This window comes from Stenella coeruleoalba, assembly GCF_951394435.1.
Source record: "Stenella coeruleoalba genome assembly, chromosome: 7".
Classification (NCBI taxonomy): Eukaryota; Metazoa; Chordata; class Mammalia; order Artiodactyla; family Delphinidae; genus Stenella; species Stenella coeruleoalba.
In genome coordinates this window covers 37,829,264-38,117,621 of record NC_137153.1, presented here as the reverse complement: position 1 = coordinate 38,117,621, position 288,358 = coordinate 37,829,264, and the positions used below count along the sequence as shown (strand labels likewise).

The 288,358-nt window shown below is 44.2% G+C and overlaps 1 protein-coding gene across 3 annotated transcripts; it reads left to right on the top strand.

Moving 5' to 3' along the window:
• Positions 1–71,255: 71,255 nt before the first annotated feature.
• On the top strand, positions 71,256–281,429 carry DAPK1 (death associated protein kinase 1). 3 transcript variants are annotated; one of them, XM_079927569.1, is made up of 27 exons: positions 71,256–71,688; positions 72,544–72,713; positions 176,296–176,517; positions 214,940–215,078; positions 216,799–216,928; positions 217,098–217,146; positions 217,233–217,259; positions 217,959–218,111; positions 218,469–218,514; positions 219,664–219,753; positions 221,338–221,430; positions 223,721–223,840; positions 224,298–224,396; positions 225,235–225,333; positions 227,149–227,247; positions 228,147–228,344; positions 229,674–229,871; positions 233,622–233,720; positions 241,193–241,270; positions 254,736–254,958; positions 260,630–260,818; positions 262,882–263,079; positions 264,591–264,729; positions 265,859–265,979; positions 268,266–268,454; positions 278,289–279,517; positions 279,972–281,429. In XM_079927569.1, the coding sequence occupies exons 2-27, from the start codon at positions 72,652–72,654 to the stop codon at positions 280,003–280,005; spliced, it is 4,323 nt and encodes a 1,440-aa protein (XP_079783695.1). In that variant the 5' UTR covers positions 71,256–71,688; positions 72,544–72,651; the 3' UTR covers positions 280,006–281,429. The 3 variants fall into 3 exon arrangements, with proteins under 3 accessions (XP_079783695.1, XP_079783697.1, XP_079783696.1); XM_079927571.1 differs by lacking the exon at positions 217,233–217,259; XM_079927570.1 differs by lacking the exon at positions 71,256–71,688 and having other exon boundaries at positions 72,165–72,713.
• Positions 281,430–288,358: the final 6,929 nt, after the last annotated feature.

The following is a 288,358-nucleotide window of genomic DNA, read 5'->3' as shown; positions in this document are numbered from 1 at the left end:
GGAATCCATTAGTACTGTATCTTATAGAATACTGACATGTTTTATTGTTTTCTCTTTGCCCAATCTTTCCCTGCTTTAACCCATTATCCGGGATGAAACCAGAACAACCTAAAAGCCACAAATCTGATCTCAACCCTTCCCTTTTTCAACCTTTCAATGGCTCCCATTTGAGTGAAGCACAAATTCTCCAACATGGCTCCCAAGTTCCCAAATTAGCTGGACTCCTGTCTTCCTCTCCAGTGCTAACAGCTGCCCGGAACCCTTTGTGTCCTCTGCTTCTGCCTACCTAGGGCTTCTCAAAAACGCAGCACTACCTCCTGCCTATGATCTGTGTACGTGCTGTTCTCTTGTAGAAACGGTTAGTGCTTACTATGTGTCCTTGTCTTTCTCTCTAACTCCCAGACCCTAAGCATCTAGGAGGATCCTGTGATTGATTTTTGCCAATGATGTGTGAGCAAAAGTGATGAGCCATCTTCAGTCCAAGGAGTTAAGAACAGGTGTGAGATTTCCATGTTCTGCTGGCCATGGGTGACGGACACCCACTATTGGAGCTGATCTCGCTCTGTCTCTTCTCTATGTGAGTAGAGTGTTGTTCCATCCGTTCCATCTAGCGATTCCGATACTGAGATGCAATGGCCAGAAGTGCTCAGCGTCTCTCCCTGGGATTGGAAGATGCGTGGTACACTACTCCCTCAGCATTGATAAACAGTGCGTGGTGCTCTGCTGGACGTGAAGATCCCATTTTTTCCACTCTAAAGCTTCCCCACTTCTCTGCCAACATGTAAGGCCTAGAACTTACCTTCACCTGCCAGGGAGCATCAGGGACTCAAACCTGGCTTCTCACGCTTTGTTGGAGGTGGATTTTCTGAGGAAGCTTAGCTTCAGGGCCCCTGGCCAACACGTAATTGCTGGTGGCTGACTCCTTGCTAGAACACACTCTGAATAAAGAAGGGCAAATCTGATCAACTTCTAATGGTTCCTGTGGAACTTGGACTATAGCATCAGCATCACCTGGGAACTGGTTAGAAACGCAAATTCTCAAGCCCCATCCCAGACCTACTGTATCAGAAACTCCGGGGGTGGGTTCTACAATCTGTTTGAACAAGGCCTCCAGGTGCTGTTGGTCCTTCAGTTTGAGAACCACAACAATATAATAGGATCTGAATTACTCTATGTCCCAAAGGCATTTATCCTTTGGGGCCTATACGCATAACTGGCACCATAAGGTTCCTTCCCCGGGAGAAGATCCTTCCAGGCTGATACTCCCCCAGTCATTGCTACCAAGCGCCAGACAAGCCCCATCTGAACAGCAAGGACAGCACATGCCTCCTCTGGGATCCACGCTTTTTGCATAACATGGCAATCCCCTTTGCAACATGCCACATGCATTTCCTCTCCTTCTTTTTCTGTGCCACCTGGTATTGTGATCTGTTAGAAGACAAACACGCTGAATTTGGCTGTGCCCAGTTACTAAGTGTTCTTAAGAAACAGCCAAATTATTCTCGAGATATGGCTTCCTTCCTACTGACTGTTGCCTTATATTTTTATGAGTGTTCTTCTACCACGTGGAAATGGATGTCCTCTAAGCTGAAATCTCATTTTATACGAGCCAGAAATAGCTGAGAGGGGATTCAGAATAGCAGTTTCCAATATCGATGGACTTCTCTCCAGGCTCATAATATTGGTTACAAGTACCTTGGAACACAGTAGATGAGACAGATGAAGAGGAGGAATTTTGCCTTCAAGGTTTTAACTTACAAGTTGAAACTTCCTGATCTAGAAGTTTTACTTCTAAATAAAAAAAAAAATTATTTTTTCAGAAGCATCACAGTGGGTTTCAAACAGCTGAAACCAGGGGTAGATGCAGGTGTTGAAGCCTCCAAAGCTTAAACAGTCTCAGGATTCCTCTTTTTTGAAAAGGATACAAAACTGGGTACGATGTGAAGGAAATCAGAAATTACAACAAAATAAAAATTTTGGAAAACTGGTGAATATCACAAGCATCATAAAACCCAGGAGGAAATAATATAAAAATTAACGTAATATAAAAATAGAGTCCTGACACATCTCAAAAATACTTCCTTCCTACATTTTTGGCCACATGCTCTCTGATCACCTCTTCGTATGACAAAGATTCTGTAGCAGCAAATATGAGACCAGAGATCTTTTCTCTAGCATCGTTGATCAAATTTTTTTAATTGAGAGCTTAGAATTCTCTAAAGCATCACAACTGTTATTGATAATGTTTTAGGAATTGTTGTCAAATTTGGGAAGATTTCTATCAAGTTTCCTTCACATATGAGCTTTCCAGTTTGAAAGAGTTTTCAGACTGGCTGCATGCTCCGCAACGTGTCGACTGCACTTCTCCCTGCCTCCCACATATTTGGGTACCAGGCCTTCTGGTGTCTCTCCACCAGGACAGCAGCAGAGTGGGTCATTCCTCTTTGAGGACAGGAGCAATAATTGAACTGTAGACAGACAGGAGTGCAAACCAAATAAGTATATTCCACTAAACCCAAATTAGATGGGTCCCCAACTGAACTTTCCCTTAGATGGTTCCCAAAAATGCCTCGGCCACTTGACCTCCAGCCATATGAGGGGAGATGTACCTGAGGAGAAGCTGGAATAGAGAGAGGCCAAAGTATCTGACATTTGTACCTTTTACAATATGTGACGTTGCGAACACGTTGCTAGGGCCAGTACGATCCAGGGACCCCGAAGCTAAGCTTCCTCAGAGAATCCACCTCCAACCAAGCGTGAGAAGTCAGGTTTGAGTCCCTGATGTGCCCTGGCAGGTGAAGGTAAGTTCTGGGCCTTTAACTGACAACCAAGGAAAAGGGGAGTCCAGAAGGGACAGAAGGAAATGGTGGAGAGAAGGTGACAAGAAAACACTGGTGGCCTGAGGCTACTGTATGAAGGGGATGGGGGGAGGTACCCTGAAGAATATGAGCGCTTGTAAAGAGGCAAATGCACTCGCCTGTGCTTCTCCAGCTAGCCTGCAACCCAGAGCTCATGTGTCAACCAAGCAAATTTGTCATAAATGATTAACTTCTGGAAGAACAAATCATTTGACCTCTCCAGCTGAACAAACACAGAACTCCAGCGACTCAAAGAGCCAAAGGCAATGCTTCAGCAACACTGAACACATTTTCATAAAAGTCCTGCCATTTCATGTCACAAGAGCCTGAGGGAAGCTTAGGTAATGGCATCTCTTTAGCTAAAGGAAAAGAATTCCCTGGGCTTGGGGACGTGGCTACAGTTCATGAAAGATACAGAGAATGGCGAAATCAAAGAGTAATTTTGCTGCAGCTTTGGAAACACCCACGGGTTCTTAAACGGAGAGTTTGATTTATGAAAAGATTCCAGTTTCTGGGATGTCAGCAAAGAAATTGAATGAAGATAGCAAAATAGTGCAAGGAGCCATCGAATTACGCCACGTGCAAGTTTCCAGCGACTCTGTGCTTCTATCCTAAGGGCTCAGCCATCATAATTTACACAAAATAGCTTTTGGCGAGAAGAGTTCTTTGGGAGACAGAATGCAAATGTGCAATCACATTAATTCCAAGTTTCCCTGTTCTGTGCTGCTTTCTTTCACAAGTAGATTTTTTTTTTTTTTTTTTTTTTTTTTTTTTTTTTTTTTGCGGTACGCGGGCCTCTCACTGTTGTGGCCTCTCCCGTTGCGGAGCGCAGGCTCCAGACGCGCAGGCTCAGCGGTCATGGCTCACGGGCCTAGCTGCTCCGCGGCATGTGGGATCTTCCCGGACTGGGGCACGAACCCGTGTGCCCTGCATCGGCAGGCGGACTCTCAACCACTGTGCCACCAGGGAAGCCCCACAAGTAGATTTTTAAATAAGGAGAAAGTACTCCCTGTCCCCGGGGAATTCTTGTTTCATTCAGATGTAGCTTAGCAAGGACTTTCACAAATAAAATGCAAGTGAGAATAGAAAAAATTAATTAGAAACAAAGATCAGAATTCCTTTTCATTAACTCCATAAAAACCACCATTCCTTCAAAAGAAAACTTGAAGAAATGTTAATACACTAAAATTAACATGCAAGTCACCACTTGTTTTCTTTGCCATGACCTTGCTAAACTAAAATTAATGATCTGATCAGCCCAGAGACCACATCTTAAAGGGCATTTTCCCCTATAAAGCGGAAGGTCAGAATTCTGTTCTGAAGCCTGTACCTGACCTGTGGTTATTGAAAAACCAGTGTTCCCCCTTTAGGCTCTGGAAGCCAGCACCCGCTGAACAGTGAGACGGTGACCCTGAGGGACGGCTGATTTCTTTAAATGAAATATCAAATACATGGCGATTCTGGTCATACATAAAAAAAATGATTACAGTTTTACTTTAAATTTTACCCACATGCATACACACACAGTAACCTACAGTTTCATCTTAAGTTTAAAAAGTGGAAAAGATAGAAATAACTTATGAAAATTATTTAAAACAAAACACATTCACAGCAACTACATTATATCATTTATATGCAATGCATTCTTTTAAAAAATAAATATATTTAAGGTGCAAAAATGTGCTCATCACAGGAAACTTGGAAAGAAAAACAGGAGAAAAAAAAAATCATCAATGCATCTAACATCCAGATACAACCATGCCAACCTACGGGTTGATTTTCTTCTGGTATTGTTGTTGTTCATATTTTTTTACATATCAATGTCAATATATGGAGTATTCAAAATTTTATATGCAGATTTTCAGTTTTTCCTGATTATACAAATAATACCTGCTTTTTGTAGATCATCTACATTATATAGAAAATTGTACATCCAAAATGCTACCATCTAGAGAGAACATTTTAAATATGTTGGTGTAACTCTTTACATTATGTTTTCTTTTTTTTAAAACCTAAGCAAGTAAATATGTTCATATTCTTGTTTAATTATTTTTTCCTTTTCAGAAAGCTTAGGATGTCATAGAATAATAGGGAAATCTAACAAGACAATATGTAATAGAATAAAGTGTTGTCATTGAGAAAATAGAGAGAGGTAGGTCCAAAAATTAAAATGAGCACAAGTTCTGGAAAGAAGGAAAACTTTTACACACTATAAGAAAGAATATCCTAATCAATCTTTGGAGATTGATCAGAACAACTTATTTGAGAGTTGTTCATGCTGAGAACATTCCTTCAGTCTCTTCCCACCCCTGGTTCCCACCCCATCCTTCTGAACTCAACCTGAAGTTGAGAATGACTAATCTTAGGTGCAACATCAAATGCTAAGTAGTTTTCTACCATTGGTCATCTTTCCCATTGAAAATAGGAAAAAGGAGATTACTTAAATAATATATTTGCATAGCATTTCTTTTTTTATTGAAATATAATTGATATATAACATTATATTAGTTTTTGCTGTACAATATGATTTGACATTTGTGTATATTGCAAAATGATCACCATAATAAGTCTAGTTAACATCCATCACCGTACGTAATTACAAAAAATATTTTCTTGTAATGAGGACTTTCAAGATCTAATCTCTTAGGGCTTCCCTGGTGGCGCAGTGGTTGAGAGTCCGCCTGCCGATGCAGGGGACGTGGGTTCGTGCCCCAGTCCGGGAAGATCCCACATGCCGCGGAGCGGCTAGGCCCGTGAGCCATGGCCACTGAGCCTGCGCGTCCAGAGCCAGTGCTTCGCAATGGGAGAGGCCACAACAGTGAGAGGCCCGCGCACCGCAAAAAAAAAAAAAAAAAAATCTACTCTCTTAGCCACTTTTAAATATGCAGTACAGTATGATTTACTATAGTCACCATGCTGCACCTTACATCCCCATGACTTATTCATTTTATAGCCAGAAGTTTGTACCTTTTGACCTCCTTCACTCCTTTTGCCCACCCCTAACCCCCACCTCTGGCAACCACCAATGGGTTCTCTGTATCTATGAGCTCTAGGGCTTTTTGTCTTTTTTTTTTTAAGAGTACACATATAAATGAGATCATATGGCATTTGTCTTTCTCTGTATGATTTATTTCAGTTAGCATAATGCCCTCGAAGTCCATCCATGTCATTACAAATGGCAAAATTTCATTCTTTTTTATGACTGAGTAATATTCCATTGTGTGTGTGTGTGTGTGTGTGTGTGTGTGTGTGTGTGTGTACCACATCTTCTTTATCCATTCACCCATCTATGGACACTTAGGTTGCTTCCATATCTCAGCTACTGTAAGTAATGCTGTAATGATGTAGGAGTGCTTATATCTTTTCCAGTGAGTGTTTTTATTTTCTTCAGATAAATACCCAAAAGTAAAATTGTTGGAGCATATGGTACTTTCATGTTTTTAATTTTTAAACTTCACGCTATTTTCCACAGTGGCTGCACCAATTTACATTCCCACCAACAGTGCACAAGAGTTCCCTTTCCCCTACATCTTCACCAGTACTTGTTATTTTTTGTCTTTTTGATGATAACCTTTCTAACAGATGTGAGATGATATCTCATTGTGGTTTTGATTTGCATTTCCTTAATTATTAGTGATATTGATCATTTTTTCACGTACCCGTTGGCCATCTGTGTGTACCTGTATATCTTCTTTGGAAAAATGTCTATTCTTCTGCTCATTTTTAAATCAGATTATTTGTTTTTTGATCTCTAGTGAACTCAGTAGGTAGTGCAACTATCACCACTATCAAATTTCAGAACATTTTCATTATCCCCAAAAGAAACCCATACCCATTAGCAATTACCACCCCCCCCCCCACACACACACACACAAGCCCTTTCCTCAAGGCCTGGCAATATTTCCTATTTTTTGAGAGTTGACTCTTAAACATTTACTACACACCACTGCTAGGAACCCATCTGTTCTATAATAACAGTTACTTTTCTCTTTCTTCTCCCTTAATGCTTTGAGTCTCCAAATACCTTGAGGCCTCCTAAACCTGAAGATCTAGATCACAAAGATTTGTATATCTTTAAAAAGAAGTTATTTAGCTCTTGCTTAATTCAGTTTATCCATCACAGAATGAGATGAAAAATAGTCGTGCATAGAGAGAAGATCAGGAACTAATAAATCTTTTAAAAGGCTAGATCACTTTCTGCGGGATTAGTATGTGGGATTTACTTCTGCATGAGACAATGAGCTCTTGTCTATTTTTAGATGAGATAATGCATTTCCTAGGACCCATAGGAAGCTTTGGCTTCTCTTATTACTGAGCACACATGCAGAGACCACAGATTTTGTGAAACCGGGGGAAAAAAATGACAAGGGAAAAGGATTGGTGGTTTGCTCTTTTGATCTTTAATGCAACACCATCAGGAAAGATGAAGCAAAATGCCCAAGAATTTATTAAAAGAAGTTCACCACAAATACACAAAATGCACATGTCAAAAGATGTACATGCATGTACACACTCCTGGGAGTGCACATGCACCATGAGATTATCTGTTAACGTCCTAATGACTCCCTAAACCCAGAACAGTCTCCCCAGATATGGGCTCCCAGACACCACATGCATATTACTCATCTAATTAATGCTTGCTGAATGAACTTGTTTCTAAATCTTTTCTATTTGCAAGCAGGGAATGCTGGGCTGTCCTCTCAAAGTGTGGTCCACTGACCAGCAGCACCAGCATTATCTGGGAGCTTATTAGAAATGCAAAGCCTCAGGTCCCACCCAGGCTTACTGAACTGCATTTGTATTTTATCAACACCTCTATTTGATTCACGTGTGCATTAATGATGTTTGCGAGGCATCGGACTGAAACCGGTGGAGGACCCTTTAATTGACATCTGTTGTCATCTCACTTTTCTGAGTTTGTATAGAGAAAGAATTTGTGGACACTTAGATAGAATTCATCTAAACGATCCTTAACCAGAGTTTAGATGTCTTGGGAATCCCCATCCCATCCCAAGCTTTAGTTTTGGAGCTAAAACAAGAGGCTAATTCTCTGCCCAGGTTGGAACCTTACTGACTGCAGAAGGGCCATTGGCCCGTCTTCATGGATCATGGAAAGCTTTACTTAAAATTTTTTTTTTTATCATAAAAGAAAATAATATGCTTACAAAGAAAATCTGGAGAGCTATGGAGGAGAAAATTAAAATCACCTGACTTTTAACCTCTGAGTGTTAAACCCTTAACATTTTGGCACTTTTTTTTTGTACATGAGGATGTCCCATGCTGTTTCCAGTGGAATTCTTTATTTTACACAATTGAGAAAATGAAGTATAAGAGTTTATATCCTGGACATCCCTGGTGGCGCAGTGGTTGAGAGTCCGCCTGCCGATGCAGGGGACACGGTTTCGTGCCCTGGCCCGGGAAGATCCCACATGCCGCGGAGCGACTGGGCCCGTGAACCATGGCCGCTGAGCCTGCGCGTCCGGAGCCTGTGCTCCGCAACGGGAGAGGCCACAACAGTGAGAGGCCTGTTTTTTTCACAAGTCGTGATTATTCTCATACCCCTAAAAATTCTTCAAGAATGATTTTAATGACCTAATATTCTGTGTGACTGAACCATATTTTATTGAAATATTCTCATATTCTTGAATGTTTTTAGACTTTTTTAACCCTTATGTATGACATTGTGATTAACATCCTTCTGTACAAATCTTTCTGTGATTTTCTGATTTCTTCTTTATAGAATTTCATAAGTACACTTGTGGGGTCAAGTGGTGTGAACTTTACACCTGATTGACACACAATGTAGAACTTTATTGTGTATCACAATGTGGGGCAAGCCCCCCAGAACCTCAGCAGGCAGATCACACTCTCACCAGCTATTTCAACTCCCCAGCTTCTTGGATGACGATTACCATTGCATTGTTTTAATTTGCGTTGCTTTGATAGCCAGTGTGGTTTCTTCTGTGAATCTCCTATACTCCTTGGTCTTGATCTGCTTTTTGGTTGGGGTGCTACTATAATCAGAGATGCTAGTATCATCCATCATTAACTCTTTATCTTATCATTTTCTTTTTCCAATTGCCATTTAACTGTTTATAAAGTCATATAAATGTTTTACATTTTAAATTGAATATACTGTAGTCAAAATTATGAATCTTTTCTTTGTGATTTCTTTGTGATTCCATAATACTTATGCTTAGAAAGATCCTCCCCACTAAAAAACACATAATTAATCTCTATATTATTTCCAGAACAAGGTGGAATAGCAGAGCTGATAGTTACTATCCTAACTTCATTCCTGATCAAGCACAATGTTGGCTTTTACCAACATCACGTCCTTTGCCATTTTTTGGTGATGTTTCCTTAATTATATATATCTCCTAAGACATATTCAGGAGTCTGACAGCCAATCTATCTCATTGATCTGTCAATTCTTCTTCCAGTATCATAGGATTTTAACTATATTTTAGCCTTAAAACACCTGGCCAACTCAGTTTTGACAAACAAGGTGTGCTCTTACTGTTCTACTTTCTACCTTTGGCGTCTTATGGCATAAATCAAATTTCAAACCCCAAAGCTGATATGTCTGCCCACATTTTTGGCAAAGAAGCAGTTATCTTTTGTTGCTGTAACGTAGAGCATTAGATATGAATAGAGGTAGGCTCCTCATAGTGCCCTGATAGCTTTGCCTTTCCACAAAAAAGAAACTGGAATGTACAGAACTTTTTTTTTTTTTTTTTTTTTTTTTGCGGTACGTGGGCCTCTCACTGTTGTGGCCTCTCCCGTTGCGCAGCACAGGCTCCGGACGCACAGGCTCAGCGGCCGTGGCTCACGGGCCCAGTCGCTCCGCGGCATGTGGGATCTTCCCGGACCGGGGCATGAACCCGTGTCGCCTGCATCGGCAGGCGGACTCTCAACCACTGCGCCACCAGAGAAGCCCTGTACAGAACTTTTTGACGTGAGGTCCAAAGCTTCATTATATTTTGCCATGCAAAACAATATCCACAAAAAAAAACACAAAAAAACAATATTCACTCTCTTTCTTGGCATAACTGGCTGTTTGGGGATATTAAAAATCCTCTTTAAACAGCTAGGCAAAAGTCTATTTATCTTTATAGCTATTTTTGTGGTTGAAATTGTGAATATCAAGTGTCCTATATTTTCCTGAAGAAATCCTTTTCTTTTTGGCTTATCTCACATAGACTCACTTTTTAAATTCCTCACAGCAGGTGTCCTTAAGTAAACCGCTCAAGGGGTGTAGCGAATGAGGAAGAGTTTACCCTCAGTGTTCAACAGAACCGGTTCATCTGCTGAGTTCCTTAACTACTATTAGCTTCTGCTTTGTCATTTATAAAATTAAGAAAAGAACAGCGCCTGTCTTGTTGAGTTGATAGAATAGTTAAATGAGATTATGCATGGAAGAGGCTAACAGAATGCCTGGCACAGAATCAACCCTCAATAAATGTTAGCTTAAAAAATAGACCCACTCACTCCAGCCCCCCTCAGTCTTTGCAGATGATCTTGCTTGACCTCTACTTTGCTGAGAAAGTGAAATTCTCAGTCTACCCCTCCTTTATGCTCATCCTTGACCCTAACAATCTTATTCCCTCCTTCTTCGTATCTCGAGAAAAGAAGGTCATGCTCCTTGCCAAAGCTATCACTGTATATGTGATCATCCTCCAATGCAGAAGCTATAATACCTTTATAAACTGGCTTTGGAAGCCACACACTACTCTTTCCACTATATTCTATTGGTCCCACACACCAGCCCTGATTCAACGTGGAAGGGAACAGCAGAAGTACATGAACACTAAAAGACAATGACCACAGGGGCCATCGTAGAGGCTACCAGAGTCCGGTAGACACTCTCCTCTTCCCCCATCCACACTGGCCACAATTTCTCATCCTCTACTCTCTCAGGTAGAATTCCTATCTGCAAACAATCCAAGTTGACTCCAAGTATTCAGAAGAGAAATTTATTAAAAAGATTTTTGGGGGATGGCTGGTGACCCAAGGTGGCTGAAGTTACATTTCCAAGAACAATGCCCAAACCAGGTCACAGAACTGGCAGGATGAGAAAACAATTGCCATCGCTGTGGCTGTTGTTACTGCTGCCTCACTGGGCATCACAGGGAACCATGGTGGTCATGGTCACACCCCAACAGTGACACTTTATTTTTTTGAGTTGGGACTGCAACCTCACAACCTCTGCTCCTCAAAAAGCTAACACCTCTGTTGCCACCCACCCAACAAAAATAATAGAAGATTCTACAAGTAAGTCTTTACCCAAGTTGTTCCTTTCTGAACAGATGTTTCATATGGGCGTGTCTGATCAGTGCTGCGTGAGTCACATTCTTGCCTCCCAAGTGCAAGAGAGGCTGGGAGTCTCAATTTTCTGAATTCTGCTTTGTTCTTGGTGAGACAAGATGCAAAAGGCCAGAAATACCCCAAATGTTGCAAGGGTTTCAAAAAGTGTAGGACACCCAAAAAGAAGGACAAATTGTCCACGATACCCACTCCTTTTAATCCTTATAATTTGGCTTGTGTCTTGCTGTTCCACTAAAGCTGTTTCTCAGTGGTCCTTAGGGCCATTCAACAAGACTTCTCACCCTGGATCAGTCCTTTACAAGCTGGAGAAATGAAAGTAGCCCTTGGCCATCATTTTAGGCAGTTTCCCCAGAAGTGGACCTGGAGACAAGAATTCCTTTCCAAGTGATTTATTAAGGAGCCTGGCTGAGAAGTGGGGGAGCAGAAGGAAGAGGAAGAAGCCAAGTGCGGGCACAATTTCAGGCCAAGTCCCACGGAGTAGATTCAGCCTCGTTCTGCAGGGAACTCTGGAGGGTAAACTATACCTCGGAGTTGTCCTGCCCTGAGGCCAGGGAGCTTTCACAATCCACCTTTGCAAGGAGCCAGAGAGGGACTTGACCATCTAGCTCTTTGATCTTGAAGGTCAGATGGCTACAGTAGCCTGAGGGTAGTCCTCTGAAAAAGAGAAACAGATCTGAACCTTTGGAGATCAAAGCACAGATCCCTTCGGGGGAAAAAGTGCAAGCGCCTGTTAAAAGGGACCCGAGGATTTCTGGGCAGAGGACAAACAGAGCCCAGGAGAATCAAGGAGTTAGTATTCAATTTCAAATACCCAGACTCAGGTAGTGGCCCAACCTGAGTCTACAGCCTTGCCAGTTGTGCTGTCCTCAACCTGCCACCATGAAGCCATATGTCTCACGAATCCCCTGAATCTACCTCAATCTTCATCCAGCTGTACTGTTGGCTTACACACATATCCCTAACCTTTCTTGACTTTCATAGCATCATTTCCTACAGCAAGAAATGCTCCCGCCTGGGTTGCATCTATCATAGAGCTCCCGGAGAACCTGCTCAAACACTGCCTGGTCTCCCCAGCCCTCAAGCATAGCTCTCTCTTGAAATAGAGGAGACTCTAGCTTTTCAGAGCCTTATCACATATTGTAGGTATTTACGTTCTTGTCTTATCTTCACTGATGGATTTTAGACTCCGGAGAACAAAGGCAGCTTCTTATAAAACTATGTTTACTGCATAGCATCTTCTTCATAGTATTCACTTACATGTGTCTGTTGAAAGAATCCTGCTTCTGAGTTCATGAACCATCTAGAATCTTGCAATTTACTTTGAAAATAGAGTATTACCTAAAGCAGAACCTCCAGTGTAATACCTTAAATATATCCCTCTGTTGAAAGCAGAAGAATAATATAATATACTTTCACGTAATTACTCCTGATCTAAACAGTAAGTACGGAAATAAAAGATGTGGCTCTGGGGCTTCCCTGGTGGTGCAGTGGTTGAGAGTCCGCCTGCCGATGCAGGGGACACGGGTTCGTGCCCTGGTCCGGGAGGATCCCACATTCCGCGGAGCGGCTGGGCCCGTGAACCATGGCCGCTGAGGCTGTGCGTCCGGAGCCTGTGCTCCGCAACGGGAGAGACCACGACAGTGAGAGGCCCGCGTATCACAAAAAAAAAAAAGGCAGGGCTGCTGTCATCTTAGCTGCTGGGGACCACATGCACTCTTGTGCCCTCATCTACTTAAAATCCTTCAGTAGTTTCCCACTGGTCTTAGAATTCATCATTCACAAGACCCTGTCTAACCTCCAGCCTCACCTCAGCACATTTTTCCTTTGCTCACAAAACTCCATCTGCAACAATCTGTCCTCACTGCTTCTATACACCACAGTTTTCTTTGCTTTAGAGCTATTGTCCTCGATGTTCCCTCTGCCTACGTACCTTTCCCTCCCCCACAGGGGACATGGAGGGTTGGCTGTCTTCATCCTTTTGGTCTCAGATCTCTTATCATTCGATCTCAACTGGCCCTTTCACCCCTCCCCCAGGAGGTGTCAACCCTATCACTTCATTTATGTCCTTCAAAGCCTTGATGACAATTCTAAATTATCATTCAAATGATATTTTCTCCCTTTCCCAAGTAAAATTACAAGTTGCCCAAAGGAGATTGCCTTGTATATATGCTGAGGGCCAACAAAAATTCTTGAGTCAGTGTAGGCATTCCATTAATAATTAATGAATGAATGGGAAAATATGCTTTGGAGAAGAAAGGTCTTATTTCAGAACAACAAAACAAAATTATAAAGCAATAGGTAAATTTGACTTCATACCATTTTGAAAGTTTCTATATGATAAAATGTGAGTAACCATGTAAAAAATAGAAAAAAAAAAACTTGGAACACACATAACAGACATTATTAATTATCTCCATCAATTTAGGTGACTTATCTTACATGAATGAGAAGGATTTCACTTTATAAAAAGTAAAAAGGAGTCCAGGGCCCTAATAAGAGTAAGATTATCATTAATAACAATGAGAAAATTAATGCACCCCCAAATAAGCAAAGACGATTTATGGCATCACCACTAAATCTCCACTGAACACAGGAATTATTTGACCCCCACTCCCTGACCCCAGTGTATCCCTGAACTACTTGTGTCCACTTAGAACTTTGCACCTCCCCCAAGAAAGGCACAAATCACATGGTCTTTCAGCTAGTGGTCTAGGCATCTGTTTGGGAAAGCCTCAGGGAAGGAATGGTGTCTTGTTCGTTGTTCTCCAGAGCCAGCTCAAAGCTTGTTACAAAGCAGGTTCCAAGGTGAGGAGAAGAAGACTGGGAGGACGGGGAGGGTCAATAACTGCAAGAATAAAGCCTTTGAGCAGGTAAGGGGAGATGAAACCCAAGAGTAAAGTGGAGGTGCTGGCCTTCCTTCATAGTCATTAATGGGAAGGCACAGGCAGATGAGGGAATGTGTGCTTAAGGGGTTTCATTTCCTCAACTGAATATGAGGCAGACACGGAGGAATGTAAAAGATTTGAGGGGAGTGAAGAAGGTGTAAAGCAGTCATATTACATACTGAGAAAACAAAGCCATTAGAAAAGCTTAACAAGGTTGACATTGAGTGTACAATTGAGATCTGTCATCATGAAACAAAAGCAAGAATGAGTTAAGGCGGTTATGCACTATTTTCCAGCCATAACTAGCTGCTCGAGTGAAGGCTCAGAGGAGGTGGAGAGCTGCGTTCAATCAAGATTTCAGGTTTGCTGAGAAGCCACTGGGGAGAGGGTCTACGAAGTTCATGGCACGTGCAAGAGGAGAATGGACCATGGACTCTAACCTGAGTAGGAAGGAAATGAAAATGTGGTAAATCCCTGAGAGTGAAAATGTAATAGGACCAAAGGATTAGAGTCCTTGCTGAGGCTGCAGAATTGTTGGAGTGGAGGCTCTAGAATAAGGGAGATAGAAGGTGGTGGTCAGAGGATGGGATGCTGAAGTTGATTTTCAGGATGATGAAAAGCTCATGTCTTCACCACGGTAGTCGATAGTTTAGTTGGGACAAAAGAAAATAATGAACGTGAAGAGGAAGAGGAACTGAACTTCTAATGTGAAAGACGGACCATCCATGTGATTGTGGAAATCTCTGAGAATGGAGTGAAAGGTGAGTTTTAAATGACTGTGCCATTAATTGCCTTTGAGATACGGAGGGCATTTAATCCTCTCAACAATTCCACATGGCATGACATTTTCATCCCCACTTTACAGGGCAAGGTACCTTGAATCCTTACCTAACATCACTCAGAGAGTAAGGGATTGAGCTGGAATTGGAACCTAAGTCTCTCTGGCTCCAAAACGTATTACATTCTTTCTATGCCAGTGTGTGTCTTCCATTTTTCATTGGTGAGACTAAGCAGAAAGGAGTTAAGGCATGATCCATGGCATTCTTGGGCAGTGAATTCTAAGCCCAGAAGGAAGGAAGCACTGAAATGCCTTGGGGAAGAAAATGCAGACTCTAGAAACTCTTAATCTCCGTATCATGAACTTCCTTCCGGATACTACAATCCCAGTTGGAAATATGACTTAATTGTTCAGAGGAATCAGTGAGATTCCAGAGGTAAAGATACATAATTGAGCCGTAGAACTAGAGGGTATCTTAGAAAGTATTTTGTCCAACTCATTTTCTGCTTAGAAAACAGAAAAAGGTAAGTGCTTTGCCTAATATCACAAAGCTAGGTGGTAACATCAGGTCTAACCAGGTCACTGCCAACCCCGTGCATCACACAGACTGTAGTTTTCCCTCCTACTCCAAGAGGATTTTAAGTCAGAATCTTTGAGACTGTTATGTCTCTTCTTAGATCATACTTGCCCACGAGTTAAATCCATTTTGCTTGGGAGTCTTCTCTGTGGTGCATTTGACCTTTTTATGGCATCCACGAGGCCCTTTTTGCTCAAATTTGCTGACTCGGACCTTCTCTCGGATCCAGGAACAGCCTCCTTCACAGAAACCATGACTGTAACCTGCTCTAAACTTGTGGTCAAATCTTGCCAGAGGCAAGGGTCCTCTTCCTGTCGGTCTCTTTCCCAGACTGGTCTCTTGAGAAACTGGGAGTTCTGGTACCTGTTGTCAAGAAAGAAGTTGGAATCATTGAACGCGAAATTTGACATGTTAGAGGACCAGCTACATACCAGCTGATAATTGGAGGGTTGAAAATGCACTGAACTGTTTTGGCTTCTTCAGTGAAGTCAGATTCAGCAGAGATGAATTAGAAAGTACTTCCTTTACCACAGGCATGTACTTCAGAACAGTTGATCAAGGCATATCAACGTTAATAAATATTGTGTTAAGCATCCTTTGGCTGGAAGACATCAGCTCTCTAAAATGAAGGCTGTTAAGGCAAGTGGCTGTGTAGGACCTCATAAATTATGAATTTACTAGTTATGGATGAATACAGATAAGCCTGCAATCGGAGATAGCTGGTGATTATGAGCAACTCTTCTTTTCATTCAATTAACCACCTGAAGAATCTGGGTTTTGATTTGGATTTGTGTTTGAACTCTATAGCCTCCTTTAAAACAAGGGGGAAAAAATGTAATGCCAGAGCCTAGTACATCTCTTCCAGATTTACGGTGGAAGAGCTCTCTCTAACATGGTTAGCAATCAATGAGTTCAAAGAAAATTACCTGCAATGTGTTATTGTCGTTAATAATTACCATTGATCAACTCAGGAGGGAGGATGGGCAAAATATGTTCCATTTCTGAAATCTGATCTTCCCCACAATTGGAGACAGGCTCCTGCTCTAACCGGTTTGACAAACAGGAAACCTGTTTGGGCGGCTGCCCAGTGATTACCTAGCAAGGAGGCAGGCCCAAGGTGGAAACACAGAGCTCCTCATTTTCCAGTTTACCGAGTATTGCCTACAGCACAGACCTCCCGCAGATGTTTAAAAGCAGGGGAAGGAAATTCACGAACGCTTCTGTATACAGTCCTGTGGTCCTCCCTGTGCTTCCTATGCTACTAACATGTCAGACAAACAGAAAGCGTTCCTCCACCTCCACCCACACCAAGACAGGTGCTTTAATAAAATCTAAGAAATCTAGTCAGCATCCCAGAAGAAAGATGTGCTTAGCAGCAGTGACCTTTTAAAGAAAGTTCAAATATATTTTTCCTAAAGGTTTTTCAGGATACTTGGAGCCAAGTTTTCTGATGACTTTTCTAAATATAGTATTGAGAATTTACCACCTGCATTATTAGAGCGAGCCTTTCAATATTCAGGCTCCAAAGATAAATATTAATAATGGACATCATTTACTTGGTTTATTGTTTCACAAAGTATGGCCCAAGTACATGTTCAGATACCAAAGGTGGTATGCAAAGTGATTTTAGGTCCTATCTGATGAATTTTTTAAAATTGAAGTATAGTTGATTTACAGTATTGTGCTAGTTTCAAGAGTACAGCACAGTGATTCAGTTATACACACACACACACACACACACACACACACACACACACACACACACATATTATTTTTCAGATTCTTTTCCCTTATAGGTTATTACAAAATACTGAGTACAGTTCCCTGTGCTATACAGTAGGTCCTTGTTGGTTTCCTATTTTATATATAGTAGTGTGTATATGTTACGCCCAACCTCTTAATTTATCCCTCTCCCCCAACGATGATGGTTAACTTAAGGTTATATATTTGTTTAAATGTATATTTGAAAACATAATCAGCTCACCAACTCCATGCTTTAATGAATATAGTTGCTTGGGATGAAGCTAAGGTTTTTAAAGAGTTAAATAAAATTAATTAAAATATTTAAGTAAATAAGAGTACAGTCAATAATCAAATATGGTTGAAGTATTACAAGTAATAACTTGGTGCTTACTATAATTTCCAGACACTTTGCTAAAGGATTGTGGTTTCTGCTCCAACCCTTGTTTCTTCAAAAGCTCAAGTTAATCATATCTGTGAGTTGATGGAACCGAACCCTTTTGGCTTTGGTTTTGTTTTCTGAACACTTTACCTTTTGAACTAAATCCTCTTGGATTTTGGATTTTGCAGGATTATTGGCAGATGTATGAAATTCTCCTGCATTAAACAGTGAGCTTTGGAACTCATTTGGTGGTGAGATAGCAGCTCATACCCGCTCACGTGAGCTGCTTATGTGCTTCTCTTCCTAACTCTGCATCCAGGGAGAGCACTTTGGCAGATTGAAATTGGCCACAGTGATAGTATTTACACCACAGATATTGGCAAATGCTATAAATTAGGGTTAGGTTTTGGTTTTTTTCTAGAGAATCGGTTGTGAAACATTTACGAAAATAAAACTTTATTTATCTCTACTTTAAAGACTCCCTGCAATGAATCATGGGGTCCCTGCACAAGCAGAAACATCCACTCAAACACCTGCTATGAATATGATAGCAGCAGAGTAGGGTTATTTCATTAATGTATTTGGCAATTAATGGGAGGTGCTTACAGGATGTTTTAATGGGGCATAAGGGGGAGGTGGAGAGACAATGGATATAACAGTTTGTAGCAGCAACATACACCTTACTGTGCAATGCACAGGGTTATTGCACCCACATTATTTGTTTTAAAATGTAGTCTGGCCACTCTGGAGTAGATAGAATATGATAGCAGCAGAGTGCATCATAGAAAAGGACCTCCAATAAGGGGCAAGCTTTTTAGGTATTTCCTTTTAAAAAACCCTTCTTCCAAGCTCTACTTTTGTTACTTGACCAAAAGTGGACCATTAACTTTTTTTTTAATTAATTTATTTTATTTATTTATTATTTTTAGCTGTGTTGGGTCTTCGTTGCTGCACGCAAGCTTTCTCTAGTTGCGGCGAGCGGGGGCTACTCTTTGTTGCAGTGCACAGGCTTCTCATTGCGGTGGCTTCTCTTGTTGCAGAGCACGGGCTCTAGGTGCACGGGCTTCAGTAGTTGTGGAGCACGGGCTTAGTTGCTCCACGGCATGTGGGCTCTTCCTGGACCAAGGCTTGAACCCGTGTCCCCTGCACTGGCAGGTGGATTCTTAACCACTGTGCCACCAGGGAAGCCCAGACCATTAACTTTTTAAAGAGCTATCTGGATTGTATATTTTCCAAATGACACTGGGGAATCGATCTGTTCTCTACCCTTTTATGCTACACACCACTCCTAAAATATTGTATCTAAGTGAACCATGATCCATGACGAACATCAGGCTAATGCCAAAAGAGGAGAGAAGTGAAGATGTCCACAAGAAGACAATAAGCAAGGTGGTGAGGAAGGTGAGGTGAATGATGTATAGACAACCATCCCAATAGTTAATTCCCCTGTATATTTACAGGAGCCTCAAGTTTTTCTCAGCACCAGCTGGCCCCTCCTGTTTCCACTCAGTCTCCTTTGATGTTCCAGTAGCCTGTCAGAACTTATCTCCAGGGGTCTTGAAAGCTCAGAATTCAAGAGTCCAGTGGCTAGCCTGATTGGCTATCTCCTGTAGAGATTAGAACTTCAGAACATGAGTAAGCATTCTCCTTCCCTCTTAGATATATATTTGCTGCTTCCCACCTGAAGAATAGTACAATCTCACCAGCCTAAAGCTCATTACAGCTGGGCTGGCTAATTCCCAGGTGGGCATTTCATCAGTGATTTCAAGCACATCCCATTGACTAATGGATTACATCTTGACTGGGGGGAGGGCAATCAGATAGCATTGACTCCAAGCCAAGCAAGTCACAAAGCTTACTGGGCTCCGCCATGGAGGGAACTGCTCAGCTACAGGCCCTTCACACTGCACAGCCCCAGGGAATACATTTTACACTGTCTTCTATGTGCTGGTGACTCCTAGAATTGTACACTGCACATAGATTATCAAACCCTCACAGATGAAGAAAATAGGCCCTTAGAGAAGATGGCTTCTCCAAGTCATTTAGCTACTAAGAGAGGAACTGGGATTACACCCCAAGTCTCTGGGTCATAGTCTTTCTACTACACTAAACTGCCTCCCATATTTACTAATAATAGCAACAGAAAATAATGATGCTCTCTTACCATATTGAACATTTATTATGTGTCAGGGTCTGCATATTTGATGATCTACATACATTTTCGTAAACATCATGGATGGAATAAGATATGGACCCTGAGGGGCCTAGGTCTCTAACCTGTTGACCAAGTCATAAGAAAGGATTTGGCAGAGTTTTAGAACTAGAGTTTTAGTCTAAGTGTGAATGCAGGAGGACTCATGTTTCTCTTTGCTTCAGAGCACAATACAGGCTTCTCCTATCCACTCTGCCCCCGAGGAGGTAAGGTGACTTTACTGACTGGTAATCCTGGGCATGTGTAGTTCTGCCCACTGTTTCTCCTCTGCTTTTCCATGATTTAAATCTTCCCAGGTCAGGATTCTCATGTCGATAGAGTCCAGAATAGACAGGAGCATGGAGATATGGCTGATTTGGGGCTGCTGACTGCCAAGAGGCCTTGCTACCGTTTAATTATTTGTTGTACTGATTGCATAAGAATAAGCCCATACCTCACCAGGCAATTGAATTAGTGTCCTTTCCTCTCTGCCCTAATATCACCTTCTCATCTTGTCCAGGGTCCAACAATGAGACACTGAGAAAGAAAACTAATTCAACTTTTGGAGACTAGATTCCAATCCTTCAAGCCTCTATCCATGCGTCCATCTTCACCCAGAGAGCTTTTTCAGTAAGGATTACATTGAGCTGCAAGTACCAGAAACTCAACAGTTGTGCCTTAAACAAGTTCTCATTAAACAAGAAGTCCAGAGGGGGAAGTCCAGAGCTGATGTAGGTAGATTGCGGAGATCATCAAAGACCTAGGCTCCCCCTAACTTTTTCTCCGCCATCCTTTGCTTGAAGTATTGATCCTATGGTTGCAAGGTGGCAACACAACTGGGTTCAGGCAGGAGAAAGGGAGCCAGTCAATGGACAAGCAGTGCATGCCTGTGGAGTCTTTCTTTTTAACAGGAAAATAATAGCTTTCCAAGAAGCCTTACTAATGGACTTTCAGACTTACGTCACATGGTTATTGCTAGGGAACCTGAGAAATCAAGTGATTTGGGGCAGGCGTGCATGCCATCCTGAAGAAAAGAAGAACAAAAGAAAGAAGAAGAAAAAGGGTATTTGATGGTATCAACCCCCAGACTGGAGTCCCTCCCTGAAGCCCTGAAGCCCTGGACCACCAGTCCTGCCCATGTCTGGATCCTTCTGCAGATGTCAGAGTTCCCTCTCCAGCTGGAGTCCTAGTTGTATTTAACAACTAGCTGTATTTAACTCTTAGCAGATTCAGGACTCCCTCTGACAAATTAAGCCCTCCATGTCTTACCTCTCTATTAGCCTTGGTCAAAACCCAGAATATAAGTTCCCTGTTAAGCCTAGAGTCTCCTACACTGTACTGTGCTCCGCCAGTGCAAACTCTCATTCTTCTCCTCCCTCCCCAGACTTTGAGCAGCTCCTTCCATCCACAAGGCCTTCATGATTATTGCCTCCACTTCCATGCCCTTCCCTGAAGTTGAATGTCTCCTATGGCCCTCTCAAGTGAGGTTCTCTTCATCCTATACCCACGGAAGCTCAGAGAACTTCCAGACAAGTTCTGCCACCATCCAAATGAGACACAAAGATTCTCACACTTGGGACCCACTCTGAGAAGACTGGTGCCTTCTCCAGACCTCCTTGTCCAAATCTCCCAATCTTGTTCTTTCCAAACTCCTGATCATCTGGCCAGAACCAACATCCAGAAATCAGAGTAAATCCTTATTACTTCAGATAACCTCCCCTTCTAGGAAAGTGAACAAAGAGATATACTGTTCAAAATCCTGCCCACTGGGAGGGTTTCCCTTCCTCACTACCCTCATATTGAAATGCTTTTGTTACCTACTTCTGGCAGAGGCTGGCATCTAGAAGGAATATCTATGAACAGGATCAAGTTGGGTCTTTTTTAAAAACTTCAGTCACAGGGAGCTCTCCACGTGGGCACAAGTGTGGGCTGAAGGAAGGACAGATGTGTGGACGGAGTGGGCAGGCTGGGAGCCTGAACCACATGGTCGTGAAACCTATTTGTGTCTTCAGAGCCAGCCCAGGCCTACTCCTATAGTTGCTTCTTACACTCCATGACTGCAGCCTGACTTTGTGTGCGCAGGAGGGAGTTGTCAGATAGTATCCAGTTCATGATCATGCATTTAGATCAGAGCCCAGTAACAAGTCAAGAGCTGTTTCTCAAAAGAGAATCATTACTTGCTTACGGGAGCATGACATTGCTCAGTATTCCTTGGGGGTTTTGTAGTGATTCTCCCATAAGGACTTGCCATGAGCTTCGTCTACATTCTGATACGCCACAGATCCTCTAGAAATCATTGAATGTTCTGAGCCAAAAGAGGAAAATAAAAGCAAGTCCACTGGAGAGTCATACCTTATTCTAGGCTTCATACAAGGTTGACAGCTGGGGGGGGTCCACTTGGTAAATTGGTCCAAATAGAACACACAGTATCCAAAGAGGCTCATTTTGAACCAGGCCTCTTTCTTGGTGGTAGGAGACATAATATTAAGCGGCATCTGTTTCCTAGTGAAAAAGATAATAACCTAATATTCCCCGGAGCGCTAGAACTCCAGAAACTTCATATGTTATTTTACAATATCTTTGATTTATGTGCCTTAGGAGAGTAACTAAAGAACCTGCTACTTTCTATTCTCCACAGTCTGTCAGCCTAATGTCATCAGTGCAAGCATTAGGGGTTTACACTTTAGAATGATAATTTGGTTGCAATCTTCATGGATTAGGGTGGAGCACAGAGTCAGAGTTGATACCTGCGGCAAGATGGTAAATGTATATTGCTGACCTGTCGGGTGAAAGCAAGATACTTCTGGTGTTCTCCATTTATTAAAACAGATAAAAAATATACCAGCTAGATAACTGCCCATCAAGTACAAGAGCTTTATAAATTTGCTCCAGTAATAAAATTCAGTGTGATGTGCATCCACAATGGAAATTACCACCTAATTAGATTTATAATTTACCACTATTATACAGGATCATTCCACGTTTTGCATTTGCCAAGCTGGAAAACATATCAGAATGCAATCAAGGACCATTAGACATTCATGTTCAAATATCTGATTGTGACATAATCTCTGAAATTCCCCCAGAAATAGAATTTTGCTTTCTAGGTACTATTCAGTGGGTTTGGCCAATTACTCTGATCAATAAACTAAACTGACATTCTGTATTACTGAGAATTAATTTAATCTTAGCATATAATAGTTTTCCCAATAAAATAGCCACAATTATTTGGGGAGAATGTCAGAAGGAACTTGTTAGACGCATGCAGTGATATAGCACATCCTTTCATCAGTGGTACTCAGCTACACCTTCATTCAAGAGGCTCTAGAGTTTTTGACTGACTCGTATTATGTAGTTGGGTAAGAAGTCTCATTTTCTAAAGTAATAGCTTGAGTCAAATTTTCCTTTCATCCATGGACTGCCTGCTGATTTCATTTCTAAGGAGCCTGTAATTTAAACACCACAGCCAGAAAAGTATACATGTCTGATAATCTCTTAAATTCTTCACACCGTGCTTACCCTGCTGCATAATGAAATGACCGTATCCACTTGGCTTCAGCTGTCATTTGAACTCAGGCATTCTGAGCTTCTTTCAACAACAGTGAGATCAAGGAAACTGATTCAATCGCAGCATTTGTCATCAGCATTTTTGATCTCTCAAGAACAGGTTGTAAAGCTCTTTTTAAATATTGTGATGCCTCTCTCATCAACACAGTCTTCATGGCAAGGGTAGAGGGAGAGTCTTCTCAGTCCTATCTGGAGATAGAATAAGGGGGCAGGCCAGGCACACGTGATAGATCCAGTTCAGCGTCTGTTAGACAAACTCTTGAAATTACTGTTCCTGCCTATAAGACCCTTATCGGTCTTCCTGTGTCATTTAGTAAGGGCCAGCATTTAATCCAAGATTATATAAATTAACCCAGAAAACAAGTAGAACCACAGCTGGTTAGCTAACCCTAGCCCACTTTATGCTGAATTTCTAGTAAGTACACCCATGTAAATAGACTCGCATCCCTGGTGAAACATCCTCAGAATCCGTTTCAGAAAAATCCATCTAGACATTTAATGATATAAATTTACAAATCCTTTTAGATTCTCCTAAACACAGTGTCTAAATTTTGCACTTCATCCTCCTAAACCATCCTGTGTTTAAGATCTTTGGAGCATAAGTAAGAGATAGGGCATGTGGAAAATTATTGTCTTTCTTCTACATAGAAGATGTGGCTTCATCTGTTAAGGGAAATGCTGACTTTAGAAAGTTTGGAGGATCTGAAAACACTTTGAATCTCACCATATTTCCCATTCCAGTTACCGAGGTCCCTGGTCAAAGCCCTAATGTTTAGTAAAAGACCTGCTCAGATTGTAAATTAAACTGGTACTTAAATTAGCAACCTGCAGAGTCAGTCTGTGAATTTCATTTTTAGCTATTTTAGCCCCACGTCCACAAGCCAAAAGCAAGCTATAAGTATTCAGTGTTTTTCAAGCACTTCTGGCCATAACCTACATTATTCATGTAAAATAAATTTTCTATCACAAATAAGTTCACACATACATACAGTTGAATGAAAAATTACGTGAAATATTTCTTACTCCAGCTATATGTAATGTACTATCGTATTTTCTCTTCTGTTATACGTTATTTTTAAACTCTTGGTAATGACTGCACAATAATGGGTTTCAATCACAATCTCATAAGGATTCTGAGTTTTGTCCCATGTCTTGAGGAAGTTCAAAGTCTGATACAGCTAAAATATCCAATGATGTTAGAAACCATCCTATTCCTACGCTCCCAGAATTTCTCATTCTCTTAAAATTGATTTAATAACGAATTCTAATAATCCCCATTCCTTGAGGACCTATATTCTGCAACCCACCCCTTCATTCTCTTTCCTGTCAATTTTTGTATGATTCAGGGATCTTTGGATGCAAATAACAACAATCAATTCCGACTAACCCAAGTAAGAAAAAAAAGGGGCTAATTGGGAATAAACTCAGTAACATAAAATCAAAAGAACTTCTTAACAACCAAACTTTGGAAAAAGTAGGAATGGTAAGTTTCAGGAACCTCAGCTTCAGGAATGTATAGGCTGTCTCCTGAAGGTTCTCTTCCAACCACATTTGTTAATGATTAGAATTTGTGAAAAAGAGAGTCTGATTGACCCCGCTTGATGTGGTGTGCCAACCCTGCGGTTGGCATGGTAACAGGGTCTTCTGATGTGTAGCCGCATCAGAACCACATGGACCAGGATGAGAAATAGGTCCCAAAGGAAGAGATGTTCCCAGACACAAATAACAGATGTTCACTATGGTAAACTGTATAATCAAGCTAGCCACCCATTTTAGAACTGGGTTCAAGGAAAGTCTAGTTCAGCAAACTGCAGAATCCATTTTAAGCATCTCAGACAGATGTTCCTCATTCTCAGCGTAGGGACCACTCAGTGACAGGGCTCTGTGATTCTGGCACTGATGGAGAACTCCAGATGTTCCATGTTCCAACAGGCACTGCTGTCCTGGCAAGGCTAATGGGATTTGGGGTGGGTGTCATTCTCAACGCTAAGTCTCCCTCATTATTTTTGAGATGAGGCTGACGCAGTAAAAAAATTCCCACATTAACCAGAAATGCCTAAAAACAGTAGTTCTCACAAAGAATGCCCACCAGTATAAACTGGGGTGCTCTTTCAAAATAAACATGACCATAATACAACCTCAGATATTGTGATGGAGCCCAGATACATGTGTTATGGACAGAGAGGTATTTCTCAAGCATAGCCAGGGTTAAAACTCACTGACTTGGATATCAGAGCAGCCCAAAGCCTGGAGGTGAGAAGCACTGTTTGATCCAGCTCTGAAACTCACAGAAAAGGGGGAAGGCAGGCAAGCAAGTCCCTGAGATTAGGGGAAGGAGGTGACATTACAATGAGGTTTTCTATGTGTAAAGTACATTCACCTAATAATTTCTCTTTTCCCCTCATCTTATCTTCAGATCTCCATAATTACCTGAAATTCTGCCATTAACAGTTCCTCGTTGAGGCAACCTTGCATATTAAGCCCTCCTAGCCACTAACACGTTAGAAAAAAAATTCTAGGAAAAGAGCTGGGAATCAGAGACAAGTCGGGAGACTTTTGATATAGAGTAAGGAGTGGCATGAATGAAAGAGTGTAATGGGGTGGGGGTGGGGTGTGGCAGAGACCAGGGGTTGCCTTTATAGTATCCATTTTCCCTTCTTCCTCACTAATAGAACTATAGTGTAGCCTAGTTCAAAGACTACATTTCCCAGGCTTCCTTGTTGCTAGGAGCGAACAATGAGATGTAAACAGAGGTGAAGTGGTGCTCCCTTGATCCTTCATAAAGGGGACTGACTCAGCTGAGAGGTGTACCCCTCCACGCTTCCCCTTCTCCTTGATTCCACAACAAACTCAGATTTAGTGACTAAAGTTCCAGATGCCATCTGGAACCACGAGGCCCTCTGAGTATGGGAGATGCTTGCTGAAATGGTGGAACAGAAGGACTGATGGAGCCTGGCTCCCTGTGATATGAGCTTCAACTGCCTGATCTCAGCCTTAGACTGCCTACCTCCAGAACTTCCTTACAAGAGGGAGAAACAAACCTCTGGTTTGTTAGGTTGCATACTGGGGTCTTCTGTTATATGCAGCTACGCTCAATCCTGGGGGAGAATCTGGAGTACAGCCCTATGCCCAAAGAGGTCATTTTCAGGAGAGGCTCTCAAAAGGAGGGCTCTGAAATGTCTTAATGTATTAAAAAAAAAAAAAAAAACTTTAGCTTCCATCAGGTGGAAAGTAAAAGAAACCTATGGCTTCCTTTTTTGTAACATATCCACACACACATCGTGTCTGTTTGCAATCGGTCCTGCAAGCTTCACCCCAGCAAGCCTCCCACCCCTCACCAGTGTTTCTCTCCCATCTCAGTAGTCATTGCCTGTCCATCCTCAACCTGTCCCTCAAGGCTGACTCTCCTGATAGCTGTCCCAGGTGCGGCTGTGGTCTTCTGTGGTCTTCCAACCCAGCTCCACCAGTAATGCTGCTTTGTGTGAGCACCTGTAGGGCCCACAGTCCTCACTAAGAGAGGTGCCTCCCACCTGTCCGCACAAAACCCAGACAATACTCAGCAAGGAGAAGTTAGCGTGGTAATGGATGAAGAGCCGCAGATTAGAGCTGATTTATTCTCTTAAAGAGCTTAGAGCTAGAATTAAATTCTGTAAATGAAGATCTTGGAGTAAAACCTTAGTATTTTGGAGATTGTGTTGAGTTGTTTTACATGTGTTTAGATATCCTTCCCAAGGTCACATCCTATAAGAGGCAGTTAGGAAAATGTCCAAGATAGGCAGACATTGGGTATTATAAAGTTATTTATGATTGGCAAATTCAGTTGCTAATAGCAGTAAGTTCCAGGCTCTTTGCAGTGATTAGTAGTGAGCACCCAGCCGCTGACCTAGCAGCCAGCAGGGTCCAGAGATAGATCCCTCTGGGCTACAGAGGGAGCAGAGGCCTCTGTAAATGGGCTGTGTGGCAGTTGGACTATAGCAGGCATGGCTGTGCGGTCCCTTGGGTAGCAGGGGTTCTGTATTCCCCGCCCTCCCTGCTGACCCCTCCTCTGGCAACCTGAGAGGCCCTCCTTCTGGTGTGCTTGACATCCTGTTTCCATGGCTGGGCCTTACATGCATCTTTCATTGTCCATCAGCTATATTCATAGACAGGACTCTCCGCATACTCAAATCCTGTACTGTTCCATAGTTTCCGTGCTACACCAAATTGGCTTTCCAGAAACCCATGCTCCCACCACCACACAAACGCATGTGCACACCTCCCTGCTTGGCTCTCAAAGCTGTCTGAATCTCCCATTATATTTCTGCGGTCCCTCCTCTACCTCTGCTCGCACACACACACACACACACCCTCCCACTCTTGAAGGCTCACACATCTTGAGAACATTGACCACTACTGACTTTGGCGTTGTCTAATTTGGGGACCTTGGATGAATCACTTAGCCCTTCCCACTTCAGTTTCTTCATTAGAAATTAATGAAGTTGAAGAGTGAACTTAAAGATCCGTTCCAATTCTGAAAGGCTGCCATATTTTGCACGTAGATTCTGTCTCCCGTGCAGATATCTTTCCTGATTAATAATATAGATAATAATGGTGATAGCTAACACAGAGGACCTACTATGTGCCAGGCATAGTGCAAGGTGCCTGACATGCATTATGTCAGTCGACACCTCGTAACAATTGTATTAAAGGTGGATACTATTACCCTCCCTTTTTTTCATTGAAGAAGACCAGAGCATTAGAACTATATGTCCAAGGTAATAAAGAGTACAGCCAGGACAGGATGTTGAGGCTGACCCCAGAGCTCATGGTCATAGCCACTGCACTATCCTGAGGTAATGTCAGGAGCCTGCTGGTTGCACGTCGGTGTCAAGAGTCCTAAGCTCAAATTCTGATGCCACCGTTTACAAGCTAAATATTGAAAACAGTGTTGGCATCTAGTAAATGACCAATTATTATCAGCTATTATTCTTGTTGCTTTCAAAGTTCTTCCATTTCTGTTCTCTCCTAGGAGCCACAGATTCCTTTTGGCTGTGATATACTGATATTACCTCTTAAAGACAAAAAAATAAATTAAAAGGGTAAATAACAAATAAAAAGAAAAGGAAACTCCAAAAGAAAAGTGACACTATATAAGTCCTTGGGAGAAGAATTCTTTTTTTCAAACCTTGACAGAATTCAACCTCCACAAACTATGTTTTTTTCAGAAGAACTTCTGCTTTCTTTCTTTCTTTCTTTCTTTCTTTCTTTTTGCCACATACAGAATTCAAAGAACTGACTTAACAAGAATTTGAGTTCCACTTAAAAACTCCACACTGATATATAGCATGCTCTGCAGATATTATGCTACTGGGTAAGGAAGCACCGCTGTTTCTAGGCAACAGACCAGAAGCAACGAAGAACTAAGCAAACAACTCAAGCTCAAGGGCTGGGAATTCTATCTCCCACTTTGCTTCTCTGACCTTGAGCAAGGTCTACTCCATACGCCCCCCTTTCTGCTAAGTGACGATAACAGGTTCAGCCTTGTTTTGAGAAAGCCACTTCTGAAAGCAACCTGCCGATAAAATGTATAATTAAAATGTGTGGTAGAACATTATTTAACCATTAACGTAATTGTCTAGCCATTACATACATGTGTAGTCTTGGTTTTCACGCAGTAGTTATTAAGAATTCTTCAATCAGACTCTTCCTGAATATAAACAAGGGCTAAATTTGTGTTCTACAATTAAGATTGAAAAATACATACACCTCAAGGGGTCCCAGGTCTGAGAGCTACAATACATACAAGGATGCAAATACCTTTGATATAATTGCTCCACTGCCCATAGTTACTTCAGACTAAATTAGCCTTTCTTTAGATAGATCCTGAAAGCTCTTTAACATCTCAGTAGGGAGGATGGCCCACGATGCCTCAAGGTTCATGTGTCACTTCTGCATAACTAATTATTATCATCGTCCTTATTATTAACCATAAATGATGAAGCCCTAACTAATTATTTAATAGAGTCGTCAAGTGTCAGTAAACATTGAGAGGCCTTCTTATTTCTCTTGAGTTATTATTTAATTCAGCTGTGAATGTGAAGTTCAACCTCACTATACATCTGCTTTCATTTAGATGGAGATGAAAGAAAAAATATTCAGCCAAAATCAGAGATAAGACCTGCAGACTTACTGCCCTTTTCTTCTGAGGAATAGCCAATTGTAAAGCCTGCACAGGGTTTGACCTGGTTATTTCTGTATTTGAGAAATTGGAGAGAAGAGAGACACTGAAAATGACCGAAAAGAAAAAACCGATTACTAAAGATTAATGACTAGTTTATCTATTTCCCTTTGTCGTGATAGTAACTCAGAATTTCTCTCCCATTTTGTATTTTCTTTGATTTCTCCTTCTGAGCACATTTGGGAAAAACCCTCAGTCGGAATGTTCACCTTAAAGAAGACGACTGAGTGGAATCGCCTGCGAATAGCAATTAAGAACAGTGTGGCAGGACTTCCTTATTTTCTGTATTGGTTTTTGTTTGTTTATTATGGTTTTTCTTTTTTTTTTTAGCATTTTTTAATTGAAGTATAGTTGATTTAAAATATCGTGTTAGCTTTAGATGTACAGCACAATAATTCAGTTACATGTATATATATATTCTTTTTCAGATTCTTTTCCCTTATAGGTTATTACAAAATACTGGTATAGTTTCCTGTGCTATACCTTTTCTCTCTCTCTCTCTTTTTTTTTTAATAAAATCATGTTGATTTGGAAACCTTCCAATAAATAGCATTTTATTTAGAGAGTTCCATTTCCTCATTTTAAAACCAGCTCTGGTGAGCAGAACCCTGTTTTTGTTTGTTGTTTTGTTTTGTTTTTTAAGTTTAGAATGTCCTTTTAATGATTCAATTAAACTTTACAATAATGCAACATAGTGAGACTTAGGCTAAATAGAAAACCTCAAAGACAGTTATTAACTAGAATTTAATATCCACTGAAGCATAATTTTTTCTCTCTAAAATTACCTTCATTTCTTCCACATATGGCCAACTTAAGACTAATTTGCTTGCAAAATAATTCTGGCTTTTAATAAACTTGGCCTTATTATTTACCTAAGTAAAATTGATCATATAGGCTCTTTGATTTGTTTGTTTGTTTTGTTTTATTTTGCTTTAGTGGAGTCTTAACTACTGGGCCACCAGGGAAGTCCCGATATAAGCTCTTTTAAATTGGCTTTGCTAGAACTTTCCATAAGGATCTCAGATTGAACTTTTAAAAGATCTCTCAAGACCAGGAGAGCCATGCCAAGGACTTGTCATCAGATTTCTCCTACAATATCTACAGATTTGTTTTGGTTCCTCTCTTCTCGAGGTTCTCAAAATATTTTGAGGTTCCTGTACCTGCCAGAAAGTGACCTTTCTTATTTACCTGGTGAGGTTTCTGGGAATCCTGTAAGCAAGGTATCAGGTTGTTTTTCCAAGGAGCTTTAAGGCTCCGTAAAGTCCACCTTAGTTCTTTAAAGCCATCTGGTCTTACCTGATTCTATGCACATTCTCAAATATGACATTCCAGTCAAAGCCATGATAATACGACCAGTGTTTCCAATTATGTCCTATTATAAGAAAAACAGATTCTCATTATACTTATGCAAATAATTATATTATCATGAAAATAATAATCTCATTAAGAGTTTCTAGATTGTGCAGGGATCAGTCAGAGAGAAAAAATGTTTCAATTCTGCTCACAGAGGTATAATTTACCAAATTGCTGTAAGCCATAATTAGCTTAAGGGGAAAGTTCCCTTGTATCTGGAAAACAAAGATTAAAGCCATTATATTTCAGAAAAAAAGTCATAAAAATTATCATTCAGCTCTATCTAATTCTTGTTGATCTTGATCTTCTGTTAACAATTTTATGAAGCCATTAGGTTTTACATTAGAATTCTTTATTACCCAATTCAGTGGTATGATCTGAAAGTTATCAGAAACCTTGCTTGTCAAAAAGTTCTTTCTATGGTTCTTCTTAAAGATGAAGGATTTTTGCAAAAGCAACATAGTAAAACAATAACTGTCTGTAACGACAAAAGACTCAAAAAGTCACAGTTAAAGGCCTGATTACAATGTAATAGTCAAAGAAATTTTGTTATTTTTGGACATACAATATTAAAATGTTAACTAGAATTATGACCAATAACATTATACCAGGACACATTCAATTATTAGAAATTCCATATAATTTCTAGAACATTTATAGTAATGACATTTACTCATACAATATAACCTCAGAAGGTTTATAACCACTCATTTGACAATGTTTCCCATGCAATTTAACACACTAAATAAGCCTAATTAGTTTAATATCTCTCTGAGATGTTCCAGGGGCTCTCTGAAGCATGTCAAAGTTAGCTAGAGGTCAAAATAACTTCATTTAGAATTTGATTTAAGGAAGTTTATCAAAGATATCAAAAGGTTTTAAAACACTTGGTCAAATATGATCATAGGTCACTGTGAAACAATGCTTAATAAATTAGCCTAGTGGCAATAAAAGATTTCAAAGGCAAATACAGAGAGTTGCAACAGGTTACTTAAAAGGTAAAGAGATGTTAAAATGTTATCAAAAGCAGATCACTAATAAAACATTGTAAATCAACTATACTTCAATAAAAAAGGAAAAAACATCAGAGCAATAGTCTAAGAAAACTTAGTCATCTTAACAGAGAGAAACCAAATTCTAACTTTGTACCACATTACCTTTACTATTAAAATTCTTTCCAATCTTAGCCAGTTCTGATCACATATAAAACTCCTTTCCCAGGGTTTCTTTTCCACAAAACTTCAAAGATTCTCTCTTCACCTTCAGATTCCGTTCTTTTCTCTTTTTTTCTTTTTGTAAACTCTTTATTAGGACAAAATGACCTTCTTTGCCCTTATCAAAATGCACTTCCATGCCTTATATCTTCTTTCTTTTGCATACAGTGATGTTTTCCCAATTAATTTTTAGTAGTCTTAATTAGAATATTTTAATTAGAATCTTTAACCTTTAAAAACCTTAATTTCTAGTAAAAACTAAGAAGTAATCAATTATAAACTGTCCTTTACATTAGCATTCTGTAGAATGACAATCTTATAAATGCTATTTATAATTTCTAAAAACATGTGCTTTCTTATAGAAAATGTCTCAGTGTGGCACCAAACACATTTATTAATAGTCCTAAAAATTTTCAGTTTTTCTGTAAGGAAGCCTATGTTCAGTAATGTTTCAGAATCTTATTTTATTTGGGAATGGTCCAGATAGTCAATAAACTTCCATCATTTCTATCTATGTCGTCACAAACAGCAGGATTTCCTTCCTTCTCATGGCTGAATAATACTATCCATTATTTATCCATGGATCTATTCATTTATTATTGATGAATACTTAGGTTGTTTCCATGTCTTGGCTATTGTGAATGACATGGTAATGAACACGGGGGTATAGATATCTCTTCAAGATTCAATTTTTCATTTCCTTTGGATATATATATCCAGAAGTGGGATTGCTGGATCATATGGTGGTTCTATTTTTAAATAACTTCCATACTGTTTTTCATAGTGGCTGTACCAATTTACATTCCCGTCAGCAGTTCACCAGACTTCCCTTATTTCCACATCCTTGCCAACACTTACCTCCTGTCCTTTTGATCACAGCCATTCTAACAGGTGTGAGGTCATAGCTCATGGGGGTTTTGTTCGCATTTCCCTGATGATTATTAATGTTGAACACCTTTTCATGCACATGTTGGCCATTTGGAGGTCTTCTTTGGAAAAATGTCTATTCAGATCCTTTGCCCATTTTTTAATTGGATTGTTCGTTTTTTGCTATTGAGTTGAAAAAAACTCTTATGAGAAATTTTGACCTGGAAAAAAGACTTAACTGTAAATAGACCTCAAGAGGTTAAGGACTGCATCATTTTCCCTCCTGTTGTACTCCTCTAGTCTCAAGTACAGCTTCTGATAAGGTAGTAAGTAAAATTTCTTTTCTGAATGAATTGAATAAATAAGTAATAATTTAAAACACACAAGAACAATATGAAGTGATATAAGATATATCTGAAGGGTTATTGAGTAAAATAGGAAACCATTTTCCTTTGTGGCACCAGAAGGTAGAAGTAGCAATAAGTAAAAGAACACAGATTTTTAGGCAAATATTTTAAAGAACTTGTCAATAGTCAGTACTGTCCAAATATGTAATGCACTGCTTGAGGTATTTGGGAGGGGATGGGTGGCCACAAGACAGAAATAATTTTACAGAGGGATGGGGCATTGGACTAAGGTCTTAAGGTTCTTTGCAACAGAATATTTCCCCTGTGAGCTGAGGGAAACATGCAGAGAAAGGGATGTACCTAGAAATGTAAAAAAAAAAATTTTTTGCATTTAAAAAAATATTTATTTTATATTGGAGTATAGTTGATTTACAACATTGTGTTACTTTCAGGTGTACAGCACAGTAATTCAGTTATATGTCTATATATATTCTTTTTCAGATTCTTTTCCCTTATAGGTTATTACAAAATACTGGTATAGTTTCCTGTGCTATACCTTTTCTTTTTTTTTTTAACAAAATAAAACCATGTTGATTTGGAAATCTTCAAACAAACAGCATTTTATTTGGAGAGTTCCCTTTCCTCATTTTAAAACCAGCTCTGGTGAGCAGAACCCTGTTTAAATCAACAAAGTAAGGGGGGAAATTTTAACTGTTATTCGTGGAACTCTCCCTGCAGTTCCCCAAATACCATTCATAACAACCACTCGAAGCAGATGTCTCCTCATTAGGAGGTTAGTGGTATATAGGCTGGAAGCATCAAGTTGAACAGTGAAGTCAATATTTGTCTTACTTTACATATCAAACTAAGATATCAAGCAAACAACTCTTGTTATAACAAATGAATTGGTCTTGATAATTTTGTTACGCTATTTTGATAACAAGCTTGCCAGGGCCTCAGAAGGTATTTATCGAGGAGGTCACACACAGAGGTAACACGCTTTTCATAAGACCACAAATATTATGAAAATGTGATACATAATTGTTTGCAATTCAAACATCCCATTCTTTAGGTGTTGACAGAAAAAGGCCACCACAGTGTATCTGAGGACCGAGGCAGCTGCCTCTGTTTACCTCCAAGTACAATGGGAGGTTACCTGCACAGGGGTGGAAGCAGGTATTTCTTGGTAGTGGCATCTGTCTCCAAGAGGAAGAGCTGAGTTACCTCACCAGAAACCTCCACCTCGCTTTCACCCTCCCAAGCACAGACCTGCTTCACAAGGTTAAGGACTGTTCCGTTAACAACTTTTTTTTTTTTTAACATTGGAATATAATTGCTTTACAATGTTGTGTTAGTTCCTGCTGTATAACAAAGTGAATCAGCTACACTTCACACTAAAGACTCTTGAAAAGGTTTACTTTGCAAACAACCAATTCCTTTTTTTCTAACATAATGACTTTTAACCCCACAGTTTAAATAGCAAAATAGATCGCTCAACATTACAGTTCAGGCAAAGCCATACTCCATACTCGTGAGTTTACCCAGAGACGCCCATGAGGGATGATTTAGGATCGTGTTCCACGTTCGGGTGACTCTGAGATGTTTGGCTTTGCCTAGATACACCAGAGGGATGTAGGAGTGCCACCTCCAACAACTCCTCCCCCCGTGCTGTGCAGCCTGTTTCCAGGTGTTTCATCACAGCTCTTTCATTTTGCCCCAGAAATGTCTTTCTGAGTTAAAATTTCATTTTGCTGTGCAGTTTTAATGCAAGAAAATCATGAGCCCTCCAAAGGTAGAAAAATTGGTGAAGAAAATGGAGCAGAAGAGAGAAAAAGACTTCATGGTGTCTCTCCTCCATCAACCACCAGGAGCCATCGTCTTCCTTCTTGGGGACCAAAACCTTTAGCGCATCATGGACAAACTGTATTTATTGACCTTCAGACTGTTCTTTAGGACCTATATAAAAGTATCATTGCTCAAGTGATATACTTTTCTACCTATGCACATGGTTTGGGCATCTTAGTGCTGGTCTGGAACACATTCTAATTTTTCCTATTAAAATTAATGGAGGGGCTTCCCTGGTGGCGCAGTGGTTGAGAATCCGCCTGCCGATGCAGGGGACACGGGTTCGTGCCCTGGACCAGGAAGATCCCACGTGCCGCGGAACAGCTGGGCCCGTGAGCCATGCCCGCTGGGCCTGAGCGTCCGGAGCCTGTGCTCCTTAAAGGAAGAGGCCACAGCAGTGAGAGGCCCGTGTACCACAAAAAAAAAAAAAAAAATTAATGGAAATTTTTCTTCCCTTAATGGCTTTTCACTTTATAGCAAGATTTGCATGAATGAATGACACTTACTAAGCAAGGGATAGCTATAGCCTGGTCTTAACCTGATCTATACAAATGCATTCTTCCACCTCCTCAGTGGAATCCTCTCTAATCGCTAATCTGGTATAGCGATCAGATTAGCTAATCGGTATACTTCTGGTATATTTACTGGGCCCTGAAAATGGCTCTGTTTTCCCTGCCTCTTTCCTTTTGGCAAGTTATTCCTGTTCCCTGCAGTTCTCTCTCGTGGCAGATCACCCTATGCAGATCGTGCACGTGCTTCAATACCCTACTTGAATGCCTCCGCGGGCACTGCTTTCTCTGACATCCTGATTGTCTGGTTGGTTGCACCGTTCCTTTTCCCATGTAGCCACATCTTGCTGAACATTATGGTAAACTGGTGGATAGGCCCAGGTCCTTCTCCCCAGTAGACTGTAAATTCTACTGTTTTCTCTCCCAGCCACCATCACCCAGCCTCACAGCACTTAGCAGGGAGCTGGACAAGATGTAGATGCTCAATAAATATTTATTGAATTGGAATTCTATGGAATGAATTATCGTTTTCTAGTCCAGCATACAGTGCAGGCCAAATCTCTGCATGCCCAAATTATTATTTTTTTATATATAAATGTATTTATTTTATTTATTTATTTTTGCCTGTGTTGGGTCTTTGTTGCTGTGCATGGGCTTTCTCTAGTTGCGGCGAGTCGGGGCTACTCTTCGTTGCAGTGCACAGGCTTCTCATTGCAGTGGCTTCTCTTGTTGCGGAGCATGGGCTCTAGGCACACAGGCTTCAGTAGTTGCGGCACATGGGCTCAGTAGTTGTAGCTCGCGGGCTCTAGAGTACTGGCTCAGTAGTTGTGGTGCAAGGGCTTAGTTGCTCCATGGCATGTAGGATCTTCCCGGACCAGGGCTCGAACCGGTGTCCCCTGCATTGGCAGGCAGATTCTCAACCACCTCGCCACCAGGGAAGCCCCAAATTATTTTTAAAGAAGTACGCTGTTGTATTTCTTCCTTCAGGATGACCTGAAACAGGCAAAGACACTTTTGCCCTGACACTGATGGGGATAATAATACAGTGCTTGACTAATTGGCTTTGTACTCAGACCCCTGACTGTGACACCCTGCTCTCCTACTTACTGGCTGTGGGACACTGAGCTAGTTTCTTAATCTGTCTAAGCCTCAGACCCTTAATTAGCAAAGAACAAAATGACACCTCCTTTTCTAGTTATTGTAGGTTCAAATGAATGTTTTTCCTTCCTCTGTGTCTTTTGATTTTAGACATACTTTATTTATTTATTGAAGTATAGTTTTTTCAACATTTATTTATTTGTTTGTTTATTTATTTATTTATTTGGCTGCACTGGGTCTTAGTTGCGGCACGTGGGATTTTTTAGTTGCGGCACGCGAGATCTTAGTTCCAGCATGCAGGATCTAGTTCCCTGACCAGGGATCGAACCCAGGCCCCCTGCATTGGGAGCACGGAGTCTTAACCACTCACCACCAGGAAGTCCCTGAAGTATAGTTGACTAACAGCATTGTGTTCGTTTCTGGTGTACAGCAAAGTGATTCAGTTACATCTATGTGTCTATGTATGAGTGTATATATGTATGTGTGTACATACATATGTATCATTTTCAGATTCTTTTCCATTACAGTTTGTTACAAGATATTGAGTATAGTTCCCTGTACTATAAGGTAGGACTTTGTTGTTTATGTTATATATAGTAGTGAGTATCTGCTAATCTCAGACTCCTTACTTATCCCTCCCCAACCCCTTCCCCTTTGGTAACCATAAGTTTGTTTTCTATGTCTGTGAGTCTGTTTCTGTTTTGTAAATAAGTCCATTTGTGTCATTTTTTTAGATTCCACATATAAGTGATACATATGATATTTGTCTTTCTCTGGCTTACTCCACTTAGTATGATAATTCCTAGGTCCATCCATGTTGCTGCAAATGGCGTTATTTCACTCTTTTTATGGCTGAGTAATATTCCATTGTATATGTGTACCACATCTTCTTTATCCATTCCTCTGTCGATGGACATTTAGGTTGCTTCCATGTCCTGGCTATTGTTAATAGTGCTGCAATGAACATTGGGGTGCATGTATCTTTTCAAATTAGAGTTTTCTCCAGATATATGCCCAGGAGTGGGATTGCAGGATCATATGGTAACTCTGTTTTAAGATTTTTAAGGAAGCTCCAGACTGTTTTCCATAGTGACTGCACCAATTTACACTCCCACCAACAGTGTAGGAGGGCTCCCTTTTCTCCACACCCTCTCCAGCATTTGTTATTTGTACACTTTTTGATGATGGCCATTCCGACTGGTGTGAGGTGATACCTCATTGTAGTTTTGATTTGCATTTCCCTAATAATTAGTGATGTTGAGCACCTTTTCATGTGCCTATTGGCCATCTGCAGACATATTTACTTTAAAGTCATTTTCAGATTGCTCCATTATTTTCATTTCCTTGGGAGTAAATCTTTTTTTCAGCATCAGCTTTCTTCACATGCTTTGGACTTGGAGGCTGAGAGCTCCTCATGAGTAGGAGTTCAAGGGTATATATGTTCCCTTCTCTCTAGTTTAGTCTTCCCTTAATGACAACTTTACTGTTTCCTCCACAATCTACCCCTGTGCTTCCAGGGAGATCCAGATCTTTTTTTTTTTTTTTTTTTTTGCGGTACACGGGCCTCTCACTGTTGTGGCCTCTCCCGTTGCGGAGCACAGGCTCGGGACATGCAGGCTCAGCGGCCATGGCTCATGGGCCCAGCCGCTCCGCGGCATGTGGGATCCTCCCAGACCGAGGCACGAACCCATGTCCCTTGCATCGGCAGGCAGACTCTCAACCACTGCGCCACCAGGGAAGCCCGGAAATCCAGATCTTAATGGAGAATCTCAGGACTCCCACGTGAAGGTAATATTAAGGTATCACAGAGGTATTGACTGCGGCTACCTAGTCAATTGGACCCCTTCCTAGAGTGAGGCTGCATCTGTTTCCTTCTGCCACTCAGGCGTATAAGTTTATGACACTGCCCCTTCAGGTAGTACCAGCACTTCCCTCAGCCTCTGTTTGTGCCAGGATTTGGTGGAACTCCCCAGTTTTAGGCAGTGTGCCTGATACACCTCTCATGAGGTATTTGGTCCCAATTACCCCACAGACATTGAACTGTTCCCTCAGACCCAGAGAACAGCCAGTCGTAGTTGCAACCCTGCTCACTTCTCCGTCCTGTGTTCGGGTCTAGAGAGATCTTTATCTTGCTTGGAGGATCTTTCTCTTGCATGCCTTTGTTATTTATTTATGTATTTAATATTTTGATAGTTCTGTATATTACTGATGTGTGTCTGGAGCTACAGATAGAAAGGGATGGTGATGGGGTTGCTGTGCGTGGTTGAAATCACAATGCTGTCCTAACCTGCCAGGAGCACTGTGGAAGGCGTCCTGAAGGAGGTCCATTTGAACTGAGTTCAAGAGATGAAGCAGGACAGGGAACCAACTCTGAGAAGGGGCCTGAGCTCTAGTCTAAGGAAGAAACATGTAAGCGGTATGTCAGAGAAGACAAAGAGATTGATTTTAGTTGGTAACCATAGCTCCCAAACAGAAAACTGTATTAGATTGAACCATCTGAAATTGCTTTTTACTTGCAAAAACAGTGATTTCATATGGTTCAACCTAATGTGTGTGTGTGTGTGTGTGTGTGTGTGTGTGTGTGTGTGTGAGGGGATGTCATGGGAGTTTAGGCTGAAAAAGGAGGCAAGAGCAAAATTCAATGCCCACAGAAATTAAATGACATACCAAGATGGCTGAGCTCTGTCCTCCTCGAGGCACCTAATTTTGAACAAAACCACAGCAAAGCCATAGTAGGGGATGGACAGCCACACAGGGAGGAAGGAGGAGGAAGAAAAGAGGAAGAAGCAGTAGAAGAGGAGGAGGAGGATATGGAGCAGAACAAGAAGGAGGAGTAGATATAAAGAGGAGCAGGGGGCTTCCCTGAGGGTGCAGTGGCTAAGAATCCGCCTGCCAATGCAGGGGACACAGGTTCGAGCCCTGGTCCGGGAAATTCCCACATGCCACAGAGCAACTAAGCCCGTGTTCCACAACTACTGAGCCTGAGTGCCACAACTACTGAAGCCTGTGCTCTGCAACAAGAGAAGCCACCACAATCAGAAGCCCACGCACCGCAACGAAGAGTAGCCCCCGCTCACCGCAACTAGAGAAAAGCCCGTGCGCAGCAACAAAGACCCAACGCAACAAAAAATAAAATAGATAAAATAAAATTAATTAATTAATAAATTTTAAAAATAAAATAAAATATAAAGAGAAGGAGGGAGAGGGGAAGAGAGGAGCTAGGAGGAGCAAGAGTACTGTTTTCTCAGGAAGTTTACGCTTTGGTTCTGAATGTCCAACACTCATAAATAGCATACATACAGGTTTGATTCTCAAGATCTTTTACAAAATAGAGTATGGTAATGAGTAAAATGGGATAAACCACAAGTGAGGGCATGAAAATGAAAAGAAGGACCCCTGGACGTGACTGGAGATCATCTAGTCCAACTTCCTCATTTTATAGGTGGGGAAACTCAGACGCAGAGAGACTCAGTGACTTGCCTGAAGTCATATAAATTCAGACCCAAGACTAGCACACTAGTCTTGTGCAGTTTTCCTCTCATTTCCTCATCAGGGAGAAGTTAGTTAATTGAGAAATAATCACTGGAACAGATATATTTTGAGCCAAACGAAAGGAAGCAGCATTTATAATTTTGGTTCTTGCAAATGCAAATTTTGTAGACTACTATGTTGGTGGGTCTAATGATTTGCAAAATGTAATGGAAATGTCTTTTGAGCAAATAAAATGCATTCCATATAAATACTCTATATTTTGGAAAATGACATAATTGACAGAAGAAAGGAGAAATCCTTAAAAAAACGGGGTGGCAAGAAGCCATCACTGGTCACAGGGAGTTATGGTCATGAGTGATGACAGACCAATAAGGCAGTCACCTCTTGACTGACTCCTTAGACCACTGGACTCTGACATTCCTAATGTGCCTGTTGACTTCTGGGAATAAGCTCCTGAAGGAGGAGATTAACGTCTAAACTGGACCATGTTTTTCCCTCAAACACAAACTTAATGTGTAGATACGGCATCTCTTTTCTTTCTGATCAAAAGCTGACCTTCTCTACACAGCCTCTATACAATGAGTAGTACTGAATTTTGACATTTTATTAAACTTTGGTTTGGTTTCTAAAGCAAAATTCAGCACTCCATACCTACTTTAGGAGACACCAATAAAATAAAAGAATTTATTGCCCTATCCTAGCCATGCTGTAGTTCTAGAAATTGTGTTATAGGTAGGATAATCTTTTTACTGGAAAGACTGTGATTTTTATCATTTTTAAAGTTCTATTTTCTTAAAGAGAGAAGTTTAGATATTTTAAGCTAGTAATTCCCTTTCTAGGAAGCAATCCTAAGGAAACAATCAGAAACTCAGATTAACATACAGATATGCTCATCATTTAATCATTTATTATCATAAAAAATTAAAATCAGTCTGAATGTCAAGAAATAATAAGATAATTAAATTATCACATATACATACACTGGAACATTAGATACTGTTGAATTCATGTTTCAAAGAATATGTGACAATATCTCCTATAGAATGTAAGCTTCCTGAGAATAGAGACCAGGTCTGATTTTCCTCAACACTGTATTCTCAATTCTTAACACAGTGACTCAATTAATATTTGTTGGACGAATGAATGGGTGGATGAAAGTATTAAGGTAGAAAATAAAAAGAATTCAAAGCTATGTATATATTGTAAATCACACTATTTCTTCTCGAGTAAAACACTCCAAAGAGATACTGTCACTATTATTACAAACAAAAGCAATATTACCAAAAGCATTACCTTCTTGTGGCTTCATACCATGTAAATATAATGAAAATGTGTTTGCATTAAAAAGCAGAAATATGTTCTTGGGTGCTCATGTAGAGTTTTGCTGCATATGATAAACAGGTTGAGAGTAAACAGAAGATAAACTGTCCTTTTATTTTAATCAATTTTCTCCCCAAATTCTATTATATTGAACCTTATTTTTCAAAGTTCGTTCTTTGTTGCCATAGTGATCAGCTCCCAGTGTGAAATTATATCACACTGGCTTTCTTTCAAGTTTCAATAACATGCCGTCACCACCCACTTCTCTTTCAAAATGTTCAAATCCTCTAATCACTCAGTATCTTAATAGCCTCACTTTTGGGGAGTTGAAATGGGAGTCTGGAGCTAGGAAAGGGTTGTATACAAAGAGTGGGAGTGAAATAAAAGGAAAATAAAAAAGTAAAGTTTGGAAATAAATTATTATATAAAATAAGGTTTGACCTTCTCCATCTAGCAATCTACTCTTCTCAACATACCTCAAATTTTCCTTTTATACATTATATACTAACGAATGAATTAAGCCTTAACTTAGAAGGAAAGCAATTTGAGAATGAAGGTACATTGTCTGTATTAGCACTTATAGATTATCCTTAATATAGAAAGAGTCTTTACAAAGCAATAAGAAAATATTTTCCTATAAAAGAATGAAGGAAAGTCATAGATAGACAATTTACAAAAGAAAATAATAAAATTGTCAATAAACACATAAGAGGATGTTCAACTTTGCTAGTAGTCAAAGAAATAAAAACAAGATACTGCCTTTTGTCTGGTGTTTGGTAAAAATTAAAAAGGACAATAATGCTAATATAGCTAGAGTCTAGAGAAACGGGTACTCTTAAACATTGTGGTAAGAATGTAAATTGGTACAGCCTCACTGGGTATCTTTTGAATTAGGATTTCCACTCCCAGGAATTTATCTAAAGGGGAAAAAAATAGAGAAATGGGGATATATTCCCATTCACAAAGATGGATATACAATGATGTTCATCTTCTCTTTGTTTTCATACAGTAAGTGGAATCAACCCCAATGTCCATCAACAAGGAATATTATATAGATTATGATCTAACCATATAATGGAGTGTTCTGAAGACATTGAAAATGATGATGTAAAAAAAAAAAAAAAGAAAATGATGATGTAGATCTGTATTTCTTGACATGAAAAGTTTTCACATTTACATGGAAAGATATCCACATAACATGAGGTGGGGGAAAGACATACGGAGATTTGGAAGACTTCTGAAAATACCCTAGGAAAAATAAATGTGTATGAGACTCCACGGAAACAGGTCTAGACGTGGCTACACCAAACTACAGACTGTGGTTATGGCTGAGAGGTGCGTTTACAAGTGACTTTTATTCTATAAATTTCTGTATTGTATGAATAGTTATAACTGGCAAATTAAAATCAGGAAAATCAACTGAGATGGTTCCATTTTTGTTACACACCAAGTAAGTTTCTCACAGAATTTGAAACTTAAGTTCCCAGACACATAAAACTCTTAGGACTGAAGTGGACCTTGGAAATCAGAAATGAAGTGGTGATGATTGGGTTGAGGAAGTCTTATGGAAACACCTGACAAAAACCTGTTAGCCAACAAGTAGTTATTGAATAAAAGCCTGGATTTAGGCCCTCATTTTACAAAACAGGAAGCCCAGGCTCAGAGGATGCTTACTCTGGGTCACACAATGAGTAAGGGAGTAACCCAGGCTTCCAGACTCTGAGTCTCCTGGTTTTCTCACCTGAACAGGCCAACCCCATTGAACAAAGTAACCTTTCCCTCCAGCAATTTCGGGTGACTGCCTATTTTGTATAGCCAACGGTGTTGTTTTCTTAATGGATGACACATCTTGAGCAAAGAAAGAAACATAGCATGACTCAAACAGTGAGCTGAGTTTACATAGAAATTATAGGCTGTGCCACTGTTTGGTAAGAGTTTGGAACTAATTACAAGGTATTCCCAAAACAACACCTCTTTGGGCATCACATGCATTTCTGAAGATTTCCTGTGGAGGACTGCTGGCCAAGGGCATTTCCTCTGTGAAAATCCAAACATTGCTTGTTTATTGTTATGCAAGATTTCTAGGAATCTTTCTAGTAACCATAACCAAAGACTGGATGTGTAGCCGCTCACCAGGGACCTTCCCACATAGGGACCTATTCAGATAAGGAAGCATTTCTGTTGTTAATGTAAACCATCACTCCCGAATAAAAGTGATTCCATTCTGTCTGCCTTTAATACAGGAGATGGGTATAAATGGAGTCATATTAATGGGAAAAGCCCATATTTCTCTGATCCTTGACTGAAAAGCGTCACAGGTTTTGTCTGAGTGTCCCCGACTTATGTCTCATCTGGGCTCCAAATTTGACCCCTAGCTATATCCCCTACATCCCCAAAGAGGGACTCCCACATTCTTTCTCTCTCCTGGTCTCTTCTTTGAGGCTCTCTGCTCTTAGCTACACTGGCCTCTGCCACCAGTGCCCATCACATGGAGGTCCAAGTCCATGGTCTGGCTCTCTCTGAATGCTCCCGATTGGACCAAAACTCAATGATAGTCTAGTGACATATTGTCCGAAGACTGGGGAGAAAGCATCACTGGCTCTGGGCCATATTTTGTCACCAGGACCTTGAGGGAGCTGAGTCTCTCACCAATGGCTCCCCAAGGCCAGCAAGGTAGAGACAGGACAGGGGCAAGAACACCCTCCCCACGCCCCTATCTCTCCCCAGACACACCAAAATCCTCCTCACCCTTCCTGCAACTCAAAACAGGCTGGATGCAGACCAACTCAGGCAAATCACCGCCTAATGACAGCTCTTCAGACAGGTCTGAACCTTGTCACAGGCTCAAGTAAAGATCTCGGCTACATGCATTTCCCTCGTCATTTTATATTCCAAAACAAAAGCCTATTTTTTTTTTAAAGATTTTTTTGGTGTGGACCACCTTGAAAGTCTCCATTAAATTTGTTACAGAGTTGCCTCTGCTTTATGTTTTGGTTTCTTGGATACAAGGCATGTGGGATCCTAGCTCCCGGACCAGGGATCGAACCCACACGCCCTGCATTGGAAGGCGAAGTCCCAACCACTGGACCACAAAGGAAGCCCCACAAAAGCCTATTTTGAAGGAATGAAACTAGTTTGCACTGTGCTAAAACAAATTTAACATCTGACTACTGTAAAGCAGTCTGTCGATTCAGGCTGAGTTCACTGGGAAGGAAATGCAAAGCAAAACACGTAAACATGGATATGAAAACCAAGGAAGACAACAATGAAATCCAACAGTGAAAATGATGCCCTTTCTTTTTGGCTTCAATTTGTCATTTCTTTCAGAACAGATCAAACCACTGTATAGACAACTTTTTAAAAGTGAGCAAGTTAAAGTTAAGTTTAAGCTTCATTTTATTTCAATTTTCAAAGTGAACTTTAAAAAGTGCTTTAATGTGACTTGCATGAATAAACTGAAACGCTAAACACATAGAAGACAGACTCCGTTTCCATAAGATGTGGCTGGGCCCGAATGAATGCACTCAAATCAATGTCAAACATCAGGGATTAGCTACACAAACACACAGAATTTAGCACCGCTGAAGTTGACCGCTCAGACTTAAATGCAACTGTTCTCAGAGAAGATCAATGTTTATAGCCTTAAATTCATTCGATATTTCATTTAAATGCAAGTTGGTTTATGCCCGAAGCCAAGGCCTGACATTTCACGGGGGTTTCATCCCCAACAGCCCCAACCCAGCATAAAGCCTCACGCAGACTCCCAGGTGCCAAGGAGGTTTCAGGACCACAACCTCAAGGCCCACCGACCAGAGGTCCAGAAACAGTGCAGGAAGGCACACCCACATATGCAACCACGTCCTGAAAAGCCTAACGCCAGCTACCTAACTGGTTTCTCTGCCTACCTCTTACCCCCTCCAGCGGTCTCTATGGGGCCGCCAGAGCCATCCTTCCAGAGGCAAGGATGGGTAACATTTACCCCACCATTCAATTCAAGGCCAAGTTAAACACTTAGGAAGCCATTGCCAAAGAGCAGAGCAGACATAATAGTTGAAAATTAGAAGCAGAACCCAAAGAAAAGCTCCAAATAAAACTAGGTCCAACTCATATAGTTTCTTTCACTGGGTGTCTTTTCATTAGCTTGCATTTCAAAAGTTGTGCACACCCAGCACAGAAAACTCAGAAAGAACACCTCAACAGCCACACTTGCATCTCCCGGAATGGCATTTTTGTACATATCTTTCAAGATCCTTCCTGTGGGCACACATACATAGAGACACTTTTTTTACAAAACTGGACCCCTGAAGTAAGTGCTGTCTGTTACACCCCGTATTTTAGGTCAGGGGTTCATAAACTTGGCTGCTTATTATAATCACCTGGGGAGACTTTGAATCCCTTATGGACAGGCCTCAATCCTGACTTCTAAATTAGAATTTCTGGAATGAGACCCAGGCATCAGTATTTTTAAAAACTTCCTAGGTGTATCCAAGGTACAAAAGAGTTTGAGAACAGTTGTCTCGTGCACAGTAGCAGACTAGGCCACCCCAAAATACGCCTATGCATCTTTGGCATAAAGATTATTTTGAGAAACTGCAGACACGGGAGAAGGTCCGAAAACAGAGTAGAAGTTATCCTTTACTAAGGGACATTTACATTTCTAAGGGAAATCTCCATCTGTAGGGATGTCTCCCTCTATACCAGGAGTAGCAGGATGGCTGTAAGTCACAAGAAACTTGTCAGTGGAGAAGGCACCCCTCAAGTCTGCGGAACAACCTCACTCTCCTTTCCTGGGCATTTCCTGGTACCCTCCCACAGCTGGCTCGCCTCCTGCACACCACACACCTCCAACACCTTTCTTTTGTCTTTCACTGAAGATATATTTACGGTGGTAGCTTGGGCCGTTTCAGGGAGCTCTACTCAGTTTTCCTGGGCATCTCCTATGTATATGTAAGGTATACATGCTAGTAAACTTTCATTTGTTTTTCTCTTGTTAACCTGTCTTTTTTCACAAGGGGCACTCGGCCAGGAACCTGGAAGGGTGAAGGGAAAATTACTTTTACTCCCCTATACTTTCATAAAGAACCGAGAGTAAGGAGATCGGGTTTGGGGTGAGGTAGGGCGGTAGCAGACAAACTTTGCTGTGTATCCAATCCCCTGGGGAACTCGGTGAAGATACCTGGTCCCAGGCTGTCTCCTACTGCCATGAGTCTTGGACTCTGCGTCCTGTATTAGCTCTCTAGGCAATTCAGATACACACCAAGCTGGGAGGCCACCAGCTCAGATGACCAACCTGCTGTTGTGTGATTGTCTCTTAGGCGACCCTCTCCTTCCTCATGCTCACTAACCATAACCTCAGGAACTGGGCTGTTCTCCATGGCAGAAGCCTCTATCCACGTGTGGCTCAAATTGAGAGGCGCTGCAGATATAAAACAAACACTGAATTTCAAAGACTTGAGGACACATTGAAATGATAGTATTTTGACTATATTGGGTTTCTCTCTTTTTTCCTCTTTTTTCTTTTTCAGTGTGGCTACTTAGGAAATTTAAATTACGTGTGTGGCATATAACTTATTTCTATGGGACAGGCTGCTCTAGGCGACAAGACTTAACGCCTGTTCACTACCGTCTTTCCAGCACCTAGCTCAGCGATTTTGCATCAAATAGGCAATCCATCAATATTTTCTGGAAAGAGGGAATGAGTCAATGAATTAATGAATGAACATCTGGCAGCCCAGGCATTCACGGTATTATTCCACAGACAAAGGAGAAGCTTTCGAAAAATAGTAGCTATGTTGGTTTGGGTTCCCCCAGAAGCAGTCACTGAGACAAGGATTCAAGTGCAAGTGATCTATTTGGGATCTACCTATTTGCTCTCCCATCCCATCCTAGAGGCGCCAAAAACAAAAGGCAGGGAGTGGAGAAGTGAAACTGGGAAGGAAGGAGGCTAATAAAGGGTGTGATCTCAAGCCAGTTACTACTGTGGGCGACTAGAACTTGATCCTGCTGGGAAACCTTAGGGAACAGCACAGAATTAGTGCTTTGAAGTTATCTCCTTCCGCCAGGGTATTTCTACACCATTCCTATCTATCATTAGTTAAAGCTGCTGGGAGGGCTGCATGTGTTCATCCCAGGCACTCTGTCCTACTGTGGGACGCAGACAGAGAAATCCCGCAGGCAAAGAGACATCAGTGTTAGCAGGTGGCATGTGCTAACGTGGTATGGCTGAGGGACAGGGGCATAGCCAATGACACCTAACTATAATTCCTTTCAAAGCAAGCTTGTTAATTCCATCAGCTAATAATTAAAATTGGTACCACCATCATACGCTCTCCACATCCACAAGGCAGTCAGTAAAGCCCCTTTGGGACACTATGGCAGCTCTTTCCTTGTTAACTCCACTTCTTGCCCTCCCATCCCACCCTAGAGGCGCCAAATGCATATGGGGAAGAGGTCACCAGTAATGAGCCCAGTGTGGCTTAATGAAGTGTTGCCCAAGTTGGTTAAAGATGACCCCAGCTTTGCTGTCACTGAGTCACAGCTCTGCCCTTCATCTCCTGCTAGTTCACCCTAGGCAGGTGTTGGTGGGCAATTTTCTTTCTTCTGGTTTCTGCATCACGATGCATGCTCACCCAGAAATGTGACTGGCCCTTGTCTTTGAATTGCCCTCAATACATGTACACGTGAAATGATACACGTGTGTGATACATGAAGTGGTAGCAGCTCAATATTTTAACAAAGAGTCACAAATTTCTAGTTCAGAAAATATGACTTCACTCAGTATTAAGTCATTTCCCAGAAACCAGACCATAGCGGTTCTGTTTTTGGAGGTTAATTTCTTCTGGTTCTAATTTGAAATGAATCAGGAGAGGCTCCAGAATAATTTCATTAAGCACAGGGAAGCAAGGCAAATAAAACAAGTAGTAAACAAATGGAAAATAAGAAATGGCTGATCTAGGGGGAATTGAACTCAAAGGAGTCTGGAGTCTTTATAGTAATTTTAAATCTACTTGATACCATAAAAATGGATGTGTTTTCCATGACCAGCGCATTGCACTAAGGGCCTTGGTTTCATTCAGAGGACTCGGGGCAAACCACTGTCACAACTTGTCACTGCTGGAACTTTGCATTCGAGGCCCTTTCCCTGGTCTAACATTCTAGCATTTATTTTCCCTTCCTGGAATTTAGGTAGTGTAAATATTTAGGTTATTTAATTCAACTTTTAGGTTATAAATAATCAGGTTATTTAATTTAGATAGATAGATAGATAGATAATCTTAAAGGTCCTGCAAATAGTTGGGCCACCATAACTTTAAAAATAAACTGGATATTCCAATAAAGATATACAAATTTAAATTAATTCCCCAATCACTGATCCTTCTGTACTTAACAAACACCTGTGAAGCATCGAGAGTTGGCAAACACATAGTTTCTACTATACAGCAAAGTGAATCAGCTATACGTATACATACATCCCCTCTGTTTTGGATTTCCTTCCCGTTTAGGTCACCACACAGCACCGAGTAGAGTTCCCTGGGCTATACAGTAGGTTCTCATGATCTATTTTATACATAGTATCAATAGTGTATATATGTCAATCCCAATCTCCCAGTAAGAGGACTCTCTGTGAGGGTCAGGGGTGAAGGTGGGACGCTGGGGCCATCCGCAGGAGGTCTGACAGAGTGTTTCTCAACCACAGACAGAACTGTGTAGAGAGAACGGCCCTGTACGGGGTCCTCATAAGCAGCACGTGATGCCTGTGACACAGAACATTCAGAGTCAAGAGATCACTGCTGGGCTTCCCTGGTGGCGCAGTGGTTGAGAGTCCGCCTGCTGATGCAGGGGACACGGGTTTGTGCCCCCGTCCGGGAGGATCCCACGTGCCGCGGAGCGGCTGGGCCCGTGAGCCATGGCCGCTGAGCCTGCGCGTCCGGAGCCTGTGCTCCGCAACGGGAGAGGCCACAACAGTGAGAGGTCCGCGTACCACCACCCCCCCCCCAAAAAAAGAGATCACTGCTAAGAGGACCACCAAGAAAAACCCTTGATTTCCTCCTGGTCCCCTCAACCCTGCTCTGACCCAGAAAGATCCAGAAGTAGGGAGGAGGAGTGATGGGTAAGAAAAAGGGGAAGAAGATTCCCACATCCCTCCCCACTTCTGACCCAAGCGGACTCAGCCTCAGCGACAGGAAGAGGGATGTTTCAATATGGAGGGACGGAGAAGTTTGGACTTTGACGTGATGCTTTAATACCTGAAAAGCTCTTAACTGACTTGTTCTTACGAATGGAAGCAGCCCAGGAGGCTATAGAGTGAACCCAGGAAGTTGTATGGGGGCGAGGAAGGGGGAATCTCCCGTTGCAAGAGCTTGTGGTGGGGGAAGGACAAACTCGCTTCCTTTTGCACCCCAGCAAGTTCATTAACCTGGTTATGCTGTCAAAGATCCTGTGCTTACAATAACCTAACACCAAACTAGTGACCCTTTTCCTTGGCCTTCGATCTGACTTGAACTTCCTTTTGCAAGGAAAATTGATGTTGACTTGATAGCAGGAAAAAAAAAAAGAGCTGGCAAACACAGATGTCCATAGTGCATTAGAGAACAGCTCTGCCTGGGCAAAGAACCCCCATAAAGATCCCAAATTGTGTGCTTCCCTGCTGGCGCACTGGTTGAGAGTCCGCGTGAGACACGGGTTCGTGCCCCGGTCCGGGAAAAGATCCTGAATTGTTGCCATGGAACAATGTGGGCTCCATCTTTCTTAATCTACTGATTGTATAAGAGAAACTGAATCCACAAATTTTTATGAGAAATACCCCCTTTTTTGTTTAACATTGGCAAGTAATTTTTAAAATTTTAAAAATACTGTGCAGATCCACATGAAAAGAGCCAAGCGGGGGCAGGCAAGGTTGTGACTTTGAATCTACCATGGGGTAAGTACAGTCACAGGTGCTAACTGGGTCAGATACAAAGATCTGTAGCATGTGCCATGTCATCCAGCAGCTTCCTATCCAGGAGGACAGATGATGCATACAACTAAACTGCATACGAAGGGGAAAAAAAGGCGGGGAGCAGCGTGTATTAGTCAAGGTTCTCCGGAGAAACAGAGCCAATAGGCTCTCCTCCTATTGGTTCTGTATATATATTATATATACCAATGCATATTGTCTATTATCTATATCTATCTATCTATCTATCGAGAGACAGAGAGTTTGAGATTTATGATTTCTTTGAAGGAACAGGCATGGGGACTGCAAGCCTATAATTTATAGGACAGGCTGGCAGCTTGGAAATTCAGGCAGGAGTTGATGCTGTAGTCTTGGGGCAGAATTTCTTCTTTTCCAAAGCACCTCAGTTTTTGCTCTTAAGGTCTTCAATTGACTGATCCAGGGTCACATGATCCAGGGTAATATTCTTTACCTAAAGTCAACTAAAGTAGCTAGCCACATCTACAAAATACCTTCACAGCAACATCTAGACCCGTGTTTGAATAACTGGGTACTGCAGCCCAGCCAAGTTGACACGTAAAATTAACTATCTCGTAGATAAGTGCTGTAAGAGAGGTACGAAAATTACTACAGGAGTTCAGAAAAATCTGAAATTAAGGAAGGGTAAAGGGTTGAGAAACAATCCCCATGATAAAAGACTAAAGAAATACAGATTTCTCAATAGAGAAGACCAAGAAGAAACACTGCTAATCAACAGTAGCCAAGCACGTGTTGGTCGTTATTACGTGGTATTTCATTTAATCATCTCAACACCCCCTAATGCGGTAGCAACTATGATTATCCCCATTTTCTAAATGAAACCACCAACCCCAGTGTTTTCAATGTCATATGACTATTAAGTGACGGAGATGGGGACTCAGATTCAGGCAGTTTGAAATCTCTTGAGCCTTAACCACTACTTATACCACCTCGCAATGAAATCATACCCCACATGTTACCTCATTAATTCTCACAAAAGCCCCATGAGGCGGGTATTACTATATCCCCACTTGACAAATGAGGAAGCTGAGGCTTGAAGTACAAGGTAGCTACACAGTTCCATCCTGGTCTCTCTGATTCTGAACTTGTGCTCTGACTACCCCCAGCACCCTGCATGCCTCCCACCTCAGCTCCAAGTATGCAAAGAATAACATGTCAAGTGCTCTCGTTTATGTCCACATGCGACCCACAAGAGGAATGGGGCTTAAATTCAAGCAGAACAAAACATTGACAGAAAATTGGAAGTAACTTCTTGGTTGTACATCAGGGAAATACACGCCCCAACCAGAGAAAGAAGGGTTTATCCTTGGAGACCCTGCTGCTTTCAACATTCACCTCCCGAAAGACAAGACAGGTTATAGTCATTTAATGGGAATGTGTATTGAGACTCTGAATTTTGGTTATTGATTGGCAAGAATAAAAACACAGCCACCCACACAGAAAACAACAGCAAAGTTGGCTTCTCCTAAATGAAAATATTTCTTTGGCTTTCTCTTAGCTACATATTTTTAGCAAAAATTCAACATACACTGCAAATCATGCCTTCATTTCTTGGGTAGGGAATAGACTCATTTCAATCTAACTTCAAAGGAGCAACCAGGAGACTCTTCTTTCTCAGCCCAATTTGAAACACTCCCACACTTTTTTATCCTTTTCCCTCTGTGAGTTATTTTTTCCCTCCTCAGAACGTAGAGTATGTGAGAAAATGTACTGTTCTATTTTTGCTGAGGAATGAATTTTAAGCTCATAAACTCTTAACTATTCAATTGTTATCCTTTCTCTAGACCTTTATATTAGAGTCAATGCTAGGTCTTCCTTCCTCCCATGATCATAAAGATAACATGCGATATAGGCTAATAATTTAGCTATTGTCTAAGACTAAATGATGCTTTTTAATTGTAAGCATTATTTTTATTCTAATTATATCTCTATAACAGTAATCATCCAACCCCTCATAATTTTATGTGTGGTCGTGATATTATAGGTCGAATAATAAAAACAAAATTTATATTCATTGAGCCCTACTGTGTGCCAGGCATCAGGCTATACACATATTTAAAACTCACATCAACCTTCTGAGGTAGGGACTAATTGTTGTCCCCATCTTTCTAAGGAGAAAGCCGAGGTATAGGGGACTTCAGTAACTTCCCCGTGTTTACACGGAATGGGGCTGAGATTTAAAATGAAACACCTAACTGCAGAGACCATAACAACGTGCACAGCTCCCACTAAAAATTGGTGAGGTTTTATTTTCTTGTTTTACTCTTCCTTCGTGGGAGTTTGAAACAACATTCAATGAGGGCAGAACCAATAAATAAACACAAACACTCCAAAGGGAAACACGGCGAATACGTAGGTGGCCTTATCCTCATTCAGTGGAGATGCCAGTCAGAAGGTGGGCTGTGAATCTACACGAGACAATAAGCTGTAACATGGAGGTGGAGGTTTGGGAGGTCGTTTACAGCAACCACTTGACCTTAAGGACCATAATAGGATTTCTGGGATGCAGCAAAGCTTATGAGAAATCACAGACATAGAGCCTGACACCCGTCTTAGTCTGTCCAGGCTTCTATAATAAAATATGATAGACTGGGTGCTTGTAAACAACAGAAATTTATTCCTCACAGTTCTGGATGCTGGAAGACCAAGATCAGGGTGCCAGTGTGGTTGGGAATCTGGTGAGGGCTCTCTTATGGGCTGCAGACTGCCAACTTCTTGCTATATCCTTACATGGTAGAAGAGAAGGGAGCGCTCTCGGATCGCTTTTATAAGGGCGCTAATCCTGTTCATCACCTAATCCCAAAGGATTAGGGATTTGGAGGTGCTAATACCATCACGTTGAGCACTGGAGTTCAACATATGAATCTGCTGGCAGGGGAAGCACAAATGTTCAGTCCATGGCAACACCCAACCCATCTCCCTCTTTTTATCAAAGTGACAACAGAGGTCTAAAGCGGGAAAATGGCTTACCCAGATTCATAGAGTTTTTGGTAAAACTAGAGCCATTTATTCAGTTAACCAATTTCTCTGCACCTCATGACCTCTCAAATAGGTGAGTTTAGTTAGGCAAATGGGTGTGGCTTTCAAAATCAATTCAACAGCTCAAGTTAAACACAGAGACAAAAATATTACAGTACCAGATGTTCACTTTCTTTTTTTTAATTGAGGTATAACTGACGTAGAACATTATATTAGTTTCAGGTGTACAAATGATGATTTGATATTTGTATACATGGTGAAATGATCACCACAGTAAGTCTAGGTGACATCTGTCATCACACATAGTCACAAAATTTGTTTTTCTGGCGCTGAGAACTTTTAAGATCTACTCTTTTAACAACTTCCAAATACGCAATTTGGTGTTATTAACTGTAGTCACTATGCTTTACATTATATCTCCATAATTTGTTTCTTTTGCAACTGGAAGTTTGAGCCTTTGGGCTTCCTTCACCCATTTTCCACATCCCCCAGTCCCGCCTCTGGCAACCACCAATCTGTACTCTGTATCTGTGAGCTGGTTTTTTGCTTTTGTTTATGTTTTTTAGATTCCACATGTAAATGAGATCATACAGCACTTATTTCACTTATAATGCCCTCAAGGTCTATCTGTCATGTGGCAAATGGCAAGATTTCATTCTCTTTCACAGCTGAATAATAACCCACCGTTTAGCACAATTTCTTTATCCATTCATCCATCAATGGACACCTAGGTTATTTCCACATCTTTGCTATTGTAAATAATGCTGCTGTGAACATAGGGGTGCATATGCCTGTTTGAGTTATTGTTTTCATTTTCTTTGGATAAATATCTGAAAGTAGAATTGCTGGATCATATGATAGACCTATTTTTAATTTTGTGAGGAACCTCCATACTGTTTTCCATAGTGGTTGCACCAGTTTACATTCCCACCAACAGTGCACAAGGGTTTCCTTTCTATTTGTCATCTTTTTTCTCTCTTTTTTTTTTTTTTTTTTTTTTTTTGCAGTACGTTGGCCTCTCACTGCTGTGGCTTCTCCCGTCGCGGAGCACAGGCTCCGGACGCACAGGCTCAGCGGCCATGGCCCACGGGCCCAGCCGCTCCACGGCATGTGGGATCCTCCCGGACCAGGACACGAACCTGCATCCCCTGCATCGGCAGGCAGACTCCCAACCACTGTGCCATCAGGGAAGCCCTATTTGTCATCTTTTTGATAACACCCTTTCTAATAGGTGTGAGGTGATGTCTCGTTGTAGTTTCAATGTGCATTTCCCTAATGATTAGCGATGTTGAGCATCTTTTCACGTGACTGTTTGCCATCTGTATGTCTTCTTTGGAAAAATGTCTGTTCAGATCCTTGGCTCATTTTTTAATTGAATTGTTTGGTTTTTTTGCTATTCAGTTCTATGAGTTCTTTATACATTTGGGATATTAACTCCTTATCAGATATATGATTTGCAAATATAATCTCCCACTCCATAGGTTGCCTTTTAATCTTGTTGATGGTTTCCTTTGCTGAGCAGAAGATTTTTAGTTTGATATAATCCCACTTGTTTATTTTTGCTTTTGTTGCCTTTGCTTTTGGTGTTAAGTCCAAAAAATCATCACCAACACTGACATCAAGGAACTTAAAGCCTATGTTAGCTTATAGGATTTTTATGGTGTCAAGTTTTGTGTTCAAGTCTTTAATCCATTCTGGGTTAGTTTTTGTGCATGGTATAAGAGAGGGGTCCAGTCTCATTCTTTTGCATATAGCTGTCCAGTTTTCCCAGCACCATTTATTGAAGATAGCTGTCCTTCCCCTATGGTATATTCTTGACTCCTTTGATATAAATTAATTGACCATATAGGCGTGGGCTTATTTCTGAGCTCTCTATTCTGTTCCATTGATGTATATGTTTGTTTTTTATGCTAATACCATGCTGTTTTGATTACTACAGCTTTGCAATATAGTTTGAAATCAGGGTGTGTGATGCCTCTAGCTTAATTCTTTCTTCTCAGGATTGCTTTGGCTATTTGGGGTCTAGATGTTCACTTTCTATGTGGCATTACAGCAGATTTTAGCAATATCTCAGTCCCTCCAAATCTCTATTAACTGGAATTTCCATAAAAGATGCTCATAATTCTTCAAGATTTCACTGTGCTTTCTGGATCATTAAAGAAAAGATAAAATTGTGGTCAGTGCAGGTTTGCTGTTATGCAATCGACTTTATTCTGTCTCTCCATATGGCATTTTATCTTGCATCTTCTAAACTCAGAGTCTGCTTATTAACCAGAGCAGCCAGGCTGAGCAGGAATGGTTAAAAGTTGGTGGAGGTGGGTCTTGTTTCTCTCCAGAAAACTCAGTAGGTTCTAAGTATAACTGGAAGAAAACTGGGGCAAAATATCAGAGAGAAAATAGCTATAATACAGCATCACCAGCGTGAAGGAGAACAGGAAGCAGGAGAAATACAGTGGGGGTAGAAAAATAAGTAATTAATCGTACTTTACATATGCAGGATGTTTTATGTTTTTCAAAATTCTGTGTGTGTGTGTGTGTGTGTGTGGTCCCAGTATGCTAATTCTGCCCCTAGAATATTTATATTAAAAAATATCATCTGGGGCTCCCCTGGTGGCACAGTGGTTGAGAATCCGCCTGCCAATGCAGGGGTTCCAGGTTCAATCCCTAGTCCGGGAAGATCCCACATGCCGCGGAGCAGCTAAGCCCGTGCACCACAACTACTGAGCCTGCGTTCTAGAGTCCGCGAACCACAACTACTGAACCCACGTGCCACAACTACTGAAACCCGCGCACCTAGAACCTGTGCTCCGCAACAAGAGAAGCCAACACAATGAGAAGCCCACCCACCGCAACAAAGAGTAACCCCCACTCGCTGCAACTATAGAAAACCCGTACACAGTAATAAAGACCCAACGCAGCCATAAATAAATAAATAAATAAATTTATTAAAAAAAAAATCTGTGGATGAATGTGATAAATGCTTGTAAAACAGCTAATCAGAATGTCTCTCTCTGTCTCTGTCTCTCTCTGTGTCTCTGTGTCTCTGTCTGTCTCTGTCTCTCTGTCCCTGTCTCTCTGTCTCTCTGTCTCTTGTCTCTGTCTCTGTCTCTCTCAGGCCTCTGGAGTTGTGAGCAACACCTAGCATATGAGTGAGTGTCAGGAGCGTGTGGTTTTTGTAGGGGCTGAGCCGTAGCAGATTTCATTGGCTTCATGACCATTCTTGTCCAGGAAGCCACCTCTAGTGGTCCTTTCTTCTCTTCACAACGTTAAATGACATCACCATTTTTTGGAGATTCACCCAAGCTGTGAAGATGACGAGGTAATGTCACCACTATGACAATAACATCACTTTAATGTTTAACCAGACCACCCACAGTGCTGTCGGTGACTCAGGACAACCATTGAACATCTTCCTCCAACTGGCCTGGGGGATTGAAGCGTTTTGTGCGAGAAAACATAAAATAGGGAAAGATAAGACCTCAGCAGTCCTAACTGTCAATCAAACATGACTGCAAGAGGTGATGTTAGAAAAGAAACTGGATGTCTCCCCAGGTGATCATATCCTCTTGTTGTAAGACCGAAGCATAAATGAAAAAACGAAAGTAAAAGGTAGCTCCTAGGACTGCCTATTAAGTTCAGGGGTGGACCACGTCCCGTAAGCTGGTTTGAATGCTTTGCAGAGAAAGCATCATATATACACTTGAGGGACTGATTGGAAACTTCCACTGCTAGCTGCTCACAAGTGATTCTTTGATGTCACTTCCTTATTATCATAATAGGTGGAACCTAAAACTTCAAGGCCAATTAACACATCCTTTATTCAGGTATTTGCATGCTGAGAACTACTGAGGAATGTCCTTGCATGGCAACATCATCCTGTCTATTCTCAAGTGAAGAATTAATTAATGGCCTTGCTCCAGTATAAACACATTGTGTTTTCAATAAAATGATGAAAAGCTTATTTTTTAAAAAAAGTATCTTGCAGGTCACTACACTTGAAATTGTCCTTCAATACAAAATGCTGAACAATTATTTTAAACAAATCTATTGTAATAACAATTGATGAGGATGTCAGTTCTGTAAGTTCTCTGACAACTAATTCAGCCAGAGACTTTAAGAATACATTTAGGATTTCCCTGGTGGTCCAGTGGTTAAGACCCGCAGGGGGCTCAGGTTCACCTCCCGGTCTGGGAACTAAGATCCCACATGCCGCGTGGCAAGGGCAAAAAATTTTTTAAAAATTTTTAATTTTTAAAAAGAATATAGTTATATTGTATATCACATGTAAGATGGTATGTTCTATCACATCAGAGCAGTACTCTCCTTGAAGAATTTCAAGAGTTTTCTCAATGCCACTCTGACTAAAATTCTGCAATTCTTTTTTTGAAAAGAAGTTTTATTGAAATTCACTTGTTTTAAGTGTTCAATTCAATGATGTTTAGTACATTTGCTATTCATTTTCAGAGTGATTTTCCCTGGTAAAACCATGCATTGAGTTTTCCTCAATCATATGAATCATTTCCAATTTGGGTGTTTTGGTTGCTCCTGTATCTAGGTTACTCATTTGTACAGAACTCCCAATTCTTGCTAGCTAGAAGACTGAAAGGCCTGGGTTTCCCCGATGACAGCATTTAACAAATATTTGGTTGCCTCTGCATTGTAATCAAAATACTGATAAATCCACCTGGTTAATCCTAGTTATCGTCACAAAAGACTCCAAGGGCAGGCCATGATATGTTTAACATCTGCAAAGCTGCATATAATTCTGTCTTTTGCAATCATATTTTACAATGGTTTATTCCACTGTCAAAATACAATGCATTTGATCATCATTAAATAAAATATTCTCGGGCTTCTCTGATGGCGCGGTGGTTGAGAGTCCGCCTGCCGATGCAGGGGACACGGGGTTCGTGCCCTGGTCCGGGAAGATCCCACATGCCGCGGAGCGGCTGGTCCGCTGAGCCTGCGCGTCCGGAGCCTGTGCTCCGCAACGGGAGAGGCCACAACAGTGAGAGGACCGCGTACCACAAAAAATAAATAAAATTTTCTCTGCCTTTTGGCAGGTGGACAACCTATCAGTCATTGGGAAAGATTGCCACAATGCAGAATTTAAAGGTGCTGTAAATTTTGCACCTTAAGAACACCTGTGCCTTGGTGTGCTTAAACAGCTTTCAGTGCATATTAAAAGCCAGCTGATCTAATTTAGCAGTACAGTGATCCACTTGGAAAATAGGTAGAACCGTTATGCTTTCAATTAACATATATGTAATCAAAAGGTAAAGAAGGAAAGCCTAGGAAAGAAACAATTATTCGGCAGTTTTAAATGAAATCCATGTGTGTACCAGGTGTAGGACACTCAGCAGTTATACAAGGCACGTTCCTGAAGAAGCAAACTCTGTACTGAGAGATGAGAGCAGCAAACATGGAACAATGAAGGCTATATAAGGGAATACATATATGGGAATAAATTGTGTAGAAAGACCTAAAGGGTCAAAGCAGTTTAGAGAAGAGAGATCAATGTAGACCATAAGTATTAGGGAAATTTTTATGGAGAAAACAGGACATGTTCTGGACCTAAGGGATAGTTAATATTCTCAACAGAAACTTTCCAAATTTGGGAATACTTCAGTACATACAGTAATAATTTTGATGGAGTAGCATAATCTATATTTATATCCAACTAAATTGACTTAGGAATAGCACATAAGGAAAAGTGTATCCATATCCTTATATGCAGAACAATAAAACTGGAAGATATAAAAAGTAATTTGCACATCTAGAATTCCTGGGCAAAAGAGAAGATCCAATAATTTAGGGAGACCAGGCTTACCAAATTCCTGACTTGGAGCCCTACAAATGATGATATTAAAGGTCTCAGAAGTTGAGCTGAAGAGAAACCGTTTAACTCTACTGTAGAATGTGTGTGGTTTTTGTAGGGGCTGAGCCGTAGCAGATTTCATTGGCTTCATGACCATTCTTGTCCAGGAAGCCACCTCTAGTGGCCCTTTCTTCTCTTCACCCTTCACTTTCCTCATTCACAATGTTAAATGACATCACCATTTTTTGGAGATTCATCCAAGCTGTGAAGATGGCGAGGTAATATCACCACTATGACAATAACATCACTTTAATGTTTAACCAAACATACTGGAGAATTCTGTAGAATTCTCCATGATTATCTGACCATGGAACACTCTCACAAAATACATGTTACACAGAATACACATGTCAAAGAACTGAATTCCATGGGACACAGATTGGAAATAGAAATCTATAACAATAAAAAACAAGCAACCCAGTTTTAAAAATGGGCCAAAGACCTTAAAGACACCTCACCAAAGAAGATATGCATTAACGTGTATGCACTACTATACATAAACTAGATAATCAACAGGAACCTACTGTATAGTACAGGGAACTCTACTCAATATTCTATAATAACCTATCTGGGAAAAGAATCTGAAAAAGAATGGATATATATGTATGTATAGCTGAATCACTTTGCTGTCCATCTGAAACTAACACAACATTGTAAATCAACTATACTCCAATATAAAATAAAAAATTAAATAAAAAAAAGAAGATATGTAGGTGGCAAATAAGCATATGAAAAGACATCTGCATGATTTGTCATCTGGGAAATGTAAATTAAAACAACGAGATACCACTACACACCTATTAGAATGGCCAAAATTCAAAACACTGACGACACCAGATGCTGGTGAGGATGTGGGACAGCAGGAACTCTCATTCACTGCTGCTTCAAACGCAAGATGGTACAGCCACTTTGGAAGACAGTTTAGAAGTTTCTTACAAACCTAACCAGGATCCAGTAACCACGTTCCTTAGTATTTACCTCCCCAAATTGTAAATTTCATGTCTACACAAGAAACTGCCTATGGACATTTATAGCAACTTTATTCATAATTGCCAAAACTTGGAAGAAACCAAGATGTCCTCAGTAGGTGATGAATAAACAAACTGTGTCACATGCAGACAATGAACTTACTCAGTGCTAAAAAGAAGTGAGCTATCCGGCCATGATGAGACGTGGAGGAAAGTTAAAAACACATTCTTAAGTGAAAGAAGCCAATCTGAAAAGGGTACATACTGTATGATTCCACATATGTGACACTCTGGAAAAGACAAAAACTATGAAGACAGTAAAATGATCGGTGGTTGCCAGGGATTAGGGGTGGGGGAGGGAAGGATGAATACTCAAAGCACAAAGGATTTTTAGGGCAGTGAAACTAGTCTGTATGACACTATAATGGTAGATACATGTCATTATCAATTTGTCCAAACCCACAGAATGTACAACACCAAGAGTGAACCCTAATGTAAGCTATGGGCTTTGGGTGATGATGATGTATCAATACAGGTTCATCAATGTGACAAATGTACCACTGGTGCAGGATGTTGATGATGTTGATAATAGGGGAAATTGTGCATGTGAGGGGCAGGAACTCTATGGGAAATCTCTGTACCTTCCCCTAAACTTTCCCCTCAATTAATCTGCTCTAAAAAATAAAGTCTATTAAAAAAAGTAACCCAGTCAGGCGTGCATTACACATCAGTGGAATCTGGTCCACACACATATTTTGTTTGCTACATTACCTACTTACATTTCCTGTCTGGTACAAAGCTTCATTTAAAAAAGAGAGAGAGAAATTGGCATTGAGAGCTATTATGTGACTTGCACAAGGCCCCATGGTGGTGTTCATGGCACAGTGAGTGGCGGAACCCAGGTCTCCTCAACGCCAGTCTTGCGCTTCTTCTGCAAAGTTCTACCTTACAGAAGCTTCCTTGTCTGTATCCTGAAACCCTCAGAAAGACAGGTGAACAGTTTAGAACAATGTCACAACTAATATTGAGAGGAAAAAATTAGGAGCCTAAAATGTAACCTACTTAAATATGGCCAAATATAAATAATCTTTAAAGGGATGAAAGAAAAATGCCTTATGGTTTTAAAAGTGTCAAAATTGTTCAAATACATAAAGATGATCACAAGAAGAATTTGCAATCACTAACCAATTCCATAAGGATTTCTGGTCTTTTTTTTTTTTTTTTTTTTTTGCTGCACTGCGTGGCTTGTGGAATCTTAGTTCCCAGACCAGGGACTGAACCCTCGAGCTAGGCAGTGAAAGCGTGGAGTCCTAACTACTGGACGGCCAGGGAATTCCCTCTGGTCTACTTTTTAACCACACAAATCTATTATTTCTCCTTAAGAACCGGTGTACTTCCACCCAATCCTTACCTTGAAAAAGCAGACATTTCAAAAAATCATGGCTGAATGCAGTATTTGGAAAATGATCTGATTTAGTCAAACATGTATAAGACCCTCAGCTCCCACTTTTCCTCTTTTCACATGGAAGTTCTTGCATTCCATACTGCCTGACAGTAACCTAACGACCCGTTTCCATTTGTGTCCTTTTATCATTTTTAAGTTTGATTCCTTCTTCAATGGCTTTAATCATTTTAAACATTCTTATTTTACAACCTCTATCCAATTGTCCCATTAACTAAAATTCTGGGGAGAGAAGTTATTCCCGGCATCGATTAAGTCTAGTGGTTCCTAGTTCTGTTGTACTGGTTCCTTGAGGGTTCTACAGTTTTCAATTATGAGCTTATCTTCAGTGGGGTTTGGGTACCCTTCCTGGGGTGAGATGAGGGCAGGTCTCTCCAGAGGAGTTTACCAGCTCAGGACTACTTTCCTGACGTAGGTGATTCTGGACCAACATAAAGTGTCAATTTTAAACTCAATTCCATGTGAGGAGGAGACCTGATGTTACAAATTCTCAAACACCTTGTGGCAGATCAGTATTTGTCATCGACCCATATTAATGGGTGAGTTTTTATCCAGTCCAACTCTTACTGAAGGTTCAATCTCTTAAAGAGTGTTTTATCTAAAACTGCCCAAAGTCTCAACTCCTGTCCCACTTGAGTATTAAAAATCCCAACCCCTTATATTCCTGAGCCTGACACCCATCCCCAGTGCTGTCAGGATCCACTTGTACCTTTATTTATTCTTTTGGTTGTATCTTTCTTACTTTCTTTCAGGTACAGATGTGCATTTAAATGATGTTATTAGTGTTTTGAATACCTCACAGCTAGAAGGTTTTAGGGTTTCTTGTTCACCATACAGCCAAGTTCAAAATGCCCTTTAGCTTTTACTGCACGGCTTCTGTTAGAGAACAAGGGAACAGCTCAGGCTGGTCAGATTATGTTATACACCTTTCTTGATAACTCTATTACAATACATAAAACTACTATTATAAGTTCAAAGTTTTCCAATGAACTGGAAAATGCTGTTGTGTATTCTTTTCTGGGAGTTTTCCTTATATTTCACGATAAACAGAATTTGTAAATAAATTGAGGAAGCAGCAAACAGTGAATGGGAGAGATTTTTGGTCCCATTTGAGATTCTTAAAAAAATACTTCTCTGTGTAGCAGCCATTGATGTCAGCAAGTAACACATGTTCATAACCTCATACCATCCTTTGAAGCAGCACTGATGAATTTCAAAGCTTCTTGTTGCTTTAAGGAACTTTTCCAAGAGAGAAAGAGGAATCAGCTCAAACCTTCTTGGACAGATATTGGAAATTTGGCCCATGCCAATTATCCCCCAATGTCCTTCCAAACTCTAAGAAGATAAGCACAATTATTGTTGATGAACTGTTTAATTAATGTATATATTATTCGGCATACTACTTTAACTAGAATTTATGATACTACAAAGTTGCATTTTATGTGATATACATATGTATACGCACGTGTATCTATAACAGTGCAGTGCTGTGGTGATACCTACAGTGCATTTATGCCCATTTTATTAGGCTTGGAGCATAATTTTACTCTTTTGAATTTTCACGGAGTTAATTGTCGCTGAGCCTTGGCTTTTATGACATATTTTTGTTTACTGCCATAGTTTTTCCTTAGTCAGTAGTACAACCTCCAATTATTGCATTCTTTCCATGAAAAAGCACTATATGTTTACACCATGGGCTTCATGATGCTCTAGTTTCCTAGAATGCATTTTGGTTAAAAGCAAAAATTGTTTGTATATCAGAACATGATTGTAGCTAATTAATTACACCAAAAGGCAATTAGTCCAGGAAAAAATTTCACTGTGTGCCTAGTACCATGCTTTTTTAACACTGGCTTTTTGAGATATTCTAAAAGATATAAAACATGGACCTCTAACTCTCAAGGGGCCTACAAGTATTTTAAAAGCTTATATAAATCAAATACCTAATCAAATATTTGCAAAACATTTGATTTTGCAAATCAAATGGACAAAACCCATTTTTAAAAAGATGTATTTAAGACATACTTAAGTCAATTAAAGTGTAATTTTTTTTTTGGTCATGCTCTGCGGCATGCAGGATCTTAGTTCCCCAACCAGGGATTGAACCCATGTCCCCTGCAGTGGAAGTGCCGAGTTCTAACAAATGGACTGCCACGGAATTCCCCCAAAATGTAAATTTTTCTTTAATGTATGAAAGAATCTAGTTAATATTTGAAAAATTAATCACCCTTGCAAAAAGTTAGGATAGGATGGGAGGTTGGGAATCTATGTTTTTTAAACATGAAGATAGTGAGGTAGACTGGAGAGATGGGGGTGGCGTGGAGGTCTGCAGAAGAGGTGGGAAATGCATTTTCAACTATTGTGTCTTTTTTAATTGCATAACCTTGATTAGGAACTACTCTCATTGATTGTGGCTGGAGAGCTCCACTGGGGGGATTTCTTCTAGGAAACTTAAGCAGGAAATTTCAGAAAAACCAAGTAGATCCTTTCTTTAAGAGGATTCTACAGAAATATAAAACGTGGCTACTTCTTAGTCATTATTCCCTGGGTTTGTCTTATTCACCATTATCCTTACCATTCAATAAATAATTAAATCAATGAGTGAACATTAAATTACTAGAAGTACTTCTGAATTCCCAGGAGGTTATAAACCCAGTGTAGTGTTCTTAAGTGGTATTTCCTCAGAAATTTTCATCATCCGACATTTCTTAAAATTAAAAGAAAATGGTAGAAATACTTAAACAACAAATTAAATTAAGCCCATTCTTCTTTTTTTTTTTTTTTTTTTTTTTGCAGTACGTGGGCCTCTCACTCTTGTGGTCTCTCCCGTTGTGGAGCACAGGCTCCGGACGCGCAGGCTCAGCGGCCATGGCTCAGGGGTCCAGCCGCTCCGCAGCATGTGGGATCCTCCTGGACCGGGGCACGAACCCGTGTCCCCTGCATCGGCAGGCGGACTCTCAACCACTGCACCACCAGGGAAGCCCAAGCCCATTATTCTTATACAGTTTTTTGAAAAGAATATATTTGGACTTATTAAGTCTAAACGAAAAACATCAATTTTCTATAGGTGTGCAAATTTATGAGAATACAGCACTGAAAGGGTCAAAGATTATTGCTTTATTTGCAAATCTTCAGACTGACAAAACCCTCTGGAAAAATTTATGATGTTTGTCTTTTTTAAAAAGAAATGTTTCTATAAACCCTCACAAACTGCTATGAATAAGGCTGTAAATCACTTCACTGGCTTGAGTAATGGGACTTGTATTTCATGAAATCATGCCAAGAAACCTGGAGGCTTTCATTAATATTGAATTTCCTGTAATATTTAATATCTCTGTGTCCCCCAAAAAGACAAATTTTGATACTGACCCAAAACACGTTTACCATAATTTTTTTCTGAAAGGAAAATAAATAGAAATCAATGATATTGTCTGATGGTTTTAAAGAGGTTCATTAGTTACCAAAAGAGAAAAAAAAGTTAGAAGCAGTAGAAAATAAATAGAACTACCTTCACTAAATCAATGTGGCTGTAGGTTTAGATTTTATCTGTAATTATGATTTGTACATCCAGTTCTAATGGATGAATAATGTTGACTTCCTTCTGGATGACTTTTCTTTCAGTCTTGCTTTAAGTTTGTTTTGACAAAACGGAAACTCTGTTGAATGTTCCACTCTTCCCCTTCCCCATTATATCCAAATGGATATAATCCCAATTATATCGATTTTATGCAAATAGGGAAATGTTGTAGAATCTGGTAGCTAACTGCACTAAAAATCCAATAGCAGGAGCTCTGTGGAGAGAGAAGCGTACGTGTTATATGAATGCTACATTTGCATTTAATAGTAAAATAAGCGACATGTACAGTGCTTAGAGACAGCTCTGTGTACCTCTAGTTAGGAACCTGGCTGACATTCTGGGCCATGAGTTTTATGAGTGCTGCTCAGTGTTACCAATCTTTTGCTTCAGGTAGTGTCTGAACCTAAAAGAAATTGGGCCAGGAATAAAAGAAATCAGGCTAAGGACCAAAGCATCTGTATCCCCAGATGTTTATAATCTCCTGTGGCCTTTCAGACACTGGTCAGTGATTTGTATGTGTTTATTCACATACCTCTTGGGTTTTTTTTACAAAGGATTTAATGAGGGTTAGTGATGCATTCGATACCACAGGATACAATAAATAAAAATTGGAAAGAAACTGAGTCGGAGGGAAAGTAGGTGTAGACAAGTAGGCAAAATCCATGCCATGGGGTCTTAAACTCTGGGTCCCATACTCCAGTGCAGAGGGCCAGGCAGGTAATGTCAAGCCCTAATCTTTAAACCCATGAGCTACAAAAAGGCTGTGAGTCTGGTACAATGGCAGGAGAAGGGGTCGGAGAGGTGCTTCAAACAGCTCACAGCTCAGAAGGAGTTGTGTAATATGCATTTGATATTTTGTTTGTGAATATTCAATTCTGTTACAGAAAACAAGAAAATAAATGAGATGGATGAAACTCACGAGATTTGTTAAGCACGGAGAGGAAGTTAGTAACCTATTAGACCAAGAAGACAGCAGATATTTATGATGCACTATACATACAGGATACACATAAGGCACTCAATATTCATGAGGTCTTAATTCACCACTCATTGGTGGTACCCATTCTGACTCCAAGAAACACAAGTAAAACCCATAGCTACTCAGCAGACTAATTGGCAATCTATAGCTACTGGCGAGGCATACCTGCCCCTCTGTATTTGCTTGAGTTAATATGCTTCTGTTCTCAAGAGTTCTGCCCCTAGCACTCTCCTTTTTAGTCCTTCATCCTGTTCCTAAATGGCCTCATCTACTCTCATGCTTGAAGCTCCTCTGGTGTACACCAAAATTACCCTCGACCATCCCATAGGTACCCAACTCCACCTGCACATTATCTAGATGCCCCATGGGCACCTCAGACTTCATATCTCCCGGACTGACCTCATCTTCTCTTTCCCCAAACAGCTTGTCCGTCTGTATTTCAGCCCACATAGCAGCAATATCTACCTAATCACTCAATCAAAAATTTGGATACTGCCCTGACTCTGTCCTTTTCCTCTAGTACCAAGTCCTGTGATTTCTACCTCATTAAAGTTTCTCATTGTTTTTCTCTACCCACCATCTCCAAGGATGTGCCAGATTAGCACTAATCACACTGGGTATCAAAGAGTCTTCAGAAAGAAGACCTAAGTGCCGAGCACAATGGACAGGACTGCAAAGATCTCCCTTGGTTTACCTCTCCGCTCTCCTCCAAGTCCTGGACACAGTGCAAAAGACGCTTCCCCTCTCTACTCTTACCCCTTGACATTTCACTGACTGAATTCGGATTACTTATAGATTCCTGAACGAGCCATTATCTCTCACATCCACGACTCCATCCTCACTGTTTTCCTCTCTCTAGATGTCCTTCTCTCCCACCTCTACAACCCCACAGTCCACCACCCCATCATCCACCATTTTATTCTGTTAACTCTTAGTCTTCTTTTACATGTTTTAGTGGGACTGTCAACTCCTCCAGAAAACTCCCCTGGAACCCCAGGCTCACCCCTATCATCATCCTCCATCCCTGGCCTTTATCTGAATTAAGTGCCCTCCCTTCGTGTTTCCACAGCAGTCTGTCAGGGCTGCAGAGGAAGGAGATGGCACGCTCAAATTAGGATGATTCAAGGAGGTGTGGGAGAGGTGCAGGGGAGCCATAAGGGACGGGGCAGGAACCCCAGGTTAGTAACATGGAGCTGCCACCAACCCTAGGTCTGAAGAGACTAGGGGAGAGAGTGGTTACCAACACCTGGACAGAGAAAGTCACGTAGAAGAGTTTATCTGGTGAGGAGCCTTTGTTTGATAGTGACCAAGGCAAACCTGCAGTGAGAAAAGCATGACAATAATTACCCTGGCCTCATTCTTCTCCCTTCTCCTTGACGCCATGCCACGTTCCCCGCTGGCCAAACCAACCTGCAGCCAGAACATAAGGAAATGAGTTAAAATAATCTTACAGCTCAGCCTGCAGACCTGTAGGGGTGGAGAAGGATAGAAAATACATCTAGAGAAATAAATGGATCATATCTAGCACAACCACACTTTAATAGAATTGTCTCTTTGTTCTTTAGTCTCCATCACTAGACTGAGTTACTCGAGGACCGAGAATGTTTTATTTATCTTTGCATCCTTAGTATCTAATATGTATTAGACAATAAAAGCTTATTCAGCGAATATGGCAAATTGGCCATAACTTGGAGGATTACATTTTCTGATCTTGCCACTTGCTTTCTCACTCTGGAAAATGGAGAACAGAGTGAGCTCTACAATTTTCATTGTCTGACAAAAAAGAAACATCATTTGGTCAGGAGTAATGAGTTCTCTTAGCACTCGGTGCTGAGAGGAATTAGAGTCAATCATGTGACTGTCTACCTAAGAGGCACTCAACTGCATAATGGGCAATATCTTCAACATGGAAAGCACAAGTGCAGAAACATTCTTCATGGGGTCATTTAAAAATATTAGCCCTTGATAAAAGCCAAAGGCATGTTATTAAAAAGTAATCCAAAGGTGAACTGAGCTAGTGTGTTCCACTCTGATTAATCTTAGAACATCTTGCCCAAGAAATGGTTAAGCCTTAGACTTCAAACCTGACCCACTAAAAAACTCCAGTCCTCTCTGGATTCTCTCATCTCTCGTCAGCCAATAGATGAAAAGGATCAACTGAGAAACTCAATGCACTGAGGAGTCATGGATCCATTAGAGGGCAGAAGCCTGGGTCCCTGAATGACTAGGTGGAGTGGAGCCCTTTCTCTAATCTCTGCAAACCTCTGTGCTGAGAGCAAGAAATAAGCCTTAAATGTGTCAAACCTCTGAGATCTGTGGAGTTTTATAGCAGCAGTTATTTTACCCTGACTAGTGCAGTTATAAAATAATGTCCTAAATTCTATACTGGAGTCTGTTTTAAATGTTATCACCATTATTATCATAAGCCATAGTCTATATCATATTCAATTTCTTTTCATGGAAGTCCTTTCCAGCTTGAATCTCATAATATCAGGATTATAGTATTGTCTTCCATAGGAGAAAAGTCTCTCAGTGCTCTTCTTGCTTGGACTATGATAGAAAATATAACACCAACATTCTGATGTATTTTATAATGTAAAAAGCCCTGTTTCATGCATTATCGTTTAGAATCTCCCAGCAACTCTGAGGAATACACTCTATTATTATCCTCATTTTGCAGGTGGTGAAACTGAGACTAAGAAAGATAAAGTGGAGAAAACAATTTACAGAGTTGTTTGAAGATAAAGCAAGAGAATAATTTAGTCTGCCTGGCATTTGGTACATGTTAAGAATTAAGTTTTCTTACATGTTATCTATTGCCTCGTAATAAACCACCCCAAAATAATGACTTAGAACAGCAGCAATCATTTACTCTGCCAGCAGAATTGGGGCTGTGGAGACACAAATAGCTGCGGGTGGGGGTAGGGTGGAACAGCTGGCTTCCTTGGGCTTCTCTCTTTCTGTGGTCTCTCCACATGGTCTCTCCACATGGCAGCCCCAGGGTAACCATGGCAGCTGAAGGCTTCCCGAGTGAGTGGAGAGAACAAGAGCAAGAGAGCAAGCAAGAGAAAAAAAAAGCGAGAGACAGAAAGAGAACGTTAGGCAGAAGCTCTAACACGTTATGACCCAGCCTCAGAAGGATATCACACTGTGTCACTTCTACTACATTTTCTTAGAATCAAGCCACTACAGACAACTCATATTCACGGGGAGGAGAATTAGACTCTGCTTCTTCATTGAATTTGGGGGCACATTTCCCTCTCTAAAATGTTTTCCTGAATGAGTACAGACATGAAGCTAACAGGTAAGGGACACAGCCAGGGTCATTCACAGCTAGGGTTAAATGGTTCCACCACTATTAGATCCAAATGTGTGACTGCCAAGCCCCTGCTCTTTTTCACTACTCCAGAAAGTCTCCTGTGATCAGCAGGTCGAATAGGGAAGACATGCTAGTCCCCAAACAGAGGCAGTTCTTCTCATTGCCTTGGAAAGCACACTTCAACATGTATTTTGCAGCAAAATATTACCCTTAAAGCAGTCATCCATAAGCACTTTCCAAGTATCTGTGTTTTTAATCTTCCGCCAACAGATGTATTCACTTGCATTTCCCCTAGATGAACCACGTTTTTTTGTTAGTTTTGACTGTATATCTCACCTCTCAAGATCCTTTTGTATTAATTCTCAAACCCATCACTAAGGTTGATGCCGCCACCCAATTTGGAATCTTCCCTTGATTCCATGATCATGAATGTGTGCCCTTCCTGTGGGCCATTGAACGAAATGTTCTTTAAGAGGAGGGTCTGACGTAAGATCTGAGGGGCATTCTTTTTTTTTTTTATCTCCCAAGAATTTCTATTGAACTAAAGAGAGTTTAAACCATCTCATTTTAGAAAATCTGGAAATTTGAACGATGACATGGATCTGAAATCTCAGAGCGTTCACATACCGGTTTTTGTAACTCTCAGCAGTAAGGCAAATTTCCCTACAGGAGCTTTTCTCTGTTTAGGGATCCCCAGCAGTCCCTATGGGGAAACATCCTTTTTGTTCCCCCTGAACCCCAGGGCTTGGTGGGGGCCTGGGGTAAGAAGTAAAGAGAATGGATAAGGGTCTCCAGTGTAGACCAGCACAGTCCACAGGAATGTAACTGTAAGCCACATAGGTACCACATTTTCTAGTATCTGCATTTTAAAAAGTAAAAAGCGAAATTAATTTTAATAATATATTTCATTTAACCCAATATGTACAAAATACTATCATTTGAACATGCATTTCATATTAATATAAAAAATATTCAAGGGATTTTTTTCATCCTTATTTCCATACCAAGTCTTGGAATCCCATGTGTATTTGACACTTCTTGCACACCTCATTCCGGACTAACCACATTTTAACTCATCAATGGACAATACTGCACACATCAACCCTTCGTTTCTGTTGCTGCATTGGGCCTCTGAGACCTCAAACCTTTCTTCTCTGGTCTCATACCTTCTTACAGTTCAGATCTCAGCTCAAAACACCTATCCTGAACAGAAATCCCTTCTAATGCTGTCCATTCCCGCCCGCCCTGTCATTCTCTATCCCGTTACCCTGCAGTATTGTCTCCATGGAACCAATCCCTTCTAAAATGATCTCATTTATTCGTTTACATATTGATTGTCTAGCTTCTCCACCAGAATGTAAGTTTCAAGAGGGCAGGGATATTTTTTTAAACCTATTATGGTCTCTGTGATTCTCCGGTGCCGAGCACCGTGCCTGGACCACGCGGGGCGCTCAGGACACCTCTGCAGGATGAAGGAATCTCATTTCTCTGGAGCCCCGCCGAAGGGGGCAGCGTAGCAGCGTGTCACAGGTGGGGCGCCCATGTTGCGCGCGGCCGCGCTGGCTGAGCTCCTGGCGCGGGTGTGGGGTGAGTGGGTGTGTGCGGGGGTGTGCGCGGTAGAGCGCGCCAGCGAGCCCAGAGCGCCGAGCGGGGAGGAGCAGCCAGCGCCGCGCAGCACCCGCAGCGCCGGCCCGGCCGGGCAGCTCGGAGGTGGGTGGGCCGTGTCGCCAGCCCGCCCGCGGGGTCCCCATTGGCCGCCTGCCGGCCGCCCTCCGCCCGGAAGGCGGCGAGGAGCCGAGGGGCTGCTCCGGAGCAGGAGCGGGAGAGCCCGGCCGAGCCGACGCCGGACGGACGCGCGGGGTCCGCGCCCCCACTCGCTGCCTCCCTGCGCTCCCGCGGCCGCCCCGCTTGTCCCCGGCGCTGGCGCCTACCGTCGACCTCCGACAGCGCCCCGGAGAGACCCGGGCAGCTCCCGGGCGCCCGGGTGAGTGGCCGCTCGCGGCTCCCCGTCTCCTCCCGGGCCCCGCCGCCTGCTTTTGCTTTCACGGCCGCGGCGCGGCGGGGTTGGCCCGGGCAGCGCCCAGGGCAACCGGGAAGGCCGAGGCGGGGTACACTTGACTGAGGGGAAAAGGGGAATGGCAGCCAGGAGATGACCCCAGCCCCGCGGGTCGGGTGGGAACAGGTGGCGCGGGCCGGGCGCTTTGTGTCGGGACGCGGAGACCGGGAGCGGGCGGCCGCGCCTCCCTCGGCCGCTCCCTTCCCTCCCTTGCTCCCCCGGGCGGCCGCACGCCGGGTCGGCCGGGTAACGGAGCTGGAGTCGCCAGGAATGTGCCTCTGGGGACTGTTTGGCTCGTGGGAGGAGAGAAGGTGGCTGAGGCGGCCGGGGAGGTGCGGGAGCCGAGAGGTGGCGCGGGGGCTGCACCGCCGCTCCAGGCAGGAGAGGGATGCTTCCAGCTAGGCGCGTTCGGCCCCGGCGAGGGCTTCATTCTTCCGCTGCGCCCCTGGAGGTGGGGAGCTGGGTGGGCGTGTGTGCAGAGAAAGGGGAGGCGGGGAGGCCAGCCACTTCCGGAGCGGGTTCTGATCCGTGCCGAGCGCCCTGCTTTCGGGGACGCGGACCTTGGGGTGCGGTTGTTCCCGGCCCCACGCGTGCGCCGGCGATGCGGGGCTGGGGGCGTCCCTGGCCCGGGTTTAACAAAGAGTGCTGCTCTCTAGCCGGCGGGGTGCGGCAACTCCGGAGAGGTGGTCTTCAGCGAGCGAGTCTTAGCCCTCGGGAGGGGTACTTCGTTTTTGGGTTGTCATTTTATTGTTGTTATTGCCTTTTTTTTTTTTTTTTTTAAAGGACTGTTGACTGATGCATGAGGGGCCCACGGAGGCGCAGGAGCGGTGGTGATGGTTTGGGAAGCGGAGCTGAAGTGCGCTGGGCTTCCGTGAGGCGTGACAGTTTATCATGACCGTGTTCAGGCAGGAAAACGTGGATGATTACTACGACACCGGCGAGGAACTTGGCAGGTACTGGGGGTGCCGGAAGCGCACGTTTCTGGGTTGTGGGAATGCACAGTACTGCGGGCAGTGGGCGGTAAACAAATGCAGTTTGAATTCAGGCGTCTCCCTCGTCCTTCCAGGAGATGTGCAAATTATAGAGAAAAGAGTTAACTAACCCAGCAAGGACTAGGGACCGGAAATAAACTACCTAAAACAAGGAGCTGGCGGTGGAGAAGCTATTTCAGTGCTAGATTATGATGCAGAGTGTATTGATCAAGACCCCTGGACAAGAACAGATTTAGTTGTCTGCAGTAACGCTTGTCAGCTTTTGCCCTTCTGAGACAGTGAGGCAAAAGCTGAGATATAGTTGAAACTGGAGTTAGCTCCAGTTAACTGTGAGTTAGCCCTTATGTGTACAGAGAGTACAAACTAATTCATAGGCTTTTAAAGGCTTAATACTTTCCCTCTTTCGGAATTTTCAGAATAACATGCACAAGTATCGGTAGGTCACACATGGAGACTTGCCAGATGTTGATGTTGGGTTTGGATTTTGAAACTTCCTTGAACCAGGAGTTTAATTACCCAGTTGGTGTCAGTGGTTGCTTTGGTTTCATTCACGATGTTAAATTTTTAACACGTCCCTAGTTGAGAGTCTAATATGGCTATCTGGATTCAGAGCATACTTCCATTGCTGCAGGAGCTGTGATTCTGAATGTGAAGCCTTTCAGTGCCAGGTGAACAAAGAATGATTTCTTTGGGGGCCTCTAAGGGCTGGATGGGTTTCCCCTTGACTGGGGATTTGACAGGGTGTGTTATGCTCTGGTCTAACTTGAGCAGAAAACCCAGTTTTCACACCTACATTTAAATTCATCATAAGAAATTTGACTACAGTGTATTTGTATCGTGAGTCAAGTAGACAAAAGGATCCTTAAACCAACAAAAAAGTATGTATTTGCTTACATGTGTATCAAAATATGTATTTTTCCGTATACACCTGATGTCCTGATTCAGTGCTTCCTGTTTCCCCATGAAAAGGAAATTCAAAACTACCCACACCCTAGATGACCTTGTGAGAATTGTGAAAGTTGAGTTTAACTAAAATTTTTTCAAGTTCAAGTAATAGTTCAGAACAAAAGCAATTTTTAAAAAGATACTGTATCAAAATATTTCTGTATACATTTAGTATGGCTTCAGAACATCACTGGGAACTTGTGCTTGGGGGAGCTCACTATATATTGGAGATTTACTGAGTGAATAAGTAAGAAGGAAAGCTCTCAAAAATATTTCATGGATATGTTTAATGTTAAGGTTTAAGGGTATGTGGTTGAAATACTTGGTTTAACTAGAATTAAGTCACTTTATTCCTGTGGTTTTTAGCAAGATGAGTGGTACGTGGTGTTTTCCTTTGGGAGCAGGGGAAAAAGGCAAAAAAGTATGTTTAAATTCTGTTTGTGTAGGGTGGCCTGATTATATGAATTCTCTTATAAAGAAAGATGATTAAAAGTAGGTGAGATGATTGCTTTATAGATTAAGTATGTTGACCTTATTTTCCTTAAGATCTTTTGGTAGAATTATGTGTTATGAGAAGGAAAAATAATGAGGCCTCCCTGTGGCTGGCGGGGGAGTTTGTGATCTTTATTTCGTGGGTGGGATGACAGGCTCTCTGCCTCTGCGCTGGAGAGCAGTTTGCTCATTTGTCACTAGATTTTGCTTTGATTTTGGCTCATTCTACATTTCTGTGTATAATTTTCTCCCCACTGTGCAAGACTAATTGACAAATTGTTTATTGAATAATTTAATTTGTGTGACCTGTGAATTTGAAAGAAGTGCTTTGACAAACTGGGAGTTGGGAATTTTTAAAAATAAAGTATCCAGGCCGATCTGTCTGATAGGTCTTTTTCTTTTGTTTAAAAATGCAGTAAATGGTTGATTTTTTTATTTCAATGTGTTTTTCGAGTCCTGTGAATTTTATGTCTGCCAGGAAATAGCCACTTCCTGAAAACAGATCCTGGCATAAGATGGACATATAGGAAAGATGCTGCTTCTTGTGTCACTGAGAGAAGATTGGGAGTAGAGGCAGGAGCTTAGTAGTGGCAAATGAAAATGGGCAGATGTTTAACACAAAAGCAAGCTTGTTCTAAGCAGTGAGTTATAAACAAACCAACATCTATGATTTAAAACTTCATCCACATATCTTTAGCAGTAATCTACACAATAGCTACTCACTTACTTTATAAATGGTCTAAGACAAAGTCCATAGCTAGAGGAGGAAGGATGGGTTTTTAAACAAGTAGGATATAGTATTTTGATTATTACTATTGTTACTTTACTTTTAGGAAAACAGAAAGTGTGTGTGTACAAGGGTGAGAGTGTGTGTGGGTGTGTGTGTGTCTATGTATATTAGTGTGTGTACTGCCCAGGTGTACTGTAAAAGCTGTCAACTTTAAAGAACTTTATAAAGTAGTATGATTATTTGTAGTAGTGATAGAGCAGACAGACCACTGGACAGATATTCTGGTCCAGAATTGGCCCTAGAACTTGCTAGCTGTATAACCTTGAATAGGTCCCTTACCATCTCTGACCCTCAGGATCTTCATCTATAAAATGAGAGACCTAGTGCTTATTTCATGGCTGTTGTGAATACCAAGTAAAAGAATTTTATCAGCCGTCAAGAGTTAAACAAATATAGATATCATCAGCAGGACTGGTTGAGACATGTGAGTATTCCAGGCATGCTAATAACTTGGTTTGCAACTTGATATTCTTTTTTCTGTTTACCAATTTGGGGAAGGGAGGTCCTGTGGGAAAAGGGTCATGGGGGAGACCCATTGCTGACAGCCCTTGGCCTCTCCACTCTGATTCTGAATAATGCAGCTCTGGCCTTGAACTTGCACACCCTTCAAGTAGAAACAAGTCCCTGCAGTGAAAAGGACTGTCATGGTTAGAATATTGTTTGGTGACCTGTGTTGACTTCAGGAGGCCCTTTGGGTTTCACCCTCTATCCCAGGAGGTAGAACGAAGAACTGCTTCTGTCACATGTAGTGGTTTCTGGGAGGGGTTCTTTTAAATGCGGATTTCTCCATGTGCTGTTACACTGGGTCATTTTAATGCCCCAGGTGCCTTAGCATCTCTTATCAGTTGGCACTCGGGGCAGCTGAAGGCCAGCTTGTCCCACCATCGCACTCCAGTTACATCCCTGGCTGTGGTTCAGCCTAACCTGCGAGCCTTCTTGGCACCTCTGTGAACACCGCCTTCCTGAGAACTGGCCTTCTTTCTCTTACACCGTCTGACCTTATGTGATCTGAAGACCTGGGTCCCACCTCCTGAATAAATCTCTCCACAATGATCTCTCCCTTTCAGAAGCCAAATGACTTGCTCTCTGAAGCACTCCACTGGTCATGACCACAGACTGCCCCGTCCATGCTCCATCCTTGCTTTGTGTTGTTAATATTCTTGTATGACTCCATGTAGCCGGCTTAAAAGTTCCTTCAGGGTGCGCTGTGGGCTCTTTTCTCCCCTGTGGGTGTGCAAGTGCTGTATCATTCTGGGCAAAAGTTTCATCGATGCCTGAATCGGCAAATGCAGGCCGGCAGGTACCATACTGACACCAGAATGGGGATTTGAGATGCAGATGCTGATGCGGGTGCTGAGGCCGATGGAGAGGTGGTGTGTGGTGTGGGACAGCCCGGCCCCCTCCTTTGGGAAGTGGGGAGACACCTACCTTTGCAGGATGCTATACGAATTAGAGGCAGTGGCTGTAAACATCTCACACATAGTCGCTGCCTCAGATATTATTCTTAATAACCTCTTTTCCCCGTTACAGCATTTACCACAACGCATACTCATTACTTGTTGGATTATCTACTTTCGCCACAGCTTGTCACAGGGTTGTGACCTTGGACTTGCTTGTCATTTTTTATCTCTTATGCCTAATGAGGTGCATGACGTAGGTGCTCAATAAATGCTGACGGATTGAATAAATGGATTAATATTTGTAAAGCACCATGTACACACACACATGCACCTATATATGGTTACATGTATATGGCCCTCAATGAGTGATGACTCTGGTGGGGGTGAACGTAGGATATTGAAGGCTGCAGCTCAGCAAAATAAAAGCTGTTTTTCCTTTTGCGTTCTGTGGCTAAGGTGCACAGCAGCCAGCATATCCAAGCACAAGATCAGTTTTAAACAAAACAAAGTGGAGCATTAAGTATTCTACATTTGTTTGGATGGTTGCTGGAAGCTAATAATTTAAAGTTAAAACACTCTCATTTTGGCATAAAATCCAGAGGCATTTTAATTGACGTGAGGAATTGTAATAAACCCTGACAGTCTGAGTACATCTTTCTGTTGGTTTACTGTGAACTGCAGGAATCAGTCCTAAGACTGGCAATCCCGTGGGGATGGGAGAGGGAGAGACTTCCCAGCGTGTTTTCTCCTTGGAAGCGGGACTCGCGGGCTCACAAGGTTGACTAGTGAGATCATCCTGTAGGACCTCCCTGAATGTGAGTTTTCTCTTCTCATTTCTGCTTCTGTGTGCCCTCAGCTGTTTCCTCGGATGGGAAAGGCTGCAAAGGTTTAAGAGAGATAAAGTTCAAATATATGTATTAGAGGTAACAATCAGGGATTTTAAAATTTTGTGCATTCTAGCATACGAAGGGAGGGCACGGTGACAGTAGTGAGGGGCAGTTGGGTTGAATGCTTGCTTGCCAGCACTGGGAATGCGCCTCCGGACCACCTGGGGATGTAGAAATTAGGTTCACTGGGACCTGGCGGGACATACCATCAGGAACGTAGGCTATGGAGGCGCTAATTGATGGGGAAGCCAGGGAACGTTGAAGCGGCCTTTTTGGTCCTCCTGTGCCCTTTTACCCTAGGCTTGTGTCTCACCCAGCTGCTTAGGAACCTAAAGGCCCCATAGCGTTGGCAGGCCCCTGCAAAGCTGTGAAAAACACAGTAAGCTTACAGAGATGCGTGGTCAGGTGAATCTCAGTAACTGCAATACAGGGTTATATCAGAAGAGGTGACATTATCAGACGTATCCTGTGGTCTCCCAGCAAAGTTGTAACCCCAGAAAGGTAGAGACCATTTCCTTCAGGCATTGGGGTGGGGGTGTGTGGATACCTTCAGAGGTGGTGTGGTGGGGGAATGATGGGGGAGCGACAAGGTCAAGATTAGGTGGTCTGACCTCTGGGACACCCTGTAGGGGAATGAATTATGAACTTTCACCCCTAATTCTACCCAGCCGCAATGTGTACCTAACCTAACCTAATCAGGCATTTTATATGCATGAAATAAAGCATGATTTTAATGGAAACATATTTCTGATCAGGAGACAAAGAATGCCACCTGCTGGTAGAGGGGAGGGGCTTTTGTTGGTGAAGGGTAGCCCGGGACCCTTGGGCACTTAGACCTAGAAGAAGCTGAGCAGTCAGTGAGTCCTTCCTTCTTGTTTCATCCCATCAGTCCTTAGGTCAAGTGGCTTTCTCAAGGTAGCTGGCTACCAGGTAGCAAGAGATGGACCTAGACTCCCGAGCAGGACTGTTTTCATTATATTCTTCACACTACTTAGGATTTGGCAATTCTCATTTTTTTAGAAGCCAGATAATGTTGATATCGAACAGAAGTGATTTGGGCAGGCATTTCGTGCCTATCCATCTTAATACGTGCTTGGAGGGGATGGTCAGGAGTAACTAGTAACCGCTTCATGGTGGGTTTCCATTTTCACCCCATGAAGAGGCTGACGCTTGAGTTCAGAACTCTCGTGGGCACTTGACAACACACGTGACCTTCTTGCCTTTTCCAAATGGCTCGTGCCCCACAGTTATGAATGGTGCTAGTACGTGCCGTAGTCTTACCCAAGTGCCAAAGTGCATAATTTAGCTTTTTAGAAAGTTCACAGAACACTTTCATCATTATTTAACCTTTGAGTCATGGAATGTATAAGAGTCGTGGCTCTGCCCAGTAGGCCACCCCACTAAAAGACAGTTTCTCATTTCATTAAGTGGCCCTAGTCTGTCTGGTTTAAGGCTGGGGTGTGATTGTTTGAGGCTTTATGTGGAAGGTGCTACTTAATTGTTTTGCTTTGGTTTGCTGTGGTAAGTGATCACAACAGAATGCATCAACCCTCGGCCTTGAGAGAGATTATGTGGCAGTATAATTATTTATAATATATCCAGTCTATCACTTTGTTTACATTCTAAATTAATTCTTGTAAATGTACAGTTAGGAGAGAGTAGAGGAAAAAATGACTGACCTTTGGTTTTTCTACATCATCTAACAAAAATGGGTTTAAAAATAACTCTGTCGGGCTTCCCTGGTGGCGCAGTGGTTGAGAGTCCGCCTGCCGATGCAGGGGATGCGGGTTCGTGCCCCGGTCCGGGAGGATCCCACATGCCGCGGGGCGGCTGGGCCCGTGAGCCATGGCCGCTGAGCCTGCGCGTTCGGAGCCTGTGCTCCGCGGCGGGAGGGGCCACAGCGGTGAGAGGCCCGCGTACCGCAAAAAAAAAAAAAAACAAACACAAAACTTTGTCTAACTAGTACATCTTCCTTAGGTAAAACAGAAAGTGTCATATGCCCATTCTAGGTTTAATGTACTAAAAGGATTTTTACAGGGAAGGAGTCTGAAACCTGAAATAGTTGGTCTTATTTTCAATCCCAGTCCAGAACAAAACAAAACCAGTCATGTGCTGGTAACTAATCTCTGGTGATAACTGACAGGTGTGATCCTTAGTGACTCTTGTTTATCGCTTCTGTCTTTTGGAGGTGACGTTGAGAGCTCGTGTGGCTTACAGACCACACTGCCGTCATTTAAGTATAATGTTGCTAACCTCTGAGGCGTGACCACGGGGCTTTCCCCTATGTCCTACCTGTCGGCATTCCAATTGTCAACTGGAGAAATTTTATTCAGTACTATAATGTATTGATACATTCAGAGATGTCAGGAGGGGAAGGAGGTGGGGAGAAAGTTGTTGATTTTTCCCTTTATCAAGCATTCAACTTTGGATGAGGAATGTAATGTTTGAGCAAATGAATGCTGTGAACTGCCGATCTCTGGTGTTTGAAAGGTTTATATTGATGGTGCTTATATTCATAAGCCGGATGGCTTTCAGCTGGGAAATTTAGCTCTGTGTGTGGACTCTTGTGGGACACATTCTATTTTCGGTCAAAACTGTCTGATTACTCTTTCTTAGATATAATGTGATGAATGGGGCTGGTTTTCAGATATCTCCAGTACAGTTGATATAGTAAGTTTTCACGTATAAGGAATGAGTGAATTTCCATTTTTTTTTCCATTGTTAGTTTTTTCTGTAGTTCATTGTTTTCTACTTTTGAAACCATGCAACCCTTCCCTTTTTAACTTGTAAGAATTGTCAGGATTTTCGAGACCTTACTTTGGTCCTCCATGCCCTTGTCCCTGGCCCCCCAGTGTGGAATTTTCCAGTTGCAAAAGAAGTGTAGGAGAGGTAATCAGTACCTTTTTTTTGGTCCCATCATGAAGAGGGTCAGATTTCCCTCTGAACTGCCTGTCTCTATGTCCGCCTAGCAACTCATACCACCGTCTACGACCAGGCTGTATATGCAGGAGGGTAGGTACGACTCAGGTGATAGGACAAGATAGTGACAGAGGGATACGTTGGCACATAGATGGAGTGGCTTGGGGGAGAAGAGGTCAGTAGTTAGTGCTGATTCTGTTTTAATGTTTCCTCCCTCCTTTGAGAAGTTCTTCTAAATCGTTTTGCCTTCTCTGGGTAGAGCGCAATTTATTTACTTTTTTTCCATCTGTGGTTTATGGGTAAGTGGCAGAAATATGTGTCTCTGGGAGAGTGATGAAAGACTGCAACCTTTTGAGTGTGATATTTAATAGACTGAGAATTGCAAGCTGCTTCCCTTTACAAAAACAAAGCTATGGGCACTGTAGGTATACGAATACTGTAGAGAATAGACTTTTCACAGCTAACTGCTGAGCTGGAAATGCTGAATTGCACCTGACACCCGGAAGAGCTGTCCTGAGAAATTTGGTAAGCCAAAAAAAGCTAAGAAGTTATTTGTTATCTTAAAAATACTATTTCACTGGTACATAAATCAGTGTAATTGAAACCAGATCCTGCCAAGGGGTTTCTGATGTACACTTGGAATGTGAATATAGAAAGTTGTCTTTCTAAATGTTGTCCTTGCCCCTCAGAGTGTCTAGAATCAGCGTGTGAACTGCTGTTTGTAATGCCAGAAACTTCCACCAAAATATCCTCAGGAGCTCCCCTGTCTTTGGATAATCACAGGTTTATTTCCTTCCCCTTTCGTGGCCGGCTTACACTTCTCTGCAGACCATAATTGCAGTGGCACCCGTGTGCTCGGGACAAGGCCTGGCTGATGTAAGGCACCTCTGCTCTCGTTTTCTCCCTAGTGTCTCTATTTCCACATTGAACAATCGGAGTGAAGGAGAATCCTCACCTGTCATCCCATTTGGTGGAGAACTTATAAAATGACTGCTTAAGACCTTGTTCTAGGAATTTCTTTGCCATGTAATTCAAACTAGCTTTGGAATGGAGGGAAGATATTTACAGTTCCCCATTTAGAATGGATAAGGTTTGAGCACCTGGCCGATATCCCCCCTCAGGAGCTTCAGGAAGCTGATTCAATTGTTTCGGAGAGGAAGTGAATTAGAACAAGTGGAATATTTTCCAGGATGAAGCTTTATCGGTCTTGCTTTCCTCCCCACCCCTCCCATGGCACACAGAGATAGGAAAGCTTGGCAAATACGGCAGTGGACAGGCAAGGTAAGTCGAGGTGGTGTAGAAGCATGAAGTCCCTCGGTTTTGCTAAACATGCTTCGGACACTGAATGAGTGTGTATCCGGTTTTATTAATGTTACCAATTAATATGGACCGTCCTTTGTAGGCCTCCTCTTCAGAGGCAACATTCTCTTTCATGCAGATAATTAAAAACATTAAAAAAAAAACTTTTGCACCCACAGGGCAAGGTCAGGCAGAGCAACCGCGGAGCAGGACCCCGCGTCCCGGCGGGTCTGGGCTCCCAACATTCCCGAGTCTCTGGCGCCCCTTCCCCGCACCCTCGCCTGACCCCGCGCCCCAATGTGCCCTTTGACCCCATCCAAAAAAGTGTTCTGAACCAAGCCGCCGACGGAGGAGGGGCCCACAGCGACCTGAGGGACCGCTCTGCTGAGGCTGCAGGGCCTCGTCCCCTGGCGCAGCCTGCCCTCCGCCCTTCGCCCTTCGCCCTCCGCCCGCGGGGCCGGGGTCCTGACCGACCCACGCGCCCAGGCCTGCTGGAGGAGCAACGCGGCGGCGCCGAGGCCGGTGTCCTCGCCGACCCCGAGCCTCCTCCCCTCCGGCCCAGGCTGGGTGGGTGGCAAAAAAAAATTTTTTTAATTAAAAAAATTATCTGTATTAGAGACAAGTTTTAACCTGGAGAACTAAAAAGCGAATGCAAAGTGAGCTGGCCTGTTTCGGCCTGCAGGCTTCTGTGGAGCACGTCCACAGCTAGTCGTGCAGATTCTCTCTTTTATTTCCTATATCCCTTAACAATGTGCGGTAAATAACTGGGCACTTGGTATTATTTTACACTTGGCTTGTACATGTGATTCTTGGCTCTCTCTGAATTGTGAGTTTTCTGAGAGTAGAAAACATGGCTTTTTGTGTCTCTTACATGGGGTGGGATTCAGCTAAGCCCACAGGAGGCTTTGTTTATTTGCCTTATGAAGGTACGTGTCCAGAAATTAGAATGTGGTTCAGAGCTTTTGACCCAAATCCCTGACTCCACAGTGCACTAGCTGTTGCCTTGGGAAAGTCACTTGACTTCTGTGAGACTCAGTTTTCTCATCTGTGAAATGGGGATAATAAGCATACCTCCCTCGTAAGGTTGTTGTGAAGACACACGTAATGCGTGTAAGGCACTTGGCCCAGTAGCAGGCACACTCTAAGTGCTGGAGAAGGGGCCGCTGTTTAATAAGACAGCGCAGGAGAGACTGAACATATGCTTCTGGATCCTTGTCACTGGGGTCCTGCCTTTTTCTGTTAGTTCCTCATTTCCCCACCCAGGTTCTGACCTGGTCTCCCAGGGGCAGGGTGGGGGTGCCGGCCCTCTTCTCCTCAATTCCATCCTTCCTCCTTCTCTTCTTTTCTCCTCTGTCTCTCTCCCCATCTTTGGCTCAGCCTGCGGGGTGGGCTCATTCTACCAAGTTTGACGTCGTTTATGTGATCTGCCCTTCTAGCTGCCTGTTCTGGCTGGCTCGGGCCCAGGACTCGGTTTATGTGCTGGGCTCCCTGGTGGGTCCGCCCAGTAGCGTGGTCAATGATTTGCAGAGCTCCTGAGAAACAAGTTAGCCAGGAATTTAGCCATGCATTTGAAAGCGGGCTGCTGGAGATGGGGCTTACAGGGATGCCATTGCCAAAGTGCACCCAGACGCCCCTGGACGAGGGAGGGAGGAGCTCATGTCAAGGAGGGTCTATTAAGATGGGAAAACATGCTTTCAGGGAAGCCAGGACAACTAAAAGCTGAACAAGAGCCGGGAGAGAGCTGCTCGGAAATGCTCAGAGGGACGGTCATCCTGGCGTCATTAAGAACCTGAGGTATGTCAGCACACAAATTTATGTTTCAACAGGGTGTACTGTAACTTCCCGAAAAGTCAATTTCATTTTTCTAGCTGCTTTTTAAATGAAAAACCTGTCTTAAGCAGCCCAATAAGAGACTAGGAAGTTGATCAGATGAACAAATCATTGATTTTTCTTACAGATCTTTATGGAAGAAGGGATCTGAATGAGTGTGTGAGTTCCATTCTGAGATAAACTTGCTGCAGAAGGCAAGACGTACGGCAGGTCTGAGCCTCCGTTCAGTTCTGACACGTACTGATTTCAGATGTGAAAATAAGTGTTTGGCCAAGCCAGAATTGCCTGTGCCAAGAAAAGCCTATTAGGTTGGTGGCTGAAAGGCTGAATTGTTAGGATTTACTTAATGGCGAGGTTCTGCCAGCTGCTGGGAGTGAATGCCCACTTAGGCATTTGAGTGCATCCTTGTTCCTGGACTGGGGGCCCATGTGTTCAAGGAGCATGGTGGTCGCACCAGAGGCCCCTTTAAAGGATGCTTCCTTATTCTTTGGGCCATTGAGCAGAGATATCTGTAGTTTATAAAAGTGACATTAGATGCTCACAAATTTGCAAAGGAAAATGCCCAGAAATTGGGTTTATAAGGTAAATTCAAGAGAAATATCAGGGAGTTGACAATGCTAACTATAAACAGGCAACATAAATAGACCGTTAAACAGAAGTGTCGTGTGAACTGTGATATCCGTCCATCACATATTCATTCGTCCAGGGTTGATTGGACTTCTGAATGATAGGGCACTGGCTGGGGTGTCAGACAGGACCGTTTATCTCAGCAAGTTCCTAACCAAGTAGGGCAGACAGACTTTATACAACCAATGATAATAGAAAACCTAAATAAGGAGTGAGAGGAATTCAGTATGAAAAACTGTTTCTGGAGTTCAGGCGAGAAGAGGCCATTCTGAATTGGAGGGTTCATTCATTTATTCACTCATTCATTCAGATTCTTGTGGGGACAGAAAAACATAAGCAGGTGGGTGCCTGAGCGGATATGTGTGCGCGCACGTGTCTGCCCATTTATTCCCTGGAAGGAATTGGAACTCAGACGTGAAGGAGGAGACAAGGGCACTAAGATTTACTGGGAACCCATTTTAGACCAGGGGCTGGAGGGAGGTATTTAATCCACATTTTACAGATGAGAAAACCGAGGTTCGGAAAGACATTGGCCTTGGATAATGTGTTTAAGATGGTGGAGGCAACCATTAGACACCCAAAATTGCTAAGTCACGACTGGAGATTGGGTGATGGGTGGTAGGTCTTACTCTGTGACCTGTTTCTCTGCCCTGTCATGGAAGCGAGAAGTTTAAAGAACTTTAAAACATCCAGCACAGTGCCTGGCTTATACAATGTGTTCAATATATGTTTCCTTCCTTTTTTTAAAAAAAATAAATTTAATTAATTAATTAATTTATTTTTTACTGGGTTGGGTCTTTGTTGCTATGTGCAGGCTTTCTCTGGTTGCATCGAGCGGGGGCTACTCTTTGTTGCAGTGCGTGGGGTTCTCATTGCAGTGGCTTCTCTTGTTGCAGAGCACAGACTCTAGGTGCGCAGGCTTCAGTAGTTGTGTCACACGGGCTCAGTAGCTGTGGCTCATGGGCTCTAGAACACAGGCTCAGTAGTTGTGGCTCATGGGCTTAGTTGCTCCGCAGCATATGGGATCTTTCCAGGCCAGGGCTCAAGCCTGTGTCCCCTGCATTGGCAGGAGGATTCTTAACCACTGCACCACCAGCGAAGCCCAATGTTTCCTTCCTTTAAACTGAAAGTTCTCAACCTTGGTACTAGTGACATTTTGGTAGAGATGATTCTTTGTGGTTGTGGGATGTTTAACAGCATCCCTGGCTTCTGCCCTCTGCATGCTAGTAACATCTGCCCCCACCCCTGCCCCAGCCCATTGAGAACCACTGGGCTACAGTATCAGGACAGGGAAGTGTTAACACATGGACCTAGGGGTTGGAGCGGGTAGTAGGCAAGGAGGATCCTGCACCCAGTGAGCAAAGAAAGTGCCCCTGAAGGAAGGTATTGACCTTGGGTGTCCAGAGCTTAGGAAGGAAGAGAGCAGGATGCAGATGGTGTGAGCCAGAGGTCTGAGGCAGGTGTTGTCTTAGTCTGGCTTTTATGTACTGTCCCTGGAGTGGGTGTGTCTGCTGTTTCCCAGAGGCGTGGGGTGGCACTGACAATGAGTAAGACCTGGAGAGACTTCCGGATGTCGCTTGTCCAGTGTGGTAGCCACCCATGACCAACATCGGAGTTTCTGCCTTGCCCCATCCTGCTGAGCAGGCTTCTCTGAGTCATGGCTCGGCTGGGTCCCCATCACTGCCAGACTTCAGTCCACCCTCCTGTCTCCTAAGGGGGGCCTTCTGCTGCCATCTCCACGACTCTGTTTTTAACCTGCTGAATAGCTTTGTGTGTGTGTTTTTTTAATGCTGATTTCTAATTTTTAGTCAAAGCTAGATAACTCCTTGCTTTTTATTCGCTTTTCATTCTCTTAGGCCCCAGATCTTGCCTCTCCAGCAGGCTGGATGGCATAGCATGCTGTGTGACTGTGGGGAACCCATATAGCTTAGTTATTGCCTCCAATATCCCCTCTTCCAGCAGGGGGCTTTTAAAGGTGAAAAGTCAGGTCTCAGGATGTGGCAGGAGGTGTGAAGAGTGCCCTCTCCCAGCTCCCTGGGGGAGGGGCACTTATACGGAAGTCACCTGGGGAAGCTTGTCAGTGGTGGAGGGTGTGAAAGGACAGGGGCTGATTTGGAGGGCACGGTGGGGAAGGGAAATGGGTCAATCGGGGTGCTGGCAACAAATGTGTCCACTCCTCTTCCCTGGTGGCACAGTGGCACCTGCCAATGCAGGAAACACGGGTTCGAGCCCTGGTCTGGGAAGATCCGACGTGCCACAGAGCAACTAAGCCCATGTGCCACAACTACTGAGCCTGCGTGCCACAACTACTGAAGCCCGCATGCCTAGAGCCTTTGCTCCGCACCAAGAGAAGCCACCGCAGTGAGAACACGCGCACTGCAACGAAGAGTAGCCCCCACTCGCTGCAACCAGAGAAAGCCCGCACGCGCAGCAACGAAGACCCAACACAGCCAAAAATAAATAAATAAAATTAAAAAAAAAAGAAATGAGTCCACTCCTGATGGTCAAGGTGAAGGACGGCCAAGTACACACAGTCTGGGAAGCTGATACTGTGCCTAGGGCTGAGCTGGGGCCACTGAGGAGGGCCTTCAGCACATATGCCACTTCGGGGAAGACGCACCCTGACCTCTCCCTCCTCCTTTCTGCCAGTGCCTCCTCTTACCCCCCCCCCCGCCCCCACCGCCCCCCAGGGAGCAGGATATGGGGCAGCCTCCAGCTGGGCAGAGAACGGTGAAGAACAGATTGGGGGTGGGGTGGGGAGGGTGGGTGGACAGATGGAGGAGATGGAGAGTAACCAGGAGAGGGGCGTCCACTAGTGACAGCTGTGAAATAGCACTGGGTTTGCCATGGAACTGCTCCCCTCTGTTGGTGCAGGTGATCAGAATCTGTACTCTCAGTGTGCAGGGTCCTCCTCCCTACTCTGAATACTGGATTTATATTCCATTTTTCCCAGGAAGTCACTCCTGACCATCCCCTTTCAAAATGTTCCCTCCTCTCGCAAACTCCTGGATATTTCCTCTTTGGCACAGTCATCCAGCATTTAGACTCTCTGTGTTGCATTGCTGGCCGTCCCTGCCTGTGTGTGTGTGTGTGTGTGTGTGTGTCTGTGTTTATCTTCCCTAGATTGTAAGCCCCTTAAGGTGTCATAGTTCTTTTGTTCCCAGCATCTTGCACAGAGAAAGTATTCCAGAAATACTGTTGTTTTAATTGGTCATATTACAATATACTGAAATGAAGGACTGTACCATAGTTCCTATGAGTTTTAAAGGTGGATAAGTAATCACTAAAAAGTTCCTTAAGATGCATAGTATGTTTTCATCCTTGGAATAGCCCTGGGTAGCGACAGCCCTGTAAAGGTCCAGAGTGGGTCCCAGTTTCAACTGCTAGCTGGAGAGTAGGATATGGACAAAACGGCTATATCCTTTCCATTGTATAATTTCCATTGCAGAAATCCTGATGATTTCCCCCAAATCTATTGGTACTTTTTTTTTTTTTTTTTACCATGTTACCTATTCTCATTGTCTGATTTTAAAGTCTGGGGGAGTCTAGTGGGAATACACTGTGGTGGACCCCCTCTCAGTTACTGAAGGGAAAGGTACTAGAGGCAATAGGCACCAGCTGTTGATGTGCCCGTGTCACAGCTAGCGTGGTTCTTAGAGAAAGCAGCACCTGTTTGTGCTGAGTCTGTGAACACAGCCTCTACAGCACAACTGTTTGCCCTGGAATATTTGCAGTTTAAAAGTGAAAACCACGGGACTTGATGTTAAACCTTTCTGCAGTCGGCAGTCTCTTCAGTACCATCAAATTTGCTCTCTTTTTTTTTACGATGCTGGAAAACTGGGGCTTCAGAAAGCAAAAAGGAAGTCTGAGTATAGAATTGACTTCTTCCCCAGTAAATTTTAATTGATTCTAGTGCGAGTAGAAAGGTGTATCATGTGTTCTTAAAAGATAGGATTTAATTATGATGTAAAATTAATTCTCTAGAAAGTGCTGGAGTTGCACCCAGAGAGAAAAAACAGAGGGCTCTGGTAGAATCCTGTAAACGGATTGATGGGAAAGTGGGCTCCTGCTGCTGAGGGTTTGGGAGCGTTGCCAGCCTTACGACAAGGTGTCAGTTAGCCTTCCCACTCAGGGAGCAAGTGGAGGGACTGCCAGCTTGGGGGAGCCCTGCTCTGAGGGGGCAGGGACATCTGGAGCCAGAGCAGTTTCCAAGGCGGTGCAGCTCTTGTTTCTCGGGTAGCATTCCTTCTTGTGGTAATAAAGAGGTTACAGGCGAGAAGACAGCTGCTCGAAAGCCAAGGACAGTTGTTGCGAACAGGTATTTAAAAATCAGCCACCGTGGGATGGGAAGAATCAGGATATTGGAGACAACTAGGATTCAACTTTATGGCTTAAAGTTTCTTTTTTGATCCTTGAATGCAGGTGGGAAGTGGGTTTTTTATGCTTCTTTTTCAGATTGGGAAACCAGAGTTTAGAGAAGTTAATCTCAAGGTAGCAGAGTTCAATTCAGTGTGAATTGAAATGCGTGTATGTGTGTATATACTTACATACATATATATATATATACACACATACATATAATGTACACATGTATATGTGTACCATACATACATTTATTGTAAATTTTACTAATGTAAAGGATGTGTAACAATTTACAAATAATCACAAAATATCCATATTCATGATTATAAATTCCATGTATATAGCCAGAATGCGTTTGTTAATTTTTGCTGTGGTCAACCTGTGCTTGATGATGTTTTGACAAATGGAGAGGCGTCCCCATCTGCTAATTCTTTTCCCAATAAATTGATTGCCGCTCGATCTGGCATGTGATCTACTGTCCAACGATTTCTCACCCTTGTACAAATTATATTCAGTAAATTGAACCCTCTTTCAACTTCAGCACTGCTGATTGCAGTAGTGCTATCTTTTTTGCTTTTGGTGTTGTTGCCGGGATTGGGACATTGTTGGATTCTGTATTCTTTAACAGTGGCTATGTGTAACACGCAGCTCACAAAGTTTCTGCAAAATGAGCAGTAGGCTCTCATGAGCAGCACGGACTGGCTGGAGCGCTTCCCCAGCTCCGTGTTTAAGCAGTTGTCTGAAAAGGCAACTGCTTACCTGTCTTACTCACTGCTGAGCCCAGTTCCAAGGCTGGTGCCAGATGTGTGCTTGGAGACTCAGAAAGTGTTGATCACATGGATGAGTGAGACTTCAAAGCTGGGACCAGCAGCCAGTTCATGGGACTCCAGTTTGTACCCCATGAGGACAAGGTCCTTGCTGGACAGTGAGGGAGCTCAGGAAGGAAGAGGCACCAGAGACCATCTCCACCATCAGAACTGCCTGACAGAGCCCTGCCTTCTGGTGGGATGTTAGCGCTCGGGCAGTGACACAAAGAAGAGGAGAGAGGACAGCATCTCCTTCTGTGTCCCTTTCTTCCAGCTTTATTAAGTCTGGCATTTTTCTTCCCCATCTTCTAGGGAAGGCAGGGCCTTCTTGTCTACCAGTGTAGGGACTTGCCCTAGTCATCAGTACCCGATGCGGGTAACCAGTTATGGGGAACAAGAGACATATAGATCCCTTTACGTCTTCTAAAATGAAATGCGTCACACCTTTCACACAACACAGACATCAGAGAGAACATGCAGGGAAAGTCGTCCCCCTCCTTCTGTCTTCCAGCTACCAGCTCCTCAGCTTCTTGGGGATCCTTCCAGGTAGAGCCTGTGCATATTTCAGTCAGTAAGCGTATGCATATTTTCATGTTTTTACTGAGATCGTATCATGTTATATGCATTGTTCTACACTTGGTTTTTTTCACCTCACGACATATTTTGAAAATCATCCCATTACTGCAGAAGGAGAAAGGCTTCTTTCTGTTCTTTGAGTTTACCGTAATTTATTTAACTCTCTCCCTATCTATGAACTTTTAGGGTTCGTTTCTAATTTTTTATTACAAATAATTCTTCAGTGAATACTTTTGTATAAAAGGTTGAAATTATCTGTAGGATAAATTCCTAGAAGTGAAATAGCTGGGTCAGAGGGTATGAGCATTTGTCCTTCTGGTAGATATCGCCAAGTTGCTCTTCACAGAAGATAAGCCAGTTTACAACCCAACGACCCAAAATTGAGAGAGCTGATTTCTCTACCTTCTTTTAAAACTTCTGGGTGCATTCTATTTTGATAGGTGTGGTTTCATTAATTTTTTTTTTTTTTTTTTGGCCCCGCTGCATGGCTTGCAGGATCTTAGTTCCGCAACCAGCGACTGAACCCAGGCCACGGCAATGAAAGCGCCAAGTCCTAACCACTGAACCGCCAGGGAATTCCCTCATTAATTTTTAAATATGAATGAGTATAAGCTTCTCTTCATGTGTTTAAGAACTATTTGTCTTTGCTGTGAACTTTCAGTTCATACTATTTGCTCATTTTTCAATAACTTTTTAGACCTCTATTAATTTGTAGGAACTCATTATATATTAAAAATTGCTTTATGCCCGTGGCATGATTTAGACATCTTTTCTCTAGGTTGTTCTTTGTCTTTTGACTTTGTTTCTGGTCTTTCCCCCCCATGGATATGTTTTTCTGTATTATGGTAAAATATCCATAAAATAAAATATACCATTTTAACCATTTTTAAGTGTACAGTTTAGTGGTATTAAGTACATTCACATTGGTTATGCACCACAGTCCAGCTCCAGAACATTTTCATCATCCCAAGCGGATATTTTTTTATTTTATTTATTTATTTTTGGCTGCTTTGTGTCTCGTGGCGCACGGGCTTAGTTGCTCCGCGGCATGTGGGATCTTCCCGGACCAGGGCTTGAACCCGTGTCCCCTGCACTGGCAGGCGGATTCTTAACCACTGCGCCACCAGGGAAGCCTGGATATTTTTTTAAAGTAGTCAAATTTATCAAAATTTTTTCATCTTTTTTAGGTTTTGTATCACATTTAGAAAGTCTCTGCTCATTTTGAGTTCATTAAAAAATACTTTCTGTAGTTTCTTCTAGTACTTTTATGGTTTAGTACTTATGTTTAAATTCTGTCATCCATCTGGAATTCCTTTGGGTATAAAGTGTGAGGTATGACTCCAAGTGTACTTTTTCCAGATAGGGAGCTCCTTGGTTGCCATTTGGCCATCAAACAGGTTTGAGGACTCGCTAGATTCGGTTCTTGGTAGCTATAGGGAAGCAGCAGAGGAAGCCACTTTGAGCCGTCCATGTGAGCGTGGGAGACTTCAGAAGTTAAGCCTGACCTAGACTGAGGAAATTGAATTGTAGGAAACTATGAACTCCTAGGTATTTATGTTTGCTATCCTCAAAAAAAAAAATCACAGACATGCTAGTCAGTACTTTGGATTTGCTGAAAGACGGTCTGTTCCCCCTGACAGAGGTGGATAGGATATGTGCAGCACACAGGACAGAACTTCTGGCTCTTAGGCAAGGCCATCCTGCAGGACGAGCAGTTTGTACCCTGCCAAAGGCTCTGCAGCAGGCTGAGAAGGGGTGGGGTCAGGACTGTAGTCCAGCTGATGCTCTGGGACCTCTTCCTGGAAGAGGGGGCACGTGTTTCGCAAAGACTCCAAGTAGGCCAGAGGTGCCCTAACACTAGAACTCAGTTTCCCAGGTCTCTAGACCCACTGGCAAGCACCCTTCTGGATCCTCCCAGGCTCCTCGAGTGGAGGATCAAGGAGCATCCCTCACGTTCCAGGTGGACTGGGCTGTGGTTCGGCGCCCTCACTCTCAGAGTAACTAGGCAGGGCCTGGGGTCATTGGAGCCCCCTGGCTGGTTATCTCAGGCTGCAAGAAGCATAGATATCCTTTCTATATGGTCCATGAGGTGGGATAGAAAGGTTGGGAAGCACAGACTTGACCTCTTGAACTTGCATCTTTCTCAGAAGCCTGCAGGTGGAGCTGGGGTGAGTTTCCTGCCAGAACCACCTCCTCACAGAATTCCAGGGGACACCAGTCACAGACATTCACATCCAAGCTGTATGAATGGTGTGCCCTGCAGTCTCCCCAGGGTCCCATTTTATCCCGTGGAAGCCTGTGGTGGCCCAGTGGAAGCAATTGGGGTGGATGAATGTCTTTCTATATGTGGGGGTGAGTTCCAGGACTTTCTGCATCTCTGTTTTTCACTGTGCTTAACTCAAAAATGAGTTGAATTAATGAACAATGTGATGTCAACTTCCAGAAAAACCTGTGGTATTTCTTTTTGTGTGTGTGTGTGTGTGTGTGTGTGGTATTTCTTTTGCAAAGCAGCCAAAGCAGCAGGTTGGGAACTCTGGTCTACCTCCCCCTTCCCCTGTGAGCTCTCCAAGGCCTGGCACTGGGGCATCTCCGTTTTGCCCAGCTCCTCTCTCTAGACCTGACTCCTATTGGATGCTTGAAAGTTTGAGGAGCTTAATTACCTGTCCCTGTTGCTCCCACCACGGGGTGAGAAGTCAGCTGCTCCGAAGGACACAGCCAGTCAGTTGAGCCACCAATGTACAGAGAGATGCAAGTTTGGTTTTATGTTTTATTTTATTTTTATTTATTTTTAACTTTTAATTTTATCTTGGAGTATAGGCAATTAACAATGTTGTGATAGTTTCAGGTGCACAGCAGAGGGACTCAGCCATATGTACACATGTATCCATTCTCCCCCAGTAAGTTTGTTTTTAAATATTAAAGTGGAACTCACCTAGAAACAGCAAATATTTAAATTCTTTGTTGGGTTTTGCTCTTTTTCCTGGTTACTACTAGATTTTTTTGTGGGGGGGCCTTTTTTTTCAGATATAGTTTGCATGCAGTAACATTAGACTTCATATTGTACAGTGTTACGAGTTTTAACAAATACATATTGTCATGTAACCGCCACTGCAATCGAGGTACAGTAGTTTTGTAATCCCCTCAAATTTCCTTGTGCCTCTTGTAGTTAACACCCCCACTGTCCCCAGCATCTGACCACTATTGATCAGTTTTCTGTTCCTCTAGTCTCTCCTTTTCGAGAATGCTATAGAAATGGAATCATAGCATGTGTACCTTTTAAGTCTGGGTAGCATAATGCATTTGACATCCATCCAAGTTGTTGCTGTATCAGTCATCCCTTTGTATTGCTGAGTAGTACCCTGTCCTATGAACATGCCACAGTGTATCCATTCACCAACTGAAGGACATCTGGGGTTTTCCAGTGTTAGCATTTTGACTCCATTTGCTAGTGGGTGGGAAGCTTTCTAGAGGATCATTGTGGTCCTAACCAAGTATGTTTGGTATCTTTTTCGAAGACATTCCCCAAGACACTGCTGTGTAATTGTGCACTGAATGGTCCTTTAAGGTGATGGTAATGGTGGTGTCACTGCCCAAATCTGGTTGACATCTCACCATTCAGCCATCCTTAATTGTTCTCTGCTGTTCTCTGACATGCCTTCTTTGATGTTGAGGCCAATTAGAAATGTTATAAAGGCATTTCTCTGAAAAACTCAGAACCCAAACTAAACTACCTCCATATGCTGTTTTTTGCTTCAAAGGCAGTGAGCGGCTAGTTCGACACAATTCCTTCCCATAAGAACAGAGAAGACTCTTGGCAGTGGGGCCAAGGAGGAGGGGATGGAAAGAACCACCTGAACAGAACACACTGGTCTCAGGCAGGCTGTGAAAGTGGATGCCTGAAGGGTGGAGGGCCAAAGGCCATGTTAGTTGTCTGTGCTTACTTAGCTGATGGAACAAGCATTCCACAAACATTCTGTGAGACCAAAGCCTAGTAGTAGGCGGCTGCACACTCAAGTGAGGAGAGCTGGGGTCTACATACTTCACTGATACGCTGTTTCATTTGGGGCAACCCTCTGCCTCTCTAGGTCTTGATCTCCCAGTGACTGAAAAAAAATCCGAGAAGGGAATTGAGGAAACTCATCTTTTGACCTTGACTTGTGTGCTCCTGAGCATTGTGTGTCCTTGGGTGGCTCACCTACCCTCCAGTTCCTCTTTGCTAGAATGAGGGGCTTGGAGGGGATGGGCCTCCTGGGTCTCTGACACTGATCTCACCCTCTCAGAGCCCAGCACATACTGGCTCTTTGCATCTGCTGGGTCTGCAAGTCCAGAAGCAACAGCTCGGTACCACGGGGAAGCCCCCGCTGCCATCACTGCTCACCAGTCATGGCGGCGGGGGGAATGCTCTGTTGTAGGACAAGCCTGGGCTGGCCAAGCCCCCCTAGCAGAGTGCAGAGAGAGCTTGCTCCCCCTGGGAACTTCCCTGGAAGCTTCTCTGCTGCATTCTGAATCCAGGCCTATAAGGAAGGTGATCTGGCAAAAGATCCCCAGAGCCTTTGAAAATCCCTTTTATAGATGTGCCTGCAATACTGTCTTCCAAAACACAAACTTCATGTTTTCTTTGGGTCATTTCCAAACACTGAGCTTTTTTTTGAGCTGTCACTGGCTGAATTATTGGGACTTACCTCAGGTGGTTATTTCACATCCTCCTCTTCTCGCAAGTGACATTTAAAATACTTCTCCTTTGATAGCACGCGATGTTAAGCCAGGAAAAAATCCAAGGACTGGAAGGGATCTTCTGGCTGAGGTCTTATCTGCAAGTGATCGTTTGTCGACTGGAATGCAGAAACCTCGAGTCCTCCTTTGCTGCTGCATTCTAGTGACTTTGAAGTGGAAAGTTAGATTTCAGAAGCACTCCCAGTGCGCTGTGCAGGCCACATTATTTCATACTCCTGTATGCATAGGTAGTTTGAATTCATCATATACGTTCATCAACATAGTAAGCCACATTTGTGCAGAGAATGCCGGTGACACTAACACGAACGTGCCGTGTAAGCCTAATATCCAGATGGTTGAACACTGTTCTACATTAATCATTCTTCCGAGTACTTCAGCAGTATATGGACGCTTTATCCATTTAAGCTTATTGTTGGAATGCGATGTCTATTCCCTCTTCCTGGGATGCTCTTCCCCCCAAGAGTCACATGTTAACCCTCACCTGCTTCAGCGTTTGCTCAAGTGTAACTTTCTCAACGAAGCCAAACTTTACCACCCTATTAAAATCACCTCTCACCCCACACTGTACCCCATTTTCTGCCCTACTTCTCCCCCAGCACTTAGCACTTTCTAACATACTACTAACATAACCTTACCTTTTTAAAGTTAAGGATGTTCTTTATTCTGTGACTCTTTGGGCAGAGATCTTTGTCTCTTTTGTCCTAGGCATCTAGAACAGTACCTGCCTGACACATAGTAGGTGCTCAATAAAAAGTGATGGAGTGAATGCATGCATGAATGGGGGGATGAATGGCATAGTTATTTGGTTATTTGTTTGTTTTAATTTCTTGACCGCAGAGCTGGAGGGAAGGCCCAGGTTGCATTGGAGGAGACCGAGCTTTAACACTACATGGGCTGCAGCCCATATCCCTTTTCCTGCTGGATAACTGACTACATTGAGGCTGCCTGGAGCAAGGAAGCTGCCAGCCCCAGAGGCTTAGGCTGGCCCGGGAGAGCCCAGGAGGAGGGGTCCTGGTCGCCTGCCCCTTAGTGCAGGGCAGATCCCCTCTGTTGCACTGGGATCTGGTCTCCTGCTGTAAGTTTCTTCCTTGTTGCCTCTGGCCCTTTAAATTTGGGGTTTTATGAGAATATCTGGGGTGGTGGAGTATCTGATGTCTCCTTCACTTCTCAGAACTCCTGCTTCCTCATCTGCAAAATAGGATCCTAAGAACTGCCTTAGAGATCTGTGTACATTAAATGAAAGAATGTCCATAGCTTCTTACTGCAGTGCTGTCATTAATTTTTAAGCTCACTGCTCCCTCCCTGCTACCATCCGTATTTCGAATTAAAAAGCACAGCCTAATCTTGCCCTCCTGTTTTCCCCAACAAGAACCTATATGGTTTCTCTAAAATGCAAATCAAAATTACAGTGAGGTATCACCTCATACTGGTCAGAATGGCCATCATCAAAAAATCTACAAACAATAAATGCTGGAGAGTGTGTGGAGAAAAGGAAACACTCTTGCACTGGTGGTGGGAATATAAATTGATACAGCCACTATGGAGAACAGTATGGAGGGTCCTTAAAAAACTAAAAATAGAAATACCATACGACCCAGCAATCCCACTACTGGGCATATACCCTGAGAAAACCATAATTCAGAGAGAGTCATGTACCACAATATTCATTGCAGCTCTATTTACAATAGCCAAGACGTGGAAGCAACCTAAGTGTCCATCGACAGATGAATGGATAAAGAAGATGTGGCACATATATACAATGGAATATTACTCAACCATAAAAAGAAATGAAATTGAGTTATTTGTAGTGAGGTGGATGGACCTAGAGTCTGTCATACAGAGTGAAGTAAGTCAGAAACAGAAAAACAAATACTGTATGCTAACACATATATATGGAATCTAAAAAAGAAAATGGTTCTGATGAACCTAGGGGCAGGGCAGGAATAAAGATGCAGACGTAGAGAATGGACTTGAGGACACGGGGAGGGGGAAGGGTAAGCTGGGATGAAGTGAGAGAGTGGCATGGACATATACACACTAACAAATGTGAAATAGATAGCCAGTGGGAAGCAGCTACATAGCACAGGGAGATCAGCTCGGTGCTTTGTGACCACCTAGAGGGGTGAGATAGGGAGGGTGGGAGGCAGACACGAGAGGGAGGGGAAATGGGGATATATGTATACGTATAGCTGATTCACTTTGTCATAAAGCAGAAACTAACACACCATTGTAAAGCAATTATACTCCAATAAAGGTGTTTTTTTTAAAAATATGTATATATATAAGCGCCTTTTCAAAAAAAAAAAAGGAACTTACATGGTTTCTCTTGTGTTCTGTTATTCTTCCATTCAGCATAACTTATGCCATAGCAACATGGCATTTTCCAGAATGTGAGAAATAGCTGAACGTTGAGACTGTCACTTTTGTGCAGTTGTCAGAGATCTAGGAGAAGCAGTTGAGAGCTCTTTTGACTTTGAGCATCAACCTCAGAGACCCTGTGTTACCAACATAGGTTGTGTTATCAGTTCCTGCCTTTAGTCTTTTAAAGGTAGCTTGATTTTCAGTTTGCAAGTTGATTTCAAGTTTGTTTTGTATGTACAATGTACATTCAGCACATTAACAGCCTCGATCTCTCTGAGGGTCAGATAATAGGTCTGCTTTTCTGCACCCATTTTGAAGTTAGCAGAGACAGTTAATAGGCAGCTGCGTGCCCTCCCTTTTAGTTTTAATAACGGACGAAAAGTTCTTTCATCCACTGTATTTCTTCGAAAATTCCAGAGCAGTTTTCCTCTATTTGAGGAATATTAATGTGGCTCTTTAAAAAGGTAAACATGTTATTTCATTTCTAAACTCGACTTTCCAATGGAATTCTGGCATTCGGGGACAGCCTGGATGAACTGGGTTGGGTTTTGCTACATGAAAAAGATGTGCAGTGGGGAGCCTTCGTGGCCAGTGGGAAAGGACATCCAAGGATATCTCTAAGGGGCCCTTTTGAAGGTCAGGCTCCCTGGAACAAAGATACTCATTGGGCCCAGATCCGTGACCTCTTCATATTCATGCAGATCTCCCCTTCAAATAAGTAATTTCCTTCCCCAGGGGGACAGAGCAGCCGTGAACCAAGGATTAGCATCAGGCCTTTTAAAGATAGAGACCGATGAATTTAAGAAATGCTTACCCTTTAGAAAGTCAAGTAGAGACATAGATATATTTTAAAGTATCTGTCTATCTAACCCTCGGAGAGGGAGGGAAGAGAGCCAGAGCGTGCGAATGAAAGCTAGAGAGAGGTGCATTTGTGGAGGAGATGGGGGAAGGGAGGAGAGGGAGAGAAGAGACAGAACCATTTTTTAGGGAAAATATCGTCTGATAGTTCTGGGTTGCACGCAGTGGGTTTGGTTCCGTGTGCTTCTCGTTTGCACCCCATGATGGATCGTGGCTTGTTCACAAGTCCTCTTGTGCACGGTCCCCTCCGAGTGGAGGGCTGTGCCCCATGCCCTCTGCTGGAGTGCATTACTGGGCCACCAGCCTCCAGCCTGTTGTTCAAAGAAGAAACAATATTTGAAAGCTGGCCTGATTTTTTTTTTTCCCGTTGGGCTTTCCTGCATTTTCTTTACTGAGCATGTAATACGTTGTATTATAATTGGGGAAAACAGAATAAATAGCAAAAAGAAGGGTCATGAGGTGAGACCATCTGAAGGCTTTGTAAGTTGTTAAGAGGGAGAGGTGGGGCGAGGACACAGTCACTGGGCAGCAAAGACTGGTGGGTTTCAGGCCAGTGCAAACCTCTGCAAGACTAGTGACCCAGGACGAGTAGAAAAAAGTCATCACTTCTGTTTAATGCTAAGAAAAAGCCACCCCCTCTCTGGCAGAGGGCATGGAATCCTTCAGGATTTCATACAGGACTAGATATTATGTATAGTTTTAAAAGCTAGTTACCTTAAAATTAAACTGTTATTGTTTTCTCTGGCTTACAGGAGAGTTACAGAATATTGGAGTGAGGAAGTGGGGGGGAGGGGCCTGAAAGATGGGTATCAGTTCAGAGCAATCCCCTGGACTCTCTTATTTCTGCAGTTCTCCCCCTGTGCGTCCCGTGGGCATTTGCCCCATGATCTGTTACAGGTAGTGCTGAGAGTGTTCCTGGCTCTTGATTTTCCTTTTTCGAGGCACCATCTCATATTCCTGAACGGGCTTTAGTGCTGTACTGGGCCTGCTCTCTGTCTGGCCACATGGGCATTAATGACACCCTTTGAGCTCCTCCTATTTGTAAGCCCTTATATGCCGTGGATAACTGGGGCCAGAAGTGGCCAGGGTACTGTGGTTTATATCAGGGGTCACAAAAGATGACTTGAAGGACAAGTCTGGCCCAACGCCTTTTTGTCCAGCCCACAGGCTAAGAATGGTTTTCAAATTTTTAAATGATTGGAAAAAGTCAAAAGAAGATAATATTTTGTGACATGTAAGAATTAGATGAGATTCAAATTTCAATATCCACACATAAAGATTTATTGGAACACAGCCTCACCCATTCTTTTACATTTGGTCTACGGCTGCTCTCATGCTATAGAGTTGCGTCGTTGTGGCAGAGATCTGGAGCCCTTGAAGCTGAAAATACTTACTATCTAGCCGTTTACAGAAAAAGGTTTTCAATCCCTAGTTTACATCATTGGGCTGTGCATGTTGTACTGTTGTCCTGTTGTTTAAATTTTGAGATCTGAAATGTATTAAATTAATCCCACTTACATTATAATGTAACATTTTTGTTTTGACAGCACTTTTCATGCCCCCTATAAAAATCTGAAAATGCCAGACAATGACTCAATGTTGAAACTGTTGAATACACAGAGCCAGGTGTCCATAACCGAACGCTCTGATGCTTTAAGAGAAGAAAAGCCTCATCCCTCCTTTTCCATCCCCTTCTTTTTTCCCAACATGTTATTATGAAAAATTTCAAATATGCAGAGAAATTTACTATGCAGTGAACACTGATATGCCCACCACTGAGATTCTGCATTTGCTAACATTTTGCTTTATTTCCTCTGTCCTATATCTATCCATCAGTGTACCTTATTTTCAATGCATTTTAAAATAAGTTGCATATGTTACTACATTTCAACTATGGGTTACTTTTATTTCCACTGTTGATGAGGCATAACCAGGAGGGTGTGGAATGTTTTCATTCTCAGAATGGAATAAAAGGGAGGTGGTAAAAGCAGATAGGAGCAAACAGGAAGAGATAATGTAATTAAAGCCTGGGTTTAAAAAAAAATACATGTGTTTGTGTGTGTTTGTATGCACACACACACATTGTAAAATTGTGTGTGCATATACATGTGTGTGTATATATGTATGTATGTCTACATATAAAATAAAGGACAAGAATTGTCCTTAAAGTAATGGAATCTTAGGGAAGCTTATTCAGAGGCAGCTGCTGGGAAAGAACTATGTGTAGCTGTGCCCGGACACCAGGACAGTGTTGTGAAATTAAAGATGCCAGAGACAAGGCCATGCTGAGTGTCTAAACTGGGGGCAGATGTGTTTTAAGGAAGGAAACACGTGGGTAGCCCTGTTTCTAGCCAGGCCACGTGGCACCGCCAGGGCAGCCTCGACTTCCCTGCCCTTCGCTGGCATGTCCTCTAGAAGCCTGAGCTCTCCTGAAGTTGTAGTTGTGTTGCAGTGCTGCCCGAACCTATTTGGCTGTGCTTCAGGAGAGCATCCGAGGAGTGGGACGAGGCAGGAAAAGTGGTGTCTGTGTGTTCCAGGCGGCTTCAGATGGGTTGAGCGCTACCTTCAGGATCAGAAGCCAGCCAGTCCAGAATGTGCTTGTGTCTACGTGTGCAAGCAGCGCTCTGGGGAGCAGAGCCGGGTGCCTGGGGGAAAGTCTGAAGTGCATTAGGCAACCTGCTACCTGAAGGACCAGTGAGGAAACATTATCAGAGAAGCCCTTTTGGACAGGAACAATTAATCTTTAACTAACTCATTATGTCCATTCATTTTCTCACAGGCTTCTCAGCTCCCTGTCCTGACGGCCTATTTAAATGCGTTTGCATAGCGCTTTACAAATTTTAAAGCACTTTTCATGGGTGGTATTAGCCGTCACTATGATCACGTGGGGGTTATTATCCCAATTTCTTAGGAGAATTTTTTTTTTTTTGCAAATTGATTTGAGTTCTTAGGGAAAATTGTGTAATAAACACCACAGCCTATTTACCAGTAAATGTACATGGAGCTATACACCACATGTGGCAAAATACAGATGGCTTATTTTGGTAATTGTTTTTTGTTTTAATGCTATAATGCTGTTCCAACTGGTTTGGCTTAGAAGTTTTTTAATTGACAGTTTTTGCCCCTCCCAATCTTTGCTCCCTGAGGGCTCCCGTACGCTGTTGGACTTTTAATCGAACCTTCTAAGGCCCTTAACATAATGTTGATCCTCGTGCAGATACTTTGTAATGTTTACTTTAAACTGACTTTGAGTTATTGATAGGATGACTTAGTTTTGATTCCATCTCTGACTCAAGGATCAGCAAAAATAACTTTAGGCACACTCGGTGTTCTTGTCAGTAGATACTGTTGTGAACAAGCGAAATACCTTTCTGTTGGTGACCATTATTTCAAAATTATGTTCTTCCTTGTGTTGTATTCTTCCTTGATTTGTTTTCTATAGTCGATTTGATTTGTGCAAATGTATTTGTTAATATGAAGAATATTTTTTTGGAAGACATGTTATTCAGAAGATTAAGGAATAAATAAACAGTTCCTAGTTTCAAACAATATTGCAAAGCTATAGTAATCAAAACAGTATGGTACTGACATAAAACAGATACATAAATCAATGGAATGGAATAGAAAGCCCAGAAATAAACCCACATGTTTATAGTGAATTTTCAACAAAGGAGACAAGACTTTACAAAAGGACAGTCTCTTCAATAAATGGTGTTGGCAAAATAGGATATCCACATGCACAAGGATGAAACTGGACCCCTATCTTACACCATACACAAAATCAACTCAAAATGGATTAAAGACTTGAATATAACTGCTAGAAGAAAACATAGGGGGTAAGCACCTTGACATCAGTCTTGGCAATTATTTTTTGGATTTGACACCAAAGCAAAAATAAACAAGTGGGACTACATCAAACTAAAAAGCTTCTGTACATCAAACGAAATCACTAACAAAATGAAAAGGCAACTTATGGAATGGGAGAAAATACTTGCATATCTAATAAAAGGTTATTATCCAAAATATATAAAGAACTCATATAACTCAATAGCAAAAATACCCAAACAATCTGATTAGAAAATGGGCAGAAGAACTGAATAGACATTTTTCCAAAGAAGACATACAAATGGCTAACAGGTACATGAAAAGATACTCAACATCACTAATCATCAGGGAAATGCAAATCAAAACCACAATGAGATATCACCTCACACATGTTAGAATGGCTGTCATAAAAAAGATAAATGTTGGTGAGGATGTGGAGAAAAGGGAACCCATGTGCACTCTTGGTAGGAATGTAAATTGGTGCAGCCACTATGGAAAACAGTATGGAGGTTTCTCAAAAATTAAAAAATAGGACCACCATATGATCCAGCAATTCCACTTCTGGGTGTATCCAAAGCAGATGAAAACAGGATATCAAAGATATATATGCACCCCCATGTTCATTGCAGCATTATTCATAATAACCCAGATATGGAAACAACCTAAATGTCTCAATGAATAAAGAAGAAGTGGTATAGAATATTATTCAGCCATGAGAAAGAAGGACACCTTGCCATTTGTGACAACATGGACAAACCTTGAGGGCATTATGCTAAATGAAATAAACCAGACACAGAAAGACAAACACTGCATGGTATCACTTATATTATGTGGAATCAAAAAAACTGCCCCCAAAACCCAGTCAAACTCACAGAAAAAGAGATAGAAAAGTGGTTACCAGGGGCTGGGGGCAGGGGAAGATAGGGAGTGGTTGTCAAAAGGGTGCAAACTTTCAGCTACAAGATGAATAAGGTCTGAGGATCTAATGTATAACATGGTGACTATAGTTGATAACACTATATTGCTATTGTATGATTGAAATCCACTAAGGGAGTAGACACACACACACACACACACACACACACACACACACACACACACACACACAAAAGAATAAATAAAAAATCTTCATCAGCTCTTAGCTGCTGGAAATTACGTGATGTAAATGATTGGATGACACAAAGACCATATCTCTTTTTCGTGTTCTCTGTGTGTTTCTAGCCCCTGGCTAATCCTCTTTTAATGGCCCCTGTTGTGTTTTCACCGTGGTTTATGAACTGCTTTTCCATTAACTCCCCTTTTCTGGGTTTACCTGACTCTGGATTATTGTTTCCTCAACAGCATCAAGCAGAAATCAGCAGAGAGATGCTTGTGAACATGCTGTATCCCCAGTGTTCTTAGATTTATTTTAGTGTTCAATCCTAGGAGTGACATGAAGTTAATTTTTTTGATATTGATTTACATAAAAATTATAAGTCCTAACTTTTGAGCGTGGTTTAAACAAATCCTGTAAATTTGAAACTGGTTCTTCTGTGGGATCAGCATTTTATATTGTAAATTATAGACACTAAGAATAACTTACAAGGAGGTTCAGTTGATCCTAACGTGGAGTTCTCACGTGTGAAGGTCTCCTTTGATGTCAAATATAATGTAATATATTTTTAATGTAATACTGTCTATAAATATGGTTTTTTTCTCTAAGCAAGGTTATAGTCTTACCTTAGTTAATTTAGATACATAGTCCTTTAGAATTTTATTTCCCTTTATATCATAATTCACATAATTCAGGATATCTTAGAGTATTTCCAGATCCATAAATTTGCTTCACCAATTCTTTACAAAATTATTAAACTGTTTATTATTTTTAATAAAATAGATGATGATATAGTAAAGGTCTTTTGCCTAAGACATACTGTTAAGGCAACTTAATATGTTTGTACGTATAGGGAAGAAAAGGGTTAGACATATAAACCAAAGGCCAGTGGTGGTTATCTTTCCGTAGAAAACTGCATTTTGGTGATTTTTGTTTCCCTTTTACTCATCGGTTTTCTAAAATTTCTACAGTAGATGTTTTACCTAATAAAATGGAACAAAATGATACTTTACTTTTTTTTTATTATTAATAAAGTCAGTTTTTTATGAATAAAGTCACTTTTTTATTATTAATAAAGTCAGTTATTAATAAAATAAATGCCCCTCAGCTTTTCTCCCCTCCCAAGTGAGGCAGGACTCACATGAATTTTTTTTTAAGCTTTATTGAGGTATAATTGACAAAACTTGAAGATATTTAAAGTGGACATCATGGTGATTTGATAATACATTGTGAAAGGATTCCTCCCATTTAGTTAGTTCCATCCATCACTTCATGTGTATATGTGTGTGTGTATATAATTTTTATATATATATAAATTTTTTTTAAGTGAGAACATTTAAATGCTACTCTCTTAGCACATGTCCATTATACAATGCACTGTTATCAATGGCAGTCACCTCAGGGTTCTACCTGGTGTCCTGGACTGCCTTCTAGGTTAGGTTACTGCTCAGGTCAGCCCCAGGTGCTGTAGGAGCTCAGGAGTAAGGGTAGTCTGCTGTCACCATGCTGTGGCCTCACTGGCTGAGACATGGGTGTGGAGACAATTTAATTTAATTAAATAGTATTTAGAAAAAATTGATACTGATGAGAGATGAGGTTTTGATGTGTTTTGGAAGTCCTGTTGAGGACATCAGCGTCTCCTGTGATACAGCACTGTCTTACCTCCCCCACTGGACAGGCTGGGGGTCCGGGGAGATGTTCCTGGGTGTGGTAGGGTCTGCGTATATGTGTGTGGTATATGGGATACATGTGTGTGGGTGTGTGCGTGTGTGTAGTATGTGATGTGTAAGGTGTGTGTCTGTGTGTTCTCGTCAGGAGTAGTGGACGCCATAAAGGATGCGTTCTCACGCTCTGCTAAATGGAGGGAGAAGGGTTTCAGGAAACAGCAGGTGGAATAAAAAGTGCAGCTGTAAAGTTAGAAGAAAATGTTGTTGAGGACCAGATTGGTTCTCAGGCCCAAGAAGGAGAAGGAGCATCCTCATAACATCCACCGCTTAAAACTATAAACATCAGCTAGAGCCTCAGGCCACCCAGGGGCTGAAATGTGCTCTCATTCACAAAAGCAGTGGCTGCCAGCTTGATCCACAATCCTATAGGAATTACAACTGTTTTACTGGTCCCAAACGCTTTGTAATTCAGCAGATGGCTTGAAGAATTCAGTATCTTCCCATTTTTACTGTAAAGTTAAAGGGATTCTAATGAAAGCTAAAGCTACAATCTCAATGTCATTGTTTAAATGAATTCACTAAGACTATAGCTGTGGAATCTTTTTAAAGACATTTTAAGATGTTAATTTCCTATAGAAGTGTAGTGTACTAATAACTGAACCAAATAATTACACTAAAGAATGATTTAGGGATCTGCCCTTTTGGAGTACATTTTTTTTAAAAAAAGAATTTTTTCTTTCCTAATTATAAAAGTAATAAATGGTCATTAAAAAAAAAACCCTGAAAGAAAAGAAAAATCACTTATAATCCCCCCCACCCAAAGAGAATCATTGTAAATATTCACTCATTTCCCAATCATAAATGCAGACGTCTGAGGCTGTGTAGGGGTATGTGTATTGGTTTGTTTCGCACGTCTGCAGTTAAAGGCCAATATCTTTCCATTCAACTTAAGATTCTATTATTGTCTCCCTTTAAAAGGCCTTTATCTGAAATCCCCAGTATGTCACAGTTCACATGTCCTGGAGACCTGCTGTTAGAACAAATATTTGAACAGAATTCTTTTAAAATCCTGAAATGTACAAGATACAATATTTAAGCAAGACTGACTTTCTGCCCAGATGTTTTGTTGCTGGCTCATTCTACAGGAATTGCCCATATGACTAAAAATTCATTGTGAGAGATTAAAATAAATAAATAAATAAATAAAAAACCAACAAAACCAACCTTACGTCTGATTAATTAAAAATGTTAAATTTACCTGTGTTAAAAAAATTAAATTACAAAACAACAATGAATTAGTATAGCTTTATAAACTGTTTGTTGGCTTTGTTGTTTTTTGTTTGTTTTTGTTTTGTTTTTTATTGGCTTTGTTGTTTTAATTTTAACAATTTTTAAAATTAGGTGGTTTTGAGTCTTTAGCTGTGATGTCTTTGTACTTGTTAGACAGTAAAGGCCTTTGTACTCTAAACAGTGGGCTAAACACCCTAACTGGATTATATATTGATATATATTTGGAGGCCTTTTATGAAAACTCTTGGTGTTAGCTTAAGTGTCCTAAAAGTGATAAGACTTACATTAAGACAGTTACTGAAGTTCAGGATGTGTAGATTTTATATAGACTTAAGATGTATACATGTATAATTTAAGATGTATAGGTTATACGTGCTGGTAAAAGCTAGATGTAACCTTTTCCTGGTTGCTATTAAGTTAGTTTAATAGGAAAAATAATTGTAGTTGATAATAGGAGTATCAGTGTGACCACAGGAACTAATTCTATTATTATACACATTATATGACAATGTAGTGGCTCACTTATCTGTCTCTTTCCTAAACTGTGAGACTCTTAGTGAAACCTGTGTCTTAATCATTTTTTAATTCCTAGGGCTGACATGTACTTGAGGTAGAAATAATTGTTGAAATAATGAAAGACCCTCTCTCTGAACTTTCTCTTTACCCAAGTTCATTGGGACTGTGACATACATCCCACAGAAATCTGTTTCAGTTTTCCATGTCGATCTCAACCTCACACAGAAATGAAAGTAATTTGAAAGACTTTCCAGGAGCATTCTCATACTTTCCCACATTTTAATTAAAGTACTCCAGATTTTCAAAAAGAAATAGTAATATTATTATGTATAAATTATCAGAAGTAGTTAAGTAAAGACAACATCAAGACATTCAAATAGAACATCCTTTTACTAAACATTGAATATTGGTTACTGCTTTTATTCCTCCATCAGCCATTTCTGGTAAATGCTTCTATATTCCTGTGTAGTTTATGACCAGCTCAAGTATAAGTGATTCTTCTTCTAACGCTTAAAGAATGATGACAAGAGACAACGAAAGGCAGTAGAGCAAACTGCATGCCACTGGAGGAAACTTGTGACTTTCTGAAAACTTCCTCAAAACACTGTGGTTAACCAATGAAGAAATGCAAAAGGGGAAATGGGAGGTTTATTTTTAAACTGAAGATAGTAGTAAGAAGAGCTAGAACCTCTCAAGAATATATTTTCATTAACTACAATCACACATCACATTCCCACAGGTGCTATCGTGATCTGTAGGGCCATTCCTGTTACTAATGTGATTGATTCATTTTTCTGTTATATATCTATCACATATCTGTGTAGTCCGTATGTATTTATGCTTTTCCTGTTTGTTACAATTGGATTTTGTTGTTTTCAGCAGTTGCTTGTTTCTCAGGTCAGAGAATGTCTTTGCTCATTTTTAAAGTGGTATCGATAACTACACAGAATTAAACGAATTTTTGAAGAAATTGAAATCAGCAGGTTGTTTTAAGGACTACAGCAGTATTTATAAGCGCTTTGCTCTGGTAAGAAAGAATCAGGGACTTAGTTAAACTAAAAAAAAATAACTTATAGGGTTTGTCAGCAAACTTTTGTGCTAATCTGTCCCTTCATAATGATTTAGCTCACTTTAATCCGAGACTAACAATAAAAAATTAATAAGGTGCAAAAATTACTTATTAATAATAATGGGTAGCATTTCCTGAAAACATGAGACAAGTCGAGACAGTGTTAGTGTTTAGCAGTGCTTTCTGCAGATTATCCCACAGACATCACAACAATCATAAGAGGTTGCTGCTGTTACACCTATTTTACAGATGAGAAAACCGAGGCTTGACAGGTAAAGGGATTTGTCCATGTCACACAGAGAGTAAGGGATAAAGCCAGACTCTGAGCCCAGGTGTGTCTGGCCTCCTGGTCCCAGACCTTGTGCTCCACCCATCATTGCTAACTTTGTCAGCAGTCCAGCATATGAACCTGCAAGCAATGCACATGTCATTGCCTCACCAGACCTACCCTGTGCTGCAGGGGTTGCAGCTAGGTTTTCCTATGCATGTTAATGAGTACTTATCAAGTACCTACCCTGCTGGTTGACTTACATTCAGTGACTTTTTGAAGCCTCGCCAAACCCTATGCAGTTAGAAGGATCATTCCCATTTTAAGGATGAAGAAACTGGCTTTGTGGCTAAGTCACCAAAAGACAGATGGCCAGTGAGAAGTGAACCCAAGTCTGTCTGAAGTCAAGTGTAACACCCTTGCCGTTGCCCAGGGCTGGCTTCAGAGTCAACGCAGAGCCACTCCCCAAGGCCTTGAAATGATTGGATGCCCTGCACAGGTTTGCTAGCCCTTATCACCACAGAGTTCATTGACAAATACGGGAAATGTTATCAGGATCCTAAATAGATGTTCAAATAACCTGGCGTATTGTTAGCATGTCATTTTATAACTAATTATCCTAATGTGACTGGACAGGTGACAAATCAGAAAATAAATTTTTGTTGCTTCTACCGTGAAGCATGTAGACATTTTGTAGGAATTATTTTAATAAATATTTAAAATATGGCATATATTATATAGAACAAGTTAGAGAATGTTAACATAAAAGAGGTTCTTTTTTAAAATTAATTAACTAATTTATTTATTTTTTGGCTGCACTGGGTCTTTGTTGCTGTGTGCGGGCTTTTCTCTAGTTGCAGCAAGCGGAGGCTACTTTTCCTTGCAGTGTGCGGGCTTCTCATTGGGTGGCTTCTCTTGCGGAGCACGGGCTTCAGTAGTTGTGGCCCTCAGGCTCGGTAGTTGTGGCGCACGGGCTTAGTCTGCGGCATGTGGGATCTTCCTGGACCAGGGTTCGAACCCGCGTGCCCTGCATTGGCAGGTGGATTCTTAACCACTGCGCCACCAGGGAAGCCCAAAGGAGGTTCTAAAAGTATTATTTAAGGTTGCACATTTATGTGCAAAATATGTAACTCTTGTCTTGATAGTTCTGCTTGTCTAAAACAAATGATCTGATAAGGAACATGCCTTAGCCCCCGAAGGTGAGGGGGAGGGGCAGGAAACCTTTATAAAAAACAAAATTATGGTGGCCTCCTTAACAGGCATAAGGTTGAATCTTTCTCAATGCTCATCTCTTAAAAATCGCTTTTCATGCAGAAAATATCCTTTGCTCACCAATTAAATATAACTATTAATCATTTTGAACCCAATTTCTTTAAAATACACTGTTGTTAATAAATGTTTTCTGGTGGTAGATAAGCGGATTCTGACATAGTTAATAAAAACAACACAATCAGCCTAAATGATTCTAAGGATTATCTTTTCATTTCGTGGCGCTTTCTGCGTATTTATCATTTATCCCTATCTGGGTTTTTTTTTTCTGCAGTTGCTTTATTAAGCATTGCATTATTTGGTAATACAGATTGTGAGTTGAATGAAGTGGTATAAACTTGGGAAAAATGTAAAAGGCTCACTTAAATATCCAGATTAAATTCAGTATAGTCTTATGTGTTTAGAATTTGTTTATTGTAACACTGTACCGTAGGTTTAAGGATTGAGGACTTAGAAGACGATTGCAGCCTGAATTAGTGATCTGTCATATTTTAAACAAACTTGTGATGATATAATAAAGATAGCAGTTGTAAATATATAATCCTCCAGAAGGCAGGGGTTCTATCCAAAAAATTATTTCAGATAATGTTTCAGAAGAGGAATATACATGATTAAATATATAAATCTATTGTCTTAGGAAAAATTATACAAGGAACCTGATTCATTATCCAAATTTTGAAAAAACAGAAGAAAATTCACCCACAGCTCCCCTGTTTCAATAAAGCTCTGTCATGATTTTGAGTTAATAAATGCTTGTTGACAATAAAGATAAAACAGTGAGCTCACCAGATTTTCATTTTTAAATATTGCATGCATGAGCAGAGAAAAATTTTATAAATACCTTACTCAAGAATATATGGTACTTGAGAATCTGAGTGTGTACAGAGGTATGTGTATCCATGTATACATATACGTACACACGTTTCAGGAAATTGTCTAATATTTCTTACAAAACACAATCTACATCTTTATGAAGGTAAGTATTTTTGCGTTGTATTTAGTGACCATATCATTTATTTTTCATAGCAAGATTTGGGTGGTCCCTACAGATGGTGCTCTCCTCCAAGCTCTCCCTGGCAAGGTGGATTCTATATGTCCCACTTCAAACAGGGAAGGCAGGACGACTTGAAAATGTTGAATTTTAAATGAGAGTTTAAGATTGACATAAAGTTAACTTCCCCTCAGGTATCCAAAATGCAGGAAGAAAAAGAGCATTTTTCTCTAGGATGAAATAGAAAAGTGAAGATTTTCATTCAGTCCCTGCCCGACCCCGCTCCCAGCTCCCCCAGGTGGAACTGGCAAAACAGCTCTGCTTTGTGGCAGGTAAACGATTTTCTGCACGTTTGTGGCCCACTCTTGCACCTCGCACACTGTGTGTGTGGGTCTCACACTCCCTAGGTTGCTTTCAGCATCTCACTGCTTGCTTTCAAATCTGCTTCCCATCTGGAAGATATTGTCAGCTACCACTGTACTTCGCAGGCGTGGACAGAACTCCTGAAGAGCAGAGGCTGTGGGACCAGCTGTTGAAGGGCTTACCACCTTTTATTCAGAAAGTCAGAGGCCCCCAGCAGCATGGTCTCCCTGCTTCTCCCAGAGCAGGCTCCCTGTTGAGATGTTAGGAAGGACTTAGCTTGAGAATGGTTCCTGAACCCACAGCTAAACTATTTATTAATCATCTCAACTCCAGCAGTTACTTGAGATGAATAGATCTTAATGGCTGCTTAATGAAAATATACATAATATAGAGGATTAGACAACCGCAAGCAAGAGTCTACGTCATTTATTAGTTTCTTTCCATTGTAGGTGAGTGTGGACCAGACTGAGAAAAATATGCTAGACAGACATCAGTCAGAACATTTAGGATCCAATCCTAGCTTTGCCCCTGCTGGTGACCTTGGGCGAGACGTTCCAGCTGTAAAATAAAGGTGTTTGTGTGATCATCTGACAATTAGGTTTGAGCGATTGCACATGGTCCTGTAAGATGGACCATTTTGCTGCGTCCCAAAAAAACTATAAAAGAAGAGTTTTGTTTTGGCTTTTTGGTTTGATTTGATATTTTGTTTTTTTTTGCTTTGTTTCTTTTTTTGTTTGTCTTGCAGAACTTACATATCCTCAGTCCTTCCCGCAGCACAGCTGAATAACACACTCCAGCTCTTTGGCTAGGAAATTGATTTTCAGTTAAACAAACTTGAGTTTTCCAGTGGTGAGACTGGGTGTGGTGGGGTGCAGCTGTTTCCAGATGTAGATTTTGTTATTATTCAGGTATGGTGAGGTCAACAGGTCAGGAGACTACTGCCACTGGAAAGGTGGTTTATTACTGACGGTTCCCAAGAGGAGGGGGCACACCACGTTTGGTGGGGGGGCCACCAGGGGAAGCACCGGGTGGTCAGGAGGCAGAAGGACTGAGGGGAAAATGTGGGTAAGAGCCTATATTGTGGTTTCCGCAGAAAGGAATGGGCCAGACTGCCTAGTTTGAGTAGGTTCAGAAGGCCCTGCGGTACAGGAGTGGTCTGAGCTCTCTGATACCTGACCCTGGAGTGAGACTGAGGGATACTGGCCCAGAGTGTGAGGGCCTAATAGCGATGGTCGGGGCGCAGTGGTCTGGGCTCTGGATTGGCTGGTTTGAATATGAAAGGTACACTGGCAGGTGTGTTATTATCTAAGAACTGCCTAGTCCCGGGAGAGCGTTCCTTCCTGGGTTGCAAGGTCCTGGAATAGAGCAAAGCATCAGAATATAGAAAATAAAAAGGCATGATTGATGCAGACAGTGTGTTGGTTTGGGATGACAAGAGGCACATCCTTTTTCCCCCTCTTCCACACCCTGCTTCTATGCACCTCGCTTCCTTTCTTCTGCCCTGTTCTCTCTGCCTTCTACCTCATCTGTTTTTGTTTTCCTCGCCCTTCCTTTTACCAGAAGATTCAAACCAAGTCCAAAAACAGCTGCACTGACTAGAGCAATCTGCGTTCTTTTTTACCTTTATAAGTAAAAAATTCACGGGGAGGGGTTTAAATACCTGATGTAATGATAATAGCAGTAACAACAATGATAATAAAGCCAAGACCCTCCCTGCCATCTTAGCAGATTTTTACTTAGGAGCCACTGGCTTCCTAGGGAAAAGGCTCCTTTCCTTTCCTAGAGGAGTCCCGTCCAAGAGAGCTCTCTGAATGGAAATCTCTGTATCTGCACTGTGCAGTACGGGAGCCACTGGCCACACATGGCTATTGAGCATTTGAAAAGTAGCTAGTGAGATTGAGGAGCTGAATTTTTAATTTTAGCTCACCTAAAGTTAAATTTAAATAGCCACCCCAGCTGGTGGCCACAGTGCTGGACAGCACACATGTAAGGACACTCTGCCTGTCATGTGCCAGACACTTCACCTGGGGCTCCACCAGATAAGTGCTATCGTACGTTCTGTAGGAAACATTGCGGAAGCACCTAGTCAGTCACTTGCCCAATGTCACACAGCTGGTAAATCGGGATTCACACCCAGGCAGCTTGGCTACAGAGGTCGTGCTTTACCACCACCTCTACTGAGCCTCCCCTAGCTTTGAGGGGCAGAGTTGCTTTCTAAACATCAGACTTTTTTCTCGTGGGGGCTGAAGTCAGAAGGCTTAGGTTAGAACCCTAGTTCTGCCCCTTAAATAGCTGTGTGATGTGTATGTCACTGAGTATCTGTGAACCTCTGTGTCATCGTATGTAATATAGGAAGGATAATTCTTTCCCCTTGCATTTTTTTTGAGGGGAAGGAGGGTCCTAACATTTTGTTTGCATTTCTCTCTCTCATCATTTTGTGGACTACATTTTTCTTATTGCTGTGTCTGTTCTGCAAAATATAAGCTTGAAAATGTCATCGGTAAAAGGCATTTGGTTATTAAAGAGTTATACTGATTTACATTATTTTTTCCTTTAATACTAAAATGCTGGAATTGCTTCTTTGATTATACAGGAAAAACTAAACTTACGTATTCAGAATTACCTCGCTTACTCACAGAGGAAAGCATGGCATTGTTCTTATTTGTGTAAGGTTTTCTTTTTAAGTAACTGTCTCTGAGCCAGTTCCCCATATTTGGCTGCCGTCTTGGGGAGCATGGTACTGATTTTCCTACTGGTGTGCACACTCTGAGGTTCTCCGTTGGAATCTCCCCATCAGGTTTCAGTAGCTGGTTCTGCTTTTCGGAACTTCTGTCAATGCCGCGCCTCCACACGAGGCTATACAGGACACAACTTGTGAGAACTCAGCAGTGAATGTGAATTTAATTTTTATGTGGTTTGTTGGTTTGGGTTATCCTCAGGATTATTAAGAATAGACATCCCTCATAAAAAAAGAATGAAAATTTTGCCATTTGCAACAACACAGATAGACCTGGAGGGTATTATGCTAAATGAAATAAGTCAGACAGAGAAAGACGAACACTATGATATCACTTATATGTGGAATCTAACAAATACAACAAACTAGTGAAGATAACAAAAAAGAAGCAGACTCACAGATATAGAGAACAAACTAGTGGTTACCAGTGGGGAGAGGGGCAACATAGGGGCAGGAGACTAAGAGGTACAGACTATTATGTATAAAGTAAGCTACAAGGATATATTGTACAACATGGGAATACAGCCAGTATTTTATAATAACTATAAGTGGTGTATAACCTTTAAAAATTGTGAATCGGGGGGCTTCCCTGGTGGCACAGTGGTTGAGAGTCCGCCTGCCGATGCAGGGGACACGGGTTCGTGCCCCTGTCCTGGAAGATCCCACATGCCACAGAGCAACTGAGCCCGTGCTCCACAATGACTGAGCCTGCGCTCTACAGCCCGTAAGCCACAACTACTGAGCCTGCGAGCCACAACTACTGAGCCCACATGCCACAACTACTGAAGCCCACGCACCTAGAGCCTGTGCTCCACAACAAGAGAAGCCACCACAATGAGAAGCCTGTGCACTGCAATGAAGAGTAGAGCCCACTCACCACAACTAGCGAAAGCCCATGTGCAGCAACAAAGACCCAACACAGCCAAAAATGAAAATAAATTAATTAAAAAATTCTGCCCAGACCCCCAACAAATGACTGAAAGAGCCTCCTAGGTTGTTGCATGTGTCAGTACTTTGTTCTGGTTGATGAGTAGTTTTCCATCACAAAAGTAAACTAAAGTTTGCTTAGTCACTGTCCTGTTGGTGGGCACTAGTTCTGGCTGTTGTGACTAAAGCTGCCAGGAACCTTCTTGAGCCAGTCTTTCTGTGGACTTGCGCCTTTGTTTCTCTTGGATGTAGACCTAGTGTGGAATAGATGGCCTATCTCCTTCCAGCTGTAACCTACTGAGATTCAGAAGTAAACCTCTGGGCTTCTGTTTCCATATCTGTGGAATGAAGATTATTAGAGTAAATAAATAATCTTGAAGAAAATAGCTTCCTTCTACATTTCTCTACAATAATAACCAAGAGATGGAGGATTCCCCAGAATGTCAAGTCCTGTCAGCTGTAGGACAGTAACCATAGTAACCTTTGAATATTGGCTCTGCAGACTTGGGGAAAGTGGAAAAACAAGTGAATTTCGTACTTGCCATAAAATGGCTCCTGTAGAATGATTGACATTTGGCCATAAATGTTCCTTAACAGCATAGAAAGTATACAGTGAAATAATAATGAGAAAGTCAGTTTCTACTTGACTAACAATGAGAGTTTCAACAATTATATATAGAATGGATAAACAACAAGGTCCTACTGTATAGCACAGGGAACCGTATTTAATATCCTGTGATAAACCATAATGGAAAAGAATATGAAAAAGAATGTATATATACGTATAACTGAGTCACCTTGCTGTACAGCAGTAATTAACAGAACATGGTAATGCAACTATACTTCAATCAAAAATAAATTTTAAAAAAAGAAAGGCACAGACTGGAAGAAAGTATTACATCATATATAAGTTACAAAGGACTTGTATTCTGAATTTATAAGAACCTTCTACAAATTCAAACAACAATAAAAAGACAATCAGGAAAGAGACTTGAAGAGGTACTACATAGACGAAGTTATCCACATATATGAAAATGTGCTCAAACTCATTCATCCAGACAGTCAGAGGAGAGTCCGAACCCCTGTGTCATCTCAGGGACTTGGGACCAGGAACAAGGATGAGATGCCTCAGCGTCCAGAAGCAGCAATATTCAGGAAGGCAAAGACAAAAAAATATGTGTGTTATATTTTTATATATAATGAAAATAAATAAAAGCCTTTTCAGGGTTGTGCAGAAGAGCCTGGTGCCCGAGGTAGAACTCTTAGAGAGCCTGGGAGGGAGAAGTTGCTCCACCCACAGAGAAGCCAGAGGGGCCGACTCAGGATGGAAGGGTGGATGTTGAAGGGCATTCCTCTCCAGGCCAGAGGACCCCAGCTGGTGGATTCCCCCACCCCCACCCCCATCTGCTGTGGGCAGCAGCCTGAAAGTGTTGCTGGGATACAGTCCAGTTGGGAGGCAGCAATTACAAACCACAGATCCTCCTTCTTAAAAGTGAGTGACATCTTCATGTCCCTTCATTTAGATCCTAGGCCAGGATCTATTGGTCTCCCTCTAAAGTTAGTAATGAAGTCCCTAAAGACACAGTGGCTGAGGGTGTTACTGGGACAGCAGAGCAAAGGGAGGTGGGGAGATAGTCCCCAGGCCTCTGCTGGCAGCTGATGAAGGACAGAGAAGAAGGTGAAGTCCTCCAGAGCTGCAGGGAAACGGGGACAGAGTTCCCTGGGCATCCTTGGGGGCCAGCCCAGCAGGATGTCCCTTGCATCCTGCCATGGGGAAGCAAGCGATCAGCACCCCGCACGCTTCCAAGGCAGCTCAGGTGCCTGATACATCAGCACAGAGAAGCCTTAACGAAACCAGAGGGTGTAGAACCCTGACGGCGGATCTTAAAGATAAGCGTCTGCCTGTACAGTCATCTCCCTGCAGCGATAGACATGCGAGCCTGAAGCTGATGCGGGAGTTTCAGATCCCTCTGTGGGATGGCAATCCACGGGCAATCTAGATGAACTGCACTCCAGATAATCTCAGCTGCCAGTAAGCCTGGGGGCTTTGTGATAACCAAGATCAAGTTCTGAGATGACCAGGAGGCCCATGTAACTCTCCCCACAAGCAGCTCACTTTTCAGGCTGCTAGTGACGGAAACGTGATGCTGTCCGGGGTCCACTCTCTGGGCCCCGGCAGGGAGCCCAGGAGCAGGCAGGAGAGCTTGCAGCTGGTGGCCATTCCGAGTGTGGGGACTCGGTCAGATGAGGCTGCCAGACACCGCAGCTCTGGTCAGGGATGCTCAGGGCTTCCTTTCCAACCCCGAGAACGTCCCAGAGGAGAGAAAGGAGGGGAGTGTCGGCCTGAGCGTGGACAGGGACGCTGCCTAAGAAAGAACCTGGCACGCATCAGGGCTTGTGAGACTCTGGGCCCAGCAGACTCATCTTCTTTAGCACCCCCGCAGAAATGGGTGCCAGTAGCATCTCTTTTTGCCAATCACATACAGAAAAATCAACACTACTTTTTTTTTTTCTTTTTAAATTGTGGGAAAATGTACATTCCATAAAATTTACCATTTTAACCATTTTTAAGTGATCGGTTCATTGCCATCAAGTTCATTCACATTGTTGGGCAACCCTCACCACCATTCATTCGTCTTCAGAACTTTTTCATCTTCCCAGTGAAAACTCTGTACTCATGAAACACCAACTCCCCATTCCCAACCTTCCTCCTAGCCATTCTACTTTCTGTCTCTGAATCTAAGACTGCTCTTGAGCTCATCCTTGACATTTTTATTGATACTGCCAACGAAAAAAACTAATCAATAGTTGATCTAAGAAAGAAATGGAAAATTTTATTCAAACCACCCTGAGGATGATAACCCGGGAGACAGTCTTTCAGAAATCTCTGAGGACTGCGACCAACCGTTAGAGGTCAAAGCACAGTTATAATAAGTATTTGAGATAAAGGGTTATCCATCAAATGACAGTATTGTTGACAGTCTACACAATCCAGGCCTACATGTACAAAGCGAGTAGTGGGTCATGGGTCATCTTGGCCTCTTACAGGATTAAGAACGAAGGTTATCTCCTGGGTAGTTGTGACCCTTGATGAGATTAAGAAGGAATGTTATCTCCTAAGGAGGTCTGGATAATGCAGGTGCACAACACACACTAACAGGGAGGGAGGAGGCCCAAAGAGGCAGAGAAAAATTTTATGTTTAAATTTTTCTCATCTTGCCGTAAAATATGAATTTTATTTCATCAGTACTTAAGTTTCCAGCCAGCCAACTAGGCAAGAAACCAAACAAAACCTCATTCATCAGGTTCTTTGAATATGTTCTTCCTTGATTTTCGTCTGTGACCTAGGGTGGGGTTGGGGATTGGAAATTGACAGCTACAGAGCAATCTCTGAACCTCCCCCAGCTTTCTGTTCGTATGCATCTCAATAATCATTGCATAGATGAGATCATCTATTTGTGTGTCCTTCTTTTCCATCTGACTCTGAGCTCCCTGAGAACGTGGGCCCTGTCTGATTTGTCCTTGTATCTCCAACACTGAACACTATGTCCAGCACATGGTGCTCAGTATTTATTTATTTATAAATATTCTCCAGATGAGGGTGACAAGGAGAGGAGGAAGAAAAGGAAGAAGAGAGAGGATGAGGTGTGTAACTTGTGGGCAGAAAGGGGAGGCAGGAAAACATCCCCGTATGTATCTTCCGCCAAGTTCTGACATGTTCAAGGGAATAAAAGGAACTGGATTGGGTAGATTTGCTATCGATTAAGTAGACTCTAAACATTTTGGGGAACTCCTCTGAGAATAGTTGAGAGCTCTATATACCCCTTTCTCAGAAAAATGCCCGCAAATACTCAAACACATAGCCTGCTCACAGACCTGCAGGTCAGAAATCCTGTCCTGAGGCATAAAAAATAGAATTTTTATTTTCATGTAAGTAGTTTAGTTCATAAGGAGCTACAGACGCATTAAAATTTTACCCTAGGTTTTGCCCTCAATGAGTGCAAGGGAGTCAAAGGAGGATAGTCTCAAATGCGGTCACACCGATGCTTTTAAGCGTTCTTGTTGCTGACTGCCATTTTGAAAATGATTATTATTCCCGTCTTGTGCAATGCCTCAAGGCATTTTTTAAAAATATTTATTTATTTATTTTGCGGCACGCGGGATCTTCATTGCTGGGCAGAGCGGGAGGGCTCAGTAGTTGCAGTGCTCCAGCTTAGTTGCCCTGAGGCATGTGGGATCTTAGTTCCCCAGCCAGGGATCAAACCTGTGTCCCCTCCCCTGCATTGGAAGGCAGATTCTTAACCACTGAACCACCAGGGAAGTCCCCCGCAAGGTCTTTTTTAAGCTCAATAGCAATCATTAATTTAAGTAATGATTAAATAATTGTGGAATACTGGAAGCAATAAAAGTAAAATGTAATACCAAAAAAAAAAAAGTCATCTTCATTTCATCTAGAAAATTCAGTTTAAAGAAAAAAATCCTGTCCCTCCAGACATAACAGTGACTAAGCCAGAACACTCCCTCTGACTCAGCGGGACATTGGGGGGCCCAACCTACCAACTCTGCACACAATCCCCCTCCAACCCCGCACACTGCCTTGACTTAGGGGTGCTCACTTAGCTTCCTCCAGTGGTCCTGTAGTTGGGGCATCCAGGGAGACTCCTGATCTCCATGGCAACCTGGATCCAAGTAAGCAAAGCCCATCAACTGCTCTGGGCTTGCTGACTACTCGGAGGGACAGAGGCAGCTGGTCCCTCCCTGGCTTCCTGCACCACCTCCCCTGGACACCTGGAGCAGGGGGTTTCTGCTCTCAGCTTCAGCTGGTTCTCCAGGAGGTCTTTAAAGAGAAGCCCAGCTTGTGACAAATTCTCTACCAGAACCTGGAGTGCTGTTGTAATGATGGCTCTTTAGATGGGTCAGGGAGCCAAGTGACTTGCTGGAACAGAGGAGGAACTGTGGACCGGCCTCCCAGAGCCGCAGCAAAGCAGATACAGGAGAGCTGTGTGCTCAGGGCAGCCTCACTAGTATAACTTTTAAGGACTTGGGGGTTTACATAACATCCCTTTTTCTCAGCTAAGTAAGTTCCTTCTTTCTGAACCTCATTGCTCTGAGAAGACCCAGTTTCTGATCTAGCTGTCCCATTCGAGCATTTCCCTAATATAGCATGTGCTTAAGCAGATGTTAAATCAGGAAGCAATTAGATCAGAGCTAAGCCTGGTCTTAACCTTCTAAAGCAATGTATCTGTCCTTCCCTTTAGCCTGTCTCCTGTCTCATGAACACAGGGAGAAGCTGGGACTGATACCCTGGGGTCATCTGGTACTTTCCTTGGGAAATATTAGTAAACAAACAACAAAAACAAAACAAAAAATTTAAGCCCCAAGTTTAAAAAACTAAGCCCTAGAAACACCTTAAAACTTACTGTTAAGCACAAGTATGCAGCGTGCACTATTGTAAAATTACTGGCTAACTAAAAAGTAGGTGAGTTCCGTGTCAATATGATGAAGCAGTGCACAGAAAAATTATTATTTGAAGGAATGGAGGTAGTCACGTGCTGCCACTGCGGGAGATACTGTTTTATTCTTAAAAAGACAACGGAGAAAATTAAGTATTGTGAATGAAGGAGCAAGTGCGAATGTGACCATCATAATTACTGCCGAGGAGCAGAGGAAGAGCCATTTATCTTCTTTCTAGTCTTGGTCACTGGGACTCATTGGTGCGGCTGGACCAAAAACAGGAGCAGGCAATTTGGGGTGGACGTTTCATTAACAGCAACTTGTGTGGCCCAGCAGCTGTGAGGGTCGGGCACCGCACCAAGTTCTTTTTCACGTATTATCTCGTTTTAATCCTTGCAGTCCTTGCATATTCATGTTGCGGGTGAGGAGGCTAAGGCAGGGAGCTGGAGGGCTTGCCAGAGCTTCCCTGTCAAAGGTGGCAGGGCCGGGTTAAGTGCCCACGTGTGCCCCCACACCCTCTCAGCTACTCACGACGCCCAGCTTGCTCTCTGGCTCACTGATTTACCACCGTATATTGATGGGAAAGCTGCCACACACTGGTCAGCGTTTGGCCCCTGGGGTACCTCGGTGGACAGGACAGCATGACCCCGTGGTCTGGTAGGGAGGAGGGTTTGGCGGCGGTGCGGCGGGTAGGGCCACCGTGTTCTCGCGCCGAAACCCGGTGAAGCAACTCCACCGCCCTTCCACGGAGGGCATCCTTGGTCTCTGAGAGGTGAAGTCGTTTGCTCAAGGCCAAGGTATTCGGAACATGATGTGAGGATTCTGGCCCAGGCCTGTGTGGCGCCCAGCCCCTCAGGAGGACGACTTCCAGGCTGAAATGGGGTGCGGTCACCGAGGTAGGGCCCAGAGGCTGGGGGCTTGGGCCGTCTGAGCTGCTTTTCCCGAGGGGCCAGCCCAGAGGCGGAAGCCGGGCGGGCAGAGCTCCTCGGACCTGGTGGTGGAGGTGGATGGACGACCTTCAGCTTTTCCCGTCTGGCCGGCAGCTGCTCACGCCCTTTATGGGTCAAGGAAAGAGGAAGGTGGAGGCCTGGCCTCTAACCCCATCCTCCCTGAGGCCGCTCTGCAGGAAGCCTCCCGGAGGGCCAGCACCTCCCTTCTCGCCGGGTGGCTTCTCGGAGCTCAGTGTCTGGCTTTGTGAGGCCAGTGGTTTTCAAATCCTCTTTGGTCTCGAGCCCTTTGTTCAAAGCGTGTTACCGGGCAGCCCCACACGCGCCAGGCAGCCCTCTGAGGCACGCGTGGGACTCCTGAGAAGAGTCCAGAAGCCTGGGATCTGCCTTTTCCTCCGTGGCGGGACCTCGGGAGAATCACCTCTCGTCTTTGTCCTGCCCTCTGTTCACTACATCTGGCCCCTTCCTCGTGCCTCTGATGCGCTGTATTCGAGAAGAATATTCGTTTTCCTTCTGTGACTCAAAGAAGCCTCTTTTGTGAGCTCTAAAGCCATGCAGATTAAGAAATTACAAATTTAAAATAACATCGAGGGACTTCCCTGGTTGCACAGTGGTTAAGACTCTGCCCTCCCAATGCAGGGAGCCTGGGTTCCATCCCTGGTCAGGGAACTAGATCCCACGTGCCTGCCGCAACTCAGAGTTCACATGCCACAACTAAGACCCGGTGCAACCAAATAAAAATAAATAAATGAATAAATAAATATAAAAAAATAGCGAGTATTCATTGTTTTTTTTTTTTTTGGCCATGCTGCACAGCTTGTGGGATCTTAGTTCCCCCACCAGGGGTCAAACCCCGGCCCTTGACAGTGAAAACACAGAGGCCTAACAACTGGACCGCCAAGGAATTCCCCATGTTCATTGCTCTTATTGACAAACAACTTTAGTCATTAGAGTTTTTTTTCTGTCTCCTACAGAATCCTCCTCTTATTACTTAAACCATTACTTATTGAGAAGTTATCTATTAAGAGAAAAATGTGTTGGGTTTTTAAAAATACCTAATCCTTTAGCCAAGTGTGTCTCTTGGAAGAGCCAGTTATTAATCCTTAGAGCATTTTCCTTCTTTCACTTACCCAACCATGATCAGTCTTTAATTTTAACTTCAGTGATCAGGATCCTGAGTGAGAGCCCAACGTGGTAACTGGTACTTAGCTCGTCACACGTCCTATCATCTTGCCAGCCCCTTGGAAGCCAAGTGCAGGATACAGGTGATCTGTCTGGCTTCACATCATGGTCACAGAATCTCCCAGGCTGATGTCTTATCTGCACACTGGGTGTCTTGGCCTGTCCATACCGTCCTTGAGGGCTCCTAGGAAGATACTAAACAATATGGGTCGTATCCTTTTGTCATGAGTAAACCGACGGGCAGCATTACAAAATCTGAGAATAAACCCACAGACTAGTGGGAGAAAATAAAACAAGCAAGCCTATAAAATCAAGGGATATATTATAACCGTGAAAAAGTCTTAAATAAGTAAAGGAGCTTGGAATCACTTGAATATATGCTCCACATACATAAATGCACACATATATATGTCCACACACATAAACACGTACACAGTAGCAGATAGGCAAGGTGCAAGACGGTCATTGCATGTCAGTGCCCCTCTTGAGGGACATGAACAATTCCTGGTACCAGCTGGTCCCTGGGTGTCTGCTATCTATCCTGCAGAGTCATTGGAAGGAAGGGCTGTGATTAAAGGGGTTCCTGTTGACACGGGCACAGTTTTCCTCTGTGGATCCCTCACTTGCCTTGTTGAACAGCCTGCTGGGGCCAAGTGGGGGCTCAGTCAGAGCCTGTTCTGGGCTGCGCCTACCCACGTGGCCTCCCACCTGTGGTCCCCGTCCCCTCATTCCCTCTGGTTGGACTCCTGCTAGGCAGGTGGGAGAAGGGAGACCAGACCTCCCTGCACCTGGTCACCGTGCCTGGTACCTGGTGGGCCATCTTGGAGGTGCTGTCCATTTCAGTTGTTTAATCAGAATCTGTTACGCTTTCTGTGGATGGGGAAGGTGTACAGATGACTCATTCATGCTCTCTCGCTGCAGGGAGTCCCACACGTATGTGTGTTTGTGTGTATTTGTATTCTAGTTGCACCCTTCCCCAAAATAATACCTAGCATTCATTGAGCTCTTACCATGTGCCTTACAGGTGTGATCTCATTTACTCCGCTTAACAGACCTATAAGTTACATGCTAATACTATAACTTATGTATAACATATATATATATGTTAGGTGTAATACCTTTTACACGTGAGGAAACTGAGGCAGAGAGAGGTTGTGTGTCATCACTGGTACCCCCCAAGTTCCCAGTGTCCCAGGAAGGCTTCTTCCCATTACTGTATAGTATAGTATACAGTAGTGTCTATACCGATGCTGTGCGCTAGAACTTTCTGCAATTATGGATATGTTCTGTGCTGTCCACTGTGGTGGCCTAGAGGTTCCTTTTGAACCGAATGGTATTCCACTGAATGTATCTCACATTTTCTTTATCCATTCATCCACTGATGGATATTTAGGTGCCCTTCCATCTTATCTTTTCTTCCTTTCCCTCCCATTTCCCTCCAAATATAATAGGTAATTAAAATATCTAGACAATTATTGTATTAGATGAGGAGCAGTTTGTGCTTATTTCATATTTTAAGAGCAGCAAGTGCCGAACCTTTATTCTCCCCCCAGCATCACCCCAAGATGTACCAAATGTGTCTGCCAAAAGTGGATTTTTAGTCTAATGAAGCCTCCTGTTGACTTTTAATTTCTCTGGGTCATTGACTTTCCATAGAAAAAAGAAATTCCCCAGGTCTGCTTAGGGTATGACCCTGTTCAGATAGTAGGTTGGAGAGGCTCTGCATTGGGGTAATGTTTGGGTATGTTGGGTGACAGTAGTCTTGACCTGTTAAAGAGTTAATTGTTTTTTCCTACAGGAGTAGGGAGGTAAGTGGCCGAGTGTGACATGGTGGCCCCTCGGTGCCATTGGAGACACAGACCCCTGGGTTTCTCCCCTGCCATCCTTAGGGGTCACTGTCATCTGTGAGGTTCCATGGTGGCCACCAAAGCTCCATCCACCATGCCCATGGTTCAGGCAAGAGGATGGGAAGCGTAAAGGGTCCCAGAGGTGCCACCCGAGGCTCTGTCCGCTTATCAGCCAGACTGTGTCACACGGTACCCTGGCCCCACCGCCGGAGCATGGGAGGCAAGGCACGTGGCTGCCGTGAATAAAGTTTGATTCTGCTGGGAAGACAGAAGCGGGTGGACATAGGGCAGGCAGCCAGCAGCTCATCTGGTGGCTTCAGCATCCACCCTCTTGGGGTTCAGGCTATGGTACCAAGAATTGGGGGCACAGACCCCTTTCAAATGGCCTGCCCTTGATACTAGAGGCATTTGTCTGCTTCTTTTGCTGCTAGAGCAGGCCAGCTTCCCTTTGTGAGTGCGGGCTCTAAATTCTTCCAAAAATAGAGGAAAAGGGTGTGTTGTATCCCTGTCTGGTTTCTTTGTGCGTCTGGTCACAGAGAAGTGTGGGATAAAGTAGCTGCCTGTGAGGTCTCCTCTGCATGGGTCTGTTTTAAAATTCTTCTATTTAAATGGGTTTTAAAATGTGAAAGGGGAAAAAAGGGTTGTCCCCTTAAAGAAGTCTCTTTCAGACGATGGTTCATCAGACTGCAGCTTAATAAAGACACTCATTCATAGTGATTAGGTCTTTGTTAGAAAGGATGGGGGAGAGTTTTTGAGGCTGGTTTGCAGAGACTGCGATTGCCCAGATACCCTCGTGGTTTGAGCAGACAGGTAATTTACTCTTCCTCCGCACTTCACAGGGGGCCTGTGAAGGAAGGGGGCACAGGGAGTGTGGAGATTGTCATAAGTCCTGGCTCCTCGAAGGAGTGAAGTAGGAACAGGGCAGTCAGGGTTCCAGGCCCTACTCTGGAGGGCTCAGCGGGAGTGCTGGGGAGTTTGGGCAGGGTTTCCTTGCTGAGTCGCTGTGAACAGAAGTGGTAGGCTTTGGGCATCCAGGGGCTGGCCTTTGAGGCGATATAGCTGTGGGACCAGAGAAAAGAAACCTCTTGGGGAAGCAGGGGAATCTCAAGCCTCGGAACCCTCAGACCAGCTGTATAGAGGCAGAAAAGGCAAGTCAGATTCCAGGGGAAAGAGAAGACAGGCAGGAACTGGCTTCCATACAGTGTATGTACTAGTGTCGGGGGGACAGTCTATGAGTCAGCAATGAGCCCAGGAAAACAGCCGGGTTTCAGACCTGGGTTTGCTACTTACTCTAGGCAAGTGGCTCACTCTTTGCTACTCAGGGTCAGGATTGTGAATGAAATGGCCCCGATGGGCAACACGAATATCCTCTGACCCTATGATCTAGACTTGGGGATGCTGTCAAAGGGGTCAAAGCCAAGATCCCGTGCCAGAGAGGAACTTGATAGGCCGCAAGCTCTCTCCCTTAACCCAGTCACTTCTGTGCATTTCCTGCAAAGAAAGGAAGTAAAGCAGTTTCCTAAATTCCAGGCAGGCGAGGAGAGAGAAGTAGGAGCCATTAGGCAGAGGGAAGTGAGGAGCACGTAAACTGCTCTAAAACCAGGAGTCATCTTGCTTAAACGGGCTATCACTTTCTTCCTCCCAGCAATTAAGGATACTTACGTGTTCAGCGTAGTTATAGTAAGTTAGGACAGGCAAAGTCATGCCGCTGTAACGAACAATGCCAATGCCCAGTATGAGCGAGCTGGGGGCTCTGTCTCACACGTCCTGACCACGGGACCAAAGCTCTACCATCTGAAAAATGATAGTCACATTGGTGAGGGAAGAGGATGTGGCATATTGAGAACTGGCTCTTGAAGCTTTCATCCAAGGCAAGTACTTTGGTGGCCAAAGGAAGTCACATGGCCAAGCCTAACTTGAAGAGCATCGGGGGCGCCCTCCTACCGTATCCTGACTGGAAAGGTCCCTGAAATATGTGATGAATAGCACTGCCACAGTAGTTATTTTAATAAAGAGTTACATTTTTACAGAAAAGGGGTCAGGAACTGGGTCATTTGCTAATCCAAGTCCCTACATTATTTATACCTGAAGAAAGCTGAGATTCCCATATAACCTTACCATACCATTTAGCTTAATCTCAAGCACAATGTCCAGAAGGAAATAAATCTTGCCAGGTCTAACCCATAGAATGATAGCTTGTCAGCTGTCCAGATTAGGAGGACGGGTTGAAACAGCGGTCTGCTGTTACTGCCGAGGAAAGACAATTTGCCGTGTATTAAGTTTAAAGGGTGATTTAAAGAGGATTCCGCCCAGACGTGATGACTGCTCTGCTTTTTCAGTGGAACCTAAAGCAGGTGCTGACCTCTTAAACTTTTTTACTTCCCTCGTGACACATGATGGGATTTGGAGCGAAGGTTGGTAAATGGAGGGAGAGCAACGGTCTCCCTGGAGATTTGCTACTGGTGAATTTCGGGGCACATTCACGTTCTTTGTGAAACGGTCATGTTCTTATTCTGTCGTCTCAACGTTTTTTGTAAGCAAAAGAGACTTTTTATTCTTTATTCACTGGGCCTTTGGGAATTCTCTGCTGATAAATTCCAATTCCTGAGTTTATAATTATGTGTATTTGTGACAATTTAATTAGTCCACATGAATTTATTAAACACCCACTGTGTGGAGAGAACTACGGGCGTTGCAGTTGGGGCTACAAAGGTAAATAGGATTTTAGGCTCCTTGAGTGCTTTTGAATTTAAGGGCCCTGCAGAGAAGGTATAAACTCGTGCCCTAATAATCTCTCTTTCTGTTCTGGGTTGCACCGTAATATTCATGGTCGCTAAGGAACCTCTCGGTGACCCACCCCCTGGCAGTTCGGCATTGCTGTTCTTCCCTTCCCTTTGAATCAGGACTGGCCCTGTGACTTGTCCTGGCCAACAGAATCCTGCAGAAGGGATGTTGTGACTTCCAAGGCCGGGCCTCGCTCTCTTGGTACATGTCATCCTCACATAAGGGCTCTCTGGGTAACGTCCTGGAGGATGAGAGGCACGTGGAGGGAGGGGCCCAGCTGACGGCCAGCAGGCGCCACCGGACACATAAACGAGGCCATCAGCCCCCGCCAATCCCACTGGATTGCAAACAGGTGAATGAGCCCGGATAGCACCATGAGGAGTGGACAACCTGCCCAGTGGAGCCCAGCCCATACTGCAACCATCAGAACTGTGAGCAAGCCAGTTATTGTTATTTGAACTACTAAGCTTGGGGTGGTTTTTGTGCCCAGTGGTTGACCGTTGCCCAGTCCCTGCACTGACCCAGCCAGACGGACCTTCTGGTCATTCTCCAACATGATGTGATTTTTGGCTCCTCCTTGGGCGTGTTGTCCCTTCAGTCTAGAATGCCCGCCCCTCACTTCCTTTCTCGGAACTTTCTGTCCTATCTGCAAGATCCAGGTACCTCTCTGAGTTCCCCTGGAGCCCTCGATACACGTCTTTTATTGATACTTTCTCTGTTGTCCTGTGGTTCTTTGTTTACAGGTTGGTATCACCCATTAGATAGATGCTGACCTCCTAGGGGAAGAGGCTGTCCTCTCCTTCACTGACTCCTGGGCCTCTACTCAGATCCTGACACACAGTGGATGTGGCAGTCCATTGGGAGACAAAGTGTGGAGAATAACTCCTTTGTGAGGGTGGGCACTGCACTGGTAGTGGGAACATGGCTGCCAAGTCCTGACTATAACTGGATATCATACAGCAGTGCCTCTCACACTTTAACCATGTGCACGTGATCGCCTGGGATCTTGTTAAAACGCAGGCTCTGATTCAGTAGGTCTGGAGAGGGGCCAAGAGTCTGCATTTTTTTTTTTTAACATCTTTATTGGAGTGTAATTGCTTTACAATGGCGTGTTAGTTTCTGCTTTATAACAAAGTGAATCAGCTATACATATACATATATCCCCATATCTCCTCTCTCTTGCGTCTCCCTCCCACCCTCCCTATCCCACCCCTCTAGGTGGTCACAAAGCTCCGAGCTGGTCTCCCTGTGCTATGTGGATGCTTCCCACTAGCTGTCTATTTTACATTTGCTCGTGTATATATGTCCATGCCACTCTCTCACTTCGTCCCAGCTTACCCTTCCCCCTCCCCATGTCCTCAAGTCCATTCTCTGTGTCTTTATTCCTGTCCTGCCCCTAGGTTCTTCAGAACCCTTTTTTTTAGATTCCATATATGTGTGTTAGCATACGGTATAAGAGTCTGCATTTCTAACAAGCCCCCGCAGTCCACACTTTGAGTAGCAAGGCCATAAGATAACCCAGGTGCCCAAGAACAACAGTCAGTAGTTACAGAGGTCCTCAGTGGTTCAAAAAAAACAGGGATGAGTCTTTTTTTATTGAAGTACAGTTGATGTACAATATTATATAAGTTACAGGTGTACAGTATAGTGACTCACAAATTTTAAAGGTTTTACTCCATTTATAGCTATTATAGAATGTTGGCTGTATTTCTTGTGTTGTACGATATATCCTTGTAGCTTATTTTATACCTAATAGTCTGTACCTCTTAATCCTCTACCCCTCTGTTGCCCCTCCCCACTTCCCTCTCCCCACTGGTAACCTCTAGTTTGTTCTTTATATCTGTATCTGTTTCTTTTTTGGTTATATCCACTAGTTTGTTATTGATATATTTTTTAGATTCCACATATAAGTGATATCATACAGTACTTGTCTTTCTCTGTCTGACTTATTTCGCTTAGCATAAACCTCAAAGTCCATCCACGTTGTTGCAAATGGCAAAATTTCCTTCTTTTTTATGGCTGAGTAGTATTTCATTGTACATTGTACACCACATCTTTATTCATGAATTCGTTGATGGACACTTAATAGGGATGAGTCTTAATAGCAGTGCTGATGGCCGTAGAACACAGAATACGGCAAATAAAGTGAGCTTGATCATTTTGAGGGTGCTCCAATTGAAGAGCAACGGTAGAAGGAGATAAATATTTATTGGGAAAGGAGTGTTCTAAATAAGCTGAGATTTTTAAAGGATCTACCAGAAATAAGGTGGGGAGAATGAACTATATCAGTACTGTTGACTACAGAACTAGCCTAGATTCTGACAGATACTAAATACAGAAACAAAACAAAAAAATTGTGTAGACTGGTGTCCTGAAGAAGAACAAGGATGGGGTGGACACATTAATCGACTTCTTAGAAGGATGAAAGGAAAGCAGTGAACACTGGGGAGCTGGTTGTATCAGGCTAACCTTATTTTCTTATTTGAAAAGATGACTGGGCTGCGGGAACAGAGAAGTGTGGTCCTGGCACACAGTGGATTTCAGCAGGGCATTTGACTCCTACCTGGGACACATCCTGTGGTCAATATGGAAAAAGCATGTATGTTTCGAAGTGTACAGTGTGTATGTTTGGAAGTGTACGGTGTGTATGTTTGAAAAGATATTTGTACATTTTGATGACTAGTTGGAAATCAAGACAGCAAGAACGCGGATTGATCAGGTTTACCAATGCAAAGAGAGGTGCCCTAGAATTTGTGCTAGTGGTTCATCTGAAGATATAGTTGGTACTTACGAAATATAGAGTTCCTTCCAAAACAAATTATTAGGAGATTAAAATATACTCTTTCTATTGACACAGCAAGTAAAGGCAAAGTCGAGGGGACTTGAGAAATGCTTGGCGTCCCCCCCGCCCCCCACCGTGGCTGGTGCCAAGTCAATCTGTAGCTGTTTATTGTCTTGAATATGTACTCAGATTAGCTGTGTAGCAGGCCATCTGCCGTCTCCTCCAGACTCAGTTGATAGGCCCTGGGAAAGGGAAATCCTGCCAAAATGCAAATAACCTACTAAACTGATAATAAAGGGAAAGATAAGGTCTGTGGGGGGATGGGGTAGGAATAAGTGACTGTCTTCTCAGCTCCTCTTTGTCTTTCTTCTGCCTGTATTTCTTCCTGTTAGAGAAAGACCAGGTGTGCATCAGGAGACCCCGGTCTCAATTGGAGATGCTGGGTCAGACCCGAAGTAATGGGGCAACTAGGAGGCTCAGTTGTAAGACTACGTTCTGCAACCTCCCAAACTAGTCTCTTCGTTTGAACTCAGCAGCTGGCTTGGTTTCCACTGGTCGCCTTGCCGAGGTGGAAGCCCTGGTCAGATTTGCGCTCTTCCAGGTGAGGGCTATGGTCTCTGCCCCCAGGGGGCTAGCACCTGGATTCCCCAGGTTGCCTGCCGTCACATTAATTCATGAGCCCAGTCTCTTCTCCCCCCCCCCCGCCCCTGCCCCCAACTGCCCTCCATAGCGTTCCCACCCAAGCATGATTCAACTGTTCCCAGCAGCAGTCTTGTGCTGATTGGACAGCTGTCATTTACATGCGCCTACTACTTTAGTTTCCAAACACTTTCATATTCACCTTCAGCTCCTTTCAATACTCATAGCCACCCCAGGAAGCTGTCACTAGTCAATTGGAATAGTAATGTTAAAGAAACTAAGACTCCATCCCAGGAGGAGGTTGTGGCCATCTAAGACCTCGTAGCTAAGGAGTAGGAGACCAAAAATGTGAATGCAGATCCTATCCCCAGTTCTGTCACTTTAGGGTGAGTCGTTGAGTAAAGAAGAGTTTGCCAACTCAGATGTCAGCAGGGCCTCTGCTCCTAGCAGCAAATGTGTGAAGCTGACCGGGTACCAGGCAATAGGGAGCAGTGAGGCCTGTGTCCAGCTGGAGAGCACAGGGCCATCCCAAGGGGGCTGCCGTTATTCACCATGTGATGGTTGTATGTGCGGACTGGGCCAGCACTGCCAGCTCTTCCAAGTCTAGGCAATGCTGAGAATTCGTTTTAAAATATTGACAATGGATTCATTTCTTTTCACACTCTGTGGCTCAAACAACAGTCATCCCCAACAACCCTCCAGTTTGATCAGTGGATTAAAGTAACGTTCCCCGGTGAATGAGGCTTCGCTTCTTTTGAGGGTACTTGCCTTTTAAAAGAGTTTGTTGAAGCAATTTAGTTTCTAATTAATGCAGTCCATGGGGGAGATGTTTTTTCATCCGCGTCACTACCTTCCTGAGCCTGCTTTAAGTCCCTCAGCTTCAACAAATCTTGGCTAAAGAGAGTTTGAAAATGAGATGCAGTATGCATGGCATCACCCCGCAGCTTAACCGTATTGCCCCCATCCAGGGGTCTAAACTCCACAAGGTGGCTGCCCACCAGGGTACAGAAGGGGAGGCTATCTAAACTTACCTTGGGGGATGCACAGAAGTCATTAAAAAAACATTTTCCAAAAATCCTTGGAAAGGGGGAAGAGGACTGTCTGAGCTGTAGTTTATAGTTTGGAACTGTTGCAGAGCAGATCCATTTTTAAATTGCAGTTGTTAATCACCCACGCCCTGTGTTGGAAGGAGGATCTTGCCACAGGAAGGGACTTGGTGTAATCCTGGGCTGAGGTAATGAGCAGACTTAATACTGGGAAAGGAGTTTAGAGGAACATAGAGTCAGCTCCAGAAAGGAAGTGTCAACCTAGCAGGAGTGATTGAAAAAATATGGGGGTTGGGGGTTTCTCTTGATGTAGGGAACGCCTTAGGCCATCTTCATTTTGCATAAGCGGCACCAGTCTGCGTTAGTCTCCGTGGTTCTGGGGGATCTCCTGGAGCTTTAGAAAACCACTGCTACCCAGGCCCAGCCTCCAAGATTAGATTTAACTGGTCCAGGTCTGGTCTAGGCACCTGCATTCTCTACAGCTCCCTGTAACTCTGGTTGAGAACGATTACTCCAGGTTTGGGGGTTTCAGACTTCACAGCATCAGAGAGCCCGGGGGGCTTGTTAACATGGGCATTGCAACGCCTCTCCTGTCCAATGAATAAGAACCTCAGGGAGGCCCTGGACTCTTTATTTTTTAAAGACCCCAGATGATCCTTGACTTAGGTTTTGAGCAGCCCTTTGTAAACCACCCCCTACCTTGTGGGCACCCAAGTACACACACAGAGATGCCATTTGCAACCGATAAATAGAAATACTTTAGTGTCCCACTTTGGCAAGCACTTGAGGTGAAAATAGATCTCCTGAAACAGATGTCAGTTAAGGCACAAAGGCTGTGACTGCCTAACTCTTAACTGCTGGGGAGTGGGGTCAGAGGGGGCAGTGAGGACTGGACCAGGCCGAGCTTCTGGTTAAACTCAGGCTTTCCCTGTGAGAGGTCTTCCAACCCATTGATCTTGTGTCATTTGTAGAAATGGTGGCAAACAGCTGTAAATGCAGGGCTGAGAGCTATTTGTCCCCTTGCTTTGTTCTCTTTCAGATTACAGAACACACTTTTGACCAATAATGTAAATAAAGTTTTACTTATTCTCTTTTGATTCAAAAAATCACCATAAAACACAACTTCAGAAACTCTGAATGTCATGATTTTATAGCTGGCGATATAATATTTGTGTTTCTGGGTCTTGAGTTGTTAGAAGAGCTTATGAAACAAAAGCAGTTTGTTTTTCCCGCATCTGATTCTTACACCCCTCATTTTGAAGTTTGTACTGTGTGTGCAGTGTTGGTCTTTGCATAACTGAGTCACTTGCTAATATAATTTTTGTTGTTCTTTTGTGATAAGAGCAGAATTTCTGTGAGTTGCAGTCCAGGAGACAGAAGGCACAAACACGGCAGATCAAATATCACCTGGGCCTGTATGGACTCCTGACCTCGTTTCCCTCTTGTATCTACAGGATACGCACTTCATTCTGACCGTTTAAGCCTCTCTGTCTACTAGAAACTTCCCTTCTGATTCCAACCTTGTCTAATTATTAACACTCTGAGATACTACTATTGAGTTGATCAGAAAAGGGGAGAAAACTTGGGTTTAGGACTAATTTTATTACATCTCAAAATGGCTTTGATGGAAATCTGCCGTATGTATCTTTTTATATATTGTCAAGTGCTTTGCTTTAACTCCAAGGATATTACCCTCCAGTTGGGCCATGCTCTTTTCCATTCTTCTTCTTATTTTGTTACGCAAATGAACAGCCAGTTGCACACAGCGTAAATAATACAGGTTTTGTGTGCAGAGCTAGAATTCGTGGGACACCTACAACCAAAGACCTTGCGTGCACGGAGTGAAAACCTCGCTGAGCATATCCTCTTCTCAGGAATTTCTTGAAGGAAGGGAATCATCATTTACGGCAGCCACCCTAGGAGATTTTATTCCAAAGACTGAATTTTCTGTTCAAATGTCTGAAATACCTGATTCCCTAGATTTGGGGGACAGAAGAGGGAGAGAAATTACTCAGGAACACATAGGGTGTTGGTTATGCGTCTCAGCGATTTTTTTTTCATCCTAAGTGTCATTTGCTCAATTTGTTTTCCTTGCTTACATGTGGAACTGACCCCTAAACGTGCTGATAAGAGAAGAATAAGTAAGTAAACACTCCCAAGGTTCGAGGCTGATATAAAAGTCACTTGGTTTCAGTGAACCGGACTGGAACACGAGCCTTTTGTTTGCTGTTGAAAGTTTAGCACTTGAATTTCGGGTTGGGCTGTTCATTTCATTAAGGAAAATGTGGACACCTCATGCCAACTCCTGTTTTCCTTAGTCCCTGAGAATGGAAGGCATTGTGTATTTGGTCCACACACCAAAAAGTGAACAGTGACTTAATTGTGCCCTGGGAACAAAAGCTATTACCTGGGGACAAGATGGGAGACCCCAGGCTTCTGCTCACCCTGCTTCACTCTTTACAAAAGTCAGCGTTGCTGGGAACCCCAGAGCAAATGTTTGCATTGTGACCACTGTTTGCGTTTGAAATTGTAACCCGTAGAGTGGTTTCTCCTGGTGCTTACAATTGAGAGGAATGTGGCAAAGTGGGGACCAGGCTTATTCGGAAGAGATCAGGCATTGGGCCCCAAGTCCCCCGACAAAGACCAGATGTCAAGCAGAAGGGGGAGACCGAAAAGGAAAAAGAGAGAGTTTGGTTCCTCCACTCAATCTGCCTTTTCCTCGCAAAAGCCCCAGTGACACACATTGAAGCTTGTATCAGTCATGTGGCTGCCCATCTGCTTGCCAGCAGTTCAACTTTGGTTAAATCTGTTTAAAAAGCACTTACGCACTGTTCAGTTATAGGCAGGCAACGAGTATGTGCCAGTGTGAGAATTGGGGGGGCATCAGCTTTTCAGGCAGATGGTGGCAGTCCCTTGATTCTTCTGTCACATGAATATGATGACACTGTACCTCCTTGAATGGTGATGTCGGGGTAGGAAGTCTCTTTCCTCCTGAGAGTGCCTAAGGAGTTGGCTTTGCTGTTGGTTAAAGCCAGCACTTTGGTTGATGACCCCGAGTCCCAGGACATTTTGTTTTCTTTTGCCTTTGGAGTATCGGCCAAGACTGAGATTTTGAATGTTTTTTGGTTCATTGGGGAGAATGTTGACTTGCCAGGGGTTGGGAATAAAGTGTCTCAAGTAAAAAGAGTTGCTTCAGAATTTGAAATTCCTCTTCCCCCAGTGGTTCTCTTGAGTTCTGGTAAATCAAGACCAGTGAATATCACAGCTAATAATAGTGGTAGCAAAAACAAAACTAGAATTTTTTTGACCTTTTATACTATACCATAACATGTATAAGCATTATCACTTATAATCCTTACAATAAGTGGTTCTTATTTTTAAAAATGAAACAAAATGAAAAGCAAGTATTGAGATTGGATCTCAGGACAATGGCTAAATGTGTTATGTTCTCCATGAAATCATGACATCATGGACCTGAGCCAGCATTTCCCAAACTTTGGTGTGTACGTGGATCACCTGGGATCTTATTAAAATGCAGATTCCGATTCAGTAGGTGTGGGTGGGGACCGAGAGCTTGCATTTCTAATGAGTGTGATGCTGCAGGTCCGCGGAACACTCTGAGTGGCAAGTTTCTAAGTCAGAGATTGCCAAACCTGGCTGATCGTTGGAATCGCCCGGAGATTCTGGAACACATAGCTTCCCTTCCACCTTTGAGATGCTGATTCTTAAGACCCCAGCCTTACTTTTATAAAATGAGCAAACAGTGGCCCTGAGAGCGGCTGTGATCTATACAAGATCACACGCGAGAATCTAGCCTCCTGGGATCTGGAACACACTTGTTCCTCACACTACCTGTGACTTAACGTTGACTGGTATCACGTGCTGAAATGTGCACCCAAGTTCCCATCTTCTTTCCTTCTTGCCGGATCTGCACAGCTGGCAAACCACCCTGGTTGCCGGGAGGAATGGGCCTCACTTCCCGCCGCATGATCTGAGCTGGTCTTCCTCCCTGGACTGCTTATCGTGTGCTGCACATTTCTCCCAGATGGCACCAAAACTAAGGCTCTGTCTCTGCAAGATGGAAACACTGCTCCCTGAAGAGCTGGTGACACTCGAGTTCTGTCCTTGCACACAGCCGTTTATTAATACGACATCAGGAGGTGATGTGAGGAGGACGGGGGGCTGGTGCCGGGGCAGTGGGGCTAAGTGGCTCCGAAGGAGGTGCGGTGTGTTTGCAGAGGTGAACAGCGCAGCTGGGGGCTTCTCCGGCATGGCTGCATCATTGCTGCCCATCCCTGACCAGGAAGGCTCAGACTTCTGGAAGTGCTCCCAGCTCTAGCCAGCACCTTATGCAAGCGTCCTGTGGCCTCAGGACCTTCTCTAGTCACTTCTGCACAGCTTCCATCTCCCCAAGTGTCCAGGAACTCAGCAAGCTTATGAAATGGTCCTACAGGATTCACTTCATGCCCCTGATCTCTATGACTCTAACCCAAGCTGACCCTTGATCATTTGGAGTTTTGAAGATATTTTCATTACTGAATATTTGTTAGGATTAGTTTTGGCTGCTTGGGTTTGACAGAAAACCCAAAATAATAATGGCTTAAAGAAAATAGGACTTTATTTCTATCTTGTGTAGTAGTCCAGAGCTGCTGTGGCAGCTCTGTAGTATCAAGCACTTTGCCTTCTTTTATGATGTCACTCTGCCAATATGGCTGCACATGCGTCAGCCATCACATCTTCGTTCCATCCAGCAAGAAGAAAGAAGGGCATGCCCTTTCTCATGAAGGACATTCCTTGACGATTGCACCCAATACTTCTGCTCACATCCTGTTCACCAGAATGTAGTTACATGGCCACAGCTAGGTAGTTACATGGCCACAAGGAAGGCTAGGAAATGTAGTCTTTATATCAAGGTGGCCTGATTATCAGCTGAAAATTGATAATTCTAGGACTCAAGACAAAGGAAAGATCAAATATTAGGATAGACAACTGGCCATGCCTCACCAAGGTCTTAAGGTCATTTTCAAACCCAAGTAGTGTTTGAATTAGAACCAGATTTTCAGATCGTTGCTTCCAAGCCACTTTATATACCACAGGAGGTTTGAGGTTATGCTGGATCTCTTAGGCATTCCTCCAAGAGGAGCCAGAGCTGGCCATTATACTTTTATTCAATTCATTATGATTTAATAATTTAATTAATTAGGGCTGATGTGGAATGCGGATTTAAGGAGAGAGTTGCTGGCAGTAATCAAAGCTTTAAGGCAGAAGGCAAGACTCGTAGATTGGTAGCATTTCCCCTGATGCCGTCTTCAGCTTGCTAGAACTGCTTGTTCATATGTTTGGAGCTGGGCAAAAAGATTAACTATAACCACGGAAAGAAGAGAAAAATGGACCAAGTCTTAGCACCAGAAGGGATGGTTGTTTTGAGTCAGCATTGGGTGCTTTCTGGAGCATGATAGAACCTGTGAATCTTAAGGAGTGTCTGGGTCCTGAGATCCTTATTTTGTAAAATGAAAGCCCAGATCTAGAAGTACCTGGGATGTCAGTCTTCATGGGGGTTTCAAAGAAGCAGTTTGAGGGGTGGCATCCATATTATTTGAACATTGATAGTTAAATAGATTTCCTCAGATAGTATATGACTGAGTGGGTCATTCTGTGTTTTTTCTAGAATGTTCTGCCTTGTTCTTAGAAAATACCTAGGATAACTTCTGTATAGCCCATAAATGGATATTAACACCTCACTTCCCCCCCACCCCTCTTTTTGCCTAACAGCAAACACAAAGTTTTCTCTTTAGAAGAGAATGGCCAAGAGAGGTGGGAAAATAAGAATACATTTCTTAAACCTAATCATTCCAGACAGTTGGAACAAAGCAATCGTCACACAGGTAATAAGGAGCTCCCCTGACAAGTGGAATCTAGAGCAGAACAGAAGGTGTGGGTAGACCTGGCCATGCCTTGCAGGGGGAGGCTGTGAATATAGTTACCTCCTGAAACCAAAGTAGACAAATGACACGTCTCTTACAGATGCTTCCCATGACTTGACGGCTTGCTTTTACCGACTACTCAGGATGTCTGCTTTAGTGTAATGCTCTTTAACATCAGTGTCCGGTGTATTCCAAACTTCATTGGATTTTGATGGGCTCATTCTTCACAGACATACACATGGAAAATGCGTTTGAATTTGTGCTAAAGGCAGGCTGAGCAGATGTTTTCTTATACTGAATGCATTGCTGCTTTCCTGTACTAATAACTGTAAGAATTTAAAAACAGCATAATGAACTCATACATTTGCTCCTGCATTTTCCCTATGTTATATAGGTCATGACTTTTCAGGCAGCATGATACTTGCTTAGAGGAAAGGTTTTATCTAGTAACATGTGTGTATGTTCTCCGAGGGAGAAAAGCCAGGACTTGGGCATCTGACAAGCCTCGGTTGCATCTCGGCCTCACCCTTCACTAGCTGCCCATCCGTGGCAAATGACCCTGTTTCCCTGGATCTCAGTTTTCATTTTCCTATGATAGAGATGGCCGTGCCTCCTCACAGGAGGATGGCATGAGCTCTAGAGGATGTGAAGGGTCCAGTCCAGTGCCCAGTTCCCTGCAGCTGCTCAGTGAATGGGCGTTTTCTTTCTTTGTTTTGATTTTCTGGACCTATGCCTTCTTTGGAAAAAAAAAAACCTGCCGGTCAGTGTTTAGAGGAAGAAATAATAATCTGGTTTGTCACTAAAATTTATCTGAGAATCTGCTATGGGACTCAAGGTCCCTGGGACAAATCCAAGAAGCTCTTGCTCTACAGCAGTAGCTCTTGAAGTGTGGTCCTCAGCCCCACAGTATCATCGCCTGGGAAATCATCAGAAATGCAGATTCTCAGGCACCACCGCAGACTTGTCAGTTGGGAACTGGGAGTAGAGCCCAGCAATCTGCGTTTTAACCAGACTTCTGGGTGATTTGAATGTATACTAACCTTTGAGAACCACTCCTCTCTACATCTGGGTTCTCGGACCTTGCTGGACCTGAGAATTCTGAGGTGCATTTTTATTTATTTATTTATTAGATTAATTAATTAATTTATTTTTGGCTGCGTTGGGTCTTTGTTGCTGCGCACAGGCTTTCTCTAGTTCTGGCAGGTGGGGGCTACTCTTCGTTGCAGTGCACAGGCTTCTCATTGCAGTGGCTTCTCTTGTTGCAGAGCATGGACTCTAGGCACGTGGGCTTCAGTAGTTGTGGCGTGCGGGCTTCAGTAGTTGTGGCTCGCGGGCTCTAGAGCTCAGACTCAGTAGTTGTGGCGCACAGGTTTAGTTGCTCCATGGCATGTGGGATCTTCCCGGACCAGGGCTCGAACCCGTGTCCCCTGCGGTGGCAGGTAGATTCTTAACCACTGCACCACCCCCCACATCCGGCCCCAAGGTGCATTTTTAAATACCTGCGCCTGGGCCCTGATCCCAGAGGTTGTGATGCTGGGAGTCTGGGGTGGAACCCAGACATGGGGACTTTTTAAAGTCTCCCAGGTGATTCCATTGTGTGCCAGGATTAAAAAATTTCTGCTCTAAAGAGTTTCCATCTCATCTTCTCTCTTTCTCCTTCCCTCTTCCCCTCCCCGCCTCCTCTTCTCTCCTCCTTCATCTACTCTTTGGGGTGGGATGCTGGAATTAGGGCAAGAATTGTAACATGAGCTCAGAGGGGCTCACAGGGAGTGGGTGAGATGCTACCCACAGACCACAGAAAATTTCCATTGCCTTTGCCTCATTCCTACAGCCCTCTGCTATGTTTTGATGGAAGTCTTCTGATTTTAAATGTACCACATGCTCGTGTAGAAAGTTTGAAAAAACCTGGGAAACTTTGAAGGAGAAAATGGAAATACCCCATAATCCTATTCCTCCAAGGATCCCATTAAATGTTAACATTTTGCAAGCCTCCAGTCTTGCACTTATATGTCATGTTTAATATGAAATTAGGATCGTATGTATAGCTGCCTATCTTGCTTTTTTACCTAACATTATATTATGATAATTTTGTATGATATTCTTTGAATTTCAAAGCCAGCATCAAATTGCACTTTGTGGATGTGTTGTAATTGGCTCAGCCATTTCACTCTGGTTAATTCCATTCCTTTTTTTCCAGGATAAGTTCAAATATCCTTGTAAATAAGTCCTTGTTTTTCTGATTATTTCCTTAGGGTAGATTCCTAGAAGTAGACTCACTGAGCCAAAAGTTAAACTTTAAAAGTTCTTGTTACCTAGTTCTAAATTCGTTTCCCAAAAGGGCTGTGCCGTTTTCACTGCTACTCTCTGAAAGTGTTCTGTTTGCTTGTACTTTTGCTAACATTGGTTATTATCTAAACAAACAAAACAAACAAACAAAACTTGTCATTTTGCTGAGGCAGGTGGTCGTGTTCTTGCTGTCTAGCAGCTCTCTGTGGACATGGTCACAGATTTCTAAACACGTGTCTTATCTTCCTCTCGTTCATCTTTTGGATCGTGTTTATCTTTTAACGTCTGACAGCACTGGTTTGGGAATTTTCATCTTATCTTGGGATTTGAGACCATCTGGAATTTCCAACTCTGCTCTCTTATAGCTCCATCCTCACTGTATCTGGGCTTCATCTTCACTGCCTTTGTACCTTTGAACCCATTCATGCCATGCACACCAGCTTACCAGGAAGACACTTAGGACAGTACCCTCAAGAGACCCTTAATAAGTGCTCTGAGATATGACAGCAAAGGGCATACATCAGATTACAGTCAAAGTTAAATTATTGTAGATCATCAACCAAGGTGTAAGTCATCTAATGCAGAAGGACACTGCATCTGCACCCAACACACACACACACACACACACACACACACACACACGCACACACACCTTCAAGTGCATTTCTATAGTGCATCATGTAGGGAAGTCTTTTAAGGACCCTCAACTGAAGGAATCAGAGAATTCATTTTCTTGGCCTTCCTTGACAAATGATATTTGCTTGAAGCAGCAAATAACTTATACTTGTAGACTTTCCTTTTAAACTGAATGTGCCTTGCTTCAGTGAAGGAAGAGGTCGAGAACATTTCCACTATCCACACTTAACATCGTGCAGCCATCCCAACTTGTAACAATGGCTAAGGCCATGTAGATAAAACCAAGATAACTTGTCTTTAGGTTTGGGACCTCCTAGGAAAGTCTCTGTGCTGGAAGGGTGCTGGTGAAGTCATAAATCATCATTGCTGTAATTCATGAAGCTTCCGGCACCTTCACACCCTAGGTGCTCTACTTTCGGAAATGTAGACAACTACGTGCCAGCTTGAATTCAAGCTTAGAGCATCTGCGGTCTGGGAAGAATAACAGTTAGAGACCCAGCTGATGGTGAATTTCAAGAACTTCGCATTATTTGAGAGGTGGGGAAGTTCAGGAGAGACAAGGGCAGGAAGGATTGAACTCTTCTATTCCAGGGTCAAGGCCACAGGTTTACACATTCTCTTCTATTTGTTTGCAAAGGGATTCCTCTTTTTCAGTTTAGGGAAATCAGATAACTGATGCTGCAGAAACAGACTGACGGCCTTATTTTTATCCCAAAGGCTCCTGGATGTCTTCTGTCCTATCCATCCACCCATCCATACATCTACCTACCCACCCATTCAGCCAGCCAGCCAGCCAGCCAGCCACCCATCTACCCACCCATCCATCCGTCTACCCACCTACCCATCCATCCATCCACCTACGTACCCATTCAGCCAGCCAGCTACCCACCCAGCCAGCCAGCCACTCAGCCACCCATCTATCCAGCCACCCACCACCCATCCACCCGCTCACCCATCCACCCACTCATCCACCCATACATCCATCCACCCATCTATCTTTCCAATACAAATTTATCGAACACCTACTACTAGAAAGCAGCCACTGTGGTCCATGGTCTTCTGAAGCACTGCAATACTGTACAACACGAGTGTGTGCTGTGTATCCAGAGGCCTAGGAGTGGCCTGGTGTGGACTCACTGGCATATGCAGATTTTTTTTCACTTAAACTGGACATTATGACAAACAAATAGAAAATTAGCCAATAATAAGGCCTAATCTATTCAAAGACAGTAGTTACTGCATGTAAATAGTGATTGAAGGGGCAGGCGGGGAGCAGCTTTAACTGTGGGTAAGAGAACCTCCAGGTTATAGATAGAACTGCCCAGTCTGCTCCTTCTTCCCGACAATTCCTTTTAGTTCCTAATTTAAAAAATAAATAAGTAAGAAGGTCTATGGTTATGTTTAGCTCATTTTACAGGTGTGGTAGGCTTGGATAATGGCCAGCAATGATATCCTCCTCCTAATCCCTGGAACCTGGTAAAGGAGACTTTGCAGAAATGGCAGTAGGAAACTAACGTGGGGAGTGGGGTGTTCCAGTGCAGAAGCAATCTCAAATATTTTGTCCTCATAAGTATACTTTACTTTTTTATACTACATATCCTGGTTTGGGGTTTGAAAGGTACAGTCTCCATAGCAGATTACACAGGAATGAATTCTATCCTCCATCCCTTTATCTTGGGAGGAATTTTTCGCTCCGAAGTTTAGTTTATTGGATGTTATTGGCACTTACTGTATACAAGGCTAACATAAGAGTAACTACACAGGTTGATACCTGCTCTTGCTTTGCATGACTTTACCACCTGCTCTAAGACTCCCTTCATCTCAGCCCTCCGTGGTGTCCCAGTAGTGATCTGATTGCCCCATAAACGTAGCACGTGTATGGCTCTCCCAGGTAGGACTGCAAAGTTTAACTTCTGAAGAGGATTTTGGAAGTTTTAGGGAGAAGCAGTACTCAGTATGGTTCCAACAGTGCGTGAGGACAGGTAATATGAACACATCATCATTATTTCAGTGTGTGGCCTTTATACAACTTGGTGTTGACTCTACTGTAAAATGGAGATGACACAGACCTCTGTGGGATGCTATCCTCACTCCCCCTACTACAAAGTCAGCGGAGAGGTAGAACTACCATATGACCCAGCAATCCCACTACTGGGCATGTACCCTGAGAAAACCATAATTCAAAAAGATACATGCACCCCAATGTTCATTGCAGCTCTATTTACAATAGCCAGGACATGGAAACAACCTAAATGTCCATCAACAGAGGAATTGATAAAGAAGATGTGGTACATATATACAATGGAATATTACTCAGCCATAAAAAGGAATGGAAATTGGGTCATTTGTAGTAATATATGGAATCTGAAAAAATTGGTATAGACAAAGAAGAAACAGAAACATAGATGTAGAGAACAAATGTATGGATACCAAGAGGGAAAGGGAGGGGTGGGATGAATTGGGAGATTGGGATTGACATATAAACACTATTGATACTATGTATAAAATAGATAACTAATGAGAACCTGCTGTACAGCACAGGGAACTCTACTCAGTGCTCTGTGGTGACCTAAATGGGAAGGAAATCCAAAACAGAGGGGATATATGTATACGTATAGCTGACTCACTTTGCTGTACAGTAGAAACTAACACAACATTGTAAAGCAACTATACTCCAATAAATTTTTTTTTTTTAAAAAGAAAAGTCAGCAGAGAGGGACTGTGTGCCCCAGTCAGAGGTGACCTCTCTGAGTGGTCTCTCTACCCGCTCAGTCTCCTTGACCACTTTTAGACTCATCATCTAAAACCACGATGCAGGCAGTTTCACTCAGCTGTTCAGACCAGCCTCCAAAAACATAGCTTCCTTGCACACCAGCTGTAATCCTTAAATTGCATAGTTTTTGTGCCTTTGTTTCCATTTTTCCTTCTGAGGGGAGGAGTGGGGAATGGCAGTGAGTGGTGGGAGTTACCTTAATCTGTCATTAAAGCTCTTCTGTCTGTAGGCAGATAGACTCAGCTTTGCCAGAGCACAAATCGTGATGATGGAAACAAGCTGTGACTTTTTAAAAAACTTAGCTAATTTTTTTTTGAGGGGGGGCACGCGGGCCTCTCACTGTTGTGGCCTCTCCCGTTGCGGAGCCCAGGCTCCGGACGCACAGGGTCAGCGGCCATGGCTCACGGGCGCAGCCGCTCTGTGGCATGTGGGATCTTCCTGGACCGGGGCACGAACCCGTGTCCCCTGCATCGGCAAGCGGACTCTCAACCACTGTGCCACCAGGGAAGCCCTTAGCTAATTTTACTTAAACAATATTCTGCAATCAAAATGGATTTTAAATTGCGTAGTTATCCTTATCAATAATAAATAAGCTGATTCCAGGTCCTGTGCTTTCAGAGGTGTTTAAGCCCATTTCCGTTTTGAGATCCACATGTTTATGGCTAGGTCAGGGTGGAAATTAGAAGTTGATTCTTCTCCCAATTCCCTCTTGGCCATGTGGACAGTAAGCTGTTGTGGGTCGAAAGCAATGTGCTCACATGACCAGCCTACAAAACAGAGCCAGCCTTAAAACCTGCCTGACTGAACCAGTTTGGAAACTTGGAGAAACTTCCCACAGGGGTAGAGGGTCGTGGCCAGGAAACAAACCAGCAATTCATCTTATGCCCTTCACCTGGAGTAGATCATGTGCCCAGAGGTCATATGTATTTTTCAACATTTCTTCCGTCTCATTTTCTTTCATTTGAAACTCTGGGCTTAATGTAATAAGAAAAGGTAACTGAAATTTTGAACAGGGCCTCACATATAGAGTTCAGTATTCTACCAAAAAATGACTAAACTTTTCAAAAGAAAACTAATTTAGAAGGCCTTCAGAGCTATACACTTAAAACAATCAACTTTATGTTTTCAACGAAGATAGATTTTGTGTTCTGCTGGAATGTGGCCCCTTACCAGGTAGGTCCTTCTCCTCTGATTCCCTTCTTAATGAGTAGAGTATCTAGCGATATCTGAATGAAGTGTACACAAAGTAAAACTGAAAGAATTGCTACAATCTTGGCAGCTTTTCTGATTGTACCAAATAATTTAAAGCAAAGTGAAGTTGGAGGTATATATGAGTCAGCTCAGGCAGCCATAACAAAATCCCATAGACTGGATGGCTTAAACAACAGAGATGTATTTTCTCATAGTTCTGGAGACTAGAGGTCCAAGAATAGGGTACAGCATGGTTGGATTCTGGTGAGAACTTTCTTCCTGGCTTGAAGATGGCTGCCTTCTCGCTGTGTCTCTTCTTAAAAGGGCACTAATCCCATCATGAGGGCCCCACCCTCATGACCTCATCTAAACCTACTTCTCTCCCAAAGGTTCCAAATTCCACCTCCAAATATCAACATACTGGAAGTTAGGGCTTCAACATATGAATTGGGGGGGGACACAAACATTCAACCCTTAATGCGGTGAAATGAGCTAAAAGGCTGGACGTGTCATGAAGAAAACAGTAGAGAAACAACAGTCATTAGAGTCTCTGGGACTGTAGCCTTCTGGGGCCCAGTAATGGTTGACATTCAGTGACAGTCTTCACTGCTCTTCAGTGTAACGGAAGTATGAGTCCTTAAAATGTAGTCAGGAGTGGCTGGCAAGTTTGTTGAGACTGACGTTCTACTTCAGTTGCTTCTCCCTAAATGGGGAGAAAGAGTCCTAGAGATGTAATTCTCAGCCAGTCAAGGGAAGAATAACATTTCATTGTTACAGATTCCCCCCTTTTGTGATATTTTAGGAGAAAAAACTCCCACCAAACTGTGCCTGACACACAGACGGTGCTCAAGAAGTGTTCACTGAGTGAGTGAATGAGTGAATGGATGCATGCAAATAACAATCACCTGGAATTCAGGCAGAGACCCCAGTTTTTCTCAGCATATTTAAACTTGCCATCTGGCAGGAACGCTAAGCACACTGTACATAAATGCCTACGGCAGATTTAGTGAGTCCTGCGTGCTAGGCTTGTTAATTCTTATGACTTTCCCAAGCAAGGGGAAATAATGGATGTCAATACTGTGATCTCTCACAAGTGAGGGAGAAATGAATCAGACCTGTGTTTGAGAAATATGGTGCATAGAGAGGGCAGATGTCAGTGAACATGAAAATCCGGGCCTGCAGGCTTCCCTTTCACCCCTCCCCTGCCATCCTGTCAGCTGCATTAACCTCCCTGTGGATGATGATATAACCATTACCCTGCCTCCTACTTCCTTTGACCCCCTCGTTTCCAGTATCCTCTTCCTCTGCTTCATGGTGTCACCAGAGACTCTACCCATATCTCCATTTCCAAGCAGGCCTTCTCACAGCACCTCCCCCGCTGGCCAGCCCACCCCTTACCCCATAGATACTCTTTGGCCTCCTTGGAAACTTGCAGTCATCCACCACTGTTCCATATCCATCACCATTCTTCTCTACTTTAGTCCTTGGGTAGGAGAAGGGGGTAACTGAAATAAATAAGATCATATCCAAAATCAATTTACCGAATAGGGTCACACTTTTAAAGTTAGCTGAATCATAATCTCTGTGTTTCTCACTGGGGTAGATGTATTTTTGCAGCCTCATGTAGTATGCTGCTTAGAAATCTTGACGTTTGCCTTTTTGGAGCCATAAGACTGTCTACACCAAACAGTGGTTCATGATAGCAGGAATTTGCTAGAGAAGGCTGTACGGAGTCTTAGTAAATGCCTTCAAATGCATAAAAGTTGGTTAAAGCACGCAGGTTGTCCAGTTGACTCCTGTACTCTAAACAGCAGTGTACGCTTACAAAGAAGACTATCTTTGAAGAATTGAAAACGTATTCACGTAATTTTAAGAAGAATATCCAGAATACCTGGTCTGGGTTGTCAAGAGAATGTTGGTCTCTATTCTTCTTCTAATAAGGTCAGCGGTAATATCTTTATCTTCCAATGGTTAATGTGTTAAATTAGCAATGGTTCACCTCCTAGGGCTTTCACAAGTATCCTTTCCACCTCCCTTCTGTAAATAAAATAATCACGCTATGTCCCAGTTTTATATTATGGCTATAAAATTAGCCTGAAGCGGTGCTGTGTGACACAGTAGCCACCAGCCACTTGTAGCCATAGAGCCCTTGGAGCGTGGCTGTCCCAACTGAGGTGCGCTGTGGGTGTCAAGCACACGTTGGAGCTCAAGCACCCAAGAAAGGGTAAAATAAGTCATAATAATTTTTAATTCTTGATCACATGTTGAAATTATAACGTTTTGATATGTTGAGATGAATAAAATATATTATTAAAGTTAATTATACCTGTTTCTTTTTACTTTTCTTAATGTAGCTACTCAAAAATTTTAAATTGCACATGGGGTTTGCATTTGTGGCTTTTATTATATTTCTGTTGGACAGCTCTGTCTTAAATAAGTCATGTTTTAATTTATAAATGTTTATTGCTTAAAACTTAATTTTATATTTATGTCCTAATTAGGAAGATGACATATTTATTTATAACTATGTAAATATATAAATCTTATATAAATATATAAGATTACATATTTGTAATTCAATTACTGTAGGAAAAAACTATTAGATACATTTCTGGACATATTAATTGACACTGGGACTTAAATAGATTAATGTAAATTGAATTGACCTTAATATAGTTAAATTGCAAGCTTTTAAAGCTTTTTTTATGTGAAATTTTATTCTAAGTATGTTTGCTTAAGAGAGGTTAGAATTCTGGAACTAGTGCAAAGTTCAGTTCCGTTTGCTTTGCCCTGAACCACAAATATTAACTCTTCTGAACCAGTTATATAGTGACATGACACCCAGAATTTTTAAAGTTCATTCAACGTCCTAAAAGTCATTTTCTTCAGTTTGTTTACATATGTCTTTATCATATCCCGTGGACCTAACAATGAAAAACATCTAACATTTTCTTTAATTGGGTTAGTGCATCAAAAATTAACAAGAGAAGCTTGGAATGCCAAGGCCCAAGGCTAAACAAATTAATTCATCCACCCATTCAGCAAACATTTGCTGAGAGGAAGAGGGAGGTGAGGTGTCCTAGCAGGGTTGGAACTCCTCTTCTCCCTCACCATGTAAGGTTCAGGGATTTGTAGACAGACCCAAAGACATAGATTCAAAAGCACACGGTATGTTCCAGTAGCTACAGGTTGCCGAGTTCATCGCTGTCGGGTTTATAGGGACAGAGTTGCAGCTAGCTCCCAGGCATGGAGCTTTCCTCAGTGTTCCCTGTCTTCATGGCAGGTAGATGATAATATTTCACATTTACGTTATTAATAATGGAAGAAGAAACAAGGCCAGATCTCTCTCTACTCCCTTTCTATATTAATTTTTTAATGCTTTGTTTACCTACACAGAGCGTGTCTGTGCGTTAGAAAATGTTAATCTTATTTTTCTTGTGCATGATAAGTGTTGGTCTTGAATGATCAAAGTCACAATTGTTAGCTTGAGAAATTTGAGGCTTCTTTGAACATAGGTAAACTCGAGTTAGAAACAGCCTCAAACAGCCTCAGTTAGAGTCTTTCCTCCATGGCTGTCCAAGAGATGGACCTATAATTGTCCCAGGGTGAGGTTGCCCCACAGAATTTGAGCATCCAGTCACTCCTGAGGCCATGAGGCCAGAAAGATGTCAGAATGATTTTAGTCAAGGACCCAAGGTGTGAAAATTGGCCACTTTTGTTCTCATGCTTTCTGTCTCTTCACCCTGAATATTTCAGTATTTCATAAGTCCAAGTGATTAGCACCTTCCCCACATGCCAAGGTGTTCTGAAGCCATCAGCCTTCATGGGAGATCCACTCAGCAGCCCACGCTCAAGACAGCGTCTCCAGAACAGGGTGAGAAAGAAATTGCATAAATTTTTCCTTCTCTTATTTCTCTAGTAAGACAGTGTAAGAGCCTTGACATGTGTCTAAGAGATGCAGATGGTTTTAAGCAACAATATTCAATAATAGCACAGGTTTTTCCCACTACCCAAAAGTAGAGCATTCCTATGAAGCCTCTCCCAAGCTGAAATAGCATAAAGTGAAGAGTATCCCCCGCTTTCCAAAAGTTCATTTTATACCACTTTGCTTTTATGAAAAACCTACGTTAGTACCTGTTTTTGCTAACTGCAAGAAATCCAAAGAGTAACAGAAATGTGGTTTTTTTTTTCATAAAAGTAAAAATTCTCTTTTCTCCTTAATGCTCTCGTCAGGCAGCTTGTAAGTGGCAAGGCCAGGATTCGAAACCAGGCCCTCTCTTTCCAAAGTTCGAGATACATGATGTCATGCGGATCTGTCTGTCTAGATATTTATTTTAAGTTTTCATTTTGGAAGACTCGAATGGGCTGTTTCTAAATCCTGCTTAAAAGAATTCTTTCCTTCCCTTGTCATCCCCTATTAGAGACTGACCTGAACTTATTAGGGATCTTTGGACATGGACACAGAGGTTTTATTCCCAGCTGTGATATCACTTAAATATTTCCAATTATTAACACTGTATTTGTGTGATAGTATGGAGTGTATAAAACACAATCACATCTTTTTACTTCTTTTTAGTCTTACAACAGTCCTATAAGCTAAGCATCTTTAATCTCAGTTGTGTGTGTGTGTTTTTTAATTTCCCAAATGACCATGCTAAGGCTCAGGAAGGGTACTAAAGTATCAGCGTTCCCACTGTTGCTAGATGGGAGAGTGGGGTCAGCTGCCTCCTGGCTGAGCTCTCTTCCCTCCCCGCAATGCATTTCCACTCAGGTTGTTAATACTGTCTGTCACTTTGGAGAGTTAATCTCAAGGTGCAGATGCATAAAATGTATTTCCAAAGAGAGTCTAGAGAAGTTGATGGAAATATGGATTTGATTTTGAGTTTCAGTCTGGGAAGATCATTAATATAACAGAGATTCAGAAAATGCGTGAAGAAAAAATAGTGTCATAGGATTTCAGGTATACTCAATAATATGTTTTCTTTTAGTTAAGTGAGGAGTATAGCAAGCCAGAGTCTTGATTTCTGCAACCCCTAGAAACAGAGCATCTTAAGGTTGGAAGGAATTTAAGAGACCATCGTCCAACCTCCCACTCATTCTTGGCTGATGGCCTGATTCCTCTTGACAGCTTTTCAGATAGTGACAGTTCTTATGACCAGAAGCAAAACCTCCATATTGTCCTTGTCCTCCCCCGACTGCCACCTACACTGCCAGCATCTTTCCTACCAAGTGCAAGTGCCCAGCATGAGGCCCAGGCTTGCGCTGAGAGCAGGAGCAATGCACCCCTTCAGCACACTGGGACCAAGTGCATGGTATGGACAGTGAGGTTACACTGTGCTTGTGTCATGTGTGGTCAGATAGAACCATCGTCTGTTTTCTATAAGAACTGCTGTCCCGTGAGGTTCATTTCCTTGAACTTAACTTTAGGGATATCTATTTCTCTTACGAATTTTATTATTCAGCCTGTTGGGATAATTTAGACTCTAGGTTCTGTCAGTAAATACAGCCATTACTTTTAGACTAGTTATTTTAAAATGTGGTAAGTATGCTTTCATCTGATACTCTGAAAAATGTCTAGAACAGCGCTAAACTCGAGAGTCTTATGGCCTGCCAAAATCCGCCACATGGTGATTCACCATTTCAGCTACAAAAATGTCATGAAAAATTATGTCACAGGCCCTGCTGAAATCAAAACATTTTCTTGTCTGTAGCATTTCCCATTTCTGCTTGTCTTAGAACCCAGTTGGGACAGTGGGAAAGTTCTTGCTGGTTATGCTATTGATCACTTGCTGTTTTTAATTCATCTGAACGATAACTGATCCTCAGTTTTTGCTGGGTACTAATAACAAGCTAATTGATCTTAGGTAGGGAGTGGGTCCTCTTTTGAACATCAGTTCAGCATCACTCCTTAACATTTGTCCGAGATTACCAGCAATAGAGATTGCTTCTGCCACACTGAGGTTTAACTTTCCCAGACCTGTGGATTGGAATTTCTTTTATTTGTCAAGCCAGACAATCTTTTACCATGTCTTTTCTAAACTCAAGCTTCGGTTCCACTTTACCAGTGTTTTCCCTAAGGGAAGACCATTGACCGTTGACCTCATACATGAAAAAAATGAAAGCTTAAGAGAATTAATTTTGTTTCCTACATGTCTATTACACCGTCGACTCTGACCAGCCGTTTGTAGCCCTTTTCTATCCATCGTCTGTTAAGTTTTTGAGGGTTTTTTTCCCCCAAATCTTAGCTCATTTAGGGTTCCTGTTGGGTACATATGAGAGCATGAACCTAACCTCCTCATTTTCCCTTCTTCAGAAATCTGACCTCATGGAGTTTGCAAATTGCATTGGCCTTTCAGGGGCCAGTTACAAATTGCTTAATGACTATGAGCAATTCTTATTTAAAAAATCTTTAGATTGTGCTTCAGTTAGGGGATTTACCCAGTTACCTAAAGTTATAGCCTAAGGCAACTGCTTGGGAGAAGCACTTGGCCCTAAGGAGATCTTAGCCCCAAGGAGACTGGGGGAATTCAGAGAATTGTCAATAGCCCTATGAGAACTGTAATACACCTTTGCTTTTTAAATGAATGTACAAGATCAAATGCACTGATTGCCCCTTTGACAGCTTCTAAGGCAGGTGGACAGCTCCTGGGGGGCCAGTTGGGACCTAGCACAAGGCTGGAGCCCAGTAAATTTTGGAGAAAAGTAAATGCACATGGACTGCCTAGGGCCAGGAAGTTCCTAAAGCTAATGATGAGACATCTTGTGTGATATTTTAAAATACTGGAACAACTGTTCCATGTCCAGAAGGTCAGTGGAAACAATTTAAACAGTTAAGTAGTCAGCATATAAATTTAGGGTGACCTGTAAGGTGATTGAGTCAACATGTATTAATTCCAAAATTGTACTGAATGCAACATGTTGGTCTCTTGGTAATCAGTAGTGGTGTCAGTTTTCAGGAAGGATCTTATATACAAATGTGATATAAACAATATTTTAGAAGTTAATATATTGGTAGATCACTGTGAAGGGGATTAAAATTCAGACTCTATAATAGACGATTCTTCTAGTGTTACTTCTTCGTGGTTCTAAATGTCATAAATAGTGGTGTATCTCTCATGGTTGCCTAACAGGTCACAGAGTAGCTAGAAAAATGGGTTCTACTTTTGTGCCATTCACTTGCCTGTTAAGTGGAAAGTTAATTCCAAATTGTGTATATTGGACTTCTACAGCCACTGTCACCATGAAGCCACCTAGCCACACTTGAGTCCAGCTGCTCTCCCTTCTCAAGTTGCTCTAGAACCCCCAGAAGTCAGCCCCTAGACCGTAAGGCCTAAACAAGTGGCCTGGAGTGTTGCACGTAACCTCTGGTGAGCCCGCCTAGGGCATCACGAGTGTATTTATTCCCGTTAGATTGTCCACTGCTCCAGGCCTATAGCCGTGTTTCCTTTGGCCTCATTACCTGCCCGGAAGTTGTGGATCTTTTTTTTTTTTAATATTCTTTTTTTTCTTTTAAACCCCACATTTGTTTATTTATTTATTTTTGGCTGTGTTGGGTCTTTGTTTCTGTGCGAGGGCTTTCTCTAGTTGTGGCAAGCGGGGGCCACTCTTCATCACAGTGTGCGGGCCTCTCACTATCGCGGCCTCTCTTGTTGTGGAGCACAGGCTCCAGACGCGCAGGCTCAGTAGTTGTGGCTCACAGGCCTAGTTGCTCCGTGGCGTGTGGGATCTTCCCAGACCAGGGCTCGAACCCGTGTCCCCTGCATTAGCAGGCAGATTCTCAACCACTGCGCCACCAGGGAAGCCCGAAGTTGTGGATCTTGAAAGCAAGTAGCCTGGCCCAGGTGTTTCTACGAAACTGCAGATAAGCACAGGCTCTTGATCGGGTGACAAGACAGTGTAGACCTTCCGGGGAGGTGTTCCGGCAGCCTCACTCAGCTCTGTGGAGTCCAAGGCCATCAGTGGGGCGGGGGTGGGGTCGCAGAGCCCCTCAGTGCCCCACACTGCAGATGAGGAAGTGGGAGAAGGGTTTCTCACCTGCACCTCTTCAGGGGCCGTTCCAGAAGTTTCCAGCAGACACAGCTTCTGAAGCCCCTGCGCACGATCACTCTGAGTCTCCCTGAATGCAGGTTCCACATTTGCTTAGGAAGCGACATGTCACGAAAACGCCTTGGGGTTTGAAGCCTCTGCTTCGGGAAGAATCACTTTCATACCTCATACACGTGAATTATTTTTCATTTTCTTTTATGTTTGACCTAAGACCTGCTAAGGGGCACCTGCTCCTCAGAAGTCTCCCTTCCCGGGAGAAGAAACGTCATCCGTGTGTTCGGGCTCTGGGCTGGGCTGTTTACAGCCCTCCCGGCCTCCAGCGATAAGCTTCATGTTTGCTCTGGTCGGGGCGCAGGGGTGAGGTCAGCCCACGTGGCGGGCTTCCAGGGAGTTCTGCTTCCATTGAGGGAATACTCAGCCTTCCCGGGAGCTCTGGTTTCTCTTTAACTTATCATCTTTCAGTTTTATCTGCGTGGCTCTCTCTTCAGGTAACTCCAGCAGTGAATTTCCCTGCCAGCCTCTCCTTGCCTGGCCTGAAGTGACCCCCTCGGTCCTCTACCTGTTTTCTCCTCTCCCCAGACTTCCTCCGGGAGGTGAGTCCCCTCCTGATTCAGAGCCAAGGTGACAGGTCCACAGACATCATGGGAAAGGGCTTGGCCAAGAGCGCTGTGAAAGGACTCCTCCCAGCTAGGCTGATGGCCAGACAGCAATTGGCTGCCTCATTGAGACCTGGGCCTGCGACTTCTGCTGCCCCAGAGAAGGCAAACCCTCAGGAAGCCACTGCCCCAGCTGTATTCAGTGTCCAGAGCCAGACAGGCTCGTGAGCAGTGTCTCCAAAGAGCATCGGTCTATGGCCGCACTAAAAGCCGTGTAATGCCAAGCGTATTTGAATTTCTGTCAAGTCACTCAAGTCCAAACTCTTCACTAATATAGACTCGACTTCCTGGAATAAGATAGAGCTGATTCTTCCCATGACAAAGTGTGACAGAGGGTCCCAAACCTGCTCGTGAAAACACGCAGGCAAGTAGTATTTCTACCTAAACTGAGAGGGAAGACATGAAAATAGTCAAACATCTTTGTTCAGCACCTCGAATGCTCCAGAACTGGGCAGAGTACATATGGGAGGGCGGGGGTCATCCCACAGTTCCTATAAGTTACATTTAGTCTATGCAACTCAATACAGTATTTGCGCACTTACAACCCATACCCATCAGATTGCGGAACTGGTCCTTTCTCGTTCCCTGGAGCGTGTTCCCTCATCTTGAACCCTAGCACCTTGCACGAATCTTTCTCTCTGGCTGAGACATAAGGAACTTCAGCTCAGCTCCTCGTTTGTCTTCTCTCTCCCTGTGAAGTTATATGAACCTCCTGCTCCCTTTTTGTTTTTTTCCCCTGAGAACGGCTTGCTGAGTTAAGAACAGATCGTACCTTATGGCCCAGTTACCTTTAGTCCAATAGCTAGAAGGGGATTACATGACAAAGTCAGGATGATCAAATAATGGGATTGGCCCAGGGGGTAGGTTGCTGAGGTTGGAGTGATCAAACAAGGGACGGACCCCTCTGAGTCTCGATGGGACAACCGGAGGGCCCCCTGCAGCTCCAGCTGTCTGGGGCAGGAAGCCCCAGTCGCCAGTCCCCCGATGTGGTCACCATTCATTAAATGGGCGAGCTGACCCTGGAGTGATGCCCTGTCTGTAAAGGCATTTGACTCTCCATAAAACTGGATCCACGAGCAATCCTGGTTCCGATGTGGGACTTACTATTTGGAGAAAACATTTGGAGTATTGCTGTTTGTTTTGTCTGGTCCATTGGAGCATTGTTTAGATTGTATTAAATGACACTTTTCCAGTACTTGTTTTCTTCTTTCCTTTCCCTTTTGGTTTTAAAAACAAAACCAAACAGCTCTCAAACACCATGTCTGTGCTCTGAGTTCGGTACCAGGAGTGGTGCTCAGCAGTGGATAAAGCTCCCCTCAGCCCTCAGCTAGAGCAGGGCACGCACCTGCTCTGCACACCTCCATCACGTAGCACGCGCAGCTCTGTCATAGAGAAATGTATAAAGTCTTGTTAATCCCTGTGGGTTGTAAGTTCCTTAAGTCACAGACCGGATCTGAATCAGGCAAGATGATTAGGCATGAGTAATGCAAACTGAAGGAACTGCACCCAGAACAAGAGGTTTTTTCTAAGGCTCCTGAAAATCAAGTGCTGGGGGAGGCCATTCAGGACTCACTTTAAGGGCTCCACAGGATCCAGGCTCCTTTCCACCACCACACTCCTCTCAGGGCTGGTGCTCACGGTCCAAGGCGGCGGCAAGGGCTCCACACGTCACCTGTAAACCATCCAGCAAGTATCACTGCGCTCTGCCTTGGAGCTCCCACTCTCCACACCTACTCAGCCTGTTCTCAGTTGCCACGGTAAATACCCAACCCAACTGACAGTCTGAAAGAAAAGGAAAACACAAAATTCCCTGCTGGTCTCCAGTGGCACTGGGCTTCTGTTAGGACCGAGGCCATCATGCGTTTGCCTGTCTCCTGTGAGCAACCCAGACCAGCAGCCAGAAGGAGGCCGGGGAGCCCCAGGTCCGAGGCAGCAGGTGGCCTCCTCTCCCAGGCGTGACTCGGATGGTCCCCACCCTTCTAATAGGCCAGAGCCCCAAAAGGGTCTGGACCCCCATGGACACCTCCATCGAGCTCTGCACTCAGCTCCACCCAGGCCTGTGACTGATATCGTGCCTTAGGAAACACCTCAAAATGCAGCTCTTGATTGAAAAGGAAAAGGAAACGGTGCATTCAGAGTCAGTCCCAGCTCTTTTTTTTAACCTTTTTATTTTATATTGGAGTGTAGCCGATTAACCGTGTTGTGATAGTTTCGGGTGCACAGCAAAGGGACTCAGCCATACATACACATGTATCTGTTCTCCCCCAAGCTCCTCTCCCATCCAGGCTGCCACATAACATTGAGCAGAGTTCCCCGTACTATATAGCAGGTCCTTGTTGGTCATCCATTTTAAATATAGCAGTGCGTACATCAGTCCCAAACTCCCTAAATATCCCTTCCCCCATCCTTCCCCCCGGTAACCATAAGTTCCTTCTCTAAGTCTAGTCCCAGCTCTTAAGAAGCTGACCATTAACCAGGAGAGAGGAACAAAGCAAACTTCTATTAGAAAACTGGACTTCACGACAAAAAAGTGGTGAACGGCACCCTCCAACCTGCTGCAGCGCTGAATCCTGTGCCCCGCCTGCTGGGTCCTTCACAACAGAGGCCTGTTGTGACTCTGTTGACCCAGTTTTCCCTAAAAGTGCTTAGCCATGAAACTCTTTCTCCAAGTAGCCTTTTTTTTTAAATTTTATTGAAGTATAGTTGATTTACAATATTGTGTTAATTTCCGCTGCACAGCAAAGTGACTCAGTTATACATATATATTCTTTTTCATGTTCTTTTCTATAATGGTTTATCACAGGATACTGAATATAGTGTGCTGTGCCATGCAGTAGGACCTTATTGTTTATCCACCCTATATGTAATAGTTTGCATCTGCTAATCCCAGATACGAGCTCCAGAGAACCCACTCTGGGAAATGCTCTTCCAGATGGATCTCAGACCTTCCCCCTCCAAAGAGGTATCCTGGGGACCAGTGGAGTGAACAAAGATATCCACTGCCCTCTTTCTGATCTTCCTTATTTCTGAGTCTTCACCTGCTCTGGTTTGCTAATTTCTTAATTATAATGAGGCTGCTCTAGCCACCCGATACTCGGCGTATTTGGTTTCTCTGACCCACTGGCAGCACCACACTTGGGTGGGAAGTGAGACCCTTGCCTGCCCTTGCCATGGGTCCTGGGTCTTGCCCTGTTCTCCTGGACTTCTCTGTGTCCTGTCTTCTGGGAGGATGCTCTCCCCAACGGGGTGGCCTCTGGTCCGAGCTCCTCTGCCCAGTATGTGGCTCCCAGCATACCCTCCGGCAGCACTTACGTTCTGCATCTCACTCCTGACTTGCGTGTGTTGTCCCGGTTCCTGGGGTGACGTGCTGCTGTTTATCCCCTTGGCAAACTCTGCTTCTCCCTGTTGGTACCCTGGCAACCTGCTCTGTTTTCTCACTGGTGGGGGAACTGTTGTTCTCCAGATCATGTGCCATTTTAACTGACCCGTGGCAGCAGTTCAAAATAATTTTTGGAGGGTTGTTTTTTTTTTAATAATAGTGATAAATCACCAGTTTTGTTTTTTTGTAAAAAGTGGTTTCGCGGGCTTCCCTGGTGGCGCAGTGATTGAGAGTCCGCCTGCCGATGCAGGGGACACGAGTTCATGCCCCGGTCCGGGAAGAACCCACATGCCGCGGAGCAGCTGGGCCCGTGAGCCATGGCCGCTGAGCCTGCGCGTCCGGAGCCCGTGCCCTGCACGGGAGAGGCCACGATGGTGAGAGGCCCATGTACAGCAAAAAAAAAAAAAAAAAAAGTGGTTTCGCTTGCTGTCACATGTAGCTAGCTTCTCAAAAGGCAGAAAGAGAGCAGTTTCCAAGTGTGGGCTGCACCGTGGAAACATTCCAAGGGAATTTAACTTGGTGCTGAAGTACCAGGTTCCCATACTGAGCTAGCCATCATCATATTCTGAAATCTGCACAGCCGGTGGGTTAGGATGGAAGGGGAGGTTTCCACTGAACGAGGACAAAGTGCTTCCTCTTCACCAGAGACCCCTCCAGGTGATGTCACTAGGGGTAGGCCCTGGACGTTCAGAGCAGTCAGGATGGAGATTAGCAGTCATATGTTTACTGGGTCCTGCTGGAGAGTTTGGTTCTTGTGTGTTTCCCAGAGTGGAGACCTGCTTCACCAGAGAGACTGGGAAAGGTAGGTTGGAGATGAGCACAGCTCAGGCAGACATCTGCGAAAGCATTTCAGGGAGATCTTTGGGTTTTGTTGTCATCGGTTTGGGGTTCTGGCACAGAGGTCCCTCGTAAGTGATGCAGCATTTTTCTTGAAAGAGGGGGAATTGCTGCCAAGATGAGAAGCAAAGAACCTGAAAAGTGAGGCCACACGTGCTGATGTAACGAGGGGGCTGTTTGTGGGAGGCCCTACCCCACCCCAGGGGGACCTGCGTTCAGAATGGTCTGGACACTCTCACTCCTTTCCCAGGCTCTCCCTTTAGGCTCGTCAGCAGCACTGGTCACCTTCTGGCGCCTCACCTTCTGTACTGAATCCTTTCTTCATGTAGCTTCTGGGGTCATCTGTTTAAAAAACAAAAATAGTGGCTGTTCCACTTATCCATTGCTGTGGAACAAACACCCCAAAACTTGATAGCTTGAAACAACAATTTTTTATGAGCTCATGCTTCTGTGCGTTGCTTGAGTGTTCTTGCTTGGGGTCTCTCACATGGTAGCACTAAGACGTTGGCTGGGGCTTGAGCCATCTGAAGACTCACCTGGCTGGCCTTTTTTTTTTTTTTTTTTGAATTTTTAAATTTAATTTAACTTATTTATTTATACAGCAGGTTCTTCTTAGTTATCGATTTTATACATATTAGTGTATACATGTCAATCCCAATCTCCCAATTCATCACACCCCCCCCAACTTTCCCCCCTTGGTGTCCATACGTTTGTTCTCTACATCTGTGTCTCTATTTCTGCCCTGCAAACCAGTTCATCTGTACCATTTTTCTAGCTTCCACATATATGCGTTAATATACGATATTTGTTTTTCTCTTTCTGACTTACTTCACTCTGTATGACACTCTCCAGATCCATCCACGTTGCTACAAATGCCCAATTTCGTTCCTTTTTATGGCTGAGTAATATTGCATCGTACATATGTACCACATCTTCTTTATCCATTCGTCTGTCGATGGGCATTTAGGTTGCTTCCATGACCTGGCTATTGTAAATAGTGCTGCAATGAACATTGGGGTGCATGTGTCTTTTTGAATTATGGTTTTCTCTGGGTATATGCCCAGTAGTGGGGTTGCTGGGTCATATGGTAATTCTATTTTTACTTTTTAAGGAACCTCCATACTGTTCTCCATAGTGGCTGTATCAATTTACATTCCCACCAACAGTGCAAGAGGGTTCCCTTTTCTCCACACCCTCTCCAGCGTTTGTTGTTTGCAGATTTTCTGATGATGCCCATTCTGACTGGTGTGAGGCAATACCTCACTGTAGTTTTGATTTGCATTTCTCTAATGATTAGTGATGTTGAGCATTCTTTCATGTGTTTGTTGGCAATCTGTATGTCTTCTTTGGAGAAATGTCTATTTAGGTCTTCTGCCCATTTCTGGATTGGGTTGTTTGTTTTCTTAATATTGAGCTGCATGAGCTGTTTGTATAATTTGTAGATTAAACCTTTGTCCATTGATTCACTTGCAAATATTTTCTCCCATTCTGAGGGTTGTCTTTTCATCTTATTTGTAGTTTACTTTGCTGTGCAAAAGCTTTTAAGTTTCATTAGGTCCCATTTGTTTATTTTTGTTTTTATTTCCATTACTCTAGGAGGTGGATCAAAAGAGATCCTGTTGTAATTTATGTCAAAGAGTGTTCTTCCTATGTTTTCCTCTAAGACCTTTATCGTGTCCAGTCTTACATTTAGGTCTCTAATCCATTTTGAGTTTATTTTCATGTATGGTGTTAGGGAGTGTTCTAATTTCATTCTTTTACATGTAGCTGTCCAGTTTTTGAAGCACCACTTATTGAAAAGACTGTCTTTTATCCATTGTATATTCTTACCTCCTTTATCAAAGATAAGGTAACCATATGTGCATGGGTAATCTCTGGGCTTTCTATCCTGACCCACTGATGTGTATTTTTCTGTCAGTACCATACTGTCTTGATTACTGTAGCTTTGTAGTATAGTCTGAAGTCAGGGAGCCTGATTCCTCCCACTCCGTTTTTCTTTCTCAAGATTACTTTGACTTTTTTGGGTCTTTGGTGTTTCCATACAAATCATGAAATTTTTTGTCCCAGTTCTCTGAAAAATGCTATTGGTAGTTCGATAGGGATTGCAATGAATCTGTAGATTGCTTTCGGTAGTATAGTCATTTTAACAATGTTGATTCTTCCAATCCAAGAACATGGTATATCTCTCCATCTGTGGTATCATCTTTAATTTCTTTCATCAGTGTCTTATAGTTATCTGCATACAGGTCTTTTGTCTCCCTAGGTAGGTTTATTCCTAGGTATTTTACTCTTTTTGTTGCAATGATAAATGGGAGTGTTTCCTCAATTTCTCTTTCAGATTCTTCATCATTAGTGTATAACAATGCAAGAGATTTCTGTGCATTAATTTTGTATCCTGCTACTTTACCAAATTCATTGATTAGCTCTGGTAGTTTTCTGGTAGCATCTTTAGGATTCTCTATGTATAGTGTCATGTCATCTGCAAACAGTGACAGTTTTATTTCTTCTTTTCTGATTTGGATTCCTTTTATTTCTTTTTCTTCTCTGATTGCTATGTCTAAAACTCCCAAAACTATGTTGAATAATAGTGGTAAGAGTGGACCACCTTGACTTATTCCTGATCTTAGGGTAAATGGTTTCAGTTTTTCACCATTGAGAATGGTGTTGGCTGTGGGTTTGTCATATATGGCCTTTATTATGTTGAGGTAAGTTTCCTCTATGCCTACTTTCTGGAGGGTTTTTATCATAAATCGGTGTTGAATTTTGTCAAAAGCTTTTTCTGCAACTATTGTCGTGATCATATGGTTTTCATCCTTCAATTTGTTAATATGATGTATCACATTGATTGATTTACATATATTGAAGAATCCTTGCATTCCTGGGATAAACCCCACTTGATCATGGTGTATGATCCTTTTAATGTGCTGTTGGATTCTCTTTGCTAGTATTTTGTTGAGGATTTTTGCATCTATGTTCATCAGAGATATTGGCCTGTAGTTTTCTTTCTTTATGACATCTTTGTCTGCTTTTGGTATCAGGGTGATGGTGGCCTCGTAGAATGAGTTTGGGAGTGTTCCTCCCTCTGCTATATTTTGGAAGAGTTTGAGAAGGATGAGTGTTAACTCTTCTCTAAATGCTTGTTAGAATTCACCTGTGAAGCCATCTGATCCTGGACTTTTGTTTGTTGGAAGATTTTTAATCACAGTTTCAATTTCATTACTTGTGACTGCTCTGCTCATATTTTCTATTTCTTCCTGGTCTGTCTTGGAAGTTTATACCTTTCTAAGGATTTGTGCATTTCCTCCAGGTTGTCCATTTTATTGGCATAGAGTTGCTTGTAGTAGTCTCTTAGGGTATTTTGTATCTCAGTGGTGTCTGTTGTAACTTCTCCTTTTTCATTTCTAATTTTATTGATTTGAGTCCTCTCCCTCCTTTTCTTGATTTGTCTAGCTAATGATTTATCAATTTTGTTTATCTTCTTGAAGAACCAGCTTTTAGTTTTATTGATCTTTGCTATTGTTTTCTTTGTTTCTATTTCATTTATTTCTGCTCTGATCTTTATGATTTCTTTCCTTTCTCTAACTTTGGGTTTTGTTTGTTCTTCTTTCTCTAGTTCCTTTAGGTGTAAGGTTAGATTGTTTATTAGAGATTTTTCTTGTTTCTTGAGATAGGCTTGTATTGCTATAAACTTCCTTCTTAGAACTGCTTTTGCTGCATCCGATAGGTTTTGGGTCATTGTGTTTTCGTTGTAACTGGTCTCTAGGTAATTTTTGATTTCCTCTTTGATTTCTTCAATGATCTCTTCGTTACTTAGTAACATTTTTTTGTTTGTTTGTTATTTTCGGTACGTGGGCCTCTCAGTGTTGTGGCCTCTCCCGTTGTGGAGCACAGGCTCCGGACGCACAGGCTTAGCGGCCATGGCTCACGGGCCCATCCGCTCCGCGGCATGTGGGATCGTCCCAGACCGGGGCACGAACCCATGTCCCGTGCATTGGCAGGCGGACTCTCAACCACTGCACCACCAGGGAAGCCTGAGTAACATATTTTTTAGCGTCCATGTGTTTGTGTTTTTTATGTTGTTTTCCCTGTAATTGATACCTAATCTCATAGCATTGTGGTCAGAAAGATGCTTGATATGATTTCAGTTTTCTTAAATTTACTGAGGCTAGATTTGTGACCCAAGATGTTATCTATCCTGGAGAATGTTCTGTGTGCACTTGAGAAGAAAGTGTAATCTGCTCTTTTTGGATGGAAGGTCCTATTAATATCAATTAAATCTAGCTGGTCTATTGTGTCATTTAAAACTTGTGTTTCCTTATTAAATTTCTGTTCTGATGATCTGTCCATTGGTGTTAAGCGAGGTGTTATAGTCCCCCAGTATTATTGTGTTACTGTCAATTTCCTCTTTTATAGCTGTTAGCAGTTGCCTAATGTATTGAGGTGCTCCTATGTTGGGTACATAATATTTATAATTGTTATATCTTCTTTTTGGATTGATCACTTGATCATTAATTATGGAGTGTCCTTCCTTGTCTCTTGTAACATTCTGTATTTTAAAGTGTATTTTATCTGATATGAGTATTGCTACTCCAGCTTTCTTTTGATTTCCATTTGCATGGAATATCTTTTTCCATCCCCTCACTTTCAGTCTGTATGTGTCCCTAGGTCTGAAGTGGGTCTCTTGTAGACAGCATATATATGGGTCTTGTTTTTGTATCCATTCAGCAAGCCTGTGTCTTTTGGTTGGAGCTTTTAATCCATTCACGTTTAAGGTAATTATTGATATGTATGTTCCTATTACCATTTTCTTAATTGTTTTGGGTTTGTTTTTGCAGGTCCTTTTCTTCTCTTGTGTTTCCCACTTAGAGAAGTTCCTTTAGCATTTGTTGTAGAGCTGGTTTGGTGGTGCTGAATTCTCTTAGCTTTTGCTTGTCTGTAAAGCTTTTGACTTCTCTGTTGAATCTGAATGAGATCCTTGCTGGGTGGAGTAATCTTGGTTGTAGGTTCTTCCCTTTCATCACTTTAAGTATATCATGCCAGTCCCTTCTGGCTTGTAGAGTTTCTGCTGAGAAATCAGCTTTTAATGTTATGGGAGTTCCCTTGTATGTTATTTGTCATTTTTCCCTTGCTGCTTTCAATAATTTTTCTTTGTCTTTAATTGCTGTCAGTTTGACTACTATGTGTCTCAGCATGTTTCTCCTTGAGTTTATCTTGCCTGGGACTCTCTGCGCTTCCTGGACTTGGGTGGCTATTTTCTTTCCCATGTTAAGGCAGTTTTCTACTCTACCTCTTCAAATATTTTCTTGGGTCCTTTCTCTCCCTCTCTTCTCCTTCTGGGACCCCTATAATGTGAATGTTATTGCATTTAATGTTGTCCCAGAGGTCTCTTAGGCTGTCTTCATTTCTTTTCATTCTTTTTTCTCTATTCTGTTCCGTGGCAGTGAATTCCACCAGTCTGTCTTCCAGGTCACTTATCCATTCTTCTACCTCAGTTATTCTGCTGCTGATTGCTTCTAGTGTATTTTTCACTTCTGTTATTGTATTGTTCATCTCTGTTTGTTTGTTCTTTAATTTTTCTAGGTGTTTGTTCTTTAATTCTTCTAGATCTCTGTTAAACATTTCTTGTTTACAAGAAACATTTCACCATCATTATTCTGAATTCTTTTTCTGGAAAGTTGCCCATCTCCACTTCATTTAGTTGTGTTTCTGGGATTTTGTCTTGTTCCTTCATCTGGTACTTAGCCCTCTGCCTTTTTATCTTGTCTATCTCTCTGTGAATGTGTTTTTTTTTTCCTCACAGGCTGCAGGATTGTAGTCCTTCTTGCTTCTGATGTCCGTCCTCTGGTGGATAAGTCTATCTAAGAGCCTTGTGCAAGTTTCCTGATGGGAGGGACTGGTGGTGGGTAGAGCTGGGTGTTTCTGTGGTGGACAGAGCTCAGTAAAACTTTAATCTGCTTGTCTGCTGATGGGTGGGGCTGGGTTCCATCCCTGTTGGTTCTTTGGCCTGAGGCGACCCAACACTGGAGCCTAGCCGGCTCTTTGGTGGGGCTAATGGTGGACTGTGGGAGGACTCACGCCAAGGAGTACTTCCCAGAACTTCTGCTGTCAGTGTCCTTGTCCCCATGGTGAGCCACAGCCACCCCTGCCACCTCTGCAGGCGACCCTCCAACACTAGCAGGTAGGTCTGGTTCAGTCTTCTATAGGGTCACTGCTCCTTCCCCTGGGTCCTGATGCACACACTACTTTGTGTGTGCCCTCCAAGAGTGGAGTCTCTGTTTCCCCCAGTCCTGTAGAAGTCCTACAATCAAATCCCATTAGCGTTCAAAGTCTGTTTCTCTAGGAATTCCTCCTCCCGTTGCTGGACCTTCAAATTGGGAAGCGTGACGTGGGGCTCAGAACCTTCACTCCAGTGGGTGGACTTCCATGGTATAAGTGTTTTTCAGTTAGTGAGTCACCCACCCAGCAGTTGTGGGATGTTATTTTATTGTGATTGCGCCCCTCCTACCATCTCATTTTGGCTTCTCCTTTGTCTTTGGATGTGGGGTATCTTTTTTGGTGAGTTCCAGTGTCTTTCTGTCAATGATTGTTCAGCAGTTAGTTGTGATTCCAGTGCTCTTGCCAGAGGGAGTGAGTGCACATCCTTCCACTCCACCATCTTAAACCAATCTCCCGGCTGGCCTTTTAAAGCTACTGTCAGCCCAGCTGGAGCTATTGACGGGAACACATCCACATGGCCTCTCCAAAGAGCTTGGGCTTCTCCCAGCATGGTGGCTCGGTTCCCAGAGGGAGCTCCAAAGAATGTGCATGCTGAGCAACCCAGGCAGAAACCCCAGAATCAACTCTGCCTCATTCTAGTGATCAAGCAACGCTCAGATTCCAGGGGACCAAGATGATGGGAGAGGCAGGGCCACACTGCGGAAGAGCACGTGAGATAGAAGATATGGCTGAGGCCGTGTTTACAAAATGCAATCTGCTTCCCATCACCTACCCACAGGCTAAAACTTCAGCATACAAACAACTCCACAAGATCCTTTAGGAACCAAGGGGGTAAAAATCAAATAGGTCCCACCCAAAATGAAAATAGCTTTGTTGAGTCCTAATGGGGAAAAAAAATGTAGAGACTTAACACTCAGATTTCAAAGATGTTGGAAAGAAAAATGCCAAGAAGAAATTAGGTGCTGCTTTTCAGCCTCTGAAATACTACCATCTTGGCTTCTTTGAGAAATCTGAAGCTGAGACAGCATACTAATTTTCATTCTTTACATGTGCTTGGTGTGCTGCACTCACATGAGTGGCCTTTCATGTTGCCGTTGCCCTTGCACAGATGTGGAAACTGAGGCCGTTGCCCTTGCACAGATGTGGAAACTGAGGCTCAGCCAGTTCCCTGCTTTCCCATGTTGTTGGCAGAGTTGGGGCTGGCATTGCTCCACTCTGGGCAGGGCCATGATTGTGGGGATCCCTCATACCTCCCCCATCACTTCCTCCTCCCTCAGAAATATTATGCAGGCTCTTTCATGCCCCCCTGCCTCGGGTCACGCTCTTCCTGCTCTTGGAAGCGTCCCTCCAACACACACTTTCTTCCTCTCCTGGCTGGAGCCCAGCCTTCAGGACACAGCCTGGGCCTCCTGACCTCACCCTCTCGCCTGGAGTGGCCCTGAGTGGCTATGTCCTGTTTGTGGCCCTTTCCATATTATAGTGTTACATGCTTCTCCCTCCCTTATTCTATAAACCCTTTGGGGTTTGTATCCCCTGCCATAAATGTGAATTATTATCAAATGTTAACTCATCCTTGAAAAATCTTTTCTGTCGCCTCACCTCTTATATAAGACCTGTAATTTCAGTATTCTAGCAGGATTTGAGTCAATGCCACTCTCAGAATGCAGTTCTTCAAGAGAAATAGATGACCCATAAACCAGCACTAAAATTTTGCCACGGGCTTGATATATGAATTCAAAAGTAAAAATTATTTTGTGTTAATTAAAAACCTTTTTGCAAATCTTGGGAGGAGGGGAGAGATGGAACTGATCAGCTGTTTGATTTAATCCAGATCTGTTTCCAGCATTAATGTGGGGAAGTCACAATCATAAATAGTTACCAAAAATAATTTTAACTGTCATATGCACTGGGTAGATACATATTTAAAATCAAAGAAAAAATTACACCCTGTTTTAGTCACTCTTTTTGAATCCACACCCACCTTCCTTGGTGGGAGCTCGTTCAAATGTAGTGTCTGGATCAAGGTCGATGATGAAAATGTCAGCCCCTAGGGTAGGTACCAACCCATAATGTAGAAAAAATTGTCACTCCAGCCAGTTTGCTCTTCATTCTAAATGCAGCATTTTCTCTAACATTGTGTGTCCATCCAGTCTTTCCCCAAGTGAGAGCAAAACTGCCACAGAGAGATAAATTTGAAAACAAAACCTGGGGACTTGCCAGGTGGCGCAGTGGTTAAGAATTCGCCTGCCAGTGCAGGGGACACAGGTTCGATCCCTGGTCCAGGAATATCCCACATGCCGCAGAGCAACTAAGTGCCACAACTACTGAGCCTGCGCTCTAGGGCCCATGTGCCACAACTATGGAGCCCACGTGCTGCAACTACTGAAGCCCATACGCCTACAGCTTGTGTGCCACAAAAAGAGAAGCCACCGCAATAAGAAGCCCGCGCATCACAACAAAGGGTAGCACCCACTCGCACACAGCAAACGAAGACCCAACCCAGCCAAAATAAAATAAGATAAAATAAAATAAAATCCTTACTGGATTAAACAAACTTCAACAGGTTTATTTATGTATGTATGTATGTATTATTTTTGGCTGCATGGGGTCTTAGTTGTGGCACGGTGGGATCTTCATTGTGGTATGCAGGCTCTTTCGTTGCAGCACGTGGGCTCTTTGTTGCAGCGCACGGGCTTCTCTCTAGTTGTGGCATGCGGGTTTTCTCTCTCTAGTTGAGGTGCACTGGCTCAGTTGCCCTGCAGCATGTTGGATCTTAGTTTCCTGACCAGGATCGTACCAGCGTCCCCTGCATTGGAAGGCTTTACCACTGGACCACTAGGGAAGTCCCACAATAAGTTTATTTATTTATTTATTTATTTATTTATTTATTTATTTTTTGTGGTATGCGGGCCTCTCACTGTTGTGGCCTCTCCCGTTGCGGAGCACAGGCTCCGGACGCGCAGGCTCAGCGGCCATGGCCCACGGGCCCAGCCGCTCCGCGGCATGTGGGATCTTCCCGGACCGGGGCATGAACCCGTGTCCCCTGCATCGGCAGGCAGACTCTCAACCACTGCGCCACCAGGGAAGCCCAATAAGTTTATTTTTAATGAGCAGTGAAATATACACAAATGCTTCCCCAACTGTGTGTGATCCTTGTGTGCTGACCTTGAGAATGAACCTTCTGTGGTTCTTTCTTATTGTTAGTATCATGCTTCCTAAGCACACATACAAACAGGGTTCTCTTTTTATTGAAGAGCCCCTCTGAGCATGTTAAAGCCATGGTTTCAGCTAATTAAAACACTGTCTGAGTTTTCAGTGGGGAGGAGGAGGCTGCATTGCCCAAACTTACTTAACCACAAGGCCCCTCTCTTTGCCTTGCCCTCACAAAACTCTTTCCTGAATGATACTCCAGTCCTGTCTGTGACTTTACGGGAGTGGCTTGTATCTCAGACAAACTGGACACAAGCCCAGCACAGCAACTGTGCTCAGTGAATAGAGCTTTGGAGGCAAATGCACTTGAGTTTGAATTCATTTCTCAATTATGCAATTTACTTGCTGAATGATTTGGGGCAATTTTTAAAATCTCTTTGAGGCTTGGTTTTCTCATTGATAGAAGAGACAGTGATAATGTGAATCTCATAGTTGTGGTTATTAATAAGATAATACGTGTAAAATGCCTTGCATAGCATCCTGGATACAGTTCACTGAGTGACTACAAGGGTACTGTTTAAATTACATATATTGGTAAATTAGACAAAAAAATCACATTGGAAATTAGGTTAGGTGTTTTTATATGAAGCTTTGCTCCTTTTAGCTAAAGTTTTTCTCTCTTTTTTTTTTTTTTGAGTTTATTTTTGTGTATGGTGTTAGGGAGTGTTCTAATTTCATTCTTTTACATGTAGCTGTCCAGTTTACCAAGCACCACTTATTGAAGAGGCTGTCTTTTCTCCATTGTATATCCTTGCCTCCTTTGTCATAGATTAGTTGACCATAGGTGTGTGGGTTTTTCTCTGGGCATTCTATCCTGTTCCATTGATCTATATTTCTGTTTTTGTGCCAGTACCATACTGTCTTGATTACTGTAGCTTTGTAGTATAATCTGAAGCCAGGGAGTCTGATTCCTCCAGCTCCATTTTTTTCCCTCAAGACTGCTTTGGCTATTCAGGGTATTTTGTGTCTCCATACAAATTTTAAGATTTTTTGTTCTAGCTCTGTAAAAAATGCCATTGGTAATTTAATAGGGATTGCATTTAATCTGTAGATGGTTTTGGGTAGTATAGTCATTTTCACAATATTAATTCTTCCAATCCAAGAACATGGTATGTCTCTCCATCTGTGGTATCATCTTTAATTTCTTTAATCAGTGTCTTATAGTTTTCTGCATACAGGTCTTTTGTCTCCCTAGGTAGGTTTATTCCTAGGTATTTTATTCTTTTTGTTGCAGTGGTAAATGGGAGTGTTTCCTTAATTTCTCTTTCAGATTTTTCATCGTTAGTGTATAACAATGCAAGAGATTTCTGTGCATTAATTTTGTATCCTGCAACTTTACCAAATTGATTGATTAGCTCTAGTAGTTTTCTGGTAGCATCTTTAGGATTCTCTATGTATAGTATGTCATCTGCAAACAGTGAGAGTTTTACTTCTTCTTTTCCAATTTGTATTCCCTTTATTTCTTTTTCTTCCCTGACTGCCGTGGCTAGGACTTCCAAAACTATGTTGAATAATAGTAGTGAGAGTGGACATCCTTGTCTTGTTCCTGATCATAGAGGAAATGCTTTCAGTTTTTCACCATTGAGAATGATGTTTGCTCTGGATTTGTCATATATGGCCTTTATTATGTTGAAGTAGTTCCCTCTATGCCACTTTCTGGAGAGTTTTTTATCATAAATGGGTGTTGAATTTTGTAAAAAGCTTTTACTGCATCTATTGAGATGATCATATGGTTTTTATTCTTCCATCTGTTAATATGGTGTATCACATTGATTGATTTTCATATATTGAAGAATCCTTTCATCCCTGGGATAAATCCCACTTGATCATGGTGTATGATCCTTTTAATGTGTTGTTGGATTCTGTTTGTTAGTATTTTGTTGAGGTTTTTTGCATCTATATTCGTCAGTGATAATGGTCTGTAGTTTTCTTTTTTTTGTAGTATCTTTGTCTGGTTTTGTTATCAGGGTGATGGTGGCCTCATAGAATGAGTTTGGAAGTTTTCCTTCCTCTGCAATTTTTTGGAAGAGTTTGAGAAGGCTGGGTATTAGCTCTTCTCTAAATGTTTGATAGAATTCACCTGTGAAGCCATCTGGTCCTGGACTTTTGTTTGTTGGAAGATTTTTAATCACAGTTTCAATTTCATTACTTTTGATTGGTCTGTTCATATTTTCTATTTCTTCCTGGTTCAGTCTTGGAAGGTTATACCTTTCTAAGAATGTGTCCATTTCTTCCAGGTTGTCCATTTTATTGCATTGAGTTGCTTGTAGTAGTCTCTTAGGATGCTTTGTATTTCTGCAGTCTGTTGTAACTTCTCCTTTTTCATTTCTAATTTTAATGATTTGAGTCCTTTCCCTCTTTTTCTTGATTTGTCTAGCTAATGGTTTATCAATTTTGTTTATCTCCTCAGAGAACCAGCTTTTGGTTTTATTGATCTTTACTATTGTTTTCTTTGTTTCTATTTCATTTATTTTTGCTCTGATCTTTATGATTTCTTTCCTTCAACTAACTTTGGGTTTTGTTTGTTCTTCTTTCTCTAGTTCCTTTAGGTGTAATGTTAGATCGTTTATTTGAGATGTTTGTTGTTTCTTGAGGTAGGATTGTATTGCTATCAACTTCCCTCTTAGAACTGCTTTTGCTGCATCCCATAGGTTTTGGATCTTCGTGTTTTCATTGTTATTTGTCTCTAGGTATTTTTTGATTTCCTCTTTGATTTCTTGGTTATTTAGTAACATATTGTTTAGCCTCCATGTGTTTGTGTTTTTTACGGGTTTTTTTCCCTGTAATTGATACCTAATCTCATAGCATTGTGGTCAGAAAAGATTCTTGATAATGATTTCAATTTTCTTAAATTTACTGAGGCTTGATTTGTGACCTAAGATGTGATCTATCCTGGAGAATGTTCTGTGTGCACTTGAGAAGAAAGTGTAATCTGCTGTTTTTGGATGGAACGTCCTACAAATATCAATTAAATCTATCTGCTTTATTGTGTCATTTAAAGCTTGTGTTTCCTTATTAATTTTCTGTTTGGATGATCTGTCCATTGGTGTTAAGAGAGGTGTTAAAGTCCCCCAGTATTATTGTGTTACTGTCGATTTCCTCTTTTATAGCTGTTAGCAGTTGCCTAATGTATTCAGGTGCTCCTATGTTGGGTGCATAATATTTATAATTGTTATATCTTCTTTTTGGGTTGATCACCTGATCATTAATTATGGAGTGTCCTTCCTTGTCTCTTGTAACATTCTGTATTTTAAAGTGTATTTTATCTGATATGAGTATTGCTACTCCAGCTTTCTTTTGATTTCCAATTGCATGGAATATCTTTTTCCATCCCCTCACTTTCAATCTGTATGTGTCCCTAGGTCTGAAGTGGGTCTCTTGTAGACAGCATATATATGGGTCTTGTTTTTGTATCCATTCAGCAAGCCTGTGTCTTTTGGTTGGAGCATTTAATCCATTCATGTTTAAGGTACTTATTGATATGTATGTTCTATTACCATTTTCTTAATTGTTTTGGGTTTGTTTTGCAGGTCCTTTTCTTCTCTTGTGTTTCCCACTTAGAGAAGTTCCTTTAGCATTTGTTGTAGAGCTGGTTTGGTGGTGCTGAATTCTCTTAGCTTTTGCTTGTCTGTAAAGCTTTTGATTTCTCTGTTGAATCTGAATGAGATCCTTGCTGGGTGGAGTAATCTTGGTTGTAGGTTCTTCCCTTTCATCACTTTAAGTATATTATGCCAGTCCCTTCTGGGTTGTAGAGTGTCTGCTGAGAAATCAGCTGTTAACCTTATGGGAGTTCCCTTGTATGTTTTTTGTTGTTCTTCCCTTGCTGCTTTCAATAATTTTTCTTTCTTTTCTTTTTTTTCAAGATGTTGGGGGTAAGAGTTTAGTCATTTATTTATTTATTTTTGCTGTGTTGGGTCTTCGTTTCTGTGTGAGGGCTTTCTCTAGTTGTAGCAAGCGGGGGCCACTCTTCGTTGTGGTGCGCAGGCCTCAGTATCGCGGCCTCTCTTGTTGCAGATCACAGGCTCCAGACGCACAGGCTCAGTAGTTGTGGCTCACGGGCCTAGTTGCTCCGTGGCATGTGGGATCTTCCCAGACCAGGGCTCAAACCCGTGTCCCCTGCATTAGCAGGCAGATTCTCAACCACTGCACCACCAGGGAAGCCCAATAATTTTTCTTTGTCTTTAATTTTTGCCAATTTGATTACTATGTGTCTCCGTGTGTTTCTCCTTGGGTTTATCTTGCCTGGGACTCTCTGCGCTTCCTGGACTTGGGTGGATATTTCCTTTCCCATGTTAGGGAAGTTTTTGAGTATAATCTCTTGAAATATTTTCTCAGGTCCTTTCTCTCTCTCTTCTCCTTCTGGGACTCCTATAATGCAAACGTTGTTGCGTTTAATGTTGTCCCAGAGGTCTCTTAGGCTGTCTTCATTTCTTTTCATTCTTTTCTCTTTATTCTGTTCTGCAGCAGTGAATTCCACCATTCTGTCTTCCAGGTCACTTATCCGTTCTTCTGCCTCAGTTATTCTGCTATTGATTCCTTCTAGTGTATTTTTCATTTCAGTTATTGTATTGTTCATCTCTGTTTGTTTGTTCTTTAATTTTTCTAGATTTTGTTAAACATTTCTTGCATCTTCTCGATCTTTGCCTCCATTCTTTTTCCGAGGTGCTGTATCATCTTCACTATTATTATTCTGAATTCTTTTTCTGGAAGATTGCCTATCTCCATTTCATTTAGTTGTTTTTCTGGGGTTTTATCTTGTTCCTACATCTGGCACATAGCCCTCTGCCTTTTCACCTTGTCTATCTTTCTGTGAACGTGGTTTTTGTTCCACAGGATGCAGGATTGTAGTTTTTCTTGCTTCTGCTGTCTGCCCTCTAAGTTTTTCTCTTTTTAATAAAATTTGTGATTATGTATAAAACACATTTTTTTAAGTAGGTAATTCTTTAATGCAAGGGTGGGTCTCCTTCTTTTTATACTCATTTGACCAGTAGAGCTTAATAAATGTTTATTACATTGAAGTGAAAGTTTTCATTTTAAAATGAGTGTGGCTGTCTGTACCTAGTGCAGCAAACTGTCAGTTATTAAATGACGGAATGTTAGTCGAGTTTTTTAAAATGACACACAGTTAATTCTCATTGTGGTATGTTCTATAAATTCATCACAAACACTGAATTAATGGATACTGAACCATTGGTTCTGGAGGACATACAGGGTTAGGTACCGGTGAGCCTCTGGTCACATTTTCATCCACAGATCAATGCATAACCTTGTTTGATGTGTGTTTCTTTTTAAAGGTACCTTATTTAATATATATCGTTGATTCACTAACAGTGAACTCACAGCCAGCACCGCTTATCTAGCACACGTTTTCTCTGTAAGGTGCACCATAGCGTCCATGCTTCTGGACGGCACTTCAAAGCCATGTTTAGGGACCATTTTAAATAGTGAAACCACAAACAAAAAACACAAAATTCAATTTAAAAAAAAAACCAAAACAAAACAAAAAACCATGGCACTAAACAGACTGTAAAGTGGACACTGTTTACAGTGTGAGAGCTGAAAAAGGAAGGCAGAGTGTGGCCTTGCCCGAGCTCAGCTGGGAGCATGCACATCTGGCTATTCAAATCCACAAATGACCACAAAAGTACTGCGAGTATTGATTTTTTCGTTTAAAAATAAATTTTAGGGAGTAAGTGAATTCACAAATATGGATCCCACAAAGATTGAGGGTAGCCTGTACTCTGTTTTGTCAAGTTTAAATGATAATATACAGTGAGTTTTTGCTTTCTAGTGAGGAAGGTACATTCCCCATCCACGGAACCGTCACCACAGCCTGTGTGGGCGTCATTCACTGAGAAGCCTCGTGTGTTTGTCACGGGAGAGGGGCTGGAGCGACAAGCAGTCCCCCAAGTGGGCAGCAGTGGTGGCCTGGCTTCTCTGTGTGTGCTTACTCTCCTCCTGCCCAGAGCTCACCCTGGAAGCTGGAGCAGGATGTTGCTCTGGGAGCCCACAATTTAAAAGCCCTTGCCACAAAAATCCCAAGCAAATTGTCTTTCAATTGAGGGGGGGGGATGTTGGAGAAGAGGACTTTCCCCCAGTGTGGCCAAATGCAGGGTGGAATGTGGGCGCGAGGGAGACGGGGGCCAGGTGCCCAGGCAGGGAAGGATGGCAGCAGCAGTTAACCAACGGCCCAACTGGAATTAGGCCTCGCAAAGCAAATCACTGTGTTAGAGAAGAATGTCTTCTCTGAAGAGTCTGTCCTCAGCCTGCTGGTCGCCTGAGGAGGTGGCCCTGTGGAAATGCCCGACGAGCATCACCGAGTCACACCAAGCCCCTCCCTGTGGGTCTTGCATGTGGCTCAGCTGGGACTCCATCCTCGTCCCAGGCACTGAGTGCAGCCAGCTTCAGGGACCAGGAGTCCTGAGCAGCTCCTCTCCCTCGGGGTGGGGCAGTGAGAAGAAGGGGGACAGGACGCTGTGTTGGAAGGCTGGAGCCAGCCTCCAGATTTAGCAGCAGTTTTACATACTTTAACAGAGTATCGCCCTGCTGTGTGTGTGTTTTGTGTTGCTTTTCCATTTAGGGGTCTCTTCCCCCAGGCAGTCCTGAGAGGTGACATTTTGGGGGTAAATACTGCAGCGCTTTGAGATTTGAGCAACCGTGAGCTAATGACAATAACTCCAGTTTGGGGGACTTCCCTGATGGCGCAGTGGTTAAGAATCTGCCTGCCAATGCAGGGGCACGGGTTCGAGTCCTGGTCCTGGAAGATCCCACAGGCCACGGAGCAACTAAGCCTGTGTGCCACAACTACTGAGCCTGCACTCTAGAGCCCGTGAGCCACAACTACTGAGCCTGCGTGCCACAACTACTGAAGCCCACATGCCTAGAGCCCGTGCTCCACAGCAAGAGAAGCCACCACAGTGAGAAGCACGTGCACTGCAAAGAAGAGTAGCCCCCGCTCGCCGCAACTAGAGAAAGCCTGCATGCAGCAATGAAGACCCAATGCAGCCAAAAAGTAAATTAAAAAAAAAACAAAAAATCCTCCAGTTTTGGAAGAAAATGGCTCACAGTTACTGAAGATTTTACTATTGCCAGGAACTGTTCTAACCACTTGACCCATCTTAGCTCATTTATCCCTGCTCCCTCCATCCCAACATCCCTCCCAGGTAGGCACGCTACTGTACCCACTTTACAGGTAAGGAAAGTGAGGCAGAGTGGTTAAGTAGGTTAAGTAAGCCCACAGGTACGCAGCTACTAGGCATTCAAATACAGGCAGTGTGAGCCCCTCGCGGCTCCACGGCTCTATGGAATTACAGTGAGGCAGCTTCAGTTTAGCACCTCTGGTTTTTAGGGTTATAGATTCGGAATTCAAGAGCAGGACATCAGCATTGTGCATGGGCTCCTGGCGGGGCTCTGCACCAAGGGCCTCGGGGATAGAAGATGCACCCGACAGCCCTCGGTCCTGAAGGGATTACGGTCTTGGGAGGGGTGGAAATGGGCAAGAAACAGGAAACAGCAGGTACCACAGAGGGGTATGAGGTTCCCTGTGGACTCAGGGGTGGAGCACTGGTTGGAGCAAGGGAGTGGGGAGGCAGATTGTTCAAGAATTGGCAATAAATAAGGAGAAGTGTCTTTAAAGAGACAGCATTGAGATAAGTCTAAAAGGTGTTTTCCAAAATTGTTCTACACCCTCGTCTGACCCTCTGCAGCCAGGGTTATTCAGAGCACTAGCGTGCTGCCGTGGGCCGCTAGAATCACATCCTCTCCTGCGCGGGGGCCTTTCCCACCTGCTGGCCCCTCCTCTCCCACCAGCACCCCTCACGTGGGGACCCTGAAGTGTGAGTGGGGGATCAATGATTTGGTGAGGGGATGGGTTCCAGATGTTTTCGCCGCAAACCTGGGCAACATGGTCAGCTTAGATCTGTGCACACACTACCGGCCTCGACACATAGGACGTTCAGAACCATGCCTGAACCCAGCCCTTAGGGTTGGGAGGCCTGATGCTCTCACTTCCCATAATTAAAAGCATCAAAGGTCAACGTGAAGGGTTTTCCTGGTGGCGCAGTGGTTAAGAATCCGCCTGCCAGTGCAGGGGACACGGCTTCGAGCCCTGGTCCGGGAAGATCCCATATGCCGCGGAGCAACTAAGCCCGTGGGCCGTAACTACTGAGCCTGTGCTCTAGAGCCCGCGAGCCACAACTTCTGAGCCCGGGTGCCTAGAGCCCGCGCTCCGCAACAGGAGAAGCCACTGCAATGAGAAGCCCGCACACCTCAATGAAGAGTAGCCCCCGCTCGCCGCAACTAGAGAAAGCTTGTGCGCAGCAACGAAGACTCAACGCAGCCATAAATAAATAATTTTTTTTTTTAAAGTTTAGCTTAAAAAAAAAAAGAATGTCCAAAACTTTAAAAAAAAAAAGGTCAGCATGGAACATTTGGCAGTGAAAACACATTCGGAATAGTCTTTGAGTTTAGGCTTGCATTCAGCAGGCTTTTGGCTCTTTGCTTTTGTTTTTTAAAGCAGTGATTCAAACCACTGAGTTTGCCTTGAGTCTGCCTTTACAGCCCCCGAGACAAGTGTCTGTGACTGCAAGATATGTGCAAGGCCCAGCTCCTGGAAGCATGGGTTGCTATGGGTTGGGGGTCCTGGGCTGGCCCGGGGCCCCTTGAGAGCACTCAGTGGGGACATGGTACTGTCTTTGAGAGGAGAGCGGATACACGCACCACTTCACTGGCCTCTGTAAAGCAGTAACTAACTTTGTTTTGTATTCAGGCTGTTTCTCCTCTTTCCTCCGTAAGCCCCATCTCTGCTGCTCACCTCCCACCCCACCCCCCCACCAGAGAGAAAGCCCAGTTCTTCACTCCCCAAAGAAATCAGGAAATGGTTGTAATAAAGTCGTAACAGATCCCATGACTCTTGAAGGCTGTGAGTTTACGGGCAATAGGTGCTAGGGTTCCGATGTGATTTATTCTTCAGCTTCTCGGCTATCCTGCTGCAGGGGGAAAGATGGTGTTAATAAGCTGTCATGCAAAAAAATTGACGCTGCTGTAAAAATAATCCTTCATTATGTATTTTCTCTTCACTGGCCTCCCGCTGCCAAAGTAAATGAGTAACGTTTTAAAGTATCGATTCTTTAACATCAAAATATTAACCTTAATTTGATTTTTCTATCTCCCTTTTGTCTTCATGTGAGGAGAATAAAGCTAGCTAGAAATAACTGTGATAATTCTCCACATAGCAGTTCCCTAGAAGGTGCCAAGAAATATACAGATCCTGTGATGGGTGGATGGGCCCTGGGCACTAGGGTGTTAGGGAGGAAGTGAAGGTGCCGCCATTGACACAGGAAGCATCCTTCCATTACTTTCAGGGTAGCCTACTTGCTTCTCAAGATTTCAGCCGCTTACATAGTCACTTTACTATATTTTGTCAAGCTCTGTTATTATATTCTTTTATATGTGGATAGGAGACTCTGGTTGCTTGCTGTCGAATTTAGGATGCTTTCCTCTGCAAGAAATAAAAAACCCAAATCAAACTGGTTTTAGTGGTAAAGGGAATTTTATTGGCTTACGTTGCTGAAAAATCTAAAGGCAGATACCTTCAGGCTAAGGTTGATCCAGCCATTCCACAGTGTTACTGCAGTGTTACTGGTTTCTTTCCTTTTACCAGCTTTGCCTCTACTTTAGATCAAGAGTGGTCATGAGATGACTGGCAGCAGTTTTGGGGGGTCAAAGTGTCTCAGAAAAAATCTTTGTCTCACATTCTCCAAAAGGTCTCACTTAGGTCATGTGACTTATCGGTCCCTGAAGTGTGAACAAAATATACACAGGCAGACTCAGAGACATAACAGGTTCAGTTCCAGACCACGGGCAATGCAGCAAATATTACAATAAAGTGAGTCACAGGCATTTTTTGGTTTCCCAATGCATATAAAAGGTATGTTTATACTATACCGTAGTCTGTTAGGTGTGCAATAGCATTTTATCTAAAACAAAACAATGTAGATACCTTAGTTAAAAAATAATTTATGGCCAAAAAATGCTAACAATCATCTGAGCCTTCAGCGAGTTGTAATCTTTTTTCAGGGATAACATCAAAGGTCACTGATCACAGATAACTATAACAAATATAACAATAATCAAAAAGTTTGAAATATTGCAAGGATTACCAAAATGTGACACAGACACAAAGTGAGCAAATGCTGTTGGAAAAATGGAGCCAACAGACTTACTCAATACTGGGTTGCCAGAAACCTTCAAATTGTAAAAATATCTGTGAAGCACGATAAAATGAGGTATACCTGTATTGTTTGTTGTTGTTTTGAGCGTTTCAGTTGACAAATATTGGTGCTAGAAATATGTCATTGAAGGCAGGGCCCTATATATTTTTCTGTCGGTCCCAATCCCTTGCTTTCCTAGACATACAGGATAAGAACAAGGAAATGAGGTCAGACAGGAGGGAGCTCCTTCCTGTGGCCCCTGAATCTGAAATGGGGGAGATGGAGGAGAGCAGAGAAACGGGGGCATATTACCAATTAATAACATTTAATTCAAGAAAATAAATTTTTGTTCTTTGCAACAATGTTCATAAAGAGACAGGCTTAATGGAACTGAAATATAGAAGAGATTTCTCTGGTGAATTTGTTAATTTCCCACAATTTGGACTTTCCTATTTGTAATCCTGTTGTCCTCCCCCCGCCGCCCCCCCCCCCACACCACCACCGGCATGGGGCCACATCCTTGCCCAAACCTGGGTTTTAGTGAACAATAAAGGATGTATAAATGACCTGGGACCTCTTCTGCCTTCTCTCTTCAGTGGGCAGTTTGCAGTTGTGAAGAAATGCCGTGAGAAAAGCACCGGTCTACAGTATGCCGCCAAATTCATCAAGAAGAGGAGGACCAAATCCAGCCGGCGGGGCGTGAGCCGTGAGGATATCGAGAGGGAGGTCAGCATCCTGAAGGAGATCCAGCACCCCAACGTCATCACCCTGCACGAGGTTTATGAGAACAAGACGGACGTCATCCTGATCCTGGAACTGTGAGTGCTGTGGCTGGGTGGGGAGGAGGGTGGGCTGCAGGCTTCCCGGCAGCTGGACAGCGCAGTGACCAGCCCCGGAGCCTCGTCAGGGATTGACTTGGCTTTGCCAAGTTCAAGAACTGCAGTGGGTGGTGCGCTGTGAGGCCGGCTGCAGTTATCTGGAGTAATTCTGCAGCAACTTCCGTTGATGTGGTCCCACTTGATCTGCAGGCGCATCCCCAATCTTGGGGTTCTTCCTCGTTTGTCTTGAGGTCGTCTGCGTTTTGAGTTTCATGTTAAGTTTTAGGCTTACGTTCTTCCCTCCTGTCACGCTGTTCCTCTGCCTCCCCTCTGTTTTCCTACTTCTCTTTTTCTCTTTCTTTCTCTATTCTCTTCCCTCTGTCTTACCACACCCCATTTTTAACTGTTGGAACTGTCAACACTCATATGAAAGGGTAAAAGTGAACCAGAATCACTCAGGGTGAGTGATTGTTTTTAAAGCGTTTTGCTGATTTTCTCAGGCACACCCTGCCCATCGGATGTTATTGTGGGAAACTGTAGCGTGATGTTCTGTGACGCGTTCCCCTGTCCCTGGCCCTCTGCCTGAGGGCCCCACTCCTGGTCACGAGTCCAGCAACATGGGCTGGCTGGAGAGGAGAGGAGAGGAAGTCATCAAGAACACGCCACTGGGAGTGTCTCTGGGCTGTTCGGATGGAGGACACACATTAGTACCCTGAGGGCAGAGGGAGGGATGGATGGAGCAATCCTGGGTGGTTCTTAGTAACCACCCATTTCCTGGAGCCTCGAATTAAGATGTGTCCTTCTGCCAGCCCAGCAGCTCCCCCTAATGTGCAGATCTCTTAGGGCTAAGAGGTGATTTTTGAGGCCAGGGGAGATGGAAGTGAAGGGAGGTATACAGAGGAAGCCCAGCCTTGGGGGCACTGCACTATGGGGACCTGCGCTTTGCTGTCACAAGGGCCTGGGGTGCCCACTGCCTCTTGCCTCACCATTGGGTTCTGGGCACATACCTTTATGCGTCTGAGCAACAACCTTCTTAACTATAAATTGGGGTCCATAATACCTACCTCAAAAGGGTTTTGAGGAGATAAATGAGATGAGAACGTAAACATGTCTGGCTCATGGATGTGTTTAATACATGTTTCTGGGAAGTTCTCAACCTCTGCACTAGTGACATATTGGGCTGCATAATCCTTTGTTCAGGGGGCCATCCTGTGTGTTGTAGGATGTTTAGCAACATCTCTGGCTTCTACCCACCAGATAGCATCCTCTTCCCTAGCTGTCACAGCTAAAAATGCCTCCAGACACTTCCACATATCCCCTGGGGGGCAGATTCTTTTCTCCCCCTACCCGCCTCCCCATCCCCCCACCCCCTCCTTGAGAACCACTGCTTTAAAGGAAGAGCAGGGTTTTAAGGGCACGGAGGATTAAGGGGGCCTGCTCAGGGTTCAGCAGAGAAAAGACAGGAATCAGAGTGTAATCCTTTCTATGGCTTTATATGGTGACTTGGAAACCAGACAGAACCAAGATCAAAATCCAGGGCAAATCCTTTACCATCTATCTCTAAGCCTAAATTTCCTCCCTTAAGGCTGTTGTCAGAGACCATGAATGCAAAGTTCCTGGGAAAGAAATTATGTAGATCACAACTGTTTTGCGTTTTCAGAGAATTACCAGGTCACGCGTAGTAAGTCAAGAATATAATTTGCTCCCTTTGTATATCAGAATGTACAAATGATGCCGGGGAGTTACTGCCACCTGCGTGTGTATATTCTGGATTCAGCTTCTGTTGACTGACTCCCAGTTCGTAGGTATTTTCCACTAGGTGCATTTATCCTGTGCATAGAATGGATAACATACAGATTTTTTTTACCACTTGATTTAAATTTTTTTAAAATTATTATACAGTAAATTTGATGTTGGGGGAGGGTTGTGTAATTCTATGAAAGTTGACACATGTATAGATTTGTGTAACCACCACCCAAATCAGGATTCAGAATAGTCCCGTTGCCCCCAAAACTCCCTTGTACTCTCCCCTTCTAGTCACACCCACCTTCTTCCCTCTACTCTCTGGCAATCACTGAGCCATTCTCTATTACTGTAGTTTTGTCTTTTCAAAAATTATATAAGTAGGATTATAAAGTATTCAATCTTTTGAGACCGACTTCTTTCACTCAACATAATGCTTTTGAGATTTGTGCATGAGTCGTTTGCTCCTTTTTATTGCTGAATAGTATTCCCTTGTGTGGTGTTTGTTTATCTACTCACCCATTGAAGGACATTTGGGTTGTTTCTAATATTTGGTGATCGTGCATACAGCTACCATAAACAGTCATGTGTGTGAACATAAGTTTTCATTTCTTTGGGGTAAATAACACTGAGTGGGTTTGCTGGGCCATGTGGTAAGTGTACATCTAACTCTACGAGCAGTTGCCAAACTGTGTTCTAAAGTGGCCTCACCACTTTACAGCCCTTCCAGCAATGAATGAACATTCCAGTTGCTCCATCAACCCTTTGTATTGTCAATATTTGTCTCTAATTGTAGCCATGCTGTTAGGTGGATAGTGGCGCACAGCTTTACACAGTTCATTATGTGGAGACCTTGAATAAAAGTTGAGGGGCTTCCCTGGTGGCGCAGTGGTTGAGAGTCCGCCTGCCAATGCAGGGGACGCGGGTTCGTGCCCCGGTCCGGGAAGATCCCACATGCCGCGGAGCGGCTGGGCCCGTGAGCCACGGCCGCTGAACCTGTGTGTCCGGAGCCTGTGCTCCGCAACGGGAGAGGCCACAACAGTGAGAGGCCCGTGTACCGCAAAAATAGAAAAAAAAAAAGTTGAGTGAGCTCACAAAGAGCAGCTCTTAGGTGGAAGAAGCAGGAGGAATCTTAGAAGATGGCCCCTCCCCCACAGGGTCAGATGCATGTTTGTCTCCCCTGGGTATTTGCTCCTTACAGATTCCAGCATTCCCTGTGAGCTGATTGTCCTAGCCTTTTCACCCACCGGGCATGTGGGGAGTAGTGATGGTTACTTTTATGTGTCAATTGATTGTGCCACAGGGTGTCCCAACATTTGGTTAAACATTATTCTGGGTTGTGTCTTGAGGGTGTTTCTGGATGAGGTTAACATTTGAATCGTAGACTTAGTAAAGCAGATTGCCCTCCCCAATGGGGGTGGGCCTCATCTAATCAGTTGAGGTTCCACATGGAACATAAAAGCTCACCTTACCCTGAATAAAAAGGAATTCCTCCTACCTGACGGCCTTCAAGCAGGGACATTGGCTTTTTCCTGTCTTCAGACTGAAACTGATACATTGGCCCCACTGGGTCACCAGCTGGGTTCAGTGGACTCCCCTTGCAGGTCTTGGGACTTGTCAGCCTCCATGATTGCATGCGCCAGTTTCTTAAAATAAATCTCTTTCTCTCTTTATATCTGTACATCCTTTTGGTTCTGTTTCTCTGGAGAACCCTGACTCATACAGTGGTACCAAAGGCTAAGGAGGGAAAGTGCACCCTTGTTTTCACATCACAAGTCTGTCCCATTTTATATCTATATTTACTTTGCCATGAAGAGGTGTTTTCATTTTTAATAGACTATTCAAAATATTAGGTCTGCCCAGGAGAAAGAGTCATCTTTGCCTTTGAGAAAATTATTGTTGTTGTAAATTCTAACAGCTTTAAAGGAAGATTTAGTCATCAGTGACATATTCCATCTCTTCTTTCCTTTCTTAAGAATGCTGGGATACAGTGGTGGTTAAGGAGAGAATAAAATGTAAGAGTTTGTCAGAAAATAGCCCTATGACCTAATAGTGGCCCCTTGTCTGTACCCTCTGGTTCAGAAATCTTTAAGTGGATATATTTTTTTGATTTTTTTGCTTTGGGATGAACTCCATGGCAACAGAGCTTCCTTCAGGCTTACTAATGAAGCTTGCTCCCTTATTGAAACTTCCCTCATTGAAGCCTGTTTCCACGTAGATGTGTGAGTTCTCACTCCCACATCTGGCCCTGTCCTTACCACTGAGACAGAGACCCCAAACTGCCACTCCATGCACTATTTCATGAGCTGCCCCTAATGATCTGGGCGAGATACAGAAACGATATCTTTTCCGTTCTTTGTACAGAAGCTACTTGGTGTCTGTGTTAAAGGCACAGTTGTCAAATCCTACTCCAGGATTTGACTTAAAATTTCTGTAAGCCCTGAAAGTAGTTTTTAAGAATGCTATTTCCCCCACATGCTTCTCTGGAAAAGAATCTTTCCACACCTTATCTGCTATTGCAGCTCAGCAGAGCGTATACACCAAGGAAACAAACCTGATGTCTCAAAATCACAATTCCATGTCCTCCACATCCCATTGTTCCATAATGAAGTCGTACAAAAATCTCTTTGTTCTGTTACAGCTCACCCGTGCATTGTCACATGGGCAAGCCACTACAAAACTTTGATCTTCAGTGCATGAGTCATTTCATAGCTTGCCCTGTTACCTGGTGAAAAATGAAGCCAAACAGTCAGTGCTAATCAGAGACGCTGGCTTCTAGAATTCTGTTCCTAAACTTGGTGCTCAGAAACAGCTAAGTATTTCAAGCTGTGGATAATTTAGGTTCCCTCTCCCCAGACATGGGTCAAACCCAAATGCCTTTAGGGGCTGGACAGGTGATGTAAGTGAGTGAGGTTGGTCTACACAAAGCCTCAGAATCAGGGAGGCATCAGGGAATGGTGGGGACTGTGGCTAACTGAACCCTCAGCCACTCTTCAGTTGATTGTTGCCATGTGGGATTTTGGATCCAGTGTTGCCAGACCCTGCAGTCTTTTTCAAGAAAAGTCTGGTATCTAGGTTTTTAATTTCGGCAGTTCATAGTATTCATGAGCAGACAAAATAAAACCTTCCTGAAGGTCACATGTGGCCTTCACAGAACTCCAGATTCTAGCCTGTTTTATGTAAGCAATAAGTATTAGCAGCATGTGATAAATACAGTCAGAGACAGCCCCAAAAGGCTAGCAATTCTGTTGGAAAGGCAAGATACACACTTAGCATTACAAAATGATTTTTTAAATGTCCAGTGTGGTTTAACAGTGGTTCTCAAACTTTGGCGTGCTTCAGAATCTCCTGAAGGCTTGTTAAAATACACATTACTTGGCTGCACTTCCAGAGTTTCTGAATCAGTATGTCTAGGGTAAGGCCCAAGAATTGACATTTTAAACAAATTCCCAGGTGATGCCGATGCTGCTGGTCTAGGGTTCACCTTTTGAGAAGCTGTAGTAGGTTGAATTGTGTCTCCCCCAAAATGATAGGTTGAAGTCCCAACTCCCTTTATCACAAAGTGTCCCCTTATTTGGCAATAGGGTCGTTGCAGATGTCATTAGTTAAGATGAGGTCACACTGGAGTAGAGCGGGCTCCTTATCCCACGTGACCTTATAAGACGAAGGCCATGTGGAGACAGAGACCTGGGGAGAAGGCCCTGTGGAGATGGAGGATTGAAGTGATGCAATAGTAGCATCTACAGGCTACTAGGAGAGAGGCCTGGAACAGATTCCCATTGGAGCCCTCAGAAGGAACCACAGCCCACACCTTGCTTTCAGACTTCTGGCCTCCAGAGCTGTGAGACAATGAATTTCTGTTGTTTTTAGCCACCCATTGTGTGGTACTTTGTTACAGGAGCCTTAGCAAACTAATACAGAAGCACTAGAATAGAAAACTACCCGTTGCTGGACTGCGAGCCCACTCATGTGTTAACCAAAAACTCTGTGAGCCAGTTCACAACAAAATAAAACACCTAATCATGGTAGTTCTTCCATCAGGCAACCAAGAAACAGTGGGATGCGTGACCCTTCCTCCCTGCAGGAAGCTTGCGCAGAGGAGGGCTGGAGTGGGGTAGGTGATTCTGGGTCTACCTTAAGTCAGGAATGGACATCACCCTGTCATGGCCTGCTTCAGGAGGGTCACCTGAGCTTTGGATGACCTGTCTGAAAGGTTACCCTGTTAAGATTTATAAAGTAAACATCCTAGAATTGCCATGTAAACTTGGCATAGTGGATTGTTCCAAAGAAATCAAGCCAGTTTGGATCTCCAACCTTAAATTTTCCCCTTTATTTGTTCTGCTTGGAATTTAAAGCAGGTCTTTAAGTTAGAGTAGTCTCTCCTCCCTCCCTCTCTCTCTCTCTCTCTCTCTCTCTCTTTCTCGTAGGAAATTCAGTTTAGTGCAGTATGCAGTGGTTGTAGCCAGGTGCAGGACATGGAATTAATGCACTCTATTTTTATTTATTTAATAAAGTAAATTTTATTATTTTTTTACTGTGGTAGAAAACACATAACATAAAGTTGACCATCTTAACCATTTTTAAGTATACAGTTCAGTAGCATAACGTATTCACCTGTGCAACATATCTCCAGAACTTGTTCATCTTGCAAAATGGAAACTCTATACCAATGGAAGAACAACTCTCCTTTTCAGCTCTCTTTCTGACTTTGTCTAAGTTAATAATTTCTGGAATTCAGTTTGTTCATTGCAAACAACTGCCGAGTTGTATTCAGATATTTGTGTAATATTAGATCACTTTATGCGGGATCATTGTTAAGTTGGCTCACTCTCTCGTAGCCAAACGGAGATGCCGACTCATAAGAATATAAATATGATTGTTTCATTGTACATCAGCACAGTGGATGTATGTGGATAGGTTCATGCTTCACTGACAGCAAATCCAGAATTGCAAGGGCCTTTCAAGAAGCAAATGCAGTGATTAAAGTGATGGTTTCAGGGTACCTTAAAAGTGGCAAAGTTGTACTAAGCTGAACACAGTTATAGGGACATAAGTGATGCTGGTAAATGAGGCGTGTCTGACGCCAGGGGCCTTTCAGTCTCCCACCCCCATTCTCTGCTGCTCTCCTGGTCCTCACAAGACACAAAAACACATTAAGATTGCTTAAATGCTTTCCTTCCTTCCTTCCTTCCTTCCTTTCTTTCTTTCTCCCTCTCTCTCTCTCTTTCTTTCTTTCTTTCTTTCTTTCCTTCTTTCTTTCTTTCCTTCTTTCTTTCTTTCTTTCTTTCTTTCTTTCTTTCTTTCTTTCTTTCTTTCTTTCTTTCTTTCTTTCCTTCCTTCCTTCTTTCTTTCCTTCCTTCCTTCCTTCTTTGTTTTTCCTTTTTGCTGCTACATTTGTTCTCTCTTCTCTGAGCTCCAGCCAGCTCTTTTGACTTTCTGAACTTTGTTTTTATTCACCAAGGTAATTTCAAGAACTGTTCTGGGTTACACTTTTGGCTTCTGGATCCTCAGATATCTACTATTAGGCAAGAACAGAGAACTGAAATGCATTTGGCAACAGTCACAAAAGAATTAAATTTGTGTAGAATAGGTTATTTTCCACTCAGGCATTCTCTTGAGAAATAAAACCCTGTATGTATGTCTTCCCCCATGCTCTTACTTCTTGCTAATTCGGTTGAAAGTGTTTCCTTGGCGTTTATTAAATGGGCATTTTTATTCACTTAAGTGGATTATTTGATTTCCAGATGGTCTTAGAAAAATTGGGACAATAAAAATCATAAAAACAAATCACACGTAGTATCTGTGAGCTCAAAGATGTGCAGTTTTTATCATATATTCATAATTTTAATATCTGGCTCGATTTACTCTGTGCTGTATACATAAGTTATAGATAGTGAGTATTTGAAATCTTTGCTTATCTCCAAGAAAGGTGTATAATTATTAAGGTTTGGTAAACTGGGGTAACACTGCTGCCTGCCAGCCTCAGAGACTTCCATAGCTGCAGTGATGGGCTATTAATCCCTCCTCAGGGACCACAGATTCTACTTTATGATGCTCTGGGGTACTCCAAGTCCCTGGGAACTGTTCACACTTCCTCTTGGAATCTCACAGCCATGTCACAGATCTCATTCTTCTTCCTGTCTTGGTTAACCATTCTCCTAATCAACACTTCAAGAGCATGCAACAGGTTACTCTGTAGAATTGTGGCTTCAAATGACCCCTCAGGCGTTCTGGTTTCCCCTCTTGCTCTGCTCCCTCTCCTTGCCTCTCTGGTTTCGTCCGTCCGAGGTGGGGGCCGTCCTGGACACGATCACAGCCTCGCTGCACTGCTCAGCTTCTTTTCTGCCCCCAGAGCCCAGGTCCCTCCCAGGTCGAGGGCTGCTGGTTTGGTGGTCCACGTTCAGTCCAGACCTTCTGCCTGGCTTGCCTCACGCTGCTCATACAGCACCCACGTCTAGGCACACGGCGCCCAGAATTCTGGGGTGTGGTTGGGATCAGCTTCGGGAACAAGAAGCTGGGGGGGACTCCGCCCGAGCCAGTGCCACAGAAGAGAGAGCATCCAGATCACAGGTCATGGGTGGGATTCCCTTATTAGGCTAGTATTTAGAGTAGATCAGTAACAATCTCTCCAGAGCATCGATGACTCCCTGGGAGCCTCCCTTCTGCCTCTCGTCATTGAAAAATGTTGTTTAAAGAACAAACAGAAGGTCAAGACCTTCAAGATGGCGGAGGAGTAACACGTGGAGATCACCTTCCTCCCCACAAATACATCAGAAATACATCTACACGTGGAACAACTCCTACAGAACACCTACTGAACGCTGGCAGAAGAGCTTAGACCTCCCAAAAGGCAAGAAACTCCCCACGTACCTGGGTAGGGCAAAAGAAAAAAGAAAACACAGAGACAAAAGAATAGGGACAGGACCTGCACCAGTGGGAGGCAGCTGTGAAGGAGGAAAGGTTTCCACACAGTAGAAGACCCTTCGTGGGTGGAGACTGCGGGTGGCGGAGGGGGGGAGCTTCAGAGCCACGGAGGTGAGCGCAGCCACCGGGGTGCGGAGGGCAAAGAGGAGAGATTCCCGCACAGAGGATCGGTATTGACCAGCACTCACCATCCGATAGGCTTGTCTCCCCACCCGCCGGGGCGGGCGGGGCTGCGAGCTGAGGCTCGGGCTTCAGAGGTCAGATCCCAGGGAGAGGACTGGGGTTGGCTGCCTGAACACAGCCTGGAGGGGGCTAGTGCGCCACAGCAAGCTAAGAGGGAGTCCGGGAAAAAGTCTGGACCTGCCTAAGAGTCAAGAGATCATTGTTTCGGGGTGCGCGAGGAGAGGGAACTCAGAGCACCGCCTAAACGAGCTCCTGAGACGGGCACAAGCCGCGGCTATCAGCGTGTACACCAGAGATGGGCATGAGACACTAAGGCTGCTGCTGCTGCCACCAAGAAGCCTGTGTGCAAGCACAGGTGACTATCCACACCTCCTCTCCCGGGAGTCTTTGCAGCCCACCACTGCCAGGGTCCCGTGATCCAGGGACAGCTTCCCTGGGAGAACACATGGTGCACCTCAGGTGCAACGTCCCGCCGGACTCTGCCGCCGCAGGCTCTCCCCTCATCCGTACCCCTCCCTCCCCCCGGCCTGAGTGAGCCAGAGCCCCACTCAGCTACTTCTTTAACCCCGTCCTGTCTGAGCGACAAACAGATGCCCTCAGGCGACCTACACGCAGAGGTGGGGCCAAATCCAAAGCTGAGCCCCTGGGAGCTGTGCGAACAAAGAAGAGAAAGGGAAATCTCTCCCAGCAGCCTCAAGAGCAGCAGATTAAATCTCCACAATCAATTTATGTACCCTGCATCTGTGGAATACCTGAATAGACAACGAATCTTCCCAAATTGCGGAGGTGGACTTTGGGAGCAACTGTAGACTTGGGGTTCGCTTTCTGCACCCAATTTATTTCTGGTTTTATGTTTATCTTAGTTTAGTATTTAGAGTTTATTATCCTTGGTAGATTTGTTTATTCATTTGGTTGCTCTCTTCCTTTTTTTTTTAATATAGATATATATATATTTTTTTCTTTTCTCTCTTTTTGTGAGTGTGTATATGTATGCTTCTTTATGTGATTTTGTCCGTATAGCTTTGCTTATGCCATTTATCCTCAGGTTCTATCTGTCCGTTTGTTTTTTTTTCTTTGTTTGTTTGTTTTTGCAGTATGCGGGCCTCTCACTGTCGTGGACTCTCCCATTGCAGAGCACAGGCTCCGGATGCGCAGGCTCAGCGGCCATGGCTCACGGTCCCAGCCGCTCAGCGGCATGTGGGATCTTCCAGGACTGGGGCACAAACCCGTGTCCCCTGCATTGGCAGGTGGACTCTCAACCACTGTGCCACCAGGGAAGCCCTTTTTTTTTTTTTTAGTATAGTTTTTAGCACTTGTTATCATTAGTGGATTTGTTTTTTGGTTTGGGTGCTCTCCTTTCTTTTTTTAAATTAATTTTTAAGTTTTTAATAATTTTTAAATTTTTATTTTATTAACTTTATTTTATTTTATTTTATTCTTTCGTTTTTTCTCCATTTTCTTCTGAGCCATGTGGCTGACAGGGTCTTGCTGCTCCAGCCAGGTGTCAGGCCTGTGCCTCTGAGGTGGGAGAGCCGAGTTTGGCACCAGAAACCTCCCAGTTCCATGTAATATAAAATGGCAAAACCTCTCCCAGAGACCTCCATCTCAATGCTAAGACCCAGCTCCACTCAACGACCAGCAAGCTCCAGTGTTGGACACCCTATGCCAAACAACTAGCAAGACACTAGGAACACTAAAGCACCCATTAGCACAGAGACTGACCAAAATCATAATAAGGTCACAGTTACCCCCAAACCCAACACTGGACATGGTCCTGCCCACCACAAAGACAGGATCCAGCCTCATCCACCAAAAAGCAGGCACCAGTCCCCTCCACCAGGAAGCCTACACAACCCACTGAACCAACCTTACCCGCTGAGGGCAGACACCGAAAACAACAGGAACTACGAACCTGCAGCCTGTGAAAAGGAGACCCCAAACACAGTAAGTTATGCAAAATGAGAAGACACAGAAACACACAGCAGATGAAGGAGCAAGGTAAAAACCCACAAGACCAAACAAATGAAGAGGAAATAGGCAGTCTACCTGAAAAAGAATTCAGATTAATGATAGTAAAGATGATCCAAAATCTTGGAAATAGAATGGAGAAAATACAAGAAACGTTTAACAAGGACCTAGAAGAACTAAAGAGCAAACAAACAATGATGAACAACACAATAAATGAAATTAAAAGTTCTCTAGAAGGAATCAATAGCAGAATAACTGAGGCAGAAGAATGGATAAGTGACCTGGAAGATAAAATAGTGGAAATAACTACCATAGAACAGAATAAAGAAAAAAGAATGAAAAGAATTGAGGACAGTCTCAGAGACCTCTGGGACAACATAAAACACACCAACATTCGAATTATAGGGGTACCAGAAAAAGAAGAACAAAGAAAGGGACTGAGAAAATACTTGAAGAGATTATAGTTGTAAACTTCCCTAATATGGGAAAGGAAATAATCAAGTCCAGGAATCACAGAGTCCCATACAGGATAAATCCAAGGAGAAACATGCCAAGACACATATTAATCAAACTAGCAAAAATTAAATACAAAGAAAAAATATTAAAAGCAGCAAGGGAAAAACAACAAATGACATACAAGGGAGTCCCTAAAAGGTTAACAGCTGATCTTTCAGCAGAAATTCTGCAAGCCAGAGTGAGTGGCAGGACATATTTAAAGTGATGAAAGGGAAAAACCTACAACCCAGATTACTCTGCCCAGCAAGGATCTCATTCAGATTCTATGGAGAAATCAAAAGCTTTACAGACAAGCAAAAGCTAAGAGAATTCAGCACCACCAAACCAGCTTTACAACAAATGCTAAAGAAACTTCTCTAGGAATGAAACACAAGACAAGGAAAAGACCTACAGTAACAAACCGAAAACAATTAAGAAAATGGTAATAGGAACATACATATTGATAACTAACTTAAATGTAAATGGATTAAATGCTCCAACCAAAAGACATAGACTGGCTGAATGGATACAAAAACAAGACCTGTATATATCGTGTCTACACGAGACCTACTTCAGACCTAGTGACACATACAGACTGAAAGCGAGAGGATGGAAAAAGATACTCCATGTAAATGGAAATCAAAGGAAAGCTGGAGTAGCAATTCTCATATCAGACAAAATAGACTTTAATATAAAGACTATTAGAAGAGACAAAAAAGGATACTACATAATAATCAAGGAATCAATCCAAGAAGAAGATATAATAATTGTAAATATTTATGTACCCAACATAGGAGCACCTCAATACATAAGGCAAATGCTAACAGCCATAAAAGGGAAAACCAACAGTAACAGAATCAAAGTAGGGGACTTTAACACCCCACTTTTACCAATGAACAGATCATCCAAAATGAAAATAAATAAGGAAACACAAGCTTTAAATGATACATTAAACAAGATGGACTTAATTGATATTTATAAGAAATTCCATCCAAAAACAACACAATAAACTTTCTTCCCAAGTGCTCATGGAACATTCTCCAGGATAGATCATATCCTGGGTCACAAATCAAGCCTTGGTAAATTTAAGAAAACTGAAATTGTATCAAGTATCTTTTCTGACCACAACGCTATGAGACTAGATATCAATTACAGGGAAAGAAATTTGTAAAAAATATAAACACATAGAGGCTAAACAGCACTACTAAATAACCGAGAACACTGAAGAAATCAAAGACGAAATCAAAAAATACCTAGAAACAAATGACAATGAAGACCCAAAACCTATGGGATGCAGCAAAAGCAGTTCTAAGAGAGAAGTTTATAGCAACACAGTCCTACCTCAAGAAACAAGAAACATCTCAAATAAACAAGCTAACCTTACAGCTAAAGCAATTAGAGAAAGAAGAACAAGAAAACCCCAAAGTTAGAAGAGGGAAAGAAATCATAAAGATCAGGTCAGAAATAAGTGAAAAAGGAATGAAGGCAACAATAGCAAAGACCAGTAAAACTAAAAGCTAGTTATTTGAGAAGATAAACAAAATTGATAAACCATTAGCCAGACTCATCAAGAAAAAAAGGGAGAAGACTCAAATCAATAGAGTTAGAAATGAAAAAGGAGAAGTAACAACTGACGCTGCAGAAATACAAAGAATCATGAGATTACTACAAGTAACTATATGCCAATAAAATGGACAACATGGAAGAAATGGACACATTCTTAGAAAAGCACAACCTTCCAAGACTGAACCAGGAAGAAGTAGAAAATACAGACCAATCACAAGCAATGAAATTCAGACTGTGATTAAAAATCTTCCAACAAACAAAAGCCCAGGACCAGATGGCTTCACAGGCGAATTCTATGAAACATTCAGAAAAGAGCTAACACCTATCCTTCTCAAACTCTTCCAAAATGTAGCAAAGGGAGGAACACTCCCAAAATCATTCTATGCGGCCACCATCACCCTGATACCAAAACCAGACAAAGATATCACAAAGAAAGAAAACTACAGGCCAACATCACTGATGAACATAGATGCAAAAATCCTCAACAGAATACTAGCAAAGAGAATCCAACAGCACATTAAAAGAATCATACACCATGATCAAGTGGGGTTTATCCCAGGAATGCAGGGATTCTTCAATATATGCAAATCAATCAATGTGATAAACCATGTTAAATTGAAGGAGAAAAACCATATGATCATCTCAATAGATGCAGAGAAAGCTTTCGACAAAATTCAACACCCATTTATGATAAAAACCCTCCAGAAAGTAGGCATAGAGAACCTCAGCATAATAAAGGCCATATATGACAAACCCACAGCCAACATAATTCTCAATGGTGAAAAACTGAAACCATTTCCTCTAAGAACAGGAACAAGACAAGGTTGTCCACTCTCACCACTATTATTCAACATAGTTTTGGAAGTTTTAGCCACAGCAATCAGAGAAGAAAAAGAAATAAAAGGAATCCAAATTGGAAAAGAAGAAGTAAAACTCTCACTGTTTGCAGATGACATACTATACATAGAGAATCCTAAAGATGCTACCAGAAAACTACTAGAGCTAATCAATCAATTTGGTAAAGTTGCAGGATACAAAATTAATGCACAGAAATCTCTTGCATTCCTATACACTAATGAATAAAATACCTAGGAATAAACCTACCTAAGGAGACAAAACACCTGTATGCAGAAAACTATAAGACACTGATGAAAGAAATTAAAGATGATACAAACAGATGGAGAGATATACCATGTTCTTGGATTGGAAGAATCAACATTCTGAAAATGTACTACCCAAAGCAATCTACAGATTCAATGCAATCCCTATCAAACTACCAAAGGCATTTTTCACAGAACTAGAAAAAAACATTTCACAATTTGTATGGAAACACAAAAGACCCTGAATAGCCAATGCAATCCTGAGAAAGAAAAACGGAGCTGGAGGAATCAGGCTCCCAGACTTCAGACTATACTACAAAGCTACAGTAATCAAGACAGTATGGTACTGCCACAAAAACAGAAATATAGGTCAATGGAACAGGGTAGAAAGTCCAGAGATAAACCCATGCACATATGATCACCTTATTTTTGATAAGGGAGGCAAGAATACACAATGGAGAAAAGACAGTCTCTTCAATAAGTGGTGCTGGGAAAACTGGACAGCTCCATGTAAAAGAATGAAATTAGAATACTCCCTAACACTATACACAAAAATAAATTCAAAATGGCTTAAAGACCTAAATGTAAGGCCTGACACTATAAAACTCTTAGAGGAAAACATAGGCAGAACAGTCTATGACATAAATCAGCAAGATCCTTTCTGACCCACCTCCTAGAGAAATGGAGATAAAAACAAAAATAAACAAATGGGAACTAATGAAACTTAAAAGGCTTTTTACAGCAAAGGAAACCATAAACAAGATAAAAAGACAACCCTCAGAATGGGAGAAAATATTTGCAAGTGAAGCAACTGACAAAGGGTTAATCTCCAAAATTTACAAGCAGCTCATGCAGCTCAATATCAAAAAAACAAACAACCTAATCCAAAAATGGGCAGAAGACCTAAATAGACATTTCTCCAAAGAAGATATACAGATTGCAAACAAACACATGAAAGGATGCTTAACATCACTAGTCATTAGAGAAATGCAAATCAAAACTACAATGAGGTATCACCTCACATCAGTCAGAATGGCCATCATCAAAAAATCTTCAAACAATAAAGGCTGGAGAGAGTGTGGAGAAATGGCAAGCCTCTTGCACTGTTGGTGGGAATGTCAATTGATACAGCCACTGTGGAGAACAGTATGGTGGTTCCTTAAAAAACTAAAAATAGAACTACCATACCACCCAGCAATCCTGGCATATACCCTGCGAAAACCATAATTCAAAAAGAGTCAAGTACCACAATGTTCATTGCAGCTCTATTTACAATAGCTAGGACATGGAAGCAACCTAAGTGTCCATTGACAGATGAATGGATAAAGAAGATGTGGAACATATATACAATGGAGTATTACTCAGCCATAAAAAGAAACGAAATTGAGTTATTTGTTGTGAGGTGGATGGACCTAGAGTCTGTCCTGCAAACTGAAGTAAGTCAGAAAGAGAAAAACAAATACCGTATGCTAACACATACATATGGAATCTAAAAAAAAGAAAAAGGTTCTGAATAACCTAGGGGCAGGACAGAAATAAAGACGCAGATGTAGAGAATGGACTTGAGGACACGGAGAGGGGGAAGGGTAAGCTGGGATGAAGTAAGAGAGTGGCATGGATGTATAAATACACTACCAAATGTAAAATAGATAGCTAGTGGGAAGCAGCTGCATAGCCCAAGGAGATCAGCTCGGTACTTTGTGACCACCTAGAGGGGTGGGATAGGGAGGGCGGGAGGGAGATGAAAGAGGGAGGAGATATGGGAATATATATATACATATAGCTGATTCAGTTTGTTATACAGCAGAAACTAACACAACATTGTAAAGCAATTATACTCCAATAAAGATGTTTTAAAAAAAAGAACAAACAGAAATAGTTCTAAAAACAACCTTATATTGCTTTTTTCCCTTACTTGTCTTTCCAAGTAACTGAATATTACCTTACTTTCTTATGTTTCTTTCTTTTTTTTTTAATCATGTGTCTAACTTGTTTTCATTATGGTCGAAATCACTCTAAGGCAGAGGAGGAACCTCAGCAGTTGGTATTTGCTTGTTCCATCCTGAAATGTCAGTTTCATTTCCAGCCTCTAAACGAATGTAGTTACCAGTCATGGCTACAGTGAAACGTGAATGCTGCTCTATTGATGAAATCAGGTGTAAGTGAAACATCGGCTAAAGGACCTCGTTCTCCCTAGATGACAGAATATTTTCCCCCAATATTTTGATGATAAAATTCAAGTAGAATTGATTGTTTCAGAAACACAGGGTAGAATGTTCACTTGTATTTAGTCATGTGCAGTCGGTGTGGATCTTTCTATATAAACTTCCTTGAGAGAGAGGATAAAGGACAAGAGAGGCTTTCCTTGGAGAAGAAAGAGAAGCTGCACTTCACTGAGTCTTTGGGTCAGTCAGTCTCTGCGGGGCCCCTGCCTTATGTTTTCTCATTTAGTCCTTGGGCACAAGCCCAGGAGGGTGGTATTGTCACCACCCTCCAGATTTGGAAAGCTGTGCCTATCCAATCCTGATAGAGGGATGGGGGATTCTAACTCTCAGACAGCTTCTCAGGGAGGGAAATTTTTTGTTTGAGTCCTGAAGTTCTGCTGAACCCCTGTAGGACTCTGCCGACAAGGCTAAGCCATCATCTTTGGGGGTTGCGGGGAGGGTGAATGAAATAAAAGACCATCTTGGAGCAGGGAGGGTGTTCCCGGTCTGCCCCCTCACCCTGTTCCTCATCTAGGGCTGCAGTCACCTTGACCATGACCTTCAAGGGCAGTGATGCTCACATTCCAGTGGCTCTTGAGCCGTATTTGCTCCTCTCAATTTCAAAGCAGTGACTTAGCAGCTTTTGAAAGCCAATCTGGACCTTGAGAACCTTTCTGTTTCTCTCTTTGTTTCTGTTTCTCCGACAGTCATGTTGTTCTTACCCCCTCATTTCTTTGTATTTCCACGATGTTGGGAGAGAGCAGAAAACGTCCTAGTGTCCCCATGGGAATGAAGGTGTCCAGGGCGGCTTTGTGAGGGCCCTGGTGTGTGTATTTGCCCCCCTCAATGTGTTTCTTTGAGGGCAAGAGCATATCCTGCTTTGGGTCCCACAGCACTTAAGACTGTTCTTGGCCCAATAAATGTATGCAAAGTCCAGATAGAGTCAGAAGAACATCATGATATGATGGAAGGGGTCACGTGTGGCTCAAGAGCCAGCTGACTACTGACGGAGACATTTTTCTTTGTGAGATGCTGATTGACTTGCTTGGGCTTCAGATAACGTAGTACTCTTTTTTTTTTTTTTTTTTTTTGCGGTACGCGGGCCTCTCACTGTTGTGGCCTCTCCCTTTGCGGAGCACAGGCTCCGGACACGCAGGCTCAGCGGCCATGGCTCACGGGCCCAGCCACTCCGCAGCATGTGGGATCTTCCTGGACCGGGGCACGAACCCGTGTCCCCTGCATCGGCAGGCGGACTCTCAACCACTGCGCCACCAGGGAAGCCCAAACGTAGTTCTCTTGACTAAGTTTCTTAGAGGGTAAGGAATAAAACCTTGAACCTGAGGGTTTGAGTCAGTCTGGATTCTACCAGAAAGCAGATGGCACACCCAAGCAGGGATATTTGAAGAGCATTTAATAAAAAGACAATTAATAAAGGTGTGTCCAAGGGTTAAAGAAAACAAGTACTGGGAAAGCACCCTGGAACTAGTGATAGCAAGGTGCTCCCACCACCCTTAGATCTGAAGGGGAGGAGAGGGAGTGACTTAGGAAAGGATAACTTCCTGGAGAGAAGAACCACCTGACCTGAGCTGAGCGCTCAGTAGAGGGACTCGGCCCTTCCTTGGCAACCTGGCAGGGGAAACAGGGTTGATCTCACTCTCCTTCCCTGTTGATGCTGCCTATTGACCAAACCAAACCTGAAGCCAATTGACAAGGGAACCTTTTCATTCAGTCTCAGTGAGCAGCCTCCCTGCACCCAGAAGTGGATGGAGAAGAGTAGAACGTGGACCTGGAGAGGTAAATAGAAAATAATCTTGCTCTGGGTTTAGAGGGGTTTTCTTCTTGATTCTCTAATCCTTTTGACACTAAGTAGTTACAGTCCGAACTTCCTGGCACCCCCTCATGAAATCTGTCCAGACCTGAAAAATACCAGTTTGTCACTGGATGGTTAGGGTCCATTTGATCTCATGCCCTCTTTTATCAAAGGCTGTGTACCCATCACACATTCGTAAAAAGGAAGTACTTTTTTTGAAGCATGACTCCCTTTTGTTTTCCCCGTTTTTCACTTTATTAAAAACTCTATTGGGGCTTCCCTGGTGGCGCAGTGATTGAGAGTCCGCCTGCCGATGCAGGGGACGCGGGTTCGTGCCCCGGTCCGGGAAGATCCCACATGCCGCGGAGCGGCTGGGCCCGTGAGCCATGGCCGCTGAGCCTTCGCATCCGGAGCCCGTGCTCCGCAAAGGGAGAGGCCACAACAGTGAGAGGCCCGCGTACCGCAAAACAAACAAACAACAACAAAAAAAAAACAACTCTATTGGAGTGATGAGGTGGAGACATGGAGGGCAAGGCTCGAAGTCCTGGCTCTTTGACAGACGGTAGTTCTCCTTTGCCAGGGTAACTCACCCAGCAGGAGAGTTGTGTTCATCCTGCCTCTCTTACCCCTTGAGTGCTGTGTCCCTCTCTGAAGGGACAGGAGTTGTCTTCATGCTCCTTGTCATCCATGTGTCTAATGGCGGCAGTGGGAAGTATTTCCGTGGAGATGGGAAGCACTCTGTATCTTCTTTCCTGTGATTCTCATTCCCTCTTCAGATCACTTTAATCTACCTTCCATTTCTCTACTTGCCACTGAAAGGACTCTTGCAGAAGCTTTCTAATTCGCAAAATTCTTTAATCTATATACAACCCATGATACTCAACTATCACCTTCCAATATATTGATATCCCTACAGCTATATCTCTCAGTCTCTCTGCAGCCCCACAATTGCTTCTCCAGTTGCCTGTTCAATGTCTACCCAAATGGATCTCCCCAAACTTAACATGTCCTAACTGAACTCATAATCTTGCACTCCCCAATTTACTTCTCCCCTCTCCTTCTCTAGCTCAGTTCGTGGCATCACCACAGTCCTGGTTGCCCAGCCTGGAAACCTTGGCACCACCCTTGCCGCTTCCTTCTCCCCTCACTCCCCACTGACCTACACAGCCAATCTTTCATTACATCCTGTGGGGGCTGCTTCTGAAAGAGCTCCTGAATCCCTCTCTTTGTTACCATGCTCATACTTTTTCCCTGGTCCAGGATCTCATTAACTCTCTCCTGAGTTATTACAACATCCTCTAGTTTCTCTTCTGTCCACCTCACCCCCAGATTTATTATACAACAGCTACTTCTCTTGCTTAAAAATCTTTGATGTGAATAAGCATGTGAAAAGATGCTCAGTATGTTCATCATTAGGTATTCCTACAAAGCAAAACCACAGTGAGACCACGTCACATCCAGTAGGATGGCCATAATAAAAAAAACACAGACAATATCAAATGTTGGTGGGGTTTTGGAGAAATTGGAACATTCTCCAAAACATTAACATTGCAATGTAATTAAAATGTAATGTAACATAATTACATTGCTAGTGAGAATATAAAGTGGTTCCGCTACTTGGAAAACAATTTAGCCATTCCTCAAAATGTTCAACATAGAGTTACCATATGACTCAACATTTCCACTCCTCAGATTGTACCCAAGAAAAATGGAAATATATGTTCATACAAAAACTTATTCATGAAGTATGTAGCAGCATTATTCACAAGAGCCAAAAAAGTTAAAACAACCCAAATGTCTATCAACTGATAAATGGATGAACAAAAATCTATACAATGGACTGTTATTTGGCAATAAAGAAGGCAGAGGTACTAATACATGCTGCTGTGGATGAATCTTCGAAACATTAAGCTGAGTGACAACAGCCAGGCTCAAAAGACCAGATATCATATGGTTGATGAATATGAAATGTCCAGAATAGGCAAATCTGTAGAGACAGAATGTAGATTAGTGGTTGCCTCAAGAACGTGGGGTATCAGTGGCAGGGAATGAGGAGTGGCTACTAATGGGCATGAAGTGTCTTTTGGGACCATATGAATGTTCTAAAATTAGATTGTAGTGATAACTTCTCAGCTCTGTGAATATAGTAAAAACCATTGAATTGTAGACTTTTTCTTTTTTTTGCGGTACGTGGGCCTCTCACTGCTGGGGCCTCTCCCGTTGCGGAGCACAGGCTCCGGACGCGCAGGCTCAGCGGCCACGGCTCACGGGCCCAGCTGCTCTGCGGCATGTGGGATCCTCCCGGACCGGGGCACGAACCCGTGTCCCCTGCATCAGCAGGCGGACTCTCAACCACTGCGCCACCAGGGAAGCCCGAATTGTAGACTTTAAAAGAGTCAGTTATATAGGAAATCATATCTCAAGAAAGCTTTAGAAGATATCTTTGATGGCTCCCTCCTGCCTGCAGAATCCATAGAATGGTGTAGGATCTTTGAACCCATGTCCAGTCCCCTCCTTATATCCAGCCACTTCCCCTGCACTCCTTTGCCTGTGCCCCTGATGCATGATTCACAGAGAATCTCTTGTCTTTTTCAGATTCTGCCAGGCTTCTAGGCGCCCCCAACCTGTGTTTATGCTGCCCCCTCTGCCTCTCACTCCATACCTTGTCCACCTGGAGAATTCCTACCCATCTGTCAAAGCTCAGCTCACACATCACCCTCTCTCTTTGGCTTTCCTGTCTGCCCCAGTTAGATTTAATTGCTTTCTTCTGTGTGTTTTCGTCGCCTTTGAGAAGTGTGTTGATTATAGTACTTACCATACTATATTTTTTATATATTTGTATATACTTTTATATATATTTTTTGTGTTGTTCCCCTGTAATGGATTGTGAGCTTTCCGGGAGATATGCTAGTGTTTTATTTACTTGTCTTTCCATCTCAAGCCCCTAGAAGAGGGCATAAATACTAGTGCACAGGCAGTGCCCGGTAAAAGCGGCTGAAGTTGAATTCAGTTAAGGAGACTAGCAGGGAGATGCTGATGAACAGCGATGAGTGGCTTTTCTAGCGTTACGACAGTGGGGATGAAAAGAATTAACAAAGCCAAAAGCTGTGCTTCATTTGTGACCTGTGGAAGTTGCCCTCTCTCCTGAGAATAGAGCAGTTTGTCACCTTAGCTAATTTCTATCTTGGGCCTGAATAGGACCATATGTTTAAGCTGGGTGCATGGGATGAGTAAAGAGTAGGATAGAAGGATAGTTGATGGGATTCCGAGGGTCAGGAATTGAGAACCTAAAATATGCCTGACATTGTGACGCCAATGACAATCAGAGGTAGGTGGCTAAAATTAAAGCTGCTGATTGTCATTGGCATCTGGTATAATAATCCCATCACATGGCAGGTACTCAATAAACATTTATGCAAATGAAAAAAAGAAAGCTTTTCAGACCATCAAAAGTCACCCTTGCCCATTATAGCATTCTGCATAGAGCTTGCCCTTCTCAAACCCGGGCATGGTCCTAGGCTGACCATGCTGTTGGAAAAGAGATCCAAATCCCATCTCCATCTTTCTTCGAGGCCTCCGGTTGAGGGGGTGACTCTCTGCTCTCAGCCTCCTCTTCCAAGGAGCAGGTTTCAGGCTTCCCTTTCCTTCCCTCCGTTTACCAACCAAGGTGGCCAGTAGGAGGCGCTCAGCTCCATGCCACTCCTCTACCCATGACTCCCCACCTTCTGCCGGTGGCCATGCTTTTGGCGTTCTCAGGGGGAAGCCAAGGTAGGGCATGACCTGAGAGCCTCCCACCTGCTGAGTGACTATCAACTCCCTCACCTTTTCCACCTCCTCCTACTCCAACTCTTATTCCTCTTCCTCAAATCCATCCTCAAACTCAAGTCGCGGGTAGCCTGGCCCACACCGTGCGTACTTCCGATTGGCCGGTGCCACCTATGTGATAGGCCATTGGTCTTTCATCCTGTGATTTCCAGGTCTTTAGCAATAGTCAGCAGCTTTCGTCTGAGCCCTTCAGGATGGATTGTCATAGAGAATGAAGCTGATCAAGGAGTAGTTGGAGGAGATGGATCCCTGTGCTTCCCCAGATAATAGCCTTGCCTTGTTTGCAACTAGACGAGCCAGAATGATTTTGGAAACAGCCTCCATCTCTGGCTGTTCCAGTGTGGTTTACTTCCCACTGGCCTTCTGTTCTCGCACCAGTTACAATGACCCAGGCTGAAGAGGTGTCTGGCTGCCCGACTTTTCCATTTGCCCCACTTTTTTTTTTTTTTTTTTTTTTTTGCGGTACACGGGCCTCTCACTGTTGTGGTCTCTCCCGTTGCGGAGCACAGGCTCCGGACGCGCAGGCTCAGCGGCCATGGCTCACGGGCCCAGCCGCTCCGCGGCATGTGGGATCCTCCCGGACCGGGGCACGAACCCGTGTCCCCTGCATCGGCAGGCGGACTCCCAACCACTGTGCCACCAGGGAAGCCCTTGCCCCACTTTTGATTGACCTCTGGAGCCATTAAAGTAGAAAGAGGCTTGTCAGATGCTGTGGTCAGTCTTGCTGTTGAGTTTCTCGTGTCGCTTTACGTGAGTACCTTCTTTTGTTGAAGAAATCTGCATGGACATATTGAAAGGAGGGACCAGTCTGTCTTTCAGCGCCTTCTTTACTAGCCCCCAGCCTACAGCAGTACTGCTCATCCCTCGTCATGTGACACTGGTTTGGGGTAAACCGATGAGGCTGTTCGTGGCTGGAGGTGACCATCCTTTAGGTTCAGATGGGCACCTCTGGGCCCCATCCAGACACCTGAAGGCTGGGACCCCTCTACTTCTGTTCCTCTGTACCCCTCCTGTGGTAACCCAGTTGGCAGGCTCGGCCACTGAACTCTGGGACACCATGCCCAGGAGGCTACATGTGGCCTTTCTAGCGAGCTTCTTGCCTGAACCACCTCAGCTGGGATTCCTGCATTCCTGGGCCACCTGTGTCCGGTCTTCCTGCATCTCCTGACCTCCCTAAGCTCCTCAAGGCTGAGCAGTCTTTGTGTGTATCATGTCGCCTCATGTGTATCGCCCTCACTGTCGGCGTGGCATTTCCTGAGGATCCTCCAGACTCTGTCTCTCTCTTGAAATGTAGGGCTGGGACTGTGTGCTCTCCTCAGGATGTGGACGGATGGGCAACCACTTGTCTTCAGGTTTTAAATCCACCGTGCATTCCCAGCACAAGTGGCCGAGGATCTCCTCTGACGCTGGTTCCCTTCCTTGCGTGCTAGCATCTGCTTTTTCTCATCTGAATTTTTTATAATTTCACCCGGAGCCGACACTTTTGACTCTCCCTCTCCACCCTCCCTTTCTTCTTCCCCACCACCCCCATTAGAACAGAGGCCCGGGTGCCCCCAGATCTGGGGCTGCACCTCACCCTAACTCAGAAATGCAAGGTTCTCCAGACGGCATGCTGGGCTCCCAACACGGCCCTTTCTCGCACACTATTCCCTCTCTCCAAGGGCATCCTTCGGTCTCATGGAATTATCGGGAAAGCACGCTGAGCCATTGCTCTACAGAGGTTTTTGTTCTTGCTGTCTTATACCTTTTTCCCTCCTAAACGGATATACTCCATCATTTTTTGTTTCTGGGAGGTTTCTGGAAACTTGAAACTGATTTTATCTATTTGGCATATTTTTATGTTCCCTCCCCCATCCCTTTCTCCTTCCCATGTCCCTTTACTCCCTAGCCAGTATGGGGGAAAAATGCAAGTAGGGGATCAGAAAATGAGGAAGTGCTCAGGGTTGGGGGTGGGAGGGCTGTGGCTTACATGAATCTACTGTAGGTGTGATGAGCACCTAAATAAGACATCCTGCGGCATGATGTGTCACCCCACTGCCTGAGCAGCAGGCCCTGACACCCGAAAAACAGACATCAAGGTTTTCTTCTCCAGAGACCTGCAGTAACAAACCACGTCTCTGAACCGGTACCATATTTTCAAGAGTCGTGATGATTTTGATCTAGTCAGTGGCAGAGGGCAAGTAGATTCTGATTCCCGAAAGAGGAAGAAAGAAACAAAACTGGTTTGGGTTTGTTGGCTTGTTTTGCAAATGCCTCATTATATTCCACATAGAGCTTCTTCAATTTAAAAAAAATAATGAGGGATTTTTTTTAGTACCATGTCCAGCTGAGAACTGAAGCCTCCTGTTTGAAAGTCTGCCTCAGCAAACTGCGGGCTCTCTCCTTCGACCTTGAACTTGAGCCTGTGGTCTTTTAAGTGAGGGGGTTGGATAATCGCACCCGGGACCACTCGGACTGGAGCACAATCGCTCATTATACTTTGTCCACAACTACTGCCACCTTCTTAACAGCTGAGTGATGTGGCCTGGCCCTGTGCATCGTGCCTGCTGTATTGATAAATCATGATGCATTTTCTGTTTACCAGTCCAGCATCCTATTTCCATCCTGGAGACTGAAAGAAAGTCATAATTCTGCTCTTTCATTCATGAATGAAAGTGACTGCTTTATAATCTTCATCTCTTCACAGAAGTCATACTTTAACCCAGCTTCACAGATTAGTCCTTCCTGACAATAGAAGACCAGATTTTTGAGGCAAGGGACCTTTTGGGGACCCCAGCTTATTTCCAAATGTATGTCTTTGTACAAGACTGGAATCTTCCTTTTCTTGCCACAGCTGGCAGAGCCAACAAGTTTGGTGCCTCTTGCACAAAGTGTACACCCCTAAAAGCACACAGACCAACTCGCTATTTATTTAATACCATTTCAGGTTTTCTTGCCAGTTACTTCAGTCAGTCATTCTTGAATCATGGAGGTGCCGTGTCCACCGGGATGCAAAGAAACTGAAATGAAATTGTTAATTCTTGAAGAGTTAGAAGACCAGGCAGAGCTGCCCAGGTGTGGTGGTTGCATGGTGGGCTGGAGGGTGGGTTGGGAGTGGAGATGTGAAATGAGCTAGAGCTTGTGTGAAAGTTTCCGAGCACCAAAGCAGAAGGGTTTTTGATGTTTCATGAGCAACTACTTTATGCCATACTCTGCTAAGTGCTTTTCATAGAATCTCATTTAATGAAGAAGCCACAAAAGTCATCAGCCTCTTCAGAAAGCTCAGCGTTAGGAGCAAACCCCCTAAGATGAGGAAGTAAAACATTTCCCCTATCCCTGGAAGGGAACTCAAGCAGCTGTATTTTCTCTGAATAGTAATTGACATTACTGAGGACTTCTTATGTGCCAGGCATTGAGCTAATTAAGCACACAAAAGCCCAAGGAGGTAGTGTTCTGAGGCCCCATTCTGGGTGTCTTTTGCTGCATAACGAACCACCCCAAAGCTTAACGGCCTAAAATGGCAACAGTCATTTGTTTTGATCATGACCCTCTGATGTGGGCAAGGATCAATGGCGCCAGCTCCTCGCTGCTCCCGGTAGCATCAGCAGGTGACTACTTGGGGCTGGAGGACCCCCTTCTAAGACAGCTCTCTCACTTGACGGGCCAGGTGGTACTGACCGTCAGCTGGGAGTTCAGCCGGGGGTGTTGGCTCTGCTCCACGTGTGCCTGCCTCCCCGCAGGGCGGCTTGGGCTCTCCCACAGCATGGCAACTGGGTTCCAAGGGCAAGAATCCAAACGGGATGTAGAAACTGTCAGCGTCTTATGACTGACACAACATCACTTCTTTCATCTTCTATCGGTCAAGCACAGAGCATGCTCAGGTTTGAGGCGAGGAGACCGAGGCCACAGCTCTCAGTGGGTAGTGGCAAAAAACGGGCAGCCACCTTTATCCTCCACGAGCCCAGAAAGGTTAAGTGCCTTGTCCTGGATCACACAGCTAGCACGTTGACAGGTCCCCTGTGCTCTGCGTCTTCTAGATCCTGTGACACTCCCCGAGGTGCCCAGAGCACCTGACGGACCTCAGTCCAGATATCTGTACCTTTTCCTGCCATGAACTGGGCCTGTAGTGTCAATGCCCAGTGAAGCAGATTCTAGAAACATTCCTAAATCACTTCACCTTTGTTTGGAATTGACTTTAAGAACATCCCTGGAAGAATCCTAGGCCTGAGAAGAAAAGACCCAGGGGTACGTGAGAACCATTTTTAGATACGGGAAAGCTGGTTGTGTAGGTCACGGCGTGGCTTACATTCTGCATCCTGTATTGTTCGTGAGCAGAGCTTGTCAGACTACAGCCGGCGGGCCAAAGCCTGCCACCTGGTTTATGTGTAGCCCTCGAGAAAAAAAATAGTTTGACATTTTTAAATGGTTGAAGAGAAAAGCAAGAAGAATATGTAACAGAGTGAGATAGTTGCAGCAGAGACTGTATAGCGCACAAAGCCTCTTACAGAAAAAGTTAGTGGACCTTTGTTCTAGAAGGCAGAGTCAGCACTGTGTTAGCAGAGCTAGATTTCAGGTCCACGTAAGAATTTTCTATCTAGAGCTGTCCACGTGCAGGAACAGCAGCTCTCAGCTGAAGGCCATGCAGGCAGAGGGCTGTGCCTGGGATGCTGCTGTCAGTGGTGTGCTGGTAAACGTGTACCGACCGGCTCTCCAGGGAAGAAAAGCCCTGATGTGTAATGTTTGTCTGTTTCTTTGGATCCCACCGTGGTCACAGCTGAAAACCGTGGTCACTTTTCAGTTCTGGCACGATGTCACGAAAGGTGGAGTTGGGAAGAGATGCACATAATCGGCTGCAGGAGTGTTCCAGTTTACCACTGTGATGGGTTCAGGGGATCGATGCTCTGTAATGCTGCCCTCAAGTAGCTCCCAATGCGGAGAGCTGCAGGTGTGCAAGGAGGAACAGTAGTGCTGGGAAACCTTTGACATTCCATCTGCCTCTCTGGGCAGCCATCGTTAGCATCTGCAAACGCAGAAAGGTTACGTACCGTGCCCTGGATTACACAGCTGCTAAACTCCACCTGCCATTTCCTGCCTCACATTTGGTTTAGAAAATCTTGATTTCTACAAAGAGTGATAGGTTGGACTGCATGCAAGTCGAGAACTTCCATTTAAGAAAACATCACTTTAAGCAAAGGTAAAATGTAAATGACAGATTGGAAGAAAACATGTGGAATCTTAAGAGATCCAGGCCTAATGTCGAAAGGATGTAAAAAACACCTATCAATCAATTAAAATTAAAAAGACAGTCCAATAGAAAAATGGGCAAAGGGTGTGGACATACAGTGTATACCTACTCAGATACGAAGGGGCTTCCCTGGTGGCGCAGTGGTTGAGAGTCCGCCTGCCGATGCAGGGGACACGGGTTCGTGTCCCGGTTTGGGAAGATCCCACATGCCGCGGAGCGGCTGGGCCCGTGAGCCATGGCCGCTGAGCCTGCGCGTCCGGAGCCTGTGCTCCGCAGGGGGAGAGGCCACAACAGCGAGAGGCCCGCGTACCACAAAAAAAAAAAAAACAAAACAAAAAAAAACGAAAGGCTGATAAACGTAAGAAAGATGATTAGCCTTTCAATATGAAAGAACATCAGCCTCACTACTAAGCAGAGAAATAATGGGATAATAGTGGGATTCATTTATTTCATCCATCAAATTGGCCCAAAGTAATAATACCAAGCAAGTGAGGCTGTGATCAGAGCACATTCGTTGACTGCAGCTGGAAGAACGTAAGTTAAAACGTCCATATACAAAACTAAAGTTCCTTCTATCTCCCCTCCTCCCCAACCTTGGCCGTCTCCCTCCCTCCCTCCCCCACCTCCCCAAAAGTAAAGATGGTCCGAATTCAACTTAATGGTTTTTCAACTTTATGATGGTGCCAAAGCAGTAAGCACTCAGTAGAAACCATACTTCGAAGTTTGAATTTTGATCTTTTCCCAGGGCTGGTGATACGTGGTACAGTCCTCTCCCATGATGCCGGGCAGCTCCCAGTCAGCCACACGAAGGGAGAGGACAGACACTCTACAGGGTACCGCGTTGCCAGCATGTATTGCATATTGTGTTTCATGTTTCAGATCCCATCATGTCTACAAAGTAACCGCTGACCCAGAAATTCCAAATCGGGCCTAGAAAAAAACCTCACATTTTCAGAGGAGGCAGGGACACAAAAAGGTCATCCGCCTTGTAGTTGGCGCTCGTGAAAAATGGGAAACAACCTAAAGCCCCTCGGTCGGGGAATAGCTAAGTATACCCTGATCTGGATATCCCTGTGAGCGCCAGGCAGCAGTGAAAAAGAGGACACAGGAGCTCTGTACCAACGGGCATTGCTGAGGTGAGATAGCAAATTCTAGAACGGCTCAGGCAGTCGAGTACCATTTATGTTCTTAAAATGGAGGTGAAAGAATGCTGCGTAGTCCGTAGAACATCCCTAGAAAGTTCCAGGGGCCTATAGACCATAATAGTGTACACAGGTGCTCCTTGACGGATGTTGGGGTTATGTCCTGATAAACCCATTATAAGTTGGAAATGCATGTGATACACCCGACCTCCCGAGCACTGTAGCTTAGCCTGGCCTCCCCTGAACATGCTCAGAGCACTTTCATCAGCCTGCAGTTGGGCAGTTGTCTTGAGTTTAAGTTCAAGAGTAATTACCTTCCTCTTCTTCTCACCAGAAGCAGGAGACACAGATGGACATTTTGTAGACATGGTGGGATTTGAAACACAAAATACAATCCACAGTGAATGCTGGCAACATGGTACCTTATAGAGTATTGGTCGTTTCCCCTCGTGATCGCATGGTTGCTGCAGCCCGGCAACACGGGAGAGGAGTGTACCAGGCGTCACCAGCCCCAGGAAAAGATCAAAATGCAAATTTCATTTCTACCAAATGCTTATGGCTTTTGTACCATCAGGAAGTTGGAAAATCGTAAGTCAAACTGGCACCATCTGTACTTTTGTGGAGGGTGTAGGGAGGGAGAGGGCCAGGACTGGGGAGAAGGGGAGATAGAAGGAACTTTAGTTTTGTATGTGGGTGTTTTAATTTTTCTTAAGGAGAATATATTTATGTATTTCTTGTATAATATTTTCAAGAGACCAAGTTAAAGTTCGGTGCTCCCCACATGGAAGGGCTTCTGTGAGGGAATGTGCCGTCTCCCTGGCTAAGCCCACATCTACCAGGTTGGCCATGCGGGGACCACTTGGGAGGGGTGTGTGAGTGGTGCTGACTTTGGCCCATGAGCTTGAACTTCCCTTGAGGACTCTCTCTCTCTCACCTCCGTCCAGGCCTCAATGTTCTCTTAATACTTTTGCCTAAGCGAGGAAAAGCCTTTGTCCTTAATTTCCTGTTGCAAGATTGAGGCTGGCCAGGAGCGAGGGCAGCAGTCACATTAGATGGACCCTACTGGGTTGAGGTTACCAGCACTGCCTTCTGCCCGCCCCTCCCATCTTCCCCCTCAGGGCTCTCATCCCTGCGCCCCCCGGCTGCTCTCAGGCACATCTAGACTTCTCTATGTCTAGACCCAAGGAAACTGGGCCGAGGCACCCTTCCAACTTACCTATTTCATGTCTAGGAACCCACCTCTTGCCCAGATTTTTGGCCCCAGGTATGTCCACCCATTTCAGGAAAACTCTTCTGTTTAACCATAGGCGAATGTGTGGTCTCATTGTACTGGTAGCATGACAGCCACATCAGAAGCCCACACCGTACGATGGCAGCTGGACAAGAGACACACAGAGAGTAGCTTCGAGGGTTTTCCTCGCCTGTAGTTAAGAGGAGTGAAGGCCCAGGATGGCTGCATGGAATATTGACCCGCTGACCATGTGGCAGACACACTCATCCTACATCATATTATCCCCATTCATCCCCAGAGGTAATAATGAACAGTAGGTGTTACTATTCGTATTCTACAAGCAAAGGAACTGTGCCTCAGAAAGTAACTTAACCTATCTGAGGTCACAGAGTCCAGACTGAAACCCAGAATGCCTGCCTCCAATGCTTTGTAACCTGAGCCATATTTTTTCTTTAGGGATTTCATTCTAGAAGTCTTCAGAAGTCTTCTCCCTGCTTTTTGCATAACCTCCCAGAGTGAAATGAAAGATCACTTCCCCCATGAATTTTGAGTGCCAGGCATTCTTTTCCTTGAGAATCCCCAGAACTCCTTTTAAGTTGTTGCTTAAATTTGAAGTGAAAACAGACAGAAAATGTGTTTACAGATACAGCTTGCACTAATTCAAGAGGAGGCATGAAGGTTAGTACTCCTTTGATATTATTTATGTGATTTGAGGCAACAGTATATAATCAAAGAATGCTATTCGCAGACTCCTAATCTACTTTGACCTTAAATTCACACCTATTTCACAGATGCAAAAAGGAAGGTGTCATATTGCATCTTTCCTTTGGATTCTCCAGCTTCAGTTTTGCATTCCTCAAAGTCCTCAGTAACCCAGGAAATTTAGAGTGTGAGAGGTGAGAATGTGAAAACCCTTCAGGACTTCCCCTAGATTAACAAGAAAGAGTGTTCAGTAGTTGGTGATGACAGTGGAGCATTGGGTTTTAATTTGGGGTTTATTTAGAGGCAGAGCCGAGAAGTGGTTGGGTACTTCCCCTCACACCTTCACAGCACGGTCCACCAGGAGAGTTAGGTTTCAAAGAAGACGCATCTCAAAGTGTTGGGGAAATTACTTCAGGATGGGATCAGATATGCATTTTTCTCCCACATTTTCTGACCTGAATTTAAAAGTTTTTATAATAGTGCACGGATGAACCCTTCCTTCACAGGAGAATCTGAAAGCAAGACTAACAAAAAACATCAGTAGATTCTAATTATCGTCTCTCTCTGTTGCATCCTCTCCTTTTCCTGAGTTGCTTTAGACATCCCGTATATAATGCTTTGTTTGCAGCCTGTGAGCAATTACTACCTGTTATGGTTTGAACTGTGCCCCATGCGCCCAGAAAAAAGAAGATATGGTGAAGCTCTAACCCCCAATACCTCAGAATGTGACCTTATTTGAAAATAAGGCCTTAGCAGATGTAATCGGGTTGAAATGAGGCCACTAGGGTGGGCCCTTATCCAACCTGACTGATGTCCTTATATAAAGGGTAAAATTGAGCCATAAACACAGACATGCACAGAGGGAAGATGATGTGAAGAGACACAGAGAGAAGGAAGTCCATGTGCAGGTATAGGATTTGAGTGTTGCATCAACAACCAAGGAAAGCCCAAGGTTGCTGGCAAACCACTAAAAGCTGGGAAGAATCAAGGAAGATTCCCCTACAGCCTTCAGAGGGAGCAAGGCAGTGCTGACACCTTGATTTCCAACTTGTAGCTTCCAGAACTGTGAGACCGTAGATTTGTTATCTGAAGCCATACAGTTTGTTCGTGTAGCCCTAGTAAACTAACACAGCTACCTGTACCTAACCCTTATAAAATACACATGTAGGATAAATAAGATTGAGAATTTCTGTTCATCTGTTATAGTCAGCGTGGCATTATATTTTCCAAAGATGGCTGCAAGATCAGCCCCTGTCCTACGTGTCTGTCTAGACCCTTGAAATTCCCCCATCAAGAGATGAATTCTAGGGCTTCCCTGGTGGCACAGTGGTTAAGAATCCACCTGCCAATGCAGAGGACAGGGGTTCGATCCCTGGTCCAGGAAGATCCCACATGCTGCGGAGCAGCTAAGCCCGTGTGCCACAGCTACTGAGCCTGTGCTCTAGAGCCCACATGCCACAACTATGGAAGCCCATGCACCTAGAGCCGGTACTCTGTGACAAGAGAAGCCACCGCGATGAGAAGCCCGCACACCACGGTGAAGAGTAGCCCCTGCTCGCCACAACTAGAGAAAGCCCGTGCACAGCAACAAAGACACAGCGCAGCCAAAAATAAAATAAATACTTTTTTTAAAAAAGAGGTGAATTCTAAATCCCCTCCCCTTGAACCTGGATGGGCTGTGACTCCCTTTTGATGTTCTATGACTTCTGAGGCAGCTTCCACCCTGTTTCCTAGAACACTTGCCCTGGAGCCCTGAACTGCCATGTAAATAGTCCACTTGTCTCGAGTCCTCCATGCTGTGAGGAAGCCCATACTACCCCAAATGGAGAGACCACATGGAGACACAAGACTACATGGAGAGAGGTACCCAGACAGCCCCTAGATGCTCCAGCAACCCTACGGTTTCGGCTTCAGCCACTATCTGACTGCACCCCCATGACAGACACTGAGCCAGAGCTGCCCAGTCCAACCCTTCCTGGATTCCTGACCCATCGAAGCTTTAAGAGACCACAAAATAATTGACATATTTAAAGCCACTAAGTTCTGGGGAGATTTGTTACACAGCAGTAGATGTCTGGGGCAGTTCATGTACTCTGTGCTTTGCATTAGGTGTTTTCATTTTAATTTAAAAAATGGATTGAATTTTTACTTCTGACTAAATAATTTTATATTTAGAGAAGACAGACTATACCCACAAAATCTCAATGATTTAATCTAATAGTATTTATTTCTCACTCACTCAAAGTCCAATGTGGATGTTACAGGTTGGGTGGCTCTCCTACAAGCATTGACTCAGGGATCCATATTCCTTCTACCTAATGTCTTTGCTGTCCCCGGTCCTCCTTGGGGTCCTCTGCTGGGTCATCTGTGTTCAGGTAGCCAAAGAGAAAGGGTAGAGAGAGAGTGGAAGATCATGTGAGATATTTCAGAGGCTGGGTCTGAAAGTGGCACACGTCATTCTGGTCCACGTTGCACTGGCTAGAACTAGTCCCTGACTCAAGGGAGCTGGGAAGTGCAGATTAGCTGTGCACCCAGGAGGAAAAGGTAAGTGTAATGGGAGCATAGCTCTGCTACATTCGCACGCTGGCTGATAGAATCTTATATTATCAGAACTGGAAGGGACATGAGAGATCGGCTTCTCCAAGTGTGGTCCACCAGCATCAGGACCACCTGAGGGACTTGTTAAAATGCAGATTCTGGGGCCCCACCTGCTGAGTCAGAACCTCAGGAAGTGGGTTCTAGCCAGTTGATTTTTGCCAAATCCCCCCCAGTTCTTGTTATGTACACTAAGGTTAGAGAGTCGCTTACCAGTTCAACCCTGTCACTGTACAGATAGCAAAGTTGAGGTCCAGAGACAGGACGTGACCTCCATACTTTCCTTCCAGCTACTCACAACCTGAGGCCAGAGCTGGAGTTGGGGACCTGTGTGCTGAGGCCCATCCAGTCCTCTTGCCACGCCCCTCCCAGGGTTCTGCATCACAGCTGGCCAGGACCCCGATGGTGTGCCCTGGCAGAGCGTACTCGGTTACTGAATTGTAGCCTTGGCCCCCAATTCAACAACCACACATACTTGCTCTGAGACACCAACAGGGAAATCCAGCCCAGTGTGGTAGAATCACAGCGTTTTCCTTGAAAAGTCTCATCAGTTTATAACCCAGAGTCCCCTGCAGTTTAGATTATGACCAGATCTAGTCCAGAATCAAGTCCTGTTATATCTTGGACATTCCTAGCAAGAGTCGGGGACCCGGAATAGTGTTTTAATATCGAAATTGGAATCCTATAATAATTTCTCTTATGTCACTCTGCAGGCCTACCTTATCTTTAAAGCTGTAATGTGTCCTAATGACATTCTGATAGAGCTAGCTTGTAGGGGAGGCCTTGGTGGTAATGAAAGGCATGGGGAGGAGAGGGAAACTTCATATTTTCCAGAGCTCTTGATGAAAACAGCCAATGCTTATTAGCATGCATTCCACACAATTTCCATGATGATGCTATAATTTAAAACACTGACTGAAAGACCTAATAAAGGAGGTGAAACTAGCTTTCTAAATTTGCTGAACAAATTGCTCATCTCTCCCTCCATCAATCTTCCTTCTCTTGAGCAAAATGTAAAATTTGGAACAAAGAGTGAAGATACTAGGGTTTTGACTGATCTTTTTGTTAACAGTATTCTGCTGTGTGGCAGCTGCATTGTAAGCATTTGAGTTCTGATTCTAAGCATGTATGTGAAAGTTCCCATGAAAAAAAATCTTCAAGTCACTGTCTACCTTCTGAGTTTGGGGGACAAACGGGGGTAAATTAACAAAGGATACTTATCACGCTCCCCAACCTTTGCTGAAATCACTTAGTTTCAATTACTTTGATTAATCACTGAAGATTTTGTAAGCAGCTAAAACATCTGCCTTCCCATATTGGCGTGAAGGAGAATGAGAATGTAGATAAGACCTTCAGGGCATCGGGAAACCGGTGATGGTTCCAGGCCCAGTGAGATGGGGGGTGTCCTTACCCTCCTGATGTCCAGCTGAACGATTTGGCTCCCAGCACAAGCTCATCGCACAAGCGATGGTGTGGACCTCATCGTGAACAGCACGGGATTTGCCCAGGGCCTGCGAGCAGGGTAGATGGAGAAAATCAGAGATGACGCCTGCCTCCTTCCCCTCAGTTGTGGTCAGGCACTGCCACTTTGCAGTCTGGCCCCTCACTCCAGGGGCTCCAGGGTTGTTCCCAGTTACCACTTCTCTTGTCAGGAAGCACTGTTGGAGTTAAGTTACTCGGGACAGGAAGACTGGACAGGGCACGAGGTGGCCAGCCTGTAGAAAGGCAAACCTGATCTTTGACTGAACTGAGTAAACAGACCCAGTCAAGATGGTGAGTGTTCTGGTCAGCTATTGCTGCATAACAAACTACCCCCAAATTTAGTGGAGGGTAGGGTGGGTTCTCTGGGAAGCAGACTCTGAGCTGGAGAAGAGCATGCAGGATGTTCCTTAAGAACTACTCTTAGAATCAAGTCTTCCAAGGGAGAAGAAGCAGTAGGAGTGGGCAGAGAAAGTCATGCTGCCTTGTAGCTCACTGACAGCCCCGGCTGGCCCAACAGAGTCCTGGAGCCAGAATGACTCTTGAGAGTTGCCCCACATTAGGCTGAGATGACCTGGCTTTTATATCAAGGGTGCGCAAACTGGCATGTCTTACAAATCAGGTGGCCACCTCTCTTTGTAAATAAAGTTTTACTGGAACACAGTTCCACCTCTTCGTTTACGTACGATCTAAGGCTGCTTTCACGCTGCTTGCGTAGAGCTGAGTAGTTGTGACAGAAGCTGCATGGCCCAGGAAGCCTAAACTATTTAATATCTTGCCATTTCTAGAAGTGAGTCGACCTCAGCTTTATGTTTCCACAGAAGTCATTGGCTGTGGGCTTCCAGGGAAAGGACAAGACCTTGGGCAGTGGCTGTGCAGCAGAGGTGAGCCCTGCTGGATGAGGGCTGAGGGCTGTGCTGCTTCCACGCCCAGCACTGGGGACAGCAGGTCCTTCCTCAAGGGGAATGTGTGCTGTGCTCATGGTGTCCACCACAGCGGATTAAAATGACCGTTGCATTAGGTGGGTCAGGAACTCTGGAAGGGCTCAGATGGACAGTCTGACCTCCATGGCCTCATCTGGGCTGGAGGGTTCACTGCGAAGATTCCCTCCTCATTCAGTGCTCCTTTGTCTCTTTCTCTCTTTGTGGGGCATCTCATCTGGGGGTTCTCCATGCCACGGTGTGGTTTCAGGATCATCACACTTCTTACAGGAGGGACTCAAGAGGCAGGATGTGGAAGCCCTGGGCCCATGAAAGAGCATACCGGAGATGACACAGCATCACTCTGCTGTGTCTTATTGGCCAAAGCTATGATGGGGCCCATCCAGATTCAAGGGGATGGAGCCCCAGATGCAAGGTCACAGCACAGAGCAGGGGGCGGGAAGTGCTGTTGCACCGTCTTTGGAAAATCCACAGTGCCTCAGTGGGCCGGGTCTCGGAGCTGTTTGAGCACATCCTTCCCACCTCCACAGTCGCCGTCATCACGAGGGTGTCTTGAAATGACCATGGTGGGAATATGACACCTCGGGGATGGGCTTTGCCCCACCCCAACCCCAGAGAGCCGGTTGTTAAGTATGGCCCAGCACACCATGGCTGCCGTGGTCGGGGCAGCGGGGGTTACGATTTGAAGCAAGGCAAGAAGAAAGACAGCACTGCTGATTGATTGCCGAGGTACTCAACATATCCTGGAACATCAGAACAACTCTAGGGGGTGTCTCTTATTTCACAAAAGAGGAATCCCAGGTGTGGCGAGATTGAGTAACTGGGCAGGATTCGAACCGGGCTCTCCTCACCCTCCGCCAGGTCTCAGGAAGATGAAATAGGCTCCTTGTCACGGGCCTGAGGGAAGCTCAGGTTGGGCGAGAGAGAGGAAAGCCAGCCAGAGAAGGAAGGGGAGCAAAGGCCTGGCCGGGGCAGCCGTGAGGTTCCTGGGAAGGACTCAGGCCTCCACCTCGGGCCCAGCTGTGTGGACACTGGAAGATTCGCCCCAACTCCTAGCAACCAAACCCCAGCCCTTTCTTATTGTCAGGAAACTTATCAATGTTTTAAAGGCACAAGCAGGCTGTGTGAGCAAGGGGGAGTGGGAAAGCCACTGAAGGGGAGGCAAAGAGAGGAAAGGCCGACACCATATTTACAGGAGCATCTGTAATGCTCCCCTGACCGGAAGTACAGTGGTTAAGCCAGACCAATGGACTTGAAAGGGGGAGAGGGGAGAAGCAGGGCAGGAAGGGGACTTTCATGATGGAGCCCGCCCTTAGGCAGGTGGCATGGATTCTTCCTTTATAACAGTACCGGTTCCACTGACTGGACCTCAGCCTAAAGCTAGACCTGCCTGCCGCGGGCTTTACATGTATTTATTATCATTAGTCCTCAAAACCCTCAGAGGAATGGGTCCTGTGATTCCCATTTGATAAGAAAACGAGGCTCAGCAAGAAGGAGTAACCTTCTGGCCGCAGAATCAAGGTTTGTGTTGGATGTGCCAGCTCTGGACCATCTCCCCACCGTGCGGCCGTGATGCCACAGTTTACCTAAGGAATGGCCGCGCGGGCCAGAGAGCAGAGAAGCAAACGGATGATAGAGCGTCTTTCTCAGCGTTAGTTGGTTCACAACTTCCCATTTTTTCCTTCTTTCTGTTCCCTAGAGTTGAAAGATTCCCTCTCCCTGTTTTGTTGGTTTTAAGAGGAATAAAGAAGACAAAATGTGCGACGCAAAGGGCTGCACGGAGTTGGGCAGGGAGCCAGTGCAGGGGCGCAAGGCCGAGGGCGGTGAGGCTGGGACGGTGCGTTGGTGGAGGGGCATTGCTGCATCAGCTGCAGGCCTCTGCCCCCCAGGCAAGGCTCAGGCTCTGTGACAGAAACGCTCTTGGGTCCCGGGAGGTGGAGGAGTCACTTCGCCCTCCCCTCCGGATAAAATTTAAATATCAGAGGGAGGACTTGCAGCGGGAGGATGCAATTAAGACTTCCGAAAACTGATCCTCAGTTCTTAGTGTGCTAAGAATCACCTGGGGTGCTTGTTTAAAATGCTGCCTTCCTGGTCCCCACTCTTAGAAACTCATGCAGCAGGTTGGACGTGAGGCCCAGGGTCCGCATATTGAAAACATCCCAAGCAATTCTGGTGCCAGGAGATCCTGAGCCAGTCTAAGAAAAACACCCACTTGGAGGGTGATGGTGCAGGATCTGAAACTCTTCTTTTACAAAAATAGCTTTTTTGTCATTATAATTTCATCTCAAGGACACCAGTTTTCTTATTCTGGATGTAGATGTGGTAGGTATGTTTATGGAGCTGTCTTGCTGAAAGAAAGATTATGCACATATGGTTATGTGCATAATTGCAGTTAATTATTATGTTGTGAACATATGGTTAAACTCGATAAAGATTAACTTATAAAAACTCTTATTAAAAGTTCCCTGTTATTTGCCATGAATCAGTACCATGGATTTTTTTAGGGGAGTGTGTTCATTCATCCACTTAATTAAAAGTTTTTTCATTCTTGCTGCGTGGCTGGCCCTGTGCAAGGATGGGGAGACTGCGCGCAGTGGGCCAGCAGCCGGGAGCTGACCGCTGCCCTCTAGGGCTTTACAGTCTGGCCAGGGAGACAGATTCATCAAATCCCCAACAACCACGGGCATTTCGATTTTGTGTATGTTTATTCTTATTTGTTAAGGTGTTTGTTAAGTTCATTACTAAATGTGATTTTTATAAACGTAGAAGTGTTTACATATATACAAATACAAAGCATACAAACAAAAAATCCTTGTCAGGCCATATATTGTGATTTGGGTTTTAAAAAAAATTGGCTAATACAGAGATTTTGAATTTTCCAGGTGTCTCTCTTTGGGCTAGGAAGATATAGTCTATAAATTCTATACACAGTTGGATTGTAGTTTTTTTTTAATCAGTGAGTTAAGACTTCCTCTCTAAACATGTTTAATTAAGACGTCTGAAGGATGCATTAATTTTTTTCCGCATCACATTTCTACCGTCTCCCCTATTTGTGAACCTAGCACGTTAGGAAAGCAGTACCCAAGTGCTTTCAAGCACAAATGTACCTGAATGCAGAATTCTTATCCAACAGGGAGAAGCACAGAGAATTCTGATTCCTTGCTTAGCAGTTTCAGCATGTCCTCAATGCTATTTTCTTGCCAGACACTTGAGCGTGCAAATCATCTATGAGAGAACAAATCAATATGAGACAGAACTGTCATCAATAACGTCTGCCTCTTGATTTTCAGTGTTGCAGGTGGTGAACTCTTTGACTTCTTAGCTGAAAAGGAATCTCTGACTGAAGAGGAAGCAACTGAATTTCTCAAACAAATTCTTAATGGTGTTTACTACCTGCATTCCCTTCAGATTGCCCACTTTGATCTCAAGGTATGTTGCTTGGTGTGAATCAGATAAAAGCTTACACGTACCACAGCATTCGCTGTCTGCTAAGAAAAACTGAGGGCGTCCCAAAGAGATACACGTTTTTTTCCTAGAGGGGTTTAACCAATGAAATTATCAATATAAATCAGCAAGTGTATAATGCGTGCCTACTACAGGAATTCCTAACCAATGTGTGAGATAGAGGCTTAAGATGAATGATTACATTTGAGAATTCTTGGGGAAGAATCAAGGGGTCTTACCAGCCAGGTCTCTAAGAAAGGGGGCTGCTGTTGGTTATGGGGTATTTTCAACCTAGAGTACCCATTGGCTGCCCAGTTTCCCTCCCCTTCTGGCTACAAGGCATATAAGATGGAAGGTGTCTTGATCTCTACTCTCCCTCTTGATGCAAAGCCTTCTGGGCTGACTCAGTCTCTGGCAATCAATCAAACCAAACTCTGAGACTGGCTAATTGTGGTCTTTGCTTGGCTGGAGGCAAGGCATTATCGGACATAAAAAGGCACATCCTACTCCCATCCATCACAGAGGTGATGGTCTCTCTGAGAGGGGAAGATATACATATGAGCAACAGAAGTAGCAATGTAAGATTCAGGTACAATCCGAGGCAGCGAGAAGATTATCACAAAAAGTGTGGGGTTGATTGCCAAGTGAGTGATTCAGACCATTGGAGCTAGGATAGATGTAAGAGGAGGGAAGATTTTCTCCATACTTACTGTAGCAGAGCCGTCAAGACCCCATCTGGATCCCCCAACACTCACTAACACACACCCCAAAGACTGCTGCTGGGAGCTGGAAATGCCAAAGAGTAAATGCCTACTGAAGCAGCTCTTAGCAGTGCAGCTGGGGAGAAGGTGGATAAATACCCCAACTCCCTCGTGCTTCAGTTGAAAAATTCTGAGTGCTGCCCTTTCTCCCCAAGTCCTCCAAAGGGATTGTGCTCCAGTCACTCCTACCTTGATAAGACACTTTGTATCAGCTTCCTTCCTTCTGTTTCCTGTCTCCCCATTCCTCTACCAAGTATTCCCTGGAGTCCCCTCCTACATCAGCTGCTTGCATCCAAATCCATGTCACAGGTCTGCTCCTGGGAGAATCTAAACCAAGACATTTATTTTTCCTAGTGTTCTCTTGCAACTACTCTTTCATCCCTACGTTTTGGTTGTTTTTTCAGGGAAGAGGAAGAACTACCTGCCATCTTGTCTTCAGCATAACATATGATAGGGTTTTTTTTAATTGTGGAAAAATAAACATAATATAAAATTTACCATTTTAACCATTTCAAAGTATGCAGTTAAGTGACATTAAGTATATTCACATTGTTGTACAACCGTCACAGCCATCTATTTCTGGAAATTATTGATCTTCCCAAACTGAAACTATGTACCCATTAAACACTAACTCCCCAACCCTCCTACCCCCAGCTGCTAGCATCCACTATTCTACTTTCTGTCACTATGATTTTGCGTATTCTAGGTATTTCATGTAAGTGGAATCACGCACTATTTCTCCTTTTGTGACTGACTTATTTTAGTTCACATAGTGTCTTCAGGGTTCATGCATATTGTAGCGCATGTCAGAATTTCCTTTCTTTCTCAGGCTGAATGGTATTCCATTGTATGGATAGACCACGTTTTGTTTATCCATTCATCTGATGGGCATCATGTTATTTCCACCTATGGACATTGCTGTACTATTTTTCTTTTTTTTAAAGCCTGAAAACATAATGCTTTTGGATAGAAATGTTCCCAAACCTCGGATCAAGATCATCGACTTTGGGTTGGCCCATAAAATTGACTTTGGAAATGAATTCAAGAACATATTTGGGACACCAGAGTTTGTTGGTAAGTTTTCTTATTCCTGTGGTCATTCATTTCTCATAAACCTTATGCTGGTAAAATTCACCCTGCTGCAGCATCATTTCCCTGGTACATGTTTCTGGTTTATACATGAAGATTAGAATCTGTTGGTTCACTTTCTTCCCTAACTAAATGTGCGTTCATTTCCTCTTAGCTCCTGAGATAGTCAACTATGAACCTCTTGGTCTTGAGGCAGACATGTGGTAAGGAGCATGTTCTTGATGTTGTCACCTTTCTGATTTATTTTACTATTCTTCTGATGTTGTTTTTCTTTTTATTTTGTGTCTAGGAGTATTGGGGTAATAACCTATATTCTGTAAGTACCCAAATCCACAGCTCATGTTCTTTTCCTTTTTCTTTGAGACCGTATGTTTTACTGACCATTCTATGTGTCGTGTTGATCAGTTCAGCTTATGTATGCTTTTTTTTTTTTTTTTTTTTTTTGCGGTACGCGGGCCTCTCACTGTTGTGCCTCTCCCGTTGCGGAGCACAGGCTCCGGACGCGCAGGCTCAGCGGCCATGGGTCACGGGCCCAGCCGCTCCGCAGCATGTGGGATCTTCCCGGACCGGGGCACGAACCCGTGTCCCCTGCATCGGCAGGCGGACTCTCAACCACTGCGCCACCAGGGAAGCCCTATGCTTTTTAAACATATTCATTTTACACCTCCACAACATGTTTAGTTTATACTAATGAAACATTTTCTCCTAATTTGAAATGAGTCATCAGAAACTGCAGCATAATCACTGAAAGAAAGCATGGCTGTCTATTACTGCTGAGAAAATAGGAAAGGCTTTCTTTTTCTTTTTTTTAAACTACTAAATGCTGTTCTAAATTAACTGTCCTTTGCATTAAGCTGAAGCTTTTGTGCATGACAATTAAATGCCCTATAAAATGTAACTGAATTCTAAAGTGAGATTATAATGTTATTCCTCGCTCCCTTTATCAAATATTGTAGGAACAGAATGACAACACAAGAGGGACTTACTCACGTTCTGTGCCCTGTTTTATTAACAGCCTAAGTGGGGCATCCCCATTTCTTGGAGACACTAAACAAGAAACGTTAGCGAACGTATCTGCTGTCAACTACGAATTTGAGGAAGAATACTTCAGTAATACCAGTGCCCTAGCCAAAGATTTCATAAGAAGACTCCTCGTCAAGGATCCAAAGTGAGTGTCCATTATACCCGAAAGGTGCCCAGCTGTGGCCTCAGCTAGACGAGAGCACCTGTCCTGTGCACATGGCCACGTTTATGCGACCCTGGTTGTTTCCTCCTGGCAAAGAGAAGCATGCTGTGTGAAACGCTTCAGAAAATGCAGGCAGGGCCCTTTGTACCTGCTCAGTCAGCCCCTGCAGGCACAGTGAAATAATCACACAAAGTCTGATGTTGTTTTCGGCTCCGTGAAGCAGGCCCCGAACTGCATTTTCCAGAGCATCTCCTTGGTAGGCCCAGCCGGCATGGAAACAACCTTAGTGTTTGCTTCTATGGTCACCGCTTTTTTTTTCTTTCCCCTCCCCCCACAAAGGAAGAGAATGACAATTCAAGATAGTTTGCAGCATCCCTGGATCAAGGTAAGTTGCATATTGCGATTGGTTTGGGGATTATAGGGCGACCTGGAATTCGTTTGTCCTAGGGTATCACTAGGCACTATGGGTTCTAACCACGGTCACGTCTGGAGTCTTGTGTTTGCTGTTGGTGCTATACTTTAAGACAGCTGACAGCTGAGAGAATCCTCATGATGACGGAGGTAGAAAGGAGCGAGCTACCACAGTGCAGGACTGTGATGAGGAACTGAAGGGCAGGTCCACTCCACAGCCTCGAGTTTGATTGTGGGATATTAGCCCAAACAATATTTTTGAAAATTCTTGAATTAACTTCCAACATTTAAGTATCATATCAAATCTGGATTTCCAGTTTCTCTTGAAAAATCTGAAGATCTATCAACACTGAGCCCTCATTCTGCAAGGCTGCCAGAAACTCTGCCCAGTTGCCTTTGTACCAGGCCAGCAGCCACCCCCGATGTATATACACTTTTACACTGTTTGCCTGGCGCCTGTCAGCATTTGGGTTAAAGAACGGAAGTTGTTTCAGCTAGACCAGAAAGGACTAAGGGTGGGGAAGCATGGCAGTTACAGAATAAAATCATGGAACCATTGTGGTGCAGTTACTTGCGTTGCAGAAGTAGGTTTGGGGCAGCTGGAGACCTCTGTCTGTGCCAGCTCCCAGCACTTGCCTGGGCTTCCCTAGAAGGCAACGGTGTCTCCTTCCTTCAGAGGTAGAGTTGCATGGCCTCCTGAAAAAATGCAGTAGGAGGGATTTTAATGCTGTAAGATAGACCGAATTTGCTAACATCTGAGGTCCCAACCAGCTCTAAATGACTTGATGATGTTAAGTTCACATGCCTCGCAATGTGGCCTCACCGTGAATCATGCCATTCCCAGATTCTCTTATGGAAAGTTGTAATTCAGCTTGTCCAAGCTCAACTTTTCAACTTTCCCTCAAGATCCAGTCTTCATGGATCTGCTCAAACCCTTAGCCACAAGAGTTTAGCCTCTGGAGACTAGGTTCCTGGATCAGGCCTATCATCCCAACTCGTTTTGTTACTTTAGCAAGGTGAATATGTAAGCGTCCCAAATAATGAGAGGATTTCAAAAGTTGTCATGTAATGCATTTCTATAATTTGAGAGCTCTAAATTGTCTTTCTTGAATTTTCATTTTAGCCTAAAGATACCCAACAAGCACTTAGTAGAAAAGCATCGGCAGTAAACATGGAGAAATTCAAGAAGTTCGCAGCCCGGAAAAAATGGAAAGTAAGATTGTTTGATTTGAAGGGATGAACTAATTCTGTGTCCCCTGTGGCTCTCCCTCTGTTCAGGGCTCACTTCTTCTGATACTGGCAGTGCAGAACTGCATCCTTTTTAAAAATTCACTCTGTAGTCATCTGCACTGTTGCCCTATTTTCAAAGACAATCAAAAATACTATTTCAGTCCTATTAACTCATCTTTTCACATGTAATTTTGCATTTTTTTAAATTAAAACCATTCCCAAGGCAAATTTTTAAATCAGTACAATAAAATTATAGTGCCGTCTTCTTCTAAAGGCAACAAGCCACATTTTAAATAGATTTGTTTCTTGTGGTAGGCACCATAGCATTATGATTATACCAGAACTTGTGTAAATGGTTCTCTAAATCCAGCCTGGGTCTGTGAGTGGTTGGGATGGGGGTGGGGTGTGACCATGAGCGTCTGCGATGTGATCCCTTCTCAGTGCGGATGGTTTCTGCAGGGGCTGAGTAGGATGTGGCTCTAAAGGGCATTCCAGCCAAACTTGAACAAATGAAAATTCAGGGTTAAGAAGGGGACAGGATGGCTTCCTGTGCACAGGGTCATGTCAAGCCCAGAGGAAGCAGGTACTTGCCATGTCTCCTCATCACTGGACCAGAAGTGTACCTCATTGTACTCATCAGGTTGGGGATGGCTTGACAGAGATGAGGAGGACCACAGCCATGGGTTACTCAAGACTTGACTCTTAGTCTCAAAGAAGCCTTGAAAATAAGGCTTAAAATGTAGAGTGAACCACCATAAGTTTCTCTTTCTCTCCCTCTCTTTCATTCATGTACAGACACGCACACACACACACATTCTTTACCTGTTGCTTCTGCCTTTGAGAGTAAGTGCAGAGGTGTTTGTCCTATAGGCTAAAGAGTCCCCAACCTGCTCATTTCCAACAACTGGATGAGTTTTGAGAGTCACACTGTCTGCCATTACCAACTTGCCTGGGCACCGAGGACACAGGGCAAGACCCTTGCATACCATGCTTCTCTGAGGGGAGACGTGCAAGGGCTTTGTTAGGGTAAGATCCCATTCCTCAAAGAGTAGAGAGTGAATATGGAGAGAGAAGGGATGCATCCAGTTCTGCAGCTTAATAACGAAATGCAGGAGAATCTCTCTCTATTGTTGTCTTGATTTATAAGACCTTTACAAATTTCTTTAAGCAAATATGATCCGGGCTTCCCTGGTGGCGCAGTGGTTCAGAGTCTGCCTGCCGATGCAGGGGATATGGGTTCGTGCCCTGGTCCAGGAAGATCCCACGTGCCGCGGAGCGGCTGGGCCCGTGAGCCATGGCCGCTGAGCCTGCGCGTCCGGAGCCTGTGCTCCGCAACGGGAGAGGCCACAACAGTGAGAGGCCCGCGTACCATAAAAAATAAAAAAAAATATGATCCAACCTGCTTGTGGGATCGCCCACCCCTGAAGAATAATACACGCTGTCAGCCTTGAATGCTATCTCAAAGGCTTTGTCATTTGCACTAATTTGAGTATTGTTATGTAAGCTCTCTCTCCTCCTCTCCCCCTGCATTTTTTTCACTCTCTCTCTCTCTCTTTTTTTTTTAAAGCAATCTGTTCGCTTGATATCACTGTGCCAAAGATTATCCAGGTCATTCTTGTCCAGAAGTAACATGAGTGTTGCCAGAAGCGATGATACTCTGGTAAGCAAACCTTTTCCCCAGATAGGTTTGTTCTTAGCACTGTGTATTTACCGTGTTTAGGTTGTTTAATTTGTTCAGCAACCCAGAAAACCTGAAGTCTTGGAAACATCAGGCCTGTTCTTCCTCCTCTTGAGTGGGGGAGTTGGGGTGGCTGATTGGATCTACTCTGTTACTGTTTCGTCCTTTTTCCTCTTTGTTTTGATTGGCTATACCTACTAGCTCTAACACTACCACCTTCCCACCCTCCTCTCACCCCCAACACGGTTTGATAAAAGAGAGGCTTGCCAGTAGAAGAGGAAAGATCATATTCTAATTTTCATGAACTAAAACGAGAGCCCTCTGTTTCCACCAACCTTGGAGAATCTTAGACTGTACTAGTACAAAAGGGGCAGACAACCCTCCTCTGAACACATACACACACACACACACACACACAAACACACCAGAAAATCAGGGGAAATGCAGTGGAATTTGCTGATATAGTTCGTGGTAGACCAGAAGGCTAAACCCACTCACTTTGTTGATGTTGTATTGATTTCTAAAGGCTCTTGAGAACAACTCCACGACTTTTTTCCCTTAATCCAAACTGAAACCTAATCACAGATTAACTCTTCAGATATGACTGGACACATCAGAATTCAACGAGACTTTCCCCAACAGTCAGACAACGGGGCTTTGTGAATCCTGGAGGTAAAGGGGACTCCAGAAAAGGCAGAAAGGGTGGTTCTGTGGGAACCAGCCTGCTCCTGTAACTGAATAGTCAGTGTTTCCTGAGTGGAATCCGGGAACTCCAAGGGCAGGATCACACATCAGCAGACACCAGCTCTTTTTTTACTCCCTGAAGCCAGTAGTTTTACTCAAGTTCCAGATCTAACCTTATAGCCTGAAAAGAGATAGGAAATTTTAAAAAGAAATAAAGAAGTAGGAGAGAAGCAAGTTAGGAGGAGAAGGGAGAGAAAGAGGAGGAAAGCTGGACTGGGGAATTGTTTGAGGGTGGCCGTGGAACCAGGACAAGATATAAACTATTAATCTAAGTAAGGTGATGAGAACAATGAAATCTTACAAATTAAAATTGCCCTGAATAATCAGTTGGGAGACAGTTTGTTGCAATGAAGAGTTTAGGGTAAGAGAGGGACAGGGCTTGTGTAGAAGCTCCAGGTGGGAAGACCACCCTCCCCAGCCCTCAGGGTCTCTCTCTCATCATCTCAGTGTCCTGCTGATCGTGAGGCTGTGTTACAGCAACGTGCTTATTCCTCCCATTCTCCCATTTCTTGTCACTCTCACTTTCAGTCAAATGTCTCTTAGTCTTCAACTCGGATTGTGATAGAAAAGCAAAACCAGTGGTGTTCTTAAACATGTACTCTGTGCAGATATTATTATGTCTCTCATGAAGCTTGTTTGGATTCAGATTTATAGAGAAGAGAAAGCAGAGTTCAGAGAAACGCCTTCTCCATTCCACCCCCCCATAGGCAGAGGTTCAGCCTCTGTAGGTACGCTTTTCCAGATTTGAAATTTTAGTAGCAGTACCTCTGTAAGTCCAAAACTTTTGTTTGGGACTTTTCTAGCTTATTTTCTTTTGTTTTAATTTACCATATTGTGCAAATTTCTTATTATTTATATTTAAGAAAGTACTTTAACAAAGTAGCAAAAATTTAACAAACTTACTGTTCCACAGTATCTAGTTATTTTCTCTTTGTAAATGAAATGCCTCCATTTTCCCATTTCTGGCCTTTATTTTTACATTTCTCCCCTTTTCATACCTTTTTTTAAAAATAATTGTGACCAGCTTTCAGAGAATTTTGCTATGTTATAGAATACCTAGAGAATGAAGAATTTCTAGTGCTCAAAAAATGACAATCTGTAATTGCAAAAATTACAAAGTAAGACTTTCTTATTCGAAGATATCATTTCCTTGGTTCTATGGTTTTTAGAATCTGAGTTACACCTGAAATTTTCTACAGTGGTTTCTGGGACTATATGTTTTTAAAGATTCCTAAGGTAAACACAAAGTGTAGTTTGTCATCAATCGTTGTTCTAAATCTGAATCTTAAGAGATGTTTGCTCTCTGGGTAATAATGCAGGCAGCATAAAGACACTGATAAATAGTAGGTGAAGGGGCAAAAAATGACCTCCTGCTTCCCTTCATGACCAGGTGGATTTTGGGATTAAATGGCTTACTTTCCCCTGAACACTCCTTTTAATAAATGAGCATTGGTTTCTCTGATGTTGGTAAAAGGAGCAGCATGACCAACAGTCTAACACTTTTTCCCTCTTCCATGTCTCTCTCAAGGATGAGGAAGACTCCTTCGTGATGAAAGCTATCATCCACGCCATCAACGATGACAACGTCCCAGGCCTGCAGCACCTCCTGGGCTCCTTGTCCAACTATGACGTTAACCAACCCAACAAGGTCTGATGCTGTCCTGCCAGGGGTAGTGGGGGTCGGGGGGTCATGGTGATTGGGCACCTCCAAGTCCAAGGTGGAAAGACCCCATCTGCTCTTCATTCTCCCTTACTGTTGTAAGCTCCATACTGTGGGGAAAATCACTTCTGCTTAGAAAGTGAGCTGAGTTAGGAATAAGGTCTTTTTGCATTGAGGGCCTTTCTACACGCACCTAGCACTCGCCTCTAACCATGAAAATTTAAATGTGCTCATCGTGCAAATGAAAATGTCACTTTGGATTGTGAATCCAAAAGAGGAAGATGTTGTGTCCTTCTGACTGTCTTCCGTTCCTGTCACGCAGGACAGGAATGTGTCCTGTGTCTGTGGAGACACAGGAAGGTATCTGGGGCAGCAGGGCTAGTTTGGGCTTTTCCTTTCCTACCAAACCTGAAAAATAGGTATTTTTTTTTCTTGCCTTTTCCAGCATGGGACACCACCGTTACTTATTGCTGCTGGCTGTGGGAATATTCAAATACTACAGTTGCTCATTAAAAGAGGCTCAAGAATCGATGTCCAGGATAAGGTCATAATTCTGTTTTATTGCAAAGGAATTAATTTTTTAAGTATTTCCAAATGTCTCTAATCGAAAGGTAATAGAGAAAAATAACACATATGCCCTACTTCGTTTCTCAGTTTCCTATAAAGGAAGATGAACTACTTGAATAGCCTGTTCCTGTCTAACATGTTACAGAGAAAAAGGCAAACATTCATCTTCCTCGTGGCTCAGTTGGCCTGCATCAGCCTTTCTTTGTGTCCTGCCCCAGATTGACTCCTTACTGATCATATTTACTCAGCGGTGTTATTTGATGTCACATTGAAAATGTTTTAATTACCCAATTAATCTCATCAGAAATGTATTTGCCCGCACATTAATCAGGGCAACAGAGTAAGGAGGATATGCTTTGAGGCGTAGACCACATTGGAAGTGTAGACACAAGTGATGATCAGCTAAGCGTCATTACAACGGGTCTGTCATCAGCTTCCATAGACTTTCAACTGAGCTGTAAAGGGACTAGATCTGGCCCTTGACAATATAGGGAATTCTAACCAGAAGTTGAAATGAAGGTTTTAGGAAAAGAAAAACAACTTTTTATTTCGAAATAATTCTAGATTTACCAAAAAAAAATCTGCAGAGATAGTATAGAGAGCTCCCTTATCCCTTTCACCCAGCTTCCTGGAATGTTAACGTCTTACATAACCTTGGTCCCTTTGTCAAACTGAAAAGCGAAATGGGGTTTTATTCCTCTTGGGAGTTGCTCCTTTGGAGGTTGTCATCACATAGGAAGGGAAATATAGCAACTGAGTGATGTTTGCATTCAGATCCAGTCTGGGAATGTGACTCTGCCTTGGTTTTTGTACAGGGTGGATCCAATGCCATCTACTGGGCCTCTCGGCATGGCCACGTAGATACCTTGAAATTTCTCAATGAGAACAAATGCCCTTTGGATGTTAAAGACAAGGTAAGGCCACTTCTCTTCTTAAGGAAAGTAATAAAAGGCATGCCTTCTGCATCATGACCCAAAGAACAAGGATCCAGGACCAAAATCTTCCTACAGAGAATTTAAGTAGAAGTTTCTTTTTGCTGGTGGCTTAGTCTAATATTAAAATCAGGGGGATTCCCTGGTGGCGCAGTGGTTGAGAGTCCGCCTGCCGATGCAGGGGACGCGGGTTCATGCCCCAGTCCGGGAGGATCCCGCATGCCGCGGAGCGGCTGGGCCCGTGAGCCATGGCCGCTGAGCCTGTGTGTCCGGAGCCTGTGCTCCGCAACGGGAGAGGCCACAACAGTGAGAGGCCCATGTACCGCAAAAAAAAAAAATTTTTTTTAATATAAATAAATAAAATCTGATTTTACTTGAAATCTGCCAAGGGTTTTCCATGTTATATAAGCAGTGAACTATCTTCCCCATAACATGAAAACTCAGTTCAGCCAGAAAGACAACCAGAAAGTGACCTGAGTCCTGGTCCTCTTCTTGACCCGCCATGTGCACATCTCTACCATTCTCTTCCTCTTTGATGTGACTGACTGACGGTGCTGACCTTACGATCACTGGCACTAGAAGGGTTAATGAGACAATGCAAGTAAAGTAAGGCTTTTGGGGTAAAGATGTTATCAAAATGATTGGTTTAGGAAGATACCTTACTTTCACGTACCCATGTTTCATTCAGTCCACACAGCGGCCCTGTGAATTCATTGCAGGGCTGGGACCTGAACTTAAGATTCCTATTTTCTCATCTGTTATGTATTCCATTATGCAACCCCTCTCTGATTCTACTACCAGTAGACTGAGTTGTCATGTTCAGTCAGGGCTGCCACATACAGTTGTATGTATTGTGCACTGCACCATATCTAAGGGAGGACATTTACATTAAAGACATACATTTATTTTTTTTCATTATTATTTTTTAAATATTTATCTATTTAGTTTTGGCTGCATCGGGTCTTTGTTGCAGCACTTGAGATCTTTCGTTGTAGTGCACGGGCTCTCCGTTGTGGCCCGTGGGTTCTGGAGCACGTGGGCTCTGTAGTTGTGGCTCGCATACTCGGTAGTTGCGGCGTGCAGGCTTAGTTGCCCCATGGCATGTGGGACCTTAGTTTCCTGACCAGGGATCAAACCTGCATCCCCTGCATTGGAAGGCAGATTCTTAATCATTGGACCACCAGGGAAGTCCCGACATACATTTATTATAACAGTTTTCTGCCGGGTGGCAACAAGTATCTCATTCTGTTATGTTTTTAGATCAGTTTATTCTGACAGTCTCATGGCAGATATAAAAAAAAATCTTAAGGAAGTTGCATCTATGACTAATTCATAGAATGTTATTGTATGGGCTAATGGTAATGTTTTTTAAAATCTCTGAGAATGTAAGAAATGACATTCTAAACATAGACAAAATGAAATCAGAAACTTGGTATTAAATAAAACCCTGTGTTTAAAGAACTTAATATTAAAAAAGGAATTTTGTGTTTTGAAAAAAAATCACATAGCTGGAAGCGTCAGTATATAATGAGAATTGAGACCAGCTATCACAAAAAAGGGAACGCACTCTTACTTAGGGAGGGAGGGAGGGTTATCACACACAGGATGAGCCAGGTGTGTGGATTTAACGCTAGCTACATAGTGGGTGCCCCACCCCAGGGTCCTTGGCCCAGTCACCAAAGGGGCATCTGGCCTGAGAGGGGCAGGTACCACCTCAGGGGAGGAGGTGGAGCCAGGCATGGGTGGGAGTGGGACGGCTCCCAGGGGGCTCTGAATCTTTGGCTGTGTCTTTTGCAGTCTGGAGAGACAGCCCTTCATGTGGCAGCTCGCTATGGCCATGCCGACGTGGTTCAGTTACTGTGCAGCTTTGGCTCAAATCCCAACTTCCAGGACAAGGTGGGTCATGGTACCTGACGTCCTCACTTCTTTCTGCTTTTTGCACGGGTATACAGGCAGCCAGGTGATGTGTCTGGGTCTTACGGAGTTCTATCCAAGTTAGGTTTTCTGCTTAGATTACAGAGGGCAGGGACTCGAACAAAAGCACTAACATTCATTCATCCGTTCATTAATCCTCTGGACAACCCTGTAATTCTCATTTTACAGATGAGGAAACTGAGGCAGAGAGAGGTTCAAGAACTTGCCCAAGGTAACACAGCTCAACGGTGCTGGAGCCGGTGCTCAAGCCCACCCGGTCTGGTTCCAGAGTCTGTGTTCGTAACCACTACAGTACAGCCGCCCCTCATAGACAGATACATGTGTCTAATGATGTCGATCATGAATATGTAGACCTCACGACCAACCATTTTTGTTAAAGCTTGGTTGTCTTGGCCCCTTCTTTGCCAGAGCAGTAATCAATTTATGTGACTCATCTTTATGCTATATACATGACAGGAATCTTGGGGCATCAAGATTATTCGAAGAGTTCCTGCTCAGAGAAGTGCTGTCCCATGGTTAGTAGTCTCCAGTGAAGTAAAGGACAGACAGCACTTTTACGAGACAGATGATATAAATCCACCCACGCAGAGGGTGGATTGTTCAGAAGAGCTGAGCCATGGTTCCAGTGGGCTCCGCAAAGTCAGTTGTCAGTAAAATGCTGAGAAAGCTGAATTCGAATTAAGGAAAGCCGTCAGACCCATGCCCGTTATTTCACACTAATGTTTTGCTCCAATAGCTACGAGCTCTTTCAATCCGCTGCCTTGAGTTTGCTGCCAGGTTTGGCCAGGACTCTCACCATGCCTGTACTTTCTTTCATAGTCTTGCATTCTCCTCCTCTATGTACTTGTCTCCTTGGCCAGGAAGAAGAAACACCCCTGCACTGTGCTGCCTGGCACGGCTATTACTCTGTGGCCAAAGTCCTTTGCGAAGCCGGCTGCAATGTGAACATTAAGAATCGAGAAGGAGAGACCCCCCTCCTGACAGCCTCCGCCAGGGGCTACCACGACATTGTGGAGTGTCTGGCTGAGCACGGAGCCGACCTTAATGCATCCGACAAGGTGCTTAGCGGGTCAATATATCCCACTTGCTGAAAAGCGATCTGGGGGGCTGGAGGGACCACAAGACTTCTCAGTGACTTTACCTAAAATAACAAACTTGAGTGCAACAAGTTATATCATCCTTTCTCCTCTCCAAAGATTCTGTGATTCTAGATTCTGTTTAATAATTAATGTTCATTTGTGGGGTGTAACAAAATTTATGAATTGGTCAGATGACTCGGGTCTCTATTTTTAGCCTTTTTAGCTTTGCAGCAGGTACAGTGATGATCACAGAGCCCAAGACAAATCCTCACTTAGGACTGAAATTAGCAACACACTATTAATTTGTAGATAGACAAAGAAATAGGTGGTTTATTTACTTCCATCACCTGCTATTTTGTAGAAAAACAATAAACTAGTCTTATTTGTTTGGCAATCTCAACTCCAGGCCAGGTTTTCCTTTTTTAATTAAGCACATTCAGCGTAATCTGTTCTTATAGTGAACTTGTACTTACAATGAGGCTGTGATGTTGCTATTAGATCTGGCACACTGTGGTTAATTTAGGAACTGCCACTTGTGGAGTATTTTCTGGGTACAGAGAAGTAGCTCTCAAGTGGGGTGACCTTGCCCCCAGGAGACATTGGTAGTGGCTGGAGACATATTTTGGTCGTCACAGCCCGGGTGGGGCATCTAGAAGATAAAGACCAGGGGTGCTGCTGAACAGCCTACAATTCCCAGGACAGGTCCCAAATGTCAGTAGTGCTGACACCGAGCAAACCCTAGAACAAGTACGTTACAGAGATGTTTCCACACTCCCTCTACCCAGCTCCTACAACTCAACACGCTTCTTCACCGGGGGTTCTAGAGCAGGTGAATTCCCGGACTGATGCTCCTATCCATGACAGCAAGTCGCCTTGCTCTCTCAGTTTCTCCTGGTGTCAAATAAAATAATAAACTTTCTCCTTAGGAAGTTAGTAAACATTGCTGAGCAAATGTTTTGAAAAGTGTTTTTCGAATACTTGATACAAGAGGCCATTGGAGTACCAAACATAACTGAAGTCCTATAAATTCAGAGACAAAAAGGAGTGTGGAGTCTTCCTACCCGAAGGTACTGGCCAAGCCTGGGTTAATTAAGCTGACGTTCATCTTGGTCTGTGATTATTCAGAGTGAGATGTATGGGGCCTCGCCCCAACCCCACCAGGAGTAAAGTTCACGGTTTTAATCCTCCTTCAGGCTTTGCAGTAATGGTCCCATTGCCAATTAAACCTGGCCCAGTGCAGCCGGAAAGGCAAGCGGGCAGGCCCACGTGCCCAAGCGAAAGCGCTCATGGCCCCGGTGTTTGTTGCAGGACGGACACATAGCTCTGCATCTTGCTGTGAGACGATGTCAGATGGAGGTCATCCAGGCTCTCATCAGTCAGGGCTCTTCCGTCGATTTCCAAGACAGGCATGGCAACACCCCCCTCCACGTGGCCTGCAAAGATGGCAACGTGCCGATTGTGGTGGCCCTCTGTGAAGCCAACTGCAATTTGGATCTCTCCAACAAGGTAAAGCTAGAAGGAAGATCCCTGCAGAGTCCGTCTGTGTCTGTCTGTCCACGTGTTTCCGGGTTTGGGCAAGTTTCTCTCTGCATCTTTTCATTGTTCGAAGTCAGTATTGCTTATATGAACCTGTTCCTTTTTATAGGACTCTCCACTTGAAGTATATTTTACATCTGACTTTTGAATAATTTCCTAGAGTAACAGAAAATTACATTAATAAGTACTTCCTGCTAAGCCCGGCTTACCATTTATGGGCATCGAGAAAGAGAGAGAGTGTGTGTGCGTGTGTGTGTGCCTGCGTGCGCCACGCACGCGCGTCCCCTCCTGTAGAGGAATCAGAGAACATGGTACAAATTGGGGCACCTTCCTGGAGCACTAAGTCTTCAGGGAAACACCTAATGAGTTCTGATGTGATTGAAATTCCTGGGGCCAGATTTCTCCAGTTTCCCCCACTGAGAGTTTTATGGTCAAAAGTTCATAACATCTTTTTTGTGCTTAATAAGTTTGGTAAGACCAAGGGGATACTATCATTTGGTGAATGATAAAGAAATAAAAATCCCCATATGCTGACTCCTAGAAATTAACTAACACCTTCTCTTTTCCCTGAACACCATCTAGATTTTCATTACCAAATATGATAGAACAGTTGGATATTCATGTGGTTTCAGCCCTGCAACTGTAGGAAAGGCAAGCACTATTCTGTTACGATTATGTTAAAAACAAAGTCCAGGTAGAATTAATTTTTTAATTGCAGGAAATGTTTGTTTATAAATGGTAGACATGATACCAGCAGAATTTTATTATGATTTGTTTGAGGTAAAAGGAATTAATATCTGAAACAACTGGAAAATGCTGCTTCTATCAAAAATATAGTCCTCTTGCGTATTATGTGATTAATTCTAATGGGAATTGAAATTGGTAATCTTCATATTCTGGAAATATGAAAAGACAATATACTAGGTCTTAACCATTAGCTGCTGGTTGCTTTCTTAGTTTATCCTATTCTAACCTTGCCAAGTCAGTTATATAAGTGACTTAAGGAGGAAGCTAAATGTAATATTAAGCAGCATCAAGACCTAGGCTTTCCTTCCAGGAGTCTTTAAATGAATAAAAAGCAGCTTTAGGAACCTCGTGGCACTCATTTGAATACCTTTGACTTGGCCATTGTACACCACGACTTTGTGGGTCTCACGCCTTCTTCAGAAGGGTTGGTGTCAGCTTGTTTTCCTGTTCATTTTTTCGCTGTTTATTTTAGGAAAGATGCTGGGGGCTGTAGGGGAGCTTAAAAGATGCACAGAAGAGTAAGAGAAAGGCATTATTTCTCCAGAAAGCACATCTGCCTTTACATGGTCTCACCCTGGTAACCGGTTGTCAGCGTGGAGGTGGCACAGTGATGGCCCATATCCCACAGGCAGACTGTCACTCCTTTCCCATGCTGTGTCCTGCCTTTTCCTTACCTGGACTCAATTCCCCCGGAGATGAAAATGTTCATTCAGATCCTACCCCTGTCAGCAGTATGTGACAGGAACTTGTCACTATGTTTGACGCTCATTGCAGTGAAACAGACATGTCTTTTTCTGCATTCTTCTCATGTGAAAATCCGGAGAGTGGCTATTTACTCGGCCACATCGGGAAATGCAGGAGAGGAGAGGAACTAGATGATGCAGAGTGCACGGCCCTTAACCCTTTGTTCCTTTCTGGATTGGCTCTTCTCATCGGCGAAAGTAGAAAAAGCATGTCGATACACACGTGTGTGTGCACGCACACACACACAGATGCGCACACACATCCAGGAGCCTGCAAGAGAATTCCGTGCCTGCCAAGCACTGATGAATGCCCTTCTGTGACAACACTGTGCCAGGCGCGGGTGGGGAGCAGGGCTAGGCAGGGTATGGACGGCAGGGAATGGTTCTTGCCCTCAGGCTGCTTTTGGACAGACACACAGACATTTCAATATAACAGCATCTCATATTGCAGTCACTGCTGTGATAGAGGTACAGGTGCTCCAGAGACATGGACATCTGGACATTAAAGAAACCGGGAAAAGCTTTTCAGAGGTGATCATTTTAAATGAGTAGGACTTGGACAGATGAAGAAGAGGGGAAAGCATATTTCAAGAAGAGGAGGGAGGCAGTTAGAAACGGCACTGAATCCAGATGGTGAAAGACCTTGAGTGTAATGCTAAGGAGTTTGGGTTTTGTTCTGTCAATCATTGGGGGCCATCAAAAGTGTAAACTCTCCTAGTCCCTTTTATTCATCACACGTCTCTTCATTGACCTTCTTCCCTTCTCTAAAACTATGCATCCTGTAACCAAGACTATCTTCCTTACACAGAAATCCAAACTCTTCATCCAGGTCTTCCAAACCTCCTCCTTTCCTTCGCACTTTAACTCTAGGGTATTTGAAAGCTTCGTATCTGCTTTCTAAATCACTCTAGAAGCTAACAGTAAACAAAACATAAATTTGCACATACGTTGCAGCGTTATTTATAATCGCAAGAAGTGGAACCACCTTAAGTGTCCATCCTCAGCAGGCTGGCTAAATGAGTGATGATATAGCCGTATATTGAATATTATTCAGGTATCTGAAAGAATGTAATAGATTTCCTTATAGACATGAAAAATTATTCACAACCCATTGTTAGGTGAAAAATGCAAGGGACAGAATAGAAGGTGGAGTGTGATTAATGTCTTGGCTTTTCAGATTATTTCTCTCCATTTATGGATTCATAGAGAAAAGCCTGGAAGGTTTGAGTAGGGCTAGTTCTGAGTAGGGGAACTTGGGGGAGGGGGAGGGGGAGGGAGGCTTCATTTTTCTCCCATAGTTCCTTCTGTGTTGTTTGGATTTTCTACCTGAGCATGTGTTAACTTTCTAGCAGAAACCTGTATTTGCACATAAACAGTATAAAGCAGAGATACCCACACTTGCTCAATTCATATCTTCCATAGTGTCTTAGTAATCTTTTTCATGGCTCCCCCGGAGCAAAAGAAATACCTAAAGTTCTGTTCTCATAACTCCTCAAACCTTGGACTCAGAGTGGACACCACCACCCTTATATCCTATTCTACGTGGATTTTCTCAAGATATTTGCCTCTTATCACAGCAGCGACCAACCCCCTGCTGTGCATACATGATGTCATTGAAAGGAAGGCAGTACCAGCTACTTTGAGACTTTGAACTACCTGGAGCTGGTAGTTTCCCTGGTGTCTGAACCTGCTGGTTCCATCAAAAATTTAAAATGTTCCTCAGCACCCCATGAATTCACTGTAGTGCCTCCAGATGCCTTGGGTTTGGGAACCCATAGGCATAAAAAATGGTGGGTATGGCCTTGGAATGTCACCTCATTAGAGTGTCTTCAGTGGCTGTGCTTCCATGCCTTTTCCCTTCGCTGTATCTAAATTTGAACTGTGGTGCGGATCTTTCCGGAACTTTGGGGCCCTTGAGCCCTGACTCATGCCTCCTTTCTGCTGGCGCAGCAGGAGACTTAATTTAGTTATCTTATGATAAGCCTCCCACTCTTTCATCCTTTTAAGTTTTATTTTAAAGTTACTCTTTTAACTGAGAAATACTTGAAAATGTTTTGCTTGGCTTGCCTCCCCAAGGAGATGGCAAGTTTCTGGAGAAGGGAGACCTCGCCTCCTATTTCTTCTTGGAGGATCCCAGATCCCCCAGTGATGGCCCTGTGAGGTCACTCCATAAACGTCTTCCTCAGCAGCAGCCGTGAGGACTCTCCTGGGTCTTTCTTGTCTCTTCCAGTATGGACGGACGCCTCTGCACCTTGCAGCCAACAACGGGATTCTGGACGTGGTCCGCTACCTCTGTCTGACAGGCGCCAACGTGGAGGCGCTGACTTCGGTGAGTAGCCCTCTGGCAGGAGAAAGCAATTGCAAACCCCTCAGGCCTCGAGGGCAGGAGGGGAAAGGTATTGCTTGCCAGCTGCACTCCAGAGCAGACAGGCTGCCGTTAAGCTTCAGCTCCTCCACTGCAGTTACGTAAACATTTGCCCACACAAACCCGGGGTAAGATCCCGAGAATGCCTCATCCTCTTCTTCCACCAGGTCTGCACTGCCAGGAACACCTGCTGTTTCCCACTGGCCTTTTCGTTTCCTGCGTTACGCAACAGGCCTTTGTGTTTTCCATTAGGTTGTGTGTTTATCTTTTCTAAAAGTGTCCCCTCCTTCCAGGGAGGGAGGAGGAAGGCCCCCCAGCGTTGGGGAAACAGGTGACAAGAGCTGTTCTCTCTTTTTTAAAAAAGTCCGGCTTTGCTCTTAGGCCCACAACATATTTTAAAATGAGATTTCTTTAAATCTCATTTCTTTAAATGTCTCACTCCCGACATTCCCCGTTCCAGACCTGGTACCTCCGTGCAGAAGAAACCCTTTGTTTCACATTTCAAGAAATACCAAAGAGGAAAAATATGTCCGCTAAGAGATAAGGTTGCTGTTTTTACCGCTGCGGTGAAACATTATCATTTGAGTTGTCTCTGGCCCAACAGTGGATTGAGTCTCCATTTGCTCACGTGGGTGATTCCTAAAACTCACTAGGACTTTGCTGACATAAAGTGTTTCTCTAAGGAGACCCATCGGAGTCTTGAAATATGGTGGCCAACCTTGGGAAAATCAGGGCTCTGAGGCTGGAGAGTCATACAGGGGTTGGCAAACTATGGACCACAGGCCAAATTCAGCCTGCTGCCTGCTTCTTTTAATGAAGTTTTACTGGGACACAGCCACGCCCATTGTTTACACATTGTCTGTGCCCATTTTCACTCTACAAGGGCAGACGAGCGATTGCAACAGAGACCCTATGGTCCTCAGATCCCCAAATATCTGCTACCTGGCCCTTGACAGAAAATGGGTACTGGCTCTTGGCCTAGGACATTGCCTCCCTGGCTGCGCTAATGTGACAGGGATGTGATTCCCTCCCCACAAGCAGTGGGTCTGTTCTCTGCAGTGTTGAGCCCCGAGCTGGGCTCTTCTGCAGGCCCAGTGCTTACCAGCGCTCTACTTGGGGTTGTCCCTTCTTAGGGCACCTCCTCGTCCATCACAAACCCACCTACCGCCGTGCAATGACCTGATGAGCCATTATCAAACCCTGACCATCCATGCCTTGGCACTCGGTCCAGCTACTCCACGATAGAGCACTGATGTACATTTTGATGGGGAGAAGTACTTTTTTGTTACAGATGTTGCCTTATAAAAAATAAACTGTCAGGCTTCCCTGGTGGCGCAGTGGTTGAGAGTCCGCCTGCCGATGCAGGGGACACGGGTTCGTGCCCCGGTCCGGGAAGATCCCACATGCCGCGGAGTGTCTGGGCCCGTGAGCCATGGCCGCTGAGCCTGCGCGTCTGGAGCCTGTGCTCCGCGACGGGAGAGGCCACAACAGTGAGAGGCCCACGTACCGCAAAAAAAAAAAGTAAACTGTTGAGGACGGCTGTGCAGATGCCAGCAGCTGCTACTGCCTACCCGGCAGTGTGGGCCGGGACCTCTCAAATGTGTGACCTTCGGCCTCTGCTGGGTCCTTGGTCTGCCCCCTGACCACTGTGAGCCCGCGGTCATCTCCCCGTGCCTTTGGCCTCCCCTCAAGAGGCCCTCGGGTGTAACTCTGCTCCCCACCCTTCCCAGCTCACTGCAGGCGCTTCTCCCTGGTCCCTACAAGTCCACCACGGGGCCTCAGTCATTTATTCATTCAGCAGATACTGAGCATACACTGCGCACCAGGCACAGAACAGCGAACACAGAGGGGCCAAGTCAGGCAAGCTGCCCCTCCCTCGGGAAACTTCTAGTCTAATGGGAGAGAGTCAGACCCAAGGGTCACAGCTACTGGATGGGACCCGTGAGAATTAAGAGCCAGAGTCCCCAGGGACGTTTCCGGGAGTGTCAGGACCACTCCTTAGAGAGAGTGGAGAGAGAAGGAAGTGCCCAGGCCGACGGAGCTGGAAGGACAGTGAGCTGGAGCGCAGCCTGGACTGGCCCGGCCAAGGTGGGGCTGGATGTGCATGGCCCCCCAGCGGGCATGGTGGAGACGGGGGTCTCCTAGGGCGGGGAAGCCACGTGGGCTCCACGCAGGGTGTGGGTCAATCACAGAGGCGCCGTGCTGCGGGCTGAGGCCGGCTCCACGGAAGGACAGCTTGCTGCCTGTGTCGTACTAGACTTCGTAGTAGCCACATCTGACAAGGAAAAAGAAACAGGAAATTAATTTCACTGATATATTTTCATATGTTAAAAGTAACATATAAAGTAATGTATTTTGCCCAATAACATGCAGAATATTATCATTTTGACTTGTAATCAGTATTTATAAGTTATTGAGATACTTCCAGTTCTTTGATTGAAGTCTTGGAAATCTGGGTACGTTTTATACCCACAGCACATCTTAGCTCGGCCACGTTTCCAGCCCCGCGGAGCCGCGTGTGGCCTGGGCTGCTGCCTTATTGGACGGCACAGCCCAGCCCTCTTCGTGAGCCAGCTTTTCCCCTCTGCCTGACCGCAGGGTTCTTCCCGTCGGGCACCACCTCCCTCGACCCTACAGCTCCTCTAGCTGTTACCCTGCCTCTCCCAGTCTGTTCTCAGCCGGGATAACTGAGAAGAGTCTTCTGAAGGTCCGGTCCTCTTTTCCCTTCCCTCCCACCTCTCCTCCTCCCGCCACAGTCCGTCCTCGACTCCCGGAATTCCCTCGACTCTGCAGAAGCCCCAGTCACCTCGCCTTCAAAATTTTTTTATTGTAAAATAAAACATTTTTTTTAAGGAAAGGACATAAGCAAAAAGTAAAACTTGGTGGATTTGACAAACACCTTTGTAACCCCACTAAGGTCAAGAGGTAGAATTTTCGAGGCCACCCCAGAAACCCCCGGTGGCCTGTCCCAGCCGCAGCTCACCCCCGCCCCTGCCCCCAGTGGAAGCCCCACTCTGACTTTTGTTGTACTATTATCACCTCCTTCCTTACCTTTCTTTGTTGTCTTGCTCACCTGAGTGCCAGCAGTCATGTCTAGTTATCTCTCCAGGACACGACACTTCCTTGACACTCTCTCCGGCCTTGGGTAAGAAAATCCTACTGGCCCCTGCTTCCCCTCCCATCTCTGCTGCCCTCCTCCAGCTCCAAGGCTTCTTGCTGCTGTTCCACGCCCCCTGGCCGGCTGCCCTCCCATTCTCTGCCCCCTGCTCCTCTCACCAGCCCCAGGGCTGCAGCTGCACTTAGGAACTCAGGTCCACGTCCGGGTCTCCGGCCCCACTTGTTCCCTGAGCAGTGCGCTGGGACCCAGCCTGGTGAACACCACCTGTGGAAGGCCCCCCGCCTCCACGCTGCATCCTCACCCTCCGGGTCTGCTCTCCTCCCTCAGTGTCTGCCCTTTGCAAAAGCCTTCTGCGTACATCCAAGCGTCTGGTCCAGGAAGTGTGGATGCTCTCTTCCCTGGCATCACGCTGGTGGCCACATCCTGGATTCTTCTCGAACTCACAGCTCTTCGTCCTCTGCCTCCACTTGGTTAAAATCTCACTGTGTATTTCCCCCAGGACCAGCTCTGCCTCGGAACTGGTCCCTCACCTGTAGCCTCATGGTCCTCCTGACAGTTCTGACCCAGCACCACATTTATCATTCTGGAAAAGCCAGTCTGCAGTGGGTTCCAGTTGCAAATCATCCCGGGGCTCCGTTGCCCTCAGGATTGCCCTCCGTGGCCTGGTCCCTGCCCACTGCCCACCTCACCCTTCACCTTGCACCCCCTTGGCTATACCAAACTGAGTAGGACTCTTTGCAGGTCCGGGGACCTCGCTCATTCCACCTCAACCAGTTGGTACATGCTGTTCCTTCCCTCTGGAACCTCCTCTGTTTCCAGCCCCACCCCTTGCACATAGTGCCCCCACGTACACACACATACCCCTGCCATGAGGCAATAAGACATGCTTCTGCCTTCACAGGGAGAGCCTTTCAGTGCCTAGGAGGCACCCAGGCACATAGTAGTGCGTGATGTTGGTGTCAGGAAGATTCCGGAACACTAACTCTTTGTCGTCTTGCAGTATCCAACTGGAGCCCCAGGACGCCTCCTCTTTCCCAGTCCCCTTCAGTGGGTGTGATTTGCCCCCTTTCTTGCTCTGTTGGAATTGACTGCTGATTCTCCCATGAGGCTGTGAGCCCTTGGCCATGATCACGTGTAACTTGTCCTGGTCTCCTAACTGGTGTCCCTGCTCCCATCCTGCCCTGTCCACAGTCTGTTCCTCACACAGCAGCCTGCCTGACCCTGTGCAGACATACGTCAGATCATGTCCCTCATCTGTTCAGACCTTCCTTCAGCGTAAAAGTCCTTGTGATGGGGACGTCCCTAAAGATCTGCATTGCCTCCCTGTCCCCCATCTCTTCCTCCTCCTCCCCTTGCTCCGCCTGCACCAGTCACATGAGCTTCCTTGATGTTCTTCAAACATGAGAGTCATCCTGCTGCCTCAGGGCCTTTGCACTTGCTGTTCTTTGCAAGACTTCCTCAGGTATCCAAATGTCTTGCTCACTCACCTCCTTCAGGTTTTGACTCAAATATAATCTTCTCGGGCTTCCCTGGTGGCGCAGTGGTTGAGACTCTGCCTGCCGATGCAGGGGACACGGGTTCGTGCCCCGGCCCGGGAAGATCCCACATGCCGCGGAGCAGCTGGGCCCGTGAGCCATGGCTGCTGAGCCTGCACGTCCGGAGCCTGTGCTCCGCAACGGGAGAGGTCACAATAGTGAGAGGCCCGCGTACCACAAAAAAAAAAAAAAAAAATATATATATATATATATATATATATATATATATATATATATATATATATAACCTTCTCAGTGAGACCTCCCAGACCACTGTGTGTGACAAGCAGGGCAGTGAGTGCTAGGATCGCTCGTGGGCCAGCTGCAGACCTGGCACCTTGCTCAGGGGTGCATGGTAGCACAGGGCCAGAATGAAGAGATCCAGCTCCTACCCTTTTCCCTCTTGGACAGAAAGTCAGGGAGTTTTGGGACACTCTCAGCTCTTTTTTTTTTTTTCCTTTGGTGATTACTGCTGCTTGCTTTTTCTGCACCTGGTACTTTGTTGGTTCTTTCCATTTGGTTTTCTCTAATCTGCTCAAGAACTTATGCAGTCAAGGTGTCATTTCTCATGCCGTAGATGAAGAAACCCAGGCTTCGGGAGGCCGAGTGACTGACCACACAGCTGGGGAGGGGCAGAATCCGGACTTAAACCTGGGTCCTTCTCACTCCAAAGTTCAAACTCTTTCCACTACACTGGCAGACATTGCTTTTGGAAGCCCAAACAGTGTCCTTTAGAGCGACATGTTTTGCAAACTGTGAAGTGCTGTGCAAACGTAAGGAATTGTTATTGATGGCTGTTTTCCTGACATTTGAGAGACTTAACAGTGGAGAGTAACTTGGCCAGTGAACATCCTCTGTCTGTGTGCTATGCAGATCTGAGGTCTTCAAGAGAAATTCATGGCCAGTCACACCAGAGGACAGAAAATTTAAGTCGAAGCTCAGATTGCTTCCAACTAAGGCAACGGTCCCAAAACTTCTCTGCACAATAGAATCACGTGGGAGGGCTTTCGAACCCTAATGTCCAGATTGCACCCCAGAGAGGTAGAAGCAGAGCATACGGGTGGGAGCCCGGCAGCAGGAGTTCTTAAAGACCCTGGTGATTCCAACGTGCTGTGAGATTTGGGAACTAAGGCCTGTTCTTATCACGTCAGGAAGGATCTAGACAGTTTGGCATGCATCCCTGGTTTGGATGTGGTGTCTGACAAATTACCTAATTCACCCCAAAGCAAACTAGAAGCTTTCGTCTGCCCGTTGGAGCCATTTCAGGACTTGAGGGGGGGCAGAGAGAGGCGGGTGGCATGACTGTAAAGCACGGCTCCTCCGGAGTGCCCACCTGAGCTTCGACCACAGCCTACGGCTGTGGTTCTCAGTTGGGCAGCTTCACCCCCCAGGGGACGTTTGGTAATGTCCAGAAACACGGGGTTGTCACAGCTGGTGGAAGAGGGATGCTACTGGTGTCTAGTGATGGAGGCCAAGGTGCTGCTAGCCATCCCACAGCGCACGGGACAGCCTTCCACAGCAGAGAATCGGCCTGGCCACAATGTCAGTAGAGGCTGAGAAAAGCTGATCTGACGGCAGGGACTGTGACCTGGGTTGAGAGATTGGCAGGTGTGCTGTCCGTCAGATCCGGGCATTCCCCCAGCCTCCCCGGGGAAGAGAACTTTAACTGTCACTGGTGAACACTGAGAGATGGGCCAAAGTCCCCTTAGTCTTCTTATTAAAAAAAATACTGCTTTTATTTCTTTTGAAGTTGCCTCCCATCTTTTCTACTTTTAAATTTGTAGTAATTCCTAAAACTGCAGCAGAAAGATCCCTCAGCCTCCGTTCCCTCCTTGGTAGTGCGTGAACAGCCGGCGTTCCTGCCGCCCTGGAGTGGCTCTGAGGTTACTGCACAGGACGCACTGAGATATTAAGAGGCGCTCAACAAATGTTAGCCATCATCGTGCATGTTCACGGCCTGGAAACAGAAAGGAATTCGTTCAGTGTGAAACTGCAGCCCTGTGAAAATTCTCTAATTAAAAAGCAAACACCAAAGTGCTGTGGACCCTTATTTCCTCCTTTTATGTTCACCGAAAATCTTCAGATAAATATTGTAAAACTCAGCCTTTCCTTTGAAATGCACAGTAATTAACAGTAACTAGCTTGATATGAGTGCTACAGATTGTCTATGGAAGGATTTTTTTTTTTTTTTTTTTTTTTTGCGGTACGCGGGCCTCTCACTGTTGTGGCCTCTCCGTTGCGGAGCACAGGCTCTGGACGCGCAGGTTCAGCGGCCATGGCTCACGGGCCCAGCCGCTCCGTGGCATGTGGGATCTTCCCAGACCAGGGCACGAACCCGTGTCCCCTGCATCGGCAGGCGGACTCTCAACCACTGCGCCACCAGGGAAGCCCTATGGAAGGATTTTAAGACATTAGCTTCCACTAACTAGAATTCGCCAGCAAATGGCAGTCTTTACCGTTGGCCTAACTGAAGAGAGGAGGCTCAGGACACAGGGTAATCTGCCCGCTAACGAGGTGCCCGGTTTGATTAAAGCCTGTGGGCCTGAGACATCTCGCCATTGGACCTCAAAGCACCGATGCACGTTTTTTTCTACCTCTTATCTTCCTTTTTTGGACATTCAAGTGAAATAAGGATTCCACAGACAGGGAAATAATCCAGGACATGGTCTTTTGTTCACCTTATTTGCTTCTGATGCCTGTTTCTGCCTCAGATGGCAGTACTGGTGTATGGAACACACAGCTCTCTGTCGTGAAGGAAAATACTAATCGTTTTTCTCCAACAGGATGGAAAGACAGCAGAAGATCTTGCTAAATCGGAACAGCATGAACAGGTAGCAGGTCTCCTCACAAGACTCCGAAAGGTGAGAAATTGTGGTCTGAAGTGCTCTGTTTTTATGTGGAAGATTCTGTTTTTTCCCTTGTAAACTATGAGGATGAACAAAAGAGGCTTTGGACACACAAGTGGTACCAAAAGGCACTGGTCCTGTGCTGTGGTTTGCATATCGATTTGCATGAACACATTGGCTACCTCTCTGATTTCTTCTTCTGTATCGAGACTTGGAAATCATTGGCCTCTTTGCAGTCGCTGTGCCTGGTTTCCCTCCTACCCGCTTTGTAATACCTGTCCCCTCCCCACCGTGAAGTAGAGGGGAAATGAGAAAGCTGACTCTGCTTCTTTCTTTCTTAATGTTTCGAGCTCCAAGATATCACTTGTGCTCCAGTTTATCAAACCTTGTTGCTCTAAGGTTTGAGGAAACATGACAAAAATAAGTAAATGCAGGTGTACCTTTCCAGCCCACATCATAGCAGTATGTACTGAGAGACTTCAAAATAGTCAAACCCTTTAAGCTAGGGATTCTATGTCTGTGACTCTCTCCTGAAGAAATGGAAGAAACGCAGAGAAAAAAAGTTCTATGCACAAAGATGTCCACTGCAGTATTATTTATAATACAGTAATAAAAATTGGAAACATTGAATGACCAACAATGAAGTCTAGTAAATTGACAGACAGCTATAAAAGAGAGTGGTTTGGGGCCGTTAAAATGTTTTTGAAGAGGTTTTAGTAACAGGAGTTTATTGCTTAGGATGTTCCTGGGCTTCAAAGCAGAAGATATATTATGTGCACATTGTAATCTCAGCTATGTCTTTTTAAAATGCATGGAAAGAAAAGAGTAACAGTGGTGTCTTTGGATTTTGCTTTTTTAATTAACACTCTTCTTTAAACATTACTGTATTTTTTCCAAATTTCCTATAATAATCATGTAATAATTTTTCAAAAGACAAACTTTATAGGAATAAAAAAAATTGCTCAGTTAAGTGCTCATTGGAAAGGTATTGTCCAGAATAAGCTTGGGTATCCTACAAAGATCCTGCCATATAAATTGAAAAGTGCCTGGGGGAGGGATTATAATGTCTTATAATCACAGTAACTTTCACAGCTACTGAAAGTTTGAATTTTCATAGTGGTCCCCTGGTCTCCTGGTCCTGGTTGAGGGGGGGAGTGAGAAGGGACACATCCGTAGGTTGGAATGATTTCTTCCCCAGTGCTCGGAGTCGACCTGGGGAAGATAATTCATTTTCACACCTTTGTGCTTTGGATCCTGTGAACTGATAAACACTGAGATCCCCCAGGCCACTGCAGGGGTTCAGTCTCCCCTTTGATCTAGAGGTTCTACAGAGAGATCCCTCCTTATTCACACGTTCTTACAGGAAAGACTTAAATTAACTCTGGGCTTCGAATTCTCCTACTCTGTACCACCACAGACTGTCTCATTGTGAAGGAGAATTTGAACTAGAAAAACAAGGGAAAACTTTTTGTTTACAGGCAAAACAAGGGGGGTGCAGGGGAGCCTATGAGTCTGTCAGCAAATCAATAATGAACTTTCACATAAAATCTCCTAATCTTAAAATTCACTTTATTTGAAGCTATTTTCAGCCAAATGAAACACAACCTCAGGCCACCGGTTTGCAACCTCTGACTTTTGCTGGATTTTATAGCAGGGAGCCCCACATTGGAGTGTGTGTGGAGTCTTACGTTCATAGACAAAGTGTCACAATATAAGAGCTGTTTTAAACTGATTCCCCATTATAGTATTCATCCATAGAGGAAAGAAACTGAAACGAAATCTGGTCCACAGGCTGGATGCGCACACGTTTTTACAGTTAATTATTTAGCCTCTAGTATGGACCACTGGTAGAAAGCAACACTTTATCAGGCTTAACACCTTAGCAGGTCTATACACATGCTGAGTCAGGTATTCTCAGGTTTCCCAAATTCCAGAGACGGGGATTTTAGCCCACCTGCCACTCCCGGCACCATCGTCCTGATCGGAGCCCCAGCATTGTCCTTGTGGGTGTTTTGTGGGCTCAGCTGGCACGCGGGGAGCCCCCTCACAAGTGTAGCACTCTGGACAATCCCATTGCCGCATACTTTCCTGGAGTGCTGTTCACCACCTCAGAAATGCTTGTTATACGGCAGTGACCCCAGGGGAAGGTGCAGTCTATTCATCTTTAAGCAAAAATCAACTGCAAACCACGATCTCCAGTGGTCTGAGGGTCACCCTTGGCCGAGGGACGAGGCTTCTCCTTGGACTGTGCTGTGTTTTACTGCCCGTCTACCCCTTAGGAAGATCCTTCCTTTTCTTTAAAAACAGATTGCTACGCTGGGTGCAAACCCAGATATCTATTATGGCAGATTGGAAACAACGGATAAATGCCCAGAAAAAAAGACAGGAAGGAGAGTACCTAACACGGTAGCTGAGGTTGGGTGGATTGGATGGGTGTAATATGTTTCGACTGCTTTTATAATTAGGAACGTATAGAGGAGGTGCCGCTCCATGCATCTCAGGGAAGGGTGGCTGTTTCCAGACCAGAATTTTGAATTCCGGGTGGCGTGGGTTCTTGCCTGGTCCCAGTTTGGCTTTCCCTTTTTTTCTTTCTTCCATTAATTTGCACTTTGTTTTTTGGTGTCTAGATTTTTTTTAAGAGGAAATATGACAACCTTTAGTATTTTACCATTATCCTGTGGTTTTTGTAAGGAGACAAAGAAAGTCATTTCAATGCCTGTGAATAGAGTACGTCATCCCTGTTAGAGCCCACAACCTACCTAAAAGTTCACCTCTCATCTTTGCTTTGAGAGGCAAAATATGGGGTAAAGGCTGAGAGAGCACAGACTCAGGAGTCCCCACGCTGCCACCTAGCTGGATGAACTAGCCACCAGTTTAACAGCCCTGGGCCTCACTTTCCCTGTCTGTTAAATGGGCTGAATGTAGTGCTGTTCACGGGATGGTGATGAGGGTCGGATGGGTGATGTAAATGATGTCCTTAGAGCATTGCCTGCACACAGTAAGCACCATGTGTTTGCCACAGTCGGCACCCTTGCTTGCATCCTGTGGACCACTCTCTGAGTCCCGGGGAAACATGGAGGTTTCCGTGGAGGCTCCTCTTGTGACCCGCCCCCCCAGGAGCAGATGTTGAGGCTCCTCTTGTGACCCACCCCCCCAGGAGCAGATGTTGGGGCGTCAGCAATGGCAAATGTGGCAGGGTACACTTGAGAGTCACTTTTAGTAACAGCCACCATTTACTCCTCGGTATGTGTGGTAGCACAGTAATTTTACACCCCTGCGATGGGGATGTTCCTGCAGGAAACCTGGACTCCACAAGGTTAAGCAACATACTAATTAGTGCAGAGCAGAGGTCCAGACCAAAACAGAAGTATCTGCTTTCAGGGCTCGATCAGGGGCTCAGGGCTTCTTCGGTGCTGAATCCTCACCAGCCAGGGACGGTCCTTTCCCCCAGTGAGCTCACGTGCTCTGTGGCAGGCATGGGTCGCCTTCTGCGGGGTCACCCAGAGCCCCATTGCCTTCAGCAGAGTTTTCCCCAGCTCTGTGTTCAGCGAGACGTGCGTTTTCGCTTGCCTTTGTCACTCCCTCAAACGGCTCTAGACCTCAGCTTTCTGAGTCTCCAGAAAGGGAGGAGTCGGCTGCCAAGCATTTCTAACCGCCCTCTATCTTTTTTTTTTTTTTAAATAAATCCCCAAATAAATAACTGCTTGGGATTTGGGGACACCCAGCACTGGAACCTGATTCTTGAAAATGATCGCGATATCCCAGGGCATCCCTGGAGAACGCATCGCAGAGGACTTGTGGGCGGTTGCCTCAAGGAGCAGGCTCTACCTGCAGAGAAAGCCAAGAAAGTACATTGATGTGCAATCATAACCTGGACCATCTGCAGGAAGAGACTGTCCACAACCCGGTACAATGGGTGAGGGGAACGGGAAGAGGGTAATTTATACTTAGGGGCATCTTATCACCATTTCCTTTCAATGTCATTGTCTCCCCCGTATTTGCCACTGTTTCTCACCAGAGTGTTAACAGCAGCAGCATTTGGGGTGGGTGGAACTTCCTGTCCTTGGAGGATGCGAGGACCCCCAAGCGTCTAATGTCTAAGGTATTCCCTCCCCCATTCATTGTGGAAACCAAAAAACCTGCCTCTGCACCTTTCCTAACACCCCTTAGGGTGTTGCCACCCTCAGTCCTACCCACCCCACGTGGATCCTAAGCACAGTCATGGGGAGAAGTCTGCATCTGGGACAGCAGGGAGGTTGGCCTTAAATTGCCTTGCTATGCCATTTGGTTTCTAAGGGCCAAATTAGCAACAGAAATGTTCCCTGTGTTTTCACCTTTAATCAGTTGGCAAGTCTAGGGACGTATTTTTAAACATTTGTTAGGGGTAAGCCATGGAGCTTTCCCTTCTGGAAATAGAACCAAAGTCATCTTGTTCTTCTGCCTGATCTAGGTGTTGGTACGTTCCCAGGGTTTCATCTGTTCACTCTTAACCCCCTCCCAGTGGGTAGTGTCATCTTTGCCTTTGACTTCAACTGTTGACACGTACTGAGGACTTTCCAACCCTCCCTCCATCCCTCATCTCCTTCTAGAAGCCCACACCTGCGTGTCCATAGATCTTTTTTTTTTTTTTTTAATTTATTTATTTGTGGCTGTATTGGGTCTTCGTTGCTGCACGCAGGCTTTCTCTAGTTGCGGTGAGCAGGGACTACTCTTTGTTGCAGTGCACGGGCTTCTCATTCCTGTGGCTTCTCTTGTTGCGGAGCACGGGCTCTAGGTGTGCAGGCTTCAGTAGTTGTGGCACGCGGGCTCAGTAGTTGTGGCTCGTGGGCCCTAGAGGACAGTCTTAGTACTTGTGGCACATGGGCTTAGTTGCTCTGCCGCATGTGGGATCTTCCCGGACCAGGGCTCGAACCCGTGTCCCCTGCATTGGTAGGTGGGTTCTTAACCACTGCACCACCAGGGAAGCCCATGTCCATAGATCTTCTGATCTCCATCTGATGATTCACAAACTTGATGTGTTTAAAAGTCTATTCTTCATCTTCCTCTCTAGTCTGTTCTTCCCTAGTGAATGCATGACTCTTTCCAATCACGGAAATCAGAAATTTGGAAAAAAAGAAAAAAAAAGTCATCGTGTTGACCAGCTTGGGACAGCAGAGGGTGGGCCAGAGGAAACTGAGAGAAGATTTTGATCCTTTGAGCAGGGGGCTGACTTCGGGGAAGTGAGACCCTTGCAGCCAGCACATCTGGGCAGGTGCGGGGAGAGGGCGGCCGAGCTGGGGCTTGTGAGGGTAGGAAGAACACAGTCCATCTTCCTCTCTGATCCAGTTCAGCAGGAGACGATTTGGGGGTAGTGGCATGTTGGGGCCCCAGGTACTGTCTGGGAGAGCCCCCCATACACATCTCTCCCCAATTGCGTGTCCAGTGCCTTCCACATTCGGGGCTTGAAATCAGCCGTGGTGGTGGTATTTCCACCACGGGAATCAGCAAACACTACAGATCAGGCCTTTCCCACCCCCGCCCCAAGCCCCCTGCAATGAGCTGGTTTTCCAGCACACCATTGCTACGGGGTCTCTGGAGGCTCCCACAATTCCACCTTGCATTGTAGGCACCATCTTCTTACAAAGAGGAGCTGCACCCTCTACTGTCCCCGGTGCTCACCCCCACTACTAAACAAAGCGCCCTCCGGCCCTCCAAACCTGCCCAAGAACTGTGTTGTTACTTAGCCAAACCACTTCTCCTTCTCCTAGAGAAAGGAGGGGTGCGTGTTGTGACAGGCAGGGAGGGCTTGCACTTAGATTTTGCATTGGCATCCATTTTTACTATCACTGCAAGGTCCATTCTGATTTTAAAATACTACTTTCAAGGGGGTTTGGGGAGTTGGCTTATTTTTATTTTGTTTGATTGTCCTTCTAATCAGCTTTTCTGTAAACTGATATTAAAAGTAGTTGCTTTTCCTAAGCCTGAGACTAGACAGTGAAGAAACATGCCCAGGAATATTTTGAAAAATAGGACAAAGTTGGGAGTTTGCCCAGAATTTAAAATTCACCACAAGTAAACTGCATTTGCATAATTAAGAGTTGCTGCTCCCATCCTGCTGGGTCTAATTGCATCCTGCCACGTGTGGAAAGCCATGTCATCTCTCCATGCTCTTATCTGGCTTTCCCAGATTGGAGATGGTCCTCCCTGTCAATCTGCTGACGTTTAGTTACCTTTGCAGATGAGAAAGTGAAAGCTAAATTGCCAGGGGGCAAAAGGTGCTGGAAGAAAGGAAACTAGAAACCCAAATTAACCAGGCCTTCAAAAAGCAATGCAGTTTCCAAATAATACTCGTTTAAAAGATAGTCACAGTATCTACTATAGGCCAAGAACTGCTCTAGGCCCCAAAGAGACCACAGCGAACAAAAGAGGCAAGACCAGCCAATAAACAAATAAGAAAATGCCAGATAGGTCAGGGGGTGGCAAACAATGGTCATAGAGCCAAAACCAGCCCATCGCCTGTTTTTGTAAATATAGTTTTATGGGAGCACAGCTACACCCCTCCATTTACTCCTGTCTCTGGCTGGTTTCTAGACACGCACGTGGCAGTCACAACAGAGACCACCTGGTGCTTTACAGAAAGGTTTGCTGCCCCCTGGTGTAAGTGTAGGGGATTCAAATGGGCTGAAATGAGAGAAAGTAAGGGGATGGCAGGTGGTGGCTGCTTTCCACTTACGGGTGTGGGGATGCCTCTCTGATGGTGACATTTAAACCAACACCCAAAGGCAAGAAAGAGGAGCCGACCGGAGGAAGGGCTGGGAGAAGGCAGAAGGAATGAGTGAAAAGGGCTTGAGGCGGTAAAGAGTCAGGTGCGTTCTAGGAAATAGATCAAAAAGGAGGGGCTGATGGGGTTAGCAGCAGAGTCTGAGTGCGGTCTTTGGGGCAGAAAATGATGCCCGAGGAGATCTGATCTGAAATATAGGCCCAACTTTACAGATCTTGGTAAGGTGATTGGGTATTGGTCCAAGTGCGTTAAGTAAGTGGGTTAGGAATTTCCCTCTGCTCAGACCAGGAGACCAGATAGAAGGTGGTCTTGGCAGCCAGGTGAGATAGGACAGCTGCTTGGACCAGAGCTGTCCAGGCTCAGTTACTCTGTGAGCTTTGGGCAAGAATACAAAAGGGAGCTCACTTTCCTGTGTAAATATTTAAAGTATATAGTTAAAGCTAACAGGGAAACATGTGCTCTAGCCTCCCACTCTGACAGACGCACCTTTGTGAGCACCTGGAAGCCCAGGTTCTGGTTTAGGATTCTGATTCCTCGGGGTTCACTGCTGCTTCCCCCCAGCTTCCCAGCCCGCTTGCAAGAGGCCCCACCACGTCCCAGCCACATCCGCCAGCCTTTGGGGGAGAGGGGGACAGGACATGAGAATATTTCAACGCATGAGCCAAGACTTGGGTAACAAAGAACCCTCCACTCCCTCGGGCAGTGTCCCTGCTCATGCTTCCCCGGCCCAGCCAGTGAGGACCTGACCAGCCCAGGCACAGGGAGGGTCTTAGAGCTTCTGTTAAATATAGACCACGGATGGACTTCAGTGCTCCCCCTCCAAAGAAATCGATATCCTACCACCTTCTAGAGCTAGCCAAGAGCACACTCCGTACCTTCCTCTGCCCCTGTCCGCATCAAAACCATAGTCTGCCTCGGAGAGCACACGCTCAGGCTGATGCAAGCTGCCTTCCCGGGGACCCCGGTCTGGATGCGTCCCTGCTGCGACATCTAGTGGTGAAAAGTGGAAACGCATCACCCACCAGGAGGGAAGAGATTTCAGAAACTTCTGTCTCAGGTTGCTATATCAAATTCAGTTGTGTTCAGATTCTCCAAAGTTCTTAGTGAGCACGAAGAGGGGTCATCCCCGAGGACGAGGTTAAATTTCCTTAGACAGGAAATCTCGAGTATATCTTGCTTTTCCTTGCCTTTCAAGGTAATGGTGGATTCTGTCAGTCTTGATGGAGAGAAGTTTCCTGGCTCATCTTCCCAAGGGCAAGGTGAAGGGTGAATGAGTCCATCCCAGCCCAGGCCAGCAGGTCCTGGTGGAAGGGGAAAGGAAGGGCCAGGAGATGTGCAAAGGCCCTGGGCAGAGGGCAGGAACGTGGGATGGCTTGCACCCCCTGTACCCCTTTCTTTGGCCTGCGAATTATTTTTCTCATCTGCCCGCCATTCACCTCCACTTGAAAGGTGAGAATGCACGTGTGTTCGTATGATCGTCTGGAATTGAGGACATTGTAAAAGCCGAGCTGTCAGTCCAGTGAAGCGGTATTTTCTTGGACAAAAGATTTCCTGAGGACAGTTATTATTGGGGAAACAACATGTGAGCTAGTGATGGGTTCTGAGATGAGCACAGCCGCTCCAGATGAAGGCTCAATCTGCAATTTCATAAAAAAAAAAAAGAAACTTGAAGCCTCCCTGAGGCTCCCCGAGGATGTGGAGCCTGTTAACACGGGCCAGCAATCCAACTCATTTGCTTAGGAAAAATGAGGTGCCGAAATGTGCCCTTTGTCCATGCAAATCCAGAGCAGGGGGGCCCCTTCTCATTCTACTTGCCTTTATCGTAGCAATGACTGATAAATCTTACTTTAAATCGGGACCCTGCACTAACTGGGAAGTGTCTTCTGAGTGGGACAAACTGGAAATGGCCCTCCTTGGATATTCACAGTGCTTGTAACTCAAGACATCCCCACTTTGAGATTCTGCTCTCGATCTGCAAATCCTTGTTTCCCGCTCCCTGCTCCCCAGTCCCCTTCTGAGAAACCCACCACCTCCCTTTCACTGACAGCAGTGGTAGAAAAGAGACCTGGTGGTGAGTTCTGTCTTTGCCTTGGGCAAGTGTCTTGGCCCCTCTGAGCCTTGGTTTCCACATCTGAAACAGAGAACGACCACATTAACCACAAAGGTTTCTTTGAGGTTTAATAAGGGATGTGAGTGAAAAGACAGCATAAGCTGGAAGATACAAATGTGGAAGTGACTCCTGCAGACAGGAAATGCATCTGTCACAACTCCTCCGTTCGTGAAAGAATAATTCATGACCCTTCCAGGGGTACTGCAGTGGGCGTGTAGCAGGGGAAAGAGACTGGCTCAACCCCAACTTCAGCAAAGACAAGTGGGGATTTATAGCCAAGGAGCAAGGGTGGGGGGAGGTCAGTGGGTGGAAAATTGCTAAGAGGAAACCCAAAGGCTGGGAGGCTTCTTGCTGGATTGAGTGCTTTAGATTCTCTTATGAGATGGTCAGCCGGTTGTGGCCACAAGAGGAGACAGAGGGGAGGCTCAGGGCAAAACATAGCTTTTTATATCATAGGTCCCAGAGAGACAGGGGTTAGAGCGTTGCCACAGAGCTCAGACTCAAGCCAGGGGCAAGCTGCAAGCCCCCGTGGCAAGTGCCTTTGCTAGGGATCAAGGTGGGTACATGAGGAAAGGCAGGGGGAGCGGGGGGCAGTGTCACTGGTGCGTTTGAATGTCACGGGGTCACCCTTGGGAGGGTAGGAAGGGGAACTTGTGGCTGAGGCCACCTTGCAGACGGGTGCACCTAGGCCGGCACTCACAGCCTGTTTGCAGGGATGTTGAGGCAGCGGGAAAATAGGAAGTTTTAAAGGTTATAATAGTCATCAGGATTCTTGCTGAAGGCGCGCCAGGGTGATCAGGTATCAAGGTTGGGCATGAAGAATTTGCTCAGATATCAGGGGTGGGGGATTTTCTGTAAACGTGACCCTGCAGGATTCTTGTTTAACCTGGACTAACCGGACCAAGGTCACAGCCCACTGTCGCTGGCTTCTCGTCCCTCTTTGCCCCTATTTCTGGGGCTGACCCGGGAAGCAGACAAACAGATTACCAGCCACTGCCGGCCCGCCACTGCCCTGCGTGGAGTGGGGAGGAGTGAGCGGGGCTCTCAGGCTCAGGCGACCCTGAGCAAAGTGGAGACATACCGTCTGTCAGCTGCGTAGGGCAAGCCCATCTTGGTTCAGAGCTGCTGCTGGAAGCACGCAGGGTAGCACCTGTGTCCATCGGGTCCCTCGGTGCATGTCTGCTCAGAGAGGAAGGGCCTGCGGGGACTCGTGCAGAAAGGGCAGAAGTGCCCTCACTCCTTCACACAGGACAGACATGTTGGCCAAACTCACAGTGCCAGGACTAGGAAGGCACGAAACAGAAGAGAGCAGCGAGCGATTCACTGCGCAGTGCGTCCAGACCTAATGACGGGACTGAAGCAGTGCCTTTGCACTGTGTCGGGAGAAACAGATACTGGCTTCACACAAAGGGGCTGGGAGTATTAGGTGGCTGTGGGTCATGAAATAGGTGGAGAAGTTTTTAATTTATTCGGTGAGGTACTCCTAGCAGAAGGGGATGCTTCCAGTTCAGACACTCAGCGTGAGGTGGGTGGAGGTGTAGCGGGCCCTGACTTAGAGGGAAGATAATGGGCTGGTTTCGGAGATTAAATTAGAACGAGAAATGGTAGATTTCTTTCAGGGGGTCATGGACTCATCGGCAGCAGTAGATGGCATGGGGGAGAATGCCAGCACCCGATTTCTTCATGCCTGCTCAGCAACACCCCAGTGAGTCACTGTCTCAGGATAGAACTTTTCAGCTTCTGTGCTGACTTGGGTAATAATTCAGGGAAATTGCTGGCAAGATACCCCAGCTTCTTCCACCCAATGCAGTGCTTGATGTTAGAAAAAGAAACCAGATCACTGTCCCAACCATGGTTTCCAACCCTAGCCGACCCAATACTTTATAATGTACATATTGTGTTGCCCCTTTACTCTCCCAAAATAAAATTCAAAGGTAACAATGTACCTACACAGGTAATTTTAAAAGATCAATAGAGGGACTTCCCTGGTGGTCCAGTGGTTAAGACTCACGTGCTCCCGATGCACGGGGCCCAGGCTCGACCCCTGGTCGGGGAACTAGATCCCGCGTGCCACAACTAAGAGCCCGTGTGCCGCAACTGAAGATCCCACATGCCACAACTAAGACCTGGCACAGCCAAATAAATAAATATTTTAAAAATACAAATAAAATAAAAGATCAATAGAGTGCCCTAACTATAATATAACAAAGACATCGAAGGAATATATATAGTATAATAGAATGTGTATGTAAATGTGGAGCACAGGCAAAGAGGAGACATTGTGAAATTGGCAGATACTTGGACCCATCTGCAGAATCACTGAATGTAACACCTACAGACGCCACGGATGTGGGAGGGATGGCAACTCAAATACAGCAGCAACAGGCTGACGTTTCAGAAGTGGGGATCACAGCTCCTGAAAGATTAGGGAAAAAACCCATGTATATGTAATTCCACCAGCGTATAAAATAGTTGCGTTCTTGGGAAAGTCACTATGTATTAATCCAAGCCCTCCTAAAACCCTCTGAGTCATATGTAAAAGCAATTAAGTCCTAAGCTCAGATGATCATAAACAAGGTTTTTCTCTTATATAAATGCTCAGCAGACACTCAGAAGTCAGGCCGACTCAAGAGAATGCTTACCGCTCAGGACATTGTATGTACACGTCAGCACCCCTAGCACCCACCTACCCACCGCCAGCAGTATCCCCCAACACTGAGAACTAAAGCTGCTACCGTCCATTTCCAAAATGCCAGCTAGGGGACAGTGTTGCCCCTGCTGAGAAAGAGGGGTCAGAGTTTACCAAGAGAAAATGGGGGTAGGAACTCAGGAGAGCCGTGTTTGTTATTGAGCACGCTCCCGTCCTTGGTCGTTGGTGGAAAAAAGTAACGGTGGCTCAGCTGGAAGAGATCAGCAGTAAATCAGCGCCTCCCAGGATTTGGGTCTGGAAGCAGTGGTCCGGCCAGGTCTGAGGTCACACTGAAAGGGAAAGGCAGACACTTGCCTCCGAAACGCTCTTGCGTGGGTCACCCCCTGAGTACATCATTGACACAACACCTCTTTATCGGGCATCCTACCTGTGCCAGGTGCTGGGGATGCCGTCTCTCCCCTCAAGGTCTGGCCCTTGAGTCTAAAGGAGAAGAGTGTCACATGATTACCCTACAGTCTAGTGGGGTGACGATGGAGAGCCACACGTGCGCTTGAGCCTGCCTGTGAGGAAACCTCCTGGAGAGACCACAGCAAGATAGGTCTCCTGGCATGCGTGGAAGTTAACAAGCTAAAACAAAGGGGATCATCGTGGGTAGGGGAGAAGGGCTCGACTTCAGGCTGCAAGCCACAGCTCTGACAGGCTGTTATTACTGGGTTAGGAGCTGGGAAGCGGGCCGGGTGTGTGAGTCTGGGATGGAGCCAGGGTGGCGTGATCAATGCCCCCCCCCCCACGTAGCCCTTGAGGTGGGTTCTCTGGGGGCACAGAGCACCTCAGCAGCACCATCCCTTCAAAAGCACCCATGTTATATTTGATGTCACACTGTTCGCATGTCTGTGTCCCCCCAAAACTGTGGATCTGGGGCGGGTGTAGACCTTCCCGTTCCAGCACACGGGAGGTCCTCCATAAATGTTTGATGATGAATGTGTGAATTATCCAGGGCTGCGGAGACTCCTGCTTCTCCCCTGTAGGGCTGAGAAAGAAGAAAGCGGAAAGGTTGTCATGGCCCCCAGGCCCCTCCCCAGCATTTAGCTTTGTACCACGTGATGCCCTTCTTCTCATCATCTCGTACCTTCAGAGCGTGGTAAAGGAACAAGACCCCTCCACACAGAAGGAGGAGGTGACCTGACCTGTCTAACGGGGCTGACCCCGTTTCACTTTTAAATGGACCACTTGGCAGGAGTTGCTCCGTCCAATTCATTGTGTATCAAAATGCAATGGAGGAAGGCAAATCCACTGAGACAGAGCACATCGGTGGTTGCCAACAGCCGGGCAGAGAGGGGCCTGGGAAGTGGCTGCTCGTGGGCACAGAGTTTCCTTGTGGGGGGATGAAAACACTCTGGGACCAGATAGCAGTGATGGTTGTGCAACATTGTACACGCACCAAAAGCCTCTGAATGGTTCATTTTAAAATGGTGAATTGTATGTTTATTTTACAGTTAAATTTTTTTAATGCAGTGGGAATAGAACAGACTATATCTGCCACCTGGGTAGAAATTGCAGGTTGGGGTACAAACTTCCAGTTATAAGTTAAATAAGTCTTGGGGATGTAACGTACAGCATGGTGACTGTACCGCACATCTGAAAGTTGATGAGAATAGATCTTTAAAATTCTCATCACAAGGAAAAAAATTGTTGCTATGTGTGGTGATGGATGGTAACTAGACTTACTGTGGTGATAAATTTCACAATATATACAGACATCAAATCATTTACATTGTACACCTGAAACTAATAGAACGTTATAGGTCACTTATAACCTCAGTTTTTTTAAAAAGGCAAAGAAAACTCGCAGACCGGAAGGATGCAGCAGCGGTCCTGAACCGTGGGAATCAGCGTGTGCCTTTTGCTCCGGGGCTGCACTTCTCCTGTGACTAACAGTCCCTCTCTCATCTATATTCAGGACACGCACCGAGGACTCTTCATCCAGCAACTGAGACCCACACAGAACCTGCAGTCGAGAATCAAGCTGAAGCTATTCGGCCACTCGGGGTCTGGGAAGACCACCCTGGTGGAATCTCTCAAGTGTGGGCTGCTGAGGAGCTTCTTCCGAAGACGCCGGCCCCGGCTGTCCTCCACCAACTCCACCCGGTTCCCACCCTCACCCCTGGCCTCCAAGCCGGCAGGTAGGCACCCCACCAGCCCCTGTCTCTCCACTGGGTACTTCCAAGGTCAAGGTCTGGGAGGAGGTGTGGCTTTGTTTGGAGCACTTGGCCTGAGGCTGACCGGTTCCCGCCGCCTTGGTGGCTTCCAGGTGTGGTCCTCCTGGCTCTTGGCCAGTGAGCGCACCCTGCCCCGGTGCTAGCGAGGAAAGGGCCTCACTGAAATCACGGTCCGCAATCACGAACGTGCAAAATGGCACAGTCGTGTTCTGCTCGGGGACTCTGCCCTTGAAGACACAAAGAGCCTGTTTGGACTGACATAGGTTCAAGGTTGCACGGATGGAATATCAGCCCGCAGGACGGGTCCTCACCCCTTATGCTTTCTTCTTGGAATGCTGCGGGCACATCCAGGAATGCGAGAGCACAGAGCCACAAAGCTGGGTGCACGGGGAAGCCCGTCCTCGTGTATCTGGAAGTGGGGTGGTGGCTTTGAAAGGCTCCTTTATGGCTTTTCGGTCAGCCCGTCTGTTCACCTGGACCCTAGTCGGGAAGACGATTTTGCCGTCTGCCTCCACCTCCCACAGATGCGATTATCAACGGGTTCACACCCGGAACTCCAGGGTGGCCTGTCCCTCCCCAGGGAGAAACACCTGCAGTGAGCAAGAGGAAGTGGTGCATTCTGGGGTGTCATTTTTCGTAAACCCACCCTTTTAGAGTGAGGAAATTAAGGTTTTCAAAGGTAAGAATAGAGACCTTCAGAGAATTTCCTAAACAATGTCAGTGTTGAAACTCTGTGCCCCAGACTCACTTTCTGTACGTATTACGAAGGTGCCATATCTGTTCCCTAGGATGAAAACAAATGTTTTAAAGTTTGTGTTTCTATGTCATTTCTGTCTCCGTGAGGAAGGATGTCTGGGCAGCATTAGCTGGAGTGAGGGACAGCTGACCGAGATCTGCACGCCCCTTTCCACTTCTCCCCTCCGAACACAGCAATAGAATTGAAACTAGGGGGAGAAGTGTAACCAAAATGGATATACAATTAGAATGATTACAGTATTGCTAACACGTGTTGCTAATGCGTACTGAGTACTAACGACGTGCCAGGAGCTGGGCAGAATGTGGTACGTGTGACCCTCATTTAATCCACGTGACAGACTTATTGGCATTTTTACCACCCTTCTGCTGAAGCCTTGAGGGGTCAAGTAGACTGCCCGGAGTCACACAGCTGGTGATTCAGGAAGTGTCTGGCTGCTGAGCCAGGGCTTATTCATGATACTTATAACTCCGTCTGCCTTGGGGCGTATATGTGCTCATGTTTTCCATTTTCCACTGTAATTTTGCTCAATTTCAGTATGTAAGATAGGTCTACCCCTTCCCAGAAGTCGATAGTTTTCCAGGTTTCATGATTAAGTTGAGCCTCTCATGTGTGGGCCAGACCAGTATTGCTTCAAGGTTCAAAGTGAGCTTCTCTAGCAGTTCCTCGTGTCACCCCTAGAGGGAACCAGCTCTCTCCTGCTGTGGGTTAAGGTCACTCCAGTCTGACTCTGGGGGGGCGGGGGGGCGGCAGGGGGCCAGAGAGACAGAGACAAAGAGCAGAGACAGAGAAAGACAAAGAGATGAGAGCTATCCAGATCTGTGACCTGGAATTTTTATAAGTCGTATTGGATATGAATTTATACCTCGGGAGCCCATGGGCTAACCTGAAGCAGCCACATATCAAGTGACATCTGGGTTCCCCCGGAGGGAGAACGGCTCAACCCTCACCCCTCAGAAGTAATGTCTCCATTCATCTTCCTTCTGGTCAATTTCCCACATCTGGAAGAATCCAGAAGTAGATTCTTGATAAAATGCAGCTCAGGATGGCTGCATTATCAGCAAATCTCACTGTGTCCTTCAGCCAGGGCTTAGAGAGACTTGGGTCATGGGGCTGCCTGACACAAGATTCTCTCGAGGACAACAGGTGCTCTGGACCAGGAGAACCTCCCCCACTACACTCAGCAGAGAGAAAAGTAACTCGAGGCGCTGGGAAATAAGGTCAGAGGTCAGCAGCCTGGTGAGCTGCAGCGTTGTGTAGTGTGAGGGGAAGGAGAAACATTGAATTAGCTTCCAACGTTTAAAAGTCAAGATGTCTGGACTTCCCTGATGGCACAGTGGTTAAGAACCCGCCTGCCAATGCAGGGGACACGGGTTCGAGCCCTGGTCCGGGAAGATCCCACATGCCGCGGAGCAACTAAGCCCTTATGCCACAACTACTCAGCCTGCGCTCTAGACCCCGTGAGCCACAACTGCGGAGCCCTCGAGCCTAGAGCCCGTGTTCCTCAACAAGAGAAGCCACTGCAATGAGAAGCCCGCGTGCAGCAACGAAGACCCAATGCAGCCAAAAATAAATAAATAAATAAAATCAAGAGGTCTCACCTAAAAAGTTGGCTATTTGGTTTCTTGTAACAAGTTGGTAGCTCTGGCCACACTGGATTCACATTTCCACCTGGAGCCGGTTAGTGGAGAGGAGCGGCTACCCCATGTAGAGGGGCCCTGGCTCTGCCTTTCACCCTGTCTCACACAGCGCCCTAACTCCAGGTGGGAGAGCTCAGGAGCAGACCCCTCCACGCCCGTGTCCGAAGGTTTGCCCTGTGGCAGAAATGACATTTCAGGAGTGCATTGGAGTGTGTGACCCCTGGACTAAGGTCACACCTAGTTCATCCCAGAGCTGTCTGGCCAGAGCCAGGCAGCCTCCCGCAGGGCCTGGGCAAGGACGGAAGAGGCCCGCGCTGCTTCATGCCCAGGTGGCCGGTCTGCTCCAAGGGGGTGGGTGAAGTTTCTATCCAGACAACCCCTGCAGGTGACAAGATTCGTCCTCAGTTAATTCTAGTCCTGCCTGACGCTGGGAAGAGCCAGGAGGCTGTGTCTGCAGGAGGCTCCGGAGCAGGCCCTCCTCCTGCCCTGCCCTGCCCAGCGGGGGGCGAGCACACCCTGGGCTGAGGGAGCGCAGCCGCCTGCAGGGCCTGGACCCCGCCAGTCCTCGACTGGGCCTGGCCCTAACAAAACAGCAGAAGGGAGTCCTGGGAAAAGCAGCGTAGCGCAAATAGGAAGCGGCAGGAGGGCCACCTGCGGGAGACCCAGCCAGAGGCATCTGGCAGGTCCTAGGGGCCTCGTGTGCCGTCGGAGAATGGACGGAGCAGCGTTTCTGTTAGGCACTTGAGGAAAGCCTACTCCGGAGTGTGGCCTCCAGGGAAGGAAGTCCGTCTCCAGAAACAGCAGCATTGTCCCTTCACAGTGGCATTGCTAGTGCCTGGGGACCATGCTCTGCTGTGTCCTAGGCAAGAGCTCTGGACGCCCCTGACCTCTGCTAGAATGGTCAGGCCTTCTTCCTTTCCCTGGGAGAGGTGCCCACGTGGGCACATTTCCATCACTCAGGCAGCAGGAAGGTCGTTTGCCTTTAGAAACTTGGCTTTGCGTTGCACTGGAGGCTAAAGGCTGAGCCACCAGCCAGGAGACAGGATGGGGTGGTGTGGGGACCTGGGGGCAGCCGCTCACGGCACGTGGCTACCACGCACACACTGCCTTTGTGGCCACAGCTGCTGCACTGTGGTTCTGCGGTAGGAAGGAAACCCCCGGTGCCAGCGGAGGAGCGTGCAGCCAGGAAGATCACTGCAGGAGGCTGTTGCCTGCTCACCAGAGAGGAGCGTTTGCAGGAAGTCTCTTCTGACCTGGGTGCAAAAGCGGCTTCTCCCTCGGGGCCTGCCACTTTTTACCACTAGGGGTCAGTGGTTAGCAAAAAAGTTTTCCTCCTATGATTTTAATGTTTCCCTGTGAAATTGTTATTTTAATAATACCGTATACAAACTCTGTCCTAACCTTTCATCCTCCCAACAAAAACTGTCCGTGAGGTGCCGGAGCGCCTGTCATTTACCGAATCCATTCTGGTCTCCCTCAGCAAGCCCCAGCCCACAGTGCCACTAAGACAAAGCTTATTCCCAACAGGGGTCGTCCCCAGGTTTCCACGCACAGGGAAATGGACAAACCCATTCTTGTGAAGTCGCATGGCTTTTCTCAGACTTGGACTAAAAATCTCTAAAGAAATACACTAAAATGTCCATCACATTGGCCTAGAGAGTTGAGTCATTTTGTTTTCTAATTTGCACTTCTGTTTGCCAAGTTTTCTACTTTTATAACCCGGGGCAGTGGGGAGCTCCAGTTTTCTCCTCCTCCCTGCCAACCCCTTGGATATTCCCATTGTCCTGTCCTCAGTCTGAAGTCTTTGGTCTTTGAACAAGGGTTACCTTTGTGTTTGGATCACCAAGTTTAAAAGTCAGGTGGCTCAGGTGAAATGGTCATTTCTTTAGTCTCTTGCAGTGACTGTCACTATTAACTCTGAACCAAAGGTACGAACTATATGGTGCGATTCGGTTCACTGAGCCCCTCCCTGATGCACTCACGGAGCCTCCCCCTGTGCCCACCCAAGTTCTAGCCCTGAAGCGGAGAGGCCAGGTCTGCCTTCACTGTGCTGTCGGGGGTCTGTTGCGAGAGACGGGCAAAAGCCGGAAGGAGGTCAGGACCAAGGGCACACAGGGCACCGCTCCTGGCCCAGGGGACCCAAATGTGTTATTCAGCTGATTCCCCTGCCCCACAAAGTTCTACCATTATTATTTATGTAAAATTTTAAAAACTGATTCTTTTTATTTACTAAAAGACATAGGTTTGAAAGTGAAATCGCTAATGTCCTTACCATAAATGGAAAACCCATATCACTACTACCCATAAATAAAAATAAATGCAATGAACAGCAATGTGATTAAAATCTAGCTATATACTGTTGCCCACTCCCTCTTTTTTTTTTCTAGAAAGAGGAAGAACATGCTTCCATTTTTTCTTTTTTTTTTTAATTGGGGTATAGTTTTTTACACTCCCTCTTATTAAAAGGGAAGATTAGCAAGGATTGAAGACATGCTAAAAACTTAATGTCACGCATTGAGACTTGCTACTAGAGCAATTTAAAGACCTTCAAGGGGATTTTATAAAGGAATGGCCTTCTCACTGTGTGATTCAGCGTTACTTAATGCCATGCATTTTGCATTCAACCTAACAATCTCGTGTACCAGAGTGGTACTCATCTCATCTGTATCAGTCAGGGTCCTGGTGGAGATTTAATGAAAGTTCAAAGTCACAGGCACAATTCACAAGAACACACAAGAGACGGTGAAGCATCCGGAGGCTAGGAACAGAGGGGAGCCATTAGTTACCACCCCTGAGGCTGAAAAGGCAAGAGGAGGAAGTCAGGATCCTGGGAAAGCTGGAGCTCCAGGGGAGAAGCCTCCAGGGCATCTCGGGTCAGAGACACAACTGCTATCAGAAAAGCAGCAGGCAGTGAGGAGGGAAAATATATACCTCGACCTTTCTCTCCTCCCAGCCTCTACAGTGCTTCCCATTGGTGGACCCTCACCGGAGGCAAATGGCAAGCAAGCCTAGGAGATGCAGTCCATGGGGTTAGCCTCTCAGGACACAGAGCAGCGCAGGAAAGGATGCGGGAGGTGAAGCAAACAATCAACACAGGGTCCCTGGGAAACATTGCTGCCCAGCATACGCGAGAGGCACACGCACAAAGCAGGCTGAAGCAGGGGTGGGGCAAGGGCAGAGGGCAAAGTCTGGGAAGGAGGGCAGGGGGCAAGGTCTAACGTGCTTGCTCTCTGGCCTGCAGTGTCCGTGAGCATCAACAACCTGTACCCGGGCTGTGAGAATGTGAACGTCAGGAGCCGCAGCATGATGTTCGAGCCGGGCCTCACCAAGGGGATGCTAGAGGTGTTCGGGGCCCCGTCCCACCACCCGCACTGCTCCGCCGACGACCAGTCCACAAAGGCCATCGACATCCAGAACGCCTATTTGAACGGTATGGCTCTCCCACCCCAAATGGGAAGGACCTCGAGTTTCCCCCGGGGAGCCTGGCCCAGCGGGCATCCATCACAGCCGCACAAAGGTTGGAAGAAGGGCCAGCGCAGAGTGATGTTGGGAGTGACCCAGGGCTGAAGCATGGCCGGTTAACAGCCCCAAAAAGTAAAACTAAACCCCCTGGTGTCCCCAGCACCTGGCAAAGCACTGGGCACACAGAGGTGCTTAATAAATGACTTGAGTACATTAGTACATTTTTTAAAGTACTGCCGAACTTCCACTTGGATGGGAAATCTCATAAAATACGGTCCCACTAGCTTTTTGACATACTCGAGTTCGAAACACAAGGGCTGCTCCCCCGGAGCTCCCAGGGCCCCCAGCTGGGCCCAAGGCACTGGAACACAAGCCTCTTCGAGACACGGTCCGGAGCAGGGATAGAGCAGTTTCTCTGAGGCCGAGTTCCCACGGCTGCGAGGATTTTACGAGCTCGTGTTTATTGAAGGTCCTAGTATGACGTCTAGCAGGGAGAGGCTCTCAAAAAGTGGAAATTGGGAGCATCTTCATGAAGGCCCTTTTATTATACTAAACCCAGTGAAAAATAGAATACTCAGGATGTTTACCTAAAGCAGTGGTTCTTAGACTCCAGCATACGCACAAATCCCCTGGAGGGCATGTGAAAACACAGACCTGCCAGCCCGCCCTCGAGCGTCTGATTCATCCCATCTGGGGAGTTTCTTGGTGATGCTGCTGCTGGGCCAGGGACCCTAAGGAAATAGAATAAAAGTCCGTGTGCATTCTGCTCTCTTAAAAGCTGAGTGTTCTCTGAGCTGCCGGGAGCAAAGCTGGCCCCGCAGCATAGGGAGAGCACCCATCACCCCTACCCTCATCCTTCGTCCTCCCCTGGCATTATCCCCGTCCCACGTCCCTCGCAGTGCTCCCCAAGCTCAAAGGGCCTATCTCTGTGTTCCAGAACTCTTCACACTAAGGCCTTAGCTGCCGGACTTAGAGGGCCATGCTCCCCAGGAGCGCCTGTGCTCTAGAAAAGCCCTATGGATCTTCCAAAATGACTCTCAACTGCAGAATTTCTGGCACAGGATAAGCACCAAGGGGAAAAATTAGGGAAAGGGAGCCTGAAATCCTATAACATAAGTGGTCCTGCCTGGCTTCCCGGAGGCCCGTGGGTGGGTGGTCACTGACCTGGTGGGATGTGGCAGCGTAGAGGTGACTGTGTCCATGTGTCTGCACAGTCATCAGGAGGTTCCGGGTGCCTAGGAACTCCAGGTCAGAATCTCACCCATGAGACTTGCGGGAAAAGCAGCCGTCCCCAGAGCTCCTGTGTGGGAGAGTAGCTGCCCCCCTACCCACACCCACAGCCTTCCTCCCCCCGCCCCTTCGGCCACCTCCCCAGCAGAAGTGGCCTCTTGGACCCAATTTTCTCACAGCTCCTCTTACATCCTTCCTGTGCAAAGCCACTCATCAATTACTGCACCTTACACCTGTGCACGGCACCCTGCTCCCTTCTGACCGACCAAAACAGGTCTCTCACTCACCTGTGGAAGGTGAATTTAGTGACCATTTAACCAAAATTAAGGTTACATTTCATAGTGAATATACCAATATTTGGGGGTGAAAAACATAATATATGTGTCCACGTACACCTTTCCATGTATGCTTATAGGCGTGCATATACACACACGTGTGTGGGGTGTTGGGTGTGTGTGTGTGTGTGTGTGTTTGTGTGTACCACTCTGCGGTATTATAAGTAGATGTGCTAGAGAGAGAGATACAGATACAATAATGAAGGCATTAAGGAAAATTGATAAGCAGATACAGATATAAGTAGGTTTATGGATATAGATATTATAAAAGGCATGGATGTAAAAATAGACATAAGAAATAGGGAAATGTAAATATTCCGTATGTAGATCTATACTTACGTAGATGCATAAATAAATAGATGAATGTCACTGTCCCTACTCGTCATCCCTAAAGTGCTGAGAAAAACTGTGATTGAAATTTGGTGGTGGTGTTTCACAATCATAATCTTTTTCTTTTTCTCTGTAGGTGTTGGCGATTTCAGTGTGTGGGAGTTCTCTGGAAATCCTGTATACTTCTGCTGTTATGACTATTTTGCTGCAAATGATCCCACGTCCATCCATGTCATCGTTTTCAGTCTAGAAGAACCCTATGAGATCCAGCTGAATCAAGTGGTTTTCTGGCTCAGTTTTCTGAAGTCTCTTGTCCCGGTTGAAGAACCCATAGGTAAGCCGAGGTGCCACTCAGGGAGGGCGTGCCCTTCCTGCTGACCTCACACCCTGGTCACGCCCGGATCCAACAGCTTGTGGCCAACAGCTGCGGGCACCCTTGTTCCTCCTTCCTATCAGGAGATTTCAACTCTCGAAGTTTCCTAGGGCTCAGCTGTTTTTTTTTGTTCTGCAAGCAGTTGTTTCATGATTGCATATTTCTGCCACAAAGACTCAATTCTGAGCAATTCCTTGAGAGCCATTTCTTGCTTTCTTTCTATATTTTAGGGCTGTGGTCATTTTTGTTAGGTGCAAAGTGGAATACCTCTTTGACAGCTACTGTGCCTTACCTAATGGGTACATAATTAATAGAATGAGCTCTCCTTCGTTCTGTAGTTCCATCAAAAATGAAAGAAAAGGGGGCTTCCCTGGTGGCGCAGTGGTTGAGAGTCCGCCTGCCGATGCAGGGGACACGGGTTCGTGCCCCAGTCCGGGAAGATCCTACATGCCGCGGAGCGGCTGGGCCCTTGAGCCATGGCCGCTGAGCCTGCGCGTCCGGAGCCTGTGCTCCGCAGCGGGAGAGGCCACAACAGTGAGAGGCCCGTGTACCGCAAAAAAAAAAAAAAAAAAAAAAAAGAAAGAAAGAAAAGGAACCGTGTTAACTGAATGCATTATCTTAGCCTTATCCCTAAAGGAAAAGACAGCATGGACAGACTTATTTTCATCTTTTCATACAAAAAAAGAAGCAGCCTTCCCTGATGAAATGTAAAACTCAGCAGTCATTTTGTTTTTGAAAAACTTACAATAATAAAATAAATTGGGCTAATTCCCCTCAGGGTACCTCCAATTTTGCCTTTTTTTTTTTTGCGGTACGCAGGCCTCTCACTGTTGTGGCCTCTCCCATTGCAGAGCACAGGCTCCGGACGCACAGGCTCAGTGGCCATGGCTCACGGGCCCAGCCGCTCCGCGGCATGTGGGATTTTCCCGGACCGGGGCACGAACCCGTGTCCCCTGCATTGGCAGGCGGACTCTCAACCACTGCGCCATCAGGGAAGCCCTTGCCTCTTTCTTTCTCACTCTTTTTCATGTTTTCGTTTTAAACATGCCCATAAGTGAGAGGCTCTCTGCCTGTGTGAACTGCAGGAGTCTCCCTTCTGAGCCATTTCTGTGCTGGTGCTGCATTCAGCGGGCTTGCTCTCGTCTCGTAAAGGGTGTCCCCCTGGTCATCTCCTCACCATGCAAACAAGGCCTATTTGGAGGAAGATCTGAGAAGCTGCCTTATGCCCTGTGGTCGCTTCTACTCCACTTCTGAGCAATCTTCCCGGAGGCCCAGGAAATAGGCTCATTCCATTCTGGGCCAGGCCTCGGCCTTCCAGAGGTCACTCCTAGCAGCAGGCCTGGGGCCCTCGGGTCTGCGGGCAAAGTTGCATGTCCACCTGGCGAGACGGCCCAGGCCTCAGGCAGAGCACGCAACCTCAGCTGGGCAGGCTGGAGGACCCACCTGTGAAACGGCTTGCTCTCTGCCCTCAGCCTTTGGCGGCAAGCTGAAGAACCCACTCCGAGTTGTCCTGGTGGCCACGCACGCCGACATCATGAACATTCCTCGTCCAGCTGGAGGCGAGTTCGGATATGACAAAGACACCTCGTTGCTGAAAGAGGTCAGGAACAGGTAAGTCGGCTGCTGCATCTTCAGGGGTGATACAGCCAAAGTCATGTGACCCAGAGAAAGGAATTAAAGGACTGAAAGGCCTCTTTGGCTTGGTCGAATTTCTTTCACCAAAGCCACAAATACACATAATAACAAATCGAACAGAAGTAAAGGGCACATAATAAAAACCAGCAGCCTTCTCACTTCTGTCCTCGCCCCCGAGTACCCCTGCCCAGAGGTAACTCCTTTTAGTTGTTGGATGTATTTTTTTTCAGCTCTAGGGAGGAATAATTGACAAGTGAAATTGTAAGATATTTAAATTGTATGAAGCGGCGATTTGATGTGTGTGTACAATGTGAAAGGATTCTCTCCATCTCGTTAATTAACGTATCCGTCACCTCACCCATTTATCTTTTTTTTTTTTTTTTTTTTTTTTGGTGAGAACATCCATCAGTATTTCTCAGAATGTAACTTGCAACCTGCTAGTAGATCATGAAATTCATTTAGGAGGTCTGGAGTGGAGTGGAGGGGAGAAGGACGTGATGGAAAGTATCAGAGTGCATTTTGTATCAAGTATTTTTGGAGAACTTCTTTTTCACTTATAAATATGGATGTGCACAGAATCACAATGTAAACGTATCTATTTTTACTTAGTGTCTATCCCCAAAACAGTTTGAACCTGCAGTTCTATTTAATATGCTGGTAATGTGAATTCTTGGTTTATCAACTGACAACCCTTCTCTGTTATCTTCCTGATGTGAGAAATAGGGCTTCTACTAATATTTTAGATCTAAGGTGTTATTTCATACTCATCCCTCTGTTCTCACTCCATCAACCTGCAGAAGCATCTCTTCTTCTGCCGTGTAAAGTGAGTGCATTAGGCCTCCCCTTTCCTGCATCGGGGGAAGCTGTTTCCCCCGTTTTGTGGAAGCTGGGGCACCTGTCTGCACCCGGAGCAGGCGGTGTCCCCAGGCCTCCACCCCAGGGTGACGTTACAGAGTCCAGCCAACAGCAGGTGTGGGGTGTCTCTACAAGGCCACCAGAACTTCCTTGCCTCCCACCAACCTTTTGGGCCAGCAGGAGCCTGGCCCTCTGTGGAAACACCCGGTGAGACTGCGTCACTCTGAGGAGGTCACTGCTCTTTCCTTAGGTTTGGGAACGATCTTCACATTTCAAATAAGCTGTTCGTTCTGGATGCCGGGGCTTCTGGGTCTAAGGACATGAAGGTACTTCGAAATCACCTGCAAGAAATACGGAGCCAGATCGTTTCGGTGAGTATACCTGGGGAGGGCTGGACCCAACCTTCCCCTGGACCATCCAGTGACCCAGGAGTTGGGCCTCTTTGTGTGGCCCTCTGGGTTTGGTCTGATTTTCATGGGACCCAGTACGCGGTGTCTGCGTGGCCATGTTTTTATCCTGTTACCCTGGGGTAAGGAAGGAAGAGTAGAGAAACAAGGAGAGATGGCCATGAGATGAAGCGTTGTTATGGGCAAGGTTAGAGTATATGAAATTCTGACCGTTTGGGTTGTTTGTTTAAAAGTAAAATTGTTTGTTAGAAATTACAAAAGCAATGCAAAAGTGACTTATTGTGAAATATTTGGGAAATGCAGAAAAGTAAGAAAACAGTCACCAACAAAATTCACTGAAGAGCATAACATAATAGCTGTCCAAATGGAATAAGGTGGTGTTCTTGGATGGCAAGACTTTATTACTAAGTGTTTCATTTTCCCAAGTTATATAAACTTCATACAGTTCCAGTCAGCATCTGAATGGGGTTGAGGAGATTGGGTTTTTGTCTTAAAATTTCAATAGAAGAATAAATGAAACATGTTATAAAGGCTCTGTAATCAATAAACCAATAAATAATTGGAATAGATTAGTGAGTGTCGAAGTAAATCAGAACATCTGCAGAAATTTAATAGACAACATAGATGTTATTTAAGGTTAATGGAGAAAATGTTTATTTAATAAATGATCTGGCACACCTGGCTGTTTGCCTAGAAGGAAATGAGGTTGAACTCCTGCTTACTACATAGCGCAAAAATAGACTGTAGGCAGATTAAAGCTTTTAAATGTAAAAAATAAAGTAATATCTTGATGGAAATGCAAGATCATTTATTTTTAAAATAACTTAGAAGTGCTTTGAGAAACCTTTTCAGCCAAGTTAGAAAACCTCAGAAGTTTTCAAAGAAAATACACCAATATTTTGTCAAATACATTTGACAACATAGAAGATTTTTCTGGCCAATAAATTCCATAAACAAAGTTAAAAGGTGAGAGAGATTGGGGAAAAACTATTCTCAATGCACCTGGCGTATAAAAGGTTGCTATCCATAATATTCAAAAAGCTGTCTGAAATGGGTAAGAAATGGGCAAATATCCCAATGGAAAACTCCTAAAACAAAATGCTCCAGGGACTGTTCCTGCTTCTAAGCTCGAGTGTAACAAGGAGGACATGGCTCTCGCTCCCCTGCATGGCAGGTGCCATCTTTAGTAATAACTCACCGTTTGCCTGATAGAAGGGCTGTGCTTACAATACCAGGCTCCAGTTCTAGACATGCTTTTGGAATTTTCAGGAACCCTCTCCTCTCTCGTGAAGCCTGTCCCTCGCTCTCTAAAGGGGGGTACACTACGGCAGAGTCAGTGGGCAGGGTAAAGCCTAGAGGGCTTTGGAGAACCTGGTCGCGGAAACCAGTGGGTGGCGATCGGGAACAGTGGTCTGTGGCTGGCTCAGCGCCTGCTCACCAGGTGGGATGAGGGCCTGTGCTCCCTGAAGAGTCTTGAGCTGGGGTGTGGCATGATGTCTGCTTCACATCCCGCACACCCCCAACTTCTGCGGTCAGGCAGATGAAGCTCACCAAACAAACTGCCTTTATCCCTGGGAATATTGTTCGTTGAATAGGGAGTGGAATTTAGGGGGTGTAAAAGATGAGATTCGAGAAGGGACTGCCTGATTAATGATGCAGTGCAGTGTATGGCTCGTGGCGTTTTTAACTAGGAAAGTGTGCTGATTATGAGTCTGTAACATAGACTGATTTATTTAACCAAGTTAAGAGCTTAAAAACTCATTTCAAGCCAATTACCAAGAACTAATCAAATTTGAAATATTTCAACAGTAATCCCCATGAATACCTAATTTACTGATAAAAAGCCATCTAATGTTGATAATGATACTCTCTTTTCCTGTCTCTTTGTTCATAAAGCGGCCATCACCTGGCTGAAACCCTCACTCCAAGAGAGGGAGGGAGGAAAACATTAGGACTTCATGAACGTTAGTTAATTGAGTCCACAATGCCAAAGCCATTTTTTGTGAATCCTTGCCATCTATTTAAGACGAGCAGTGGAAATGAAAGCCTCTATAAAATTTTATATTTGTTAAATAGATTCTGCTTAAAGGCAACACTGAAAAAACAAAACTGCCCCAGTACTTAACCAAAAATCACTGGCGCATCCGAAGAATTACATGCAACAGTGCAGATGTGATTGGCATCGTTTTGTGCCGGCTCCTCCTGAGTCCCCACAGCTGTGCGTTGACCTGCCTGTACTGCATGTTCTAGGTCTGCCCTCCAATGACTCACCTGTGTGAGAAAATCATCTCCACCCTGCCCTCCTGGAGGAAGCTCAACGGGCCCAACCAGCTGATGTCATTGCAGCAGTTTGTGTACGACGTGCAGGACCAGCTGAACCCCCTGGCCAGCGAGGTGGACCTCCGGCGCATCGCCCAGCAGCTCCACAGTGCCGGCGAGGTGAGGGCTCCAGCCCTGGCAAGGGTCTGGGAGGGGGCCCTGGGATGCATTTCCAGTGTCTGAGTGGGCTGAGCAGTGGGCTGAGCTGCGGAGGCCGAGTGGCAAGTGCCCACTACCCATGATGTTTCCAGATGTGCGACTATCACAGGAAGGCTCCAGTGATTCCCCGAACTGCGGTTCTTTGCTCTCCTGTTCACCTTAAGAGCTGTTGTTTCGTCTTGCTTTGGTTGGTTTGTTTTCCGGCTTCTCTTAGTTTGGGAGCACAGTTCCTGCTACACTGGGTGACGGGGCCTCTCCTCTCTCTCCCTGGGGCAGCTGATGCTTAGCTGTGATTCCTGCAGCCTTCAGGATGGCTGCTCTCCATGGAGTGTATCAGCTCCAAACAGACCTCTTGGGCTCACAGACAATCAAGAAATAGTAGTGACGTATCTTCAGGGAGAGAACGTGTGGAGACACTAAGACACGGCAAGCAGTGATCCCCAGAAATGACCAAGAGATAGGAATCTCTCTTCCTGGTTCAGCTCTGGGGTGCAGTTTGGGAACCCTGTTCTAATTGCTTCATATGCTGCCTGTTCCTCTCAACGGGGCATAGCCTTCACGTTCTTCCATCATGTGAAATCAGGAGACAGTGTAAGCTAGTATGGGCTAAGACAGTTCTGATTATGAAAAACCAGAAGCAGTTCCAGGAATTTTGCAAACCAGAAGCTTCCCTGCCCAGTCTCAGGTGCCATGTGTGGCCCTTGGCCATGGATTACATAGGTTTGAAATTCTACTTGAATCAAGAAGCCAGCGACCCTAAAAACTAGAGCCTCAAGCAGTGATTGTGTCAGTCTTTAAATTCCAATGAAACTACTGGCTAATCTACTGGCCCCTCCAGCAGTACTTTTTTTTTTTTTTTTTTGGTAACATCTTTATTGGAGTATAATTGCTTTACAATGCTGTGTTATTTTCTGCTTTATAACAGAGGGAATCAGCTATATGTATACATATACCCCCATATCCCCTCCCTCTTGCATCTCCCTCCCGCCCTCCCTATACCACCCCTCTAGGTGGTCACAAAGCACGGAGCTAATCTCCCTGTGGTATGCGGCTGCTTCCCACTACCTATCTATTTTACATTTGGTAGTGTATATATGTCCATGCCACTCGTCCCAGCTTACCCTTCCCCCTCCCCATGTCCTCAAGTCCATTCTCTACATCTGCGTCTTTATTGCTGTCCTGCCCCTAGGTTCTTCAGAACGATTTTCTTTTTTTTTTTTAGATTCCATATATGTGTGTTAGCATACGGTATTTGTTTTTCTCTTTCTGACTTACTTCATTCTGTATGACAGACTCTAGGTCCATCCACCTCACTACAAATAACTCAATTTCGTTTCTTTTTATGGCTGAGTAATATTCCATTGTATATATGTGCCACATCTTCTTTATCCATTCATCTGTCGATGGACACTTAGGTTGCTCCCATGTCCTGGCTATTGTAAATAGAGCTGCAGTGAACATTGTGGTACATGACTCTTTTTGAATTTTGGTTTTCTCAAGGTATATGCCCAGTAATGAGATTCCTGGGTCGTGTGGTAGTTTATTTTCAGTTTTTTAAGGAACCTCCATACTGTTCTCCATAGTGGTTGTATAAATCTATATTCCCGCAAACGGTGCAAGAGGGTTCCCTTTTCTCCACACCCTCTCCAGCATTTATTGATTGTAGATTTTTGGATGATGACCATTCTGACTGGTGTGAGGTGATACCTCATTGTGGTTTTGATTTGCATTTCTCTAATGACTAGTGATGTTAAGCATCCTTTCATGTGTTTGTGGGCAATCTGTATATCTTCTTTAGAGAAATGTCTATTTAGTTCTTCTGCCCGTTTTTGGATTGGGTTGTTTGTTTTTTTGATATTGAGCTGCATGAGCTGCTTGTACATTTTGGAGATTAATCCTGTGTCAGTTGCTTCATTTGCAAATATTCTCTCCCATTCTGAGGGTTGTCTTTTCGTCTTGTTTATGTTTTCCTTTGCTGTGCAAAGCTTTTAAGATTCATTAGGACCCATTTGTTTATTTTTGGTTTTATTTCCATTTCTCTAGGAGGTGTGTCAAAAAGGATCTTGCTGTGATTTATGTCATAGAGTGTTCTGCCTATGTTTTCCTCTAAGAGTTTGATAGTGTCTGCCTTACATTTAGGTCTTTAATACACTTTGAGTTTATTTTTGTGTATGGTGTTAGGGAGTGATCTAATTTCATTCTTTTACATGTAGCTGTCCAGTTTTCCCAGCACCACTTATTGAAGAGGCTGTCTTTTCTCCATTATATATTCTTGCCTCCTTTATCAAAAATAAGGTGACCATATGTGCGTGGGTTTATCTCTGGGCTTTCTATCCTATTCCATTGATCTATATTTCTGTTTTTGTGCTAGTACCATACTGTCTTGATTACTGTAGCTTTGTAGTATAGTCTGAAGTCAGGGAGCCTGATTCCTCCAGCTCCGTTTTTCTTTCTCAGGATTGCATTGGCTATTCAGGGTCTTTTGTGTTTCCAAAGAAATTGTGAAATTTTTTGTTCTAGTTCTGTGAAAAATGTCATTGGTAGTTTGATAGGCATTGCATTGAATCTGTAGATTGCTTTGGGTAGTATAGTCATTTTCACAATGTTGATTCTTCCAATCCAAGAACATGGTATATCTCTCCATCTGTTTGTATCATCTTTTTTCTTTCATCAGTGTCTTATAGTTTTCTTCATACAGGTCTTTTGTCTCCTTAGGTAGGTTTATTCCTAGGTATTTCATTCCTTAGTATATAGGAATGCAAGAGATTTCTGTGCATTAACTTTGTATCCTGCTACTTTACCAAATTCGTTGATTAGCTCTAGTAGTTTTCTGGTAGCATCCTTAGGATTCTCTGTGTATAGTGTCATATCATCCTCAAACAGTGACAGCTTTACTTCTTCTTTTCTGTCTTGGATTCCTTTTACTTCTTTTTCTTCTCTGATTGCTGTGGCTAAAACTTCCAAAATTATGTTGAATAATAGTGGTGAGAGTGGACAACCTTGTCTTTTTCCTGAGCTTAGGGGAAATGGTTTCAGTTTTTCACCATTGAGAACAATGTTGGCTGTGGGTTTGTCATCTATGGCTTTTATTATGTTGAGCTAAGTTCCCTCTGTGCCTACTTTCTGAAGGGTTTTTTATCATAAATGGGTGTTGAATTTTGTCAAAAGCTTTTTATGCATCTACTGAGATGATCATATTTTTTTTCTCCTTCAGTTTGTTAATATGGTTTGGTTTTCCTCCTTCAGTTTGTTAATATACTTTATCACATTGATTGATTTGCATATATTGAAGAATCCTTGCCTTCCTGGGGTAAACCCCACTTGATCATGGTGTATGATCCTTTTAATGTGCTGTTGGATTCTCTTTGCTAGTATTTTGTTGAGGATTTTTGCATCTATGTTCATCAGTGATAATTGGCTTGTAGTTTTCTTTCTTTGTGACATCTTGGTCTGGTTTAGGTATCAGGGTGATGGTGGCCTCGTAGAATGCATTTGGGAGTGTTCCTCCCTCTGCTATATTTTGAAAGAGTTTGAGAAGGATAGGTGTTAGCTCTTCTCTAAATGTTTGATAGAATTCGCCTCTGAAGCCTGGGCTTCTGGTCCTGGGCTTTTGTTTGTTGGAAGATTTTTAATCACAGTCTCAATGTCAGTGTTTGTGATTGGTCTGTTCATATTTTCTATTTCTTCCTGGTTCAGTCTCGGAAAGTTGTTCATTTCTAAGAATTTGTCCATTTCTTCCAGGTTGTCCATTTTATTGGCATATAGTTGCTTGTAGTAATCTCTCATGATCCTTTGTATTTCTGCAGTGTCAGTTGTTACTTCTCCTTTTTCATTTCCCATTCTATTGATTTGAGTCTTCTCCTCTTTTTTCTTGATGAATCTGCCTAAAGGTTTATCAATTTTGTTTATCTTCTCAAAGAACCAGCTTTTAGTTTTACTGATCTTCGCTATCATTTCCTTCATTTCTTTTTCATTTATTTCTGATCTGATCTTTATGATTTCTTTCCTTCTTCTAACTTTGGGGTTTTTTGTTCTTCTTTCTCTAATTGCTTTAAGTGTAAGGTTAGCTTGTTAATTTAAGATGTTTCTTGTTTCTTGAGGTAGGATTGTATTTCTATAAACCTCCCTCTTAGAACTGCTTTTCCTGCATCCCATAGGTTTTGGATCATCCTGTTTTCATTGTCATTTGTTCCTAGGTATTTTTTGATTTCCTCTTTGATTTCTTCAGTGATCTCTTCGTTGATTAGCAGTGTATTGTTTAGCCTTCATGTGTTTGTATTCTTTACAGATTTTTTCTGTAATTGATATCATTGTGGTCGGAAAAGATACTTGACATGATTTCAATTTTCTTAAATTTACCAAGACTTGATTTGTGACCTAAGATATGATCTATCCTGGAGAATGTTCCATGAGCACTTGAGAAGAAAGTGTATTCTCTTGTTTTTGGGTAGAATGTCCTATAAATATCAATTAAGTCCATCTTGTTTAATGTATCATTTAAAGCTTGTGTTTCCTTACTTATTTTCATTTTGGACTATCTGTCCGGTGGTGAGAGTGGGGTGTTAAAGTCCCCCACTATTATTGTATTACTGTTGATTTCCCCTTTTATGGCTGTTAGCATTTGCCTTATGTATTGAGGTGCTCCTATGTTGGGTGCATAAATATTTACAGTTGTTATATCTTCTTCTTGGATTGATCCCTTGATCATTATGCAGTGTCCTTCTTTGTCTCTTGTAATAGTCTTTATATTAAAGTCTATTTTGTCTGATATGAGAATTGCTACTCCAGCTTTCTTTTGATTTCCATTTTCATGGAATAGCTTTTTCCATCCCCTCACTTTCAGTCTGTATGTGTCACTAGGTCTGAAGTGGGTCTCTTGTAGACAGCATATATACGGGTCTTGTTTTTGTATCCATTCAGCCAGTCTGTGTCTTTTGGTTGGAGCATCTAATCCATTTACATTTAAGATAATTATCGATATGTATGTTCCTATTACCATTTTCTTAATTGTTTTGGGTTTGTTATTGCAGGTCTTTTCCTTCTCTTGTGTTTCCTGTCTAGAGAAGTTCCTTTAGTATTTGTTGTAAAGCTGGTTTGGTGGAGCTGAATTCTTTTAGCTTTTGCTTATCTCTAAAGGTTTTAATTTCTCTGTCGAATCTGAATGAGATCCGTGCTGGGTAGAGTAAACTTGGTTGTAGGTTTTTCCCTTTCATCACTTTAAATATGTCCTGCCACTCCCTCTGGCTTGCAGAGTTTCTGCTGAAAGATCAGCTGTTAACCTTTTGGCAATTTCTTTGTATGTTATTTGTTGTTTTTCCCTTGCTGCTTTTAATATTTTTTCTTTGTATTTAATTTTTGACAGTTTGATTAATATGTGTCTTGGAGTGTTTCTCCTTGGGTTTATCCTGTTTGGGACGCTCTGTGCTTCCTGGACTTGATTAACTATTTCCTTTCCCATATTAGGGAAGTTTTCAACTATAATCTCTTCAAATATTTTCTCAGTCCCTTTCTTTTTCTCTTCTTTTTCTGGGACCCCTATAATTCGAATGTTGGTGCGTTTAATGTTGTCCCAGAGGTCTCTGAGTCTGTCCTCAGTTCTTTTCATTTTTTTCTTTTTCTTTATTCTGCTCTGCAGTAGTTATCTCCAGTATTTTATCTTCCAGGTCACTTATCCGTTCTTCTGCCTCAGTTATTCTGCTATTGATCCCTTCTAGAGAATTTTGAATTTCACTTATTGTGTTGTTCATCATCGTTTGTTTGCTCTTTAGTTCTTCTAGGTCCTTGTTCAACGTTTCTTGCATTTTCTCCATTCTATTTACAAGATTTTGGATCATCTTTACTATCATTACTCTGAATTCTTTTTCAGGTAGACTGCCTATTCCCTCTTCATTTGTTTGATCTGGTGGGTTTTTACCTTGCTCCTTCATCTGCTGTGTGTTTCTCTGTCTTCTCATTTTTCTTAACTTACTGTGTTTGGGGTCTCCTTTTCGCAGGCTGCAGGTTCGTAGTTCCTGTTGTTTTTGGTGTCTGCCCCCAGTGGCTAAGGTTGGTTCAGTGGGTTGTGTAGGCTTCCTGGTGGAGGGGACTAGTCCCTGTGTTCTGGTGGATGAGGCTGGATCTTGTCTTTCTGGTGGGCATGACCGCGTCCAGTGGTGTGTGTTGGAGTAACTGTGAACTTATTATGATTTTAGGCAGTCTCTCTGCTGATGGGTGGGTTTGTGTTCCTGTCTTGCTAGTTGTTTGGCATAGGGTATCCAGCCCTGGAGCTTGCTGGTCATTGAGTGGAGCTGGGTCTTAGCGTTGAGATGGAGATCTCTGGGAGAGCTTTCGCCGTTTGATATTATGTGGAGCTGGGAGGTCTCTGGTGGACCAATGTCCTGAACTCGGCTCTCCCACCTCAGAGGCACAGGCCTGACACCCAGTCCGGAGCACCAAGTCAGCCACACGGCTCAGAAGAAAAGGCACAAAAAAAGAAAGAAAGGAAGGAAGGGAGAGAGGGAGGGAGCGAGGGAGGAAGGAAGGAAAATAAAGTCATTAAAATAAAAAAATTTATTAAAAATTTTAAAACAATTTTAAGTAATATTCAAAAAAAGAAAGAAGAGAGCAACCAAAAAATCAAATCCACCAATGATAACAAGCACTAAAAACTATACTAAAAAAGAAAAAAATAGACGGAACCCTAGGACAAATGGTAAAAGCAAAGCTATACAGACAAAATCACACAAAGAAGCATACACATACACACTCACAGAAAGAGAAAAAGGAAAAAAATATATATATCTATATATAAAAAGAAAAGGAAGAGAGCAACCAAATCAATAAATAAGTCTACCAATGATAATAAACTCTAAATACTAAACTACAATAAACATAAAACCAGAAACAAATTAGATGCAGAAACCAAACCCCAAGTCTACAGTTGCTCCCAAAGTCCACCGCCTCAATTTTGGGATGGTTTGTTTTCTATTCAGGTATTCCAGAGATGCAGGGTACGTCAAGTTGATTGTGGAGATTTAATCCGCTGCTCCTGAGGTTGCTGGGAGAGATTTCCCTTTCTCTTTGTTCGCACAGCTCCTGGGGTTCAGCTTTGGGTTTGGCCTTGCCTCTGCGTGTAGGTCGCCTGAGCGTGTCTGTTGTTTGCTCAGACTGGCCAGGGTTAAAGTAGCAGCTGATTAGCGGTCTCTGGCTCACTCAGACTGGGGGGAGGGAGGGGTACAGAATACGGGGCCATCCTGCGGCAGGCAGAGGCCGGCGTGACGTTGCAACAGCCTGCGGCGCACCATGTGTTCTCCCGGGGAAGCTGTCCCTGGATCACGGAACCCTGGCGGTGGCGGGCTGCACAGCCTCCCGGGAGGGGAGGTGTGGATAGTGTCCTGTGCTCGCACACAGGTTTCTTGCTGGCTGCAGCAGCAGCCTTAGCATCTCATGCCCGTCTCTGGGGTCTGCGCTGATAGCCGCGGCTTGCTCGCATCTCTGGAGCTCGTTTAGGCGGTGCTTTGAATCCCCTCTCCTCGTGCACCCCAAAACAATGGTCTCTTGACTCTTAGGCATGTCCAGACTTTTTCCCGGACTCCCTCCCGGCTAGCTGTGGCGCACTAGCCCCCTTCAGGCTGCGTTCACTCAGCCAACCCCAGTCCTCTCCCTGGGGTCTGACCTCCGAAGCCCGAGCCTCAGCTCCCAGCCCCCACCTGTCCCAGCGGATGAGCAGACAAGCCTCTCGGGCTGGTGAGTGCTGGTCGGTCCCGATCCTCTGTGCGGGAATCTCTCCACTTTGCCCTCTGCACCCCTGTTGCTGCGCTTCTCCGTGACTCCGAAGCTTCCCTCCCGCCCAGCCCCTGTCTCCTCCAGTGAAGGGGCTTCCTAGTGTGTGGAAACTTTCCCTCCTTCACAGCTCCGTCCCAGAGATGCAGGTCCTGTCCCTATTCTTTTGTCTCTGTTTTTTTCTTTTGCCCTACCCAGGTACATGGGGGAGTTTCTTGCCTTTTGGGAGGTCTGAGCTCTTCTGTCAGCGTTCAGTAGGTGTTCTGTAGGAGTTGTTCCACATGTAGATGTATTTCTGATGTATTTGTGGGGAGGAGGGTGATCTCCATGTCTTACTCCTCCGCCATCTTGAAGGTCTCTCCAGCGGTACTTTAAATGATCGAATCCAAGGGTGGGGATAAGCAAGGGATCAAACCTTACCTTGTAATATAGTGCTAGATATAAAAATATATATTGTAACCATAATAATAAACTCACTCTTTTTAATACAGTATTCTCTTGCCTTGTGGCATTTGCCAGTAATTTTCTAGCTCATAGTGATTAATCCACATTATTTGACAACACATCCCTCCTTGCCCTTGAGACGTTAATAAGTAAATGAAGGCAGAATGAAAAAGAAGGGAAATCTAAATCAGGTGGCCCCCATTCTCATTGGCCTCCAGCCCCTCCTCCAGTACTATTCCTGCTCTCTAGTAAGTAATCTAAGGATCTTTTCAGATTTCATCAGTTGTCCTGTCTTTTTTCGGCTCAGGATCCCACACGGCACTCAGTCATCTGTCTCCTTAGTCTCCTCCAATACGGGACAGTTTATCAGTCTGTCTTTTGTGACCCTGAGGAGATAGTTGTGTCTAGGACTGAATTGCAGGCAGTATTCCACCAAATGCCTTATCAAAAATTAAGTAGATACTGCTCTACATTCCAGAAATGTACACTCGAAGTCTCAATTTTGAACAGAATCATATCTACAAGGCATCTCAAAGATTTAAACCAGACTGTGGGGAGAAAAGTACTTCTGGTGCAAACAGGTCCAGGGTCTCAGCCTCCACGTGAGAACGGAGTCCACCTTGGATCACCATTCTTTGTAGAACTAGCCCAGAGTAGGGAGGGAAGGGAGGGAGGGGTAAGTGTTCCGTAAAGGGGAAAGTTGCCACTTTTTTCTTTCTGACTTCTGCTTTTTAAAGAAATGAATGTGACAGGAAAAGCTTAAGTCCCTTTTGGCCACCTCTCGCCACTTTCCTCTCTCCCCACTCCAGGGCCAACCACTGTCATGGTAGCGTATCTTTCTAGACCTTTTTTATATGTGTGTGTGTTAAAAATTTACCTAACAGTCTAATATTGTAACATTCTGAATCTTTTTTGAAAAATTTCAAGCATTCAGAGAACTTAGAAGACTAGTACAATATCTCCTCATATCCTCGACACCTAATTTAACCAGTTGTTTACATTTTGCTACCTTTGCTTTATCTCTTTCTCTTCTATTTCTTTATTTGCTTTGCAAACATCATGACCTTTCACCCCTAAAAAATTTAGCTTGTACCTCCTAAGGAAAAGGACATTCTCCCACATAACCACAATATAATTGATTATCACTTCCTGGAAACATAACATTGATATAATACTATTGTTGAATTTATAGTCCTCATTCAAGTGTTTGCCACTTGTCCCAGTAATTTCATTTATAGCTAATTTTATTCATTTGTGTATTTATCTGGGGACTCAGAATCCAGTCAAAACTCACCCATTGCATTTGGCTCCCCTCTCTCTCCCTCTCTCTCTCTCTCTCTCTGTCTTTTATTACATTGACCTTTTATAAGGGTCAAAGGTAGTCTTTTCAGAATCTCCCTTATGACATTGCCAAGCTGGTTTTTTGGCTCAGTATTGATTTTTGAGATCTGTCCATATGAATGTGCTGAGTCATTCCTTACAATATCTGCACAGATTTCATCCCTGCTCAGGCCCTTTAGTGCTCTGAGCAGCTGAAGCATCTGGCCATTTAGGTTCCTATGAGTGACTTCCCATTGTCCCCTCTGGCAGATCAACATCATGCAGAGTGAAACCGTCCAGGACGTGCTGCTCCTAGACCCCCGCTGGCTCTGCTCCAACGTTCTGGGGAAGCTGCTCTCCGTCGAGACCCCACGGGCCCTGCACCATTACCGGGGCCGCTACACCATGGAGGACGTCCAGCGCCTGGTGCCCGACAGCGACGTGGAGGAGCTGCTGCAGATTCTCGATGCCATGGATATCTGCGCCCGGGACCTGAGCAGCGGTACCATGGTGGACATCCCCGCCCTGATCAAGACTGACAACCTGCACCGGTCCTGGACGGATGAGGAGGACGAGGTGCGGGTCTACGGCGGCGTGCGCGTCGTCCCCGTGGAGCACCTCACGCCCTTCCCGTGCGGCATCTTTCACAAGGTGCAGGTGAACCTGTGCAGGTGGATCCACCAGCAGAGCACGGAGGGAGACGCGGACATCCGCCTGTGGGTGAACGGCTGCAAGATTGCCAACCGTGGGGCCGAGCTGCTGGTGCTTCTGGTCAACCACGGCCAGGGCATCGAGGTCCAGGTTCGCGGTCTGGAGACGGAAAAGATCAAGTGCTGCCTCCTGCTGGACTCGGTGTGCAGCACCATCGAGAACGTCATGGCCACCACGCTGCCCGGGCTGCTGACGGTGAAGCACTACCTGAGCCCCCAGCAGCTGAGAGAGCACCACGAGCCCGTCATGATCTACCAGCCGCGAGACTTCTTCCGGGCACAGACCCTCAAGGAGACCTCGCTGACTAACACCATGGGCGGGTACAGGGAGAGCTTCAGCAGCATCATGTGCTTCGGCTGTCACGACGTCTATTCGCAGGCCAGCCTGGGCATGGACATCCATGCGTCAGATCTGAACCTCCTGACCCGGAGGAAACTCAGTCGCCTGCTGGACCCACCTGATCCCATGGGGAAGGACTGGTGCCTTCTCGCCATGAACTTGGGTCTCCCCGACCTTGTGGCAAAGTACAACACCAATAACGGGTCTCCCAAGGAGTTCCTCCCGAGCCCGGTCCACGCCCTGCTCCGGGAATGGACCTCCTACCCCGAGAGCACGGTCGGCATCCTCATGTCCAAACTGAGGGAGCTGGGGCGCCGGGATGCGGCGGACTTCCTACTGAAGGCGTCCTCTGTGTTCAAAATCAACCTCGACGGCAACGGCCAGGAGGCCTACGCCTCAAGCTGCAACAGTGGCACGTCTTATAATTCCATTAGCTCGGTCGTGTCCCGGTGAGGGCAGCCTTTGGCTTGGGCAGGGTCTCTTCCAACTGCAGAGGCAAGGGGGACACAGCCCATCTGTCCCACTGCAGATTCTGGTGCGTCCTTTCCTACGCCCACATCCTGAAGGACGCCACCCTCCCTTCCGCTTCACCTATTTCTCTGCTACTACCTCCCTCCTCTCACACATTGCGTTGTGTGTGAAGGGTCTTTCTAGTTTAAGAGCAGACCCTATCCTTTCCTTTGGCCATTTGAAAAGCTAGCCTCCCTCCATCTCTCATCCTCTAGTACCTTGCTCCTTACTGATAATTTTACTGGAATTCCTAACTTTTCAATGAAATTTTTTTAAACTATAATATTGATTGTCCTTTTTAAAAAAAAAGTGCACATTTATCCAAAATGTGTATTTCTTATACTTTTTTCTTTGTTATACCATGTCCTCAGCTTATCTCTTTTATATTTGTAGGAAAAACTCCCATGTAAGGAATCCCACTGTATGATTTATAAACAGACAATATGTGAGTGCCTTTTGCAGAAGAGGGTGTGTTTGAAATCATCCAAGTCAGCCCGGAGCTGTCGCGAAAGAAACGCTCCCTCTCTGTCTCTTGCTGTATGCTGATCATCGCCAGAGGTGCTGCACCCGAGGTTTTTTTTTTTTTTTTTTTTTTGGCAATTTTTGTGTTTCCTTTGACAAGGAAAGGGGAGAAAGAAACCTCCTCTAGAGCAATTTCATGGCCAGTGTTGTTGCTACGATAAGACATGTTTGTGTTTGCTTTTGTTTCAACGTCCGTGTGAACATCCACGTGGAACCTGCAGACTGTCACGCTTCATCATCCCCTGTCATCTCAGGTAGAAGGCTGACACTGTTTTAGGGAGCCAAGACCTGTGTGAGAATTCAGAAGACCCCCGACTCATGATCTGTGGCAGTTTGTTGTCATTTGTGCATAGCAGATGGTTCTCCACATTTAGATCCTGGTTTGATAACTTCCTGTACTTGAAGTCTCAAAAAGAAAATAAAGGAAGCAAGTTTTCTTGCAGTGATTTTAAATTGTGATAGAGTTTTAAATCGAAATAAGGGAACATGTCCTAATTCTTCTGTCCTGAGAAGCATGTAATTTTAATGTTATATCATATGTATATATATATATGCAGTATGTATATACATATATATTAATACAGGTATTTTTACTTAATCTATAAGATGTAGTAAAAAAGGTTTTCTTTTCTTTTTAGTTCTTTTTTTTTCTTTTCCTTTTTTTTTTTTTTAATAAATAAACTGTTGCTTGTTGCATTAGTTTGTTGGTGTTTAATTCAAAAGGGATTCTTTTTCTTTGTTTTGTTTTCATTTGCCAGTACCCCACCTCGTGGGACAAACCAGTCCAGAAAGTGATTAAACCTAAACTCTCAGGGGTGGAAATCAATCCAGTTTATTAGGTACTTAATTATTACTAAAGTTGGGAATGGTGTGGGGAAGCAGAAAGAACTCAGGTGATTTCACATGTATTTCTTTTTAATTTTTTTATTTTTATTTTTATTTATTTTTGGCTGCGTTGGGTCTTTGTTGCTTAGTGCAGGCTTTCTGTAGTTGCAGCAAGTGGGGGCTACTCTTCGTTGCGGTGCACAGGCTTTTCATTGTGGTGGCTTCTCTTGTTGCGGAGCACGGGCTCTAGGTATGCGGCTTCAGTAGTTGTGGCACACGGGCTTCAGTAGTTGTGGCACGCAGGCTCTAGAGGGCAGGCTCAGTAGTTGTAGCGCACGAGCTTAGTTGCTCCGAGGCATGTGGGATCTTCCCAGACCAGGGCTCGAACCCGTGTCCCCTGCATTGGCAGGAGGATTCTTAACCTCTGCACCACCAAGGAAGCCCCGCACGTGTATTTTTGCTTTAAGGAAAAGAGGCCCCTTCCATTTTCCTTGGGTGAACCCCCAAACCAAATTGGATCATTCAGGCTCAGCAATGGGGGAACAGAGGAAGCTTTCTATTCCTATACAAAGGTGGAGGGAGCTCCTGCAGAACAAGAGAAAACTTGCTACAAAAGATACATACCTTCCCGCCCATCTTTACTTAGACCACACTGCTGCAGGCCATCAACTAGAAACCCTAGTTTTGACCTGCATGGTAGCTGTAAGTGACAAAAGCTCTAATGACAAAACCCATTTTTAGTAAAATCTCAAGACTCGTTTAAAAAAAAATGGGCAAAGAAAAAAGATTGGAATGAAAAAGACTACAGTGATGTGGGTGATTTTCTCTACGGTTGTGGGAGTAGAATTCATTTCTGTTTTGCCTAAATGGTCTGTAATAAACATGACTTACTTTTATAAGGAGAAAAGAAATATTAATGGAGTAAAATTAAAAGCTACACGTAAATATGCGTCAAAAGGATGACACTGACATTGAAATCGTGATTGCCTTAGAGGAGTAGAACCTGCTTTTCGTGAGTCAACTCCCTCCTGAACGTCAGCTTCATCTCTCCTGCTTCAGAAGTGCTTCATATCACGGTATCTGGCACCAGGACCTAGGACCCAGGAGGCAAGGGCTGCCTCTGGCAGCCTCAGTAAGTAAAATCCCTAAGAAGGATTCTGACTGCTCCAGTCTGGATCATGGAGCCATCCCAGTGGTTGGGAGAGAGAGAGTCACAAGATTGGCCTGGCCCTGGGCACCCTAGGACAGTGTTGGGAAAGGAGCAGTTTCGCCCAAGAAGGGAGTTCTGTTAATAGGAGAAAGGGGCAGAGGGAGGATGCTGTGCAAATGAAGCAGAGGACTGCAGGAGTCTTTATACTTTTGTTTTAAGCAGGTGCCTGTCCATAAGCTTATGGGGCCACCTAAGCTCCTGAAATGTTGAAGCCATACTTCGGAATCATTACTACACAAATTTGCAGAGTTTAAGTTCCACTGAGCTCACTGCCCTGCCCTGGGAATTGCTGTGGGGTCATTCCGGGCGGCATCTCGGAGTCTTCAGTGCCGTGAACTCTGGTTAGGCTGAAACTGCCTGGCAAAGCCCCAGCATATGTAGCCGGCTCTGCCTCCTGCAGAAGGGGAGAAACCAGGCCATTCATAGCTCACTTCCTGCAGCCACAGTGGGAATCAAAAGGTACAGGTTCTTAGGAGCCAGAAGCAGCCTTTCATGGACCCTTTTTCTTAGAGTTGCTGTAAAATGCACTCGGGCAACATGTTCCTCATCCCCTGGGAGCTGTGGCTACCCTGGGGTGTCTGAGGTTCCCCTATGGACAAGAGCATCCCAGGGACCCAAAGCCTCCCTGGCATGGGCTGGAGGGCCCTTCCGAGAATTCTGATTGTTTCCAGAAGCTGGATCCCACACCTTCGGAAATGAATCAGAACTCTGGGTGGTCTTTTTTTTTACAATTAAAACCACAGGATTTCCTGAAACCATAAAACTACATTTGGCCCTATCAGTGTCCAGAGTCTACACCAGTCTTAGCAAACCCTGATGGTGTGACCCCAGAAAAGCCACTCCAAAATGAAAGGCTGGGCCTGGCTACTCCTGCCTCAACAGCAGCTAGATGCCAGCCAGGCTGTAAAACCGAAGGGTAGCTCTGAGCTGAAAAGCTTCATTAAGAGTAAAAGGATAGTTGCAGTTTCGCAACGTGAAAAAAGTTCTGGGGGTGGATAGTGGTGACGGTTGCACACCAATGTCAATGTATTTACTGCCACTGCACTATGCAGTTACAAGTGGTTAAAATGAAAAATAAATTATGTTATATTTATTTTAGCACAGTTTTTTAAGAACAAGAGAAAAAAGAGAAAGCTGGAACCTAAAACTATCCAGGTAACCGTAAAGCTTGCTGAGTAATATACAGTACTACCCATGTGTTCACAGCAGCCCAGCAAAGCCTGTGCCCCCCACTATGGGGGGGGAATGATTGCTTTTAAGAAGGATTGCTTAATGAAGGATTGCTTTTAAGAAGATTTGATATTTTTTTATTTTAAAAGAACCTGTAAAATGGTTATCATGGGAGGAAGAAGTGAGAATTTTGTTTGGCTTCTTTTCTTTTTTTGTTTATTCAGTGTTTTGGGGTTTTTTGTTTGTTTTTCGTTCAAATTCATACCTTGGATGGCACCAATAGTCTTTTAAGGACTTTGGATTCTTTTTGCTTTTTTGGGTTTTTTGGCTATGTTGGGTCTTTGTTGCTGTGCGTGGGCTTTCTCTAGTTGCAGCGAGCAGGGACTACTCTTTGTTGCGTGTGTGGGCTTCTCATTGTGGTGGCTTCTCTTGTTGCAGAGCACGGGCTCCAGGTGCACGGGCTTCAGTAGTTGTGGCTCATGGGCTCAGTAGTTGTGGCTCACAGGCTCAGTAGTTGTGGCTCGTGGGCTCTAGAGAGCAGGCTCAGTAGTTGTGGTACACAGGCTTAGTTGCTCCGTGGCATGTGGGATCTTCCTGGACCAGGGCTTGAACCCGTGTCCCCTGCATTGGCAGGCGGATTCTTAACCACTGTACCACCAGGGAAGCCCCAGGACTTTGGATTCTTGGCGACTTAGGCCACACCATTTATGAGGGCAACATGCTCTGATTCATCATTCCCCAGACGTTTGCTGAGCACCTATTGCCTATCATGGGTGCCAGCTCCACGCTCACAGCAGGGACTCAGAGCTTGGTGGGCTGGAACCTGCTCCCCTAACCAGCCTTGGGGCTCAACTCGACTGTCCGAGGAATTTGCTCTCAGGGGGCTATTTTCAGGGACTGTGACTGTACTTTGGATGGCCACCTGAGGTTGAGGTCACTTTTATCATTGCAACCAAGGGTCACATGCTGGTGAGAGGACTCAGCAGCTGCCAGGCAGGGGCCACGTCAGGGACAGAAACTTCTGTTCCCACTGAATGCCTGGTCAGGGAGGTGCCCCTGAAAGGGGACTGAAGGAGTCGTCAGCCCCCTTCCATCTGCATCTCTGGAAAAGCGTGTGGCGGAGCAGGAAATGACCCCAGGAAACGGCGGCTAGTCCTGGCTGAAACGCCCAGCCTCAGAAGGTTGCCCGTGACTCTTGTTCACAAGGCAATTCTTTGACCAGAAGAATCGAAGAAGTGTGTGGGAGTGGGGAGGAGGAACAGGAAAGAAGCTTCACAGGTACCTACAGTAGAGGCTTCCCTGAGCTCGGACTCTGATGCCCGTCACTAGGGGCTGACGCTTGGTGAGGGTGGCCTGGCCAGGCGCCAAAGGCTGTGACTCCAGCCTGTGGGGTTCCTGTCAGCAGTACAGCAAAAGGACCGGGACAAGCTTCTGGTGAATAATGTGTCTTGTCCCATCGAAATCACAGAATTTTACAATGAAAAGAGATCTTATAGATGGTGTGATTCAACCACGCTCTTTGGAGGCTGGAAGGAAAGAGTTTAAGAGATTTAGACCAAACAGCACGGTTCAATTATTAACAATTTAGACTAAATGTCAGGCCCTCTGACCACAACTGGGGCCCTTTATACTCCTCTGCTAAGTATTTATATTGTAATGTAGTGGGTGTGTTGTGAGTGCATGTGTATGTGTGTATACTGTGTGTGTGTGCACCAGTGTATTGCGTAAGTATATGTGTATGTGTGTGGCGTGTGCATGTGCCCACGCATACATGTAACTGTATATGCATGTGTGTAAGTGTGTGTATATACATGTTTACGTTTGTGTATGAGTGTATGCATGTGTGTATAAGTGTGTGTGTGTATGTGTGTGATGTGTGTATTGTGTATAAGTGTGTGTATGTATATGTGATGCATGAGGTTAGGGATTCCCTGGCCATAAAGAATTGCTCTTCTGGCCAAGAGCCTGGATTGCCACTGATTCAGCCATGAGTGCCCATTTCCCACAACCGGGGTGACTAACAGAGCATCACGAGAATTTTCTTACCCCCCACCCCATGCCATCCTCCAGTGTGAGCCCTATGGGGTTCTGCACACCCCTCAGGTTACATCACAGCCAGAGTCAGTGATGAGCTTCCTGTCTTCCGAGAAGGGAAGGCCAGTCACCCAAGAGGGAGGCCAGGGCTGTTTCCTCTAAATCACGTGATTCTGTGACCAGTACTCGCATGGGAAGGAGAAGCCAGGCATTTATTACTGACAGTCCATGCTCCCACCTCTGTGCTGAAAGGCAGCAAGCCAGGTCCTTCCTTGCCAGCCCTACCTGGGGCTCAACAGTGCCCCTTTGGCTTTCGGGGCAATTGCAATGCAATGAAAGTTTTTTTTTTCCTTTCACCTTTTTCCTAGACATACAATATTTTAATGGAACGGAAATCATACAAAATGTACAATTTTATATGCTGCTTTTTAAAAAATTGAAGTATACTGACGTATAATATCCTATTAGTTTCTGGTATACTTGCTTTTTTTTTTTTAATGTAACATGACGGCTCTTTTTCAATGTTACTAGAAGCTCTTCAGAAACATTAGTTTTAATGGCTCATAATACTCAAATAGTGTCATATCCCGATTGAACTAACTGTTCCTTACCATGAAATACTCAAACATTTTCCCCCATTATAAATAAAATTGGGATAAACATCTTTTGGTACTTTTTTCCCCCTACATTCTGGATTAGACATGAAACATTTGGGGGTCGGGTGGGGTGTGGTCACATGACAATTAAAAATCCAAGGACAGAAGCATTTATTGCTGAGCAAAAAATTGCATTTGTGTTGCTCTCTTTTCTGGGAAAATAGAAATCTAATGTCTAGGTTTCTATTTTCCCAGAAAAACGTTATTTTATCTACCAACCTCATGATGCTTTCTTACTACATTTTTTTTGCTGCTTATAACAGCTTTTATAATATCATTCTTTTAGCAAGAATGGAAAGAAAATTCAATCTTTCCACCATCATGAGAGACGAAAATGATTAGTTAATAATTATAGTTATTGATTGTTTAGAAAACTCTCAGCTTCAAAACTCATTTTTAGTTAATGCCATATACATTTTGAGAATTGTTTTCAAATCTGGGGAACCTCTATCAAGTATATATATATACACATATGAGCTGTAGGATTTTCTGACATGTTGACTTTTCTCATTTAGTAACTTATTTTATATGTTCGTGCAATTGTAAACACTCATTAACCAGTTGTCATGGTGGACATACTTCTCCGTCTGGTTTGATGTCCTGAGTTTCTGTGCAGGCTTCTGTCAGTGGAGAGGCACTTCCTGGTGCTCTGGTCTCTTCTATTTGTGTGGCCCCCCTGCCATCCCGCTCAGGGGTCCCAGTTCTCCAGCCAACAGACATTACTGACCCTGGGAGCCAGCCGTCCAGCTGGGTCTCTGTCCAGCATGTTGGGAAACTACTGGACGAACTTATCAGTCAAAACAGGCTGTAGACAGTGAAGATCCCCACTAAAGACCCTTTCATGCAGAGAACACCCAGCCCCAGGGCAAACATGCAAATCCGGTTATTTTGTAGAAGGTTCTAATTTGTCAATTTAGCTGACTGCTTTCGCCTCATGACATTTTACTTATCTTTCCATAAACCGGACAAAGGCAGACTTGATTTGATTCTCATTCATCATTTTGGCAAGAATGCCATCCTGCAAATGAGAAATGAAAGTGAATTTTACTTCTCTCTGTCCCCAAAAGCTGTAGCCTGAATCTGTTTTCCCATAATAAGTAGCTTTTCGTTTTACTGACTCTTGAACCCTGCATTATTGTGTCAGTGGTTCCACTTTGAGAATTTCATGCACTAGTAAAATGTCATAAAGGTCATGGGGGCCTGACACTTTGTTTTGCAAAGTAAGACCACTTAGAAACAGCAACAGCTACCAAATGATGTCATCAGTCATTGCAAAAAAAGTTTTTAAACATTGTAATGTCGAAAAAAAGAAAAGAAAAGAAGGTAAGTTAGAGTCTTAGAACAAAGGACATTTCTTTCCATTGAATAATCTAATCTTAGGGGGAAAAAAATCATCCAGTGGCCCTTATTTTCTCCTTATGTCACAAGACTAGTGACCAGTTGGTCATGGGCAGTGTGGCTTTTGTTGTTTTGTTTGTCCAGAAGCCTTGGCTCTTTGCTGTGTATAGAAGTGCAGGGAGAGCCCCACAGGACCCTTCTTGTGAAATATTTCAAGGCCATGTTGATTCCATCCCCTGAAAACTATAAAACTCACCTACTGTTCTCCAGGCAAGGCCAGGCTTTAGGAAGCATGGAAATTCTGGCTGCTCTGGAAAGAAGGTCACAGGATCTCAGCATTAGGAGAAACCTGGAAGTCAGGCGGTTTGGCCAGGGCATGACCCCGCCAGGAATGGCCAAGGGTCAGTCGGTCTCTGCTCCAACAGCCCCAGGGCTGGAGAATTACAAAAGCAGGTTTTGATTCATAAGTGCACTGACACTTGCCATCCTTGTTCTGTCTTCCAGGTTACATAGAAATCTTGATTGTCATCCAAAATAGCCACTTAGGGTTTCCCTGGTGGCGCAGTGGTTGAGAGTCCGTCTGCCGATGCAGGGAACACGGGTTCGTGCCCCAGTCCAGGAAGATCCTACATGCCGCGGAGCGGCTGGGCCCGTGAGCCATGGCCGCTGAGCCTGCGCGTCTGGAGCCTGTGCTCTGCAACGGGTGAGGCCACAACAGTGAGAGGCCCGCGTACCGCAAAAAAAAAAAAAAAACAACATTATTAACAATATCTTACACACTGTTAGCTGTCTGTACCAAGGTAATGATGATGGTTTCCTGAATTGTAGAATATCTGAATTGAAAGCTTTGTAAACAAAAAGAACAGAGAATCTTACTCATCACTCAGTCATACAAAGTGTTATGTCTTAACCCACTACAGTCACCCGTGCACTGACAGTGCACCCTGAGGGGAATTCAGGATAGAAAAATACAGGATGAAGCAGTCTGCATGTTGGATATATGGCCCCTACATAGTTAAGATGCG

Coding starts and splice junctions, on each gene's coding strand:
- DAPK1 (XM_079927569.1), top strand. CDS start 72,652: ATGACCGTGTTCAGGCAGGAAAACGTGGATGATTACTACGACACCGGC. Junction 217,260..217,958: donor GGGGTAATAACCTATATTCT/GTAAGTACCCAA, acceptor TTTTATTAACAG/CCTAAGTGGGGCATCCCCAT. Junction 268,455..278,288: donor AGCTCCACAGTGCCGGCGAG/GTGAGGGCTCCA, acceptor CCCCTCTGGCAG/ATCAACATCATGCAGAGTGA.